The following is a 288,358-nucleotide window of genomic DNA, read 5'->3' on the forward strand; positions in this document are numbered from 1 at the left end:
GAATATTGGAACAGAATATAAATTCCAGACTCAAAAAAAACAGACTCAAGTACTTATGGCAATTTTATATATAAGGAAGTTAGAATCTCAAATCAGTGGTAATACAGATGAACATTTAAATCAATGGTTATGGGAAAACAAAGAAAAAACAAAATAAAAATTTCTGAAAACTGTATATTTTTATATTAATTTAAAGTTGAGCAAGTATTTCTAATCACTGCTAAAAACAGGAACTATGGCCAGGCGCGGTGGCCCACGCCTGTAGTCCCAGCAGGTTGGGAGGCAGAGGTGGTCAGATCACCTTAAGTCAGGAGTTTGAGACCAGCCTGGCCAACATGGTGAAATCCTGTCTCTACTAAAAATACAAAAAATTAGCCAGGTGTGGTGGCACACACCTGTAATCCTAGCTACTCAGGAGGCTGAGGCAGGAGAATCTCTTGAAATCAGGAGGCAGAGGTTGCAGTGAGCCAAGATGGTGCCACTGCACTCCGGCCTGGGCGACACAGTGGCGACTCTGTCTCAAAAAACAAACAAACAAACAAAAAACACAGGAACAACAAAATTTTTGATACATTTGACTAATAAAAGTTACACATTTTTTAAAAAAATAAATGAAATCACAAACAATAAATAGCAAACTAAAAAACAAAAATTGAAACCCATGCCACTAAGGATTGATTTTTGTAATGTAAATGGCTCTTAGACATCAATAACAGAACAAATAGCTCATTAATAAAATGTATACAAGAGGAATAAACTGACAGTTATTAAAATATATGAATCATAGGAAAACATATGAAAAGGTCCTCAACCTCACTCATAATAAAATACATGAAAATTAAAGCTACAAAGAGAAATTATTTCTCCTCCATCTGATTAGCACTATCCAAAAGTTGACAGGTTTACAGCACATTCTATTCATGAAGTTGTGGAGAAACAGGCACTCTCAAACATGGCTTTTGAGAATGGAAAATGATATAACTCTCAATGAGGTGAATTTGCCAACTTCTATTATAACTAACCTTTTGATTCTGTAGTTTTTCCTCTAAAAATTATTCTATGATTACACCCATATACACACACAATTATATTTGTACATCATTATTTATTGCTATATTCTTTGAAGTAACAAAATAACATGTAAAATATTAAAGTGCTTCTCTTTAAGGGTATTTTAAAATATACTACGCTATAACCACTTATTAGAATTAGAATATTCAAGTAATCCTGCACTTTGGGAGGCCAAGGCTGGTGGATCACTTGAGGCCAGGAGTTGGAGACCAGCCTGGCCAACATGGAGAAATGCCATCTCTACTAAAAACACAAAAATTAGCTGCGGGTGGTGGAAGGTGCCTGCAATCTCAGCTACTCAGGAGGCTGATGCAGGAAAATTGCTTGAACCCGGGAGGCTGAGGTTGCAGTGAGCCAAGACCGTTCCACTGCACTCCAGCCTGGGCCACAGAGCAAGACTCGATCTCAAAAAAAAAAAAGAAAAAAAGAAAAAAAGAAAAAAAAAAAGAATGCTTAATAGCTACACACCCAAAAATGAAGATCACTACAGTTGTATAAAAATTATCAAGATACATTGATAAAGGGCATACAGATGGTTGAGAACAGCATATGTTATACACTACAAAGAGGGGAGGAAATAAAAAATATGTTTTATTTGCATAAAGAAATATTGGAAAAAAATTTCCGAAACTTACTTTTTTTTTTCTCCAGGGTCAGGGAAGTAGATATGGGATAGACAGAAATGTGTATAAGACGGTTTTCAGTTTATACTATTTTATATTGTTTTATTTTGAACCTTTTAAATGTTTTAACACTATGTTACCTTTTCTAAAAAACAACTTTTTCAAAGGCTCCATTCCATATTTTGAATTACATGATTAAGGGCATATGCTTTAAAACAGCCCCTAAGGATACAAATGATTATTGAACATTGAGAAAATCTAACTGTGGATATAGTTACTTACTATTTTGCCACTATAGTGATAGAAATTACTCCGTTGCCAATTGTAAATAGTTCCATTCTGAACACAGCCATATTCTCCAGAGGTTATTTCCAGTGTCGCATTGCAACCGGCCATCATATGTCTCAGCACTTTTCTTAGGCCATCAGTAATTGGTGTATCACAACCAGAGATGACTTCCAATTTGCTCTCGTGGACAATTATGCATGGGAATTTTTATAATCACTTTATCATTGGGAAGCATATTTCATATAACACTATGAAAGTAACAGTGCTGGCCAGGCACAGTGGCTCACACCTGTAATCCTAGCACTTTGGGAGGCTGAAGTGGGCTAATCACCTGAGGTCAGGAGTTTTAGACCAGCCTGACCAACATGGAGAAACCCCGTCTCTACTAAAAATACAAAATTATCTGGGAGTGGTGGTGCACATCTGTAATCCCAGCTACTCAAGAGGCTGAGGCAGGAGAATCTCTTGAACCCGGGAGGCAGAGGTTGCGGTGAGTCGAGATGGCACCATTGCACTCCAGACTGGGCAACAAGAGCGAAACTCCGTCTCAAAAAAAAAAAAAGAAAAAAAAAGAAAGAAAGAAGAAAAAGAAAGAAAGGAAGGAAGAGCAGAGAAGAGAAGAGAAGAGAGAAAGAAAAAAAATGATAGTGCTGCTAGAGTTCCCTGGCAAATAAATGCCAAAGATGACAATGTCTAGTGATGCAAATTGATAGGATGTTTGTTTTTACTTCATTTTGGTAAATTCTGAATGTGATGCATTCTTGTGTCAACTAGAACGTCATCTTTGAAGTTAGTTCAGTTCTTTTTTTTAGTCAGAATATTTTCTACATTTGTATATTAGTGCATTTTCCCTTTTGCATGATTAGGTTAGCTAGAATTTAATTTTATTTTTCATATAATCTGGAATTTTGGTTCTCAACTAATTATGTATTTTTTTCTCTTTTGTAACTCTTAATTTCTGCATTTATATTTATCATTTTGTCATTCTTTTTTCTTTCTATAAATGTGTGCTCTCTTTTCAATAATCTGAGTTGCACACCTCGTCTGTATGATTTCATAATTTATTTTTATTGAAAGAACCATACAAGGTACAGAATTTTCTGTGAGTATTGCTGTGCATTCAACCCAAGTGTCCTGTAACTAGTATTTCAATTATCATTCTTTCTAAAACCTCCTTTGACATAACAGCTATTGAAAAAGAAAGATTTGTGTTAAATTTCAGATAGAAGCTTGTATTTGATTTCTGATTCATTATTGATTTCTAATTCTATTATAATTAGTTAAGAAGATATTGCTGTATTATAATTATTATATAACAATTATTTTTTTTGTTTCTGGTAATTATTGTGTATACATGGACATACACATATTACATATGCACACACAGCATATCATCAATCTACCTTATTGGTTATATTTCTTAAATTTTCAGTTTTTCTTCTTTTCAGTTTTTTTGTTATTGTTCTTGTTGACCACTTAATTCCTTAATTAATGGATTCAATTAATCCATTCTAATAGGAATTAAATGTTGCCTTTATATTTGTTTCATAGTTAGGTATAATTTTTTAAATTGTGAATTGTAACATTTAGCAGAATAAAGTTCAGTCTTTACCTTATGAAATATTTTTGGCATTAATTCTACCTAATATGATATTCAGTTAACCAATCAACTTTGCTTTCTTTATCTTTAAATTCAAATGCCTACAAATACTTATTCTTTTATTTTTAACTTTCATAGAGTGCAAAGTTATCTGTTTTCAATTTAGTGGTTAGAATTATATATTTGTTCTGAAAAACAATCTTTTAAATTCACATTTTCATTTTAATTGCTTTAAGTTGTGCAAAACTGTTACTTGGGATTTTTAAGAATTTCTTTTTTGTCTACAGTTATTTTCACCTTGATTTTTAAATTTTGCCTATTTATGTTCTATTTGTCTTTCATGGCATTAACCAGGGTTCATCACTCCTGCCAATTGTTTCAAATAGTCTGTTTGTGATTTTATTCATTATTACTTTGGGTATTCTCTTTTTTAATTCATAGGGAATATTTCTCTTGATTCTTCCTATAATAGCAACCATACTCATGTTTCCCAAGACTACCATTTGCTATGGGAAAAGGATGCTGCTTGCAGTGTGCATGACTATCACATAGGAGGCTGTCCACAGGAAACCTATCAGATAACTGGTGGTTGCAAGGTTTGTCTCTGGCTAACTGGAGCTCATTGATAGAAAACAGCCACACTGTGTATCAACTCCCTGCAGTTTTCTGTCCTTCTCATATCTTTTCTCTTGTTTACCCGATTCCTCAAATGAGTCCTTTTCTTTCTCCAAGCAAAGTCATATCTAGTATCAAGGAAAAAACATATTTATTGCAATTGTGTAAATATTTCTCTCTCAAAAGTTCAGTTCCCTGTCTTTTCTTTGAATCTTAGATATGGCATCTCATTATGTGTTAGGAGAAGAAAATACACAAGGCTAGGAGTTGTAGTGATAGAATAGAGAGCCACAGGAAAACAGAGGAGAAAATCACAGATCAATTCTTCAAGATACAGTTGTCACTGTACTTAAATTTGAAGCTAGTTATTGTTTATATGATGTATTCATATCACCTTTAAAAAGACATAGTTCTATATAGGCCAGAGCTATTATTAGTGTCATCATTGATGTCATGGGGTCTACCTAATAAGTAACATCATGATGCCAATGTTCCCAGGGTGTCTAGACAGGCATTTATCAGTTCCCTCTCATGCAATTTCGCACTGATTTTTCTGCTTTGGCTGTGAGGGCTTTGGGTCACTCTAATAGAATGTGCACTCTGTAGCTCAATAGCCACTAGTGTAAACAAGTAATTTCGAAAAGATCCACGCTGATTAACGATTAGGTTTGCAAAGTGGGGAAAACTGTTATGTACGCAGGGGGTAAAAGAATCATATGGTTCACAGTAAGTAATTTTGTATGTGATTATCTTGCCTTTGAGTCACTGCAGAGTATGATTAGTATAGATTTTTTAACCAAAACAAAATATAAAATAATTAAGAAACAAAGTGTTGTAAAATAACTACTGATTTGCTATAATTTATTCTCTTATATGCCACTTTTAATCTTATTTCCAGAAACAGTGAATGAGCATCTAACATGTATGAAGCGACACGCTAGAACAAAAAAAGCTTGGCACATAGTGGATTTGGTGTTAATGGCTACCAAACCCACCTGCATTTTAACACATGCAGGTTCTAATTTAAAATAAATACATATCCAATAAAAATTGATAATTACACATTTATATAGAGGTCCAAATGTTTTCTATACACACAGACACACTCATGGAGACATAACTTGATATATTTCCCAACTATTTTTTGTCTGTGAGTTCATGAACATGTGTACACCCTCATATTTGCATTATAATGATTTTAGAGTTCTATGGCTTTTATTTCCACCCCATTGTTCTCAGACTCATACCGTTATTCAAAGAGTATTATCTTGTAGTATAACACTCCAACCACCACCTGACGACATAATTGCATCTTTTATACGTCTTCCGGCAATCACTTATGACCGGTGTCAGTACATTGCCTCACTTCCTTTGTTGTAAATGATTTGAAGTATTTTCCTGTAGAGCAAAATAACTGACAATAAGGCATTTGAATATTGGTTTTAAGTGAAAAAGTCTTCCAGGAGGAAAGCATTTTAAAAAAAAAAACAAAAAAAACAAAAAAAAGGAAAACTCACACTCCTCCGTGATGAAAGACCCCAAACTCATCAACTTGCCAAGAGATGACAGAATGTTTATCAGAGGATGGTGTTATGCTCAGGGTCAGCATTAGCCTTTGCATTTGGATAGTCAGGAATGTCACTGGTGATAACTAGATAAGCTTTTGTAAAAGGTAATCCCTGTGGTTAATCTTGTGAATAAGATCCATCACTATCAACATGGTCATTTTATTTATGAGCCAGTTGACTAAGCCCAGTATCAGGTAGAAAAAAAAAAAAAAAAAGCTGACTGACGTTCAAATAATGGAGTCTTTTTCAACTAGTTATTAAAAGCATTTTCTGAAGATGTGTGTGTGTGTGTGTGCGTACGTTCACACAGGCAAAAATATTCTGAAAATATATGACCATTCACACAGTTTCTTCCACAGACTGCGTTTTTCAGACTTTCTGTTATTAAATTTTATAATGTTTTTGCTTCCAAGTCTTTGACCTGTGGAAGTAAAAATGTTACTGGACAAAGTTAAACATTTAAGGAAAACTATTTAAGGCTATTGCAATGAAAGAGAAAAACAAAAAAAGCAACCTGAACTGAAGACATAAATAATGAGAGAATTTTTAAAAGCTGGTATGAGGGGATTATATGTCATTCATATTTGGTAATTGGTCTTACCCAAAAGTAAAGTAAACTTTCTTTTATCTTCATGACAGGAGATAGTTTTACAACTTGGAACAAGGGGCCCTCTGAAGTTAGGTCCCTACCTTCCTTCAGAGACTAGCATAGGAACACTATCTTTTTAATGGTTACATTTCAAAGGGATGGCTTTGAGATCCTTGAGAAAGAAAGTACTGGGTTGTAAACTGTCAAAAGGCTTTTTGAAAAACAAAACAAAACAAAAAACCTTATATTTCAAAAGGACAGAAAAAAATTGCAATTACAAGTTTTCTAAACTAAATACTTTGAAAAAAATGAGGTGAGAGATCTCTCTGGTTAGGTCATCTAGATTTTGTAAGGGCTGTAAAGGCAAAAAGACACCTCTCTGCAATTTGTCAAGCTGAGGGAAGTGGTCAGACCATCTTGGTCAGATCACTTTTGCCTGTTAATGAGGGTGAGGCAGGAGAATAGGGTCTGGAGGCAGGGAACATAAGGCCAATTTACAATGACTTCCTAGAACTAAATCAAATGGAAACACTTCAGCAATGACAGGAATGTGAATGGCTTTGCAACTTCACTTTCTCCTCTCCTTTTATATAGACAATACACACTCAGTAACATCCTCTCCATTTACTTAGGGGGCATACTGAGTAAATGACTTTGTAACTTGACTTTATCCTCTTCATTTACAAAGGGCATACACCAAGTAGCCAATGGGAAGCCTCTAGAAGTTATTGAAACTCTAGAAAATTCTGTAACCAGGGATCTTGAGCCCCTATGCTCGGGCCTGCTTCCACCCTGTGGAGAGTACTTTCATTTTCAATAAATCTCTGCTTTTGTTTCTTCATTCTTTTCTTGCTTTGTTTGTGCATTTTGTCCAATTCTTTGCTCAATACGCCAAGAACCTGGAGACCCTCAACCATAACAAGGGTAGATTTCTATCTATGGCAATCTCTCTTTTTATTCAAAGTGGACAACCCCATGAATGACTAGAATTTCTGGCAGATAGGAAATTTTACTTTCTCTACTTTCATTCAAGCTATTTCTACAATGACTTCAGTTTCTCCATTTTCAACAAGGGATAGGGTATCTCGTAGGAATATCTGTAAACCAATTGTTAGCTTTTCTGGTGATAAGGAACTGTCCAGGAGGACGTATGGATGAATACAGGGAAATTTGACAATACAACAGAAGGAAGTACCTCATATATAGCACTTCCACTTAAAGATGGGGAGCTGATGACCATACCCGGTTTAATGGCAATTTTGATCATACAACATCCAAAATGATGGTTATTATGTGCAGCTAAGGTTATTGGGTCTCATAGCAAGCCAAAATCAGGCATTCAATACCTAACAGAACCTAGCTATAAGCCAGAATCAGTTTCTCTGAAGAATTACTGTTTAAAATTGGGCATTCAATGATTTTAGGGTCTACACTGTGATTTCTTACCTTACCTTGCCATGATATACATAATATTTCTGTTTCATAGTAGTAAGCTGTCTAAGTCAGAGCTGTTTATCCTATTATTTAAAGGTTATATCTCAGCTGTTGCAAACCTCTGAGATCCAGGAAACTAAATGGGGTGCCAGACCCTGGAATATTATTGGGAATTTTCTCATGCTCTGGAAATGACATGTCTTAGTGTTTATCTAAGTTGCTTGCAACCCCCACTTATAAAATCCAGGTAGCTTAACTTCATCAATACAGTGAAACAATTTAATATCTTGTGAAATTTTTAGTCCCTAAAAGGTATTGTTGTTGCGAATTAAAACAATAAATGTCTATTGTTATTCTTGCTAGGTGAAAAAAAGAATGCCTGGTGATATTTACCGTTAATTTTTTTTTTAATTGTATTTGACAGATGGATAGCCTCAAACAAGTTTCCAGAGATTATGTCAGTTTTCTGTAGTACATGTGGAGCTGCAGATTCAATTAGGGATAGCACCTGATTAAACTTAAAATAATCTCAAACAGTTTTGCATTAGCCAAAGAAGTGAAATACACATTTTAGAAAAATCAGTAGCCTTATACCTTTCAAGTCTCTGATTGTGACTTTTTTTCTACAATTTCTCCATGAATGTGATATTAATTTCACTGTACTGCCTTAGTCAAGAAGAAAGTTCACTTGATTGATCCTATTATAATGAACTTCGCTCCAAAGGTAAAGGAATAATGTGGAGTTCTACAAGTTAGCAAGTATGCATATGGAGCATATCACTCAATAACAAGATGAGATTACAGAGCAGCTGGCCCATCATGAGACAAACTCAGGCAAATATTTCAATTATCATCTTAGTGAAAAACCCAAATTTTGGCTGGTGCACTACTGTGGTGTTTTGGGTCCCTAAGCATCAGCATCTCTTTGAGATAACATGTCCATGCTTTTTTTTTTCCAATGCTTTTCCACTGTGAAAATATCTGAAGTTCCTTTGGAAAAGGCTATCTGCAAGATTACTTTTGCAATTTCCACTGAGTTCTTTCTTAAGAAAATTCAGCCTTCTCTTTATTTAAAAGGGCCCATGGAGTGAGCCCAGGAGGCGGAGATTGCAGTGAGCAGAGAGAGCGCCACTGCACTCCGGCCTGGGCAAAAAAGCCAGACTCATCTCAAAAAAAAAGAAAAAAAAAAAAAAAGGGCCCATGGAATGGCTCTGGTTTCAAATTGGAAGAGGATCTGGGATTCCACTATAGCCCTCAATTTAGGATTCTTTGGACCTGGCCATTAATTTTGCCTGCTCATGTACTTCAGTACTTTGGAAACCATAAACAAATTGTTACCATTTAAGTTATTGCCTCTTATGAGTGAAACAATTATGATTGTTCCATTTTTTTTCCTGTTTATTAGGGTAGCTGTGTTAGTCAGGGTTCTCCAGAGAACAAAACCAATAAGAGATTATATACATATATAGTGTGTGTGTGTGCATCTCTGTGTATCTCAAGGAATTATGGAGACTAAGAAGTCATATATTCTGCCATCTGTAACTTGGAGACCTGGGAAAGCTGGTGGTTTAGTTTGACTGCTTGAGATCCAGAGAGCCAATGGTGTAGATTCCAGTTCAAGTCTGAAGGCCTGAGAACTAAGAAGCAGAATCCCTGAGGATAGGAGAAGATTGATGTCCTAGCTTAAAGAATCATGCAGAGTTTGAGTTTATGCCTTATTTCTGGCCTTTTCAGGCCCTCCCCAGATTGAATGACATCCACTCATATCAAAGAGGGCATCTCCTTTACTCAGTACATCAACTCACATGTTAATCTATTCTGGAAACACACAGAGACAGGAAGAAACAATGTTCAACCAGACATCTGGTTTCCCATGGCCGAGTCAAATTGGCAGATAAGATTAACCATTATAAGTCCACCCTTAGTCAATTTGGCACCTATATCTATCTCTTTATACCCTGCCTAATCTTCAAATGAAGCCAGTAACAAGATCACAGTTCTTCCTAACAATCAAAATATTCTTCATATAACAAAAATGCACTAGTCTTTCCCCAGAAGAGGAGGTAAATTTCCTGATTTTCTTTGATATCCCATAACTTATATTCTGTGATGTAAAATTAACAATATTTAATTACTGTGGCATAAAGTCAATACATCTTAAATCATCTGATAAAGGATTAAGAGATGAAATAAAATACATATACATACACACATACACATATATACATACACACACGTATTCATAACCAAGTAAGGAAAAAGTACTCATGAGAATTAAAGTCCTCATTTCTCTAACTACTCACATGGTCATACCTGGTATTTTTAACTACCTTTTTCTGCTAAACATTCTGTGTTCCCTTCTCCTTCAGCAACACTTTAGCTGGTCACAGTTCTTTACCTAGTGGGGTGACCCAAACCTTCATTCTTGAGAGTCTGTGCCATTAGTCGTCCTGCCTGGATAATATTGCTCTAGTTTTCCATTGATGTTAATCATAAGGCAAGGTAATACTAACAGACACGGTAAAAAAAAAAAAAAAAAAATTCCTGCATTCCTGCCGGGGGCGGAGGCTCACGCCTGTAATCCTAGCACTTTGGGAGGCAGAGGCGGGCAGATCATGAGGTCAGGAGATCGAGACCATCCTGGCTAACACGGTGAAACCCCGTCTCTACCAAAAATACAAAAAAATTTTTGTAAATTTTGTAAATTCCTGCATTCCGGCTACTCAGGAGGCTGAGGCAGGAGAATTGTGTGAACCCGGGAGGCGGAGCTTGCAGTGAACCGAGATCTCGCCACTGCATTCCAGCCTGGGCGACAGAACGAGCCTCCATCTCAAAAAAAAAATAATAATAAAATAAATATAAATAAAAATTCCTGTATTCCAGACATACACTTCTTTCCTTCTTTGTTCAGTAAGTCTAATTTACTATTGGCAGTGAGGATCAGTCACTTCAGTCAGCACCGTAACTCCCTTAGTTGCCTGTTGATTCAGAAGCATGAAGAGCCCAAAGCGTCCACATAGTCCTTGCTTTTAATTTAACGGAATTATTTTTGTGTTTCCTGGTGAAATCACTTATCCCTTTGGAACTAAGACCTCTACGCTAGCAAAACATAAAATTGTACAAGAAGCAAAACTTTTGATAGTTGGTCACTGGGTAAAATAGTTAGTAGTGCCACTCCCATTTCTAGACCTCGTTTCATGGACCAGTGAATCTTGGCTATGGGGAAGAAAAGTACTATATATTGGATGTAGATTTAGAGCATATAAGCCTTTTGAATAACTTTATCCTAGCCCTCCAAGGTATTGCCAGCTAGCTCACATTGTAACTTAGTATTCAAAAGCCATGCCACTTTTCTATCAAACACTGTGAGGATTGTGGGGAACATAGTAAAATGAATAAATTCAACAACCATGGGATTATTTATGTTCCTTGATCAGAGGCAATGCCTAAAATATGGCGACCTGAGTATTTACGAAAAACCATAATATATTATGGTTGTTTTGGCAGAAGCGTTACATGAAGGGAAGGTAAGTCCATATTGAGAGTAAGTGTCTATTCTGATAAAAACAAAATGTTGCTACTTCCATGATCAATTAGTCTAATGTAATCAGCTTGCCATGGAATAGTGCTTTATCAGGGACTCAGTGTTGGTCTCTGCTGCTGGCAACCGGGGCACTCAGCAGTGGCTGCACCACATCAGCCTTAGTGAGTGGAAGTCCATGTTGCTTAGCCCACACGTAACTACCATCCTTGCCACGATGATCACCATGTTCATGAGCTCACTAGGCGATGAGAGGGGTGGCTGGTGAAAGAGGATGACCAGTATCCACAGAGCAGGTCATTCTATCCATTTGATTATTAAAACTCCCTCTACTGAGGTCACCCTATAGAAAACGTAAATAATATATTTTACCAATAGCATAAATATTTTTAAAAGATTATTAATATAGTCAAATATTACCAAAAACAAATGAAAGAAAACACAATTATCACATTTTTAAGGAGTAGGAGACATGCATAAGATTGAGTGGAGGATTGAAATGATTTGTGAATGTATGTATGAATCTTTAACAATCAATTTGAAATCCGGTGAAATTAAGAATTTCCATGGAGAATTCATTTACTGAAAGAGAATTCAAAACAAGCAACTTGAATATAGATGTAGTCAAGGTATGAATTTAAATAGAATAAAAATAATCACATAAAAATGACTCAGGCTGAGAAGTCAAAGAGAGTATTTATCAAACCATGAAGGATTGATTGTTCGGGAATTATTTGTTTCAGACTAAAGAAAAATAGTGGTATGTTTTCCACATCATTTGTTTAGGTGGAGAATTCTTTGTATAAAAAACAAAGGAAGCAAGCATAAAAATAGAAAATATAAAGATAATATGATGACCTGAGTATTTATCAAAAAACCAAAATACAATTATTTTTAAAATTAGTCTTTGGGATTGTGTATGTGCACACATACATACGCATATATCTGTAATTAACATCCTATTCAATTCAATAAGAAAAAATCAAATATATGAACACACATATATGTGTGTGTGTATATACATACATATATATATATATATATATATATATATATATATATGGAAAAAAACCATCAGTATTGGATACCTATGCAATATTCAACCTAGAAATTATCTTTAACTTGAGTTTTAAAGTTGGATGTAGTATTAGTCTGTTCTTTCATTGCTATAAAGAAATATTTGAGTCTGGGTAACTTCTAAGAAAAGAGGTTTAATTGGCTCATGGTTCTGCAGACTGTACAGGAAGCATGGCAGCATCTGCTTCTAGTGAGGCCTCAGGGAGCTTTTACTCACAATGTAAGGAAAAACAGGAGCAAGCATCTTACATGGCAGGAGCAGCAGCAAGAGAGAGAAGGAGGTGGGAGGTGCTACACACTTTGAAGCAACCAGATCTCATGAAAACTCACTCACTATCTCAAGGACAGCCATCAAGGGAATGGTGTTAAATCATTCAGGAGAACCCCGTCCCCATGATCCAATCGTCTCCCATCAGGCCTCACCTCCAACATTAGGGATTAAAATTGAACATGAGATTTGGGTGGGAACACAGATCCAAACCATATCATATATATTTATGTAAACACACATATATATGATATGTATATATTTTATATATGTATGTGATATATATGTATGTGGTGTATATATCATATGTACCACAGATATATGATATAGGTATATGATATGTATATATATACACACACAGACACATACACACACTGCATGGATATATGTATACATAATGTATGTATGTATGTATGCATATGCATGCATACATATTCATTGCCTTTTATAAATTTATATTGTGCATTGTATTTTCCTTTGCATTTTAGAATAATTCTGTTATTTAAATATTCTTGTTGCTATTATAAATGTGTTTCTCATTATATTTTGTAATAGAAAAATCTTGGAATGTAGATATTTAGATGACCAGTTTCAGAAATGCTATTTTCTCACTCTTGTCAATCAAAAGCACTGTAGGTCTGAACGTGATGTCTCATGTCTGTAATCCTACCACTTTGGGAGGTCAAGGTGGGAGAATCCCATGAACCCAGGAGTTCAAGGTTACGGTGAGCTATGATTGTGCCACTGCACTCCAGCCTGGGTAACGGAGTGAGACCCTGTCTCTAAAAAGAAAAAAGAAAAAAAAAGCATGATATATTGTTGATTGATGTTTGGATGGCTTTCAATGAATCATGCCTCTCAGTATTTAATTTGTAACATCAACTCTAGTTTCGGCCGTGTGACTCACTTTCACCAAAACAAGTGCTCTAAAATGCTCATAGTACTACTACTATAGTAACCCAAACTTTAAAATGACCCAAATACACATCAACAGTAGAATGGATAAGTTGTGATATATTTTCATAATGGAATTCAATGAAAATGTAAATTACAACTACATGATTAGAAACATAATATTGAGCACAAAAGGGACACACAAAAGTGTACATAGCATGTGGCTCTGTTTATGTAAAGCATAAACAAGGAAACAAAAGTCTAGTCTATGTCAGCAATATAATGTTAACCCTTGGATGTAATGCCAGGTTCCTTCAATGCTAATTATGTCTTGTTTTTTATCTAGGTAATGGATTTGTTCAGTTTGAAACAATCAGGCTCTACATATATATGCTCATGTTTATATAAATATACTGCCTCAAAATGCAAAAGACAAAAAAAGTCATCCTGTATCTTCTCCTAGAGTCTTTAAAAAGTCAGTTTAATGGGCAAAGAATGAATGTGCTTGAAAATCTAGATGAAGACAATATTAATCAACCTTGTTTATTTGTTTCCCCAAAGAGCTATGCCTTCTATGTTTAAGTATATAAAAGGTGGATTTAATCAGAGGAAACCAGGAATGTTTTAATTAACAAGGGAAAGAAAGAGAATGCTATTATTTAAAAATAACAATATATCTCCAATGACTAAGTCACCAAAAATATGCAGATATTTTAATTATTAGATGATATTAAGAGCAAAAATTATAACTATTATACAACCCTTTTATAATAAATATTAATTTTGATCATAGACTTTAAAATATTGACAAATGTTTAGTTTAAAAAGTAACTATAATTTCATATATATGAATCATTAGATAATATATATTATTTGTTCCAAGATATCTAATTAATCTGAATAAAATATATAAAGCTGTGCATAACGATTCTTTCATTAGGTATTTCTATTGATGCTGTTGTAATTTATGCCAGTATTTTGATAGAAAGTCACCAAAACATCATTTAATTTGAGTAGATAACGAAAATGTTGAATGAGTCTCCTAATAAGAACCCAACTTTAGCAAAAACACATTATCAGTCACAAAATATAAATAAAAATATTTTAAAGGGGATGCTAAAAGAAATATGAGAAAGTAAAAGTCACACTATTAAAAAAAGATTAAATATAATTTATATATGCAGTACCATGAAGTTTCATGGTATTTATCACATAACCAAGAATTCTGATTAAAATAGATTTTTCAATATTTTGTATCAAGAAATAACTATATTCCATATTAGCTTATAACAGATTCTGTGTAGATACAGAATCAAAGTGTCTGGGTTTTGTTTTTATGTATAAATGTTTTGGCAGCCCTTCAATGTGGGCTTTTCATTTTCTACACCAAAGCTAAGGAGACAGTGAATTCTTTACTGTATAAAATTATGCTTTTGGAAACTATACTTTTCAGCTTCTCCTTCATCCATTAGTTAGCACTCCCTGATGGCTTGGGGTGTGGTGATTAATATATTATTGAATTAGGCATCAATCCAGGAAGCAATGGAATGTGTGAACTGAATGAGACTGTACAATTATCTGGTTCAGTTTTTTGAATTATAAAATAGATGTGAAAATACGTGGCCCAGAAAAATTAAATGCCTGACCCAAATGAAAAATACTCAGGTATAAACACTGTCAGTATAAATAATAGAACTCCTAGATTGTTTTCTTGCATGTTTCAGTCTATGCCTTCAGGATCCTATTGACAATATTTTCAGAGTATAGGTATTCTCCATTATGAAACTTGGGTAAACTGTTGACTTAGCTTCTACTCGAATACATTTGTTTAATGTAAATACAAACTAGAAATGTTTGTTATAATAAGTTATTTATAGAAACAAATACCATGTGTGAGATTCCCAGGTTCTAAACAGTAGCAAAGAATTTTATATGGAATCAGACCATTTTAAATAATGCTTTCAAATGAAAGAAAAAGACAATTAACTGACAGTAGATTTTTCTTTTTAAGTTGGATGTCATTTTAATATTGATTGGTTAATTAACCTTCCCCTTTTGAATGTTTCTATCAATTTTTCTTTCATGTTATAATTAGACCATTTTCTTTGACATAGATAACAAGCCTGTATTTTAGTTTTATTCCCATCAATGTTCTCTTTTTTCCCTTCCAGTATACAAAAGATAACACAAGAAATTTACAACTCAGATATTTCTGAGTGAACCCTGATCAGCTTTATCCAAAAGTATTTCGCCTGAAGTAGGTCTTGTGTATCACCTTTCCCCAGAAATCAGAGATGGATGGTGAGGGGAGAAAAGAGAATCAATTCTTTAAAAAAGAAAATTATGCTTATTTCATATCAATATTTCTTTGAGAAATAAACTGAATACCAGCAGCATAAATATCTATTTGAATGGACCAGAGAGTAAACAAGGCAGCCGAAGATTTCAGAAAAAAAATAAAAGTCATTTGAGAGTAGGTGTCATCTTTGGTGCTTTTTTCTTTGAAATGTTTACAGTTTGCTTGCTTGTTTGTTTCACTAATGGGAGACCGAACTGTAAGAATGAAAAGAGAAAATAAGGAAAATTAAGAACTTAGAAATCCTATAAAATATTGCAACAGCGTTATGATGTGGGAGGACAAGAATGAGCATACAGTGCCTATCAATGAGGAAGAGTCTTAATAGAAAGCCCAGGCTAAAGAGTTGAGGCTCTCAGTGAAATGGAATACTAGAAATGTGTGACCACTTAGGAACAAATGATAGGTAACATCAAACAAGCTCATTATCAAATTTGAATAAAATGGCCTAAGTATATTGTAGAGAGTAAAAATAAATTTTGTCTGGAGAAAGAACATACCAGAGAAAACCTTAAATTACCAGTTTTTCAAACACACCAATTAGTCTAAGCAATTGTTACTTGACACACCTATAATTAGAAATTAATGAACAGAAAGTAATAAGTCATATGGACTACAGACAAAGATGGACAGGTGGTCTAGATATTGAATTGATCACACAGTGGAATAATCTATATACAAAACCCCCTGGACATGAGTTTACCTATATAACAAACATGCACATGTACCCCAAACCCAAAATAGCACTTTAAAACAAAGAAAAAGAAGACCATGTCACCAATATGGATGATAAGAGAATGTCATACCACTACTGGGGGATCGTCTTTGACCGCAAATTAAACAAGATGCTACAGCACACATATTAGAACAGCTAAAATCCAGAACCCTGACACTTCAGGCTGACAAGGATGCAGAGAAACAGAAACTCTCGTTCATTTCTAGTGGGAACGCGAGATGGTATACCCACTTTGGAAGACAGTTTCATATTTTCTCATAAAACTAAACATACACTTACTATAGAATGCAGCAGTCGGCCAGGTGCAGTGGCTCAGGCCTGTAATCCCAGCACTTTGGGAGGCCGAGGTGGGTGGATCACAAGGTCAGAAGATGGAAGCCATCCTGGCTAACACGGTGAAACCCCATCTCTACTAAAAATGGAAAAAATTAGCCGGGCGTGGTGACGGGCACCTGTACTCCCAGCTACTTTGGAGGCTGAGGCAGGAGAATCGCTTGAACCCGGGAGGCAGAGGTTGCAGTGAGCCGAGATGGTGCCACTGCACTCCAGCCTGGGGGACAGAGCAAGACTCTGTCGAAAAACAAATAAAAAAAAGAAAAAGAATGCAGCAGTCATGCTCCTTAGTACTTACCCAGAGAAATCAAAAACTTATGTCTACTTAAAAACTTGCACATACAAGTTTATAGCACCTTTGTTCACAATTGCCAAACTTGGAAGAAAATATGTTTTTCTATTTTTAGTAGATGAATGGTACAAATGGACAGTGGAATATTATTTGGTGCTAAAAATAATGAGCTAAACGCCATGAAAAGACATGGAAGGAAATTAAGTGTACATTACTAAGGGAAAGAAGCCAGTCTGAAAAGAGTACATAGTGTGATTCCAACTATATCACATCCTGGAAAAGGACAGCAAAGGAGACAGTGAAAGATCAATGGTTGCAGATGTTGGGTTGCAGGTGCTTGTAGAGGGTGGAAAAGGTGAATAAGAAGAGCATGGAGGATTTTTAGAGCAAGAAAACTATTTTGTATGATACTGTGATGGTGATATATGTCATTGTCAAGACCCACAGAATGTACATCTCCAAGAGTGAGTCCTAATGTGAACTACAGACTTTGGGTAATAATGATGTGTCAAGGTAGGCTCATCAATAGTAAGAAGTGTACCACTGTGGTATGGGATGTTGATAGTTGGGGAGGTTGTATTTGTCTATAAGGACAGGGGTTGTATCTTTACAAAATAAAGTTTAGCTATTAAAAGAAAAAGAAATATTATAGGATATAAACTTTCATAGAGAATTTTTATTTAATACATAAATTTATTATGCATTTATTTTAAAACATAAATAAATGAAAAGTAAAATGAGTGAAATAAAAAAATAAATAGGCTGAACAGTAGACTAGGCATGCAGAAGAGAGTGAATTTGGAGATAAGTTCAAAACAAAAGGTGGAAAGTAAAAAGCAAAAATGAATATAAGTAGGAAAAGGGTCAAAGCAAAAATAGCATTTGTTGGCCGGGCGCAGTGACTCACACCTGTAATCCCAGGACTTTGGGAGGCTGAGGTGGGTGGATCACTAGGTCAGGAGATCGTGACCTTCCTGGCTGACATGGTGAAACCCCGTCTCTACTAAAAATACAAAAAACTAGCCAGGCATGGTGGCAGGCACCTGTAGTCCCTGCTACTAGGGAGGTTGAGGCAGGAGAATGGCGTGAACCCAGGAGGCAGAGCTTGCAGTGAGCCAAGATGGCGCCACTGTACTCCAGCCTGGGCGACAGAGTGAGCAAGACTCCGTCTAAAAAATAAAAAAATAAAAAAATAATTAAAAAATAGCATTTGTGTAATTATTTTTGCAGTAGAAGAAAAGAAAGGAAGAATGATGCAGAGGCAATATTGAGAGGGATTTGGGGCAGGAATTTTTCAAAATTCATTAGAGTTATTAAAGAACAGTTTAAAACTAATAATTCCAAGAAGGAGGGATAGACTGCTAAAAAAAAAAAAAAAAAAAAAAAAAAAGCTAATAATTTCAAGAAAGAGGGGAGGGAAGGATTTTAAAACGAGCCAGAGAAAACACATAGGTGCCTTTAAAGGAGAAGCAGGAAGACTGGGAGCTGTCAACAGATATGTTGGAAAAAATAAAGAGTGGAATAACATTTTAAAAGTATTGACAGAGAATATACCAAATGATAATTCATTATATAGAAAATAAATATATTTTCAAAGTGAAGGTAAAAAAATTTATTCCATTCAAACAATATTAGAATATGCTAACAAAAAAAAATACTAATAAGTACTAGTAAATAAGAACCTATCCTAAGAAAGCTGATACTGAACAAATAATAGGCAGAAATAACTGAAGACTAACATAATGCTTAAAGATTTGGAAATATCTAAATGTATGCTAATTGGTGAAATAAAAATAATAATTATAGCTACTGTATTTAAAATATATACAGAATTAAAATGCATGTCAACAATGGCATACAGACAAAAGGATGTGGAATGCAGTTGCTAAGAGCTTAGCATTATCAAGGAAATAGTAAAGAATGTTATCAATATCAGTTTAAAAATGCATACTATCATCTCGAGTAATCACTAAAAAAGAATAAAGAACTTACAATGGAAATTACACATATTTTTAATTACATGAACAAACCTGTAGGATTTATCTAAATCAAGTGCTTAGAAGCAAACAATTCATTTTCACTTGATATTTATTAGTTTTCTATATTGCTGTGTAATAAACTAACAAAAAATTAGTGCTGTAAAAGCCATTTATTAGTTCGCAGTTCTCTATGTCAGAAGTCTGAGCACAGTGGCAGAACGCGGTGGCTCACGCCTGTAATCCCAGCACTTTGGGAGGCCAAGGCGGGCAGTCACTTGAGGTCAGGAGTTCGAAACCAGCCTGGCCAACATGGTGAAACCCTGTCTCTACTAAAAATACAAAAATTAGCCGGGCATGGTGGCGGGTGCCTGTAATCCCAGCTACACAGGGGGCTGAGGCAGGATAATCGTTTGAACCCGGGAGGCGGAGGTTGCAGTGAGCCAAGATCGTGTCACTGCACTCCAGCCTGGGCGACAGAGCAATACTTCGTCTCAAAAAAAAAAAAAAAAAAAAAGTCTAAGCACAGCACAACTGAGTTATCTACAATAGGTTTCACACGGCTAAAATCAATGTATTGGCCTGGGCTGTGTTCTCTGGAGTTCAGTGTGTTCTTCCAGTGTCATTGAGGTTGTTGGCAGCGTTCAGCTCCTTGTAGTTGCAGACTGAACTCCTGATTTTCTTGAGGCCACAGGACAATGGTCAATCACTCTTAGCTCCCAGAGGCTACTTCAGGTCCTTGCCATGTGAGGCCTCTTCCATTTTCAAAGCCAGCAGTGGAGAATCTCACATCAAATCTCTCTCATAATTCATATCTTTTTCTGGGAAAAATAGGGTACTCTTAAAATGATCACTGACTAGATCAGAGAGACTGAGGATAACCTCTCTCTCTTAAATCAACTGACTTTGGACTTTACTTACAAATGCAAAATTCCTTCACAACAGCAGAAAATTAGTGTTTCATTGAATGCTTGGGAAACGTGTGTGTATACCAGGAAGCAAAGAATAAAAGTTAACTAAGCCCAAATTTTAGAGGAAGATTTAGAATGTGAGAAAGTAGAAATTACTGATATTAGGAATAAAAAAGGAGAAAATATTAGCTGCAATTACTATTCAATGTTGACATTTTTCCAGAGATTTTAGCTATTTCAATAATACATTAAAGTAAATATAATTTATAAGAAGTTAAAAGTAACAAAATTGCTATGGTTTGCAGGCATAATTTTGTACATAAAAAAGAAGAATTGAAAGTGAGATCAGCAACATAACTTGATTAAAGTTCAATATACAGAAATCCATTGTACATAATAAACAATTTGAAAATTAAATTCAATTAAGTTGAAATGACAACATAAAATATAAAATGCTTGAAAATAAATCCAATAAAAATGTATAAGACTTCTACATGGAAAACTTATATTATTAAAAATATTAAAAGAGCAAAACAGTTGAGAGATATATAAAAATTATGGGTTATAAGACTTCATATTATAAGGTTAATTCTCTATGATTTGATCCATATATAGAATATAATCTCAATCCAAATCTCAATAGTTTTGTGTATGTGAAAACTGAGAGGGTGAGTCCAAAATTTATTAGAGAATTAAAAGGCCTAGAAAATATAACACAAAGAGATTAAGCAGGAGGAAATCAAGTTCCAAATAACAAGACCCATGAAAACCTGCTTTAATTAACAAATCACTTTTTGCAGAAATATAAAAAAAAGGCCAACACAATATAATATAGGATCAATAACAAGCCCAGACAAACAGAGTCTTGACTTAGAACAAATGGATATTGAACAGTCATGGGAATAAACAAGCCTTCAGTGAATAGAGCCAGGTCGATAGGACCATGAGTGAAAATTAATCTTATTTCCATCAACCTCAGATGCAATACTATCTAGATGTAAAATATAAAACATTAAAGTTTCTATAGGAAAACATAGAATATTGTCAGGACACTGGCATCATAAAACACTTAAATGGGGTACAAATGAACCTATCCTAAAAAACAGATTGATAATGTGGGTTATAATAAAATTAAGAACATTTGATATTCATCAAAAGACACTCCCAAGTGTACCTGTGACATCTTGGTATATTAATAATATGGAATAAAATATAGCAGTGAAAATTTGTGCAGTAGCAGTTTATTTTTACTGTTATATTTTATTCTTCATTACTAATATATTATACCTAACTACATGTATTTATTCATCTATTGGTGGATGGGTTTTTTTTAATTTGAGACTTTTATAATTAATGCATATATGAAAATTCTTATAAATGTCATTTATTATATACAGATATGCATGCCTGCTGAGTATCTTCCAGGAGAGTATTGCAGGAATATGCATATATACATATTTAGTAAATGTTGCCAAGAAGCTTGCCACAGTGTTTGTAACAATTTAGCCTCTTCTCAGCAATGTTACAAGACTTGTGTGTCTTCTGAGACAATTTTTTTCTGTTTAGCACGTGTCCACAAATGACCATGAAAACATTGCAAGTATTGATTTTGGGATTACAGATAAATTTTACTACATAGGAAAATTCACTAATACAGAATTCATGAATAATGAGGTTAAACTACACACACACACACACACAATATACATATATGTGTATATTTTATACGCACAAATTCATATTTTCAGATTGCTTATTTGGAATTGTTTCTCAAACATGAACATTTCTGAACAAGCTTAACTGATACGTTTACTTCTGAAGTGGAGCATATTCCATCTATTGCTCATCAATTTCATCCCTGAAGAAGGGCAATGAAGTGCATATTCAATTACCTTGTCATCTCATTGAGACCAGAAGGGAAGAATTTGGGGCAGCTAAACAATCTTAACCAGCAGGGATTACTATAGCTCTGAATACTGTGCCAATCTACAGGCCAAAAGTTTTATATTTCTTACTCTAAAACTTAAGAAAAACAGAAAAATACTCTCCTTCAAAGAGATAATATTGCTGTTTTTATTTGCCTCTGTTGCTAATCATGACATGCTATAAATTCATGTTTTCTACCTGATAACCTCATGTCAATCATATAGAGTTATAAAATCTTAATATCACAATCCTCCAATGACAAATGCTGGAGCCAGCCTTAGACATTTTACGTTTCCCTGTGTCCACAATCACCTCTGTTTAAAAAAGCTCCAGATCCAAAACCTGTGGCATTGAAAGCTTGTTCCCTTTTTTATTTTCTATGTAAGCAAAATTAGATTTGTTTTGTAAGCCAATGGTCTCAAAAAGATCAAAAAAAGATGATTTATTTTCTCAAAAATTTTCCCGTTTAATTATTAATAATCAATAATGTTTCTGTATACTGTTAAGTTTACGAAGTAAATCTAAGAAATTTAGAAATGTGTTATATTCTAGTTGTCAATTTTTAAAAATTATGCCACCAAAACAATGGAGTAATTTCAAACTAATTCACTTATTTATTTAATAGAGATTTATATTTCATTTCTCTGTAAATGTACATTGAATAACTCTGTCAAAGTTTATGTAAGTAATCGATATATCTACTTTATGAAAATTCAATATGAAGACCAATTATTTTAGGAACACTGACTTCTTCAGAAGACTTATTGTATTTTTGTTACCCTTGCACTTGTTTTGCTGACCAAAATCTCAGTTTATCATTTCTACAATAATATCTTAAACATAATTCTCCAAATGTCACATTACTATTTTTTGGAGAACTTTTCAGAAGAAAGAATTTGCTTAAAGTATAAATTAATTATTTGAAAGTCTTGACCTAACATCTATTAATTGCTTGGCGATATTCAATGTATCTTACACCCAGAAGCATTTTTAAAATTATGAATTTGCTTTATGTCACACATTTTTAACTCTTTTTATTCATGTCTTTCAAATTCTTATTGGATAATAATGTCTTTTTCTTTCATATTACCGAAGCATCTAATTTCTTTCCATTTCTATTCTGGGACACATCATTGTCTTTGGCTATCCTACTCTCAATTCTTTGCCCTATCTCTGCTTACACAGACCTTTGGAGCAATCTATCGTCTTTGGAGTTTTATGACCAATAATTATTTGAAGAAATCTACCAAGATAACTGACACTTGCCTATGTCCCTTCCATAACTGCATTATTGAGCCTCCTATTTCATCTCCAGAAGAGAGTTGTTCTAGAGTGATGAAGCTCTATCATAGACTGACGGACCTCCATTCACACCTCATATATTAGCATATGAAGTAATTTTCCAGAGTGGCCTTCTCTGAATTCCACACTGAATTGGTCCCCTTCAATATTTTCTCTGCATCACTTCATATTTTTTATGAAATTGACACCGGTGAGAGTGAGTGTGTATATGCAAGAGAGAAACAGAGACAGAGAGAGAGATTACTTTTAATATTGATTTCCCTCACTTGACTATAAATCCCTAAAGGCACGGTTTTCTTTTCTATAGTGTATCCATGTCTACCACAGAGCTGAATTATACACAGTGTTCAAAGACAATTACTGAAAATAATTAATAGAAACAATTGAACAAATGTTTTCTTTCCTTTTAAAGAACATACTCCGAAAACAAGTATGCCTAAACTCAAATATTATTGAGGAAATAATGTTTAACTCTTTTCTTTTGTACCCTAAAATTCTTCAAGGTTGGCAAAGATCTTTATAATTTAGTCACACATATCTAATATTTTAACAATGTAAATGGCTTACAAATATTTATACCACAAATGAATTGGAGTATATTATTTATACACATGCACGTGCCATTGGGATTTCATATTTTGTGCTCAAAAATGCCTGAATGCAGAATGTCCGTTTTGTCAGTGTCATATACACCCAATCTTCTACTTCTCTACCAAATAATTTACTAGGGCCAACTATTAATTAATTTGTTTTGATTTCAGTAATACGGACTTCACCAAAAAATAGTTTATGAAATAATTCCAGATGTCCAAATATGCTACTCAGGATGCTCTGATCTCTAAGCTGCTTTTTCCCTCCCCCAACCTCACCTGTGCCCGCTGCCAGTGAATTTCCAAGCCACTGCAGCAGAGGTCACAACACCGTCTATAGTTTCATATCCACAAGATTTTGAAAAAACACCCAGGCAGGGCAGGCACAACGACCTGTGGAATAAACAGAGTGTGTGCTTAGAGTCTCTCTCTCTGTGTGTCTCTCTATGTACATGTGTGTGTCTGTGTATCTGTGTGTGTGGTGTGTGTGTCCAGCTTTGGATGATATAGTGAACGAATCAGGCAAATTCCACAGGGATCCAGGCCAAAGCTCCCAGCCAAACATCAAAAGACACAATTAAATGGGAGTAGGAATAGCAGAAAAAGGCACTTCTAATGTCTTGTATGAGCTGAGATTAGGGTTTATTCTTGACTTTCATCAAAAGCACATGATGGTCCCAGTGCAGGATGCAAGGATGAAATGCTATTCTGTGGCAGGAGTTGCTTCATTCTGCCCAGGTCAGCTGGCCAAGGTCAGCTCTACTCTGTTCTACCGGCTGAAAGACTGCTGCATTTTTAAGCTATATATCTTGGAGAAAGTTGATCATAACCCTCTCTTTATCTAAATTCTCTCTCCACCTTATCAATGGCATGAAATTTTACTGTGAACATATATTCCTCATTCCTCACTTTTTTTATTTTTCACTGGTGTCTTTCTGACTTAGCATTTCTTTCTCCATTTTGACTTACCTGATTGTTGAGTTTGGAAACAAAAAGGTGTGTGTTTGGCATAGAATATATTGGCTCACCCTTTGTGTCAATTTCACCTTGCTGACTCTCCCTCACAAGGGCACTGTGTATGTCCAGCTGTGTCAGCAACCCTTTGAGAGAAGGGATGGAAATATTAGCCATCTCTGTATCCAAAGCTATGACTCTAATCTGCTCAATTAGTATTAAAACTTATCTTCTCTCTTCGGTATCTTTTTCATGTGTTTGTTCTCAGATATTTGTGAATGACAGAAAGAAATTAAAGGGTAATAGTTACTGGCCATTCAGAACCACACTGTGTAAAATCCAGGAGAAATAAAAAATAATGTGGCAGTAAAATCTATCTGGGATTTAAATAAAATATAAAGAGGGCTGCCCTTGAGCATAATATTAAAGCATGAGTAGATATGCACTAGACAAAAAAGTAGGTAGGGAACACTGAAACTATGAGTAATAACAAAGTTATCTGTCATGTTCTGAGAACTGAAGTCAATTTATTCATAACAGGTATCTGTTTCAAGATGATCAAAGAATGCAGTGGGAGATGCAGATACCTGATACCTGAAACGCTGATATCATTAATATATTGTAAAAAAAAATACCATATATATTATAATAACAAATATTGCAAGAGTGCTAGCCTTGTGGTATTATTAAATGAGGGCCCTTTTTTTCATTATCCCTTCATTAGAACACATGGATTTCATGTCACTAAATAAAACTACACAGTTGTTATAATTACAAGGAGACATTATTTCAGAAGGACTGAGATCTACTGGTACAGGAGGTATAAAGCAGAGGTTTAAAAAAAAAAAAACTGTTGGAGCTGAAATTATCTATAAAATAGTCTCTGTTGAGCATATAATAACAGAAGTCCTGAAGACGAGATTAGTCAATTAGTGCTCATTGTTCTATATAGGTTGATCAAAACATTATGAAAATAGGGTAGTACAGTTTTATTTAAGAAACAAAAGATGAAATCAAATCATAAGGCAAAGCCTGTTATTTTCAGCTGCTAAAAATATCACTTTCTTTTCAGGGTAAAGGCCTAGCAATTTTTTTGTAGAAAGGACTTGTAAATGTTATATGAGTAGGACCAGGGTCAAAAAGGGTCTGTAGCATGTAAATTTCATAAAATAACTTTAAAATTGATTTGAGTGATGAGATATAAGTTATTTTAAGATGTTTTCTAGGTAAGAAGAAGAAAAATTATGCTAAAGTAGCCAATCCAATATGCTTCTTAACAAATATCAATAAAACAAAATGAACAAGGAAAAGCAAGAAGCATCACAAGCACAATTTCAAAACTTAAGCACTAAAAAAAATTAGAAATTAGATCTCAGAATAATAACATATAATCCCTAAGGAAAAATATATTTATGTCAGTGTTGTTGGATATTAATACTATATTAATAAGCACTATTTTAGTTCATGCATTGAATTTATTTTTAAAACAAATCATAACAGATTTTTTGAAATGACTATTGTTAAATATAAATACAGAAATGCATTTTGTTGTTTTTGTTTGTATTAAGAATTAATTTTCTCAAGTTTTCTTTCATAATCTACACAACAAAGAAAAGTCTTACGTATTTATATTTAAAAATTATAAAACCGCAGAAATAATGGGCTAGTTGTAGAATTGACCTGTGGAAGTCTAGAATCCCACTAATTATTAAGATTAAGACAGAGGCACTTTGGAATACGTCTCCATCTGTTGAGAATTCATTATGCAGGATATGATATTAATTCCTGTACAAGTAATTTATTCAACTATTCATATCTCCTTACACAAAGTTTTAAACATAATACAAAATATACTTATTCCTTCAGTCTAATTTACATATTCTTCTCATGTGTAACCTAATCTTCCCTATATCAAATTGATTATTTTATACTTGTCTATTACTCCCACTATATTGAAAGCTATATAGTACAGAAAAAAATGTTCTCTACTAGGCCAGGCATCCTTGCCTACACCAGTAATCCCAGCACTTTGGGAGGCCAAGGCGACGGGATTGTTTGAGCCCAGGAGTTTGAGACCAGTCTGGGCAACATGGCAAAACTCAGTTTCTATACAAATTAGCTGGGCATGGTGACATGCACCTGTGGTCCCAACTATACAGGAAGCTGAGGTGGGAGGATGGCATGAATTTGGCAGGTTGAGGCTGCAGTGAGCTGTAATTACACCACTGCACTCCAGCCTGGTCAACACAGCTAGATTCCATCTTAAAAAAAAATTCTCTATTATGGTTTTATTTTTTAACCCTCAGCCAAGAAAACTGCTGCTAGTCAAAGATCATTTAGTTTAATTAAATTTTTGATTAATTTAAACTTGATTTTCAACTTCTGCTTGCAATTAACTTGACTTTTTATTGCATAATAATGTATATAAAAATTATATCAATGTGCTACTGTCAGAAAATAGTCATTGGTATATCCAATTTTGTTACAATGCTGTTATATTTTAAAATCTTGATTCACTATTATGTGGACAATTAAAGATAATACAATATTCATAACAGTTAATAAAAGGTTTAAAATAATTAAATATAGGCAAGTAAAATACTCCCAAATAAAGAATATAATTTTAGAAACACACTATTAACAGAAGAAAAGAATGCTACTCCAAATATATAATACTATTATTTTGAAATCAATTTATATTTTATTGGATAGTTTTTACATTTTTCTCACATATTACTAGCTTGCTATAAATCACAAAACTGCATATCCATGTTTAAAAATAAGTCAATATATTACAGAAAAATTTATTATCCCCCTTCAAGTAACACACCCATTCTTGAAAAACGTATAGTTCTATAGCTATCTTTCTAAATATATGAGTAAAATTGTAAAACATATATAATTAAAATAGAAATTGATTTCAAAGTAAAATTATTATATATTTGGAGTAGCATTTTTTCTTCTGCTAATAGTGTGTTTATAATTATAACTATGTATATCTATATCTATAGAGATTCATAGATATATACATTTTTCAAGAATGGATGTGTTACTTGAAGGGGGAAATAAATTATATATAGATAGATAGATCTATAGATACATCTATAAACCCACGATGGGGGCTAAAACCACAATGTTATTGTCATGTTAATGACATGATAGTAAGCTGGGTTAAGTTAAGGACATTTAGGTTCATCTATAAGTAGATGTATCTATAGATAGCTATAGATAGGTGTATCTGTATATATCTATAGATATATCTATATAGGTGTATCTGTAGATATCTATATCAATAATATATAGATCTACATAGACCTATGTATCTATGTAAGTATATATATACTTATACATAGATATACTTATGTGTATCTCTTATGTGTAGATATATCGAGAGAGAGAGAATGTATATACATCTTATGCATGTGTTTGTGTGTATTTCATTTGCTCCCTTTTTTAAAAGTTGTACAATATGAACCCCAATTAAAATGTGAAAAGTAATGATTGTATGATACAAATTCCAGACTAAATATTAAAAACAATGCAAAGACATATAGATTGAAAGCTAATAAAAAATTTTAAAGGAATTTCTGATGACGCAGGAAAAGAGATATATAAGAATAAAAACATAAGGGACAAAACAATTTTTAAAGTATAACTAAATCCAATTATATGAATAATTACAGTAAATATCACTGTTACAGTCTACTTAGTCCCTAGTTTAGCTATGTCCAAGTTCTTGTCCCACAACCAAGAAAAATACAGCACATGGACACTGGAGAGTGAGTAGAGTAGGATTTATTAAGCAAAAGGAAAATTCTCAGCAAATAGAAGGGGCCTGAAGGCAGGTTGCCAGAAATGGGACTGATTTCTGGGTCTTTTATATGGCAGAAGCCAGTTAGTTTTCTGTGGGTTTTGCCGGAATGAGAGAGGCAAATTCCCTCCTAGGGGTGTTGTATTTGTGCAAGCCTGGAGTTGGCCAGAATGATTACATCTTGGTTATTTTGCCTAAGCAAAACCCATGGTGGGGGCTAAAACCACAATGTTATTGTCATGTTAATGACATTATAATAAGCTGGGTTAAGTTAGGACATTTAGGTTCATTTATTGCATCTGTGCCTAAGTTGGGACAGTCTCTTCTGAGCAATGTCCTGGCACAAGAAGAAGGTAGGTACTGTAGGTACTGTCCCATGGTTGTTCCTGTGAACATTGTCCATCTCTGCCCTTTTCCTGAGACCCTCCTTCTCAATCTACCTAACCAGCCCCCAACTGCCTCCTGTCTCATTACTACATTATACACTGGAATAAAAAATTTCATGTTATCTGAATGGACAAAATAGTGAAACTCAACTATATGCTGTCAATAAAATATGCTATTTAATATAAAGAGACAGACATTTGAAAAATAACTAGTTAGAAAAAGATAAAGCATGCAAACAATAAATATTAGAAAGGTAGAGTGGAATATTAATATCAAAAAAGTATTATCAGAAATAAAGAAGGATATTTCACAATGATACCAAAATAAATTTAAGAAAAAGACAACTATAAATGAGTATGCTCCTAATAATAGTGTTTCAAAATATATTAAGCAAAAATTGACTTAAAAACTAGTCATCAAGTGATAGAGAAACTTCAAAAAAGTAAAGAGGTAGATGATTTGAGTGATAAATAGAACTATACTGAAATAAACGCTAATTGAAATATAACATAAAAATTGTAGTATGCAACAAGAGAATTGTATAAAGGACAAAGTACAGCTTTAAATGCCTGTTTTAGAAATAGTGATATATCTAAATTTCGATGATCCTAGCTTTCACTTTAAAAGGTATGAAAAGAAACAGCATAGTAAGTTAAAGAAAGGTAAATTATAACATAAAAGGGAAAATCAACAAAATATAAAAAAACAGCAAATAATCTATAAACAACAAAAACAATTTTATAGTAATTAACAAAATCGATATACTGAAAAAATAGAAAGCAAACAACATAATTATCAGTATTGGAAATGAAAGAAGGGTTATCATTACAGATTCTACAGAAGTTGAAAGTGATAGAATATTATGAATAAATTTATGACAGCAATCTAGCAAATTAGATGACATACATACTTTTAAAAATATATAATTTATCAAAAATTATGCAAGAAGAAAAAATCTCTATACAAATAGTTCTCAACCTATGATGTTGCTACTTATCAATAAACCCATTCTAAATTATAAACATCACAAATTGAAAATGCATTTAGTATTCCTAACCTACTGTATTAGTCTCTTCTCATGTTGCTATGAATAAATACCCAAGACTGCATAATTTATAAAGGAAGGTGGTTTAGTTGACTCACAGTTCTGCATGGCTGGGGAGGCCTCAGGATACTTACAGTCAAGGTAGAAGGAGAAACCAACATGTCCTTCTTCACATGGCAGGAGAGAAGTGCAGAGTGAAGAAGGGAAAGACCCCTTATAAAACTATCAGATCTCATGAGAATTCACTCACTATCACTAGAACAGCATGAGAGAAACACCTCGATAATCTAATCACCTCCCACAACGTTCCTCCCCTAACACACGGGGCTTACAATTCAGATTACAAATTCAAAATGAGATTTGGGTGGGGACACAGAGCCAGACTGTATCAATCACCTACCAAACATCATAGCTTAGCCTAGCCTACCTTAACATGGTTAGAATACTTACATTAGCCTACAGATGGTCAAAATTATCTACCACAAAGCCTATCTTATAATAAAGTGCTGAATATCTTATGTAACTTATTATTAAACTTATGTAACTTATTAATTTCACTGAAAGTGAGAAACAGGATGGTCATATAGGAGGTACAGTTTCTACTAAATGCATATCGCTTTCTCAGCATCATAAAGTTGAAAAATCGGAAGTCATACCCTTGTAAGCCACGGACCATCCGTATAGCCACACGTATGCATAAATGTGCACACACATAAACACACCATTCCTACAAATGTACACCTTATATAAATTAAATTTGTTATGAAAAATTTTTTTCTAAAAAAATTACTTCAGAACTACATGGCTTTCTACTTAAATTCTGTCAGACCATTAATAAAGAATTGTCATAATTCTTATACAATTCCTTTTAGAAAATACTGAAAGAATATCCTATATAAAACTTTTCAGGAAATAGAAGAATAACTTCCTAACTTGTTTTATTAGTTCATCATAACCCTAGTAACAAAATCTGATAGAGACAAAAATGCAGAGCAATGTCGCTTGTGAATACAAATTCAGAAATACTGAACAGGATATTAGCAAATCAAACCCAGATATACATAAAAAGAACCCTATATTAAAACACAGTAAGGTTTTTCTTAGAAATTCAGATCAATTTGACATACGAAATGGAATCAGAGCATTTCACCACTATACCAAAATAAAGTATAACCCATACAATCATTTTAATAGATGCATATAAATAATTTGAAAACAATACCATCCATTCATGATTTTTAAAAATACCAGCAAGCTAAGAATATAAGAGAACTTTCTTTATCTAACAAGATCTATGAACAATTTATAGCACATAGTCAACAATAAACTGTTCACTTCTTTCCCTCTCGGATGAAGCACAAGATATTGGCAGGCTCTCACCAATTCTGTTCAGGTTTGTTCTGCAGTTTCTAGTCAGGAACATAAAAATAAAAATAATAAATAAATAAATAAATAAATAAATAAATAAAGTATGTAAACATCAAAGAGGAAGAAGGAAAACTCTCTGTATTTGCAAATGACATGATTCTGTCCATACAAAATCTTACAAAAATTTGCAAAACAGTTACAAGAACTAATAAGTTAATTGGACAAAGTAATGGACTATGAGATTCATATACAGGCCTAAATTTCATAGTTACTTACTAGCAGAAAACAATTGAAAATAAAAATAAAAATCAATTACAATAACATCAAATATCACTTTAAAATACTTAGAAATTAATTTAATAAAATATGACCAGGATCACCACACTGAAAGTATAAAATGTTGATGCAAGAAACAAAGACACTCTTAAAAATGAAGATATGTACAGTGATCATGGATTGAAAGATCTAATATTGTTAAGCAGTAAATTTTACAAATGTAATCTAATAACTCAATGTAATCCTAATAATATGATTTAGAAAGTAACATCTGGCCAGGTAGGGTGGCTCATGCCTGTAATCCCAGCACTTTGGGAGGCCAAGGCAGGTGGATCATTTGAGGTCAGGAGTTCAAGACCAGCCTGGCCAACATGGTGAAACCCCATCTCTGCCAAAATACAAGTATATATATTTATATATATAGCCGGGCATGGTGGTGGACACCTATAACCCCAGCTACTGGGGAAGCTGAGGCAGGAGAATCACTTGAACCCGGGAGGTGGAGGTTGCATTAGCCAAGATCACACCACTGTACTCCAGCCTGGGCAACAGAGTAAGACTGTCTCAAAAAAAAAAAAAAAAAGTGACATCCAAATAAATAAGTGAATAATAAGGTCCTAATAAATAAGTGAATAAATAAGGTCCTAACAGTCAACTTAAAGCCCAGTTGTTATAGGTAGCTAGATAGGTATGAGCAGGGTAAGAGGGGGCTCTCCCCAGACTCAATAGGAATATCAGGTGATTGTTTGACAATTATCACACTGACTCTCTAAAAATGATAATTCAGCAGCCCACCCAGAGTGCCAGGGAGAGGCTGTCTCCTGATGATTAACAGCTATTAACATTAAAAGTGTTAACTGAATGCAGATGCCAGGGAGAAGAAACTGAGCATGCGCACTAAGAGACAAAACGGTGAAATATGAGCTTCTGGGTACACTCCACCAAAAAAAGGGAAGAAAACCTCAAACGGATATGCATAAACATCGTAAACACACTGAGCGTGCTCATTTCCCAAGGCTAAGGAAGGCACTGCGCATGCGGGAAGCCCACCATAAGGGAAGAATCATGGGAAACAGGCAAGCCTATAAAGCCCCATGATCAATGTTAAACACCCTTTAGTTTCTCTCTGTGACCTTCAGGCGCCCTCTTGGATATCTTCCAAGTGATCTCTCCTTTCTTTCCTGTTCTGAAGCCTTTTTAAATAAACTTCCACTCCTGCTATGAAACTCGCTCTTGGTCTCTTTTTCTGCTTGACACACCTCAGTCAAATTCTTTCTTCTGAGGAGGCAAGGACTGAAGTTGCTGCAGACCCATGCGGATATGCCGCTGGTAACTCAGGGTAACTCTGATCTCTCCCACAGGTAACACAGTCATATATTGTTTTTAAATTTTAATATTTTAATTCTGGATCTCTAGAAGCTAATTATGTTGTTACTGCTTCTTCAAGTCAATGTTTTCTTATTTCTTTGACACATGGCTCATTACTTTTAAAAGCCAAAGGTGTATGGAAATTGTAAACCAAAAATGAAATTCTAAGCGCCCCCGCCCCGCCCCAACCATCTGAATGGACTTTCTCCTCTTGGCCAGGGCACTCTTTTAAAATCTAACCTGAGAGACTTTGAGGCCGTGACAGGAAATGCGGGGTCAGATATGCCTCATTATACCTCTGCAGCACTAACATCAACACAGACCTTTAAGAAGCATTAACAAACATTTGCAATCTGTTCTCTCTGAAGCCTGCTACCTGGAGGTGTCATCTGCATGATTAAAATTTCTCTATAATCTCTTATCTTAAGTCAGACATTTCTTTCTATTAATCCCATGTCTTTTGATAAACTCAACCAATTGTCAACCAGAAAATTTTTAGACCTACTTGTAAGCTGGAGTACCTATAAGCCCACTTCAAGTTGTCCCACCTTTCTGGACTTAACCAATGTATTCCTTGTATGTATTTGATTGAAGTCTCATGTGTCCCTAAAATGTATAAAACCAAGCTGCACCCAGACCACTTTGGGCACACATTCTCAGAGTCTCCTGAGGGTGGTGTCATAGGCCATAATCACTCACATTTCACTCAGAATAAATCTTTTCAAATATTTTACAGAGTTTGTCTCTTAATCGACAAAATCAAAATTGTGACCTTGAAACAAATAAAAATGTTCCTCTTGGTTGATTTAATTACTTTCAGAATGACAGGTAAATTTTAACTACTACAAAATTTACCTGTTTTTTGTTTTTGTATATGGTGGATAAAGTAATATTTCTATCACTCAGATATCCCTCAAAGCTAGAATATATTAGAGTTCATTTAAATTGTAACAGTTTTCCAAATTTTTTGCCTGTGTGTAAGGGAAAATACTTGATCTTATTATTTCGTGTGATTCTGATGAGTAATTTAGTATCATTCTAGGATTAAAACAAAGGATCTTATTTTGACCATTGCATGTAAAAAGTACTCATTTAATTGGTTATTTTCAAGATATCATAATTTATTTAACCTATTACAAAGTAGTAATGAAAGAAGAGTAAATATTGAAGTGATATTTAGCCATGGAATTCAGAAGCATGATTACCGCTTGAACAGGAGTAAAACTAAGGAAAAAACAGACACCAAAGATGCTAAAATAAATAATATTACTTTACTATTTAACATGGTGTTGTTTCTCAGTCTAACCCAGAACTGCAGTAACTCAGTCAGCACCATGAGAAAGGCTCTCTAATCCCAATGGGCTTGGCTGGTCTAAAACCATAGCAGACACTGGGGCCTTTTTTGCCAACCTTTGCCCTCCCACTCTCCATTGCCAACCTTTGCCTTCCCGCTCTCCATTGCCAACCTTTGCCCTCCTGTTCTCCATTTTCAGTGCTCAAATGTGAGTCTCTGATGCAAGAAAAGGCCAAATCAAAGCAAACTTGCCAACATCACAAGAAAAAACGGTAAGAGAATCAGCAGCTGACTGATTATTTTTATCAATTCCTAGGGCACAAGAACCCATTAAAGGTTGCTTTTTGTTTCTTGTATTCTCATTCTGGAGTAGTAGCTATAACAAGCGTAGTGGGCCCCATTGCATTTAATGGGATAAAATGAAGAAAAAAAAAAGGTTAGGGAGCTGATTCGAGTTTATTCTGGCTGAAAACTCCAAACTAAACCTTTCTATAACAAAAGTTTTAGGCAGAAAAATAAATAGCACAGTTGTTTTTGTGTTTATTATTTGGTTGGTTGGTTCTGATACTTTTTCTCTATCAAAAGTTTTCCTATTGAAGAATTAGCTAATTAGTGTTTTTACACATATGCAACACCCCTTACATTTGAATATAGTGTCTTTTATTTTTCATAGCTTGGGTTGATTAAGGCATTAGTTGTTAAAAAGAGACAATAGAAACACTACATTGATGTGTCAATACATATAAAACTTGTTTGGAGTTTCACTGTTAATCCAGAATTATGTGCTAATAATTCAGTAAGTGAAGTAATCAATTACAAGATTGTATACAACAGGATTTTTGCATTAAAATGTATTCATGAAAAAAATACATCTTCCTTTCCTTATGCAAGGGGAAAAAAAAACGCTTTTACTATATGTGCAATCATTAGTGCGATATGTTGTAAATAAGACTATACTAAACTCTGAAGGCCCAATTTTCTCCTTTGGCCTTGACTAAACTTTGTTATTATTTTAATTTTTCTGTGATATCATCAAGGTCAAATTATTTGCCTATATTTCTTGACCACTACTATGAACTTGCTAATGCTTCAATTCTTTATAAATTATGAAATGTGCTAATTAAAGCTGAAATCCTTTGAGGTATTCAAGATACAATGTATTGATTGACTTTGACCTGCACCACAGGATACGGTCAGAATCCAATAATGAATATTATACAGGAATCATTCCTGCTATCTGATGATCAGATACCAAAGGGAAAAAACAAATAGAAAAATCAAGACAATGCAGAGAAAACTGAGACACTTGGACTGCTACAGTATTTCAGCCATATCACTATTGACATTTATGAAAACAATTGGCTCATGCAGGAAGGGAGCAAACCATAGAGACCAGCCTGTTATGATTTTGAGGATTACTTTAATATTGCTGCATACAAAAATACTATGGTTTCCATTCTATGTCAGGCTATTAAGCTTTTACTTCTTAAACTTTTTACATTAAATTTTGCAAATATTTTATTCATTATTATCTGTATTTGTTAACAAGTTTTTAATAGCTTGGCATGGAGTCTTATATTAAAGCAGATTAAAATTATAATTAAAACTATTTCTTTAATCATAATGAAAGACAGCAGAGGAAGGGGTGCAGACAAGAGAAATATTAGAAGTAGGAACAGAACAATTATTGAAAATTAGTTTAACAGAACCTGCAATAAGCTACTTGTTGCATTGTTATGCACAATTACACGCAAAAGCTGTATGAAACTATTATGATGATCTGAGATATATACATATTAAGATTTCAGGGGTTTAAACTGGATATTCTCTCACCTCTATTCAATAACATACATTTTTGCCTATAATTTGCATATAAGTTATGTGGGATAAAAATTAAGTATTCAATAATAAATACCCTTGCATTTGCACTTATTTGTTTGCTTTAAATTAATAAGACTCACCTTAATACTAATTTAAAATCAGAATATTCTACCATTGTGCAGAATTTGAAAGTATACGTCCATAACTACTAAGTTAGAGTAGGGGTAGTAACAGCAGCACTTGAATGAAAAACTCTCAAATCAGACTTTCTCAGTTTTCATCTTAACTCTGGCACTTACTAGCTCTGTGGGTTTGGGAAAGTTATATGACCTCTTTTAAAAATCGTTTTTATGACCTCTTTTAAAAATCGTTTTACATATTGTTACAAAGGTGACACTATTAGTGTCTAATTCTTAGAGTTGTTATGAAGATTATATAATATTAGCCAACCAGGATGTCATTATCAAATAGCGGCGGCAGCAGCAGCATTGCCTTCACAATTTTCTACGCTTTCCTTTGTTTAGCATTAAATATGTGCTGAGCATGTCCCTTTTGCTATCTAGTTAATTCTCTCTCAAAACGTCTAAAGTAGGTCAGGAATAAAACATAGATGTCTACAATAACCCGGCACCTGGATGAAGAGGACAGGGGAGGTAATATGGAATGTTGGAAAAGTTTCAAAGTGGAGGAGACAATCTTCTGTAAAGCAAGCAGGCATTAGCTTCAGGGGATTCCTGTCATGCTGGCCCAATTTTGTCAAAATTTCTTTCTTTTCAGTAAAGCCAGTAATCTGTATTTGGGATTAAAATCTACTTCTGCTTAATGTTAGAAAAAAACTAAATAATTTAAGACACTTATGAGGCCAACATCATAGGACACATTTTTGATGGCTACCTGTTTGCTGCCTCATAAATGGGCATTAGTACTCAGTTTTTCAGTGGAGCAAGAGTGAACACAGAACTTACCTAAGGTCAAGAAGCATGTAAGTGCTTGCGCTAGTATTTTAGATAAATATCATCTAATTCCATATTCCCTTTTAACTATGTTGCATGGCCTCATATCTTAATGTATGATCTCTAGGTAAATATGCAGGATTTATATCCACTTGACTACATTATCACCTTCACCACATCTCAGAGGATGTTGCTCTCAAACAATAAAAATTACCTTCAAAACTTTAAGTGTATTTTTCTCACATCATTAATTTTAATAGCATGAGGTATCACTTAGTATGATTCCATGTTTGCTGCATACTTAGAAAATCATCTTTCCTATTTCACCTTCCTGCACAGGTACCACAACCCATCTCTATGCAGGACCAGTTATGTAATGCGTAGTGCACAGTGCAAAACAAAAACGTGGGGCTCCTTGTTTGGATCCAATAAGAATGTCAAGACAGTGACAGCAGAGCTTTAAATCAAGCATGCGGCACTGCTGAGCATGGAGCCCAGGGCAACTGCACAGGCTGGACGCTTTTGAGGCCATCTTTGCCTCAGTGACACACGCAGTGAGATGGCCTCTCCTAATTGAGCAAGTCCCCAGATGATCTCAATATGGGGTTCAGGGCTTTCTAAACTTGAGATTCAAATCTACGTATTTCTACAGGCCACTTTAGACATCCCAAATCCTTGCAATATTATTGTCCCCTTTTATTTGTTTGGATTATATAAACTCTGGCTTTAATGAGCACAGTCTAGTGAGTACATTATATTATTAAATCTTAGGTTTATACATACACGTATGTTAATGTATCCCAAATAAAAATATAATGATAACAATTTCTAAATGAAGCTCTCAGATAACAAATGAATTTATAAACCCTTATTGGCTTTTGATATTTAAAATAATACCTGCAAGCTATGACACATTTTAAGAACACAGACGCTTATAAAACAATTAACATAGAAGCCTTCTTTTCCTCTTAATCTCACTCCTCGGGTAGCTACGGGTTATAACTGTTTGGTGTGTGTTCTTCCTAAATTTTTGTTTTCCTATAAAACATAAAAACAAGGAAGATATGTGGTAGATATATTTGTAAGCCATCATCTCATTCTTTCAAATGACTTCCTATTATTACATATCATGGACGACTTCCTATTATCCCATGTCATGAATATACTAGAATTTATTTAGCAATTCCTTATTGGTGGGCACTTGAGCTACTGTCAGTTTATGTGTGTTTTGTACTACATTTTAAACTTATTCTGAGTAAGTAAGAACTTGTTATAGCAGGGATACTAGCAATGTAAATGATACATAAGCAAGGTTCAGTACTTGACCATTGAAGCTTTTGGTGGAGAAACAGTATGATCAAAGGTGTATGTTAGAATAATGCAAGGTGGGTGCTGAATTGGAATGTGACTCTAAGCAGAGAAGACCAGTAGGCTATTTCTACAATCATCTAGATATGAGAATCTGAAGATTTGAATAGGGGCTATGATAGTAAGAAAGGAGATAAAAGATTCTAGAATTACTATTCATATTCCATTAACTGGGAGAAATTGGTAGTGACAAAGAAGTTGTTAATTCCTAACTACAACTAAATCAAATCTAAAGTCAGCTTTTGATTTTCTAATGGTGGGACACAGAAGAGAGCTGGGACATGCTTCTGGTTAGTGGATGAATGCTGATCATTCATTTTGGGAATGGGTCAAGCCTTGGGAGCATATGTGACTTGAGGTGGAGGCAGGAAGCTGAGAAAAGGAGGCCAAACAGAGTTCTGATCTCTCTTCTCTGCTTACATCAAAGGCAGCTCTTCTGCCTCCTGGGTTCTTGCTTCCCCGCTTGACAGTTGGCCAATAAATGCTCTCAGCTGGAGAGGTAAAGGGGTCCCAGCTCACTGCTCAGCCTCAACCATGTATAATTCAGCCTCAAATAACCAAAATGTAACCCTTTTTGGGAAAAAGAACTGACAGGAGATGGTGGCTGATTAGATATAGGAATAAAGAAGAGTTAAAGACAGCTATGAGATTTCAAACCCGAATGAATGGGATAATATAACATTAATTGAAAGAACTTGGCAAAGGGATCAATTTTTTTTCTTTTTAGTTGAATCAGGAGAGAAAGGAATGTATTTAAATTTTTTAAATGCAAGATGGAGAACATACAATTAGAAACTGAAAATTTTGTCCTGGAACTCTATAGAGAATTCAGTCGGAGTCATCATCATGTGGCTAAGCTTTCGCCCTATGAAAGACAGAATTTGTCAAGAAAGTCAGAGAAAGCACTGTGGTGAACAGCAGCATTTGATGATGGGAAGAACAGAGAGTGGTCTTAGACAGAGTTATCCTAGAAGCCAGAAGAGGAGGGTGCAATTTCAGAAAAGTGAGGTTCACATCATTAAATACCATGCATGGACTGAGAGGACACAGGCCAAGAAGGACTTGCCAGATCTGCTAACTGAGGATAGTTAGTGCCCACTGGGCCAGGGCCAGGGCCAGGGCCAGATGGCAGCCTGGTGCAAGTCTGTGTGGGGAACACACAAGTCCATGACTCCAGCTTAGGCAGAGCAGGGCGAGAAGGAAAATTAACAAGAGGCGAGAAAGGGAGAGTAGGGATTCCTGCACCCATGTTTAGGGGATTCTCCTTCCCTTTTCAGGTTTCAGTATCACTCTGAACCACAAGTGGATGTTGTCTTTTTGTTCTTTCCCATCATCAGTAAAGAACTCCAATTTTCCATTTTTGATATAGAACTAAAATTTGTTACATGTTATGATGGGAATAAAAATGTTCATTCCTTCAACTGAAAGAATTTTCCTTCTGACTGTATTGGAGTTAAGCTTTTGGTTCTCTCATCCTTAGGCTGTTTACAGCAAGGAAAACCTGGAATGACCTAAATGTCCAACAACTGGCAGACTGCTTAATTAGATACATTCAATAATTCAACATTAGTTTCATTTTTCTCTTTGCTATCTAAATACTCTCTTTTCAGGTGTAATGAATCATAAAATTTGACAAGAGGAACTTCATGTGGGCTGACCATTAACTTAGGTTTACACTCTTTGTTATCAGAGAAGTCCTCACCTAAAGAGTACACTTCTTTCTCGAGGATTTGGCAGTAAGGTTAGCATCTTTTTCTTTATTTAGAACAGTATCAATAAGAAACATTGTACAGACATTCTGCTTCCACCTGCCCTCAAGGTCCTGACCAACTCTCCCACCTTGCACAGATGCATCACCTCAAAAGCCTGTATCCAGATCCGTTCTAATGCTCAGGCTCTTTACTGAATATGAAGCCCCGTCTGCTATTGCCCAATCCCGTGTAATCAACCCACATCTGCACAACAGGCTAAGAGGCAAATTCCAGATTGGAGACATCTGGTCAGCCCATCCTCTGAAAAGTCATTATTTTGATGACAGATGTTTTTGCATTCGGTTGAATCTTGTGCCTTAAACTTTGCACCTTAATGGTCTCATCTTACCCAAGCCCTGATTCTTCTGATCCTAGTTTACATTTATTTTACCAAGGGATTTTGGCAAAAGACATATGTGAGTTGCAAATTACACCCAGGTTATACACAAACCTCTCAGTAGTTATGGCTAATTTAACAGTGTTATCTACTCTCCTTCATATTTCAAACATCTGAAAGAATGAAACATCTAAAGATTAAATATGAGACTCAAATGATGGGTGTAACATATAGAACTGATGTACAGAAATGTATATATAACTAAGTGTATATGAGCATCTACAATTTTTTAAAAATCCTTGGATTTAATTTATTCACTTACATAATTATAAAAACTGGTGGGCAGATCACAAGGTCAGGAGATCAAGACCATCCTGGACAACATGTTGAAATCCCGTCTCTACTAAAATACAAAAAATTAGCCAGGCGTGGTGGTGTGCACCTGTAGTCCCAGCTACTCAGGAGGCTGAGGCAGGGGAATTGCTTGAACCTGGGAGGCGGAGTTTGTGGTGAGCCAAGATCGCACCATTGCACTCCAGCCTGGTGACAGAGTGAGACTCCACTTCAAAAAAAAAAAAAAATTATATTTATCAAATAGCATGATTTTACTCTCAATGAAAAAAGTCACCAGAATTTATTTGTACACTGTAATACTTCAAATAAGATTTTAAAAAAATCACTATCAGATTAAGTGGGGAAATTATCTATTGTAGAGTAATACCATTCTGTCAATAAAACTTTTAAATTTTTGATACCCAACCTAGTTTCATTTCATTGGATCTTTTATCAACTACTGGAACACTAAAGAAAGGAAATATATAAGGTATTTTTGAATTCATGGCATGAAAATTTAAGAAGCAGCAATAGCCACTAATGCTTAGATTCAATAGTGTATTCCATAAAGTATATTTCTACAACAATATAAAATTGTCCTGCTTTTTTCTAATATGGTGAATGGTCTAAGTTTTTGCAAATTGCCTTCGCCTATATAAAACATATTTATTGCTTATTTATTATTTATTGCTGAATAACAGAAAAGTACACAATTAAAATAAATATTGAACTCCATATCCCTCTGTTATTTTTTTCAAAAGAAAAAGGAATAGTGTTTTATTAACTATCACACTGTTATAATACACTTTAAACATACATCAAGGTAGCCTTTAAATTTGAGATGGTCTCAAGAATAACAAATGAACAGAATTCCAAATTTTTGCAATAGGTGAACTGCTGCAGTTACAGGTATACATTTAGGAAAATTGTATAGCTCTTCCATGACCAGCATTGTAGCTTTATTTTGTACATTTTTTTAATTGAAAATATAAACTAATTTAAAAATAAAAAGAAAATACAGCATAATAAAAAAATACGTTCTCAATTAAATGTACTAGATACATATAAATTTTAAGGGAAGAAGCAAAAAAGGAAAATGATTGATATTTAAGTGCAGACTGACTACCTGGACAAAAAAAAAAAAAAGACAAAAAAATGATAAAACCTCTAGTTTGTCTATGACTAATATCCATATGGTTGGAGTATCGTCACTATGAAAGTGATTTGGTTATGTTTGCATATGTTATACTTTACTGGTAATTTACATGATGGCTTTTAAGGCGCTGGCAGACGTATGGTTTTTGAAAACAAAATTGGATAAAAATCACTGCTAAGATGTGATACGCCTTATTGTTTTGGTCCCCCAATATTCAAGAAAAGGGATAATTCACTATAACATTTTCTTACCATCCAAATGCCTCAAGCTATACATTTTAAACCTTCTTAAACATTGGTTATGTTGCCCAATTTTGTTATTGAAATAATATTAACAAGACATTGTTTTGGCAAGTTAAATCTTAAACATGGCTTTTTAACAGGATTTAAAAGGTGACTATCCCTAGAGTTCCATGTTAAAATGTAGTTTTCAAAATCTTACCAGAGTAATGCTTAAAATTTGTAGATAGTTAACCTAATTAAAATAATTAGCTTCGAAACAACAAATTGATAAGCTAAGTAAAACTTACACTATGTAACATTTGTGTGGACACTTGATTTGTCAGTTATGCATAATAAAAATTCCAGTCATCAAGAAAATTACAAAATTTTTATCATAACATGATTTCTTTCACCCACCAGCTTTATCTTACAATAGATAAATACTAACATGTTCTCATTTTTACACTAAACCACACAGTATTGATGCATTTGGTTAGACTACCATTCGCATTGTTAAATTCAATTTTCTCTTTATATAACGTGGTAAAATTTCATTTCTTCTAGATTCCAAAAGTATCTACAAAATCCATGCAATTTTACCATTTTAATATACTATGGAATATCATACAAAGTAAGGCATTTCAGTGTCATGTATAACCAAGTTACTGTCAATCCAAAAATTTTTGCACATCAATACAAAGATATCTAAGAACTTAGGAACAATATTCTTCTCAGTACTGTATAAAAATAACCACAGTGAATATGTGTTTGTGTAATATTTACTCCATTGTCTCATTTCCAGAAACTGTGACAAGCCATAAAGGTATTTCAGTGTTGGTAAGGGTATCTGGATTGCTGGTGGCAGAGGTATTAACCGTTCCTATTCCTGAAACAGAAGCTTGTTGAATATTTGCAAGGATAAGTTTTGTTCCTCCTGCAGTAATCAAAGTATCGTCTTGCACAGCTTCCACAGATGCCAGCACCGTACTGCTAGAGTGAATACCTTTTTTATTCTGCTGTGTTTTAGTATGTTCGGCAAGATGGTCACTTCTCACAAAGCATTTTGAACATTCTGAACAAACAAATTTCTTCTCACCTGTATGTGTTCTACTGTGCCTCTGTAATTCATCACTTCGAGTAAATCTTTTACCACAATACATCCAGTTACAAACAAAAGGGCATGGTCCAGAATGCCAATGTAGATGAGCTCTGAGATGTGAGGTCTTCCCATAGACTTTACCACACCCCGGTATAGGACAAATGTGTTGCTTCTTTTTCCCAAGATTGGTACTTCTCCCACCACCTGCTTTACAGTTGGGGCAGGTGCAAGCTACCCTCTGAAGTCCTTTTCCTTCTTGATGTTGTTGGTCCCCTTCTTCATCTGCCACGTGTACTCTTAACTGTGGTCACAACACAGTTGTGCCACTCTTCAGGATCAGGTTCTTCTTCCTTGATCCTAGTATCTACAGGACTGTCAGCATTCTCTCCTGGATGTAGCTGTATACCAGTAGAATCTATAGAGTTTACTGTAACTGTAGATTTGACAACTGACCAGTGCTTAGACTAACTGGAGTTGAAGTGAAGGCTCCACCTGCCACAAATTGACCAAGTGTGAGTGTTTGAACAGGTGTCAAAGTTAGTTGTTGGGCAGCAGTTTTCTGTATTTGCAAATTCTGCAAGCTCTGGACACCTTGTATTTGAAACATTTGCCAAGTTATCTGTCCAGAAGGGGTCACTGTCTGTGCCCGAATTAAAAAGTTTCCAGGATTCAGCTGCAACTGAAGATTTTGCGAAGCCTGTTGTGATATATTTTGACCATTGGCTTGCACACTATGGATTGTCTGTGGTGTAATACCTTGCACAATTTGGACTTCACTGGTTGGCGGCCGAGACTCTTGAAGTTGTAGATGTACAACAGGCTGTGCTGGAGAAATCTGAATATTCTGTGTCTGTGTCTCTTCAGAAACAGGTGACTGGATATAATTTCCCTGAAGATCTGAAGAATGAACTTGCCCACTAGAAGTAGTCAAGCTATTTGTGTTTTGTTGTAATATACCTATACTATGTATCCTAACAGCCAACTGTGATGAAGATGTTGGCACAAATAAATCTGTATCAGTATTAGTTTAATTAATATCAGGAGAAACTCTCTCACCAGTCTTTTCTGAATTGTCTGAACTATCCGTACCTTGTCCTGTGTTTATCAAATGTCCATAGGCATTAATGCCTGCAGTCACTGTCTGAGAACTGTCGGAGAGTCCCAAAGAATCTAGATCGACACTATTGATTGGTACAAACGTAATATTTCCTGGTAGACCAAGAGGCACATTAGCAACTACTTGGGTTGGACCAGCAAAAGATGAACCACCAATTGCAACTCCCTGAACCTGGACTTGACCAGTCCGTGGTAGGAGATTCTGGATGTTGGCAGGTGTTCCAGAGGCAAGTAAGGTTTGATTAGAGCCAGGAATGATCTGAATTTGACTGCCTTCTTCATTTATACCCCCATTATCTGAAAAGCCTGTGAAACCAGTTTGAACCTGCCGACCATCTGTTGATTGGACTACGTACCATTTGATGAATCTGATCCTGCTGCGTCTGAAAATGTTTGCTCATTCTGCAGATTCTGAAGGGGGAGAACATACTGCCTGCCCACTTGAAGTAGCAGCACCTGGAATCTGTACTAGATTACCAGCTTCATCTTTTATAGTTGTAGGTGTGGCTGACAAAACCTCCCATCAGTTTGGTGCTCCTCCTAACAGTGCAGAAGCCAAATCACCTGTCGCTCCAGCAGCGGCGGGTGCCCCGGCTCCGGCGGCCACCTCCTCCTTGTCGTCGCCGGGCGTTGGCGGCCCTATCTTGCTGCAGGTAGCGGCCAGCAGAGCAGGCGGTGACGGCTGAGTGTCCTACCCACGATGGGCGGGTTCAGAGAGGGAGACAAGGGGATGAGTGGCGGTTAGGGCTGGGCCGCCGCTCATACAGGAAGTGCGACTGGGTCCCCGTCGGCTGCGCCTGGGGGAACGCCGGCCGGCGCTCTCCTCCTCCTCGTCCCGCCACCGGCCCCGCCTGGCGTCCCCCGCTCGCAGGCACCCCGGCTCCCTTGTCCGCGGGCAGGTGGGCGCCGGCTACCCATCCCCGGGAGGACGCCTCTGTTATGTTTTCAATTAATTTAACAAACCAATATAGAAGAGAGAAAGAAAAATTATGTAAATGATTAATCATGAAATAATAGTAAACATTTGGGGATATTTATAAAACTGAACGGCTGGGCGCGGTGGCTCACGCCTGTAATCCCAGCACTTTGGGAGGCCGAGGAGGGCAGATCACGAGGTCAAGAGTTCGAGACCATCCTGGCCAACACTGTGAAACCTCGTCTCTTGTAAAAATACAAAAATTAGCTGGGCGTGGTGGCAGGTGCCTGTAATCCCAGCTACTCGGGAGGCTGAGGCAGGAGAATCGCTTGAACCCGGGAGGCGGAGTTTTCAGTGAGCTGAGATGGCGCCACTGCACTCCAGCCTGGCGACAGAACAAGACTTCGTCTAAAAAAAAAAAAAAAAAAAAAAAGCGTTGTATCATTTTTAAACTAAGGCAAATGATGGCTTTAATTTTCTCAAACATTAAAATTGCTAATGTGAGTTTTGGAGGAAGAATGTGTGTGTATATATATATATATATATTCTTTTTATATATTTATTTATTTTATATATATAATTAGTTGTAATATATACAAAATATTTTAAATTATTGCCAAAATAAATTAGTCAATGTATAATGGCCTATAGGAGGAAAATAAGTAATCATCGAACAATTTCTTAAAAAGTAATCCATTATTCATTACACTCTGAAGGTCATTTTTTAGAGTGAAATAAAAGAGAAGAAGTTGAACACATGTAACTCTTTTATGCAGGAATTATAAATTAAATTTGTTGACAAATTTGAGAAGATAATGTTTTCTGAATTATATTGTTATTTTCATTGAGAAATTAAATATATATAATTTAACTATAGCATCTTCTTTGAGGAAATTGGTTTTTTAGTTGTTTTAATTTGGAGAGTGGTAAAGATTATCATACCTTAATAAATATAATTTTTTTTTCACATTTGGCTCATATTAAACATTTCTATTAAGCTAAAATTGAGTATGAATTGGTTGTTAAGTAGTTAATATAAAAATGGATAAAAAGATACAATTTCCTCTCAGCTAACTGACATTCAGGCTTTTACATGTAAATTTTCTCATCAGGGTTACACAAGGATCTCAACATTGCCTGGTGCTCAGAAATTCTTGCAAGCCATTGTGGGCTTGAGGTATGGAATTCCTATGGAATACTAGGAATAAACAAAGATATTAAAACTACTACCAAAGAAGAGTGGCCACTCAGCATTTCTTTTTGAAATAGATTTGTAGTTCTGAATAATAAGTAGAGAAGAGTGAAAGATAAGAATTCTTTGCAACTTGATACCTTGCAATAGCATAAGTGAACTACTCATACAAGCCTCAGTTTTTCTTTTCATACATTACTACCATATCACAAAAATAGGATAGCAGTCAGCCCAAGAGTTTGACGAGGTGTAAACTTAACCTTTTTAATTGTTTTCATAGATATCACATGAGAGGCAGTATCTCACAACATGGGTTTTCAGCCAGACAGATGGGTTCAAAGCACCACTAGTAGGTAGTAACCACCTACTGGTTGCTGGAAAATATTGGCAAAGTTATTTTACATGCCTGTCATTTTCCAACTTATAAAATTAGGATACTCATATGTGAGGCGAAAGGTTAAGCTGCTGTACCAAAAAAAAAAAAATGGCAGAGATTAAATCAAAATTTATTTCTCTTGCATGTATCATTCTGTCTGATATTGATCAAATTATTAATCAGAACCATGTGTATCTTGAAAATGTCAGTGATTTGTTTCCATAAATAATAAAAAGTACAGGACAGGGAGGAATGGAGGAAAAAAGAAAGATGATAAAGTACACAAAAGAAATATTTATCTGCATGTTTCAAGGTAGTAAGATAAATGCTGCTTAATATTTTGTTTGGCAAAACAATAATGGCTATGATTCAAACATATTTTATGCATTCTTCCAGTAAGCTATGCTATTTGCCCAGTTACTAGAGATTGTCGATGATCACATTCTTACAGAACTTCACTTAACGAAAATAACAAGGCAGGTTATCATGAACATAAGCTGTCCGAACTTGTTAGTAGCATTGAAACTATGTATAATTTTCTTTATGAAAATTTAGATTTTAATGGAAAATTAGAGGAATAACAAGGAAAGCTATTTATTAAAGTGAGAGTTAATTAACATTATTAAATATTAATTAATATAACATTATATTAAACATTTTAACTTGCCGGTTGAACACTTAAAGCAAAATAAGCATAGAGGAAAAGCTTACACACATACAAAGACACAAATACACATGGAGATAGTCAACATCTGTAATTAAAAACAAACCACATTTTTAGATGTCTTATATTAATATAAATATGTGAAACTAATGTTTGTGCACTGCTCTTTTCAGATAATAGATTAGCATTTTGAAATATCTTAAAGTGATTGAAATGATAATTTATTTTATATATTAATGCCATTATTATTTAATGGGATTGAAATGATATTTTCTGAATTGATATACTATCCTTAATATGCAATGGAAATACTTTTAAAAGATTAGTTGAAAATACGAGTTGAAAAGCATGTATTCTATATTTACATAGAACTCCACCAAACCATAAATGAACAGTCAACGAATAGATGTTTCTGCATCCTTACTATGTGCTTGGAATTACATTTTACATTTTTTAAAATGTAAAAAATAATTTTACATAAAATAATATTCTAAATTTTTCAGAATATACATTTTGTTTTAATGCTGGCAATGTAATTTTTATCTAGTAGATGATTTATCTATGAATATTTCACAAAACCTACTTTTCAGAGTTTGTGTGGAGAACCAGCTGCCATGTGCGCTACTTTATTTTTATTTATTCATTTATTTTTTTTGAGACAGGTTCTCACTCTGTTGCCCAGGCTGGAGCACAGTGGTGCGATCATGGCTCACTGCAGACTCAACTTCCTAGGCTCAAATATCCTCCCACCTCAACCTCCCAAGGAGCTGGGACTACAGGGGCACAACACCACGCCTGGTTTTTTTTTTTTTTGGTAGAGATGAGGTTTTGCCATGTTGCCCAGGCTGGTCTCTAACCCCTGAGCTCAAACGATCCATCCACTTGGCCTCCCAAATGCTGGAATTACAGGCACGAGCCACTATGCCTTGCCTATGTGCACTATTTTAAATTTAAAAATTGACATAAAAGAGAATATTTTGTATTAACAGTTAACGAGATAAAATGCAAATGGATTTTTGTTTTACAGTATAATAATTGGCTCAAATTAGGAATATTAAAGTAAAAAAATGTTTTTGCAGTGCTATCACATCTTTTGTTTTAATGCATCTGTATATTCCGCTAGCACAGAGCTGATCCAAAACACAATATTGTATATGCTACTACATGGGCATTCATCTCAATTTCTCCTTCCTTACAATGCATAATTCTCAAAGTCAATAGCTGAAATATCAACTGGTGGTACAAACTTGTGAGTTTTGATGACTCAAGTTTATTGTTAAAAAACAGGTATTGGTGAGTGATGTGATTTGGATCTGTGTCCTTGCCAAATTTCATGTTAAAATGTAATCTGCAGTGTTGGAAGTGGGGCCTGGTGGGAGGTGTTTGGATTATGGAAGTGTATCCCTCATGAATGGCTAACCTCCAACCCCTTGGTGATGAGTGAGTTCACCTGAGATCCAGTTGTTTAAAAGTGTGTGGCACCTCCCTCACAACTCCCTGTTGCTCCTGCCTTTGCCAAGTGATGTGTAACCTCCCACTCTGCTTTCTTCCATGAGTAAAACCTTTCTGAGGCCTCCCCAGAACCCAAGCAGATGTCAGTGTCACGCTTCCTGTGCAACCTGCAGAAATGTGGGCCAGTTAAAACTCTTTGTAAATTACCCAGCCTCAGATATTTCTTTACAGCAATACAAGAGCAGCCTAACACAATGAGTTAGAAAGAAATAACAACACCAGATATATGATCTTAAGGATGAAAAGAACCAAACCAACATAGACATACAAACACATGCATATGTTGTGATACGTAGTAAATTTACGTAGAGAGTGTGCAAAGTATACTGACAAAAATAAGTTTTTTCCATTGTACCAGGAAAAAAAGTAACTTGGGGTAGTGGTTAAAGAAAGTTGGGCTAACAATTGTTCCAATACTTTTTGAAAAATGTAATATACTTTTTAACAATGTAATATAAATGTAAAAAATATCTCCACAGACAAATCCAATATACAATAAACTTTGCAAATGATTTTTGGGAGAACACAATTCCCATTAAATTGATCTATAAGAACTCCAAGTGTCCATATGCCAGTTAAGCACAAATACCCATCATGAATTGTTTTCAATAAACAGTTTTGCGTTTAAACTAGTTGAATTTATAATTTATTAAACAAAGTAGAACAGATATACATATAAAATAATATTTTGTTGTGTTAGTCCATTTTCATGCTCCTGATAAAGACGTACCCAGGACTGGGCAATTTACAAATGAAAGAGGTTTAATTGGACTTACAGTTCCACGTGGCTGGGGAAGCCTCACAACCATGGGAGAAGACAAGGAGGAGCAAATCGTATCTTACATGGATGGCAGTAGGCGAAGAGTGAGATTGGGCAGGAAAACTTCCGTTTTTACAACCATCAGATCTTGTGAGTCTCATTCAGTATCATAAGAGCAGTGCAGGAAAGACCTGCCCTCGTAATTCAATCATTTCCCACTGGGTTCCTCCCATAGTATGTGGTAATTGTAGGAGCTACAATTCAAGGTGATATATGGGTGGGGACACGGCCAAACCATATCATCTAGGTAAGGAATTATCAGATCTATGTATTACTTGTCAAATGTCTATAGATACAGTTGTCATTAACAAAAATAATATAAAATGTTAATTGATAAAAACTTTGTGCACATATCGTTTTTATGTATGCTAAAACTTATGAAACTGCTGCAAGAATGGCACTAGAGATCCTGAATACTATTTACTCAGATTTACCAATTGTTAACATTTTTCCTATTTGCTTTATCATTCTCTCAATTTGTCTCCCTCTCTCTTTGAGGTAATATCTATATATTGTGTACATATATGGGTACACATATATATGCTTTTTTAATTAAGAAATTTAACATTGATATAATAATTTCTTCTACTCCAGATAAAATAATCACATTTCATGTATTATCTGTATAATGACCCAAATTACTGTTTTATTTATGTAGGATCACGCAAAGCAAGGTCACACAAAACATTTAGTTTCCATGTCTCTTCAGTCTACTATCATCTGAAACGATTATCTGACCTTTTTCGTTTAATCTTATTTTGTCCATTGTTAGCCTTTTTCATGGTTGAAAAATACAAATCAGTATTGTTTAAAACGTTTTTCAAATTGGATTTATTATATTCATTTTTGTACTTTTGCAATAAATGCCACAAAAGCAATGCTGTATTTTTTTACATCGTGTCACACAATATTTGTTTTACATAATATTTAGTCATAGTAGTTTTAACCTCTTGCTTAGGACAGTGTCTCCAATTTTTCTGTTCTGTAAAATGATCACTCTTCTGCTTATAATTTTTAAGTAATTTATAACAATAATTTGAGGCTATGTAAATTTTCCATTTCTCTTCAAATTTTCATCCACTAGTTTTAGCAGCCATGGATGAATTTTAACTCCAATTATTTATTCTATATTTATTATATGTCATTATTCTGTTAAAAAGAGTTTTCCATTATTCCTCATTTATTTATTCATTTACTTATTTCATCATTTTGGACTACAGACTTTTGATATTGAAAAGCTATTGATAGGTAATAATCTATCAATACCTTTCTTAAGATTGATGCTCAAATTGTTCCCAAATTTCTCAGCAGAAGTCCCTTCTAAAGTCCTCTTTGTTCATTTGATATGCTACCGTCATTCTTTGAACATGTCCATACTTCCTGCAACAAAAATATATTCCCTGCCCAATGCCAAAATAAAATTCTTCTCCAAGAGGGATGACAAATAATCGGAATATACATTGCTTCATCAATGCATTATTAAAACTATAACTTCTAACATGTAGATATTAGTTGCTTTTATAACATTTATGAAAAAGAGTTCCATTGTATATAACTTCAAATTTAATTATTATTTTAACGTGTATTTTTTATTTCAAATAAGTCAATTGAAATATTTCAGAAAAATCTCTACAAAATAAAATGAATAACAGAAGATGTTTATATATCAAATGCATAGCTAAACATTTCATATATAAGCTTGTTCTTATTAAGTGATCAATGAATACTCCAATGTTTACATGATATTTTGATGATGTTTTGGTTGCAAGTATCTTGATGACTGTTAAGGTTAGCACATTTATGAAGAACGAGTGATGCTCAAGTCATACTGTATATGAAGTTTATTTTCCACAGTGTTTTAGTCTGTCATATATCAAACAACAAACTTGTATTTATTTAGTATTCAAGAATCATTTTGTGTATTTTGTTATGTCAGGGACTAGGAACATAATGTGAAATTGAGCAGGGAGAATAAAAAATTAAGAGTATCCAATTGTATTTGGTGAGAGATTAAAAGAAAGTTGTTGTCTCATGAAGGCATAAGAGTTAAAATATGCTCACACACAGCCCAGCATAAGCTCTATTTTAAATACCTATAACTTTCAGAGCACCTGTCTCTCCATCCATTCTGAAGCAAGTGATTAAACCCTAAGCATATTTCTCAGAAACAGCTGTAAAATATGGAAGAGCTCTGAGGAAAGTACAAATACCATTTACATTTTGATGTCTAAAGAGAGACACTTTGTCAGTTTGCAAAATTAGAGGTGAAATATAGGCATGAAGCCAAAATCTCTATCACTGTAAAGACTCATGCGTATTATACAATATGTCATATCAGATTGAAGTAACAGCATTAAATAGTCTCAGCTAATAAAAGTTGTTCATTTTACTTAGATATTTTAGCATACTTTGGTAAATATCTCTGCTATGATGTCCATGTATATTTAGTAAACATTATACTAATTAAAACATCTAATATTGAGATAATGAAGCAGATACTAGCACACCTTATAAATTTACTGATCTCTTAATTTTGTTCCTATTCCTTTATTTCATTCCTTCCCACAGTTTGGTGACTATTTGTGCCTCTTTTAAATGTCATTTACTGCTGAGATGCCATGGTTACCGCAAACATTCTCAAAACCTTTATATAATTATGCAAATTCATAATTATATTATTATACTTAAAACTAATTAAACAAAAAGTAGGTTGCCAATGTAATGTCAGATGTATACATATAAATTTCTCAAAAAATTATAGAAAAAATATAAAAACTCTCTGATGAGTTAAATATGCTCAAACAAGTATTTTGTGATATGAAAAAAATGTAGATCAACAACTCAAACACTAAGAAAAGAAATAGAAAAAGAAGAGTAAGAAATAAAATTAAAGACAAAATTTTTAAAAAGATTAATTTTGAAAAAATATTTGGTATAAGAATTAAATATTCAATTACAAGGTAACCTAGGAGATTATATAACCAAAAAAAAAAAAACACCTAAATCTTAGGGACAATGGAGAAAAGCAGGGAAGCAACTATGCAAATAAGATAGAAAAACAAGTAAATGTGTTTTGAGCAAGTATAGATGAAGGCAGTCAGAAAAAGAGCCAATATGTATATAACATAACTTCCTGAAAAAAGATAAAATACATGACATAAATATTAGTTGACACCCTAATCCACGAAAACACCACATTGATTAAAAAGTGAAGAGGAAAATTAAGACAAGAACGCAGATAAAGAAGGGGGAGAAAGAGGAGGAGGTAACAAAAGATAAGGAGGAGGAAGAAGAAGAAGACCTGAGTTAACAAATTAATTAGTCCACTGGGTACCTGAGAAAATTGTTTCACAACAATCAATTTGAAATACATTTTAGTCAAACTACTAGAAAGTCAAAGCAACAAAAACAAAGAACTACTAAGCTACTAAAAACAAAACAAAAAGAAAAAACCTTAGGTATCCGAAGAAAAAAAATCCAGTAACATAAAAAGACAAGATATTTGACTATCACAGTTCTCAAACGCATACAAATGAAAAGAGCCATGTCATTGCATTTTCAACAATTTCAAAGAAAGAAACTCTGAACTAATAATAGCCTAAAATAAAGGAAGGGATGGGGTGAAAGAATAACATGTAAATATTTTATGGTCCGAAATAAATAGAAATAACACTAAAAATGGCAGAAGAATGAAGAGGAAAAGAGGAAAGGGGAATAAGTTGATTAACACTCTTCTATAGGCAGTATGTAGATTCCAGCAAAACCTGAAATAACAGATATAAAATCCTAAGTGAAATATAGAAAAATGAGAACACTACAAAATGTCCTAAATTCAAAGTTAACTACCATGAAAAAAATACAGAACTTTCTAAAATAGTAAATAAAATAAAAAGACAAGAAACCAACTCCATAGAAACAGAGGAAATATTATATAGAAAAAGAAACAGAGGTAATATTATATAAAATACAGTAACTGTGATAAAAAGTAATATGACAGAGTTGAGAGTTGAGACATTAGAAGTCATATTTTAATTCATCTTTTAAAAATGAATTTCTATTTGGTTTACAAAGCATTACTCAAATATAAACAATATACAAGAGGCACACTTAAAATAATTTAAAGAGGCTTAAAAAAATAAAGACAGACAATAATAAACTATCTAACACTATGAAAAGAAACAATTCCTCTCTCCGGGCGGAGATTGAGAGAGGGATCTAGGGAACCAAGGCTACCAGAAATGCCACATGAAAACAAGTCAGGAAACAGCAACTACAAATGTTTAAAACTCACCATATCTCATTGACTCTGATCCACCTGTGTGCAGGAAACTGAAAGCACGTAGGAGCTAAGAATAAAGAACAGTCTAGTAATATGAACCAGTGCCTGCCTCAAGTGTGGCAGGCTGAAAATTGAATTTAATCAAATTAAATGGGTGCTGAATCAAAAATGTCAACAGTATTTTAGAAAGTTCCTACAGAGTACAGAGTTTACACAAAATAATATTTACAGTTTCTAGATAAAACTCAAAATTGAAACCTGAAAAATGTGACTTATGATCAAGGGAAAAAAATCAATAGAAGACAACCACAAAATTATGCATTATACCCATTACATGGAACTATTAGGAATTTTAAAGCAGCTACTATTTCTATACTCAGTGAGGTGAAGAAATATACTTTCACACTAAGTAAAGAGAAAGAATGATTGAGCAAACAGAGACACTTATAAAATGAAACAAAAAAGAGAAGCAAAACAGTTTAAAAATGAAATTCTACACCAAAAAATAAAATACTTGAAATTAAAAAAAATCACTGGGCATGCTTAGTAGTAGAACGGATATGACGGAAGAAAGTTAACTTCCAGATAAGTCAACAGAAAACATCCAATATAAAGAAAACGGAGAATCATGATTGAAGAAAAATAATTAACAGAACCTCAAAGATAGATGAAATAATTTCAAAATATCTAACATCCATGGAATTTGAGTTTCAGAGGGGAAGAAAGAGAATGGGGCAGAAAAAAAAAACACATGTAAGGAATAATAGCTGAAATGTTTCCATATTTAGTGAGGGACTTATATTTATAGATTCAAGAATCTTAGGGAATCTGAAACAGGGTAAATTCAGACGTAAGTGTGGTCAGGTGTATGATAGCCCACAGGCTTCAAACCAAAGCTTAAGAGTTTATCTTGAAAGAAACAAGATAAGAATAAATAATGTGATTTCCCTGGACTCTTCACACGCCTTCCTCAAGCTAGCAATATGAAAATGTTTTTCTTGATATTTAATGTTCAAAGTAAATGAAATTTAAAAAGAATAACTTCACAAATGCTATGAAGCTACCATATACACCCGCTTTTACTCAGGAAAGGATTCAGAGGATACAAATTGAATAGAAGAATATTATTATATGATATTTCTGTGGATTAGGGGCAAATTCTAGTTTTTCCCATTCTTTAAAACTCAAAATATTTAAGAAGGGAGAGATGGGAGCATTTTCTATATTCAACGTAATTCCTGGCATAGATTCTTAAATTATGAAAGATGGGACTTTAGCAAGTAGTTATTGAAATGCATATGAGGGTAGAAATATGTCTTTGGGATTTGGAAAGACTGAGAGATTGAGAATACAGCTCTAAGTAACTCAAAAGAAGGATTTTAAGCTTTTGCAGTATTGTCATTTTCTGTGAGATAAAAGAGGGGTGATTGGAGATGATGAAAAAAAGAATATAGAGATAGTCATGTTGGGAGACAGACTTTTATTGTTACTACATTCACTAATATTAGTAAAATTATTTTAATAATATTTCCCTCTAATTATCATTCTCCCCTAGTGACAAGCAGCTTAAAGTAAGGTAAAGTTGGGTTAAACCTTGAACAATAAATTTTTACACATTTTTAAAGTAATTAATGTTTTACTATTACTTGCTATTTCATAACAAATATAGCATCATTGTTATAGTTCTATATTTATTCTAAGTAGTGGTAGAACTTTTTTTGGTAAATCTACAATATAATACTCAGGCATAAGTTTAACTTATATTTAATTTCAATAATTATAATAATTTAGTAACTTTAACATTTATAAAATGAACTGGCAAATGTTCAGGTCCATATTTAGAATTTTTAATTTTGGGCTTTTTGTTTAAAACATAAAATAGACTTATCTCTCATGCTGATATTTCAGAGTTTTTTTTTTTTTTTTTTTTTCTTTTGAGACGGAGTCCCTCTCTGTAGCCCAGGCTGGAGGGCAGTGGCGAGATCTCTGCTCACTGCAAGCTCCGCCTCCCGGGTTCACTCCATTCTCCTGCCTCAGCCTCCTGCGTAGCTGGGACTAGAGGCACCCGCCACCACACCCGGCTAATTTTTTGTATTTTTAGTAGACACGGGGTTTCACCGTGTTAGCCAGGATAGTCTCGAACTCCTGATCTCGTGATCCGCCCGCCTCGGCTTCCCAAAGTGCTAGGATTACAAACGTGAGTCACTGCCCACGGCCAATATTTCAGTTTTATTATCAGCTGTCTTTGATTTGAATAATTTAATCGATTTTCAATTATTTAGATTTAACATGAAATTTCAGCTTTATTTTTCTTCTAAAATTACGTAAGTATACTAAATTTTCCTGCACTTCTGTGACATCAATATTTCTTCATTTAACTTTATAAATAGAATAGTTGGTCCAATGGTCAGTTATCATATTGATCAATTTTGTTGTATTTTAGAACTTTTATCCATTAATTGCATAGCCAATTTGCCACCCACGCAAAATTTAGATTTTATGCTATTATATTTGATCCATTACTCTACTGCCAGTGTAATAAAACTGGGTTGAATTCTACTTTTTTAGATATGTACATATAACTTTCAATTAAGTCAAGCCAATATTTATAATATCAAAGAGCATTGCCAGATCTAAACTTTGCTCATTGAATTTGCCCTAATAAAATATTAAGTGAAATGTGGTAACATTAAAACTGATTTCATGGTGACCAGGAATAAACTCTTTTTTAAAAAAGTATGCAAACACATACACACACACATATAATTTATTATATATATTTAAATATTATATATATAATTATATGTAAACCTTTTAGAAAATAAAGCATGTTCTACTTAAACCATTTTTTTTTAACGTGGTTTGGCATGACCCAGTTCACAGAGCTTCTTGGACCTGGGCATCATTGCAATATCAGATGTGATTTAAAGCCTCAAAACAACATTGTGAACTTAGAAATACATGCCTTGAAGTTTCATATTATTAAATACTGTTGTATTTAATTTTATTTTACATTGGGGTAATCAGTTATTCAAATGGAATGTAGTCTAAGCTAATGTTTTTTGAATGCTTCTGAACTTAAAGTAGTCACAAGGATTTCTCAGGGAACAATTTTAAATTTTCAGAATAAAACTTCCCAAAACACTGCTGAACATTACCTTTGGTTCAGTTAAAAGAAGAACATATATAAAGCTAAAATCAAGCCTAGGAAGGAAAGAGAAGATCCAAATTATTCCAATGTTATATTCTTTTCTGCTCTAGCATGTTATTCTGAAGTTGTAGGCGGCCACTGTAGATTATACACTCATTCCAATGGCCTACCCTAAAGGTTAGAGCAGGAAAAAAAGCATCCAGTAACTTAGGAGCTTGCCTTTTGTTACTTTAGAAGGCCACTGCTACAATTCAGAGAGGTCCTTAGAGAATGAGAACTTTCTCTGACAGCATTTTTGCCCAGTATCAAATTCACTTTGAGGAAAAATTGCCACTCTACAGTTGATCAGGGGTCACATGTGGAAACAGAGACCACAGAGCATCATGATCATTCCCCACAGGTGAAGGTCCAGCTTGAGTGCAAATGGCAATGGTAACAAGACAAAGAGCTTCCCACTAAAATTCCATCAGGAAAGCTATTACAGTGTTTGGCTTTATGGATTCTGTCAAACAGAAATGACTTCAGCTGCTGCATACCGCTAGCTGTAACCCCTGCCAAGTTCTGTATAGAGGCCAGTAGAACAGCTTGTTGAAATTTCCGGAGAGGCTGACTCAGGGGAAAAAGAATAGTAGTATCATGTAATGTTCATCTAAGCTGCATCATGACTTTCAGAGAATCCAGTATAGTCTGTATTTATCTCCCAGTATAAAACCAATCTGAGAAATACCCAACTGTATAGTTCTCCCAGGCATATGGCTTGATATAGCTTCATGATCTTGTAAAACCTGCCTAGTAAGTAAATATTTAAATTTAAAAAGAAATGGTTTTAACTGGGATAAGTTGTGAGGATTTTCCCCCCATTTAATTAGCAGTTATTCTTTCAGAAAAAATAGAAAGTAGTCACTTAGGCTCTTTGTGTGAAATTTGGGAAAAAAGTTCCTTGTTAATTTGAAATAGATACAAGAGCATTGCAAGTTCTATCAGAATTGAACATAAAGGGATTAATATTTAAGCGTTCCTTAAACAAATCAATAAAGTAACAGCTGAGTATAAATTTACAGGAAAGAAGTAAGCCATCAGTCGTATAAGTAATTTATCATCTCAAACACAAGATGTTGACTGTTTAAAATGGGCATTTATCCAAATATCCATTTTTGAAATATTGTTCTTGAAACTTTTTTTAGGCCATTAGAGAAGAGGCAGTTTAAATTTTGTTAAGATTATCAGAGAATACATGACTATGTAGCTCAATGAATTAAATAAATTAAATAAAATGTATTTTCTGAAACTTACTATGTCTTTGTCCTTGATTTTATCTTCAAATTGCAAATCTTTACGAAGTGAACACAATTAAATCTCATCCTGTACTAAAGAAAAGTAATATAATTCTATTCCATTTTACCAAGAAGCCCAAATACTCTTATTTTACAGGCTTGTATTATATTAGCCAATATAATCAAAAGTAGGAAAATAAATTATACAGTTTCTTTAAAAAGTCCTGATAAAAGCTCACCATCTTCTCAAGAAAGTTTTGAGGCCAGTTAAAAAAAAAAGTATAAAAATCCAACTACCCTTTACTACTGCTATGGAGTTCTTTAAATAAAAGTAGCAAATATAAATTTAATTAACACTGTATGATTTAAAGCACTCTATAAGGAAAGCTGTTCACCAAAGCTAAACTTCTTTCTTTATATTTGAAACAACAGACAAATATATTAACATGTTTCTAGGAGATAATGAAATAGATCTTTTTGTTGTAAGAATATATCAATTCATGTGTCTTTTGACATTGTAAGAGAAAATATAAAAAGAAAAAGTCTTCATTATCTATATTTCCGTTATATGTTATTGATATTTGTATCAATTGAGGCTTATGCTATAAAAATTCAGGGTGTAGCTTTACATTCCATCAGACTGAAATGGAGCAGTTATTATAGAAAGCTAGGACAGATATTAGTTCACTGGCTTTCAATGCACTTTAAGAGAATAATGTACCAATAATAATAACTGCTGGGTACTTGACATAGGAATTAAAAATGTATTTTCCAAATTATTTAAAAAGTGAAATATAAAAAAGTACATTAAGGACAACTGCAGTTAGGCTTTTACTTAAGAAAGAATTGGCTCTGTAACCTTCCTGTAGTTAGATATGTCTTTCAGGTCTCTCTGGGTCAGAAATGAATCTATAGCTTTGTGTGACTGTTGATCCATGGTAATCTTTCACATCTTTTTGTATCAAGGGGAAATAAAAAATAAATTAAGGAGTGTTAGGGCTATGTGGCCAAATCTATGCCTCCAGCTTACCTGATAGAACCAATGAGGGACATTTGATTCAGAGTCAAGATGTAAAATTCCTCATTCTTTAGTATTTGTACTGAGACATAGCAATGACTGCTGATAGAAAATGACTATTCAAGGGAAACAATGATTATGTAAAGTCAGGATAAGGGACAATATTGGGCAATATACAAGGCTAATGAAGATAGAAAAAAAATAAGAGAAACCACTTAGACACTGAAAGTTGGAGTCACTTAGTTCCTACTTTCCAGTTCTAATCTCTGAGACCTGTACTTTGAAGTTCAGGAGATGAGTTTTCATATACATCAAATCTTTCTTTTTCTGAGAAAGATTTCAGTGGATTTCCATTTATATCAACCAACATAATCAACTAGAATATTCTGTAATATATTTTTCTAATTTTATAAATTAAATTATTTTAGTTAATAAATCACAATACCATTTCAACTAAATCTGAACATGAAAATTACAAAAATTTTGGACACACAATAAAAAAGTTTAGTTCTTTTCAGGTTAACAATTGAGCCCATTGTTTTATATTTTAAAAGTTCCCCCACTGAAAAAGTGTCTGGAGGTTAAAAGAAAAATATTGACTTTATTATTTGAATGTGTAACTAAGATAATGTTTAAAAATAAGCTTATCATATTGTCTTTGTAAGCTCCTGCAGCTATAACAAAGTAACTATAGACTAGGTGGCTTATGAACAACAGAAATTTATTTCTTACATTCTGGAGGCTGGAAGTTGGAAATCAGGGCACCAGCATGGTCATGATCTAGTAAGGACCTTCTTCCAAGATGCCAACTGGTGCATTCTTGTTGTGCCCTCACAAGGCCAAAAACAACAACAACAACAACAACAAAAAAAAAACCAAAAGAACAAAAAAAAGAGCTAGAGAGAACTCTGGGCCCTGTTGTATGAGAACACTAATCCCATTCATGAGAGCTCCACACTCATGATCTAATTACCTCCCAAATGCCCTACCTCCTAATACCATCACAACAGTAGTTAGGATTTCAACCAGTGAATTTGGCAGAAACCTATTTAGTCCATTGTGGGTTATTCTTGACTTTACAAAAACTCAGCCATTTTGTTCATTTATGAGTTGACTAATGATAGTGACAGGACACAGACAAATTCCTAGGCAGACAGGGACAGGTCCAGAAACTTGACCTTTAGGCCAAAGACGAAAGCCTGAAAGCCAATCTGCTAGTTTCAGATAAAGTCCATGACCAGAGTGAGAACTTTTATACTTGTCTTAATCACTCTCTCTCAGATGGTTCCTTCTGAATGATGTCTTTTAACCAGTTAAATGTTGCCTTATCCAAGCCCACCCATGGACCAATCAGCACACATTCCCCCATCCCAAGCCCATCAAAATCCTGCACTCAGCCTCACAGACGACAACCCACTTTTGGGCCCCCTCTTGCTGCTGAGAGCTTTCTTTCTGTCACTCAATAAAATTCTACTTTGCCTTACTCACTCTCTGGTGTCCACCTACCTTATTCCTCTTGGTTGCAGGACAAGAACCTGGAACTTGCCAAACTACAGGAGTAAAAGAGCTGTAATGCTCTCACTCATTGAACTGCAGGCGGTGGGAGTAAAAGAGCTGTAACACTCTTTTCCACTCACCAAGCTACAGGAGTGAAGAAACTGCTGGGCACCAGTCCCTCCCACTTGCCAAATTACGGAAACGAAAAAGCCTCAACACTAACGTTCTATGCTTAGCAGACTATGGATACTTTGTGGAAAACAGATCACATCAAAATGAAGACATTTTATTGAATTTAGCATTTAGATTTTAAAGAAAACCTAAGACTATAATCTACCTTGCAATTCCTTTAATTATTGACTCTATCACGAATAATATGACTTAATTTGAGTGTGCATTTTAAACTTCCTCTGAATTTCTTAGCAAAGAATTTTAGTGCAAAATGCACACTAAAAGTCAACTGTTGTGTGAAACAACAAAGACAACCAACAACATAAATAAAATACTTCCATATCCATAATTAATAATAAATGAGACCAAAAAATTCCAGGCAAATTGTGAAGACACTGCTGCTTGTGAAAGCCTTACTCCATTAATGTTCCTCTCTTTTTCTGTCTCCATCTTTTGTGTATGTGAAGAAAGAATCTAAAAGAATCTGGTAGAAGGAAAATTTGCACGAATATTCAACTTCTCATCTTTCTTTGAGAAGATTTGTATTTAAACCTTTTCATCTAGATTTGAGTAAAGAACAATGCTGCATTGCTAAGTGGGAAGGGCATGATTAGTTAGTGCCGTTCCAAGTCAAGAAAGATATTCTCCACTGTCATCTACAAAGTTAAGCCAACCTCAGTCCTCCACCCACATCCACATTAATCCCTCTTTTTCGTTTTGTGTACTCATCCTCTGGTTTCTAAGTATTTTACTACTAATTGTCTCTATTCTTCTCTCTGGATTACCCATTAACTACTAACCTGCTGTGCCTGCAAGTGCAATAAGCAGGAAGTACCTGAGGTTGGGACTTTGCCAAACCACAAATTTGCTCAGCTATTTCTCATTTTCTGTCCTATTTCCTTCACCTCCTTATCAGTTTTGCCTCCAGCAGTTTCTTAAGAAGTCCTTTAAAGGCAAATTCTTATTTGGGACATGATTGTGGAGAACTCAACCTAAGAGGCTTCTTCATTTCGCAAGCAATCATGGGCACACGCATGCATGCATGCACACACATAGCAATACAATGTGATATAGTTTGAATATGTGCCCCTGACAAATCTCATGTTGCATTGTAATTTCTAATGTTAGAGGTGGGGCCTGGAGGGAGGTGTTTGGGTCATGAGGGCAGATTTCCCACGGCTTGGTGCTGTCCTCGTGATAGTGAGTTCTTTCAAGATCCGGTTGTTTAGAAGAGTGTGACATCTTCCCCTCCCTTGATTCCACTCTCTATGTGTGAGATGCCAGCTCCTCCTTCACCTTTTGCCATGATTGTAAGCAGTCGAAGCCCTCACCAGAAGCTGAGTACATGCCGGAGCTATGCTACCTGTGTAGCCTTCAGAACTGTGATGCAATTAAACCATTTTTTTAAAATAAATTACCCAGCTTTAGGTATTTCTTCAAAGCAATGCATAGCAGAGTCTAATACACAATTCTAAGAGTAAATGTACAGCAATATACTTATGACAAAGCCATTTTCTGAAAATTTGTATTGATTTATTTTAGCAATAATTCTTTCTAGGTGAAGCAATATTTCCAAGGCACTTTTACTAGTATTATTTCATTTGATTTAAGAAAAAGGAAAGAAAATATGTTAATTTAAGGATTAGAAACCTCAGGTATTAGCTGGTTGTAGGACAAGTTCATTTGACTCTACATTTTACAGCCTGAGACTAGGCATTATTAATTGAAAATTCAGTAAGTATAGTTATGACTGGTAAGTAGAAAAGTGAATGTGTCTTTCCTTATTGACAATGGAGCTAGTGCAAAATTTAGTAAATGATAAGCACTGTATAGATGGAATAATTAGAAGAGAGAGTCAGATTTTGTTTGTTTGCTTTTTTGGTTTGGTTTGTTATTTGTAAGACATCTTTTTAAATACATGTGGTTATGGATCAAATTCTGTCCCCTCAACATTCATATGCTGAAGACCTAAGCCCCAATACAACTGTATTTGGAGACGGAACTAATAAACAGATAATTCTTAAGTTGGTGCAAACATAACTGTGGTTTTGTCATTACTTTTAATGGCCAAAACCACAGTTATTTTGCAACAACCTAATAGGTTTAAGTGGTGTCATAAGGGTGAAATTCTAAATTAATATCACTGATACCACTTTAAGACGATCAAGAAACACCAGGGCTGCTCTCACACAGAGGAAAGGCACTGTAAGAACACAGCAAGCAGGCGGACATATGCAAGCCAAGGAAAGAGGTCCTAAGAGAAACCTAACCTGAAGACATTTGTGATCTTGGATACTCAGCATCCAGAACTGTGATAAAATAAATGTCTGTTGTATAAGCCACCTGATCTGTGGTATTTTGTTTTAACAGGTTTAGCAGACTAATATGCACTGAAGCACCTCAAAAAAGATTTGGTTCATAGAATATTGGATTTGGAACACTCTGCTAATTATTAAATCTTGCTGATTAATATAATATAATCAGATGAATAACAGGGAAGAGTTTATATAAGCTGATTTCATAGGTCTAGCGTGAGATCTAGGAATCTGTATGTTATCTATACAGCCAAGATGAATTAGTATCAGGAAGCACTGTATTAGCCTCTCTTTGCCACAGCCCTAGTCCTCTATTTCTTTCTTGCTTTCTGGACAAAGTGCAAGCTTCTGTTACTAAGTCATCACTTCCATTCTTTCCCTTTTAAACTTTATGGAAATGTATGCTTTAGACCAAGGTAGTTCAGTAGAAATATTAAACAAGGAACAGTTATAGTTTAGCACACTATAGTGGCCATATTTAAAAGAAGCACAAATAAACATGCAAAATTAATTGTATAATATATTTTAAGTAGCAAATAAATATAAGATTTTTCTTTTAATTTACTTATTTACCTATTTTTATTTTTTTAATCGACAAATATTATGCATATTTATGGGGTACAATGTGATGTTTGGATCTATGTATACACTGTAGAAAGATTCACTTAAGCTAACTAACATATCTGTCACTCCATCAAATTATTTTTATGTGGTGAGAAAGTAAAAAATATATTCTTTTTGCAATTTTGAAATATACAAACCATTATTATTAATGGTGGTCACCATGCAGTGCAGTAGATCAGTAGAACTTATTCCTCCAGTATAACTGAAACTTTGCACCCTCTGAACAATATATCCCCTTTCCCCATTTCTTCCCCTGCCCCACCCCAACCTCTGGTAACCATCTTTCTACTCTTTGGTTTTATGAGGTTGACTTTTTTTTAGATTCCACATGTAAGTAAAATCATATGGTAATTGTCTTTCTGTGCCTGGCATATTTCATTTAATTTAATGTCTTCCAGTTTTATCTATATTGTTCCGAATGACAGATTTTCTTATATTTTAAGACTATATAGAATTTTATCGTGTATATGTATATATATAATATATCATTTTTTTCATTCATTTATTCATTGCCAGACATGAATAAATGAAAGAAATGAAGGGCAGTCTGGTGGGTTCCATGTCTTCATGTTGTGAATAATGCTAAAATAAACATGAGAGTACACACACATATATATATATATATATTTATTTATTTATTTATTTATTTATTTATTTTTTGAGAAAAGGTCTCACTCACTCTTTTGCCCAGGCTGGAGAGCAGTGGCATGATCACAGCTCACAGCAAACTCAAACTCGTGGGCTCAAGTGATCTTCCTACAACAGCTTCTCAAGCATCTGGGACTCCAGTCACGCACCGCCACACTTGGCTAGAGAGTGCAGATTTCTCTTCAACATACTGACTTCAGTTCATTTGAATATATATCTAGAAGTGTAATTGCTGAATCATATAGTAATTCTATTTCTAGTTTTTTGAAGAACTTCTATGCTATTTCCCAAAATAAATTAATTTTCATTCCCACCAACTGTATACAAAAGTTCTCTTTCTCCACATCCTCACCAATGTGTCACTATTCCTTTTTTATCATAGCCATTCTAACAGGTATGAGGCAATATTTCATTTTGTTTTTAATTTATATTTGCTTTATGATTAGAAGTGTCGAGGATTTTTCAAGTATCCATTGGCTATTCACATCTCCTCTTCTGAGAAATGTCTGTTCAGATCCTTTGCCCATTTTTAATAGGGTTATTTGTTTTCTTTCTACTCAGTTGAAATTTCTTGTACATTTTGGATATTAGCTCATTAACAGAATCATCGTTTGTCAATATTTTCTCCCTATCTGTAGGTTGTCTCTTCAGTCTTTTGTTTCCTTTTCCGTGCAGAAGCTTTTTGGTTTGATGCACTCTTATTTGTTTATTTTTGCTTTTGTTGCCTCTACTTTTGGAGTTCTATTCAAGAAATCATCGCCCAGACCAATGTTGTGAACTTTTCCTCTATGTTTCCTACTACTAGCTTTATAGTTTCAAGTATTACATTTAAGTGTTTTCTTAGTCAATTTGTGTTGCTGTAAATGAAAGTGGGTAATTTATAAACAAAAGGTGTTTATTTGGCTCATAGTTCTGCAGGCTGTACAAGAAGAATGGCACCAGCATCTGCTCCTGGTGAGAATTTCAGGCTGCTTCCACTTGGCAGAAGGCAAAGGGGAGCCAAAGTATGCAGAGTTCTTATGGTAAAAGAGCTGGCAAGAGAGCAAGGGCAGAGCTGCGAGGCTTTTTTTAACAACTGGCTCTCACAGGAGCTAAAAGAGCAAGAACTCATTCATTATCAAGAGGACTGCACCAAGCCATTCATGAGGGATCCATCTCCATGATCCAAATACATTCCATTAGGTCCCACTTCCAAAATTGGGGATCAAATTTCTTTTTAAAAATAATTTGTGTTAGTGAAGGCAACATGCTATTAAAAAAAATAAAATGTACCATCTTTGCCATTTTTAAGTGTACAGTTCAGTGGTAATAAATAGGTCAAATTTCAATATGAGGTTTAAGGAGGATAAACATCCAAACTATCACAAGTATTTTATCCATTTTTATTTGATTTTTGTCTATGGCATAAGATAAAGGTCCCGGCTGGGCAAGGTGGCTCACGCCTGTAATCCCAGCACTTTGGGAGGCCAAGGTGGACAGATCCAGTGAGGTTAGGAGTTCAAGACCAGCCTGGCCAACATGGTGAAACCCTGTCTCCACTACACACACACACACACACACACACACACACACACACAGACAAATTAGGTGAGCATGGTTGCGGGTGCCTGTAATCCCAGCTACTCAGGAGGCTGAGGTAGGAGAATCTCTTGGATCTGGGAGGTGGAGGTTGCAATGAGCCAAGATCATACCATTGCACTGCAGCGTGGGTAACAAAGTGAGACTTTGTTTCAAAAAAAAAAAAAAAAGATAAAGGTCCAATTATTTTTCATGTGCATATCCAGTTTTCCCAACATCACTTATTGAAGAGACTGTCATTTTGCCAGTGAGAGTTTCTGACACCTTTGTTGAAAATCAATTGATAGAAGATAACTAGGTTTATTTCTGGGCTTTCTATTCCATTTCATTGGTTGAAATGTCTCTTGTTAATGCTAGTACCATGCTGTTTCTATTACATTAGCTTTATAATACATTTTGACATCAGGGAATGTGATACCTCCAGCTTTCTTCTTTTTGCTCAAGATTGCTTTCGCTACTTGGGGTCTTTTCTGGTTCCATACAAACTGTAGGATGGTTTTTTCTATTTCTGTGTAAAATTACATTGGATTTTGTTAGGGACCACAGTTAATATATAGATCATTTTGGCTTACATGAATATTCAGCAATATTAGTTATTTAATTAATTATTCAGGTCTCTGTCCTTCACATCAGCTTCTTCATGTGACATTGAAACTGGTTTCTCTCAGGGCAAGCAACTCAAGAAAATTTAAGAGTGCCAAAGACAGAATCCACAGTCTTTTGATAATCTAATCTTAAGAGTGACATTCATCATTTCTGCCTTATTTTATTTATTAGACAGAGGTATAGAATTCAGGGCTCTCAAGGGCATGAATACTAGGAGGCAAGGATCACAGGGCTGTGTTAGAAGCTACCTACCATAGTCATCCCTCTAACTCCTAATGACACATTCCTTCCACAAAGAAACTATACACTCCTCTACTTCAGGTCCCCCAAAACCTCTTCTCATTATACCATCATCTCAAAGCTCAGAATCTTTCCATTCATCAGATCCAAATGGGAATAATTTGCCTCTATTCTAGTTCCCGAATTATAACACGGTAAGTACAGATCCTTTTAGTCTGTACTTGTAAAACTAAGGAGTACATTACCTGCCTCTAGACATCAAAAATATAATGGTGAGACAGGCTGGCTTCCTGCATGTAGCATTACGGGGTCCAAAGGCCTCTCCTTATTCCACACTGACTGTTATTCTTCAGCCTGAACTGGGAATGTTCCTGAATATATAGCACTTTTAAGCACTGTTTCTTGATCATGAGCTTGGGATTCCACCCAATGTACAAAATCCCGCTTCCCCATCCTCCAAATCTCTTCAAGGTAAACCTTTCTCAACTTTCATGCTTTGAGAAGATCCTGAGGCACAAGACTCTACCTGTAATCATTTTGAGGTGTTTGAAAAAAAGGAGTTGCACTTACACACTTAGCTTGCTTGTTTTTCTTTCTTTCTTTCTTTCTTTCTTTCTTTCTTTCTTTCTTTCTTTCTTTCCTTCTTTCTTTCTGTCTTTCTTTTTTTTGAGACAGGGTCTCTTTCAGGCTAGAGAACTGTGGTGCAATCATAGCTCACAGCAGTCTCAACTTCTGGGCTGAAGAGATCCTCCCATCTTAGCCTCCCCAGTAGCTAGGGCTACAGGTGTGCATCACAATGTCTGGCTAATTTAAAAGAAAAAAGAATTTGTAGAGACAGTGTCTTGTTTTGTTGCCCAGGCTGGTCTGGTACTCCTGGCCTCAAGTGATCCTCCTGCTTCGGCCTCCCAAAGTGCTGAGATTACAGACATAAGTCGCCACACCTGGATATAGATTTCTTTTTAAACCACATTCTCCTGGCAGTATTCTGGATTTGATCTTTGTTCTAAAGCCATTACTTAATTTTAGCATAATTTGTTCTCTGAGGAGGATAGAATTCTCAAAACCATTAAGTTCTGGCTCCTTTTTGTTTAAGTTCCTTTCTTCATTTTATCTCCTTCCACACAGATATATCTGTATTTCACAACATTTGTTTTATCTTGAGTACATATTATGAAGCACAAAATATATAAAAAATGCTGAAATAAGTAGTTAGGTAAATCAAGGGTTTCTGAAAACATGGCCAATAACATCAACTTTGGGCTTTGATTAGTCATGCTCCTTTACTTGGAGCTAGCGAGTTACCTTCTTACCACTTCCTTCTCTCCCTTCCCCTGTCAGAGTAAATCAACCCTCTCCAATTTATAAGTCATAGTGGGATTCAAGGGTAAATATCATAAAACAGATTGTCAAGAATGCTGTTAATTTAGGCAAAATTATTTATTTCAACTTTTAAAAACCAGCTGGACTCATAAAGCACAAAATCAAATACAGATTTGTAGAACTGTTGAGCTATTAATATTGAGTGATTTTCCCTGAAGTCCAGCAGGAAAGGTAGTGTTAGGGTAGCCATGTTGGATTCAGGGCAGCTAGCCAGTCAGCTACCTGACAACAATCTATACATCACTTGGATAATTTACATATAGTATGCCAGTAAATTTAGGTTTTCATAAATTCTAATTACAGGAAAATTAAATAATGCTCCTTCAACCAAATAGACTATGTCTTATAGTGCAAATTAAACCAACATTTTCAGCAAGCGAAAGCCTATTTCTGCTAAGTAATTTTTCAAATTGTACATGCAATAACAAGGTACACTGTGTACCAGTCAGTCTATAGTGAACTGAATTCAGCAGAATGTGTGAAGCTGATTACCTAGGATAAATTACTGATATTGTCTGGGCTTCCAGCATTTTGACATGCCTACCTAGAAGCTGTGTGGTCTGTATTGTCACAATATAAAAATGAAAAGAGAATAAGAACTAAGAAAGAGTGATAAACATCTTAAATTGCCATAAATCAGCCCTAGAGCATACTGTTTTAAAATGACCGTTCATTTATTTCCACATAGATTTTATCTTCTGTGTGAATGCATCTAACACTTTCTAGTTACCAGTAAAAGAAAATAGAGAAATTAAAAATAAACAGAAAATCAGTTACTTTCACTATATGTGATTATTATCTTGTACTCAACATCAAGAAATAAAATAATTATTAATAGAAAATCAGTTTTATTTCTAGACATTGAGTTCTCTAAGTTCTAAATTTGAAAACTGTAAATACACAGAGTTCTAAATTTTGTACTCTGTGTATTATTTTAAATTGCATTATTTCCTGGAAACCATTATCCCTTTCTCCTATTTTTTCTGGTGCTATGTGGCTAGCTCGTTAGCAACATTTACTTTAAGAATTCAGAATAATGCTTTAAATTTGTTTAAATCCATTGTATCTAGCACTTCATTTTATTTTGCAGAAAAGGAAGCCTTTTTAAAAGGGGATGACATATGTGGGGCAAGTTCATGCAGGACAATCATAATTGGTCTTGTTTAAGACCACATATCACAAATGAATTTATAGGCCTGTTGGGCAGAATGAAGCAAGGAGGAGCTGGTTTTATTGGGGATATGGGGACATTTTTGGAATAAGATCAAGCTCGCCTTAAACTAGATAGAGCACTAACATGAAGGCTCTTGAACTCGTGAATAGTATTGAATTTGTTCTTCCAGGGACACTTCCAATTTATCATGTTTCTCATCTGGAGCTGAGTGACTAGCATATTAATCCAGATGAAAGAATCATTCCTCCATGGAGCAGGAAAGCTGGTGGCAGAAAGGGATGCTTGTGTTTGCAGTATTTAAAAACTGCAAAAAGTAGAGGATACTCAGATGTGCATAGAGAGATAATATATTATTTTTCATTGGGATTCTGAAAAAGAAACTTGGATAGCACTGTTACTAGCCAATCCTTGCAGCTAAGTAATCTAGAGATCTTGTTGCAATTTAAAAAACTACAGAGACAAAAGGATGGCAGTACAGAAGCATAAACATTGCTCACTTGATTGTTTGGTTATCGTTTTTTTTAATCCTCTAGAGTTCTGTTTGGAAGAAACCTTGGGTGATATACTGGATAAGCACATATTCAATTTAGGATTATATTACTAAGAAAAGAAGATGAATGGAAAAAGAACCAGAAGTTTCAAATATAGAAAATGTACACTAAAGAAGAGAGTGTCCATTCAGAAATGTCTAATATTTAGAAGTGACAAGCCTAAAATGTTCAAAATATGCAGAAAACAGAACACTTAAATGCCATATTCAAAAAGAAAAAAAAAAGGTTTACATGATAGCTTCTTCTGTCAAGGTACTGCAACTTAGTATAAAAACTAACCTTTAAAATTGTTCTTAAAATATTCTTGTTACTTAAGTAATAACAGTTCATTTTTAGAGAATTAAAAATTAATCTCATGATAGAAGAGTTTTCCCAGTTAAATTTTAATTTCACAGGTTGTGGAGTTCAGCACAGTTGCCATGCTTCAGGAAACAGCCTATCAAAGCCCAAACTATTAACTGTTACTCAGTTCAGGTTATATGAACTTTTGGGACATCTCCCAACACAGCTCTATTAAGTTATGTATTAGTTTCCTATTGGCAGTGGAAACGTAAATGCTTGAGAAAACTGAGAAAATCAGAGATCTTAATTCTCAGTTTAACAGACTTAAAACTCTACCACCATCTCAGAGAAAGAACAAGGAAGCAAAGTCTCTGTTTTGATGGGTTAATGTCTTCTGAGGGATATCAAAATCCAATTCCACAGTCTCTTTTAACTATTAACAGTTAGATTAGACCCATTCACAGTAGATCAGAATCCACAGGCCATAAATGAATGTAAATATTCCTTTGAGATTGATTGTACACTTGGAAAGCATGACCAGGAAAAAATACATCACTTCAGTAATTAATAATTATTTATTATTAAAAATTATTAAACATACTAATAAAGCTTCTAAAACCATGCCACCACATATAATACTCTTTTTAAAAATATAATAAAAATTTAAAAGTCATCTCTGAAGATCAGCTAACAATAAAATAAGTAAAGAAATTAATTAAAAAAACAATTCAATGAAAGTTAGTCAATAGCAGAATCATGAAGTAACATATTGACCACATTTGATAAGATTTCACTTTTGGTAATGTTGGACTATGTTGTTTTTGAAAACCCCACTAAACTGAGGACAATAGGCTTAAATGAATAAAATGTGTCTCTTTGTGTGTAGGCACTTTTTAAAAGTTATTGGAAAGGATACCAAGGCAGAGAGAACTGGCAGGGCTCAGATTTAGAAGTGAAGGTATAAAAATAGTAAGGAACCGAGAAATCATTGCATTTTTCACTCTATAGTACTACGTATTTAAAATATTGTTTTATAGAAATTCAGTTGGCTTTTATCAATTTCAAAAAAACTAAGAAAATTAAAAAATTAAAAAACCCTGAAGTTCACAGGATCTAAGAAAAGTAAGGAATTGGTAAGAATCCATGACTTTAGTTAGAGCCTTAAAGGGGTAAAGCCTACTAATAAGGTGAACTGTTAATAACCTAACTTAAAACACTCAATCATTTATTGGTTTAAAGCAAGCTTGTCCAACCTGCAGCCTGCAGGCCACATGTGGATCAGGATGCCTTTGAATGTGGCCCAACACAAATTTGTAAACTTTCTTAAAGCACTTATGAGATTTTTTTTTTGCAACTTTTTTTTAAGCTCATAAACTGTCATTAGTGTTAGTGTATTTTATATGTGGCCCAAGACAATTCTTCTTCCAATATGACCCAGGAAAGCCAAAAGACTGAGCACCCCTGAAGTGAACCAACTGGAGCCCAGCTTCCTGCCCAAAACAAAAATCGTTTTTGAAGGGAGATGGCATTATTCAGTCTTAAAATATCTTTATAATGTGTCAGATTGTATATCTGGTACTGCTTTAAAAATAAGTAGAATTGTGTAATGACAAGGTATAATCGAAAAAGAAACAAGAACAAATACCAAACAATAGAAGATATACATATAAAAGCAGATGATACAGATATTAAATATAAATATTTGCCGGGCGCAGTGGCTTATGCCTGTAATCCCAGCATTTTGGGAGGTCGAGGCAGCAGGATCATGAGATCAGGAGATGGAGACCATCCAGGCTAACATGGTGAAACCCTGTCTCTACTAAAAATACAAAAAATTACCCAGGTGCGGTGGCACTCACTTCTATTCCCAGCTACTGTGGAGGGTGAGACAGGAGAATCGCTTGAATTCGGGAGGTGGAGGTTGCAGTGAGCCGAGATCGCGCCACTGCACTCAAGCCTGGACGACAGAGTGAGACTCCATCTCAAAAATAATAATAATAATAATTATATATATATATACACATATATAAAAATTATTATATTTCTAATTGATAGGGTCAAAAAATTAAGTGTTAGGGTAGTATTTTGGAAAGATGACAATTAGAGTAAAGAATCACATAAATATTGGAATTGAAAAATATAATAAGCAAATGAAGAAAAAATAAAAACTGGAAAAAGAGATTAAACAATGGAAGAGATGATTAGTGACCTAGAAGATAGGCTGGAAGGAATATCCATAATGAAGCCTGCATGTTCAAAACTTGTGTATACTACAGTTAAATTTAAAATATCTGTAACTGCATGGCCATAATGAAACCTGAGAGACAATGGGGCAGTCTCTCAACTTTTTGAAACAAAAACAGTAGCTGAAAATATTTTAAAATACACTGAAGATAATCGAGAATCAAGAGTAACCATAAATCTGAAGCAAATTAAAGCAAAAAATCACACCTTGACATATCAAATTATAAGCACACAAAAACAAAGAGAATATAAAGTGTTAAGATTAGCCAAATAGAAAACATATATTGCCTTCACAGGATCAATGGTCCGCCTAGGGCCTGTAATAAGAACAACGTCTGATCTGATCTCTCAGCAGAAACAATGGAAGCTGGAAAACCATATAATGAAAATTTTTCAATGCTGAACGAAAATAACCACTAACAGAATGCAATATATTGAGAAAATATGCTTAAAAAGACAAGGAGATGAAATAAATAAAAGACATTTTCACACAGATAAGAGCAATAACTTTTTCTTCAATAGATCTATGCTGAAGGAAATTTCAAAGCGTTTTTTATTTTTTAATCAGAAGAAAAATAATCCAGATAGAATTTTAGATGTGAGATAAAGGGATGCAGAGTAAGAGGAAATATAAATGTGTGGGTATATCTAAATAAAAATTGTATCAGTGACAACAAAAACGTGTAATAATTGAAACAATAATATGTTTTGGATTATAACACACAGAAAATATGTGTTAGAAGAAGTACCTAAGCTGAGGGGTTGTAAAAAAAAATAGAGAAGTGGCAAAGGAACTAATTATATTTTAATATATAAAGCAAGTAAATAGTATCAGTTAAATAGTCACTAAACAAAAAACTATGAGGGATAGATGGAATAAAAAATAATGAAATCAGGAAAGGTAAGAAATAAAAGTACATAGGACATAAATAAATAAAAATAATATACTGAAATAATAGATTTGAATATAAATATGTCAGAAATATAAATCATGCATAAGTATTAAGTATTCAAGGACAAAGGCTTTCATCTTACATTAAAAATTTTCACTTATAAGAAACATATTTTACATGCAAGAAAGTCAAAAAATTGAAAAGTATGGCACACCCACACTGACTAAAGTTGATGTAGCTATCATAATATATAAGAAGGCTTTAAAGCAAGAAATATTGCTAGAAAAAATCATTTAATAAAATACACCTAATAAATGTGCAAAACCTCTGTAGTATACTTATACAAAATACAGTCTAATTCCTTTATTAAGAAAGATACATATATTTTCTACATTAATTATTTGAAAGACACAGTACTATAAAGACAACAATCTTCCTTAAATTGACCTAGTGTCAATTTAATCTCAAAGAAAATCTGAACATATCGAAAAATATACACATTGTTTCTAAAACATGTAGAATGCAAAGTATATGCCAGCCAAGAAGAGCCATGAAAGTCATGAAGAACAACAGTTGGAAATTTTATTCTGAATTTTCAAATAAAAGGGCTTTTTTTTTTTTCTCAAATAAAGGTTAGAGTGTTAATAAAAGCCCAAGGAAATATAGCAATGGAACAATAAAGATATTTGAGATGTAGTTTCTCACATAGATGAACAACTGATTTATGACAAAAATTACATTACAGGACATTGAAAAAATGAACGATAGAATGGAAACGAATGAAATCAATTCAATGGTTAGAGTGAATAGAAATAGTACGTGGAAATATTTTGGCTTTGTTAAATGGGAGGATACAGTTAAGCCAAGTTTTTAGAAGTGTTTAGGTGTACTCAACATAGGAGAAAAGTGGAAATTATGCCATTTTCAAGAACATGGAGAAGTTGGAACCTGTGGAATATTCTGGCTTTGCAGCAGGTGATGAGACGAGAATAAAATAGAGACGAATGAATGTGTCCTAATATGGTAAGGGATATACGCTATATCATAGAGTAAGAAATACTAATACATTTTAAGAAAGTGATTTTTTTCACATTAAGATTTTAATTTTAAAATGTTAGTAAGATCATTAATTCTGCAATGTGCTATGTGAAATTTTACCTGCTGATACAAGAAGAGAGGAAGGGGACAAGAATCTTCTGCCCATTTTTCACCCTTGCCTTGGCAGTAATGTAGCAGGACATTGATGTTTCTCCACATTCCAATTGAAATAAGCACTATGACAAACACTATCATGCAGAAAAAAAAATGGGAAGGCTAATCTTATTATCACTAACCATTGTTGGAGAGATTGGTGTACGTGGCCACCAATGCGAAAATCAATCCGAATTGTATTCATTACCCATCTTGAAGCCTGCCTGGTCCATTGTTCATCCTTTACTATTTTAACTAATTATTTTCTTCGAGTTGTGAATTACTGTGCAGTTAACATCTCAGTAACTGTATTTATCACTTTGCTATGTGACACCTTCCATAGAAATAAAAGGCAGATTTAAGAGAGCACATCAACCACAAAGAACGTTAAATCATTTTAGCTGAGCGCTTTAAAGGAAAAAAATAATTCCACATTTTCTGAAATACCTTGTTTTTAGACATATTTTCACTTGTTCAGAAAAATAACATACTCCTGAAATTTTGGGTATTAACATGTAGGACTAGAGAATCCTAAATACCAAATAATTTGCTGTGAATCCTGACAATATGGCACCGTTTTGTCAATAAGATATAAAATGAAACGAAGAAAGGTATAAACACATGGTTGAGTGGACCTATTTATCCTACTATTACAATAATTCAGACTAAACCCGTTAGCAGGCATCCCTTGGTAGCAACAGATTTAAGGCCACTCATTTTATAATCAGCCCTTATAAAAATGCAAAACTCACTCAGCAGGAACAGGAGTCTGGAACAAGAATATCATCAGCAGGAAACACAGCTCTGAGAAGAGTATTTGATTCAACACAGGATTTGAAGTTGAAAACATACTTACCCACTTAAGAAAGAGCTGATGCATAACAAGAATATTTTCCCTGTGATCTCTTATTTTTCACTCCTCTTTTCTCTGCCCTGGCTCTCTTTACACTTCTTTGATGATTTCCCCCTGGTTCTCACCCCTGTGTCTTATCTCTTATCCTCTCAAAAAGACTGAAATTGGCAGGCTTACTGGGGAAGACATAATCTACCTTAGGTTGCCGTTTAAAAGCTGCAAAATTCCAGGGTTTAAATTGTATACAGAAAAGCAATCACACACATCAACTGGAAACCACCCCTCCCTGTAGTGAATAAACCAATGTAAACAGCAGGCTCCACTTACTTGATCGGCAAGGGCTGTGAAGGCAGAGGCGATGCTGAAATAGCCTGTTTTGTGTCCCTTGAAATGGTGCTTGCTCCTATATAGAAAAATATTTTATGTATATATTCTTTGGTGTAGAAGGTTAGAGAATTGTTAAGCGCTTTCTCACCCTCAAAACAGTACTAATTGTTAAAGGATAGAGGAGCAAACTAAATGTCTGAAAGTTGCAGTGCTTTTTTTCACATCATGAGAGCTACTCAACCTAATTGGAAATATTGGACCTCATTGTAAATAGACCACATTGGGATAATCATTAACTTGATTTCAAAGTAATTCAGTAAATTATATAGTCCTTATTTATTATACAACTACATGAGTAGACTATATAATACAAACAAGTTTCTTTTCATGTCCTATTGTGTAACCAACAAAGAGCTACAGAGATTTTTTCCCAGATTTAGAGGATCTGTTTGACATTATCTGCCTTAAAATACAGTATTTGAAATACAGATCCATGAGAATAGTGAAAATTATTAGTGTTCGCTTTAAGGAAGCATTTTTATTGAATTATAGTATGTACATGTTTATTTGATTGAAGTATAAAATATATGCAAAATAATGCACAAGTAAACTATAATTGGACAACTTCACGAGTATTTTATGTAAACAGAAGGATCAAGAATTATATTTCCAAACATAACAGAAGCCCAGCTCCTCAGTTATTAAGGCTTCGGAGCTAGTTAATAAACTGATTTGTTACCACACATTAGTTTTGGCTACATTTAACACGATGTAAGCTGAATTAGAGCAATTTGAGTGTGCTTTTGTGTTTCATTCACCTTTATCATTTGCATGATTCATCCAATTGTTATGTATAGCATCAGTATATTAATTCTCATTTCTTTCTACAATTCATTGCAAGAATACACCACAACAGGCCAGGCGCGGTGGCTCACGCCTGTAATCTGAGCACTTTGGGAGGCTGAGGTGGGTGGATTAGCTGAGTTGAGGAGTACAAGACCAGCCTAGCCAACATGGTGAAACCTCGTCTCTACTTAAAATACAAAAATTAGCTGGGCATGGTGGCGGGCACCTGTAATCCCAGCTAATTGGCAGGCTGAGGCAGGAGAATTGGTTGAACCTGAGAGGTGGAGGCTGCGGTGAGCTGAGATTGTGCCTTTGTATTCCAGCCTGGGTGACAAGAGTGAAACTCTGCCTCAGAAAAAAAAAAAAAAAAAAGAAAGAAAGAAAGAAAAGAAAAGAAAAAAAAAGAATACACCACAACATATTAATGTAGCCTTAATGGCCATTTGGTCTTTATTTCTGCTAATGGTTATGAGAAGCATATAGTAAGGTGGTTATGAACGTATTTCTATATATCTTTATTTTCCTAATACTTTTTTCTGTTTAACTTTTGTAGCATCATAAGTTACATATTTATAGTAATGATTTTCAGGCTTTCTGTTATAGGTATTCAAGGCAAAAATTTTCCTCTAATAATTAATTAACAAATTTTAAAACACTGTATTTTCTTTATTATTCAATTCAAAATATTATCTCTTCCATTGTGGTTTCTTTGCCACTTAGATTATTTTGAAGTATGCTGCTTTACTCTAATCATTGATGATTTTTTATGTTGTTTGCCTGTTATTGATGAATAGGTTAATTCCACTGTGGATGGATAATTTCTAATCGATTACCATATTTTGTAATTTGCTGAGATTTACTTCCTATGCCCTGTCATGCTCATACTTTTTTTAAAAAGCAATTAGTGGGTACATAATAGACGTATACATTTATGGCATGCATGAGATACTTTGATACAGAAATACAACATGCAATAATAGCATTAGTGTAAATGGGGAATCCATTCCCTCAAGCATTTATCCTTTCCTTGTGTTACAAACAATCCAATTATACTCTTTCAGTTTTAAAATGTATGATAAGTTATCGTTGACTATAGTTGCCCTGTTGTGTTCTGAAATACTAGATCTTAATCATTGTATCTAACTACATTTTTGTGCCCATAAACCATACGCGTCCCTCCCACTCCCACCAACTACCCTTCCCAGCATCTGGTAATCATCCTTCTACTTTATATCCATGAGTTCAATTGTTTTGATTTTTACATCCCACAAGTAAGTGAGAACATGTGAAGTTTGTCTTTCTGTGTCTGCTTTATTTCACTTAACATAATGACTTCCAGTTCCATCCATGTTTTTGCAAAAGACAGGATATCATTCTTTTTATGGCTGAATAGTAAGAAATGTACGTATGTACCACATTTTTTTTTATCCATTTGTCTGTTGATGGACATTTAGGTTGTTTCCAAACCTTGGCTGTTGTGAACAGTGCTGTAATACACATGGGAGTATAGATCTCTCTTCCATATACTGATTTTCTTTCTTTTGGGTATGTACCTAACAGTGAGATTTCTGTATTATATAGTTGTTCTACTTTTAGTTTTTTTTGAAGACAATTGTTTTCTAAATTGTTTTCCATAGTGGTTGTACTAACTTTCTCACCAACAGTGTATGAAGTTCCCTTTTTCTCCATATTTCACCAGCATTTGTTATTTCCTGTAATTTGAGTGAAAGCCATTTTAACTGGGATGACATGATAGCTCATTGTAGTCTTGATTTGCATTTCTCTGATGATCAGTGATGTTGAGTACCTTTTCATATACCTGCATGCCACTGGTATGTCTTCCTTTGAGAAATGTCTATTCAGAACTTTTGCCTATTACTAAATTGGATTATTTGCCTATTTTTAATTGGAATTTTTCCTATTGAGTTCTGTGTGCTCCTTATATATTCTGGTTACTAATCTCTTGTCAGATGAATAGTTAGCAAATATTTTCTCCTGTTCTGTAGGTTGTCTCTTTACATTATTGATTGTCTCCTTTGCTGTGCAGAAGCTTTTAAACTTGGTGCATCCCACTTGTCTATTTTTGCTTAGGTTGCCTGTGTTTGTGGGGAATTTTTGTCCAGACCAATGTCCTGGAGAGTTTCCCAGTGTTTTGTTTTAGTAGTTTTATAGCTTGAGGTCTTAGATTTAAGTTTTAATCCATTTGATTTTATTGTTTTACATGACAAGAGATAGGGGTCTAGTTTAATTGTTCTTCATGTGGATATCCAGTTTTCCCAGCACCACTTATTAAAGAGATTGCCCTTTCCCCAATGTAGGTTTTTCTCACCTTTGTTGAAAATTAATTCCCCATAGATATCTGTATTTATTTCTGGGCTCTCTATTCTGTTCCACTGGTCTACGTATCTGTTTTTATGCCAGTACCATGCTATTTTGATTACTAAGGCTCTGTAGTATAATTTGAGGTCAGATATTGTGATTGCTGCAGTTTTGTTCTTTTTACCTAGGATAGATTTGGCTATTCTGGGTCTTTTTTGCTTGCATATACATTTATTTTTTTTTTCTATTTCTGTGAAGTATGTCATTGCTATTTTGATAGGAATTGCATTGATCCTGTAGATTGCTTTTGGTCTTATGGACATTTTAACAATATTGATTCTTCCAATCCATGAACATGGAATACCTTTTCATTTTTTGGTATGTTCTTCAATTTCTTGCATCAATATTTTATAGTTTTTATTGTAGAGATCTTTTACATCTTTGGTTGTTAATTCCCGTATATTTAATTTTATTTGTAGCTATTGCAAATAGCTGTTTGCTGTTGGCATCAAGAAATTCTACTAATTTTTGTATGTTAATTTTGGACTCTGCAATTTTACTGAATTTGTTTATCAGTTCTAACAGTTTGTTGGTGTAGTCTTTAGTTGTTTTCAAATATAAGATTGTATCATCTACATAAAAGGATAATTTGAATTCTACATTTCCAACTGGGATCCCCTTTATTTCTTTCTGTTATCTGATTGCTCTAGCTAGGACTTCCTCATACTGATATTTATAAATCGTCTAGGTAAACTTGAAACAATGTATACTTTTTCATTTGTTGTAGTGTTGACTTTGTCTCAATCAGGAAAATTTATTGGTTGAATCTAACAGTTGTTATTAATTGAATCGTTCAGATCTATGTTTCCATTGATCTTTTTGTCAGCTTGATCAATCAACGATTGACAGAGATACTTAAATTTTGCCAATGTGGTTGTAAATACATGTATTTCTATTTTTATTTTTGCTAAACTTTGTTTCATATATATTGAAGTTACCGGTACAATTTTCTAGTTGAATTACTTTTTTTTATCATTATGAAATATCCCTCTATGTTTCTAGCGTTGGTCAGTGTGCCACATATGATATTTAAAAAGATATTTCAGCTTTCTTTTCTTTAGTGTTTAATGATATTAATTACACTTTTTAGTTTTCTTCTATTCAAAGGTCTCCTTTATAAAATGTATATAATTAATCTCTTCAAAAAAATAACAGTATTTCATTTTTTTCAACATAACATTAGTAGTTTGGATTCAATCTTCCACCTTGCTATTTAGTATCTATTTTGTTTATCTCCTTCTTTTCTTTACTTTTGTTCCTCTTTATTCTTTATTTTCGTTGCCATTAATTTAACTTTTTTGTATCACACTAATAAAATTGACTTTTTGGTATAGAGTTCTATACATTTTACACATCAATAGATTTGTGTAACGACTGCCACAGTTAGAATATAGAACAATTTTATTACTCCACAAACCACCCCCATGCCCCATGTCACCCTTTTATAGTAACACCCTTCCTCATCCCTAACCCCCAGCAATAACCACTGCTCTGTTCTCCATCACCCTGGTTTTATCTTCTGGGGAAGATTGAGAATGTCACATATATGGAATCATACAAATTATAAACCTTTCCTACTGACATATTTTACGCTGTGTAATATCTTTATGATACATTTAAGTTATTGTGTGTATCAACCATTCATTCCTTATTATTGCTGAACAGTATTGCATTAAATGGATGACCACGTTTGTTTCTGATTTGTTTCCAGTTTGGTGAGATTATGAAGAAATGTTTCCTTTTAAATATTTTAGTATAGGTTGTTCATTAACATAAATTTGTGTTTCTCTAGGGTAAACAATCAGGAGTGGAATTTTTAGATTAGACGGTAATTTTAATTATATATTTGATTTGTAAGGAAATGTCAAACTGTTTTAAGAGTAGTTGCACATTTTTATATTCATGCCAGCAATACATTAGAAATTCAGTTGCACCACGTTGTTGCCATAATTTAGCATGGTCATTATTTTGATTTTAGCCATGCTAATAGATATGTAGTAGTATCTCCTGATTTTAATTTGCATATGTCGTATGACTAATGTTGAAAAATCTTTTATGTACTTATTTACTATACATGTACCTTCTTTAGTGAAGCTTCTGTTTCTTTTGCCCATTTTCAGTTTTGTTGTTTTTCCTCTTACTGCAGAAACTGGAATATTCTTTATATACAGTATGCGTTCCATTTCTTGTTACAACTTGATCTAAAATATTTTTCTCCTATTCTGAGTCTTATCTTTTCATTTTCATAATAAACAAGAATTTATGAAAGCTACTTATCTATTGAGGTTTGTTTTTTTAGTTCTTTGTTTTGGTTTTTCTCCAGCTGGATGCCATACCCTTAAAAATTCAGCAATTGACTTTAGGGAAAAAAAATCATTGAATATGGAAATCTATGGAAATCTATTTTCAATTATTCTGTGGTATATTCTTTGTTATGCTGATTCTCTATCTCCCTCTGTATTTTTTATTTATCTGTGTGTGTATGCATACAAATAAGTTTCTAATATCAGTGTGTGGAAGATAAAATTTTGAATCTTGATTTGAAAATATTTTTACTTTCTCATTGAATTGATATATAAACTGGGTATAGATCTTGAGCTTGAAAGTCAAGTTCACCAGGAACTCTAGGGTCATTTTAAATTGTTTTCTAGTTCCTAGTGTTCTTGCTCTTATTCTTATTATTGAATAAGAATTAACATTGCATTTGGCAATAAAAATATCAGGATCTCTACCATTTGTTGCTAAAATTATACTATGCTAGTTGCAACGTAAGTGCTCTAGAAAGCAGACTATAACAGCAGAATTTGTTTGCATAAAGTATATTGAGGAATGCTTTCTGGATTAACACATTGTGGGGAGCAAAAGAAAGCGAAAAAAATGGAAAAATATTATCTTCAAGGCAATTAGACCTGCACAGTGTTTCCCAATTGTGACAAGAGGAAAAATTCTTTATAACTTCTATATTGACCAGCATTAAGTGAGTGCTGTCTCCAGGAAGCGGGGTGGGGTGGAGGTAGTGGACATTTCAGTAAGGTGGCCCCCTTTGGCCAAAGGTAATTGCCAGATATTGGAATTCTACAAGCTGTGAGCTGTCAAGGCACATAGCGACTGGGAGAAATGTCCAATTCAGTCTTGAAGAGATTGCTGACCTGGGCAGTGCCCCATTACATACCTTATTTTATGTCTATTTTCTTTCAATATACTGGAAACTCAGTGTATCAGTTTAGTTCTGAAACTCATGTCTTCACCTGAGAAAAATATTTTTAATTGACTTATCTGAATGATATATTACTCTGAATTTTCTGTTCTCTATTTTGGAAACTTTCTGAATAAATTCTCCACTTTTCTTTTGTATACCCTTCTAGCTTTTTTGATATTTTGGTCTAGTTTCTAGGAGAAAGAAATTTTCTGGACTTCCTTTTGACCCTCATTTTAATCATTTTTTTTCCATCATCCAAATGGCATTCTAGCATTGCTTTAAAAAAATAACAAAAATAGGCATATGCTCTTGTTTTGTAAATGAACCTTCTTTCATATCTCTGGTATACTGATAAAATTGTTAAAGGTGTTTTTGGATTGTTTGTTTTGTTGGCTTCCTGAATGGTCTATGTTTATGCCAAATTTCTGTTTCATTTATTTTGGTCTCTTTTTCATGTGTTAATCTTTACTCTAACATTCGGTGTTTCTCTGCTGCCAGCAGACATTCAAGGAAATTCATTAAAAAGAAACTGGAGTGTATTGCATAATATTGAGAATTACAGAGTGGTGTGACTCAGCAAAATGACTGGGCAGAAAGTTGCTTTCGTTAAGGAAATTACCAAATGACAATAGATATAGGTCTTTTTTCATGGGCAATTCTGATTCTCTGAGGGAGGTGAGTGAGGGGAATGCCAATTTGTTTATTCCCAAATATGTGTACATGCATAAATGCTCATGTAAACTCAACTGCCAGAATTCCAGATTGCAGTGGAATACAGAATGAGATGGAGGATTTCCATGAAGCAACATGCTTTCTCTGCTGCATACACTGTATGTAGGTGGAAGGCTCTTGTTTAAGTTGCTCATGATACATACTCTTTTATCTCCAGCATAAGGTTGGAGAAGGAACATGAGGATCCAAGCTGCTCATCGTACAGCATTAACTCTATTCCCTTCCAAACTTTAAAATCATGATTTATGCTTCTTTCGGCTTCCTAGCCATGAAACTTATAGGGTTCTAGATTTTGTGGGGTGATTTGCTTCCCTTCCTTATTTTCATCCTTCAAAAAGTGGTCAGTATCACTAGTCAATCATTGTTTTTTCTTCACTGTGTCTCTATATGTCCTTGTACATATTTTTTCCTATCCCTTAATACAACTTTAGTGGGTTTCCAGAAGGTATGAAAATACACACATGGGTTCAGATGTTTAACATGAAACTTTATTACTATTTTACAAAGCTCTACTGGTAATTTTTATGCACCTCTATACCATTATTAGTGTTTTCTCTAAATCTCACATACACACATTTTTAATATGTTGACTGATGAAGATCCTGTGTAGCAGTGTTAGTTTCTCTTGAAGGTGAGGAACTAAGTATCATCAGATTATCAGGATTTGGAAAGGGTGATATCTGGAGAATTATTTATGTGAAACTTGAACAAAATTTGAAAGTGTGTTACATTGCTATTGATATGATTTGGATGTGTGTTCCTGCCCAAATCTCATGTTGAATTGTAATCCCCAGTGTTGGAGGAGGGGCCTGGTGAGGGGTGATTTGATCATGGGGGTGGACTTTGCCCTTGCTGCTCTCATGATAGTAAATGAGTTTTCAGGAGATCTGGTTGTTTAAAAATGTGTAACATCTCCGCCTTCTCTCTCTGTCCTGCTGTGGCCATGTGAAGATGTGACTGCTTCCCCTTCACCTTCCACCATGATTGTAAGTTTCCTGAGGTCTCTCCACCCATGCTTCCTGTAACTGTGGCACAAAGAGTCAATTACACCTCTTTTCTTTATAAATTACTTAGTTTCAGGTATTTATTTATAGCAGTATGAGAATGGATTAATATAGCTATGGTTTAAATACTTAAAACTAGAATTTTATTTTTTAATACGTTAGTATTACAATTCATTATTCTTCTTGAGGTGAGAATCATATGGGAAATTATAATAGAAATACTCTTCTGAATGACTCTATAAGTGGAATTTATTCAGTAGAGCCAATTTCCATTTAAAGACTTCTATTTGCTTGCTCTATTATAAAGGTACATTTGCTGACATTGTGAATTGAAATATATATACACACATATAGATATATATATATATACCATTTGAAATGTCAATGGTATAATATTTGAAATGTTATCAAATTGTAAAATTTTGTTATAAAATTGGATGCTGATGGTATTAAGCATGATCAACAAAGTTCAATTATTAAAAAGTATTTTCTCCATAAATAAAAAATATAATTACTTACAATGTTTTTCATTCCTGTGTGCTTGTCATTTTATTCAGTCTATATAAACAGTGACAGAATCACATAAAATATATTTAATATATGTAATAATATACTTAATATAATCTGAAATATTTTAGAAGCAAAATTATTAAAATATTTATAAATGATGAGATGACTGAATTATCTGCCATTTTATGTCTTTAAAATGATATTGTCATTTGTACCCTGATTAATGTGACCAGGAAAAATGCATTTCAATTTTTTGTCATGTGTCTTCTGTCGCAACTTAGGTAAATTTAGCCAAAGAGTCGCAATGACTAACCTGTATACGTAATCCAAATAGTACATTTTCTGGTTTTATAAATACAAAAACACAGCTTAACACAGTTAAAAAAAATCAATGTGCATATTTTTTGTTCTGTAAATATTTAGAAAAACTAAGTAAATAATAAGATGAAAGGAAAAGGTTTGTAAGATATAATTGAAACTCCCTGGTGCTACTTGGAGCATTTTTTAAAAACAGTTATTAAATAAATGAATCCTGGAAGAGGAATAATCTTAACCTGGATCAGAGTGCATGAATTTGTTCTTGTTGCCTCATTCCAACATTAATCAATGCCTAAAGGTTTGCTGGTACAGCTTTTAACAAACTAATTTCTGACAAAAAAAAAGATCTAGAAAGTATAAAAACATGTTTAAAAATATGTATATCTATTTGAGGGTTTAGAGATATGTTAAGATAGTCAGAACATTAGAGGCCAAGATTATGTAGAGAAAAGACACAGGAGAGAGCATCTCAGTTGGGTTTTCACTCAGGACATTTAGTTTTTCTTGGTGTAAATAAAAGTAGTGAGCTGTTATCAAGGGTCAAAGCAGTCAATAAAGCTTTAGTACATGTCATGAGGTTGGGGAGACAAACAATTAGAAATGAGGGTAATCAAAGAAGACAGAGGGGCCAAAAATATGGAGAGAAGGAAAGTATTTAGATATCGATATTTTCTGAGCCACATACAAAACACCAAAAATCAAAATATGGTAAAATTTCTTAACATCACAAGCTAGAAGATAACTCAAATGTACTAAAATTATTGGTGAAAATGATTTTTATGTTAGTAATCTATGCTAAGTATAAAGAGTAGTAGCCTTTATCCACAGTTTCCATTTCTGCGGTTTCAGTTTCCCTTGGTCAACTGTGGTCTGAAAATATTAAATGAAAAAATCCAGAAATAAACAATTCATACATTTTAAATTGCCTGTTGTTTTGAATAGCATGATAAATCCCACATCGTTTTGCTTCATTTCACCCAGGATAGGAATCATCCCTTTGTCCAGTGTATTAACCCTGTTAGTCATTGAGTGGCCATGTTGGTTCTCAGATTGTTACAGTATGCAGTGCTGTTGTTCAGGTGACCTTTATTTTACTCAATAATGGCTTACAGGAGCAAGAGTAGTGATGCTGGCAATTCAGATCTGCCAAAGAGAAGCCATCAAGTTCTTATTTTAACTGAAAAGGGGAAAGTTCTCTACTTAAGAAAGAAAAAAAATATGCTGCGTTTGCCAAGATCTACAGTAAGAATGAAACTTCTATCCGTTATTTGTGAAGAAAAGAAAAAGAAATTCATGCCAGTTTTTCTATCATACCTCAAACTGCAAAAATTATGGCTGTGGTGTATGATAAGTGCTTAGTTAAGATGGAAAAGACATTAAATTTCTGCATGGAAGACATAAACAGAAGCATGTTCCCACTGATGAAAATCAATTTGTAGTTTCAGGCCTCCACTGGGGGTTTTGGAATGTATTCATTTCACATACAGCAGGGACTACTGTATAATAAGTGTAAGAGGAGAATGAAAATATTGTTGAATTAGCATGCAAAAACTGTGCCTTGCAGAAACCCTTAGTTAGGAAGTTATTGCAGATATTATATTCACATGTATTCAAGAAAGATAAATAAGTGATCAATAAAACAGAGAATAGGTCAATGAAAAGCAGGAAAATGAAATCCCAGAACAAGTTTTGCATAAAAGAATAAGAGGGGAAACAATCTGCAGGACAGGGAAACTGAAAGGCTCCATAGCATATTCTCATTGGAGAATCACACAACTAACGTGTGCGAATATGAAAATATTTTTATTACCTTATGATTAAATGTTGGTGCATTTGGGAAAATTAGTAATAATTAAATGAAAAAGTAGAAAAAATGTAAACCTAATCATTATTAACCTCAGGAAAAGCAAACATTACTCATGAAGGCTCTCAGGTCATAGTTGACTACTCAACCTAAATAATGTGAAGTCTAATTATTTAATAAAATATTTTTGGGGGAGGGGATAGGGAGGGAGTAGAGAGTAGGGATTTCAGAAGTAAATTTTCAACTTTCATTGGAGACGTTCCTTAGAAAATAATCTAAAATTTATAAACTAATAAATGGTTTTGCAAGTTTATATATTTATAAATAAAGAAGAGTTTAATTTGCCTCTGGCAAATGTTTGAATGATATGAGGGAGGAGTAGACGGGAATCAAATTTTTATTAATGCCTTTAGTTATATTTGGTATCTTATCTATATATGTAAATTGAGAAAAACTTGATTTTTAACCTAAATTTAAAATTCAAGAACATGTATTATTTTACTACCCTCCAACACTTTGCTTTTAAAATTTGCATACTACTCCATAAGATTAATTTGGTTTTATTGGTGAATACTTTAACTGTACAAAGAAAAGATGCCTTTCCAAAGATCACACCTTCTGTTTCTAAGGGTCTTATTGTAACAATTAGGAATATAGTTAGAAATAAATAATATGGTAAATTTCCTATTATATGTATTTTGTCATGATAAAAAAAGCAAACAAGAATATAATTAGAAAAAAACTAACAAAAATATACAAGTGGTTTTATATATATCCATATATATATATTTCACTCGCGTGCATGTGAAGAGACCACCAAACAGCCTTTGTGTGAGCAACAAGGCTGTTTATTTCTTTTCTTTTTTTTTTTTATTATTATACTTTAAGTTTTAGGGTACATGTGCACAATGTGCAGGTTAGTTACATATGTATACATGTGACATGCTGGTGCACTGCACGCACTAACTCATCTTTATTTCACCTGGGTGCAGGCGTGCTGAGTCCGAAAAGAGAGTCAGTGAAGGGAGACAGGGGTGGGGCCGTTTTATAAGATTTGGGTAGGTAAAGGAAAATTACAGTCAAAGGGGAGTTATTCTCTGGCTGGCAGGAGTGGGGGTCACAAGGTGCTTAGTGGAGGAGCTTCTTTGAGCCAGGATGAGCCAGGAAAAGGAATTTCACAAGGTAATGTCATCAGTTAAGGCCAGGAGAGGACATTTTCACTTCTTTTGTGGTGGAATGTCATCAGTTAAGGCAGGAACAGGCCATTTTCACTTCTTTTGTGATTCTTCAGTTACTTCAGGCCATCTGGGCGTATACGTGCAGGTCACAGGGGATGCGATGGCTTAGCTTAGGCTCAGAGGCCTGACTATATATATATATATATGGATAGATATATATACCCTTTGAACTTATTTTCACAGGTGAATATTTTTTATCCAAATCAGAACAAGGAAGTATTGTTTGACTTTGGATTGAGTATTCACCAAAAAGTATATATCTTTATACACTGTCTATCTCTAAATCTAGTGCCAAATAAAAGCGGCAATATTAATCTGCTTAAGTAATTCAACTATCAGATACTTAGGGACTATGCAGTGGCCTTACCAGTAATTAAAAATCAGTGTTTTCATTGGGTAGATAGAACGCACACGCACATATATACACACAGAAACATATATACATACACATAAATTAATAATATATAGACACTGAAATTGGGGACAGAGATAAAAAAAACATTTTTTTAAACCATTGCCTCTGTAATACAGATTATTCAGAAAATGTGATCATTCTAATGTCTTCAAATATGAATGCATTTGGAAGGTTGCTTGCTAGAAACACAGCTGGAAAACTGGAAAGAAAGCACTCCCTTGTTACTTCAGTTATCCTATGTGGCAAGAGAAGAAAGGGTCAGTTTCACAAAATGTGACTGATTTATTTTGTCCCACCTTAGAGCTATCTACAATCAGCAGGGAAAAGCAGGGGTTGAAAGGTGACACTATCATACAAAACTTCCTAACATAATCTTTTCTGACTTCAAAATAAAAACATATAACTTCATATTTCAAAGCAATATTTCTTTCTTTTTCCATCCCCACTAAAAGTCGCTGCTGTTTCACCAATTAATGAAGCAAATAAGTTATTATCTGACTGACTACAGGCAGAGAATCTCGGCAGTTATTGACCACTGTGCCCTACGAGATGACAACGGCCTCTGTGTTATTAGAGAAAATTAGAGGTAGGAAGCATCTTGAAACACTCCCTGCTGAACTTTGGACTTCAGAAGTTATAATGCTTCCACTCTGTTTTAATGCTTCCACTCTGTTTAATGGGTTTGAAGTTTCAATCCAGCAGAGACGTAGCAGCATCCTGTGGTCAGTTGAATGGACTCATGCTGTGTATTTTGTGCTAGAAATCTTTTCATTTCTTTGAAGTATTATGTCTCCACAGACGGGGAAACAATCAAAACTGGAGAAACCAGTTTCTATTTGAGAACATTAACAGATAAAATGAACATGGGTACAGTTTTGCCCATTTTATTTTATTTTTATGTAATCTAAAACAGGAAAAGAGGTTCTTGTTTTGTTTAAATAGAATCTTTCTTCAGATAGGAAGCTTGTGAGCAAAACAATTAGATTATATATTATTTTTGTGTGGAGATGTCACATACACTTTATTTGAAATACTTTGTTTGAAGTATCTCCAGATATGAATATGAAGACATACGAAAAATACTTAGACAACATGTAAATGTGCTGGCTCTTCTGAATTAGGATGTATTATCCCTTTTGTGAGAAAATGGGGTGAGAAGAATATGTAAAAAGATAGATTTGTGGCACTTTACTTTCTGACCATAGGAGTTTGGGGGTCCAAAGTATTTTTTTTTTATTTCGTACTTGTTTAGGGCTTTGGGTTAAATAACATTTATTTATTCATATTTGGTTGTATTAGACCCAAAATTGTGAACACTCTTACAAATTTCATTAAGTTAAAATTGGTCAGTCAAATAAATATTATATCAGGTCAGTTAGTAGCACATTCTGATTCTATATCTGTGCTTTGATTTGTTGATTAATATGGTCAAAGAAGAAGAAAACTCTTTAAAAATGTTTCTTTTCAGAATATGAACTTCTTTATATTTCGGCATGGTAATGGCATAGGCATTCCCAGCTCATTTCTTATTTATTTAAGCTTATACCACCTCAAATGCTTTCATGTCTCCATCAAGCATGCATGCATTGATTTATTCAGCAAATCTTTATTGACTATTTGCCTCCAAAGTAGCAGGCACATTAGTCTCCATATTTAGATAAGAATTCATATCTAACATCACCTTTACCACATTCATATTATATCAATTAATTGTAAACAATATATGTGTATTTTCAAAATATACATTTTTGGTTTTAATTCATTGAACCTCAGAGAATGTGATATCTGCTATTTTGAACTGTTAGAATTTATTGAACTTTTTATTGTGGTATAAAATAAGGATAATTGGATGGATAATTAGATGAATAATATGTGGCCACTTGGAAAATAAAAAAAAAAAAGGAAAACTCTCTCAATAGAAAGATGGAAACTTTTCCATCTCAATAGAAAGATGGAAACTTTTCCATCTCAATAGAAAGATGGAAACTGTTTCACTCTTTCCAACATAGACTTGCAAGTCACACCATGTCAGTTCTGCTACCTGCCATTGGGTAAAGTGAGTCACTAGGCCAGCTTATTTTCAAGGGGAGATAAACCCCATCTTGAGAGAAAGAACATCAGTAGATTTACCAATTATTTTTAAACAATCACAGTTTGCTTTCTGACCACAAATTATTTATACTTATCCACATGCTTAATAGACTCAGACTCTCCCAAGATCCTCAGAAGTGTTATCTATTACATCATTGGTATAATGTAATAGATAATTTATTGTCTATTACATCATTAATCTTAGGTTTGAGCTTCAGGATCCTGTCATGTATTTCAGATTTAGGGACAGATGAGGCTTCTTGGGTACTATATTTGGGATACTGTTTCTCGAATGTCATTTCTCTTCATTGGAAGTCCTGTCAAGGTATCTACCGCTGGTGATCTCAACATCCAATAATGCCGTCAGTATAAAGAAACCACCTTGGACCCTAGCATTCTTAAAGGGGGAAAAGAGGCACAAAGCAGTCACTGTCTGGTAGCAATTCTGAAACCCAGCTGGGCACGTGTTGGCAATCTCTTAATTAGTACCCACTCTTTTCTGGGGATGTTCTCCTTTAATCTTTACTCTACTCTCTGGGCTTTGGGTTCTAGCCTTTAAATTCACCTTCCTTTAACATAAAATGTAGCGCATGTCTGCAGCCAAATAATTTTCTCAGCTTTCTTCCTGCAAGTAGTAGTTTGGGGGTCCAAAGTATTTTTTATGTTGTGCTGTCTCTTCCTTTGTAGTCCGAGTAATTGTGTTCCCAGTAATGTAAATTTCTTAAACATTCTGAGTTTTTTGTAGGTCTTATTGAAGTTCATTCCATTATGGAATTATTAGAAACTTTATGCTTATGAATTAGTGGAGATATATGAAGTGCCCATTTACGGACTTTACAGGCCTCTTGTCTGTTTTGAATGGTGCTATGGTTTGGATGTTTGTCTCCTCCTGAACTCATGTTGAAACGTAATCTCCATTGTGGCAGTATTTGGAGGTGGGTCTTTAAGAGGTGATTGGATCATTAGAACTCTGCCCTGATGAGTCGATTATTCTTTAATGGATTAATATATCAATGGGTTAATGAATTAATAGGTTATCATGGGAGGGAGACTAGTGGCTTTATAAGAAGTCAGGAAGAGAGACCTGAGCTATCACAGTCAGCCTCCTCACATGTGATGCCCTGAGCTGCCTTGGGACCCTGCAGAAAGTCCCCATCCCACCAGAGCAAGAAGTCTCCGGCCAGATGTGGACCGTTGACCTTGGACTTCTCAGTCTCCATAATTGTAAGAAATCAATTTATTTTCTTAATAAATTACTCAGTCTCAGGTATTCTGTATAAGCAACAGAAAACAAACTAAAAAAAAAAAAAAAACAAGTTTATGAGACACCAACATATATAACTAGGAACTTTCTAGTAGAGTAGACCAAATAAAAAAACTGTATAAATACTTTTTTAAATTGTTTTTTGCATTGTTTCCGCTACAAAAGCTTTCCACTTGCCTTCCTTTGGCAGAGGTCCTAAACCACTTCCAGTTCAAAGCTGCTCAATTCATGAATTGCTACTTGTTCAAATAAACTTTTTTAAAATTTTTATTGTGCCTCAGTTTACCTTTTTGATATAAAATTTTACATATGAAGGCACAGGAGCTGGGGCTGTCAGCTGATTCCACTCCAGACAGCAGCTTTTTTTTCTGCAAGAGAGATCTGAGCAGTGTACTTCCAGGTCTTTGCCACAGTGCATTTCAGAAATCCTTCAAATGTTACAGATTGTTGACATGACTTTCAGGCAGATCTAATTATTTAATATTTTATACTTTTCTTCTATTACTCTTTTAACAAGAAAGCAGTAAACAGTAAACTTGTTGTATCAAAATAAAAAAATGTGGTGGATATATTAATTTGATATTAATTTCCATGAAACAAATTATATACAACCAGCTATTTGGAATTCTAACTTAATTAATGCCAATGGTTTCTTTCTCCTTGTTAAACCTGGTTTTTATACGTGGAATCTAACCCCATAAAAATATTGAAAGCCGCGGGGTGGAGCCTGCAGTGAGCCGAAATCGCGCCACTGCACTCCAGCCTGGGTGACAGCGAGACTCCGTCTCAAAAAAAAAAAAAAAAAAAAAAAAAAAAAACTGAAAGCACAGAAAATATTTTATAATGTCTCTAATAGGAGAAAGATGGAACATTTGAAGTTTGTAGTGTGGTAATGGTTTTTTTAAGGAGATGGTAATTAAAATGAACACTGATGAAAACCATAGTTCCATCTCCATCATTTTAATTTGAGCACTGAACAAACATTTCTATCCTATATTTTCTCTCACTGATTACTCACAGAATACACAATTACCTACTTTGAACCAGTATGTACACATTGCAAAAACACAGATAAAAGTGTTTAAATGATTTCTAAATTAAGGTGTAGAACTGTTTTCTATTTACTTAGTCTTCAGGAAAATTTTTATTCTCCTTTCTGCATTTTCAAAAAAAAACCCAAAAACTAGTGTCAATTTAAGAAGCTTAGCTGCTGGCAGGAAGCAAAATAGAGTAGTTGTATTTTGGAGGGGAGTGAGGGGGATATTTTTTAAATCACTGAAATTTAACTGTTGAAATTGCATTTTGCCCTACTACTTTTTTTTTTTTACTGTCCTACTTAGCATTTGAATTGCTTGACGTAGATATAAAATTTACATTTACAATTCCAAAATTATAGCTCCCTGTTCAAATTAATATAAAATCTGTCTAGCTTCATTTCCCTCTGCATATGCACTACAGCTCTACATTATAAAACAAAGTTCAAAACTACATAGATAAGTATAGTTATATGACATTAATATATTTAAAAGGCATCAATTCAACAAGAATATTAACAATTCTGAGACTATTTGCTTTCAAAACATAGTTTAAAATTGTACAAAGCAAAATTCAACAGAATTAAGGACTAAAAATACAAATTCATAATCCTAGTTTAATCATTCATATATCAATAAAATAGCTAATAAGAATACAAACAATAAGTATGCATGTAGAGAATCTTAAAAATACAATGAAATTTTTGATAAGATGCTGAAATTCATGTCAATAAGAAAATGCAAACTAAAAATCACAATTAAATATTACTACTATAGGGGTGCCGTGATGCTCTATTGAAATATCCTAAGAGCTTAAATACCCACCTATCAGCTTCTGGAGATGGTGGTGAACAATAACTTTTTCATGCTCAGATGCAAAGGAATAGCCCCCTTTCTCAATTTGGGTCACATTTTCTCAATTGAGAAAAGGGCCTATTTCTTTGCATCTTTGCAGAGTTATCTTAAGCTCTGAGTCTTAAGATCCCATTCATCTTCATTAAGTATCTGATGCTGATGAGGATGAAACCACCTTTGCAAAAATTATAAGATGAAGAAAATTATGACAGTGTAAGAGATCTGATCTAACCAACCCCATCTTGCTTTTAACCTCCAAACTGCCTTTAGTCATTCCTGGTTATGGGCCAAGCTAACTTTGAGTGAAATTTAGTTTATAGTTTAAATGATAATAGCCCTTCCCCAAAACTATACCAGTCTTGAAAAACTAATGAAATGCCACCAGGTTACGAGAATGAGAAGGGCCTGAATTCTACTAAGATGTAGGCATAGTTAAATGATTACCAGCCGCTATTCTGGAGGTCACAAGATCTGCAACTTCCCCAATTACTCCTATAGATAACATCACTATTGTAAAAACAAAGACTGGCCTTGGAGATGTCTTTTCAGGCTTTTTCAATTCTGACAGTTGGGTGGCCCCACCGAGACCTGTGATTCAACCAGTCCTGTCAATCCCACCCAAGAACAGATTCAGTGCAGAAGGACCATTTTCCACCCCTAAGATTGCATCCCCAGCCAATCATCAGCACTCATACCCTATCTCCCTCCTCAGAAAACTGTCTTTGAAAAACCCCTAACCTTTGAGCCTTCCATGAGATTGATTTGAGGCTTAACTCCCTCTCCTGCATGGTGCGGACAGCCTCTTGTCAATTAAACTCTTTCTTTACTGCAATGTCATGGCCTTGATGGACTGATTTTGTCTGAGCTGTGGGCAGGATAGAATTCAACTTTTCATTTGCCTCTCCATGTGTCTGAGAACCAATGGAGTGGAAGTAGAAATAGGATTAATCATGCACCGTCCTTCTGGTGACCCATTGGAGGATTGTACTTTCCATTCCCCAAGTGTAAAGCAATATACTTCTAGATGTCCTACTTCCCAAAGGGGAAATGCTTTTACTGGGAGGTATAGTGATATTACCAGTGGCAAGTCTGTATGGGTCTGCAGCAACTCTATTCTTGCCTCCTAGAAGGAGTGAATTTGGCCAAGGAACGTAAGACAGAGTGAGAGACCGAGGCAGGTTTTAGAGCAGGAATGAAAGTTTATTTAAAAGTTTTAGAGCAGGAACAAAAGGAAGTAAAATACATTTGGAAGAGGGCCAAACAGGCAAATTGAAAGATCCAAGTACCCTGTCTGACCTTTGATTTGGGGTTTTATACATTGGCATCTTTCTGAAGTTTGCATTTCTTCTCCCTTGATTTTTTCTTGGGGCAGGCTGTCCGCATGCGCAGTGGTCTTCTAGTATGTAGGAAGGACTGCACGTGCGGTGTGTTTATTGAAATTGTGTGCATGTTTATTTGAGGTGATTTTCCCTTACAAGTCGAGTGTTCCTAGAGGAAGATCATATATCAGTTAAACTCTGCCATTTTGTCTCTTAGTGCACATGCTTGAGCCCGCTCACCCAGCTCTTGAGATCTGATCAAGAAGCTGCTGATCACCAGCTTCAGGTGTTTTCTATCTTTTGGGAGACTGTCTTTCCTTGGCATCAGCTGCAACCAATCATTATTTTAGAGGGACAGTTTAACAAACTCCAGACCATCACCTGATGGTCACCTGACATTCTTTGGTTGGGGTCTCTCCCACCCTGCTCATGTCTGCCTAGCTACCTACTCTAACAGGTCACCATAACAGGAAGAGTAAGTGTTTCTCATCACTAGGGAAAGCAGGGCTGCTGTTACACAACAGGGGAAGGGAGGAATGTTATGGGTGCTCAGGTGATCTACTAGGGCATACTTTGGGTTCACATGCCCAATTTCAACTGTGAATTCACACAGAAATGCAGTCATCATGGCATGAGGAAATGAAGGTAGCCAGAGTCTGAATCCTCAAGGTTATGTGCCTGAATCCTGTCACAAAGCATTCCACCTAGACCATATAAGTGCTAGCTAAGAGGGAGAGAAATCTAGAATAGATGATGGAATAAGGGGATAGTAAATTGTAATTATTACCTTTAAATCAATTGCAATATTGGCTATGGTTTTTCTCATAAACTGTTTCCTTGTAAGTTTCGCAGTAACACCACCAACTAGAATTTTATTCAAAGATAAGAATAAGCAAATGGGTGTGAGTGGGACAAAGTGGAGAATATAGTACATAATGTCGGGTTCTGTCCAGATCTCTTCCTCTGGGCTGATGTGTGCCTGTCTTAGTTGCTGGGCGTATTAGCTGCCAGTACTTCACAGCTGCATCTACCTCAGAGACTTGCTCTTGTCTGCAGGCAATTGTCTCAATCAAGATTGAACTTGGTCTCAAGTGTCCTGAATCCAGTGATTATCTAATCTGTGATACAAAGACTAACTACCTTGCCTCCATTTTGAGAAACCCGGAAGTGCTGCTATTTTAGTTCCAGAGCTTCTCACAGGAAGGCTTAAGATCTAAGAAGTTGAGGTAAGAGAATATTTGAATGATTTATATGTAATTTATAGTAATTGATGGTGATGAGAAGGTGCTATTTTTCTCGAGAGTTCAGTAAGCTGGTTCTAAAATTATATTATGAAAATTACATAAATACACACACATTTTAGCATTACAACACATGAATATCAAGATGAATACCAATGTACTATATGGAAGAAAAATTAATATTTACTAAAATATGAGTGGATATTCCTAGAGTGTATATCTTTAAATGTTTATGCTATCTTCTTTAAAAACCTAACGTTAATGATGATGCCCATTTTACATACTGTTAGGTTTGCTTTACACACATTTAAGTTCACTTATCAAAAAATGTGTATGTTAAGCAAAGCAAATTCTGTAGCCGTTTTCTACCCTCAGTTACATAACCTATGCTGTGGAAACTAAAAATCTCAGCTGAGCTATAGTCAAGAAATTTCTTGCCTTATCAGCAGGAGAATGACACTGCAGCTCCTGGGAGCTTTCCTTTTCTCCTATTTGAGCAACCTCAACCTGAAACAGCACAAATTTGTGCATAAGTAAAGCGTGTAGACAAAGCAGATGCTATAGTGATCCTCTCCTATAGAAAAAGGAGGAATTATTGCACTCTAAGGCAAGGATACTATGGTAATTAGCCATAGGGCGCATGTAGTTACACAGGAAAACATTAGCAAGATATCTAGACTTCTATTTGGCTCCGTGTGACTTAATTGCCTTCTACTGATGATCCCTACACATAGCCCTGTGCTTCTTATGCTCAGAGGTCATGCTGGCTGAAAGTCCAAAAATAAAAGTGATGCCTAACCTCCACATCACACATCCACATTGCCCTAACACCAACCAGTGATCAAATAAGTCCCTAACCTATGCTCTTCATTTTCAATAAATAAAACCATGAAATTAGAAATTAGACCCTGTGCTAAATACAATGCCTAAGTTTTATTAAGATTCTAGCTCTCATGAATGGAAAAAAAAAATCAGTAACTCAGAAAAGAGCAGCTGATGGTAGCTATTGTTTAAATTGCTTATATATATGAATGTATGTGCACTGTCTATAATGTGACACTTGCTCAATATATATTTTATTAGTAATGTTTTATTTAGTTGTAAGTACTCAGGGATTATTTATCTTATACATAGTTATACTTATTGTATTAAGGAAATATAAGTAATGCTACGTATTTGAGATGAAAACAACCAAATTAATGTCAGTCACCTTTGTTCTGAATCTCAGCTAAATCTATTTAATATGTGATTTGGGGCAGATTTCAGTTGTTCTTGACCTCATTTTCGACACTTGTAAGATATATCATTTAAAATCACTTTCAACATTTAAAAAGATAATTGAAATTTAGAATGTGCTCTATTTGTGAGGTTATTATGAAGATAAGTAGAAGGACGGTTTCCTGAAACTCTAAGGATGTGCATACATACAAAGAAGCCAGTCATTCTTCTTTCATAAAAAACGCTTTCTTGGTTGTCTTGTCTGAGCATTGTGGATCTTGTTTTTAGCAGTACTCAAACAATTTCTTTAATGTGGAATATTATCTAGAGCAACAAAACTGTAAGTTACAAAATGATATAAACACTGACAGTCAGTTGACAGTTTACTTAAGGAGAATTCCTACAGCAAATTACCAGTAATTCTGAAGCTCAATTCTGGTCCTGTTCTGAGGCTAACTAGCTCATTTTACTATGATCTACTGATTGAAATGTACATAAAATCTTTGATCTGGATCCATGGCAGACATATGTTCATTAAGAAAAAACTGTAATTTGATTTTTTCAGCACTCATCAATAGGCTTCTATGTTCCACATATTGAGTTGGCTTATAAAGGTGAATATGTCACAAATCCTTCTCTCAAAGATTCCAGATATTAGTTGAAAGCATGAATAATTATAACACACCAACTATTTTAGGTCCTACAGAAGCAGAAAAGATGGAGGATCCATTCAGCTAAGGTTTGGAAATATTAACAGATGAAGTTATGTTAGAGCTTCATCTAGTTCAGCAGGTGATCAATGTTATTCTCAGGTGGAGAAAATTAAGTGCAAATTATCAGATGCAAAAATTACATCTGAAGTTTTGTTTTATCTGAAGTTTTGTTACATCTGAATTAGTTTTGAAGTCGCTCAGCAAAGGCAAGCTCACCACTAGGTTACAAAATCAATTTCTACCTACCTGCGACCTTTGTCTCTGCATTCTGTTATATAGTCTCTTTCCAACCAATGGAGTTGTGGCTTCTTAGAACACTATAATTTTATTTCTTAAATCAAATCCTCAAATGGCCATCCTAGATGTCAGGTCCATTGCTCTTGCTGGAAGAAAGGATGGAGGACAGGCATCACATGTGTGGTGAATTTGACTAGCTTTCTAGAAGAGATCGTGGCTCAAATTATTCCCAAATTGACTATTTGAAGCTATTTCGATTGGCACCTGTGCCCCTTTGGCATTCCCCATCCTTTTGTTTTTTGACCACTTCCTTGATTTTTGGCCCTAGAAGATGTTCCAGGCTCATCTTGTATTTTTCCTCTTCCAGCTCTAAAATCAGTTGTTTCTCCAAGAAGGTTGAATTCCTTTAATGAGAGAATAGTATTTGCAACCAAGATCAGGGCATAGGAAATGCTCACTGCCACTGGAATAGCATTGCCTCTAGGACCTGTTGGCAGACTGAGTTAGAAAAAATTTTTTCTATGATAGATAAAGTATAATCCAACTTCAGTGAAAGAAGTAGCAGTATATGTGGGCAACAGTCATTTTTAACATACTTTTAAATTTGATATTTATTAGACACAATGGTAAGAGTTAAATATTATGCTTAATCCTGCTGTTATGATTTTTCTGAAGTTATGGTTTACTTGTGTTGTATAAGCTGGTTGATAAAGTTCGATGTTACTAAGACAGCCAGGAAAATGAGAATAGGGCGATTTAGGGATGCCATATATGCTGGTATCCAGAGGGTACAATCAATCTAGGGACTACTTTAGGTATTGGAGACACATCTTTATAGGTAACATAAAAATACGTTGTTTTGTGATCACCTCATGGATATAGGATGGAGCCCCTCCCACTTAGTAGGTTGGATTTGAGCCCGATGACAATACATCCACTCCAAGAAAGTAAGAAAAATTGGTATGACTCCTATCATGAAATGTCCTGGAAAGAACAGGGCAACATCCCACAAGGTCTAAAATGATTGGAGAGACCCAGGGAGAGCAACTGGGTTTGACCTTTTTTGCAGTTACAGAATAGGGCAGGAAGAGTGTTCCTCCACTGGCCAGGTTTATGTGGGTTGAACTTCCTGCTGGTGTCAAAGGAAAGAGCAACAGACTTACTGACTGTCCCAAATGCGAGGAAGAGGGGGAACAGGGACAGAGGCTCTAAATCTGTCGGCAGACATCAGAAATGGAGTCAGACTTTTCTACACCACCCATACGTTAAAACAAGTCGTGTAAATAACAGAAAGACTTTCACTTGCAATGTATAAAAGGGTTCTTAGTTATAGATTAATTTTATGGGTTAGTCAAATGCAAATAGATACCATGATTGAATAGATTTCTAAGTACAAGTTAGTACAGAAAGAAGTGCAGTTACTAATTTAATATACCTTACAGTTTGAAACATTTTACTGAGAAAAACAAATGCACCAAGTACAGCATTGCAATCTGCACCCAATTTATTCTGAGTTTTCTTTACCTTTTGGTGACTACCATTTCAATATATGTTTTGATAAGAAGAAATCACTCATGATATAACTTATTTCCAATTTTCTGATCTTAATTGCTTGTCAACTTCTCAATATATTTTAGGAAAAGATAGAACCAAATACAATGTTACCGATGAGACAACCATTATTACAAAAATGATATGTTCTATAAAATATCAATCTATAAGTGACAAGAAAGGGGAAATTTCAAGAAGAGACCCTTATTCTGTATGCAGATAATTCATTTTTTGAATATTATATTGAAAACAAATTCTAAAAATTTTCCCCTAATCTATACTAAAAATAGTTGTATTTTTATAAATATTTTACTTATTTTAATTCAGTGATGATTTAAAAATTAGCAAGACAAAAATTTCTAAATACTTGCTATGGTGCTGCACATATTTTAACTTCGTTAAAAATTTATTAGTTTTTTTAAAGCCCTTAAATGTGTAGGAAAACATTCAAACCATTAACATGTTATGTTTATATGTTAATGCAAGTAGTTAAAAGATAAATATTCATTAATTAATCCTATATTTTTATGTCTTTACACTAGAAATATTTATTTTTAATTTATTTTAATCACGTCATCTCTGTTCTCAGAAAAACACACTTTGGTCCATTTGGAATGAACCAAATGCATTTGGAGTATTCAAAAAGAATGTTGAAATAAAAGGTTAACCTTAAAGAGAATGAATTTGGCTATGTACTAGGGAGAGTAGATTAGATTGCAGTAACAAACAGAATGAGATAGTATAAACACTAGGCATAGTGAAGTACATTTCCACTCTATTGATAATCCTGTTACAGGGTGGTTGGTTAGTCTTTTCCATGGGTAGTTCAGGTACTGAGGCTCTTTCTGTCCAATGTCTCTGCCAACAACTTTGACGTTGTACTGGTATTTATCTGTTCAATGCACATGTAAAATAAGAACAGAAAACATGGAGGAGGCAAAGCTTCTTGGGTCTTGGCCTGGAAATTTAATATAATACATGTTATTTCATAGCAAGTCCAAAAATAACTGTTAATAGGACCATGTGCCAAGATAAAGGAGGTGTATATGGATTGTGTTAAATAGGCATCCACTGCAGGCTGCTAATCATTAGTCATATGGGAACTAATGCTTATTCCAAAGGTGGAGCACAGAGTAACAGCAAGGCTAAGCTGTAGGCTTTTTGAATTTGCAGTGATAAAATTTCTAAAGTAAAAACCTGTCTCAGACAGGATCAGCACAGAAATTGTACTATACAGAGGCTGGAAGTAAAGTGTCTCAGTAATGACAACCAGGTATAACTTAGCACAGGAGAGATCAGGATTAGTGATATTTTATTAACAATTATTAGTGTTTATGATACATAATTAATATTATAAGGAGATTCATCTTGTGCATAGTTAATCTATGAGAGAATTAAACCAAGGATTTTTTTTCATTTTTCATTATTTTTCTCATGTTCTTTTATTTATTCTAGAAAACGATGTGATAAAAATAAGTTACTGTTCTGAATAGCTAGTGAAAATTTACACAGAAAAATAATATATTTTTAAAATAATCCATTAATATATAGTAACAAACCCATTTTTATTCTGAGGTTAATCCGCATGTGAAATGATTAGGCCAGGCATTGCAACTCTAATTCCCCATGCTTGTGCATTGAGCTGCCATTTGTTACATCTGTTTGCATTAGTCATTTTGACGCCTAGTGCACAGTAAAATCAAGACTAACTACAGATAAAGCAGAAAATTTAGTGGGAAAATGTGATGAATCCTTAAATTATTTTTATTATTCCATCTGGATGGCAATTATATTGCTTTGTGGGGTTTTTATAAGATCACAGTAAATATAACCATCTTCTCAGGAGATTAAGTTATTGGTGAAGAGTCACTTTAATAAATAAATATTTACACAACTTGGAAATTGTGTAAATGTAAAATGTAATGACATTTATGACTTTAAAAACTTCACTATTGAAATGTACAAATTTAAATGACAATGTTAAGATTGCCAGATATAATGCTCTAGTTTAATGAAGTAGCTAGTAATTTTTAAGCAAGGCTTTTTTTCAACCTTGTGTCATAATTAACCACATATCTAGAAAATATCTTGTAGCTAATCATATAAAACAAATTCCTGGCTGTTATAGCCTTAGAATTAGCACTAACTAAAACTCTAGTAACAATTTTCTTTACTAGTATTTATTAATTAGTTTGGTTTTCTGGCAGAAATAGGATGAGTCAATGAAAATCTGTCTCATATTATTATAAAGAATTCGAAATTCCAATGCTTAGTTCAGAATGCAGTCATGCACAATGCTTCATCCCCTCTACAGACACTGTTCAATCTTAGTGTGATGCTGGCCAATGGAATATAAACAAAAGTGGGGACTGCAACTTCCAGGAGTTGCCAATAAAAGGAAAGTATGTGACTTTCTCCTCCCTATTCCTCCTCCTGTTTGGGATATTGATAAGGGAATCTGGAATTGGAGTAGTTATCGTGGACCCTGAAGTGAATCTGAGAATGGAGGTTACACATGGTGGAGGAACCTACTTCTGCCATTTTATACAAAAGATAAATCATTTTATTTATCATTTGATTATCTCATTATTAGATCAAATAAGGCTTAATTGATGTAATGCATATCATAGCTTGATAAGGCAGAGCTACTAGACCCAACAGAAAAACTTTACTAATTATTTGTTTCATCATATATGACTCAGTCGTTAAAACAGTGTATGAAGCCTGTCATATTAGTTATTGAGGGAATGAGACAGAGAAAGAGAGTGAGAAAGGGAGACATATGTAAATCAATAATTTTACTTTTACAATTGGTAACTTTGAATAAACTGAAAAATTATGGGAGAGTTGTTAAATAGTTTTACTAGGCATGAATTAACTACACATTAGAACCCAGACAGACAACGATATATTAATTAAAAAGAAATTGTTAATTTCTTTCAAGTCTTCAACAAAATACATCAGTTCATTTTATTATTCATGAGTCTAAACCTATAAGCAATCTTAACACTGTATTTTTTCTTCATTGCACAAGGAATGTAAAATAAAACAATGTAAAGATTTTATCAAAAGCAGTTTTTCACTAGGGAGTTTTATTATTAAAGCTCTGACTCTTCCTCAGTTGCAAAATGTTGATTGCAATCAACTTACACTTTCAAATGTCCATGTCTTTTTATTTATTTTTTATTATTATCATCAATTGTAGGCTACTTGTTAGTTAGACCAAACACATTTTGGAGTCACAGTATATGAATAAGCAGAAGAGTTATATGCAACTTCAAGTTAAAAAATAAAAGTGGAGATTCAGATCCACAACATTAATTTTTTTATTTTTAGACATTTGATGCCATGCCTTGTACATTTTGAAATTCAACATGGTAATCATTGATTTTTTTTATTATTTTTAAATATGCACATTTTCTAATACTTAGCTATTATAGTAGCACTTTCCTGAAGAAGCAAGAATTTAAGAAAAGAATTAAAGAGACGAATCCACTTTTAAGTGTGGCAAAGGCATGGATACAGATACATGTCTACACATATTTGAATGTGTGTATATCTCTGCTGTCACAACATTTTAGAACAGCTTACAGCAAAAATGTATAAGGCTAAATATTGTCAATATATGTATAAGAATTAAGACACAGATCTGGGAAAATAATACTTCCTGTAAAAAGTAAATAAGTTTGAAAATAACTATAGTCTATTTATTGAAGACATAGCTTAATTATTAATAAAATTAATTGATTAAAACTCATCTATTAATATTTTAAGTGTAATAACAAATTATTGCTTCATTTTGCTAACTATTGCCAGATTTCAGAATCTGCCTTAATCTGACATAAAACAGGTGGTGTCATATAACATAAGAACTAGAAATAAAATCTTGATGAACATGGGTATAGATGCAGAAAAAGTACCATTATTAAAGGATATTTTTGGGACGCCGAGGCGGGTGGATCATCTTAGGTCAGGAGTTCGAGACCAGCCTGGCCAACATGGTAAAACCCTGTCTCTACTGAAATACAAAATTAGCCAGGCATGGTGGCAGGCACCACCAATCCCAGCTATTCAGGGAGCTGAGTCAGGAGAATCGCTTGAACACAGAAGGTGGAAGTTGCAGTGAGCTGAGATCGCACCATTGCACTCCAGCCTGGGCAACAGAGTGAGACTCCACCTCAACAATAAATAAATAAATAATATTTACATATTTATAGAATGCATTAACAGTAACAAAAAACAAAAATGTATGGATAAGCAGAATATATCAGAAACCTAGAATGAATTGCAATCAACATTATGCTATTGAGGAGGAGTCAGAGTGTTGAATAATAAAATTCCCTAATACAAGACTGCTTTTGATAACATTTTTAACTTCTTTTTCAAGGAAATCCCCTTCTTGTGTCTTTCCACTAAATAAGAAGTTATTCACCATCCTTTGCAGATGAGCATCACAGGCTTTTTGAAAGATAAAATTTTCTATTAACCTCTGTGTGCTTTGGTTTTCTCATAAGTAAAAATAGATGGTAATATGTAACTCCAAAGTTTGTTGTGAAAAAAAGAATTGAGGTGATGTATGCAAAAGTAACTAGGAAGTTTTTCCCACACAGGGAGTGCTCAGTCACTGTTAGATACCCTCGTTCTTCTCTATATATATACATAGTTTAGGTTCACATAAGGACAAAGCATCAAAATAGAGTGTCTTACAATTGGCACTAACAATTTTTTTTTAACTCAAAGATTTGCATTTTATATATAAGAAACAACAGGACTACTGATAAATAACAAAAGCTCTTAATGCAGACAACCTACACTTACGTCTGGGCTTGATCACAAACTAGCATTTTGGTGCTAAAATATGTTATTTGGTCTTCCCGAGCCCATTTCCATATTTAAAATTGGGGATGAGAAATTCACTGATATATTATTAAGATTTAAATGAGGTAATTCCTGAGAAGGAGCCTGAATCATTCCAAAATATAGGTGTTATTAGCTAATATGAGTAGTAATTATTATTACATAATATATAGTAGTAATATTGTAGCATATGAAAATACTATCTGCAAAAGAAGGAAAATAAAGATTATCTTCATGATAATTATTTGAAAGCTACCAGGCATAGGTGGAACAACAATCAAACGATAGTTATTAATTTTTTTTTTTTTTGAGACAGTCTCGCTCTTGTCGCCCCAGCTGGAGTGCAGTGGCACACTCTCAGCTCTTTGCAACCTCCGTCTCCTGGGTTCAAGTGATCCTCCTGCCTCAGCCTCCCAAGTAGCTGGGATTACAGTTGCCCACTACCACAGCCAGCTAATTTTTGTATTTTTAGCAGAGACGGGGTTTCACCGTGTTGGCCAGGCTGGTCTCCTGACCTCAGGTGATCTGCCCTCCTTGGCCTCCCAAGACAGTTATTAATTTTAATGCTCAGGCTAAAATCCATTCTATCTGAAAAGCTGCAACCTGAAAAGAGGAGCAGATACTCATTTCTTTGGAATCACAGGACACTGAGATTTACTACTTCCAATAGCATCCCCTTTTTCATGGAGAACGGATTGTCTCCTGGATTGTGTACTGTTACGTAATGACAAAGCATCTTCGGGACCTCTCCTCTAATGCATTGCTAGCACAAAGGTGACTGTGCTGCTCCTCTGTCAGGATTGGCAGACACAAAGGCAACAATAAGTGAAAATCACAGAGTTTAAGAAAGTTTTTTAAACCAAAGTATTTGTACTTCCATATTTCCTATTGAAACATACAATCTAAGTCCAATAAACCACCTTTTCAGACATGAGTATATGCAACCTTAGCAAAATGAATTCCTTTAGAGAGAAAAAATACTTTTGAAGATGAAATGTATCATATTTTATCATCTAAAAACAACAATATGTATAAAAATTCAGGCTGAGAAGTGGAGATTTGCTCAGGTATTATCTACTTTTTATTGAAACTTTTAACTTAGAATATCCCATCCAGAAAAACAAAACACAACTAGAAAAAAGCAGAAAACAAAACAACAGCCCTAGTTGAGCTTTGTTCATGTATGCATCAGTTCCCTTAGAATGTAATTTACCTAACTTAACACCTTGGTGTTTTACCCTTTTGGATTTAGTGAACTGGCTCAACACCAAGCACTGATACAGGCACACCCTTCAAAATAACGTACTGCTCAGGAACATCAGAAGAGAAGCCAGAAGTCATAAAAGAGAAGTAAAAGGATGAAGCCAGTCAAGAGAATACCGTGATAGAAAGATGAGAACAGGAATTGTGAGAAATAGACTGAATTATACAGAATAAGGCATAATTTCTGAAAAAAAATAGAGCCACTAAATTTTACATACATCATTAGTATGTCGTTATTCATCACCATACAGTTATTTACAAAGATGATGAGTGGTGACTCTTTTTTTTGAGGCATAGTCTCACTCTCTTGCTCTGTCACCTAGGCTGGGGTGCAATTGCATTGTCATGGCTCACTGTGGCTTTGACCTCCCAGGCTCAAGCAGTCCTCCCACCTCAGCCTCTCTAGTAGCTAGGACTACAGGCACAAGCCACCATACCTGGCTAGCTTCTTCTTCTTCTCCTTCTTCTTCTTCTTCCTATTATTATTATTATTATTATTATTATTATTATTTAGAGACAGTGTCTTGCTATGTTGCCTGTTACCCAGGCTGGTCTCAAACCCCTGGGCTCAAGTGATCCTCCTTCTTCAGCCTCCCAAAATGTTGGGACTACAGGCATGAGCCGCCATGCTCAGTAACTCTAGTCTCGAAAACATAGCCATAGATAAAATATGCAAAGCACAGCCTTACCCTTAAATTGTATGACTCAGGAGCCTTTTAAAAAATAGTATCATTTTAGGACAAGTAAGGCAGTACATTTGAAATCCATTCATGTCCTGATCTTTTTATTTCTTTCCTTCCTCTCTTGTAGCCAGCCGTTGGGTATTCAGTCTTTCCCTCTGCCACACATGAAAACTAAACTAAAATTGCTCTGGGTTCTGAACTAGTCATTTGCTGTTGGGAATTCAGTGCTGTAAAAGTTTACCATTTTGTTCCTTGTAAGAGGGGAATGAGGGCTTGAAGCCAGAGGTTGGGGTGTTAAAGGGTTTCTTCCTTCTTAAGCTCATGGAAAAAAAGTAAAAATAGAAATAGGAATTAGGCATAAAGAAAAATACAAATAGTAAAAAATAGTTTTGCTGGCCACCATAGACTTATAAAAAGGTGCAAGAACAGGGAGACATTTGGAGAAATAATCAAACGTTCATTAAAGATTGAAGAAATTTTATACATTCCTTAGAGACCTCTCTCCACTGGGGAGCTCTGCTAAACTCCTTGGCAGAAGTGAGGTGATCTTCTGACTGATTACGATATGTATTTAGGATAGTAAGATCTTCTGTTGAATTGAACCCTTTGCCATGATGGAATCCCCTTCTTTGTCTTTTTTGATCTTTATTGGTTTAAAGTCTGTTTTGTCAGAAACTAGGATTGTAACCCCTGCTTTTTTCTGTTTTCCATTTGCTTGGCAAATTTTCTTCTATCCCTTTATTCTGAGTCTATGTGTGTCTTTGCACGTGAGAGGGGTCTCTTGAAGAGAAAAGGCCAGTGGGTCTTGGCTCTTCATCCAGCTTGCCATTCTGTGTCTTTTAATTGGGGCATTTAGCCCATTTACATTTAAGGTTAGTATGGATGTGTGTGAATTAGATCCTGCCGTCATGATGCTAACTGGTTATTTTGCAGACTTGTTTATGTGGTTGCTTCATAGTGTCACTCGTCTGTGTACTTCAGCATGTTTTTGTAGTGGCTGGTAACAGTTTTCCCTTTCAATATTTAGTGCTTCTTTCAAAATCTCTTGCAAGACAGGCCTAGTGGTGATGAATTCCCTCAACATTTGCTTGTCTGAAAAGAATCTTAGTTATCTTTCTCTTATGAAGCTTAGTTTGGCCAGATATGCAATTCTGGGTTGGAAATTATTTTCTTTAAGAATGTTGAATATTAGCTGCCAATCTCTTCTGGCTTACAGGGTTTCCACTGAGAGGTTCACTGTTAGTCTGATAGGCTTCTTTGTAGGTTACCTGGCCTTTCTCTCTGGCTACCCTTAACATTTTTCCTTTCATTTCAACTTTGAAGGATCCGATGATTATGTATCTTCAGTTGATTTTCTTGTGGAGTATCTTATTGGGGAGTATCTTTAGTAAGATACTTACTAGGAAATATCTTTTCTGCATTTCCTGAATTTGAATGTTAGCCTGTCTTGCTGGGGTGAGGAAGTTCTGCTGGATGATATCCTGAAGTATGTTTTCCAACTTATTTCCATTCTCACATCTCTTTCAGGTACTTCAGTCAGTCATAGGTTCAATCTTTTTACATAATTCCATAATTTTTGGAGGTTTTGTGCATTCCTTTTCACTCATTTTTTTTCTATTCTTGTCTGCCTGTCTTCATTCAGAAAGATAGTCTACAGGCTCTGATATTCTTTCCTCCACTTGGTCCATTCTTCTATTTGTACTTGTGATTACATGGTGAAGTTCTCATGTGTTTTCAGCTCCATCCGGGTCAGTTATGTTCCTCTCTAAACTGCTTATTCTGCATACCATCTCCTGTATTGTTTTATCATGATTCTTAGCTTCTTTGCATTGGGTTGCAACATGCTCCCTTAGCTCAGCAAAGTTAGTTATTACTCCCCATCAGAAGCCTACTTCTGTCAATTTAGCCATCTCAGCCTCAGCCCATTTCTGTGCGCTTGCTGGAGAGGTGTTGCCATCATTTGGGGAAGAAGAGGCTCTCTGGCTTTTCGAGTTTTCAGCATTTTTGCGTTGTTTTCTTTCTCATCTTTGAGGTTGCTGACCTTTGAATTGTGATTTTATGGGGTCTTTTTTGTTCATGTTATTGTTTTCTGTTTGCTTTTCTTTTAACATTTAGGCCACTGACTGTTAGCAACCACAGGGCTGCTGTGATGTGCTGAGGGTCTGCTCCAGGCTCTAGTTGCCTTGTTTTTTTCCCATACCTGCAGGTATCACCAATGAAGGCTGTGAAACAGTAAAGATGGTGGCCTGCTCCTTCCTCTAGAAGCTCCATCCCAGGCAAGTACTGACATGGTGCCGGCCCAGACACTTCTATAGGAAGTATCTTTAGACCCCTTTCCGGAGTTCTCGCCCAGTCAGGAGGAACGGGATCAGGGACCTGCTTACCGAAGCAGTCTGGCTACTTTATGGTAGGGCAGGTGTGCTGCATTGGTGGGGACCCTTCTTCATTTGGACCACCCAGACTCTCCAGAGCTGGCAGGCTGGAACAGCTGAGTTGACAAACTTCAGAGATGGTGGCCACCACTCTCCCTCAGGAGCTCCATCCTAGGGGAGAGATCAGAATTCTGCCCATGTAAGCCTGGCTGGAGTGACTGAAGTTCCCCCGCTGGGAGGTCCTGCCCAGTGAGGAAGAATGTATCAAGGTCCTGTTTAAAAATAAGCAGTATGGGCTGGGCGTGGTGGCTCACGCCTGTAATCCTAGCACTTTGGGAGGCCGAGGCAGTCGAATTGGCTGAGCTCAGGAGTTCCAGTCCAGCCTGGGCAACACGGTGAAACTCCGTTTCTAGTAAAATACCAAAAAAAAAAAAAAAAAAAAAAAAATTAGACAGGTGTGGCGACGGGCGCCTGCAGTCCTAGCTACTTGGGAGGCTGAGGCAGGAGAACTGCTTGAACTGGGGAGGCGGAGGTTGCAGTGAGCCGAGATCGCGCCACTGCACTCCAGCCTGGGGACAGAGTAAGACTCTGCCTCCAAAAAAAAAAAAAAAAAAAAAAAAAAAAAAAAATTCTGGCCATAATCTGGCAAAGCAGGTGTGCTGCATTGGGGGGACACCCCACCTCATCCGACTCATCCGAACCACCTGGACTCTCCAGAGCCAGCAGACCTGGAATGCTGAGTTGACCCAACCACAGAAATGGCGGCCACCCCTTCCCCCCGGGGAATGCCCTCCCGTCTCAGACAGACTCAGCCAGTTGTGTTGGCTGGCTGGAGTTCCAAGCCAGTGGATCTTACCTTTTGAGGTGCTATGGAAATGGGTCCCACAGAACAATGCTGCTTGGCTCTCTGGATTCAGCCACCTTCCTAGGGAAATGTACAGACAGACCTCTGGCCCTGCTGGGGATCCTGGGGCCAGAATGTGTAAAACTCCTGAGTCTCTGTGTGTGCCTAAGTGGCTGCTCTGCTGAGACTCCACACGGCTCTGCATGTCAGACCCAAGGCCCTGGTGGCGTGGGCTCACAAGAGGATCTCCTGGTCCATGGGTTGCAAGGATCCGTGGGAGAAGTGTGGTTTCCCGGGCAGGGTCGCACAATCAATCACCACTTCCCTTGGCTAGGGGTGGGAGTTCTTTAGCTCCATGCCACTCCTAGCTGGGCTGTCAGCCCATCCTGCTTTTTGTTGTTCTCCATGTGTTGAGTTGTCTGCCTAGTCAGTCCCAGTGTGAGAACCTGGATATTTCAGTCTAAGGTGCTGAATTCACTCGCTGCTTTCATTCCTCTCTGTTAGTGGCACAGACCGCAGCTGCTTCTCATCAGCCATCTTGGCCCCTCGTACCCTCTATATCCACAGAGTACTTAAGTTTGAATATTTGAAATATTCAAAAAATACTAGATTTTTTTTTGCTGTGGGAATCATATATATTCCAATATAAGAAACTTCAATACATTTCAAAGTAAAACTTTTATTAACAAATAGAAATATTATTGTTTTCAATATACTTTCTTAAAACCATATAAGCTCAATTTAGAAAAATTATATTTTGCCAAGAATGTGGCAGTTGCTTTCCATCTACATACACATTGGTCTTTCTTCCAAATAGAAATTTTATCTTTAATGAAATTATTGCTTTTGCTCAACTTGTACTGTCTGCAATTTTTCAAGAAAACAAATTTAGGGTTCTTTGTTTTTTATTATCTATTATCTTTTTTAATATCTTCAATGTAAGGTTCTTTATGCTTTTGTATTTCCCTTTGAATAATTAAATCTGTTGTCTATTTCACTGAATCAATGTTATACAACACATTTAGTTTCATTAGAAATCTGCCATACCTCATCCATTTCCACTTAATTTTAATTTTATTTTAAATTGCACTTTCATATTTTCCTATTTCGTTATCTAAACTTTGTTCTTATGGCTATATGCTCCTGTTTCATAGGGACAAATTGTTTCTCAAACTCTAGTTGATGCTAAAAATTTGTGGAATTCTCTTACGTATCGGTCAATAAATCTTTTTAGATTTCTGCTTTACTTTTGTTTATCTTCATGTTTCTGTCCTTCCTTTATTTGCCTTTCCTTTGAAATGTGTTGGATTCAACCAGCATTATGTCTTATGTTTGATTTTTTTTAACCAACATTTACCACGTTTAATATCATTCAGACTTCTAGGTTTGTCTAATGACTTGCTGAAATGAATTACCCTGCCCTGCTGCTCCATATGGTTTGTATTTTAGGGTCCCAGTTGAGGCAGAGATCAGATTGATGTCTAATACTTCATTTAAACTCCCACCTTCCAGAGAACGTTACCCAGTGTGCTGTCCTTGGGGGAAAAAAAAAAGTTAATGGCTTATTAGACTCCCACTGTATTATTATCCAGCAGTTTGAACTGAAGACAAACATGAACAAAAAATCTACAGCACGTTCTGCTGAAAGATTTTCCCTTTCTTTGCTCATTACTGCCTCTATTTTTCATAGCGATTACATCTTCCTGTATAGAAGTCACAGCTAACATGGCTATCTCCCTATTTCCTTTACTCTTTTTCTCTTTTGAATGTTGGGTGATATTTTGAGAGGAACTAGGTTCAATTTTCTAATATAAAACCTGTCTTTGAGTACACAGATTCAGTTGGAAAGATATGAGATGTTTTTCTGACTTTTCTCTGATCCACGTTTTTGAGTTTTGACATCATAATAGCATTAGACAAAATATGGTAATTATTTTATTTTGTGTTGGTGTGTCTTTTATTAATCCTGTTTAGTATACATTGAGGTTACTAGGGCTTTTTCCCAGTTTCTTATTTTAGTTTATGGTCTATTTTTTTTTTTTTCGTGTGTATTTCTCCTGCCATCTTCAGTATTTTTAGGAGACAGTAGAATGTGATTAAAGTTTCTATACTGATGTCATTCTGAATGAGTTGTTCTCAATTTATAATCCAAAACATTTTCACATAGGTAACAATCACTTTATTTACTTATATTTATACATTTTTAGGTTTAACTCTTTAGAGGTAAAATGCTTTATGCTGGGGGTTGAGGAGACCTGCTTTAATCTTTCAAGTATGAATGAAAGAAGTAAGGACATTTTAGAATTGTTATATTTCCACTATCACCAACTGGAGGTCTGAAAACATTCAAGAAAAGTGATGCAAGTACAGTCAGATGTACCTTAGAGGAAAAGCACAACCCCTTTTTTTTTTTTTTTTTTTTTTTTGGAGTCTCACTCTGTCGCCCAGGCTGGAGTGCAGTGGCACAATCTTGGCAACCTTCACCTCTGGGGTTCAAACGATTCTCCTGACTCAGCCTCCTGCGTAGCTGGGATTACAGGTATTACAGGCAGGTGACACAATGCCCAGCTATCTTTTGTATTTTTAGTAGAGATGGGGTTTCACTATGTTGGCCAGGCTGGTCTGGAACTCCTAACCTCAAGTGATCTGCCCGCCTTGGCCTCCCAAAGTGCTAAGATTACAGGTGTGAGCCACCGTGCCCGGCCTACTATTCATTTTTCATGTTTGTTACTGAAGTATAAATGTTGAATGTTAGGTTTTTTGTATGTTTGTTTGTTTGTTTGTTCATTTGTTTTCAGAGTTTTGCTCTTGTTGCCCAGGCTGGAGTGCAATGGTGCAATCTTGTCTCACTGCAACCTCCCCATCATGGGTTCAAGAGGTTCTCCTGCCTCAGCCTCCCGAGTAGCTGGGATTACAGGCACCTGCCACCACGCCCAGCTAATTTTTGTATTTTCAGTAGAGACAGGCTATCACCATGTTGGCCTGGCTGATCTCGAACTCCTGACCTCTGGTTATCCACCCACCTCAGCCTCCAAAAGTGCTGGGACTACAGACATGAGCCACAGCGCCCAGCCCAGACGTTAGTCCATTTTTGACTAGCTTGATTTCCATCAATAGAAAGCCAAAATACCAGCAACCTCACTTTACTTAACATATTCTCAACACCCAAAGTAAACTTGGCATCAGTAAGGAATCCCAATACTGTGTGTTCTCTGGTAAACAACAACCAAAGGAGAATAGCAAGATTAGGATTAGCACCCTTTGCCAAATAACCTCATATTCTTCAATTATCCAACAGATGAGTCTGTCTGCTTGAGAATGTTGATAGCATTCACCAGAAAGAACATAGAAAGCTAATCTGTAACATTATGTCCCCAGAAAAGCTCCTGTATCAATTGCAGTGGATCATTTGAGTGAAGCTGAACAATGTCTAGGATGGTAGCCACTAACAAATAGATATTCAAATTCAGGCTTAATTTTTTAAAAAATTAAATAAGGTGAAAATTCAGTTGCTTGTTCACATTAGCCACATATCAAGTGGCATATGGCTAGGAGGCAACTATGTATTAGACAACAAAAATGTCGGAGGCAATTATATTAAATGGCTTCTGATCTAGAGCTTTCTGTGGAGTCAGGATATGGAATCAGACATACCTTGGCTCAACTTTTGAATCTTCTACTTATAAGACGTATCATATGTACTCATTGTTTAACTGCCCCCAGCCTCAGTTTTTCTGTCGGCAAAATGTGTATAACATATTTACCAAGTGAAATTTTTGTAACAGTAAATTTTTAAAAATGCTTGGAAATGATTCTGTTATTTAATAAGTCTTCAATAAAATTAGCTAACACTATTTTAAAAAATAATAATAGTTTAGTTAAATGCAAAGTCACAATTTCAAGAGAGGTATTTTAAGAAAACACCTTGTCAATACACCTGCATCTCTATCTATCCTGCCAGTGCTGATATATTTGTTGCATTTAACATATACTTTGAACATGGTATTTTTAGATAGATGATGTTTTTATAATTTTAATTTTGTCTTTTTAACTTCAGCCAGTTCTTGTATAAATGGATAAGATTCATAAATCATAAATTTCCTAATAAATATTTAATAAGAAAAATATCGAATTTCCTACTTCACATCCTTGGATATACCTAGAATGAAAAAGAGATATATTATGCAAGTTATAAATGGAAACAAAATGGAAAGTTTAGGAACAATGTAAAAGCTTTTCTTTATGAAATTCATCAGTATTTTGTCACTTTTTTATAACAATACTTTGAAATTATTGAATATACACACTAATTCTTATTTAAATAATAGAAAAGCAATATTTTTATGTTCAAAAATTCTATGGAGTAAAAAGAATAATAGAGTGAATTGTGTAGTATGACAAACCCAATATAAACAGACTTATGAAAATCGACATATATTAGTTTTCTTAATTAGAGTAAATAGGGAAACAGAAGGTTATCTACATATATGCCAGACACAGCAACTATGTACTAAGAATACAAACATAAACTTTTCCTGAGCCATGTACTTTGAAAGGTTAAACATAGAGAAAGGAGACAAACAAGTGAACTCAACTTCCAGAATGAAAAGTAGTAATTTAGCCGGTGGTGAAGGAAGTACTGTGGAAGAAAAAAAAAAGAACAAAAGAGGAAAAATATAAATTAAACTGAAATGTGCTGGAAAGACCCAACCACATTTTTCAGCCAGTGGTATGCTTACATTAATTACTAAGGAACGATAAGCATTTCAACAGGAATCAAAGATGGGGCATGAACCGATCAAAAGACTTTTTCAGGAAGAAGGACTGCAAACAGTGCAATACAGAGATTTAAAGTACTGTGTCAAAGTATGACAAGAATGTCTAAACAGGTAAAATGAGATCAGATCTTAAAGGAACTTATGTGTGAAGCTGAGGGCAAGAGTTATGATGAAAGTTATTTCAAGTCTTTGAAGATTTTTGACTATAGACATAACTTAATCATACCAGACTTCAAAAAAAAAAAATTACACTGGCAGAAGTGTGGTAGATTGGAGAGTGGAAACAACACAGGCAGAAATTCTGTTAGGTCATATAGTATTAATCCAGAAAATGAAGACCAGGACAAAAATGGTGGCTGTGAGAAATGGAAGGAGAAAATGCACTAGTAATTTGTAAAATATTGTGATTAATTGAATATGGGAAATTAAAGAGATATTCATAATAGCATGTTTTTTTAAATTCTAAATGATATATGTGGAATCAAATCATAAAATTCTATATTAAATGTCATTATTTGACTCTTCAGTCATTATTTTTAGGAGAAACCTATTCATGAACATACTATCAAAATCATATTTAGAATGCTATGATATTCATAACATTATGTAAAAAAATAGTCCAAAGACTTATGAAGTGCATGAATTGCACCATGGTTACTCTGGGTGACAGATCATGGAAAGTAAACATATCTGGAAGTTCAAGGAACAGACCAAATTCTGGTAACAGATTCTTTAATTATTTTTATAAAGACAAAGGGACATATTTTGAGAGTTAAATAATCATTTAAACAAAATTATCAATGATTGAGAGAATCTTTTAGAATATACATTATTCAAGTAATAAAGCATAATTTTGTCCCAAATTTTATTTTTATAATGTATTTTAATATCATCCATAATATAGGTTTTCAAAATATTTTTCAACTTAAAATAATAATATTAGTTACTTGGTTGTGAAATATTGCTGATTGTATATTACTTAACAAATTATTAGTTGGTATTGGCAGATTATTAACCATGGCCTAATTTCTATCATGTCTAAAATAAATCCCATGTTTGGTGAAGATAGAAAATGAATGAGATTTTGTGTGTGTGTTTGTGTGTGTGTGCGTGTGTATGTGTATGTTTATGTATGTGATGAGATTATTTCCTTAAGTCCCCAGTCTAATAGTTGTTCAGAATGTATAGGAATTGCACTTCTAAAATACTCACCACAACCACATCATGCCTAGCACAATACTGTTGGAATTTAAGGAGACTCAAGTAACGAGACCTCCCCCACCATCACCCCAACACCCAACACCCCACACACAATATCTGGTACGTTTGGAATATTTCTTCTCTATTCTTCACTTTTGCATGGAAAGGTACTTCCATTAGAATATTGTCCTGGTCATTGTCCTACCTCCTCACTGACCTCCGTTAGGCATCTTAGTCTGTTTCTGTTATAACAAAATACCTGAGACTGGGTAATTTATAAAATAAAGGTTTATTTGGCACAGGGTTCCTGAAGCTAGTAAGTCCAAGATCAGGCAGATGCATCTGGTGAGGGCCCCATGCTGCATCCTAACATGGTGGATGGCATCACTTGGAAGGAGTGCATGCAAACAGACAAAACACAAGGGGCAACTGTGTTTTCTAACCCAATCTTGTGGTATCTAAGCCAGTTCCATAAGCTCGAGAACTCACACACTCCCAGAAGATGGCACTATCCCCTTCATCATGGAGCATCCCTCATGACCTAAATGCCTCTTTTTTTTTTTTTTTTTTTTTTTGAGACAGTTTTGCTCTTGTTGCCCAGGCTGGAGTACAATGGCATGATTTCGGCTCACTGCAACCTCCGCCTCCCAGGTTCAAGCGATATTCCTGCCTCAGCCTCCCAAGTAGCTGGGACTACGGACGTGTGCCACCACGCCCAGCTAATTTTGTATTTTTAGTAGAGACAGGGATTCTCCATGTTGGTCAGGCTGGTCTCGAACTCCTGACCTCAGGTGATCCACCCGCCTCGGCCTCTCAAAGTTCTGGGTAAATTACAGGCTTGAGCCACCACATCTGGCCCCCAAATGCCTCTTACAGGTCTCAGCACCTCTTAACACCATTACTTTGGGGACTAAGCTCCAATGTCAGTTTTGGCAGGGAAAAGTCATATTCAAGCCATTGCAAATGGGAAAGAAACAAACTATCTGACAGATAAATTCAGTAAGATTAACAGAGAATTAGTGTTCAAGCTCTCCTTATTCCCTTTGTGATCTGTCTACTAAAAACAATTCTGTAATTCTACACTTCAGTTTTTGTAGATTATGTTCAACAAATGGGATTAGCTAGTGACTGGGGATATAATTGTAATTTGTGTATATCCACAGACCTAAGCCACAATTTAAAAGTATTGTTATTATCATGAAGTGCTGTTTTCATTTCTAACTGTTCCTTTTATTTATCACTCAGTTTCAAATCTAGACAGAGGACAAGGAAGATGGGCATTATTTATAAAACCCTCAAAATTCCAACACATAGCATTTAATTGTAGAGCAGAAAATCTGTTGTGTTTTGATTTTCCTGTAATCTCTTCTATTCTAAGAATGCACAACTAGTAAGTATATTGGAAAATGTAAGAGATGTAAACACCTGAGTTCTAATGTAGGATCTGTCATCATGTAACATTGACATTTGACATATATAATTTATGGTTTTTGATTAGTATGTTTCATAAGAACTTTATTTGGAAAATGATAGGGTCAGACCAGATAGCCATAGGGTTTCTTTTTAATTCTGAAGTCCTTTATAAATATCAATGAAATTCTTTCTTGTAACTATTAAGTAAATGAATACAAATAATAAAAATAAAAATAACAGATCACATTTTAATAGACAATAACGACAGAGTTTTTGTTATCTAAAATTTATGGACCAAATTAATGAAAAAGTCTACTGTGTACCTTTTATCCACGCAATGTAAATTCACTTTTCAGAGCTGTGGTGATATCCATCCAAGATGCGATCATTAGTAAATAAGATTAAATTTCTAACAACTAAAAGGAATTTATTCCATAGTCAAGTAAATGATCCTTAAAATCGCTTTACACCAATGGCTTCTAATTGAAATTTAGGACAGTAACCTTAATTTCACCAGCTATTCTTATTGGAATAGAAAACCTCGTGAAAAACACAAAGCTGCATACATAACACATATTATGGTCAAGCAAGAACTTAAAATAACTAACTTCCTGTATTGAAGGCAAAGTTTTTTTTCTTATTTTACTACATATTACTACTCTGAGTAAGAAGAGATTTTTTAAAGCAGTAAGATTTTGTGTGCACAAAGATTTATAAAATAATATTTAGAGGTTTATTAAGAATATAGTTCAAAGTAGCATATTGTATTATTTATTATCATATTATTTGTATTCTGAGTCTATAAACCATGAATCAGATGCTACAATAATCTTAATCAAAAAATTATATTTATATATTTTCTAGTTACTTGTATCTATTCCAAATATATGAAAGTGTTACTATGCTTAAATATTTAAGAAATTTATTTAATGTTTTCTGTTCTCCCTTGACTTAGACATATTTCCTAAGCAAGAGTCAGGATATACTAGAAAGCAATATAATAAAAATAAGTTCAGAAAATTAAAAAGCTTATAGTGTACAATTGATAAATCATAGTCAATAACTTTTCCCAAATGCTTTGAGATAAAAATAGGCCCTGAACATGTCTGAGTGTCTTACTGAGTTTCCTTAATAAACTCATATTCATTTACCTGCATGCACTATCTCCTGCCTTTTTTATTTTTATCACATCTACAAATATGCTTTCTCATTTGCTCTTCCTTTCAGAAAATGAACAATCTTATTATTCATTGAGAAAATAAATTATGGCAGTTTGAAAACTGTGTATCTAGCCATCATTAAATATCTATACATTCCTATATTATTTTATCCTAATTCCCTCCTGATAAAACGGGAAAATGTTGTCTCCTGCCAAAGGCTTGTACTTCCAGTGCTAGAGATTAGACTTTTTTCTATCTTCTCACATATGTGACACCTTCAGCAAACACTTTCTCTCATTCATTTTAAACTCTCTCTACTGAATTATTTCTACAATCACATATGCTATCATTTTTAAAATAAGTCAACTCACCTTAAAAACTCACCTTCCTTCATTCAAGCTATGATCCTATTCCTGGGGTGTCTTCATATGATCATTTAGAGAGCTGTCTACATATGATGCATGCATTCTCACTTGTCTTTCACTCCCCATGTTACCCCCAAATCATCTCCTCTCATGATTGTCAAAAGACCTTCAAACAATAATGTCTCTTTCCAACAAAAATATTGATTTCCATGTTGCCAAAGTCAATGGCTATAGTTCAGTCTTCATATTGTTAACCTTTATTTCTTATTTTTCACAATGAATTCCTCATTCTTTTTTGGCCTCTGAAACTCCGTAATCATCATGCCCCATCAACAACTCTCATTGCTTTTCATCAGTGTTTTTTGCTACTTTTCTTCTCTGAAGGAATGATATCACAGAAGTCCAGTTAAAACAGCATTAAATGAAATTCAGCATCTCATAACATTATATAAAAAGTCCAAGTGTCAATCAAAATCACTAGTCATACTCAAACCAAATGAAAAACAACCAATAGATGTAAAATCCAAGATGGCAGAGATTCTAGAATTAAAGCTATCGTGATAAAAATGTTTTCAGTGAACAATTATGAACCTAAATTGAAACAACAAAAATTTGAAAGTATCAGCAAAGAAATATGCAGTATAAAGAAGAAGCAAACAGGAAGTTTTGAACTGAAAAATATAATTATCAAAATAATAATCATAAAAATAAATAAGATGAACAGGAAATCATAAGGGATATTGGAAAGAACAAGTGAATGGGAAGATAATAAAAGAGAAATGACTCAATATGGACAACATGGAGAAAATAGAATAGAAATAATGAACAGAGCCTTGAGAACCTGTGACAATAGGTCCAACTTTTCTGTCATTGTAATACCAGAAGGGGAAAAGAAAGTGTAAGCTTGAAAAAGTACTTTAAAATTTATGGTGGTCGAGGCGGGCAGATCACGAGGTCAGGAAATCAAGACCATCCTGGCTAACATGGTGAAACCCCATCTCTATTAAAAATACAAAAATTAGCCGGGCATGGTGGCAGGCTCCTGTAATCCCAGCTACTCTGGAGGCTGAGGCAGGAGAATGGCATGAACCTGGGAGGCAGAGCTTGCAGTGAGCTGAGATCACACCACTGCACTCCAGCCTGGGTGACAGAGTGAGACTCCATCTCAAAAAAAAAAAAAAAAAATATGGCTAAAAACTTCCAAAATTTGGCAATGTTATAAACCTACAATTATAGGAAACTGGAAGAATACCAATTTAAAAACACACGCACACACAAGAAATTACATCATCAAGATTCATATTAGTCTAGTTTTTGAAGTCTGAAGATAAAAATATCTGAAAGGTAGCCAGAATTTGACAACTTACCTATAAGGGAAAAACATTTTGAAAGACAACAGATTTATCATCAAAAACCAAGGATACCGGAAGGAGTTGGAAAAACATTTTTCAAGGAGGATGACAAGACTGTTAACTCAGAATCTTATACTCAGAAAAAATAAAAGTACTCCAGAAATAAAGGAGAAATCAACATATCCGCAGATGAAGTATTTAACACCAGTTACCAGTTTGACCTATCCTGAAAGAATGGCTTCAGGAAGTTCTCCAAACAGGAAGAGTATTATTATTATTTTTTTTTTTAAAAAAGGTCTATTGGAATCTCAAGATGGAAGACAGAACATGGTAAGAAAAAAAAATGAATAAATACAATAGGCTTTTCTTACAATAGGTTGCTGATTTGAAACAACAATGTTAACACTGTCTGATGCAGTTAAGCTAATTATATTCTAAAAGGAGGATAGTGAAGAAACCTAACATAAAGTCTGTATAGCTTGCTCACACCAGTAAAATAACCCCACCAGTAAACTGTGATATACAATATCTACAGTGACCACACACACACACACACACACACACAAAATTATTATAGCTAAATAAAAACAAAATGCCAAATATTTCAAGTAACTCACTGGAAGGCAGAAAAATGAAAGCAGAGAGCAAAAAATGTGAGAAGAACCAACAGAAACTAGAAAATAAAATTAAAGACGTAAGCCCTAAGAGATTATTAAATGCATTAAATGTAAATGGCTAAATGCAAAAATTAAAAGACAAATTGGCAGAGGCTATTAAGAGTTATGATCCGACTATATGCTGTATATAAGAAACTCATTTCAAATATGATATAGTAAGTTTAAAAATAAAATCATGGAAAAAGATACATCACCAAAATATTAATTAAAAGAAAACAGGAATGGCTATATCATATCAGATGAAGTAGACCACAGTGCAAATAAAAATACTAGACACAGATTGGGAAATTTGGTAATAATAAAAGGGTCAATATACCAAGAAAACATAGAAATATGCATCAAAAATCTATAACTAAAAATTAAAAATATAAAATCATATTTTATAATATTAAAAGTATTTTAAAAATAGACATAAGTCTTATACCAAATGCAAAAATGAACACAAATTAGATCATGGACTTAAATACAAAATGTAAAACTACACGTTTTAAAAACTAATATGGGACAAAATCTACAGAGTTCCAGGGGTAGGCAAGGAGTTCAGAGATGACATCAAAAATATTATTGGAGAAGAAAAAATTCATAAAGTGGACTTAATCAAAATCTAATATTTTGTTATGTAAAAAATTATACTAAGAGGATGGAAAGACAAGCTACAGAGTGGGAGAATATATTTGCCAACCACTCATCCAGTAACAGACTTGTATCTAAAACATGTAAGGAATCCTCAAAACTCAATAGTAAAAAATAATTCAATTTTAAAATGGGGAACAGACAGAAATTTTTCTGAAGAGGATAAACAGATGGCAAATAAGCTTATGGAAAGATGATCTGTATAATTAGCCATTAGGAGAGTTCAAATTAGGACCACAATGAGATAATAAACCTATTTGTATGTCAAAAAAAATGACACTACCAATTGCTGTGGAAGATATGGAGAAACTGGATCACTCCTCTATTGCTGTTGTAAAGGCAAAAGCGTACAACTCACCCAAAAACAATTTGATAGGTTTGTTTATTGTTTGTTTTTTAAATTAAACATATACTTACCAGAGGGCCTAAAAATTGCATTACTGGACATCTATCAAAGAAGAGTGAAGACTTAGGTTCACTCAAAAACCTTCATACAAATGTTTGTAGCTGTTTGCTTATAACGGCAAAACTTGTTAAAGAGTCTGGTGTACTTAAACAGGTTAACGGTTAAATAAAGTGCTATATTTATAGCAATGAGTGATTTTTTTTTTTTTTTTTTTTTTTGAGGCAGATTCTCACTCTGTTGCCTAGGCTGGAGGGCAATGGTGTGATCTCAGCTCACTGCAAACTCTGCCTCCCGATTCAAGCAATTTTCCTTCCTCAGACTACCAAGTAGTTGGGATTACAGGAGTGCGCCACCACGCCCAGCTAATTTTTGTATTTTTCGTAGAGACAGGGTTTCACCATGTTGGTCAGGCTGGTCTTGAACTCCTGACCCGTGATCCACCCGCCTCAGCCTCCCAAAGTGGTGTGAGCCACCACAGGCAGCCACAATGTGTAGCATTTCACAGTAAAAAGCAATGGAATTTTTTTCTTTTTTTTTTTTTTTTTGGAGACTGGGTCTCACTCTGTCGCCAGGCTGGAGTGCATTGGCGCGATCTCGGCTCACCACAACTTACTATGCCCTGGTTCAAGCGATTCTTCTGCCTCAGGCTCCCGAGTAGCTGGGATTACAGGCACATGCCACCACACGCAGCTAATTTTTGTATTTTTTATTTTATTTATTTTTTTTTAGCAGAGGCTGGGTTTCACCATGTTGGCCAGAATAGTCTCGATCTCCTGACATTGTGATCCACCTGCCTAGGCCTCCCAAAGTGCTGGGATTACAGGCGTGAGCCACCGCACCCTGCTGCAATGCACTATTTATACATGCAACAACCTGGAAACATCTCCAAGGAACTATGCTAAGCAATTATTTTTAAAGTCCCTGACAAATGGATGGATGGATGGATGGATGGATGGATGGATGGATGGATGGATAGATAGACACATAGATAGATGAGATAGATAGACAGATAGATAATGCTCTTAAAATGATAAATTACAGAAATGCAGAACAAACTAGTAGTTGTCAGGAATTAAGTTGGAGTGTAGGAAGAGAAGTAAATGTGGCTATAAAAGGGCAAATGAAAAATTTTTGTAGTGATGAAAGTGTTCGCTATCTTGATTATTTCAATGTCATACCTTGATTGTGATATTGTACTTCAGTTTACTGAGATGTTACTGTTATAGGAACCTGGAAAAAGGGTACACAGGACCTCTCTGTGTTATGTATAACAACTGCATTACTAAATTATTTTAAAAATTTTCTGTACCTTAACCATTTTTAAAGAAAAAGCAAAGGAACAAATAAAATAAAGGAGTGAGAAATAAAAGAAGCAAGGAAATACAAACTTGCTACCCCTCTCTGAAAAGCTTGTTGATTTTGAGCATTTGGATTAAACCCACAAATCAATTTCCCGGAGGTACTTCCATAGCCACCTAATTTATTACATATCCTTCTATCTATATACCCTCATAAAACTCTGTTATCTTCCCTTGTATTTGAAAAAATTATTCTTACATATTTCTGTATATCTAGCTTCTCCATTAGACTGTAAATTGTTTGAATGCAGGCACATATTGATTTTATACTCTCTCTTCTGATGTCTAGAATGATATCTAGTTACAAAATAGATCAAAGTTGCCCTATAGAAATGTAATATAAGCCATATATATAATTTTAAATTTTCTAAAATCCATATGTTTTAAAAAGTATAACAAAAACAGATGAAAATCATTTTAATAATACATATTTTAATCCAATATATCCAGAATATGAATAGTTAAAATTATTAATATTCTAATTCATTCTATTTTTTGTATGTCTTTGAAATGCAGTGTGTATATTAGATTTATGACAGCTTGCAATCTAAATAATCCACACTTGTTGGGCTCAGTAGACATAAGTGGCTCGTAGGTACTGTACTGGAGTGTATGCAAATAGATGTTTTGTGAATACTTATTGGAGAGAGAGATGGAGAATGTGAGGGGAAGTGAATGGGAGGATGAAAGAAAGAAAAAGAATATTTATAAAAGTGAGGGAGATGGCAGAGATAAGAATTTAATACTTCTGGCTAAAAACACTGATCAAAAGGATCAATTATATGGCCCTTCAGAGACAAAATATCTCAGTATTAAGTCAATTGCTTATGTGAATTTGAATTCTAATTTATATAATAATTTAAATAATGTAAAATTTTCATTGTTGTATGAATAGCATTTACAAAGAACCTAGCATAAGGATTAATAATAGAATGTCCTCTAAATTGACATTGACTATTATATATGAAAATAATATATATATTTTTACAATAATTTATTGCATTTTCTTTGCCTTTCCTTCATCTATTAGAATAGGCAGATATTGCCTATATTTTGTTCTCTGACAAGAAGGAACATATGTGAAGGAAAAAGAATATGTTGTGGATTTACCCTGCACAAATGCACAGTCGTTTCTTCATGTGGCTCACATTTCCAGTATCCAATTTTAAAATTTACTGAGTTTTATTTGTTATTATGCATAGGTTTAATGCCTAAAAAACATTTTTCTCTCAGTGTCTTCTAAATAAAAAGTTCATGTTTTTCTGCTGTTCAATAAGCCAGATTGTGTTTATTTTGGATCAAACTTACGTGTTTGAATTATGGGTCAAAATGTACCAGCTTTACGATTTTTCTCAATGTACTTCATCTCATTATCTCAGCTTTCCTAATAAAAGATAGTAACAATACTATCTTTTTTGTTTGCTAGTAACAATACTAGCAAAAACATCACTAGCAAGATTCACAATCTAGCAGCAACATAAAAATGGATAGTTATTGGAAATTGCATAATTGTTTTTCAAGTATCAATCTTAATTGCACTACTCTATTATTCCATTGCTCTGTGTTCTTACAGTCTTTATGATGGATTCTTCCAATGCTATGTGATTGTGTGTGTGTGCGCGCACGCGCGTGCATGTTTGTGTGTGTGTGTAAGAGAGGAAGATAGTGAAGGAGAAGAGTGAGAAAAAAATAGATGTTTTCTGCTTTTGTTTAGATATATAAAGTATATTTCTTCCTTCTAAAGTTAAGTGTATTTTAAAATTTCTGCTAGCATTTCCCTCTCATCACCATGCACATTTTTGATGGACATATTACTTATGACTCTTTGTTCATATTTATAAAATGAACAAAGTGTTGTTCATGAATATAGACTTTCTGAGACTGTCATAAATTGGTATAGGAACTAATAGGATTCATTGATGAAAGGAATACAAAAGCTTAGATTAAGTAAAAATCCTAGTACTTTAGGGTTCAGTAATCAATTTACAAGAGAGTGAGGTTATGTGCCTTTTTTCAGTTAATAAAATGTGTTAATTAATGTCAGCAGTGATGCTCCCATTCAAAGGTAAAAGAAGGTGGGAGCTTAAGTCCTGTGGTGCTTTGAGTTAGAGTAAGTAGTCCAGGCACATCAAATCTTGCTTTTCACCAAACATGCCCAGTGCCCACATCCAGAAAAACTTAAAGGTTCAAGTTACTTATGATACAACTTCAGCAAGTTCCATTTTGCTGCGTTTGCCATTTGGCTGCATTTGCCACAGGCTTTATATTGGCCGTTTTAATTAACTTTGTATCTCTTTATTGCCCTTCCTGCCCGTTGCTCTTAGAAGTGTATGTTATCTTACATATTTAATGAGCAGGTTTTATAAGTTCATTAGAAAATCACAATATTCAGTAGCTTTTAATTTTCAGCATCAAAACATTTCCTTATCTTCTACAAAATAAATTTTTAAAAATTATTTGCAAACTGGCACATATATATGGTTTAATATTTTACAATGCGCCTGCATTCAGATACACTCACATACATGTAATAGGAAACATTCTAGCTCTCATAATGATACCGTTTAATATTCTGCTACATGTTTCAGAACTACTTTAGTATATTGGTTTTCTATTGCTTTAGTTGTAATTAATATTTCAGTTATCACAGACAAATAAAAAATAAAACAGATAAATAATGTATACTGTTTTATGCAATCTAATCGAAAACTAAGTAACTTCATAATAAGCTGTCCAAAGGCTAACAGAAATTTCAATAGAGAAATGGGGTTGAAGAATTGATTCCGAAAATAATACAGAAATGTAGAGGCACACTCCAGTAATCTCTACCATATATAAAATCTTGCAATTATTTTGCAAGCTATATACATACCCTTTACTATAAAATATATATTTATATATTACATAAAATTATACATAATTATATTCTATAATAAATATTATATAATAAAATATATGTACATTACATATTTATAATATGTAAATATTATGTAAAAATTATACATATTATACATATATTTTTGATATATAATATACATATTTACATATGTATATTATTTTTATACATATTTTATTTGTATACATATATATTTATTTGTATACATATATACATTTATACATATTATTTAAATATGTATATAATATACATATTTACATATGTATATTATATAAAATATATAAATATATGATAAAATTATATAATTATATATAAAATTTGTGTATATATAATTTTTTTTGAGATAGAGTCCTACTTTGTTGCCCAGGCTGGACTGCAGTGGCATGATCTCAACTCACTGCAACTTCCCCTCCCGGGCTCAAGCAATTCTCCCACCTCAGCCTCCCGAGTAGCTGGGACTACAGATGCACACCACCATGTTCAGCTAATCAATATTTTTAAAATAATGATATATTACTTCACGTCAGTGTTCTTAATTGGTTTTTATATATGGTTTTATATTTGTTAATATTTAAGTTACAATACACTAAAAAATATTGGTCAACACTGAAGATTGGCTACCTCCCTGTCGTTTTAACTTGCTTGTCCCGTAGTCCTGGTCAAGGTGAGACGTATCTAGCCAGCAGTGGATGCAAGTAAAAGGAGGTCATAAATATGGAATCATTATTCTAAGATGGAGAAGAAAATATTTATTGTTTAAAATATAATATCTGAAGAAATTTGCAGATACAAGGAGTTAATTGAGAGACTTTCAGAAATGATATTCCGGATTTTTCTTCAAAAGATAGATGACCGAGTGACAAAGGCAGAATATAGTCTAAACCAGGGGTGGGCAAACTTTTTTTAATCAAGGACCGGACAATAAATATTTCAGTGGGCCATATTTCAGTGGGCCACAATAAATATTGTGGGCCATAGATAGTATTTTGTCTTTTACTTCCGCTATTTTAAAAATGTAAAAAACAATTCTTAGCTTAAGGACCATACGAAAAGCTGGTGGGCCAAATTTGGCCTGAGGACTATATTACACCTACCCCGGATTCTAGACATACACAGTACAATAAATGTTTGGAACAGTTACTGAGGAGTAAGATTACAAATCTGTGATAATTTCACAAAAGGATTAATGGGGAGTAAGATTTTAACAGCATAAACTTGTGAGAATAGGTTAATTCCTGAAGCAAGAGGCCTCAAAATTTGTAATTCACCAGTTTAATTTTAATCATGTTTTACGCTATGGTAAACTCTATCTTAAATGCTTTCTTTTTTTAAAAAAATCACTTTTTAAAATTTGGGTAAAATTAGGACATATCAAAAAAGGTAACTTTCAAAAAAAAGATTCACATTTATTGTAAATATTGACCTATCTGTATATAACAATTACAATTGATATTTGACTTGTGTAATTAATATGTAAACAAAATTATGTATCATTTTTATTAACTATTAATATATAAATTATTTTATTGGAAAGATGCATTAGCAGTTATTTGGATGAGCAATAAATATGGAGAATAGATCAAAATTAATAAGAATTCACATTAAAATAAAGCCTAGAGGGAATTTGGCTATGTACACAATCAAATAGTGTTCTCTTTTTTATGTATTTAAATGGTAAAATAAAAAAAAAGCAATTTTTTAACTCACAAGATTAATGTACATATAAACAAATCTATGTACTATATAAGTAGTACATTCTACATCAGTAGAAATACAGTAAATAATCTGGATGGGTAAATTGGGTGTTAAAGAATATCTTTAATTCTACAACTGTCACTGATCTTAGGTAGGTTTAGTTCTTTTCCTGGCCAAAAAAAAAAAAAAAAAAAAGATTGGATCTTCTGTCTTAAATAAATTCAGGGACATGAGTTCTGTTGTATAAATTCATTTTAGCTTCTGTTGCAATCTTTCTGATTCTGCCGCTTCCTATTTTCATTTCTATCACTTTGTTTGAAGGTATGTTTATATCTATACCAGGCAAAGTCTGATGATGTATGTTAGAATACAGGTTATTCTATTGCCTTTCCTACCAAAATGTGCCATTTCCCCAATGAACAAATAAAAAACCAGACTCCACAACTCTTACTAAGTTTGTTTTATTTTTAAGTCATTAATCAGAAACCGAAAAGGAATTTACCAGAAATCTCCACAAATTTTCAGTTGTAAAAGAAATGAAAATATAAAAGTTAACTTGCTCTGCAGTCTAAGTAAACATTAATGAAAAGATCATATATCTAGTTCATGTCCTCACATATCTAGAATCACTCATTTCTGTAAAGATAGCTCTATGTTTTTTTTTTGCAGTCAATTTACAATGCAATGAATTTTTAGCATTTTCTTACCATAATAGAAATATAAGTCCTATCATGCTTTGAAAATCCCTTCCTCCTTTACGATGTAGCAGTCATTTGGCATAATTCTTAAACGATGCTACATAACAGGAGAGTTGTGAAACCTTGAGCATTCTTTCCTCAATTTTTCTGTCATTGGACAAGTGGCCTTGGCCTCAGATGTTTTTGAACCCTTCCATTTCCCTCGCCACGATCTCCTCACCTGTCACGGGATCTCTGCCTCTGACATGCAGTGACTCCTGAATATCAGGTGCTGAGGAAGCCTAGCATGTTTTCAGTTTTGACTGTCAGCAACCATGTTAAGGAAAGAAAACAGTGACAGTATAGCAAACAAACCAGCACTTTATTTGTTTTTTTTTTTTTCATATGCTTCCATATGGAAGTTGTTAAATTTGTGTCGGTCGGAATGTCATCACTCCTCACAGAAGAAGTCCATGTCGAAGTGGGTGTGAACAGATTAAATAACTACTGTGAAAACATCTGCATCACTCTTCACGATAGTGTGAACATTTAACTCACCCTGTGCTGCATATACTTAGGTGTATCCGATGGTTAATAACGTTTTCCTGTGGGAAGAAATCATTCATGGGAATGCTTCATTTCTGTATGATTTTCTGAGCAGTGGCTGCATATCTTTTGCAGATCCTCATTTAGTATCAGTTCACAGATTTTGAGCCCGTGATGTAAGGCAGGATGTTACTCTTATTGTCCGGTCTGGACATCAATTTCTTTTCTAAGCTTCCCTAATGAGAACTGAAAGAGACTGAGTTCAATAGATGGATGAGTAAAGAAACAGACTTGTCTACTCCTTAAGTTGAGCCCAGAGTGGCACTTTCACCCAAGTAACCCCTTCCTCCACACCACATGAGCACACACTACATCCATAATGTTGATGAGAATGAAAAAATTAAATGAGGAATGTTGTTCATTAAGGAATTTATTTCACATTATGAAGATGAGATCTCTTTGAGATGTAAGTTTATAACTCTCTTCGTTTCAAGCTTTTAATTTTACTGAAATTCTGAAACTGATTTCAAGAAGGTGATTTCTTATACCGATTGTTATTCTTAGAATTCAGAATTACATATATGTATATATAAAATAAATTAACATTTGATTATAATATACATTAATCTATGTATCTTTTATGGAAGCTATTGAAATCTTGCCTGGCAAACTGCTAATCTACTATGTTAATGTCATCAATGATATTACCTTGCCTACAAAATTAAATATGCATCCCTCTAGACTCCTCAGCAGAAACTACGATCCCAGCAGTCTTTCCAGTCCCTTTTTCAATACTCTCCTATGTATTTAGACGTCTCTACAGAACTAGACTATTTGCTATTCTCTAAATATGCTTGGAGGTACAATCTCTCTTGAAACTTTGCTTATGCTCTTTACTCTGCCCATGCTGTGTTTATTTTGTCGTTGTTGTTGTTGTTGTTGTTTTGAGACAGAGTCTCGCTCTGTCACCCAGGCTGGAGTGCAGTGGTGCAATCTCAGCTCACTGCCACCTCTGCCTCCCGGGTTCAAGAGATTTTCCTGCCTCAGCCTCCCGAATAGCTGGTACTACAGGCGCCCGCCACCACGTCCGGCTCAGTTTTTGTATTTTTAGTAGAGATGGGGTTTCACCGTGTTAGCCAGGATGGCCTCAATCTCCTGACCTCATGATCTGCCCACCTCAGCCTCCCAAAGTTCTGGGATTACATGTGCGAGCCACCATGCCCAACCTGCCCATGCTGTGTTTTACATGCTTCTGTTTTACTCCAGCTCTGAACTTATTTAAAAGTTATTTTTCTGAAAATCTTTCAGAAACATGACTTCTGGAATTGTGGCTTGAGGACCCTTCCCAGTAAAACAACAATAACCAGTGAAAATGAGAAAAATCAATCAACCAGCCCCTGTTTCTACATCGAGCTCCAGAGTAGTGGCTTAGAGATTTTTCTTAGGGAGAAGGAGGCCGTAACAGACAGAGATCTAAAGTTGTCCCCCAGCCACCTGATTTTATTTGAAATGAAGCAAAGAAAATTCCAGCCTAAGTTTGCTCTCAAAGCAATAGAGATTTTGGTGACAAGCAGTTAAGAGGAGGCTAGCAGGTAGCTTCATGTAACAACAAGGTGCAATGTGGGCCTGTTAATGTAACAGGGAGAACCTGGGGGAAAGACTAGTAAGAATAGGTTTCTTGAGTTCAGAACAAATCTGAAAGATTGGCCTTAACAACTACCAATTTTGTACGTATTAGGTAATCGACAACTCGTGTTCACAAGTCCTAGGGAAAATAAGTAAATATTTTAACAAATTTAAGCCTCATCTTCTAAAATTATACTTATGTAATTGTCATTTCCTTAAAATCATAGACTTTAAACTTAGTCCTCTAATTATATTTTCTTCTGACAATATAACACAGATTGTTTGTGTGTACAAAAACCAACAAAAAGACAGTCATTTGCAGCTATATGTTAGATATGATAACAATATACAAAAGGATTTTAAATGTTTTAGGAAATAATTTTAAAAATGAAAACCCGTAAATCCAAAATAAAGAATTTTCTTGGGTTTAAACATGAAGTATAATAAAATCATTTAGGTTGAAAGTACATGTATAAATTATACTTGCTATGCGTAATTAAATTATATTTGTTTTTAATTTATATAAATGAAAGAGTTTCCTCTATTTTTAGTTGAAGGTTTATAAATTGAAATGATAATGCATAGGTGTTTTAGTTTTCTAGTTTGTTTATATTTTTAACACTGGAGGAAATATTTTCGAGGAGAAGTGATTATAATCACATAGATTTGCTACATTTAGCAAGGCATTATATGATGGTTTTTATCTGACAAAAACATCTGAAGATGCAAATCAGAAAAACTTTTAGTTTATTACTTTAGATGATTATATACAAATCTTAATTCATACACCTTCAGCTTATTATGGGCAGAAAAAATAAATCAAACTACACAGCTAATGAGATGTGCATTTGGAAAAGAGGTAGTAAAGTAAGGATATTTTCAGGGCTCTTTAAAAGCATTTAGAGATGCATTAAAGATGCCCATTCTTTGAATTTAACATTTCTGTTACTTAAAAAATATATGTATAAATCAAATGTGAAAAAACACAGATAACATATGGAAATACAACACAATAGACATACATTTAAATTTGAAAATAAGTTGTAAGATGCATTAACTATTTCCCCTGAAATATTCTATTCAAAATCAATATGATTACATTTATAACTTTCTTGGTTCCTCTTCTGTTATTGATCTCAAACTCTACTTTACTTAGACGTGAATATTCTTGTATCTCATAGGTAAAGCCTGGGATATTCACCATAAGATAAGATGGTAACACCTGGGAAACAAAAGCTAATAACATCTTTTCTACCATAGTGCAAAGCAGTGGTATGAGAAGACAAAAATATCCCATCAATTTGGTAGGAGTGGGATTAAGTAATAACCAGTCATCTGTTGAGTAAAGTCATAGTGAAAACAGACTCTTACTAGTGGGATTATGCACACTATCCTTGTAGGCTGTTAAATACACCAGTCCACCTCCGTACTAGCTCCCTGCTATTAAGGAGCATTGCTGCTTCTCAAGCATATTTCTTACTATGTTACTTAGATGTGAATATTATTGTATCTCATGGGTGAAGACTGAGATATTCATCAGAGCATAAGATGGTAGCACCTTGGAGACAAAGTTAACGACATCTTTCTGTTGAAGTGCAAAGCATTGATAATAGAAGACAAAAATATCCTATCCATTGTGGTAAGAGTGGGAATAAGCGATAATGAGCCTTCTATTGTGTAGTCAGAGTGATGACACTTATTTGTGGGACTATGCACAGTCTCTCCTTGTAGGCTGTTACATACAACACCCCACCTCCAGATCTATACTTACTCCCTGTTCTTAGGGAGCATTGCTACTTCTCAATGCATATAGGAGTCTCAGGAGCAAACTGTGAGACAAAGTAGGAAACATAAGAATCCACGTTTGCTCATTGCTGCTTCCCAGCATAATTTCATAAAGCCCCTTACTCTGAAGATGTGTAACTCTCTGGAAAGTTACTTTGAAGTCAAAACAGGATAGAGAACTACACCCCCCCATGTCTCTTGCCTGAATTACTATATTCCTTAAAAGACAATGACACTGGCCCTTGCCTTTCCCTGCACATAAGATAACATCTGACAGCCAGCGTTAGCGATTATGCTTCTGCAATCTATATAACCAAATGTGCTTTAGTGATCTATAAGCAGATGTACTGTTATGCCCAAACTTTGACGTGATTTTGCACGTACTGAATCTTCACCACCTATATGTAAACTGTGAGCTCAAACACTTTGTTGGAGCAGTCGTACAGGACTGTTCCTCGGGTCTAGGCCTTGGTCTTTCATCCTCTGTAAGACTTCTGAATAAAAACTGGCTTTAATTTTTTAAAAGCTTGACTTTTTTTGTTAGTCGACAAGACAGTGGATAGAACTTGGCCAAACAGCAAAGAGCACTGTGTAAGAAATAATTATGCTATTTTGTGAAGGGCACTCCTGTAACTGTGGGTCACAATTGATGGGGTAGACAGTGGGAGAAAGGAATGTAGTGACTAGGATCATGTGAAAACCACTCAGACACTCATCCAGGTTTTCCTAGTCAATGACCTATCTGGCATGTGCTTTCTCCATCTCCCATAGAGAAAACTTCACCTAACCCCAATTATTCACCAGAATGAGAAGTTCCTCCTCCATCAGGGAAAACTGCACCTTCTCATAGTTCTCAAGGTCCCAGACCAGTACCCTAAAATGCTGGCACATCAATTCTAGACAGCCTGGTGCCAAGCAGCCTGTACATTCACCACAGACAAGGCTTATTCTATTAAAAGAGGGAGAAAAAAAAGGGGTCACCAGGCACGGTGGCTCACGCCTGTAATCTCAGCACTTTGGGAGGCTGAAGCAGGTGGATCACAAGGTCAGGTGTTGGAGACCAGGCTGGCCGATATGGTGAAACCCTGTCTCTAATAAAAATACAAAAATTAGCCGGGTGTGAGATGGCGGGCACCTATAGTCCCAGCTACTCGGGAGGCTGAGGCAGGAGAATCACATGAACCCAGGAGGTGGAGGTTGCAGAGAGGCAGGATCTCACCACTGCACTCCAGCCTGGGCAACAGAGTGAGACTCTGTCTCAAAAAGAAAAAAAAAAAAAAAAAACGCGCACACACACACAAAAAACACAAAAAACCAAAGGTGTCTCCCTATAGGAATTCAGACCTAGACTGCCCCAACAAAAGCCTGAACCCAACATCCTTGTGTTCGTTTTCTATGCTACAGATTCACAAATTTAATAGCTTAATGCAACATCCATTTATTATCTCACAGTTTCCATTGGTCAAAAGACTGGGCACAGCTTAGCTGTGTTCTCTGCTTAAGGTCTCACAAGGGTGATACCAAGGTGTCCAAATAGGCTGCCCTCTCATTTGGGGGCTTGACTAGGGTTAAGAGGCACTTCCAACCTCCCTGGAGACGTTGGCAGAATTCTTTTTCTTTGTGCTTTCACTCCTAGAGACTACCCCTCTCCTTAATAGTTCACAACATGCTGTTTGCTTCTTGAAGGCCACTATTAAAGTGCCTTTCCCCACCCTCTTTAAAGGGCTTTCTCCTGATTAAGTCAGGTAAACCCCAAGTTTACTTTTTATTAATCAAAAATCAACTGATTTGGGATCTCAATTACATGTGAAAATCCTGTCACCTTTATCCTATAACATAACCTAATCACTGGAGCAAAATTGTATTACATTCATCATCCCCTGGCCCAGCGGCAAGTGGAGAGGATTATACGGGTTGTGAGCAGGAGGGAATCTTAGGAGCCATCTTAAAAGTTGGCCTACCTCAATGCTTTCCTGTATATGATGGGTGGATTAGGAACTCTTATGCCTTCTATTTTTTATTGGTCTTTTGGTTTGTGTTTCTCTTCTGCAATAAATCCTATTTATTAATCTATTCATTTTAGAATTCAAATAGATGTATGAATGCCAAATGGAGAGCCATATGGGGCTCATATGGTATGGCAAGTTGACAGATTGCCCAACTGGGAGGTTCACAGTATCTCCCCATTTTGTTTCAAGAGGGGAGTGTCTATGTATATATGTGTGTGCTAAGAAGAATAATGTTTACAATAGTTTTCTCAACCCCATCTGCCTTCTTTGCGTGTTGGAGAGGCATTAAAGTATAACAATGCAGATTGTAAATACCAGAATTGACTGCTTGTGTTTGACTGGTCATTCACTATTTACTAATAGGGCAACTTACTTACATCCTTTGTGCCTTTTTTTATCATTATAGAGAAGATCTAGATGCAATACATCCCCTTTACACATGGTTTCACTTCCAGGGCTTCAGTTATCCATGGTCAACTGTAGTGTGAAAATAGGTGAGTGCAGTACCATGAAATGCTTTGAGAGAGAGAGATACCACATTTGCATAACTTTTATTACAGTACCACATTATTTTACTTTATTATGTTATGCTTTTAATATCCTATTGTGCCTAACTGATTAATTAAACTATATTTATCCCCTGGGCCAGGGGATGATGAATGTAATACAATTTTGCTCCAGTGTATATATAAGACAAATTATAGTAAACATAGGGTTTGGTAGTATCTGCAGATTCAGGAATTCACTGGGGGACTTGGAACATATGCCCCATGGATAAGGGGGAACAACTGTCGTACATTCCTCAGATGGTGCCACTGATGCAAAATTGATTGCTGTTTGTGTAAATGGAAGTTTTCATTTATTTCAGTGTTTCCATGGGTAGTCAATTAGAGAAATTGGGGAGAAAGGTTTCTAGGCTTGCTATCAGGGTAATTTGAAACAGGAAATCCCAGTTCTAAATATTTGAAAAAATAGCCTGGGCAACATAGCGAGACCTCATTACTACCAAAAAAAAAAAAAAAAAAAAAAGCATTTAAAAAGTTAGCCAGGTATAGTGGTGTGCACCTGTAGTCCTGGCTACTCAGGAGGTTGAGGTGAAAGGGTCACTTGAGCCCAGGAATTCAATGCTACAGTGAGATATGATTACACTACTGCACTCCAGCATGGGTGACAAAGTGAGACACTGTCTCTAAAAAAAAAAAAGAAACTAAAACATTTTAGCTAAACTAAAATGATCACAAATACAATTCTATATTCTGTGCTTTATTTCAGTACATCAGAATTTTTGTTAACCCAGACTTTAATCTTTACTTAAAGTATCATTTTTCCATATTCCTTTATATCTCTTAAGTAAATTGTACGTTTTAAATAAATTATTGTATTATATAAAGCATGATTATATAATAGGCTTGTCTAGGAGAAACAAACTGCAACTGTACCAGCATCTTTAATCAGAGAGCCTTGTGTATCAGTCTTTAATACAATTTTATGATATGGAAGAGAACTTTGTTTGAGATTAGCAGTGATATATCTTCATTAAAGATTATTGAGGAAAGTATGGTAATTTCAAATTTGTACACATATTGTTACACTAGAAAAAAAGCAGTAAGGCATATTAACTTGTTTTGTTAATGAGTGTATGAAACTGTTGTAATTAAAAGAAGAAAATAATGTTTGGCTTCTTTTCAATAGTTAAGAGAGTTAAATACAAAAGTAATTTTTATAACTCTTGTCTTTTAATTAGTGTCTGTGATATTACTAGAAAATTGTAATAACGTTTTTAAGATTTTGGATCTTCCATTAAAAGTGACTTTAATTAACTACTTTTCATAAAACCTACTCAATGTGTCTTTCAAAATGTTATCACAGTTTATTTTAAATCTTTTGAATTTTATTTGGCAGGCCTTCCAGACTAATCAGATAACAGTCATTTCTCGTTCCAAAAAATGTTTACATATTTTACAGTCATAGTTTTCAAGCCATATTTTTTTACTCACATGTTCTTGGTATCAGTCAATTTCCCTTAGGCTAAAATTATCCTGAACCTGCTTGTATCCTTACCAATGCCACTGCTGCTATTACTATTACCAACAACAAAAAATAATGATTACAGTATTTTTTTGTTCTTACTCTGGCCATAATATATGCTCATGTACAGTTGACCTGCACTTTCATATTTCATATTTGTAGTATGTTGTGTGCTAGATGTTTTTATTATTCATATTTTACCTGTGGGAAATTGTAACTGCCCACATTCACACAGAAAATAAGTGATTTAAAATCAGTAGTTGAATTTATATTTTCATGGAAATCACCTGTCTAGTGCTTGTATATTTTCCTTTTTCAGTATTTGTATGATTCCATTTTTAAAATTTAGATTCCTGATCCATTTCAGATTTAGCTTTGTATATAGCATGACATATGAATCCAATTTTATCTTTTCTCCCAAAGATCTTTCCAGTTATCTCAACATCATATATTCTAGATCACTATTTCTCCACTAATTTGAGATGCTACTTTTATCCCACATGAAATTTCCATATGAAATGTTCCCACATCTACATTTTCTACTGTACTCCTATGTCTGTTCATACTCTCATAATTTACTTTTTAAAATACAGAAGTTTCATAATAACATTCAACATCTGGCAGGCCTACATATCATGCAGGTTTCAGAGAAGCAGAACTTTTACGTGTAATATTACAAAGATTTGACTGCATATAACCATGAAAGATGGTTTAAAGGACTCTAAAAGTCTTTTTTTTTTTCATGCTAAACCTTGAAGTGTGACGGTCAGGCAATGAAGAAGAAAAAGTAGATAGTGGATATAAAATTGGAGAGAGCAAAGGCAGATTGTGATTAATTACATAAAGATTGGAAAACATGTTAGTCTCTCACCACTTCCAATTTTGATCATGTTTCTGTCCTCTGGGGAAAGTTGGCAAACTTCATTATGAGACTAAATATGCATTTGGTTCAATCGTTGGGGAGGGTGGAACAGCTCCTGGCAAGCTGCTCCACCACGCCAACAAGGTGAGTCAGCTGATGAGTATCAACATGTGTGAGCTGAAACAGCACCTGGTGCTTCTTCACCAACCTTCTGATTATAAAATTAAGGTGGGTGCTGCTTCATGCTCACATTCCAGATTTCACACAAAACATATCTTATGGCTAACTTCAGCCAGAAAGTATGGAAAAGGGAATTTTAGAAAACATAATTTATAGCTAAAATAAATATAATTTAGAGCTAAATTACACATGTACTCTTGAAAACCCAGTATATGTATTATATATGTAATATGTTGCTAAAATGCTAGGGGTTCCGTCTAGGCCCTGTTGCTCACAACACAGAAAGCCAATCACTGAGATAACAAGTATTACTAGAGAAGAAGATGTTTTATTCTCAGCCAAGGAGAAGGGGAGATCAATCTCATATCTGTCTCCTCAACTGACTAAATTAGGGGGTTTATATAGTAGGGAAGGGATGTAGCTACATGCAGGAAAACAAGAATTAGAGAGGGTTAAGGAAACAATCAGGATGAGTGAGTGATCTGGATTGACTGGATGAGGTGATCTGGTGAGTTTCAGTCCCTTGCTTCAGGGTTGGTGTGATGGTTAACATTGAGTGTCAACATGATTAGACTGAAGGATGCAAAATATTGTTCCTGGATGCATCTGTGAGGGTGTTGCCAAAGGAGATCAACATTTGAGTCAGTGGACTGGGAGAGGCAGACCCACCCTCAATCTGGGTGGGCCCCATCTAATCAGTTGCCAGTGCAGCAAAAATAAAGCGGGCAGAAGAAAGTGGAATGAGCAGACTTGCTGAGTCTTCCAGCCTCCATCTTTCTCCTGCGCTGGATGCTTCCTGCCCTCGAACATCAAACTCCGAGTTCTTCAGCTTTTGGACTCCTGGACTTACACCAGTGGTTTGCCAGGGGCTCTCAGGCCTTCAGCCACAGACTAAAGGCTACACTGTTGGCTTCCCTTCTTTTGAGGTTTTGGGACTCGGACTGGCTTCCTTGCTCCTCAGGTTGCAGACGGCCTATCATAGGACTTCACCCTGTGATTGTGTGAGTCCATTTTCCTAATGAACTCCCCTTCATATATACATGCATCCTAATAGTTCTGTCCCTTTAGAGAACCCTGACTAATACAGTTGGTTTCCTGAGGAAGGAACTCACGAAACAAACGTAAGTTCCAAGTTTTAAAACTAGGAAGGTCAATTTCTATGCTTATTCACAAATAAGTAAATAGTATAAATAGTATTTTTATGGGGAAATTCAGCTGGTTTTATATATCTATATATACACACACACACGTATATATGTGTGTATACATGTAGGTATATATATATGTGTGTGTACATGCATATGTATATGTAAATTTATATGTATATGTGTGTGCATATATATATGCCACGTGTGTATATATACTATGTGTATGTGTATGTGAGTATGTGTGTGTGTGTGTGTATTTACACACACCATGTTGTATATGCATATATATACACATTACACACACACGTGTGTATGTTTGTGTGTGTGTGCACATACACATCATGGTATATATCTATACTCATGGTTTTCAAGAATACATATCTGTATGTATGTATAATAAAGCCACCTCAATATGGTTTTCATAAACTCTGCACCCAAACAGGCCTGTAAAAACCCTATGTAACTTCTAAATAGAGACAAAGACAATTATGGAGTCATGTTTCCACCAGACACGATGCAGCTATCGCACATGCAACTGAAAACAAGCTTACTTTTTCCCTAAAAAAAGATAATAAATCCATTTTATGCCTCTGGTTGATGTTCATTATTCTTTAACCTGAGTCATATTACCCTCTTTATAACTTAAATACTGAGATACAAAGTTAACTACTATTAATGTGCTTTCTTGTAGTTGGCACTGGAAAAATAAAGGGGGAATTCTTAAATATACATTCATACACAAGCAAAAAATATTTATATTACAATAAGAAAATAACTACTCATAACTATTGCAGTTTTTGTTTCTGTAGCTTTTCTCATAGCGGTAGATGATATTTGTAACTAACTCCTCTCACTGCCTATTCTCTATATCTTTGCCCTTAGAAATCAGCTCAACTAGCTGTGGTTCATTGCCTGCTGAGACGATCCAAGCATTATTCCCTAGAGCAAGAGCTACATTCTCTCTAATTGAGTAATTGTAGATTTTCGTTGACTTCAGTCACAGAAAATGGGAGTACTAAGTAGCACACTAAGAGATTTTCTACATTCCAGACATACTCCTCCTTACCCTACTGCTTGGCAGTAATCCAAATTCTGCCTTAAATTTCAAAATCAGTCACCAGTAGAGTAACCATTTCCTTTGTCCATTGATTGACTAACCTGGATAACCCAACGTGGCAGCCTCAACATCTGTATAAATGGAACCACTGCTGTGGACCACGGTGGAAATAAGAATTCCACAACACCAGAGCCCAAAGTTTCAGGGATAGGAAACAAAAATTTTTCAAAAGCTTACTAAGGGTAATAGGGAGAAGAGGAACTCCAATTTTGACCCCTTGACTTCCAGACCCATGAATTGTGGCTCTGAGAAGATGACAATCTTATATTGGTCACTAATTTAAAGCATATAGTCCATCTTGCAAAAAAAAATGACCCACGTTCCAAAGCTGTCACTTTTACTAAGTCTTCAAAGTGCCATTTCATAATTCTATTGGGTAAGCTGCTTCAGGATGTTGGAGAACATGGCCAGACATGTGAATTCCATGAGTATGAGCCTGTTTTCATAATTCATTTGCTATGAAATGATCTCCATGGTCAGAAGCAGTGCTGTATATAATACCATGATAGGGAATAAGTTAGTCTGTATGTCCCAAAATAGTCATTTTGACAGATGCATTGCAGGAAAATCCATATCCAAAGCATGTATTTCACATGTCCCAAAAACATGTCTAGAGTAGTTGCTACTTCCTATTCATCAGATCCAATCAGCATCATTAGAAAATTGTGTTGACCCATGAGATAGAAAGGCAACCCATGCCCTATGGACTTGACTTTAACATAGGGCTAGATACTTGATATAGCTGCAGACATGTAACAGTGAAGGTACATTGTTGGCCCTTTCAGATGGAAATTATTTGCTTTTGATAGTCACTACTAAAAGATAAAATTTTTAAAAATGTATTTTCCCAATCATTAGTTGCATACCAGGTTCATTGGATATGGTGATGCATCCTATCACCTCTGAAAATTCAGATACAATCATTCACAACCTAACAGTTAAAATAATCCATAAGTTTCCAAGTCTGTTTCAGCACAGGTCAAATAGGTGACTTAAACATGTATATAATAGGAGTCATCATGCCTACATCTTCCAAGTTCTTGAGGCTGGCACTGATCCCTTGAATCCTTCTAAGAATGTCTCTAAGAATAATTGTTTTCTGTTTACTGTTTGAAAAGTATCAGCAGTTCTAGTTGTTTCCATGTGGCTTTTGCTATTATAAAAAGCCATGAAACCCTCACTCCATGGCTCAAAAAAGCAATATAGATGCATTATGTATCTGTATACCTCTATCTGATTATATTTATCTAAACATATCCAATTATGCACTCTAAAACTGTGAAAAACCATGGGATAATTGGGGAACTGCTGGGCCAATAGTAACATACACCTGGGCAAAAACTCCAGTGATTATTTCTGATCCTTCTCTGACCTGTGGACCACAAAGACATTTTGAGCCTTCAAGAATTAGTTCAGGTTATTGTAGCCCTGTAATATAGTTTGAAGCTGGATAACATGATGCCTCCAGCTTTGTTCTTTTTACTTGGCTGGCTTGCCTATTCAGGCTTTTGTTTGTTTGTGTCCATATACATTTTAAAACAGTTTTCTCTAGTTCTGTGAAGAATTTCAATGGTAGTTTAATGGGGATAGCATTGAATCTATAAATTGCTTTGGGGAGTATGGCCGTTTTAATAATATTGATTCTTCCTATCCATGAGCATGGAATGTTTTTCCATTTATTTGTGTCATCTCTGATTTCTTTGAGCAGTGTTTTGTAGTTCCCCTTGTAGAGATCTATCACCTCCCTTGTTAGCTGTATTCCTAGGTATTTTATTCTTTTTGTACAATAATCAAAAGAGCATAGTATTGGTACAAGAACAGACACATAGACCAGTAGAACAGAGTAGAGAACCCAGAAATAAGACCGCACACATACAACTATCTGATCATGGACTAACCTGACAAAAACAAAAGCAAAAGGGAAAGGACTCCCTATTCAATAAATGGTGCTGGGATAACTGACTAGCCATATGCAGAAAATTGAAACCGGACCCCTTCCTTACACCACATAAAAAATTATCTCAAGATGGATTAAATACTTAAATGTAAAACCCAGAACTAGAAAAATCCTGGAAGACAACCTAGGTGATACCATTCAGGACATAGGCATGGGGAAAGATTTCATAACGAAGATGCCAAAAGCAATTAGCAATAAGAGTGAAAATTGACAAATGGGATCTAATTAAACTAAAGAGCTCCTTTACTATAAAAAAGAAACTATCAACAGAGTAAACAGACAGCCTACATAATGGCAGAAAATAATTGAAAACTATGTATCTGACAAAGGTCTAATATCCAATATCTATAAGAAACCTAAGCAAATATGCAAGAAAAATTAACCCCATTAAAAGTGGCATAGGACATGAACAGACCCTTCACAGAAGTCATACACGCAGCGAACAATCATATGAAAAAGTTCAACATCACTGATCATTAAAGAAATGCAAATGAAAACCACAATGAGATACCATCTCACACCAGTCAGAATGGCTATTAAGAAGTCAAAAATAGCAGATGCTAGTGAGATAAAAGAATACTTGTACACTGTCAGTGGGGCTGTAAATTAGTTCTACCATTGTGGAAGACTGTGTGGCGATTGCTCAAAGACCTAAAGACAGAAATACTATTCAACTCAGCAACCCCATTACTGGGTATGTACTCAAAGGAATATAAATTTTCTATCATAAAGACCCATGCATATGTATGTCCATTGCAACAATATTCACAATAGCAAAGACATGGAATTTACCTAAATGCCCATCAATGATAGTCTGGATTAAAAAAAATGTGGTACATATATGCCATGGAATACTATCCAGGCATAGAAAAGAATGAGATCATATCTTTTGCAGGAACATGGATGGAGCTGGAGGCCATTATCCTTAGCAAACTAATGCAGGAAGAGAAAACCAAATACCACATGTTTTCACTTATAAGTGGGAGCTAAATGATGAGAACACATGGACACATAGAGGAGAACAACACACACTCAGACCTATTGAAGTTGTGAGATGGGAGGAGGGATAGGACCAGGAAAAATAACTAATGGATACCAGGCTTAATACCTGGGTGATGAAATAATCTGTATAACAAATCCTCATGACACACGTTTACCTATGTAACAAAGCTGCATATCCTGCACATGTACCCCAAACTTAAAAGTTAAAAAAAAAAAAGAATTCAGAGTCAGTGCCCAGTTACCCCTCCAAAGTCTGACTATTTCCCCCTCTCTAATTGATTGTCATCCTTAACGAATGGCCACAGGTCCCTTGCAAATGACTGGGAAGAATATTAGCAATATAAATATTTTACACTCTAGCAGGCTCCTTCTGCAAGAAGACTAAGCCTCCTCTTCATTCACAGAGCATAGAATTTGTGAACTGGCTGAAGTCAAGAAATTGAGTGAGGAACCCTGACTCTCTAATAAGGTAATTTGATACATATTTGTGTTCACTGGACCTAGAAATTTATCACTTATAAATGTCAAGTAAGACTATCAGAAATAGTCATCTATTTCTGATCTAGGGATATATTAACTAGACAACACCAAAGATCTCTATGGGTCCGATTACTCCGATTATGGCTTTGAAAGTGAAGTCCATTACAATGATGCTCACTTTTTGTTATCACTTGGCTCTGACATGCTGAATTGAGAGCCCAGTCCCATGGTAGCAATTCCCTCTGACATTCCTGGCCTACAGGCAGAGCAACCGTAAAACTCTTCAAGGATGTTTGGGCTTCCGTCTTGAATGCTTGTCTCACAACAGTGGCGAAGTGAGTCTCATCTTGACCTTTCATCTTGACATAGTGAAGAGGTCTTACATGATAGATTTAATCTAATAATATAGTCTCCCTAGGCTGCTGGATACATTTCTTTACAGTATTCTAGAAAGGTTTCAGCATAACAATTTCATTTAAATTAGACTATGTTTGGATTTAAATTTCAGTTAGCAAATGTTAAAACCATTTCCAGTCCAGACTGTTAGTTTCCAGTAAAAAACTAACACTTTGATTTTAGCATTTTGGCTTAGTGATTCCATATAAATAAATTTGGCCTGATGCAAATTCATATTCTTTCCACCTGATCCCTCACATGTTCTCCAGGTTTTTATAGATATAATTTATGAAAGTTCTATAGTATTTTGGTGTACATTACACATCCTCATGGGTCTCAGGTCTCAAAGCAATAAGTGGAAATAGGTCCTGAGAAGAATCAATAGTTCCTTAAAACTACTGTAGTTGAGAACATTATTACTGCTTCAAGTGAAAGGGGGAAAAGCCTTTATCAAATAAGGGTGGAAAAATTTCTTCTACTGGCAAGAAAAGATCTGCAGGAGTTAGAGGTTCAAGATCTTCACCTGTATTAGAAACTTCTCATATGATCCTATCTTAAATTTTAGTGTGTCATTTCTTTCTAATCAATGCTGCTAATTTAATATTATTATAAATCCTAATAATATGGGAATTCAATTTGTACTGTAATTCTGCCATCTACGGATTTGATTTTCTGTTTGACTTACAGAAATCTTGGCACTGCACCTATAAGAGATAAGGTTTTATTTTAGGCAGTCGTAGACTATTTCAGATCCCCTATGTGGACTTTAAGCTGGAATTTCAAGCCACGAACTCAGATTTTCATTGTCCCCAGCTCTCCAGTGCACTGAGAGGCAGTTAACCCACACAATTTTACTTTATTTCATTGAAATGCTCTATAGAAAAGAATCTTGGTAGCCCTCCATAGACATTTTATTACAGCTAGATACATGTGATTATTTGCATAATTTTTTTTACTGTATGCTCCTTTAGGAACAGGGTCAATAATATCTTTAAATCTAGTAAAATCAGCGAAACAACTCCAGGTAACTAAGAACCAATTCACTGAAATTATCCATTAAGGTTTTGTTTTCTGGAACCACTTTTAGTACCAAAATCTCTTACAGTTAGTCTTCTATCCAAAAAGTATAACCATTGGAAGGGAGGTGCTGAAAAATATTTTAAGGATATTGTTTGTGTCTGATGCTGGAGTTTGAAATCTGTTAGAGCAGTAGTCTGTCAGGAAAGAAAACTGTACACTTTCTTTTTCTAAAAAAAATAAACAACATCGAGATGGGGGCAAAGCTACATCTCTCTTTATCTTCTTAAATATCTACATGCAATTATTTTATATTCATTCTGTAAATTATTCAATTATTTTAATTTTACCTAGAATAAATCCATATCAAGATGGATTTAATTACTTGTTTATTTTTTAAAAAACTTAGTTTTTATTTTCTTTTTATTTTGTTACTTACCTTTTTTCTGCTCAATAAACTTATCTTGAGTTGAATTCATCTACCATCTTTGACTCTTTCCTCACCTTTCCAGGTTGGTTAGTTTTGAATATGCCTCCATGCAGATCCCATGGTTTGTAATACTGAAAACAATTACTGTATTTATAACTCACAGCTCCTGTCCTATGGAAACATGGAGAACAGCACAGATCTAATCATCAACCCAGCAGATTTTCTTTGCTCCCTGCAGCATTCTTTGTTGTTGTGTTGTTGTTGTTGTTGTTGTTGTTGTTGTTGTTTATGTGTTTTGGGGAAGGAGTGAAAGTTTCATTTTTATATAAGCATATTTCTAGTTGGGCAGAACATAGGCTGGAGAACTAAACCATCATCTCCAGCCTCTGAGAAATAGCCTCCTGACTTCCCTTCTCTTTATGCCTTTATTTGGGTTAAAGGTTATATGAGAGATTATAGTGTTTCTATATGTGTTAGGTTTAAAAAAAAGTCATCACATACTTCAAAAATTTTGTAAAATTTGACTTCAAATTTAGCAAGCCATAGGTGAATTTTAAGGAAATTTATATATGCAGAAATGACCTTGAATTGTTTATAAGGAATATTCAGAGCTGAAAATAATATAGAGTACCATTTCAAGAGGTTCGATTATTGAGAAAAGCAAAAAGCTAGGGTGTTAGTGTAAGAAGGAAGAATGGCTAAAATATGGAGTTTATAAGACAGAAGGTATCTAATAATACCATGCAGAAGAAAAGGATGCAGTACATCTAGTAATAACCATTTATTAAACATTTAACAATATCAGAATTTTATGTTAAATTACTATCTTAGTCTGTTTTCATACTGCTATAAAGAACTGCCTGAGACTGGGTAATTTATAAAGGAAAGATGTTTAATTGAATTACAGTTCAGCATAGCTGGGGAGGCCTCAGGAAACTTACAATCAAGGAAGAAAGCAAAGAGGGAGCAAAGCACCTTCTTCACAAGGCAGCAGGAAAGAGAAATGCGGAGCAAAGGGGGAAGAGCTGCTTATGAAACTATCAGATCTTGTGAGAACTCACTATCATGAGGACAGCATGGGGGAAACCACCCCCGTGATTCTATTACCTTCACCTGGTCTCTCCCTTGATAGGCGGGGATTATGGGGACTACAATTCAAGATGAGATTTGGGTGGGGAGACAAGACCTAACCATATCAATTACTAATGTAAATTATTAATTCAATCTTCATTTTATAGATTAAATGTGATGATTATTATTATATAATATAATCACATTGAATTTATAAAATGAAATCTTCTAAATTTGACAAAATAAAGGATCAAGTTACATAACTTTTCAAAGACCACACAGCTAATAAATTAATATATTGGCCCTTTGGCAACAGAACACCTGGAATCTTAACTGCATCCAATAGAGAGAGAGAGAGATGAAAGAATATCATATGCTTGATAGAGACACTCATTTTCATCACTCACATACATAGTGCATGCATAACAAGCAGGCAGGTCAAAGATCCAGGCCAACTCGAGTAACAAGACTGTGGGATGAGAAATTGAAGCAAGTCTATGAAAGTCTTGCATACAACAGCTCTGAGATAACCATGTCATTTTTTCTTATTCTAATCTTCTATTATAACTTTTTGAAAATGTTTCAGGAAAAAACAAAGGGCAAAACAAAAACAGGGAGCATAAAATCAAGATTTGAAAATAGTCAGTGAAAAAAATGACAAAAAAATGTTATCTTGCTTTCATTATAGTCCCTTTAGAACATATATCAAAATCCAAGGTTTCACATATATACCTATAACTGTATATATGTGTGTATATATATATATGAGTTATGATAATGTCTTTATTAATGAATGACTGTGAAGGATTGCCTCTAGATTGCTTTCTATTGTAGTCAATCCACTGGCATCAAAGATGCCCTTGAAACAGATGAGCTGGGTTTGGTGTGGGAAAAGAATGAGTAATAGTACGAAACCACAGAAAGATGAAAGTGAGACTGATGCAAGCAAGGAGCTTGAAGAAAAGTACTGAGGACTCAATGAAGCACAGTGGGAAGCACTGTAACATAACTCCCTATTGATGAGAACTGAGACTATTCAACATCCCTTGCAGTCGTGCTGGTGTCTGAGATGGAGCAACTCAATATGAACAAAAACCCCATGCTGTAAGTGAAGAAAAGTAGTGTTGCCAAAAAAGACACTGTGAGCCATGATCAGAGTGGTTATTAAGCCTACTATCACTGTCTCTCTCTCTCTCTGTGTGTATATGTGTGTATATATATATACATGCATACATATATTCTATATATATAAACAGAGAACAAAGAAAATGTCATATATGCTAAAAATTTCAGTTAAAATTAAGTATTTATAATTAATAAATATGTTAGGAAGAATATCATTAAAACAAGATAACAGTCGCTTTAAGTTTTATTTTATTTTATTGTTCCTTTTCTCTACAGTCTCACATATTCTGATGTCTATTTCTCACTGCCACTTTTGCTACTTTTTTCTTTACCAAAAATAATGTGTTTAAATGCATATATCCATTTGTGTGAATTCACTTTGTCACTTAAAATGCTTGATATATATGTATATATAAGTATATATTGATATATATACACACACATATATATGTAAAGAGTAATTCCATAAAATCCAGTCTCATTTCACTTTCTACTAATTCATTTTCTTTGTGACTGCATCCTTTTTTGTTTTTTGCCTCTCTGCCTACTCCCTCATGTTCATGTTCTTCTCATCTTTTTGTATAAAAATATTTCTATTTATTTAAATTTAATGCCATATTTATGTGACAGAATATTCCCCAACCCCTCAGGAGTATGCAAGATGACTTATCAGTCTCATATTTTACTGGATCAATGATAAAGTCATCCTTTGCTTCCTCTGCTCTTTCACAGCCAGAGATTTTACCTGTACTCTCCTCAGTGAGGCATGGATAATTAATAGCTCACTTTGATGCCTCTCTTACTTGGTAAAAAAATTTCACATTGCTTGGTATGAGCAGATAATATCTCTCCAGACACATGAATTTTCAGTGTTTCTTATGTAGGTTGATGCAAAAGTAATATTGGTTTTTGCTCTATCTATCTATCTATCTATCTATCTATCTATCTATCTATCTATCTATCCATCTATCCCGATATATGTTACCAAAACACCAGGGGTTTGGTCTAGGTCCTACTGCTCATGGCACAGAAAGCCAATCACTGAGACAGTGAGTTTTGCCAAGGAAGAAGACTTTATTTGGGAGCTACAGCCCAGGAGATGAGAGATGTCACAGTCTGTCTCCAAACCAACTAAAATTAGGAGCAGAAATTTAGCTACATGTGGGGAAAACAGGAATTTGGGAGGATTAAGGGAGAGGAGGTGGTAAGCAGGAAGTAGGGAAGGGTAAGAAAATCACACCAGATGACGGGTCTGGCATCTCATTGTCTGGATACAATGATCTGGTAAATTTCAGTTCCTTGTCTAAGGGTTGGTCTCCTAAGGAAGAAACTCAGAGAAGACAAATGTAAGTTCAAAGTTTTAAGACCAGAAGGGTCAATTTCTATGTTTAGTCAAAAAGCTGAAAACGGCAGTTCTATGGGACAATTGGGCCAGTTTCATATATATTTTGAACCCTGAAAATCTGAGACAGGTCTCCATTACTTTAGAAAGTTTATTTTGCCAAAGTTGAGGGTAAGTGCCTGTGACACAGCCTTGGGAGGTTCTGACATGTGCCCAAGGTAGTCAGAGCATAGTTTGGTTTTATACATTTCAGGGAGACATGAGACCTTAATCAACATATGTAAGATGAACATTGGTTCAGCCTGGAAAGGCGGGACAATGAGAAGCAAAGGCGGGAAGATGAGAAGTGGAGAGGGGCTTCCAGGTCATAAGTAGATAAGAGACAAATGGTTGCATTTTGAGTTTCTGATTCGCCTCTCCAAAGGTGGCAATCACATATGCATTTATCTCAGTGAGCAGAGGGATGACTTTGAATAGAATACAAGGCAGGTTGGCCCTAGCCAGTTCCCAGCTTCATTTTTCCCTTTAGCTTGGTGATTTGGGGACCCCAAGATTTATTTTCCTTTCACAATATATAAAAGTATGAAAGGAAACACACACACACACACATATGTATATATATATACACACACACACATATATATATACACACACACTATATATATATATAATTTTAAACTTTCAGAGCTCTGGCTTATTACTTGTGTTTAATCATAATTAACTTAGCAACCATAAACATAGTAATGCAGATCAAAGGCTAAACTATTTAAGACTCCAGTAATATGTAAAGTTAGTTTAAATAAAATACACTAGTGCTTATTTTTGTTTTTTAAATAAACTTTACCAAGATGTAATTTATATAAAAAATACGTTTAACTCACAATTATATAAATGTAATTATACAGTATGCAGTGTTTTCTGTCTGACTTTTCTCACTTAGCATGCTTTTCAGATTCATCCTTTTTTGTGGTCTTTTATTGTTTCTTTTTAAATATCACTAATTTGTGTATGTTATATATCAGTAATTTATACTGTTCTTATTGCTGACAATTATTCCATTGTATGGATATATCACAATTTGCTTCTTCATTCATCTGTTGATTGACATTTGTCTTGTTTCTAATTTGGGGCTCTTTTGAAGAAATCACTATGAGCATTCATGCAGAAGTATTCATGTGAGCCTGCGTCTTCGTTTTTCTTGAATGACTGCATAAGTGTAGTATTGCTAGGTCAATTGTCAAGTTTATTTTCCATGTCATTAGATAATGACAAATACTTTTCCAAAATGATTGTACTATTTTACATATGTAGCTGCAATGTATGAGAATTTCAGTTGCTCAACATATTAGTTGTAGTCAGTCTAATTTTCACTTTTCTAATAGATATGATGCAATATGTCCTAGTGCATTTAATTTGCATATCCATGATAACCAATTAACATTTTTAAATGTGGTTATTAGCCATGTATTAAGTTGGTGCAAAAGTAATTGTGGTTTTCAGTGAAAAAAAACTTTTGCACCAACCTAATACATTCTCTTTGATAAAGTGTCTCTTTAAATTTTTTTTTCCAGTTTTGGATTGAAATTCTTTTATTTTTCTTATTGAGTTACAAGTTTTATTTTTATATTTTATACAGTAATTTTTCAAATATATGGACTGGAAATATATTCTCCCCATCTGTAGTTTGCCTTTATATTTTCATAGTGATGCCTTCCAGTGAATTTGTAAGTTTGATGAAGTCTAGTCATTTCTTTTAATAGCTCATCTTTTCTGTGTTATAGCTAAGTAATCTTTGTCTACCCCAAGGTTACGAAGATATTCTACTATTTTTTTAAATAAGTTTTATAGTTTTAATGCTATGTATAAATACATGATCCATCCACATGCTACTCTTTTCTAAATAGTTTTGTGAATGGTTTGCAGTTTAGAGATAGTTTTTTCCCATTTTTTAAAGCACTATTTCTTTAAAAAATTACTTTTCTGTATAGAGTCACCTTGTCATTGATTTATCATATATGTGGGTCTATTTTGAACCCTTCATTCTGTTTTATCATTCTAAATACTTTTATAACTGGATTCATTATAAGTGTCAGAGCCAGGTAATATAGTCCTGTAAAGATTTTAACTTTCAGAATTCTTTAGTCTCTCATATATCCTTTGCACATTAATATATATCTTAGTATCATCTTATCAATTTCATAAAAAGCAAAACTAACAGATTTGGATAAGGGTTGCCTTATTCAAGGGTTGCCTTGAATGTATAAATCAATCTGGTGAGAATTTTTACAATGTTAAAACTGACAATTCATGAACATATTCTCTTCATTTATTTAAATCTTTAATTTTTCTTAGCAATATTTCATAGTTTTCAATGCATAGACTTTGCACTTATTTTGTTAAGTTTGTAATGTTTATTTCATGTTTTATACTGATATTGGAAATAGTTTCTCAATTCATTTTCTAAGTATTCCTTAACAGTTTATAGAAATCCATTTTATTTTTATATAGACTTTTCTCCTATGGCCTAGTAAATTCACTTGAACTATTTTTCGTCCTCTGAACATTTATTAGAATTTTCAGCATAGAGTATTGTGATGTGTTTCTTTCAAACTATGTGGCTTTTAATATTCTTTCTAGCCAGAATCTTAAGTATAATAATGAATAGAAGTAAATATTAAGTAGAAGTAAATATTAAATAGAAGCATACATAATTTGTTAGGATAAGCATACTATGTTATCATAAAAGTAAATTTAATTTGCCTATAACAGATTCTCAAATACTTTTAGTTAAATAATATTAAAGTTACTTGAGTATAAATTTTAATCTAAAAGTAGAGATATGCAAATATATATTCGAAATTGTCTTTTCTGCCTATAGTTGCATCTGTAATAGTACAGACTTTGGTTTTCAAACACTATATCCAATAATGAATAATTTAAGCAATATGACCCTGGAAAGCCTGTTTGTGTGTACATATATTTATTAGTTAAAAATGTGCTTATACTAGTTGAAGAATATGTAATTAAAAGTATTTTACAGTTAAAAAAAGTGTTACCTAAGGACATTTATCCAAAATTGTTCATTACTTTTTGGAAAAATCTGAAAGCAGGTAATTTAACTCTGTTCTCCCAAACAGCTAAAATTTGAAAATGTTTAAGTTAATAGCATCTATGTAATTAAAGTATGATATTGAATAAAAATACCTTGTAATCTCTCATTTTGTAAAGGAATAAAAAATAAGGGACAATACATATTATGTCTGTCATTTTGCAGAATAAGTTTTTGGTAGTTTGCATTTTTGTATTAAGAATTGATTTCTTCTTATGCACAGAATTTTCAGATTTACTTTAGATGTCTAAGAAACTGCAAGAATAGCTTCATAATTTCATATATTTTTACAAAAATGTTTATACATTACTAGTATCTACTGAAACTCTTCAGATGACTGAATCTGTCAGTACATGGTATAAAAATAAAGCAAAATGATGAATAACACAGTATTTCTTACTTTGAAAAGGATTCATGAAAATCCTTCCTATTTTCTAGTCATAAAATTGAAGTATTACATTCTTATCTCTTCTCAATCATAATCATTAATAAAAAAACTAGGTATCAAATTTTTGAATGTGATTTTTTTTATTTGTTTAACTTTTAAGTTCAGGGGTACATGTGAAGGCTTGTTACATAAGTAAACTTGTGTCACGGGGGCTTATTGTACAGATTATTTCATCACCAAGTTATTAAACCTAGTACCTCTAAGTTATTTTTCCTGTTCTTCCCTCTCCTGCCACCTTTCACCTTCTGATAAGCCCCACTGTCTGTCTGTTGTTCCTTTCTATGTGTTCTCATCATTTAGCTTCTAATTATAAGTGAGAACATTAGGTATTTGGTTTTCTTTTCCTGCATTAGTTTGATAAGGATAATGACCTTTAGCTCCATCCATGTTCCTGCAAAGGACATGATCTCGTTATTTTCTATGGCTGTATAGTATTCCATGGTATATGTGTACCACATTCTCTTTAACCATTCTATCACTAATGGGCATTTACGTTGATTCCGTGTCTTTGCTATTGTGAATAGTGCTGCAATGAGCATACACATGCATGTGTCTTTGTGGAAGAATGATTTAAATTCCTCTGTGTATGTACCTAGTATTGAGATTGCTGGGTCAAATGGTATTTCTGTTTTTAAGTCTTTGAGCAATTGCCACACTGTCTTCCACAATGGTTGAACTAATTTACACTCCCACCAACAGTGTATAAGCATTCCTTTTTCTCTGCAACCTTGCCAGCATCTGTTATTTTTTGACTTTTTAATGATAACCATTCTGACTGGTGTCAGATGGTATCTCACGGTGGTTTTGATTTGCATTTTTCTAATGTTCAGTGATGCTGAGGTTTTTTTTTTAATATGATTATTGGCTGTATGTATGTCTTCTTTTGAAAAGCATCTGTTCATGTTCTTTCCCCACTTTTAATGGAGTTGATTTATCTTGTAAATTTGTTTAAGTTCCTTACAGATGCTGGATATTAGACCTTTGTCGATGCAGTTTTCAAATATTTTCTCCCATTCTGTAGGTTGTCTGTTTTCTCTGTTGATAGTTTTGTTGTTGTTGTTTGTTTTCATTTTTGTTTTTGTTTTCACTGTGCAAAAGCTCTTTAATTAGAATCTATTTGTCAATTTTTGCTTTTGGCAACTACACTATAAAATCTTTGCCAGTTCCTACCTATGTCCTAAATAGTATTGCTTATGTTGTCTTCCAGGGATTTTCTATTTTGGGTTTCATATTTAAGTAATTAATCCATCACAAGTTAATTTTTTATATGGTGTAAGGAAGGGGTCCCATTTTCAGCTTCTGCATATGGCTAGTCAGTTAGCCCTGCACTATTATTGAATAGGAAATCCTTTCCCCATTGCTTGTCTTTGTCAGGTTTGTTGAAGATCGGATAGTTGTAGGTGTGCAGCCTCATTTCTGGGTTCTCTATTCTATTCCGTTGGTCTATGTGTCTGTTTTTGTACCAGTAACATGCTGTTGTGGTTACTGTAAACCTGTAGTACAGTTTGAAGTCAGGTAGTGTGATGCTTCCAGCTTTGTTCTTTTTGCTTAGGATAGATTGCCGTGGCTATTCGAGCTCTGATTTTTTTTTTGTTTGTTTCATATGAATTTTGAAATAATATTTTCTAGTTCTGTAAAGAATTGCAGTAGTAGTTTAATAGGATGAGCATTGAAGCTATAAATTGCTATGAGCAGTGTTGCCATTTTTATGATATTGATTTCTCCTATCCATGAGCATGGAATGTTTTTCCATTTGTTTGTGTTATCTCTGATTTCTTTGAGCAGTGGTTTGTAGTTCTCCTTTTAAAGATCTTTCACCTCCTTGGTTAGCTGTATTCCCAGGTATTTTATTCTCTTTGTGGCAATTGTGAATGAGATTGTCTTTCTGACTTGGTTCTCACCTTGACTGTTGTTGGTGTATAGGGATGTTTGATTTTTGTATTCAAAGACTTTTCTGAAGTTGTTTATCAGCTTAAGAAGATTTTTGGCTGACTATGGAGTGTCCTAGATATAGTATTATTGTCTGCAAACAGGGATAGTTTGACTTCCTCTCTTCCTATTTGGATTCCCTTTATTTATTTCTCTTTTCGATTGCTCTGACCAGGGCTTCCAAGACTGTTTAATAAGAATGGTGAGAGAAAACACCATTGTCTTCTGCTGGTTTTCAAGGGCAATAGTGCCAGCTTTTCAACATTCAGTATGATGTTGGTTGTGGGTTTGTTATATAAGGCTCTCATTACTTTGAGATATGTTCCTTCAACACCTAGTTAATTGAGAATTTTTAACATGAAGTAGTGTTGAATTTTTTCAAAAGCCTTTTCTGCATCTATTGAAATAATTATGTGGTTTTTGTCTTTAGTTCTGTTATGTGATGAATCATATTTATTGATTTGCATTTGTTGAATCAACACTGCATCCCAGGGCAAACCCTACTTGATTCTGTTGAATAAGGTATTTGATGTGCTGCTGGATTCAATCCACCCATATTTCATTGAGGATTTTTGTGCATTTATGTTCATCAAGGATATTGGCCTGAAGTTGACTATTTTTGTTATTTCTCTGCCAGGTTTTAGTATCAGGATGATGCTGGCCTCATAGAATAAGTTAGGCAGGAGTCCCTCCTCCTGAATTTTTTAGAGTAGTTTCAGCAGGAATGGAAACAGCTCTTCTTTGAACATCTGGAAGAATTCAATTGTAAATCCATCTGGTCCTGGGCTTTTTGTTGTTGTTGTTGTTGGTAGGTTATTTATAGCTACCTTAATTTCAGGGCTCAATATTGGTCTTTTAAAAGATTCAATTTCTTCCTGATTCTGTCTTAGCAGGATGTATGTGTCCAGGAATTTATCCATTTGTTCTAGATTTTTTAGTTTATGTGCACAGAGGTGTTCATAATATTCTCTGATGGTTGTTTGTATTACTATGAGGTCAGTGGTAATATCCTTGTTGTTTCTAGTTGTATTTGAATTTTCTCTCTTTTCTTCTTTATTAGTCTAGCTAATGGTCCATTTTATTATTTTTTTTTTCAAAAAACAAGCTTCTGGATTTGTTGATCTTTTGAATTTTTTTTTCTGTCTTAATCTCTTTCAGTTCAGCTCTGATTTTGGCTATTTCTTGTCTTCTGCTAGCTTTGGGATTTGTTTGCTCCTGCTTCTCTAGTCCTTTTCATTGTGATGTTAGGTTGTTAACTTGAGATCTTTCTAACTTTTGATGTGGGCATTTAGTGCTATAAAGTTCCCTCTTAACATTGTGTTAGCTGTGTCCCAGAGATTCTGGTACGTTGTGTCTTTCTTCTCAGTAGTTTCAAATAAGTTCTTGATTTCTGTCTTAATTTCATTATTTATCCAAAATTCACTCAGGAGCAGGTTGTTCAATTTCTATGTCATTGTATGTTTTTCAATACATTTCTTAATCTGGTTTCTAATTTGATCTGTGGTCTGAGACATTGTTTGTTATGATTTTCAATTCTTTTGCATTTGTCGAGGGGTATTTTACTTCTGATTCTGTGATCAATTTTAGATTATGTGCCATGTAGCAGTGAGAAAAATGTGTATTCTGTTGTTTTTGGGTGGAGAGTTTTGTTGATATCCATGAGGTTCATTTGATTCAGTGCTGAGTTCAGGTTCTAAATGTCTTTGCTTATTTTCTGTCTTGATAATCTGTCTAATATCGTCAGTGGTGTGTTAAACTCTCCCACTATTATTGTGTGGGAATCTAAATCTCTTTGAAGGTCTCTAAGAACTTGCTTTATGAATCTGGGTGCTCCTGGATGCATATATATTTAAGATAGTTAGATCTTCTTACTGAATTGAACCTTTACTGTTATGTAATGCCCTTGTCTTTTTTGATCTTTGTTTGTTTAAATTCTGTTGTGTCAGAAACTATGATTTCAACCTCTGCTTTTTTTCTGTTTTCCATTTCCTTAATAAGATTTTTTTATCTCTTTATTTTGAGCCTATGTGTGTCATTGTCTGTGAGATGGGTCTCTTGAAGACAGCATACCAATGGGTCTTGGTTCTTTATCCAGTTTGTCATTCTGTGTATTTTAATTGGGGCATTTAGCCCATTTACATTAAAGGTTAGTATCATTATGTGTAGATTTGACCATGTCATCATGATCTTAGCTGGTTATTTTACAGACTTGTTTATATGGGTGCTTTATAGTATAACTTGTCTATGTACTTCAGTGTGTTTTTGTAGTGGCTGGTAACAATTTTTCCTTTCCATATTCAGCACTTCCTTCAGGAGCTCTTTTAAGGGAAGTCTGGTGGTAATGAATTCCCTCAGCCTTTGCTTGTCTGACAGTAATTTTATTCTTCCTTTGCTTATGAAGCTTAGTTTGGCCAGATATAAAATTATGAGTTGGAATTTCTTTTCTTTAAGAATGTAGACTATTGGCCCCAAATCTCTTCTGGTTTGAAGGGTTTCTGCTGAGAGGTTCACTGTTAGTCTAATGGGCTTTCTTTTATAAGTGACCTGACCTTCCTGTCTAGCTGTCTTTAACATTTTTTCTTTCATTTTGACCTTTAAAAATATGATTATGTGTCTTGGAGATGATCTTCTTGTGAAGTTTATTACTGGAGTTTTCTACATTTCCTGAATTTGAATGTTTGCCTCTCTAGCTAGGTTGGGAAAAGTTATCATTGCTAATGTCCTGAAATATGTCTTCCAAGTTGGTTCCACTCTCCCCATCCTTTTCAGGGACACTAATAAGTCATATATTTGGTCTCTTTACATAAATCTCTATTTCTCAGATATTTTCTTCATTCATTTTTATTATTTTTTCTCTGTTCTTGACAGACTGCCTTATTTCAGAAAGGCAGTCTGAAAGCTCTGAGATTCTTTCTTCCTCTTGGTTAAATCTTCTATTAATATTTGTGATTGCATTATGAAATTCTTGTAGTATGTTTTTCAGCTCTATTGGGATGACTACATTATTTTCCATACTGGCTGTGTTGCCTGTCAGCTCCTACATTGTTTTATGAAGATTTTTAGCTTCCTTGCATTGAGTTTCAACATGTAGCTCAATGACCTTTATTCGTATCCATATTCTGAATTCTTTTTCTGTCATTTCAGCCACCTCAGCCTGGTTCAGAAGCCTTGCTGGAAAGATGATTGCTGGAGAGGTGATGCAATCATTTGGAAAATAGAAGGTATTCTGGCTTTTAAAGTTTTTCAAGTTTTTTGTGCTGATTCTCATATTTGTGGGTTTATCTACCTTCAATCTTTTAGATTGCTGACATTTGGATGTTTTTTTATTTTTTTAATCCTATTTGATGACTGTGAGGGATTGATTATGGTATAATGTGGTTTCAGCAGACTGGCTTAATTTCTGGAACGTATTAGGGGGCCAACATTCAACTCCTGATTCCTGTACTGTGTGCTCTAATTCTGAAGGACACTTATTGTGCCCCAGCTTTTCTCTCTGGCTCCTCAAGGTTTGGAATTTACTGTGCTGGGGGCGTTAAGGTTTGTCAGTTGTGGCAGTCTCCTGCAGACTTGCACCACAGTGGCACAGGCAACACAGTTGGGGCTTCAGTGGGCCCCTACTGGACACTGTGTGCATGGTTGCACTTGAGGTGGAGTTGTTTTGGGGATAAGATGCTGGCAAGCACAGGTCTGGGTGTCTCCTCTGTGCCCCACAAGCAGGAGAGAGATCATTCAGTGTGGGCCCAGAAGAAGCTGCAGTATGGGGAGGGAGTAGGTGGGCCTATGTATGGCCATAGGAGCCACCTGACTGGAGGTCTCCATTAGTTAGGCACAGTCAGCAAGTGCAAAAGCCATAGTGTGGGTCTCTAGGGCACCCAGGACTTCCTTGCAAACAGGCATGCCCAAGCTGAGGTGCCAGGAGAGGCCAGCAGACCAAGGGTTATTCAGATCAGACCAGCCCCATCTGATGGGCAAAACCACCCTGCAGAAATCAGTTTGACAGTTCCCCTAGAGCTAAAGTCTCCTATGGCAACAAGTCAAGTCTAGAGAAATGGCCATCCCTGTCCATACTCCACTTCAGATGTTTCTGCATCAAACCTTCTGGGCTTCACATCAGCTGTCTTGCTGCTCCTCCCACTTCTCTAAAAGCTCTTTCTGCCAACTTGAGTGTTCGTGTTGTTTGAGGTCTCCTACTGCTGGGGCTCCAGAGGCCCATGGCAAGACAAGGTTGCTGCTTGCCAATTTAACTTACTCATTCCCCTGGAGCTGTTGCGGTCCAAAAATGAGTGCCTCTGTGCCATAGCCCCATACAGTGTTCCCAGCTTTATCCCCCTTCAGTCCAGCTTCTGTGCCTTCCTTCCCTACCCACTTAGCATCTTCCCTCTGAAGAGCTGTTATAAGCACGCCAGTCATTTCAGTGGGAGCTGTTCCACCTGGCTGCATTAGCTGGCTATCTTCTATTTACTGATGACTTTATTTTTAAAGCATATTTATTGTAACATACACAAGTAATTAATGTACTTATTTAATTTTTGCTGGAACTAGTATAGTGTATTCTTACTTTTCCTGAGTGTCATTGAACTCCAGGCCAATTAAAACACACCTTTGAATTTTGATGAGTATTTTGCTTTGCTGAAGTTTAGTTTTTCATTTGTGAAGACAGCTCATTCATTGGGTCACTGAATTCCAGAAACATGTTGTGAACATTTATATCAATCATAATTCATAAGATGCTGTAGAAAGTGAAAGTCATTGCAGAGAAACTTAGTTCTCAAGGGATATAGCATCTAATCACCTGCTAACAAGCAACAAATAGTATAATAATTTATTATTCACAAAATTATACTTGATCTTTAAAAACAAAATATGTAAATGAATAGCAAAGAAATGTTAAAATGATTGAAGTCTGTTCATGAAATCAGTCCCAATTGAAGTTAGTTGAGAATGATTCATGGAAAAGATAAGTTAGTTGAAATTAGGATAAATAGGTGACAGATAAAGAATAAGAATATATCTGGTTATTAGACAATACAGGAAAATACAATTTTTCCATCATTTATTCACTTAATGATATTCATTTAGGACACATTTACACCTGTTGTGGGACTACAATAAGGAAAAAAACAGATGTTTCTGTCTTCATAGTTTAGACGAGGGGTCAGCTAACTTTTTCTATAAAGGGTCAGATGGTAAATATGGTACCTTATCCACCTGTGTGGACCAAGTAGCAATATCAAAGATAACATGGATATGCTTGTATAATAAGAAATAAAATAAATATCCATATTTTGTATTTTCTATATTTAAACTGTAATAAGAATAACTGAGTGAAATAAATTAAAAACTAATACAGTTTGGCTGGAATAGGAAGTAGTAAGAGGGTGGTAGCAAGGATGTGGCTGGCAGTGGAATTGAAGCAGAGATGGTCCTTTGGGAGGGAAGATAAGGCATCATGTCTCCAGAAGAAAGGGATTCTCCTGTATTCTGCTGTGCTCAGAGACCCAGGGCAGGATCCAAAAGCTTGTGGTCAGTAGAAGTGGGCTGAAGGTGGTCTGGATGAAAATTAAGACCTGTGGATGAGAAAACTTGGGGTGAAAGCTTTAAAGACATGTCCTGATTACTGTTTAAATTACTCAGCTGTTGTAGCTTGAGAACAGTCACAAATAATACCTAGTGGAATAGGATAAGCTTGTTTCTAGAAAATTCTATTTATGGGTAGTGAAACTTGAATTGTGCATAAGTTTAAAACATGACAAAATATTATTCTTAAAATTTTGTTTAGCCATTTAAAAATGTAAGAAACATTCATAGCTCATACACGAATTGGTAGTGGGATCACAGGGCTCACATTTGACTCACAAGCAATAGTTTACTGACTCGTGGTCTATGAAGAAATAAAGGATATGTAGTTTTTCAAACTATCTATATGCACTAGTCAAACTATAGTTTATTCATATGCTTATCACCAAATTTTAAAGTAAGATTTTATAAAAATCCATACATCTATAAAAATAATTTCATAATAAAACAAAGCTTAAATCTTTACAGTTTAATAAATACTAATAACTTATAAAATAGAGAAGAAACATATTAATTAGAATCAGTCACCAAAGGGTCTATACCTAACTCAATGAAATAAGGCTATGTTTCACATTAATTTCTTTTTACTTATTCATGGTTAATACTAAGTTAATAATCCAAATTCATTACTAATGTTCTGACTATTTGGTAAGCCAATGTCCACATGATTCTAAAAAAACTTCAAGATTGAATATATCAGTCTGGGAAATATTAATGGACAGATTTCAACTCCACTCCCTTAAGTTCAAAGTTTAAAAGAGTTCTCAGCAAAATAAGCAGTGTACAGATATCAGAGTGAAGTTCTTGAAAACTTGAGATAAAGAGGTGGGAAGCATTTAATTTACTGTAACAAGTAGTAGTCTGTCTCTCATGCCATTACCTAGAGAGGGAAATAGAGTCCATGCTAAGAGGGAATCTGCTTAAGGCATCAGGGGAGGGTACTGTTCCACAATAAATTAAATTGGCTTTGAGGACCACCCACACATTGCTGTATTCACAGAGAATTCTTGCAGTCAGTAATATACCTCTGATTTTTGATTGAAAGCATGAAAACTAATATATACTATGTTTTGGTTCACATAACCCAGCATTAAACTTCAACACTCTGGCACTGCTGATTATGGGCTCAGATTTTTCTGAATTATTTTTAAAAACTAATCTTCATCTCTGCTATGACACCCTCAGGGCACAAAGACTTAAGGTTCTTATTACATTAATGTTTTTATTCCTATACTTAAAGACATATAACGTTCTAAAGCAGAAATGTGAAATTAATCAGATGCAATACAGCATCTTTCAAAAGATGGCACATATCTAACACCTGTCAGCTCATCAAAGTTTGGTCTACTACTCTACAAATTACTACATATATCATTCCTGACACCTAAACTGAGGTAGAGAATAAAACAAAACTTGTAAATTTTGTAAGACTCACTAGCAACACATATGCAGTGAAGGATCTGTTCTCAATCTTTTTATCTTTAACCCCATTAGATACATAAATGCAGTGATAGACCCAATAACTTTTGTTAGAGATATATCATGCATATATATATATATATACACACTCATATATATTTCATATTAAATTAAAAATAGAAAATTTAAAAACACGAATGCACAAGTCCACATTTTGTTAAACTATTAGAATGATATCATCACATCATTAGCATCTAGAAAACTTAACTCTGCATTCATAAATGAATGACAGTTGAAAAGATAATAACTTCTTAGCAATAGTTTTAAAATGGTTTTTACTTTATGGACCCCCTGAAAGATATCTGGTGACCTTCATAGCTTCTTGGACTATAGCTTGACAAATATTTCAGTGAAGACAAAAACAGCAATAATTATTTGTGTGTGTGTGCTTAAAAAATTAAGCATTTATACTTTGAGAAATGGAATAAGGAATAGAATATGGAGACTCCTTTGCTGTCTGGAATTATATGAAGAAATACTTTTTTTTTTTTTTTTTTTTTTTTTGAGATGGAGTCTCTCTCTGTTGCCCAGGCTGGAGCGCAGTGGCACAATCTCAGCTCACTGCAAGCTCCGCCTCCCGGGTTCACGCCATTCTCCTGCCTCAGCCTCCAGAGTAGCTGGGACTACAGGCACCCGCCACCACGCCCGGCTAATTTTTTTTGTATTTTTAGTAGAGATGGGATTTCACCGTGTTAGCCAGGATGGTCTCGATCTCCTGACCTCGTGACCTGCCCACCTCGGGCTCCCAAAGTGCTGGGATTACAGGCGTGAGCCACAGCGCCCGGCCAACAAATAAATTTTTTATCTTTTGTTGATGAGAAGAGTCTACAAGTTTCCCTCTATCAATGGGAAATAGAAAAGATAGGAAGGTTGGAAGAGGGATTCTGTGGAGATGAGACAGTGTGAGGCAGGGTTTCTTCTTTGATCTGTGTGATCCAAGGACATGACAACAGGGAAGCTGATTGTGTTGCTAGGAGACCAACTGAAAAAGAGGATTCAGAATGAGTAAATAAAGCTAATGAAACAATAATATAATAGAAGTTAGAATGCAGTGGCAGAGTGTGAAAGACAGTAATATAAGCAGGTCACACTGGATCAGTCAACTAAACAAGACAGCTGTCTAAGGAAAATGCATTGAGAAAACTGTGGCCAGGAGCTTTTGTATTTACCAGTGCACAGTTCCAAAGTACAGAGGCAAAACTGAACTCCTTCACTATCAAAAATGGTGTGTGATGGTGGTAGTGATTTAGTTGTGGCGATATTTTAAGATACAGAATTATGTCCATTGAGAATTTTCTGGAAGTTCAGTGACTATATATTGAAATTTTGACTATAAGCTCTTTTAAATGCAATATTTCAGCTCTATAAACTCTAGGTGAGAACATCTAATAGATAGATGAGAATATTTTTGGCAGTCTGTTGTCAGAAGCTATCTGATCCACATATTTGTCCTTTTTATTCTTCAGTATTTGTGAATGTACTTGATTCTATTTTTAGATGAATCTCTAGCATTTAAATACTAAAAATTTTTTGTTAAAATGTTATTTTAAAGTGACATTTTATTGAAATTTCAATATTAAAAATAGATTTCCAATATTTTTCATATCATCAATTAAAATTAAATATAAAATCCTAAGATTATACATATTAGAATGAAATAAAGTAAAATGAATTATGATTTAATTTGATTTAACCAAAATATTAAAAATGGCCAACTCCTTTGGTAATTAAATATGAACTGGTAATTAAGTATTGGTAATTAAGAATAAATTTAAACAATGACATTAGAGCATTATTTTTTCTAAATGTAGACTGTGGTAAATAATGGTTAATAATATTAAACTAGTAAATTCATATTCTGTTTCATAAAGGTTAATAGTTGCAGCTTGATTCATTTAAAATATTCATTAAACATTCAAAATCATTTAATGAAGATTTGAATTAAAATTTAAATGATAAGGTAACATTATTCTTAATGTCAAAAATAAAAATATTAAACATTTTAGTTTTTGATTTTAAATGAAAGGACACTGACTTGGAAAAATGCATTTTATGAATGTTTAGTAAATAACATTTACTATATTTTCTAGATTATTTATAACTCTATCAATTAATACAATTTGTAATATTTTATTTGGGTAGTACTTTTAGTGGAAGTACATATTTCCTAGTATCTATGCATAAAAGAAGACTCAGTGTTTTTTTTTGTTTTTTTTTTTTTGAGACAGGGTTTCACTCTGTTACCCAGGCTGGAGTGCAGTGGCATGATCTTGGGTCATTGCAGACTGACTCCACCTTCAGGACTCAAGCAATCCTCCTGCCTCAGCCTCCCTAATAGCTGAGGCTACATACAGGCATGCACTACAAAGCCTGGCTAATTTTTTTTATTTTTTGCAAAGATGGGGTTTTACCATGTGGCCAAGGCTGGTCTTGAACTCCTAGGCTCAAGTTATCCACCCACCTCAGCCTCCCAAACTGCTGGATCACAGGTGTGAGCCACCACACTGAGCTTTTAGCGATGATTTTAACATAAATTGTTCAGTGCTTAATATGACTTACTGTAAGAAGCAATTAACTTCTAAGAGCCAAAGATGCAAGAAATGTTTACCACTAGCCACAGGAAAATAGAACATTTTACTCCCAATACACCTGCCCCTTTTGCAGGTAAGAGGCAAATTTGAAAGCAATTTTTTTTTAGTTAGTAATAATAATCTATAAACTTAGAATTTTATATGTCTAATTCATTTATTTAAAATAATAATATCAAGCCATTGATAATAAAAAGGAGCTTCAATGGGAAGTTCCTACATATATGATAATATATGTAGAATATATAGACCTACTATTTGAACTATATCTTTAAAAACAGACTTCTAGTTAGTTACCTGTCTCTTCTAATATAACTCCATTTAGATTGCTATTTTATTAAGCTTTTATTACAATACATTGCCACTATAACACATTTTATATTGGATTTTGTTTTCTTACACAGATTGATTTTTCCATGAAACTCTATTCTATTCTAATCTCCTGTAAGAATACCAAGTAGCCTTTTGTTTTTCCAATTCAAGTAAGAATTGTATAAAGTGTAGTTATTGTTTATTTTCTGTAAACATGTTATTTTCTAGATTAACTTTCATTTTACCAGATAATTTTAGACAGTAATAAGTGTTATGAAGACAATAAATTGGGGGTAATCTGATAAATAGTAAGTGCGACCAGTGGTTAATTTACATATGAATAGGAAATCCTTTTTACATTAAGACCTGCACCATACAGAGATGGGGACATTATTTGAGCAAACATGGAAACACTTTTGAGGTAGAGGAAAGAGCAAGTGTAAAGCCGCTGAGGTCGTAACACTTTGAAGGCCATGGTAAATGTTCTTGTAGGATCTCTCTATTGTGTTAACACTATGGAATGAATTCTCAAAGCAGACTTCAACTGATTATAGACTGTGATAGGCAGAAGAGCATCCCCTATGGATGTCCATGGCCTAATCCGTGGCCTTTGTAAATAAATTATGTTACATGAATAAATAATTTTTCCCAATGGAATTAGATTATGGACTTTAAAGTAGGAAGACTATTGAGATTAACTGGATTGGACCAAGAAAATCACACGGGCTCCTAGAAATGAAAGAGGAAGGCAGAAGAACCGGTTAGAGAGATGTGATGACAGAAGAAAAGGAGAGATTTCTAAGTGTGAGAGAGACTCCTGAATTCCATTCATTGTTGCTGGTTTTGACAATGTAGGCAGGGACCACGAATCAGGGCATATGGGTGGTTTCTAAAAGCTCGAAACAGCCCTCAGCAAACAGACAGAAAGAAATTGGGGGACTCAATTCTACAACTGCCAAGAACCAAATTCTAGCAACAGCTTCAATGTGCGGAAAAATGGATTCTCCCCTAAAGCCCTCAGAAAGTCAGAAATGAACACAGCCTGACAACAGCTTGGTCTTAGCCCAGGGAAAGCCATGTCAGAGTTCTCACATACAGAAATGTAAAGTAATAAAATTTGTGTTTTTAATCTTCCAAATTTGTGGAAATTTCTTATGGAAGAAATAGAAAACTAAAATGTAGATCTTATCACTACTAAATTTAATACTGATTTGAAGGATACAGGCAAGAACTAAGCAGAGATAAAATAGTCCTCTATGGAGGACACTGCATCTGTAAATTTTCGTTTCCAAAAAGAATGTTCTTTTTTTTTTCAGTGTTTGAAAGCACTTGGATATCAAATTAACAGGAGATTTTTGAACAATGTACAGTATATGTAAATAGTATACTCAGAGAAATTTTGGTTTTGGGGCTCCCCAATACTATAACTCATTTGTTACACAGTAGAAATGTATATATTTCTAAAATTTGATTTAACTTATATTTAAAATTTGGATATGTAGACCTATATATAATAATTTATCATTTTCATAAAGTTCTCAATCTTTTAGAATGCCATGGATAGAATTTGCTTCACAAATAGGTTAGAATATTTTTTCTTTAGCTTTTTAGAACTTCATGTATAAAATAGGGTTCTAATTCAAGCTGAGGCAGGCAGATCCCTTGAGGTCAGGAGTTTGAGACCAGCCTGGCCAACATGGTGAAACCCAGTCTCTACTAAAAATACAAAAATTAGCCAGGCGTGGTGGTGTGTGCCTGTAATCTCAGCTACTCGGGAGGCTGAGGCAGGAGAATTGCTTGAACCAGGGAGGCGGAGGTTGCAGTGAGCCAGAATTGCACCATTGCACTCCAGCTCTGGGCAACCAAGCAAGACTCCATTTCAAAAAAGAGACTTCAAATAGAAAACGTACTATGTGTACAGACCTACAAAATGCCAAATATGTGCATTTATGTATATATATTACAGATAAATATGTAAAGCATACATTTTATCCTCAAATTTGGATTTATTTGTTTTAAACAAGTTTTATGGGCTAATAATCCCATTTCTTTGTGATGAATAATTTTTTATTTTGAAGTATTTGCAACAGAAGCTCTCCTGACTCCCAGTGATCCTATAAAATGGCCATAATTTAGTGGATTTTAATTAGCTGGCACTTGGGTTCAGGAAATTTTAGATACTTGTCAAACAAAACTTTAAAAATGTTTCATAATCTGTAAAAATTAACTTATCATTTTTGTTATTAAATTTAACTTAAAAATTGACTTTCATTTATATTATTTAATTTATATTGAGTTATCTAAATACACAGCACATTATTGCAATTAATATTTCCATATAATTCCATATAATAAGTTTTTAAAAATATATATGCATTTCCAGGCCAGGCATGGAATCCCAGCACTTTGGGAGGCCCAGACGGGCAGATCACCTGAGGTCAGGAGTTTGAGACCAGCCTGGCCAATGTGGCGAAATCCCATCTCTACAAAAAAAATGCAAAAGTTAGCCAGCCATTGTGGCGTGTGCCTGTAGTTCCAGCTACTTGGGAGGCTGAGGCATAAGAATCGTTTGAACCCGGGAGGCAGAGATTGCAGTGAGCCAGGACTGCACCACTGCACTCCAGCCTGGGTGACAGAGAGCGTGTATCTCTCTCTCTCTCTCTCTCTCTCTCTCTCTCTCTCTCTCTCTCTCTCTATATATATATATATATATATATATATATATATATATGCATTATGCATTTCCTTTAATCTATTATCTTTTTGAGTATTTTTGTTCACTGCGCATCACATTTGTCCTCGCTAAAAATTTATTTGTTATGCAATTAGAAACATTTATCTATTCAGTCAGTAAAAAGAATTTATGAGTGTCTGGGTTAAATAAATATTTAAAAATTAATTAAAGAGGGTGTGTTTAGCTATGCTATATTTAAAATAGTCAAATCAGGCATGCCAAATATTTGGGTAAAATAATATTTTTGAATGTCCATGTCTTTAACTACCTTAAAATCCACTAAAATAAGTGTTATTTTCCATTATTGCTCTTGTTTATATTATGAAGATTTGGGATTTTTATATACTCTTTTATTTTAAAAATTTATTGATGTATTTATTTTGAGACAGAGTCTTACTCTGTTGGCCAGGCTGGAGTGCAAAGTTGTGATCATGGCTCACTGCAGCCTCGAACTCTCATGCTCAAGCGATTCTCTCACTTCAGCCTCTGTAGTAGCTAGGACTACAGGCATGAGCCACAACACTTAACTAAATTTTAATTGAATTTTAAAAAACTAAAGGCCTCTCTATATTGCCCAGGCTGGTCTTGAACTCCTGAGCTCACCCAATCCTCCCACCTCAGCCGTCCAAAGTGCTGAGATTACAGGTGTGAGCCACTGCATTCAGCTTTACTCTTTTTTTAAATTATCATTACAGATTTCACTTTAAATTTCAAGTACTAATGGAACAAGCATATTACATGTCCAACTTATTGACTGATACTGGAGGATCTCCTATCTTAATTTGTTACAGAAAAATGATTTGCAATATAAAAATTATTCTCAGATTTTAAAACTGAAACATTATTTCAAAACAGACACAAAAAGGAAATATGTCTAAAGAATTAATTCACCAAAAAAACCTGCTAAAATGACTAAACTGATTAAGGATCACTAACCAGCTAGATTACAGAATGATCACAAATCATCATTAGAGCATGACATAAGACTTCTGTGAAGCAGCCTGGTAGTCCTGTTCTTTCTGGAATTCTCATACTCTCCATGATAAGGTTCTGCCAAGAGATAATAATATCACATAGTCCCTCCTAAGGCTAATACTCCAGTATCATAACATTTCCCATAAAAAGTACAGTGATGTTATAAGTGCTTCAAATGCGAAGAAACTATCCTGTGTCAAATGACAATAAAATAGTTACTTTTCAGTGAATCTGCTGGAGAAAATAACAATCATCTTTATCTATGTTGTTAGCATGCTCTAAAAATCATATTTATTTATTTTTCTAAACATGAAATTGTGATGTGTAGTAAATATTATAAATTCTTATTTTAAAATGTAAACAATAGATAATATTTATGTCCAGTAGGCCAAATATATTTGAAAGCACATTTTTCAGCCCACTTCACAAGAAGAGGTAACACTACTCAGAATCAGGTATTGTAATAAGAATCATTCTAATTTTTAATGGCTAAGTTTATGGGTAGTATTATCATTATTTATTTTTCCATGACTAATTTAAATTTCTTCAGTGGTTTGTGAAAAAAAAATGGGGGTTTCAAATAGGCATTCATATCAGTCCTTGGACAGATATGTAGCTCAGCTCCTTTTATAACTTTTAGAATGTATGTGGTTTATTTCCCAGAAATGGTAGGCTGACCTAGCTGGAAAACAAAGATATGTCAACATTTTTAGCTTTCAGGTCTGTAAACTTGATCTTTGATATTTATTTCTTAAGCTTATACAACTGTGCCAGTTTGCAATGAAGGACATCTATACCTCAGATATTTCTTTAAAATATCCTGTTAAATAGTATCTATTGCAGAAAAGTCTCGCCCATATTACTTGCAGTAGGTAGGTCAAATTATATATTTTAAGAGAACTATAATTGCCTTTTCTTTGAGAACCTGTAAGTAAATAAAATGAAAAAGACCTTCTCTCAACACACACACACACACACACACACACACACACGCACACGTCTACACTGGTGAGGTTTAGATGGTGATAAGATCAAATCTATTCTGTAAAACAAGACGATGGGAAATGGATAAGATCACTGTATAATATATGGTGTTATCATGAAATGGCACGTTATTCCAGATTTGCTGAAGATCAAACTGAATCCATTTTTATTTCCTGGAAAGCCACTGTAAAAAAGATTCAAGAGTCCACTGATGATTTAATAATAGTAGCATACTATGCACATATTGATAACCACTTTCTTTTCAAAAGTGACATGTCTGGAACCCAAAAATATGAGAATTTATTGCTTGGGTTGGGAGAATAAGGAGCCAGAACTATAAAAATTAACATATTTTTTATTGTAACGTTCCCCATACTGCTGTTGGTGTGGCATGCTAAACATAATTAGCTTATGCAAATACATGAGGTAAGAGTAAGATTGCATTCTTAAAATCTTGGAATCCACTTAAAAGCTGTCTATATGACCTAAGAGATGATATAAGGGACATTTTTAGATTTTCTTTATGTTTTTAACATTTCTGTTTCTATCAACTTAAACCTCCCAAAACTCTGTATTTGGTTTAGTGTGCTCTAGCTCTCTATAGCAATCTGTTGGCATGGCTATGATTCCACAAAATATGCATTGGAATCGATGAAATTCATTAGAAAGCATGTCTACCTTATGCATGCTCTGCAAAAATGAAATTGAGTATAATGTTTATTATGTTACTTTATAAAATGACCCATGTGCTACTTTTATTTTTAATGAGATTTAATGCCAGGGAAAATTTTGTCTCTACAGAAAAACAAAACAAATTCTACAAAACTAAAAGCATGTGACACATTAAACCAATTTTATTTGTAATAAATTTATAATAATTAAATATTAACTAAAATATTAAATATTATTTACAATAATAATAATGAAACATTTCTTCTCTTTATGGCTTGGGTTGCAGAAAGCTAAAAACAAAATTAATCTTCTAATTTGATTAGTTTGCCAAACATTTACCTGTTAAATTAGTTATTTATTGATATGATTTGGCTGTGTCCCCACCCAAATCTCAACTTGAATTGTATCTCCCAGAATTCCCATGTGTTGTGGGAGTGACCCAGATGGAGGTAACTTCCCGTGCTATTCTTCTGATAGTGAATAAGTCTCATGAGATCTGATGGGTTATCAGTAGTTTCCCCATTTGCTTCTTCCTCATTTTTTCTCCTGTTGCTGCCATGTAAGAAGTACCTTTCACCTCCCACCATGATTCTGAGGCCTCTCCAGCCATGTGGAACTGTTAAGTCCCATTAAACTTCTTTTTTTCCCCAGACTTGAGTATGTCTTTATCAGCAGCATGAAAATGGACTAATACAACTATATAGTCATGGCATTGTGTTTTATATTTATTTAATATAAGTATATATTTTATGTTTTATATTATTTCATCTAATGTGCCATATGCCTCAGAAACTTGATTCGTAAAGGTATAGTGTCTATTTCAATAAAAATATGTGTCTCTTCGCCAAATCAGCAAAACACTTTTTAGCTATTAAGCTCATATTTTATATTATTGGATCTTACATTGCATTGATAGCTTATGCAATGATACCTAATGTAAATGACGAGTTAATGGGTGCAGCACACCAACATGGCACATGTATACATATGTAACAAACCTGCATTTTGTGCACATGTACCCTAGAACTTAAAGTATAATAATAAAAAATAATAATAAAATAAAGTCATTACATAGGTTAAAAAAAAAAGATACACTAATATTCTGTAACATGCATTTTTTATGACCAATTCATTAATCTTTTAATATTTATTTATTTAGAAATATAATTGGGAGACATCTGCTGCATATAAAACTATTTCACACTAAGTTTTTAAGAATGCATTCAACATATTTAAGAAATATTTTACTAATATTTAAGAATGTATTGATTTTTCTAAATATTATAATTTGTTCTATATCTCATATAACACTTCAATATGTATTTATTAACCATGTAATTACTTTGTGTTTATTTACATACATACATAGTGGAAAATTTATTTTTTACTATAGGTGTAAGAGAGAGCCAGCCAAGTATGTGTACACACACAGAAAGAGTTTAATTTTTACAAAGATAGTGCAAGTGTTTACATCTTAAATGAAAAACCTCATCTTCCTTAAACAAACATATTTTAGGGTAAAATGAACAAAATCCTTTTATTGAAACATATAAAGTTATCAATATGGTAAAAAAACAAATAGGATACTAGAAATTTCATTTGGCTCAATCTAATATAACATTCTCAAACAAATATATTCTGTCAATTCCGTGGTTGCCATTCTTGCTGCTAAAGGTTAATAAATGATTAAACAATAGTTTACAGTTAATTTGAAAAAATTAAAGAGCTCAACTGTAATTAAGAATGAGAATATTTTAGTAGTTAATCATAAATAATACCTTTATTCTACCTGGGTGGTCTCTTGATTCATACACTTCCTGTGGTCACTGGTATGTAAATAGTTCCTTTTTGTGCTTTATGTAATTGAGGGTATTTTCAATAAAGTACTTGATTATTTTAGCAAAAAAAATGTATTGTCATTTTATGTTTTTATAAAATATAGTTGTAATAAATTTTAAACAAAGATCAAATAAATTAAAATCTATTATATATATAAACATTTATAAATAAATGTTTTTATATAAATATATATAAAAAATAGGCCAGGCGCTGTGGCTCACGCCTGTAATCTCAGCCCTTTGGGAGGCCAATGTGGGCGGATCATGAGGTCAGGAGTTCGAGACCAGCCTGGCCAACATGGTGAAGCCCCATCTCTACTAAAAATACAAAAAATTAGCTGGGCCTGGTGGCACATGCCTGTAACCCCAGCTATTCAGGAGGCTGAGGCAGGAGAATCGCTTGAACCCAGGAGGTGGCGGTTGCAGTAAGTGAAGACCCACGCCATTGCACTCCAGCCTGGGCAACAGAGCAAGACTCTGTCTCAAAAAATAAAACAAAATGAAGTAAAATAAAATAAACATTTCCATACTTACCAGGCAATTTATGTATGTCATGGAGTACAGTTTCCAAAATTGCATTGCTTTTTATCAACATATTCACTGTGTATGTTGATGGTAACAATAAAGAAAAAGAAACAGGGCCAGGCGTTGCAGCTCACGCCTGTAATCCCAGCACTTTGGGAGGCCAAGGCAGGCGAATCATTTGAGGTCAGGAGTTTGAGACCAGCCTGGCCAACATGGTGAGACCTCATCTCTACTAAAAATACCAAAATTAGCCAGGCGTACTGGTGTGCACCTGTAATCCCAGCTACTCAGGAGGCTGAGGCTGGAGAATCACTTGAACCCGGGAGACGATGGCTGCAGTGAGCCAAGACTGTGCCACTGTACTCCATCCTGGGTGACAGAGTGAGACTGTCTCAAAAAGAAGAAAAAGAAACAAACCTAGAATTTGTTGATTCACAAATATGTCATCAACACAATAATTATTAATCTTTCTATTGTAAGCAAGTAGGTAATTGGATACTGTCTTAATTTGTTCCGGGTGATATAACAAAATACCATAAACCAAATATCTTATAAACAACAGAAATGTGTTACTCAGAGTTCTGGTTTCTGGGAATTCCAAGACCAAGACACAGGCATATTTGGTGTCTGATGAGAGCCTGCTTTCTGGTTCATGTAAACACCACCTTCTCCTGAGGAAACAACTGTGTTTTCATGTGCTAGAATGTATTTTCATGTTCAGAGACAGCTCTCTGAAGCCTAGTTTTTAGGAGCACTAATCCCATTCATGAAGGCCTCATGACCTAATTACCTCCCACAGCACCCACCTCCTAATGACTTTACATTGGTGATTAGGTTTTTGACATATGAATTTTAGGAAACATGACACAGTTTGGATGTTTGTTCCCTCCAAATCACATGTTAAAATGTGATCTCCAATGTTAAAGACAGGGCCTAAGAGGAGGTATTTGGGTCATAGGGGCAGATCCCTTATGAATGGCTTGGTGATCCCTCAATAGTAATGAGTTCTCTGAGATGTGGTTATTAAAAGGAGTCTAGTATTGCCCCTCTCTCTCTTGCTCCCTCTCTTGCCATGTGACACATGTACCCCTACTCCTGCTATGCCTTCTACCATGAGTAAAAGCTTCCTGAAGCCCTCACCAGAAGCAAATGCTGACATCATGTGTATTAGTCCACTTTCATGCTGCTGATAAAGACATACCAAAGTCTGGGAAGAAAAAGAGGTTTAATGGACTTACAGTTCCACATGGCTGGAGAGGCCTCACAATCATGGTGGAAGGCAAGGAGAGGAGCAAGTCAAAACTTAAATGGATGACGGCAGGCAAGAGCGAGAGCTAGTGCAAAGAGACTCCCATTTTCAAAACCATCAGATCTCATGAGACTCATTCACTATCATGGGAACAGCACAGGAAAGACCTACCCCTACAATTCAATCACCTTTCACTGGGTCCCTCCCATGACACATGGGAATTGAGGGAGTTACAGTTCAAGATGAGATTTGGGTGGGTACACAGCCAAACCATATCGTTCTGTTCCTGGCCCCTCCCAAATCTCATGTCTTCACATTTCAAAACCAATCCTGCCTTTCCAACAGTCCCTCAAAGTCTTAATTCATTTTAGCATTAAATCAAAAATTCACAGTCCAAAGTTTCATCTGAGACAAGACACGTCCCTTCCGCCTATGAGCCTGTAAAATCAAAAGCAAGTTAGTTTCTCCATAGATACAATAGGGTACAGGCATTGGGTAAATACAGCCATTCCAAATGGGAGAAATTGGCCAAAACAAAGGGGCTACAGGCCCCATGCAGGTCCCAAATCCAGCAGGGCAGTAAAATCTTAAACCTTCAAAATGATCACCTTTGACTCCATGTCTCACATTTGGGTCACACTGATGCACTAGGTAGGTTCCCATAGTCTTGGGCAGCTCTGCCCCTGTGGCTTTGCAGGGTACAGCCTCCCTCCCAGCTGGTGTTGTGTCTACATCTTTCCAGGCACATAGTGCAAGCTGTTGGTGGGTCTACCATTCTGGGGTCTGGAGGACAGATGGTGGCCCTCTTCTCACAGCTCCATTAGGCAGTGCCCCAGTAGGGACTCTGTGTAGGAGCTCCAGCCTGAGATTTCCCTTCCACAGTGCCCTAGCAGAGGTTCTCCGTGAGAACCCCATCCCTGCAGCAAACTTCTGCCTGGACAACCAGGCATTTCCATACATCCAATGAAATCTAGGTGGAGGTTTCCAAACTTCAATTCTTGACTTCTGTGCACCACAGGCTCAACACCACGTGGAAGCTGCCAAGGCTTGAGGCTGGCACCCTCTGAAGCCATGGCCCGAGCTGTACCTTGGCCCCTTTTGGTCATGGCTGGAGTGGCTGGGATGCAGGGCAGCACACAGCAAAGAGACCCTGGGCCTGGCCTATGAAACCATTTTATTCCTCCTAGGCCTCTGGGCCTGTGATGGGAGTGGCTGCCATGAAGACTTCTGACATGCCCTGGAGACATTTTCCCCATTGTCTTGGGGATTAACATTTGACTCCTCGTTACTTATGCAAATTTCTGCAGTTGGCTTGAATTTCTCCTCAGAAAATGAGATTTTCTCCTTTATTGCATTGTCAGGTTGCAAATTTTCTAAACTTTTATGCTCTGCTTCCCTTATAAAACTGAATGCCTATAACAGCACCCAAGTCTCATCTTGAATGCTTTGCTGCTTAGAAATTTCCTCTGCCAGATACCCTAAATCATCTCTCTCAAGTTCAAGGTTCCACAGATCTCCAGGGCAGGGACAAAGTGCCACCAGTCTCTTTGCTAAAACATAACAAGAGTCACCTTTGCTCCAGTTCCCAACAAGTTCCTCATCTCCATCTAAGACTACCTCAACCTGGACCTTACTGTTCATATCACTATCGGCATTTTTGTCAAAGCCATTCAACCAATCTCTAGGAAGTTCCAAATTTTCCCACATTTTCCTGTGTTCTTCTGAGCCCTCCAAACTGTTTCAGCCTCTGCTTGTTACCCAGTTCCAAAGTCACTTCCACATTTTCAGGTATCTTTTCAGCAGCACCCACTCTACTGGTACTTATTTACTGCGTTAGTCTATTTTCATGCTGCTGATAAAGACATATCCAAGACTGGAAAAAAAAGAGGTTTAATGGACTTACAGTTCCACATGGCTGGGGAGACCACACAATCTTGGTGGAAGGTAAGGAGGAGCAAGTCTCCTCCTTGGATTGTGGCAGGCAAGAGAGAGAGCTTGTGCAGGGAGACTCCCGTTTTTAAAACCATCAGACCTCATGAAACTCAATCACTATCAGAGAACAATAATGGGTAGACCTGCCCCCATGATTCAGTCATCTCCCACAAGGTCCCTTCCACAATATGTGGGAATTATGGGAGTTACAAGGCGAGATTTGGGTGGGGACACAGAGAAAACCATATCACACAGTAATAACACATATGAAGCCAACCATTTCACTTTCATAGATATAGAAATTGAGACTGAGCCTATTAAGTGATAGAGCTGTGCTCACATCTATGTTTACATCACTTGGAAGTTTCTGTTTTTTTGCAAACACACTATAGTTGTTTAGTGTGCAAAAAATACAATGGATTTTCTATCAATTATAATATACATTCTGATAGAACAATGGTAGATTTTGCAATATAACCTACCTGGAGAGAATAGTAACGTCTTAACCTTAGTTTTAATACTTCCAATATGTTTTATTTATGAATTATTTTATTACAATAGATTGTTCTTTAAATCATTTTTATGGTTTTTATTTTATTTGAACATTTTTGGAAGTGGTTTATATACATGCCTTCTTGGTGCTTTGCTTTGCTTCTTATTTCCTTTACTTTATTATTTCTTGAAACTTCCCTGCTATCTTATAGCAAAACTCGATGTTCTCACTTAAACATTAGATCTAACCACATTCTAGTTGGCCTTGCAGCTATCTGCAGATGATTCTATATCTGTCTTAGAAACACAGATAGATCAATGCATCTTTTTAAGCATGACCATCATCTTGTTTTCTGTTACAACTTAATATATATTTCTTCTCTATGCTTTAGGATCTTGACTTGTTTTCCTTTTTGCTTCATGCGAGATATTTACCAAGTCCTATGAAAATCATATTTTTCAAGGATTTTTTTCCATGCAGTTTTAAAAAACAAATGAGTAAAATGGAGTGGGGATTCATAGAGACAGGTGCTGCAGAAATCCCTGGCTTGGTTGTTCTGATTGGCATTTATAAATCTTATAAAAGTAATTTGCTTAATTTTAATTTTGCCTTTCCAGGGCATCCATGAAGCTGACAAAATATGATTCAGAGCAAAGATATATTATTTTCTCCCTCTCTCTTTTCAGAGGTAAAGCTGCTTTTAATGCTTCATTTGGGTACAGAACTAAAAAGACTTAAAAGTCACGTTATTATGAAAAAGAGAAGAACACAACTGTCTAATTGTTCACAGGAAATGTGTAGAAAACAGCAACTCTCTGACGTATCTTCTGAGTTTTTGGTAGTTTTATGTTTACGCAAGGCTATAAAGTGATGAAACCAACAAAAGGGATGTACGGTTGACTTCATGTTCCATACTGTGAACAGGAGGGATACTCCTTTCAAAAATGTTTCTCCATCACCAACCTCTGATACTCTTAAGATTAGAAACATGAAAATCACCATACTTTTCCTTTTTCATGTAGGTTAACTGATGCCCAGGTTGTGCCATTCAATGTTTTGCTTTCCTTGAAGGCATTTGGAGGCTTTCAAACAGGTTTCATAATTCAGGCAATGTCAATATAATTTCAAAGCTACAAAAAAATATCTGTCACATATAAATGTCTAAGGTAGAATAGACTGTTTAGGCAGACAGTTGTAGATTTTTATTTCAGGGAAATGTAAAATAGCATCTTCTTAATGTGTGTCTTGGACTATAGTTACATGATTCCCAAGGTGTGGTATAAACCAGGAATAAGTTGAATTTATATATTCTAGTGAATAAAGTGGGTGTGATCTACTATCAGCAAGCAGTCTTTAATTCCAGATAATGTCTTATTTAACATGCATACCTTTTGTTGTACTTATTATGAAATTCAAGCTGTTTACAAATTGCATAGCTTAAATAGCTAAAATTTAGAATAACTCCAGTGCTTTATTTCTAATGTAAGATATTGTTTATGTTGTTTTTTTCTGATTTTTGAAAAATAAAATAATTGTATATGTAACTTCATTATAGATTGTTATAGTATAGAAGTACCTTAGCTGCACTTTTTAAAGTTTTGGAATATAACACATTCTTTCTTTTCAATAAAAGTAACCCACTGATATTGGTTAAACTGGAAGTTATCAGAGTTACATCTTCTTACAAACAGACACTCCAACAGTAAGAACAATTCTAAATACTATATCTTACATATATACAACAAAATATTCTCAAAATAATTATTACTGAGTTTCTCAACATTCACTTTATTTTTCTTCACATACTAGATATACAATATACATACAATTTTAAATGTACAAAATATTAAATAAAAAAGGAAAAGACAAAGACAGGTTCCAAAATCATCTCAAGAAAAGGAGTTTTGAATTATTTGAGCAGTAGCAGATTGAATGGATAAAGCTTATGACACATTATTTCTGCTTGCCAAAATTCCTATTAATTCAAATGAAAAGTATGAGATTCACTATTAGAAGAGCAAAAATATATTTACTCAGATAGTTTACATCTTAATGTTGTGCTTTGTAATTATAGCACTATATTTTCGATACACGAGAAAAATACAAAAATTACTTTCATTGAATGTTTAAAAAATATAAATTATCTGTTTTGTCATCTTAAAATGATTTTTGTGTGTCTAAAGCTATGAGGTTTTTAAAAAATATTACCACTTCAAAAATTATTTGGGAACAAGTTAAGTTATAAATTAAGATAATTAAGATATCAAAAGAACATGTGAACATCTATCCAGTTATATGTACATCAAATAAAATACTTAATTTCATTTTAATACCTTCCTAACAAAAAATGTTTATTTTTAAATTAAGTTAAATAAGGCTTCATATAATTAGTAATATTCAAATATGAACAAGAGAAGTAAAACATTTAGACACCTTAAGTGTTTTAGGAAAGTGTTAAGATTTAGTTATCTGAAATATTAAGCATTTGTAATGTTGGTATTTCTTCTACAAAATAAGTTTTTCTTCAGAATTTGGAAGTTGCGAAAAACAAAACAAAACAAAAAAACAAAGAATACCTTTGCAGTTGCCTTGTCTGATAGTGGTTAGAATAAAATTTCAGTCTTTAGTCAAAGTCAAGAGTATTGCTGCAGCTAGATAAAGAAGCTATTACCCTCTAAAGACAGCTGCTTTGGGTGAATGGTTTTGTGTTTCGTTTATCATAACAATGGGTGATAAGGCTAATAAGAAGTTGTGCAGTGCTAATGGTGGTGATAAGAAACGACAGGACATTACTCTTGAGTAAATCCAGATATGATCAAATGTTGAATTGGCTCAGTGTTGCTGAGTAAGCTGTCCACTTTAATCACAACAACAAAAGAAAATATCTTTAATATAGAATACCTTTAGGAAAAAATAACTTGGGAGTCTGAGTATCTCTAGTTCTTAGTCTACTTTTCTACATTGAAACATTATTTTCATAATTTAGTTTTTGACCATTTAAGTGTGTCTTGTGAATATGACAGCAAGCACTTATCAAGCAGTTTGTGTTTATGTGGTAATGCAAAGAACTCGGCCTAGAAAGGAAGAAATTAGAAGTCACAGAACTAGTTGGGTGTGGTGGCTCATGCCTTAATCCCAGTACTTGGGGAGGCTTAGGTGGGAGGAGTGCTTGAAGCCAGAAGTGTGAGACCAGCTTGGGCAACATAGTGAGACCCTGTCTCTGTGAAGAAAAAAAAAAAAAATTAGCTGGGCATTGTGGTGCGTGCCTGTAGTCCCCACTACTCAGGAGGCTGAGGTAGGAGGATCAGTTGGGTCTAGGAGTTCGAGGCTGCAGAGACCTATGATCACGCCTCTGCTCTCCAGTATGGGCAACAGGGTGAGATCCTTTCTGTCTAAAACAAACAGGAAGGAAGGAAGACAGGAAAGAAGGAAGGAAGGAAGGAGAAAAGGAAAAGGAATGAAGGAAGAAAGGAAAAGGAAGGAAGGAAGAAAGAAAGGAAAAGGAAGGAAGGAAGGAAGAAAGGAAAAGAAAGGAAAGGAAAGGAAAGGATTATAGTACAGGTTGAGCACAAAGAATTACCATTCAGAGGTGACATTTGAGTTGATATTGAAAATGGAGTAGATTCACTAGGTAGGTAAGGAAAGAATATTTCAGTACAGGAAACAAATAGGGCAAAGGGCAGATGTGAGAATGAATGGATGTGAATGAACTGCAAACTACAGGTTACATGGGGAGGGTGCTTCATTGGTGTGTCTTTTGTGCAGGTAGACACGGTACCCTTCATTTGGCCCATATATCACAGTATAGTGTGTAAATTATCCTAAGAGAAGAGGTTTGCCTCCCATATCCATTTGCTTTCATTGTGTTGGGATTTATCACAGATTAGACGTGCTAGATTAATTTGTGTTCTGTCTTGTGTTATCTTGTTTTAACGTAATTTACATTCAAGCTTGTGGTCAAGTTTGCCATTTGGAACCACGTTTTTGTGAGCTGTTTCAACTATGAAAACCATTGAAATGTTGAGCAAATTGACTTTAGCAATCTTTCAAATTGCTGAAAAAATAATTTTCAAAAGGCAAATGTGTTTTTATTGTTAATACAAGTTTATACATTAAAATGATTGAACTAAATTTTACTATTAATCCAGAACATATTTGGGGATGTCAGAGCTCTCTTTCTAAAAACGAAATGTCTATTGGTAGCATAAGAAACAACTCTGAAATAAAAAAATTCTAAAATACAAGTTATCATCTTACTCAAGAATTTTAATAACTTTTATGGCTTATGGCAGTGACCTTCAAACTGTTTTTGTAACAGAATTCATAAGTAATGGTCACAAGCCCAGTGATTGTTTGTTTGCTAATATTCCTATACTGTTTTATCCTATACTGTTGTATTGTAACCATTACAAAAATTTTCAAAATTGTAAATAAAATTAAGAAATACTGATAAAAATTATTATTTAAAAACTTGGTACTGATAGTACCAACTCCTTTAGTTTGCAGTATTAAGTAGACCTTGCATGTGGAAAATCAGGGCAATGAGTGGCATCCAGTAAGCACTTGATAAAGGTTTGTTTGTATTATCATTGCTGCTACTGGTACTGAACTCCTTGCTGGCCAAAATGCCCCTTTTTTGTAGTTGGATAGCCCAGCAAATTCTTTTTTTCACTCTTAGCATTTCCTTAAGTCTGGACTTCTGATTTTGTAAGCAAATAACTGCTATTACAAAATAATTTTATACTTTAAACAGTACTATAATGTGAAGAATAGTTATATTCGAAATTGATTTATTTGATAAAAGTTAAGTCACTGGTAGAAATGAATAGATATAAGATTAATTTAGAAATTTTATGTTGACTTTGTTATCATATACATTGTATCTGAATGTAGTTTTTCATACCTCTCAGCACTTCATTTCAAAGTATAAAAGAAAGTTCTGATTCTGTCAGGTTCAGCATAAATAAATGCAGGGCTTATAGCCACAAGGTAGATTAAGCTGCGTTTGTCATTTTCTTTGCGTTTAATGAAAAGAAACTTATATTATGTTTTGCTTCTTTCTCAGAGGTTAAATTTATTGTCCTTGCTATTCAGAAGTTTTTATTTGAAAAAATGCAGGATAGTTTCTGTTTTCTTGTTCTTTGATAGTATTAAAATATAACTCTGAATAGATACTGAAACATAGTGATGACATGAACATACTTTTTACAATATAAGTGTGCATATATAGTAACACTTGTGTAATATACTGGATAAGATACTTAACATATTTTTGCATGTGATTTATAAATTCATGTGTGTATACTTTGTGGGAACACAATAACATAGTATTATTGTTTATACTTTGTAGTACATATAGATATGCATAAACATACTCAGATATGGAATTTCCATACCTACTGCTTACTTTTAAAAATAGCAATTGATAAATGAAAATAAATAAAACAATTTATTCACAATACTATAGTGATAACTCATGCTAAACATTTAAAATACTTTTAGATTTCATTGTATTACAAAATTACATACATGATGAAGTCCATATTATATTTAAATTATATATCCTATATTTCTTTTTAAATTATATTAAGTTTATGCCACAATGTCATTGAAAATTTCTATTATAAATAATTTCAAAGGATGTAGAATATTCTGTTACATGTGTATTTTGCTTAGGCTAAATATGAGGTCATCCATCATTCCTTTCATTTTGCTACCCCGTAGCCAATCTACCAGCAACTTCTGTTGAGTAAACCTTCAAAATATATTCAGAATCAGAACACTTCAATTCTGTTTTTTGCAAATAAAATAATGTCCTAAATTAGACAAGGTCAATTTCTCATTCAAAAATCTGTGATTTCACATTGCTCAAAGAGGAGTAAACGGTACAAGTACATATAAATCAGTAAAACATTACTCAAAAGTAATGTTGACATATTCATCATCAATTTGGCACATATAAAAATATATAAAAGGCTTGTGACAAAGGACATTAAAAATTTCAAATTAATATTCTAATAGTAAAAGTATAAAAATTATATTCAAGAATTTTATTTATATATATAAAATAGCATGTATTAGTCAGGGTTCTCAAGCATGCTTGATTCTGTCAGGAATCTTCATATTTTAAGACTAGAAGTCAAGCTTTGTGAAGGCCAATCCTTTCTAGTTCACCTTTGATCCAACTGTGTAGTCCCTTTGTATTTTCAACTTAAAGTTTGGAATGGTTTCCTGAAGTCCTCCTCCGTGGTGGATAATGTGTGTGTGCGTGTGTGTGTGTGTGTGTGTGTGTGTGTGTGTGTGTGTGTGTGTGTGTGTGTGGTTCCTGAAAATTTTTAGAAGCTTTTTACCATCTTAGCTGCTACTTTTGGTTTTTTACTCTTCTTGCCAGTTCAGGAATTGACAAAATCCTCAGGGGAAATTGGCACATGAATTTCAGGCTCACCTCTCTGAGGTTTCCTTTTCTCCTGGGTCTTGGTCTCTCAAGTCCTGGATGAGCTGGTAATCTAGAAATGTGACTGCAGATCCTGCCCAGAACCAAGGCTTTTTGCTTGGCCTTCATACCCAGTGCTTAGGATCTGCATATAATCCAAGGGAGAAAAAAAATCAAAAGTAGAACTACTCAACACATTTCTCTTCTTTTTCTCCTCCCTCTGGAAGATTGTCTACACAAAGCCTTAGTTGTCTTAGTTGCCCTCTGATAATGCATGTGGTTTTGTTTAGTTTTTCTGTCGATGTAGTTGCTCTTAGCAGGAGAGTTCTTATTATACAAATTATTCAGACAAATTTCATGTAGAAATTAGAAAATAAATTTTAAGTTATAAAATATTAATATTTAACAACATATAAATTACCTGGTACCTATACGTGAGAAAACAAATTAAAAAAAAATCATCCAAATGATTATTTCAAAAGAAAAAACGTATTACCTAAGTATTCATTCTCCAAAGCAGAATAAGATGTAAATTTTTAAATTCCCACTTACTTATGATTTCTTATAGTACTATTTTATGTATGTGTATGTATTTATATAATGTTTATTGTGATATATTGTAATATTTAATATATTTAATTAAATTATATAGTTAATTGAGTTATGAAATATAAAAAATATATTATCTAATATAACCTAATGATACTTTAAACATTTCACTTGTCTTAACGTTTTGTAAGTATCTAAAACATATAGAATATATGTTTTTTCTAATGCAAAAAAAGCCAATATTTAAGCAAGAAAAAGCTACAGCTTCTCTCTTTCTTTTCTGTTTTCTTTTCTCTTTTTTTTTTTTTTTTTTTTAGAGAAAGGGTCTCACTCTGTTGTCCAAGCTGGAGTGCAGTGGCATAATCATAGCTTACTGCAACCTCAAACATCTGAGCTCAAGGGATCCAGGTACATGTCACCATGTTTGGATAATTTTCAATTTTTTTTTTTTTTGAGACAAACTTTCACTCTTGTTGCCCAGGCTGGAGCGCAATGGCACAATCTAGGCTCACTACAACCTCCGCCTCCCGGGTTCAAGCGATTCTTCTGCCTCAGCCTCCTGAGTAGCTGGGATTACAGGCAACCACCACCATGCCTGGCTAATTTCTGTATATTTAGTAGAGACGGGGTTTCATCATGTTGACCAGGCTGGTCTTGAACTTCTGACCTCAGGCCTTCTAATCCACCCGCCTCGGCCTCCCAAAGTATTTTTTTTTTTTTAATAGAGATGTGGTCTCAATATGTTCCCCAGGCTGGTCTTGAACTTATGTCCTCAAACAATTCTCCCTCCTCAGCTTTCCAAATTTTGGAATTACAGGCATGAGCCACCAAGCCCTGCCTACAGCTTTAAAATCATTTAATAAGCAATTTATTTACCTTTAACATTTCAAATTCCTGCCTAAATCACTATATTAGTTGTTCTCGCATTGCCATAAAGAACTACCTGAGAATGGGCAATTTATAAAGAAAGGAGGTTTAATTGACTCACAGTTTCTCAGATTGTACAGAAAACATGACTGGCAGGAGAGCTCGAGTGAAGGAGGAAGTGCCGCATACTTTCAAACAACCAAATCTCATGAGAACTCCATCACGAGAACAGCAAATCTGCCCCCATGATTCAATCACCTCCCACTAGGCGCCTCTTCCAACACTGGAGATTACAATTCAACATGAGACTTGAGTGGGGACACAGAACCAAGCCATATCAATCACATAAAATACAGTAGCCATTATATATATTTATGTTTTTAAGATTTTTTTCTGTGAAGACTGAATTACTATATTCTATATACTAGGTGAGGTATATACTACCAACAAAAATGAGTTAATAAAAATCTCTACTATTTACTATTTATTCAGTGTCATCTGCTATGAAAAATCCTTTATAAACCCAATAGGATTTTCTTCCCAAACTTTCAATTTTGAAAAATTGTAAACCTTGCAGGCCAATTTTGTCTTCTAAATCCCATTCTCCACTATAACTATAATAAACTAGTGCTCTTTGGAAAGAGAGTTGATTCCAGGGCCAAGACAGAAAAAGTAAAAGTGAGACTAAAACAACTTGTGCCAAAAAGAAATATAGTGCTCAGAAATGTGATTTGATTTTCTTCACAGATAAACTCTGTAAAAGTGATTATTCCCATTAATGAAACAGGTTCAAGTGCCTTTTCTAATGACTGCTGTAATCCGTGTTCTGATTTAAACTTGAGCTTTTTTCCCCCCATCCATTTACTCATCCGTTTATTCAATGAAATTTATTGAGTATTTTTTGTATGCCAGAAATGACATTATGCTTTAAAAATACAGACGGCTAGGCTGCTCTAGAGATATTCAGAGGCAAGCTGTTCATTTTGAAATTTCTTATAGTATAATACTGTGGAGATTTCATTCACTAGACAAGACGCAGGCCATACACAATATCAAGATGCCAAAGTATTTTTTGATATTTGTTGCAACATTATAGGGCTATATTGTCTTGGGTTTTTAATGCGTAGGAAGATATTTTATTAGTAAATATATTTTGTATGAGGAAAACATTGTATGTTTTATGTGGGTTGAAATAAATCAACACAAAAGCTAAAATCCAAAATCATAAAGTATATTATTATTTTTATTTTAATTGAAATCCTAAGGATATTGAAACTATTCTGTTTTTTAAACATATAGCTTAGAAATGTCTTAAGGACTTATGCCCTTTGATAGATAATTTTAAAATCCGTTGTTTAACAGCCAAAGGCCTTGGTGATAACACTTTCATTAGAAGTTAAAAGGTGATACTGATATCTGTTTAGAAATAGGAGATAAACTGGCAACCTTTAGGAATTATCATATATTCTCTATCAACTCTGAAAATACATGAATTTAACACTTTAAAATATTATGGTGTTGATGCTAGCCTGCATTTAAAACAAATCTAGCCTCAATCATAAACAACTCCAATGAGGTATTATGGAATACATAATATACTAATATTATATATTTGTTTAATATAAATCACAAACATTTTATCTTGCTTGTACTCTTTAAAGTCAATTATGCCAATTAAACATTGAAGAATTGATTCTTATAAATCTAAGTATATTAACATTTTAATTTACAGTTAATGCGTTCTCTGTTTTATACCACCCTACTCAGAGGACGGACAAAGACTTACCGATTTATATTATAAGATCCAAACCCCAGACTATGGTTGACTGTACCAAGAACGAACACTGACCCAAATTAGGCCAATCAAATCCTTTTTGCCAGATTTTTGCATTGGAAACATAATTCATTTTAATCATTTTGGTTTACTTGAATTGAGGTCTTGGTTTACTTGAACTGAGGACTTGAGAAATCTGGAATGCTGAAGTGGATGTGTTTTCTACAGGAATACTAAAGAGGTAAATTCAGTTCAGAGAAAGAGAGAATTGAAGTAGATTCATACAGAAAAGCAGAGGTGTCAGCCCACGCAAGTTACAATCACAGGAATTCAGGCAAAGAAGGTCTCCTACATCCCTAAAATTCTCCTGTTCCAGATGCCAGCCCATATGAACCTTAAGTGGCATTTTCTGGTCTTCAGTTTTGTAAGACAGTTCCAAAGTTCTATATTCAATTTCATTTTCTGCTTCAACTCTTTGAAAATGATTTGCTTTTATACAGAACAAAGTATTTTCTCCATTCAGAGACTAGTAAAAAATATAAAATTGCTATCTAATAAGACATTCTAAAAATAAGGAATAGATATAAACATAAATGATATAAAATATCTGTAGATATTTTTGAGTGGAATTATATTAATTATTCAATGCCAAATAATATACTATTACTTCATTTCAAAATCCTTATCCAAATAGTTTCAATCACATCAACTTTTTACAGATAAGAGCATTTACTAAATAAAGTTATCCAGATAAAATATTAATGCAGTGATACATTTATAATGAAAATCTGTATTCAAATAAATAAGACTATGAAATAAATTCCAGAGGTACAAACAAATTTGGCCACTATCATAGAAATGTATTTTCATTTCTCTGCATAATTAATACAATCCAATTATAAAACAAAATGATTTAGGTAACTTGCAAGATATTAAAGTAAAATGGAATATATATTTAGAAGGAACCAATACATATTAATACTCATGGAAAACATTGCGTTGATTAAATGAAGTGTATGATTTGTACATTTCCTTTAAATGTTTTGAATAAAGCTTCCTTTCTTTTTTTTAATAAAATCATTGCTTGAATAATTTCTTCATATTTTGGCTGCTTCTCCAACCCTCCATTTTAATTAGTGTTCTATAACCATTTATACTATATCCTAATTAAGAAATCCATTAAGTCTCTATAATAGTTGCTTTGGAGATAACATTAAATTTACTGGAGTTTTAAATAATACATTCATGAGATGGGATTTTAATGTGCAATTTAAGAAGTTATTAATGTTCGAAAGACAGAGTCATTGCTTCTGTGTTCAATCAATACGCAGTACATAGCTTTTTCCCTTAATACTTAGTTATCAGCTTTATCATTTCTAATATTTCATGAATACTCTTAAGTGTTTTTATGGAGGGAGACAATTTAGTGAAAAGTCTCTGCTTTAGAAATTTTTATACCCATTTATCTCAATAAAAATGTTTCGGACATAGATTAGTCCTACCACCTTAAGTGTGACTATGACTTTTATTTTTTCACGAATTCCGTAGACCCAAAATGCAAAATCTGTGGAACAAATAATTTTCTTTTATAAGGAAGATTCCCCCCCACTTTTTTTTTTAAAGTTGCAGGAACTGCGAATAGTAAACTAGCCTGACAGTCTAGGAATCTAAATATAATTCCTGAGACTCCTACAAGTTGCCTATGCTATATTATCCATCCTTGCCACAAACTATTTTGGCATCTTCTGCTTTATCTATAAAATAAAGAGCCCCTAGTAGATGGAGCTAGCTTTCATCCATAAAGCATCTATTTTAAATCATCCAGGTGAGTACATTATTTTAAAAGCCGTAACAAAATGAATATATAATCAACTCAATTATATTTTGAACAAATTTGTTTTGTAAGCCATTACTAGACACTTATTTCTTAACTTTATAATTGAAAACAATATGTTTTCATTAAATTCATTATATCCTAGGTTTGTATGCAAATGAGAAGTTAGGAAGGATATTTTAATATCAATATAATAAAATAAGTGAACGTTAAAATTCAGTTGATTGGTTTTATAATTTTGTAACTTAAAAGATAATTGAAACTAGGTTGAAGGAATAGGAAATAAAATATATATATATATGTTTTCATAGGGCAAGGTACTCAGAAGATAATTTTTATTCAAGAACAGGAATTTTAAAAGCTTTAAGCCTGCAACACACAGCAAAACATCCTTGCAACTCAGGTAGAGTAAGCAAGTGAGTTAGGACGGGAAGGAGATCAGTTCTGCCAACCATGGGTCTATATGGAAAGCCTGGAAGTCACTGTGATTGTGGTGGGACACTACAGCAAGGTTTCTGCAGGAAACATTATAAAGAACACAATAATAACTATTACTGTTAACACCATTTTTATTTTAACTTTTTATTTACAATATTTGATCCACTTAAAAGTGATCAAGGTGATTCTGAAAGTTTGCATATATTCTTCACCAGGTTTCCCCTAATAACATTTTCCATCACCATGTTACCTTGAATGAAAACTAAGAAACACCGCTCCATTACTGTTAAATGATTTTTCAGAATTCATCAGTTTTTCTACTTACCTCCTTTTCTATTTAACTTTTCAATTCAAGATACCATGTCACCATGTCTCCAAGTCTTTTCTAATCTATGACAGTTTATTTTTCTTCCCTGCTGTTCATGACTGTTCAGATGTCTTGTAAAATGTTCCTGAGTTGGGTTTGTCTGATGTTTTCTTGTGTGATATAGTTTGGATATGTGCCCCCACCCAAATCTCATGTTGAATTGTAATCCCTAATGTTGTAGGTGAGGCCTAGTGAGAGGTGATTTGATCATGGGGATGGTTTCTCATGAATGGTTTACCACTATCCCCTTGGTGCTGTACTTGTGATAGTGAATTTTCATGAGATCTGGCCTTGTAAAGGTGTGTAGTAAGATGACTGCTCCTCCTTTGCCTTCCACCATGATTGGAAGCTTTCTCAGGTCTCCCCCAAAGCAGAAGCTGCTATGTTTCCTGTACAGTCAGCAGAACCATAAGCCAATTACATCTCCTTGCTTTATAAATTACACGGTCGGACTAATGTATCAGGATTACACTGGAATTATTTATTCTGGGAAAGAATATCAAAGAAATATCCCTCGCCACTTTCCATATACTAGTTGTTGGAAGCAAGCCACTAAGTCCAGCCCATGCTAAAAAGAAATAAAATTCAGCTCCACCTCGTAGAGGAGAGTATAAAAACATTTCTGAATATTTTGAAGCCACACAGTATTTAATAATTATTTGTGAAGTGATAGTTTGAGTGGCATTCACCTGTGGATGTTGCCTGTAGCAATTATTACTGTACTCTTCTAATCATGATTTTCTATTTCCACATTTCTGCGAAATTTATCATTTAGAATTCTGCTCTAAGGAAGATTCATCTCTTCTCTATTGATTTATCTAATAAATCATTTATTATTTAATAAGTAATCTATTTATATCCATATAGACTCAATATGTACTTTATTATTTCAGTTCTAGTTTGAAATTATTGTTATTTACATCGTTGCTTAAACTGTTCCAGATTTAGCTATTGGAAGCTTTCAAGTTGGCTCCTGTGTCCCTTTGACATGGCCTCATCTTTTTTTTAAATTTTTTCTTATTTTCTATCACTGCAACATGCCACAAATTTCTCTTATATTTTTCAAGCCACATCCCTATAATCCATTTTTCCATGGAATCCCACATTCCTTTAATTAGAAAATTGCATTTAGAAATTAAGATAAGTGTGTGCTAGGTTTTCTCACTGCTACTGGACTGTCACTCTTTCTAGGTCATCTCTGTAGACTGAGCTAGGATATATGAATGTGTGTGTGTGTGCATGTGTGTGTGTGTTTGTATTATCCCATGTATGCACACATATCTATACTTATTTATAATTATTTATTATTTCTATATCAGAATAAACATCAATTCAAAATAATATTTCTGTCCCTGATCCAGCAACACAAGATATACTCTAGCTTTTTTTAATATGTGTAACTTTCTCTGCCAGTGCAAAACTTAGCTCCCATTGTGTTAGCTCCAGTTTATTTATTTGTTCAACTCCAGTGTTTATATAGCTTCAGAATTAACTCCTGACCATGTAAGAAACAAATTAACTGCTGAAAGTTGGTCCTTATGTACCATTCTTTTGTTTTTAGCCTCCCAGTATTCAGTCAAAATTCTCCTTTCCAAGGTTACTTAAATTAGCTCCTCTTTCCCAACCCCTTTTGGTGAGATTATGCTGTGCATTAGTAATACAGTTAGATTTATTTTTCACAGCCTGCATTTCCTCCTGGGATTCTCCAATATCCTGGTTCATTTTGTAAAATCTGCATATAGTAAAGTTCACTCTTTGTTATGTACAGTTCTGTGGGTTTTAACAAACGCATAGAGATCATTACTATTTTCTATACCATTGGAGCTCTCCTCTAGAGAATACTTTGGAGCAAGAGAGAGGAGGTGGGTAAAATTCGTAGCAATGAGAAGAGCTATAAACTTACTATTGTAGTCGGTGGGAGAAATTATGGTAATTTTGACAATAAGATGGATTATTTCTGGATTTCCAATATGACTCACATTATATTCTCTTCTAGATAATTACAGTGTCCTTATTTTAATGAGGCATATTTACTTTTTAAACCAGTTAAAACAAATATTTAATTTTTGAGTTTGAATATACATAATCTTAAGTAAAATATGCTAGGAATGGCCTCATGTTACCCTTAACTTATGATACCTGGGAAGATTTGAGATATATGTGAAAGTAGAGATGATATGCTGATCAATTGGGTAAGGGATGTAATAAAAATATAATTTAAGAATAACTCTGAGGTTTTTATCTTGAGTGAATTGTGGCACCATTTGAAGGAGTTGTTGAGTACCTTTACAAAAATGGTGAACACATTTTGTTTTCTAAACAACAGAAACAAGAAATTATATAGATTAAATGAATAATACAAAATTTAAATGTTCCTGGTTAAAGCCTTATTATTCTAAGTAGATGTAAAGAAAGGAAAAGATTGTAGTTAATTTTGTACTAATTCGTTATCTCAAATATTTCTAATATCTTCTAAATGCACAATTTAGGAGAATGAGCCTGCACACAATAAAATTCCATTAATACATTTTACATCTGTGGAGTATGCTTTCATATGTAACCACTGCAAACTCTACTCCTGTAAGTCATGGAAAACAAAAATAATTTTTTAATACTGCCCCCAGTTTTCTCCCACCTTCCCCCTGACCCCAAGCTCTGAAGATTAGAACTAGGAAAGGTGACATATAGACATTAATTGAGTTCAACACTCAAGTCATGTAAACTTGGTTAGTCATTGGGCACTCAGTTTTCAAAAAACCTGGGCAGTTTTGATGACTTCTGCCTCTCACTTAAACCCTGTGCCTCCGTTCTCAAGCGGGCACCCCAACTCCCCACTGAGCCAGGCTGAAAGGACCTCCCAGCACCTGCTCAGTGGCCTCTCTCAGGACACTCAGCACTCTCTCCAGTGTCCTCTGTCTCACTGGACAACAGAGGACAGCCTAGAAGCCTGTTGATCTTATTTAAAGTAAACTGGTATCTTAAGACACAAAAACATACTTGGGGAGCCCTATATATCTAAGCCAGTGTTCCACATCTTCCAGGGTCTGAGGAAGCTCTTCTCCCACCTCTGGTCTCTGCAGAAGGGGCTGTCGGCCCACCTGGACTTTGGGATCAGACAGATTGCTGGTGCTTTGCTGCCTTGATCAGAGAACATAAAACATACCAGTGTAGTAGTTTGAAAATACAACATGGGCCGGGCGCGGTGGCTCACGCCTGTAATCCCAGCACTTTGGGAGGCCGAGGCGGGTGGATCATGAGGTCAGGAGATCGAGACCATCCTGGCTAACACGGTGAAACCCCGTCTCTACTAAAAATACAAAAAATTAGCCGGGCGCGGTGGCGGGCGCCTGTAGTCCCAGCTACTCGGGAGGCTGAGGCAGGAGAATGGCGTGAACCCGGGAAGCGGAGCTTGCAGTGAGCCGAGATTGCGCCACTGCAGTCCGCAGTCCGGCCTGGGCGACAGAGCGAGACTCCGTCTCAAAAAAAAAAAAAAAAAAAAAAAAGAAAATACAACATGATTTTCTTAATAAGTTATTTCCTACAAAGACTAAACAAATATTATTGTGATCTTTTGTTTCTCTTCATTTTCATGAAGACTGAATCAGAGGTGCTTGACATAATAATTTCTAATTCCATAATAATAAATGTGAAGCCATCAGACATGAGTGGAATATCAGAGGTCTGTTGGTTACCTAACTAAACACAATTTCCAGGTCTTTATACACTACTGCCTATTTTTCTATTCACTTACTATCTGTAACTATTTAGCTTGCAGACCTTATAGCAAACTTCTAGATGAAAAATAAAATGTCAAAATGCAACCTGACTTCTCTTAATTATCCAGTTTCTAATAAATTTAATTTCTAATAGTATTCATTTTTTATTGTATTATGAAGATTTGCAAAATTTGTTCTTTCAATATATTTTTGAAATAGCTCTTTCAATGTAATCAGAAGAAAAATCTATACTTTAAAAATATTAAAAATATACTTTAAAAATCAATTAACAAGTCTCAGGTTTAAATTTTCTAAACTGCATGATTTCCACTTTTTAAAAATTGGCTTATTTAATGAAATGAACTCTATCAATTAGTAAAGGATAAGCTGGAAGGAAAGAGGACTTAAAGTATAAATAACTAAACATGTTTTATATTTTTTGAGCTCTAAAAAATAGTTTGATGTCAGGGTTTTAAATCAATAGCTAAAGGTAAACACTCTGTTTATGGAAAAGTCAATATATACAGACTTTGAATGAAGATCAGGTGAGAATGTAAAATAATGATAAAGACATATCTGCAGGGCAGTGTGGAGACAACTTGCCATCACTGTCATTTGTGAGAAAATGGGTTTAAACTGAACAGAACAACAAATTGTTTCAGGCAAGAAAATCAGGCCATAGTAAATGTATTAGTCCATTTTCAGATTGCTGATAAAGACATACTCGAGACTGGGCAATTTACAAAAGAAAGAGGTTTATTGGACTTAGAGTTCCACATGACTGGGGAGGCCTCACAGTCATGGTGGAAGGTAAGGAGGAGCAAGTCACATCTAACGTGGATGGCAGCAGGCAAAAAAGAGAGAGCTTGTGCAGAGAAACCCCTGTTTTTAAAACCATCATATTTCATGAGACCCATTCACTATCTTGAGAAGAGCACGGGAAAAACCCGACCACATAATTCAATCATCTCCCTCGGGGTCCCTCCCACAACACGTGGGAATTAGGGAGCTCCAAGATGAGATTTAGGTGGGGACACAGAGCCAAACCAAATCACTAAATGTGATGGGGAAACTGGGAAAAGATAAAGTAAAGAGGATTTTTATTAGTCCATTTTCATGCTGCTGATAAAGACATACCAGAGATAGCAGATGCTTGTCATTGCACCAAGACATACCCAAGAAGAAAGAGGTTTAATAGATTTAACAGTTTCATATGGCTGGGGAGGCCTCACAATCATGGCAAAGGCAAGGAGGAGAAAGTCAAGTCCTATATGGATGGCATTAGGCAAAGAGAGAGCTTGTGCAGGGCAACTCCCATTTTTAAACCATCAGATCTCATGAGACTTACTCACTATCACGAGAACAGCAGGGGAAAGACTCACCCCATGATTCAATTACCTCCCACCTGGCCCCTCCCACAACACATAGGAATTCAAAATGAGATTTGGCAATGAAAAAAAGCTCATCATCACTAGTCATTAGAGAAATGCAAATCAAAACCACAATGAGATACCATCTCATGCAAGTTAAAAAGTTAGGAAACAATAGATGCTGGAGAGGATGTGGAGAAATAAGAATGCTTTTACACTGTTAGTGGGAGTGTAAATTAGTTCAACCATTGTGGAAGACAGTGTGATGATTCCTCAAAGATCTAGAACCAGAAATACCATTTGACCCAGCAATGCCAGTACTGGGTATATACCCAAAGGATTATAAATCATCTACTATAAAGACACATGCACACGTATGTTTATGGCAGCACTGCTCACAAGAGCAAAGACTTGGAACCAACCCAAATGCCCATCAATGATAGACTGGATAAAGAAAATATGATACGTATACATCATGGAATACTATGCAGCCATAAAAAAGGAGGAGTTTATGTCCTTTGCAGGGACATGGGTGAAGCAGGAAACCATCATTCTCAGCAAACTAACACAGGAACAGAAAACCAAACACTGCATATTCTCACTCATAAGTGGCAGCTGAACAATTAGAACACATGGACACAGGAAGTGGAACATCACACACCAAGGCCTGTCACGGGGTGGGGAGATAGAGGAGGAGTAGCATTAGGAGAAATACCTAATGTAGATGACAGGTTGATGGGTGCAGCAAACCACCATGGCACATGTATACCTATGTAACAAACCTGCACGTTCTGCACGTGTATCCCAGAACTTAAAGTATAATAAAAATAAATTATAAATAAAATAACAACAGCAACAAGAAAAAACAAAATGAGATTTGGGTGGGGATACAGCCAAATCATATCAGGATTACTTTAGGTGTCTTTCATATTCTATGCTATAAACAGCAACGTTCTAAATGTCTTGTATATTTTTGCAAGGAGAAAACAATTTTTCCTCTTAATTAAGTGAAAAACATAGAGATATATTCCTGACAAAGAAGTAGTCTCTTTTGCAAGCAATCCAATGAATATGCAGCATGAGTTATGGAAAAGCTAATGGTAAAATAAAACTCTAACATACTGCTTTTAAGATTATTTATATTAAAACAAAAAAATTAAACCTCTGTTTCATATTAATTTTTAAAAATACTTCTCATAAAATTTAGGACATTGTAATTATCTGAAAGTGAATGTAATATTAATCATATTAAAATAAAAAAATAGAATAGTTCTTAAATTGTTAGATTATGAGAAAATGCCTATAAGAATAATTCATGAGGAAAGTAATATTATCTTTTTTTGTTATATGGTTTCATTAAGCATATTTTTCATAAGAATATTTTTTCAGAAATAAGTAATCCATGATACATTTTGTCATAGCAGTGCAATTTATATATCTCTAAGGCATTTCTAATTAACTACAATTTTCTTGCTATTTTCTATATAATTTGAAAACAAAATGACTTCAAAGTATTTTTTTAATTTTGAAATTTACATGATTCTTATTATTTACAATTTTACAGATACAACATTTAGTCTTAAGAATTTGAGGTACACTTTCCATCTATGTCATGTAAGCAATCTTACAATTTTGCATTTGACTAATTTGCATTTATTGCCCGTAATGTTCTATGGCTGCATCAGCATTCTTCACATTTATTGACTTATTAAATTGGCAACAAAAAATCCTGTGATATCTGTGATATAGACATAATATTTTAAAATGGACGTATCTAAAATCTATCTCAATTAAGTATTTATATCCAAAGATAAGGCATCCATTGAATAAATTCTCAAACTAAACAGGGATGCAAAACTTATATCCTAAATAGTGCATTTTCAGCTGAATCACTACTGCCTCCAAATAAAAATCAGTTAGTAGATTTGAAAGGATTTAGAGCGAAACAGAAAGCATGAGGGTTTTTAAGCCCAGGATGGCCAGGGTCTGAGGAGCTCTCTGAGGGCACAAGGCTGTCAGTATGTGAGGAGTCCCCATCAAGAACTGATCTGCCCTATTATTATTCTTGGAATTACAGATACATTAAAAATTATGAGAAGGGAAATATCGAAACAACAAAGGCTTCCTAAAGCTAATTAGAATTTGAAATTAAGGAAGTGCAATTAAGCATTAAGGGAATTCCCACCCCTCGGACTGCAACTTCCTAGCTCTGCTAGCTTTTCTGTTAGGAGTGAAGCTAGTTTTCAGTTGAAGCCAATTTGGTATTTCAAGACTGAAACCTTTCTGCAACACACAGTTTTCTAAGTATTATGCTAGGATGAGAAAAAAGTGTTTGTTTTCAGATAGCTTAAAGAATTGTAAGGAAGAGAAATATAAAAATAAGAAAGCATTGGGATGATGGGAATAGAGTAGAATTCAAAATGCAATTGAGAGTTCAGAGAGGAAAGCCCAATTCACCTGGGAAGTTACAAGGTTGTACAAAGCAGGTTAAACATCTGCTAAATGTTGAATCATGAGGAGAAAGCTTGCGGATGGATACAATGAAGGAAAATGGCTACAATAAAAGGTATGTTTTCAAGGTAAACAAAAAAATAAGTCAGCATCAGGTATTTTGAGAGACAATAAGAGGCCAATTATTATAAGATGGTAAATACTTTCCTAGGAGTTTATTACTCAATGGCAACTTATTGAAAAGTATTCAACAGTGGAATAATGAAATCAGGTTTATATTCAACTATGGCATGTAACTAATTTTCCCTTTGTAACTAATATGTATTGACTGACAAATAAATATATTCAAAGCATTATGAAACTCTATATTCAAGCAAAGAAAAAAGCACAAAAAAGAATATGACAAATGCTGATATAATGATCGTAAACCTTTTGGGAACTTTTGTGATTTAATTCATATCTAACATCTGCATAAATCTGCTACTTAGGTTTTATTAAAGCTTTTGACATTGCAAGAAATGCATTATCATTTTCGACCAGTGCTAGGTCATATTTGCGAAAGAATATATTTATTAAATCCAAATAGGAAAGGAGAAATGTGTTTATTTGCTTTTCATTTTTGTCTGATTTTGTTTCTCTGCCTCTAGAGCTCTGCCCTATATTCCAAATATTTTAAAATTGTTTCTTTTCTAATAGCTCATCTTTCTTTTTACATGAAAGAGACATATATTTTCTAGTATAAAATATACTGTAAAGTGCAAAGAAAATATTTAACATTCCTCCACTCTTATTTATCCAGCATAATTTAATCATTAGACTCCCTGTTCCACATTTTGAGTAACACAATGAGCAGGATACTCAAGATTCTTGCCAGAGTCAAATTACACTCTCATGCAGGAAACATAAAAAAAAAAAAAGACTCTAAATAAATATGGGGTATTTAAGTGCTGTGAGGGAAATGCTGTGACTCTGATACAGAATAACCAAAAGGATGGTCTTCCAGGAGGGATGATGTTTCATCTGAAACTTGCAGGATGCTAGGGGCCAGCCATGCCAGGTGGCAGTGGAAAAATGTTTGGCAGAGAGTGAATAATAAATGCAAAGGCTTTGAAATGTGAAGAATGTGGCATGTTTGTTCTAGGAACTGCCAAAGGTCATTGTGATTACAAAAGAGTGAATGAGTGTGGATGATCTAAGCAATGAAATCACTGAATTGGGTTAGATCCTGCAATTATTTATAGGTCATGGTAAAAATATATTAGTCAGGGTTCTTCAGAGAAACGGAACAAAAAGGATATCTACAGATATATATAAGAGGAGGCTTATTATAGTAACTGGCACACACGATTAAGAGGCCGAGAGTTCCACAATCATAATCTGCCTTCTGCCAGCTGGAGAACCAGAAAAGCCAGTGGTGTAATTCACTGGAACCCAAAGGCCTGAGAGAAGAGGCATGTTTCAGCTCAGGCAGAGGGTGGATTTGCTTCTCCTTCACTTTTTGTCCTATTTGGGCCTCAGTGGATTGGATAGTGCACTCACATTGGTGGAAATAATCCTCTTTGCTCTTTCCACCTATTCAAACGCTAATCTCTTCCAGAAATACCCTCACAGACACACACAGAAATAATGTATTACCATCCATATGGTTATCCCTTGGCCCAGTCAAGCTGACACCTAAAGGTAACCATTATGAAAAGGTTTTAATTTCTTTCTAAGTGTAATGAAAAACCGTTAATTTAAGCTGAAAAATCGCATAATTTCATTTTTAAATAAGATTTCTCTATCTGCTCAGTGGAGAGGGTGGAGAAGAAAGCGGAGAAGCTAGCCCAATGTATTCACCTAAACAAGAATGATTGTGACTTTTCTAAAATGGTTAAAACTGAAAGGTAGCGATTCCCCCAGAGCTATAATTTGGAGGTGACATGAACAAGATTTAAAGATTGATAGTGTGTATGAATTTAAGAGTGAATTCTTGGTCTGAATATATTGATTTTGTAGAGAGAATCTTCTTTTTCCTAAATTATATAAGCAATTTTATAAAATCTATGGAGTCTATTATTTTTTTCCTGGAAAGGACAACAACAACATGAGGAAAAGATATCACATCCACTTTAGTGAAATTATTACCACATAGCTTATCAAATATTTTATTATATAAAATATGTCATTGCCTTGGCATTTTAATAATACTTTCAAATCTAATGGTAATACTTTCAAATAAGATTAAATTCACAAGTATACAATTTTTAGACTAATACCAGTATTGGGATTCAATGATTTTTGGCCAAGGTGAGAAAAGATTTCCTTAAACCTCATACTGCTAATCAGGAAAAATAAATAAATAAAATAAGTTATTTAAGCATTTATTTAAATAACTAGAAAAAGTAGTAATGGTTTATTTTAATTATTTTAAATAATTAAATTATTTAAGTAAATTAAATGATTAAATTATTTAACTAAATTAAGTGATTGAATTATTTAATTTTAATAACTTTGTTAAAAAATTTTCAGGTTATTATCACATTTTAATCCCTTAAGGGAATTTCAGTCCACCTTAAATACGTCTCCATTTAAGATGTGTTTTGAAGTTACAGTTAATGTAAAATACTAAAATGCCTCCAGCATTCTTCTGTTATATTGCTTGGAATCCTTTCAATGGTCATGTCTTGTTTTCATTAATTTGTTAACAGATGATGGGGGGTATTTGGTATACTCACATCAAATCCTGTATTAATTAGACCAGGTGAGGTGGCTAACACCATAATCCCAGTACTTTGGGAAGCCAAGGCAGGTGGATCACCTGAAATCAGGAGTTCAAGACCAGCCTTGTCAACATGGTGAAACCCCATCTCTACTTAAAATACAAAAAAAAATTATCTGGGCGTGGTGGTGCACATCTGTAATCCCAGCTACTTGGGAGGCTGAATCAAGAGAATTGCTTGAACTCAGGAGGCAGAGGTTGCAGTGAGCTGAGATCACACCACTGCACTCCAACCTAGGTGACAGAGTCTCACTCTGTCACAAAAAAAAAAAAAAAAAAAAAAAAAAAAAAAAAAAAGATCCTGCATTAATTAGAGTTCTAAATAGTTTCCCATCAGAAATGAGTGCATTTTTTTGCATTCTATTTTTATTTTTTACAAAATAGCCAAACAATAAAAAGAACACAAATAGAAAGCATAGGAAAAAAAGGATTCTTTATACTGAATAATATTAGCGCTCTCAAAATTCTCCAGTGGAACTGAATCTCCCGCACTTCTTCAGTGATGACACTGGAGACTCTTGAAAGATGAGCTACAACATTTGATTAAACTTTCTATTTTCACAAAAGGAAAGGTGTGATGCTATTTTACATATCAATAATTTAAAATGATCTATGTTAATCATGTTCATTTTTTTCAAATTCACCTAAAATTTTTAGCATTAATTTAATATTGTGATTACTTGGGCTCTAGAATTGTCTACTGTTTCATTGCAGTTGCAATCCTAAGAAATATTTTTTTAAGAGAAGTGTCAGTTCTTAATTCTATAGTGGAACTAATGAATGTAGTCGAAAAGCCATGTTCTGTGGCTCATAACTTATGCAATTATATCTCTTAAGGAATACGTCACATTTGAAATATAATATGGTAGACTGAATAACATATTCTTCACTCCCACAATATCACAATCCTAATATCCAGAATCTGTAAATATGTCATCTTATAAGGCAAAGGGACTTTGCAGATGTAATTAAGTTAAGGATCTTGGGAAAGGCAGATGAGTCAGATTATCCAAGTGGCTCCATGTAATCACAGTGGCTTTATAAGGAGATAGCAGAGAAAGAGGCAGAGAAAGAAAACAATGAATGATGGAAGGAAAGAGAGGGGGAAAAAAAGGCCGTCTGATGGCCAGAAGGAAGGAATGAGGACAGCCTTCAAAAATGGGCAAAACAAGGAAATGGATTGTCTCCTAGAGTTGTAACTGCCCAATGGATTCTTCTTGCCCACTGCACAGATAGAGCCAAGTTACTAACAGTGTTATCACAATAGAGAAAGAGCTTAATAAAAGCAGAGCCAGCTAGACAGAAAAGCAGAGTTTTATAACTCAAATCAGTCTCCCCCAAAATTTGGAGACTAGGGATTTTTAAGGATAATTTGGTGGGCAGGGGGCTACTGAGTGTGGAAGGCTGATTGGCCAGGTGGGGGATGAAATCATAGGAGTCAAAGTAGGTTTTTCTTTCTGTGGTCTTATTTCCTGAGTGGGATTGTAGAATGAGCGGAGCCACTTTACTTATCTGGGTGGTGCCAGCTGATCCACCAGAATGTAGGGTATTAAAAAAATCTCAAACACCTATCTTAGATTTTACAATAGTAATATTATCCGTAGGAGTGATTGGAAAGGTTAGAAATCTTGTGGCCTCTGGATGCATGACTCCTGAGCCATAGTTTCTAATCTTGTGGCCAATTTGTTAGTTTTACAAAATCAGTCTGGTCCCCAGGAGGAGGTTTGTTTTGGGAAGGGGCTATTATCATTTTCATTTCATAGTTAAACTATAAACTAAATTCCTCCTGTTGTTACCTGGGCCTGTGCAAAGTAATGAACAAAGGCAGCTTGGAGGTTAAAAGCAAGATGGGGTCGGTTACATCAAGTTTCTTTCACTGTCATAATTTTCCTATGTGAACCAAAAGTAAAATTCTAAGTAAGCCCCACAACTGACCAAATGAACCTTCTTCTTAGCCAAGGGGATTCAAAGGAACCTGAAAAACTAGTTCAGGCCATGACAGGGAAGGGGTGGGGGGTTGGACATGCCTCATTACACTCTCCTCCCGTTGGAGTTTAGGCACAAACTGACCAGCATTAACATTAAAACAAAGATCTTAAGACTTATAAAACAGACTCTTTGTAGCAATATGATACCAAATTCCAACCTAACTCTGGTTTAACATCACATGACGGATAACAGGCCCTGAAAGAAATAAAAGTATTTTACCCCAAAATATATTTATTTGAAATATTTTGAAATGGCTCTGCAAAGCTATCTCTTGTGGGAGAAATTTACATTGTGTATAGAAATCCCTTACTCTTTCTAGGACTTTTTCTGATCCTCAAGAGATTAGATGAGGACATAGCACCTTTTAAAGGTCTGAAACATTTGTGATCTGTTGCCTGTAAAGGCCACCTGTGAGGCTTCATCTACATAACAAGAACCTTGGTCTCCACAACCACCTATCTTAACACAGATACTACTTTCTATTGATTCCAGATCTCTAGATAATAATGTAACTCTTTCATCCAATTTCCAATCAGAAAATCTTTGAATCTACTTATGACCTGGAAGCCCTCGCTTCAAAAAGTTCTGTCTTTCCATACTGAACTAATGTACCCCACATGCATTGATGGATGTCTTATGTCTCCCTAAAATGTATAAAATCGAGCTGTAACCCAACCACCTTGGACACATGTTTCTCAAGACCTCCTAGGGCTGTGTCATGGGTCATAATCTTTAACTTAGGCAAATTAAACTTCTAAATAGATTGAGACCTGTCTCAGATACTTCTTAATTTCCATCTATGTCAGATTTTTCTCACTGTCATAATTTTTGCCAGTTTCAGAGTCTCTAGAATGAACTGCCTCTGCTAATAACTAGAATTTTTCTCAGTCAAACTGATTTTTGACTTCTAACTGCCAGAATGGTAAAATAATAAATTCATGATTTTTAAAGCCACTAAGCTTGTGTTAATTTGCATAGCAGCAAAAATAAGCTAATACAGATTTGACATCAGAAGTAGGGTTTTGTTGTAACAAATATCTAAAATATACAGGTGGCTTTAGAATTGGGTGATGAGTAAAAGACTTTAAGAATTTCAAGAAGCATCATAGCAAAAGCCTGGTATGGTTTTCTCAGACTACTGGTGAAAATATGAATATCAAATACCTCCAGTGAGGGCTCAAAAGTAAGTGACGAATATGGGAATAAAAACTTATATATCATTTTAGAAAGAAACATCATTATCAAAAACAGTCTGCTGGTAGAGATGTGGATATTAAGGGTGCTGCTAGTGAGTTCCCAGGGGGCAGTGAGGAGCATGGTAGAGAAACCTGTTTTTCATATAGAGTACTTACATTATCATAAATAGACTCCTAGAAGTATGTTGTTAAAGACGCTGTTGATGTGGACTGAGAAGGAAATGAGGAACATGTTCTGGGAAATGTGAGGAAAGTGGATTGTTGTTATACCATGTCAGAAAGCCCAGCTGATATTTGTCCTATAGTTGTTTGGAAAGCATAACTTGTGAGAGATGGACTTATATATTTAGCTGAGGAGATTTCCCAGCACAGTGCTGAAGGTGAGACCTGATTTTATCTTACTGTTTATAGTTAAATGCAAGTATAGAGAGAGAAGTTGGGAGAAGAACTGTTAAAAAAAAAAAAAAAAAAAAAAAGGTATCCTGAACCTGCTTTTAGAGACAGCCTATCCAGATTGCAAAAGAACTAAAATTAGGAGACTCACTGTCAGGGAAGAGTGTAGAAAGCCAAGAGTTTGCCTGAACAAACTTTCTCTAGGATCTCAGAAGAAACAAAAGGTCACATTTTGCAGTCACATGGGAGACTCTTGGAAGAGATTACGTGTGTGGTTTATGGATCCATTCAGGCATCTCAGGAGAAAAAATATATATATAGACATGGGCTATTTAGGAAAGACCTGTGCAGAAGCCCCTTTTCTAACAGAATGAACCCCCAGGCATACATGAGAGATTCACAAGATACTTGAAAATGTAATACCAGTCACCAGTCAAGATGCTGCCAGCTTGGACCAAAAGGGACAGAGAAAGGGCTAATGATAGAAGGCTGTCAGACTCCCAAAATTCTACTGGCAGAAAAATAGACCATGAAAATTACACAGCTGCCAACATGTGCTACCTTTCATGTAAAATAAATAATGAATCATAGCCTGGAGCCTAGGGCTCAGAATGCAGAGAAGAGAACCCAGAAGGGTGGAGCCAAAGGCCACAGGTGACTGTTCCCTGGCCTTAAAGGCTAACAGAACATGTCCAGTTGAATTTTGAATTTGCTTGAAAATGGTCACTTATTTTTTCTTTCATTTTCTTCTTTCTGAAAAAAAAATCTATAGCAGTATTCCATGCCTATCACAGCATGACATTGAAGGTGCATATATCTTGTTTTCTAGTTTGTTAAGTGTACACGTGGCAAGGAATTTTGACTAGTATGGATCACACACAGATTCTCATCCATGCCAATCTAGATAATGAGATTTGGGGACTTTTTAGCTGATGGAATTTATATGAGTTTCTGAAATTGAGTTGATGCTGTAATGAGTTGAGATTTGGGGGTCTTTGGAGAGAAGATATTTTGCATATGAGATAGATGTTAGTATTTCAGAAACAAAGAATACCCATGGTTAAATAAAAAATGCCCCTAAAGGTACACACAGCTGATCTCTGTAAGCAGTGAACATGTTACTTTTACATGGCAAAAGGGACTTGCAGGTATGATTAAGTTAAGGGTCTTAATATGGAGAGATTATCCTATGTCATATGGCCCAACGTTACAAAAGCAATGATGAATTAATACATGTACCAATTTTTTCTCACAAAGTCAATCATGATCAACAAGAAAAATTATTGAGTGTTTGCCAAACATGTCGATTACCAGAAACTTTCTCAATATTTTTAACTTTCTTATTAAATTGTTAACATTATATTATTTAAATTGCAATTGGAGATGGATATCATCATCCTCACATATAAAAAGCAAGACAGGAAGGAACTTCTAATTTCTATAGGTCTAGTCTAGAGATCTAGGGAGAGTCTAGGGAGGTTGTTATATTTATATAAATAACTGAGATCTTACAGTTATTAAAAGGAGAACAAGAATAATTAAGGCTGAAGACCGGTTTTAGAAAATATAAATATTAATTTTAAAATGGAAGATATAAATGAATTAACCCAAGTGACTGAGTTATTGAAGCAGCTAGTAGAAGGGAAAAAATAGTGTTTTTAAAGATATCAAGGAAGGAGAAAAATTTGAAAAAGGGGCCGTGAAAACTAACAAAGATACAGCTTACAACTGTTTAAAACTTGACAAATAAAAATTGCTAGTCAAAGGTTGGACAAATTGTCTCCAACCCTTAATAGTGAGGGCTTGTAGTCAGATCAAATAGGACGGGCAGGGAGACAAGGGGGGATAAGAGGATGCCAAAAAAGACAGTGCTGGAGGGAGGGAGGGAGGGAGGGAGGGAAGGAAGGAAGGAAGGAAGGAAGGAAGGAAGGAAGGAAGGAAGGAAAAGAGGGAGGGAGGGAGGGAAGGAAGGAAGGAAGGAAGGAAGGAAGGAAGGAAGGAAGGAAAAGAGGGAGGGAGGGAGGGAGGGAAGGAAGGAAGGAAGGAAAAGAGGGAGGGAGGGAGGAAGAGAGGGAAGGAGGGAAGGAGGGAGGGAAGGAAAGGAAGGGAAAAAAAAGTTACTAATCAAAATTTTCAACAGAAATTTATAAACTTGCCATCAAACACCAAACAATGATGGAAAAGGATTTAGGTTAGTTTGCATGTGTAAATTAAGGAAAAGCCTCAGATATTATCTCCTCCATCTACTAAGTTATATATGTTCAAAGCAGTATCTTTGTATAATAAAATCCAGAAAAAAAAGACTTAATCTTAAAAACAAAGCGCAAAGTAAAACATAAAAAGCGTATTGGCCTCCTTTGCCTGAATTGCTCTTTTGTATTGCTTATTTTCTGACTCACATAGGATTGATTGTTGATCCCTTTCTAGGGGAGGAAAAGAAAGAGGAATAGTGTAACATTATAATTATGTTATATTTCACAGCTTTTGCTTAAAATATCTTGAGTTTTACAAAGTTTTATTAATTTCACAAAATGTATTAAGCAGCTACTAAGAATAAAGAACAGGTAAGATAAAATACAATGGTGACCCTTCAGAAAGCTCTCTGTCCAGTTAAAATAGATATTAATTGTGTAGGTTCATCACATAAATATAAAGTACCATTTTGATAAATAGTTTGCAGTGAAGTAAACATCTAAGTTACTATGAGACCATTTGATAAATAGTTCCTTTTCTCTTTTTCTCATTAGCATAGCTGCAAGTCAGCAGGTAGGGAAAGCAAAGCACTTTCAAATGCATCTAATTTTCGTATATGGTTTTTTGTTGTTCTAGAAGAGTATGGTGTTACTTTCATTAAAACATATTTACAATATTTTGTCAGGAATAAATCTTTGATTTTCATTTCCCTTCTGGCTTACTCATAGTATATATGTGATATTTCATCATATAAATATTCTATTTTCTCCTGAATTCTGGAAGAAAATATTCTATTTTCTCCTGAATTCTGGAAGAAAATATTCTATTTTCTCCTGAATTCTAGAAGAAAGTATTCTATTTTCTCCTGAATTTCTAGAAGGAAACACATATTTACTTTTATAATAAAATATAATGGGAAATAAACTCAACATACAGACAATATAGACATCCTTTAACCACTTAAAACTTAGCTTAGAAAGTTAGCTTAGAAAGCGCTCTCATAAAAATCTCATATACCCTTTATTGTTATTTGAAAAAAGGTTTTTGTTTTGTTTTGTTGCTTTTTTTGGAGACCAGGCTGGAGTGCAGTGGTGGGATTGTGGCTCACTGCAACCTCTGCCTCCTGGGTTCAAGCCATTCTCCTGCCTCAGCCTCCAAAGTAACTGGGATTATAGGTACCCAATACCGTGTCTGGCTAGGTTTTTTTTTTTTTTTTTTGGTAGACACGGCTTTTCACCATGTTGACCAGGCTGGTTTCAAACTCCTGACCTCAAGTGATCTGCCTTCCTTGGCCTCCCAAAGTGCTAGGATTACAGGAATGAGCCACCATGCCTGGTCAAAATAAGGGTTTTTTTTTTTTTTGTTTTGTTTTGTTTTTTTTACTGTTATAAAACCATAATAGCTATGATAGTTAAAAGTGATTACCACTTGCCAAACACTGTTCTTTACTTTATTAATTAATAAAGTAATAAGGCAGAGTTCTTTTCTTAAAAAAATTATACTAGACTTCAAACCCAGATATTCTGAAATACACTCACTATTTCTTGTTTGAGAATCACTACTCTTAAGCATTAAAATAATCCCTTAAAATCTGAAATTAAGCATATCTGATAATCTTATTTTATTATTGAATGTTCTTAAAGAAGCTGCATTGAATAATGACTCTTTCTTATTCAAGAGGGCAAGACTTTATAAATGATGACTTTTTAAATGAAATAATAATCTAAAGCAGTCTCTCTTTAAGCAAATGTAGCTATCTTTAGAAATTCTTTTGGCTACCTCTTTTACAAAGTAATAAAATGAAAATAATCCTGTTTATACTAAAAAATGAATAATTATTTTCTTCTTACTGATACATGTGAATCACTGTAGCATCAATTTCTAAGGTAAACACAGATAAAAAAACTAAAAATTATAGCCATTAGGTTATAGATAAATCGAAAATGTTTTATTCACATTCAATCATTTAACAAATATGAAATACATGTAATATGCCAACCATGATGTTAGTGGAGATGATGGATTAGGCAAGTTTCCTTTCTTAAAGAGCTCATGATGTAAAAGAATGGAGATTAGGAGAAAACACATTGCTATTTCAAGTGCTACTATGGTATCTGGTATCTTTTGGAGGTATTGACTAATAGCAGAAGGAACCACTATCATCCAGGTAAAATAAAGGTAATTGAGATTTGAGGCTAATTTAAAAATATGATAGAAAGTGTCCCAAGTGTTCCACATCATGTTCAATATAAATTCCTCATCATGAACTCTACTAGTTTTAGTTTATCCTAAAAAATAAATTTATTGAAGCCATGGACTTTAAAATTCTAGCAGATCTTTAGTTGTGGCATTCAATAAAATTAAATAAGCTTTAAAAACTAAAGTTCTCCAGTTTCGTCTATGTTGTTGCATATGACATAATTTCCTTCTCTTTTAAGGCTGAATACAATTCATACCTTGGCTATTGTGAATAATGCTGCAATAAACATGGGACTGTAGATATCTCTTTGACAAGCTGATTTCAAATCCTTTTGGATATATAGTCAGAAGTGGGATTGCTGTTGTTTTTTTTTTTTTTTTGGTTTTTTTTTTTTTTCTTGAGACGGAGTCTAGCTCTGTCACCCAGGCTGGAGTGCAGTGGTGCAATCTAGGCTCACTGCAACCTCGGCCTCCTGGGTTCAAGCAATTCTCTTCCCTCAGCACCCCCTAGTAGCTGGGATTACAGGCACCCACCAACACACCCAGCTATTTTTTGTATTTTTAACAGAGACAGGGTTTCACCATGTTGACCAGGATGGTCTCAAACTCCTGACCTCAGAGGATCCACCCACCTCGGCCTCCCAAAGTGCTGGGATTACAGGCGTGAGCCACCATGCCCGGCCTGGTTTTTTAAAAAATGGAATTCTGTCATTTGCAGCAACATAGATGAACATGGAGGACATTAAGCTAAGTAAAGTAGGCACAGAAAGATACTGCATGGTCTCACTTGTATGTGAAATCTAAAAATGTCAAACTCATAGAAGTTGAGAATGGGATGGTTCTTAGCAAAGACTGGGGGATGGGAGGGGAAGGAAGGAACAAGGAATGGGGAGGTGTTGCTCAAAGGATACATTTCAATTAGACAGGAGGAATAGGTTTGGGGTATCTATTGCATAGCATGATGAATATAGTTAATAATAATGTAAGGCATATTTCAAATTTCTAACAGGTTAGATTTTAAATGTCCACAAAACACACAAAAAGTATGTGAAGTGATGAATATGCTAATTAGCTTCATTTAGTCGTTCCATAATGTATGCATATATCAAAACCATTGTACCTCATAAATGTATACAATTATTCTTTTAATTAAAGATAAAATAAAACAAAACTATTCTTCTCAGTGTCTTATTTTCAGAGATTCTGATTTTATAAACGAGTCTTTCAAAGTGGGAAACTGAGTGGGATTGAGCGAAATTCATGTCGTAATAGTTTAGAAGTGGTGGACACAGAGGAGCGACAATCTTAAAGCATGTTCATAAGTAAAATTTTGTCTGATAAGTGAGCTGTTTGAGCAGAAGACATGTTACCCAGATGTGCAAACTGTTTCTCAAATAAATGGGTTTGCAGAAATTTTCAGAAGCAATGAGTAAAATTATTTATTGATTTATGGTTTTATCATGTTGGGCAGAAATTTCTTGGAAATAAAAAATTAACTTATGTTGACACAACTGACCAAAGTTCTCAATCTTCACTGTTAAGCTATGTGCATTCAGATGTCCTCAGTTCCTAACCCTTGGATGTGTTATATTTTTAGTTGAGATTTTTAATTACTGCACAAATATTAGTATTATCAATGGGCTTGTGTTCTCTTAATGATTTTTCTTAGTAATATAGTATATCTGAAGAGGCGTTGTTGTCTATGGCAGTAAATACCCGAGGTCTGTTATCTCTTGCCAAGGGAATCAAGGACAAGGACACACAGGTGGTGAGCTTTAGAAAAGAAGTGTAATAGGCAAAAGAATGAGAAAAGAGAATAGCTCTCCCTCATGCAGACAGAGGGCCGCCCAAGCGGGTCTTTTGGTCCCTTGGTGAAGTGAACCGGGTTTTATAGAATGGCTTGAGGAGGCAGTGTCTGATTTACATTGGGCCCAAAAATTGGTTGGATCAAGTGTGACTTTACATAGCACATGCAAAGAAGCTTGGCCACCCAACCCTAATCTTTTATTATGCAAATGAATTTTCTCCCTGGCCAGCACCATGTTGTCAGCTCCTTACTGTACACGTGGTTGGCAAAGAAAACGGAAGATGGAGCCGCCATGTTGAACGTGCCTAGCCCTGAGGTAGCCTTTTCCTATTGGCACAGCTGGCTGGCATTCACTCGTGCAAGCTTCCAGCTTGCTTCTATGTCTGCAGCTCAATTTTATAGGCTGCTTTTTGTTAGAAAAAAAATGATTTGGGGCTGCTTTTTATTAAAATAGAAACCTTACCAAGGACTTCCTTATCCTCACTATCTGCCTAAACAATTTCTTTTTAACTCCTATATCATATTGACTACATACATTTAACTATAGTATTACATTTAAACGTTTATGATACTGTGCCCAATAGCTTGATGTGTTAATTTACAAGGAGTTTGTGATTTCCCATGTCTTCACATCGTCACTATATCTCAGAGGTTTAAAATGTTGTGTTTCTATGATTGCAATAATTTTTCTTGTTTGTTGGCCTTTTGTAGTTCCTTCCTGGGAATTTATTTTTGATAGTATGTAAATGTTTTTCCTCATCAGAGTGGTTTTCTTTTAATTATTCTTGTCACTGGCACTTTACATTTTTCCTAGTCTGTTGTTTTTTATACTTACACAGTATTCATATAAGTTTTACTTTTTTTTATTTTAGAGGTTGGGTTTCACTTTTGTCACTGGGCTTGGGTGCAGTGGCACAGTCATAGCACACAGTAACCTCGAACTCTTGAGCTCAAGTGATCTTCCCCACTCGGCCTCCCCAGGAGCTAGGACTACAGGTGTGCATGCCACCATGCTTAGTGAATTTATATATATATATATGTATAGTGTGTTTTTTTTTTTTTTGTTTTGTTTTGTTTTTTGTAGAGACAGGGTATTGCTATGTTACCCAGGCTGGTCTCAAACTCCTGGCCTCAAGCAGTCTCCCCTCCTTGGCCTCCCATAGCACTGAGATTCCAGGTTTGCCACCACGCCCAGACAAATGTTACTTTTGATATAATAAAATGTGTCCGTTTTTGGTTACTCATCTTTGATTTAAAAAACAGTTATTTTATTTTTCTTTTCTTTTCTTTTCTTTTCTTTTTTTTTTAGACAACGTGTTGCTCTGTTGCCCAGGCTACAGTGCAGTGGCTCGAGCTCGGCTCACTGCAACCTCCGCCTCCCGGGTTCAAGCGATTCTACTGCCCCAACCTCCTGAGTAGCTGGGATTACAGGCATGCACCACTGCACTCGGCCAATTTTTGTGTTATTAGTAGAGATGGGGTTTCACCATGTTGGCCAGGCTGGTCTCGAACTCCTGTCCTCAGGTGACCCACCTGCCTCGGCCTCCCAAAGAGCTGGGATTACAGGCATCAGCCACCACTCCCGGCCAAAAGAAATTATTTTCTATCTTAGTATCATTTATTTGTCCATTTTAAATTGTCTTCTTCAAGTGTTAAAATATTTACCATATTTATACTTCTTACTCCTTTACTGTTCTTTTTAAAAGTTAAAGATATGATTTCAATATTTATTTTAATAAATGTTCCTAAAGTTATGTATTTCTCTTGAAATACTGCTTACTTTCATCTTACAAATTTTGAAGTGAATTACTTTAATGTGTAGTTTAGTTTAAAATCTCAAAATTGCATTTGTAAAATAAGCCAGGCACAGGAAAACAAATTATCACATGTTCTCACTCATCTGTAAAAGCTATAAAAGTTGATCTCATGGAATTAGGGAGTAGAAAAGTAGGGAAGGGTAGGGAGGAAGGGATAGCCAGATATTTGTTACTGAATATAAAATTCCAACTATAATTCACATAAAATAGGAGAAATAAGTTCTAGTTTCTATATCATTGTAGGGTGCCTATAATTAACAACGATTTATTGTATATTTTCAAACAACTAAAACAGAGAATTTTGAATATTTTCAAAAAAGAAATGATAAGTGTTCGAGGTGATGGATATTCTAATTACCCTGATTTGATTATTACACATTGTATATTCAGGTATCAAAATATCGCACTGTAACCCATACGTTTGTGCAGTTAGTGTGCATTAATAAAAATAATACAAGTAAAAAATTGCATTTGTGACATTTTCTTTAACTTTTGATACACTAAAGAGAGAATGTGTGTATGTATTTAGTTTTCATAGCCGTCATTGTTCTATTATTTTTGTTGTTGTGATATTTTTCTGTTTCTTATCTTTATACTGTTGATAGTTTTTAACTCGGTAGCCCTGTGGTCTCACACACATACATACATACACATTCATACACACAAATCTAAATTTATTTCAGATTATATTACATGCAATATAAGTAAAATATATAGATAATATATAGGTACTATATTAGATAATATATGTTTTTAAATATATAAATTTAAATTTATTTAGTACTTTTTACTCATTCCCACTTTCTAAGAAAATAACCTCATCAAGGTCTATGTTGTCAGTAAACTATATTGTCTCCTCTTACTCTTTCTATATGGCCAGTGTTTTCATTCTAACTCTTTTTTAAGGTAGCGACATAGTTAATTATTTTTTTCCTGTCAATGAATAGCTAATCTTATTTTTCAGTATATTTTATCAGTGCCTCTGTACAATTTCACTTATTTTATCTACCTATATCTAGATATAGTTTTCTTTTTCTGACATCATTATTTTAGGACTTTCTACAAGTTTTGTGAAAGGCAATTTTTTTAGTTTGTTGTTTCTTTTGTATTCAGATAATATAACTATTTCGCCCTCATTCTTGAATGATTTTTCATCGGAGTATAGAAACTCCTCCAGCAATGTAACTGTTAGAGGATCTGAAATATTCTGTTCAATGAAGTAGCATTCTGTCTACACTCTTGATATTATGCCATACATGTAGAAACAAACTTCTCAGTCTTCATCTTTCAAAGTATTTAAATATTACTTCTGTCAACCAATCTCTGAGAGTTTTATTTGAAATTCTAATAGTCATATGTTTAAGTCACTCAATGTATATCCTTTAAAGTCATACTTTAACTCTTACTCTGCTGATTTATTGGTGTTTTATAGGTATTGTCTTAAAATTTCTTTTTCACATTGTATGTAACATAGAAATTATCCTACCTAATGCATTGCATTTTTTGTTGTTGTTGTTTCTATATCATAAATATATTTGGGTTTTTATCATTGAATAATGATAGCAATAGGAAGGAGACAAATTCCTAGGCACACAGGGAAGAGTCCCCGGTGAAACTTGACCTTCAAGCCAAGAACAGTCTGAAGCCTGAACACCAAACTACGAGCTCCAGATAGAGTCCATGGACTGGAGTGAGAACTTCCATTCCTGTTTGCAGCCCCTGATTGGTCCCAGGCCAAGCCTTCACATCAGCCCCTAATTGGTCCTGGGCCAAGCCTTCACTTCAGCCCCTAATTGGTCCTGGGCCTTCACTTCAGCCCCTGATTGATTCTTCGTACTATCATACCTCTTTCTGAATGATATTTTTTCAATCCTACCCATAAACCCATTGGCATGCATTTCCCCATTCTAATTCCATAAAAACCCTGGACTCAGCCTCTCAGCTGGCAACCCACTTTCAGGTGCCCTCTCGCTGCTGATAGCTTTCCTTCTGTCACTCAGTAAAATTCTACTCTACCTTACTCACTCTCTGGTGTCAGTGTATCTCATTCTTCTTTGTTGTGAGGCAAGAACTGGGAACTCACAAAACTGCAGGAGTGAAAGGGCTGTAACACTCCCTCCTGCTCACTGAACTACAGGAGTGAAGAAGCTGCAGCAATAGTTCACACACACACACACACACACACACACATACACACACACGTAGTCTTATGTGCCTATATTTTCTTGCATGTTTTTGAGAATAAATACTCTATTTTGTTGTACTTCTTAGTATCATTTTTCTTAATAAGCCTGGCCACTTGATTTCATGAAATAAAGTGGCCAGTCTTATCAAGTAAATTTTTTTATTTTTATTTAAAAATATTATTTTTAAATTGGCCACTTTAAGAAAGTGGCATCCATTTATCTATCTATCTATCTATCTATCTATCTATCTATCTACCAATCATCTGTCTATCTGTCTGTCTTACTCTCATATATTATTTTGTTTGTCTCTTTTCTTATCTTGGTCCCCCAAGAGCCTAATCCGTAGATGTGGTTTCTATTAATAGCTCAGGATTTCTATCCTGCAATTACAATGTCGTTTACAGAGCCTAGTAGCTAAGTCTAAATCTTCCTGGATTTCTATTTTTCTTTTATCACCTCTGTATATAAGTTTACAATTTTATACACATTGTGTGTTGCACTCTCAGCTAATGGGACTGTAATTTTACCTGAAGTATAGCAGTATTGCCACTTGTCAGATAATCTTCTCTGAAGTCCAATGCAAGTCACTATTGACTGTATTTGGTACTACTGCTTCACAGGCTGTGGCTTCATCTTCAGCTAAAAATTTTGTCTTCTATTCCACATGAAAAACAAATAGGGTCTTACTTTGCTTTGAGGACAGCAATTGGTTTATTAATATTTTAGAATATATAAAATTGCTGTAGTTTTTCAGTATGTTCTGTTATTTATGTTTTGGTTTTAGAGTCATACATGTACTCCTAAAGGTATCCTGATTAAGATGAATGCTCACAACCTCTCTTGGAGGGTAGACATCAAGAAAATAAATCCTACTTTTGTATCTAGATGTTCATGACACATAAAATGGATATAAATTATGATTTTTAAAAATGTAGATAAAATAGGAAAAATACATTGTTTGCATTTATTCTGAATATTATTGTAGCTTTTCAAACAAAAATAAAAATTTATTTATTTAATCCTTAATTTGGTGACATACGAATGTTACAGGAAAAAGATACTGAGTCTATGACCTGTGTATTAACTGTAGCCATAAATTTCAGAAATTAAGCCTCTGCAATACATATTGAGCCTAAATATATAAATAATTCTAAACTGAGGAGTCACAATATTAAATTTCCATGCTAAATCTCAGTGAGTGTATAAAAAACTAATGTACATGATATGTAGTATAGTTATGAGTAAAATCATTATTATGTGATATAGTTAAAATAAAATTTTGAATGTTTAAACTGTATTTTTGTTTTTAATTTTATTGTAATTTTTTTAATTGTAAAAAATATAAAAATTTACAAAAGGTTAGTTCTAAAAGTGCTTGATATTTTGTGAAATTGTAAGACTCCAAACTCAAGCACATCTTATTTCTATGAGGTAGTGTTTAAACAAATGTGTAAATTTTCACTGTTCTCTGGAGGTAGCAATTAAGCTTTCTCCTGATTTCCATAGGACTTTATGACACTACATTCAAACACATCTGGTAATAATAATACAAACTCAATTAATAAAATGGACAGTTACTACTTGGTTTTCTACCTGCCATTGACAAATATTTGGCACATTGTTAAACTCTTTACAGGTTTAATTTTCACTGACATTATATGCCTGAAATAAGTTTATTTTGAACTATTATATGCATATTGCCATAAAATAATGAAGAAATGCATACACACAAAAAGAAAAGCTATTTTAAATCTCCTAGCCAGAGAATAACATTATTGACACATTGCTGTTTTTCCATTTAGCATTTTTTTTTAAATGAACATGTATATACAGGTATACCACAGAGATATTGTGGGTTTAGTTCCAGACAACTATAATAAAATGACTTTCAAGAACTTTCTGAGATTTCTCAGTGCATGTAAAAGTTATGTTTACACCATACTGTAGTCTATTAAATGTGCAATAACATTATGTATAAAAAGCAATGTACATATATTAATTTAAAAATAGTTTATTGCAAAAAATGCTAACAATCATCTGAGGCTTCAGTGAGTCATAATCTTTTTGCTCTGGAAGTTCTTAACTCAATGTTGATGCTTGCTGATTGATCAGGATGATGGCTGATAAAAGTTGGGTTGGCTGTGGCACTTTTTTTTTCTTTCTTTTTTTCTTTTTTCTTTTTTTTTTTTTTTTTTGAGATGGAGTCTTTCTCTTTCACCCAGTCTGGAGTGAAGTGGCATGATCTCGGCTCATTGCAACCTCCAGCCCCCAGATTCAAGTAATTCTCCTGCCTTAGCCTCCCAGGTAGCTGGGATTACAGGCACCCGCCACCACGCCTGGCTAATTTTTGTATTTTTAGTAGAGATGGGGTTTCACCATGTTGGCCAGGCTGATTTTGGACTCCTGACCTCAGGTGATCCACCTGCCTTGGCCTCCCAAAGTGCTGGGATTACAGGCGTGAGCCACCACACTCAGCCTGGCAATTTCTTAAAATAAGACAACAGTCAAGTTGGCCACATCATTTGACTCTTCTTTTCATGAATGGTTGCTTTGTAACATGTGATGATGCTTGATAGCATTTTCCCCACAGAAGAACTTTTAAACTTGGAGTCAGTCATCTCAAAATCTGCTGCTGCCTTATAACATCTGCTGTCATTCCCTCTGTTAAAGTCTTGGACCCCTCAGTCACCCATGAAGGTTGGAATCAACTTCTTCCAAACTCCTGTTAATGTTGATATTTCAAACTCCTCCAGTTAATCACAAATGTTCTTAATGTCATCTGGAATTTTTTCCAAAATGTTTTCATTTTACTTTGCCCAGATCTAATAGGGGAATCACAATCTATGGCAGCTATAGTGTTATGAAATCTATTTCTTAAAAAATATAAACTTGAAAGTTGATACATTGGCTGCAAAATGGTTATTGTGTTAGCAGGCATGAAAACATGTATTTTCTTTTACATGTCTGTCAGAGATCTTGGGTGACCAGGTGTATTGTCACTGAGCAATAATTTTTGAAAAGAATCTTGTTTTCTGAGAAATAGGTCTCAATAGTGGGCTTAAAATATTTAGGGAACAGGTGTGCTGTCATCTAGGCTTTGCTTTTTCCATTTATACAGCACAGGCAGAGTAGATTTAGAGTAATTCTTAAGGATTCTAAAATTTTTGCAATGATGAATGAGCACTGGCTTCACCTTGAAGCCACCAGCTGCATTCGCCTCTAATAAGAGTCAGCAAGTCCTTTAAAGCTTTGAATCTAGGTATTGACTTATGCTCTCCAGCTATGAAAATCTTAGATGACATTTCCTGACTTAAGACTGTTTCTTCTACACTGAAAATCTGTTGTTATTCTCCTTCCTCAATTATCTTAGCTAGATATTCTGAATTGCTTGCCGCAGCTTCTCCATCAGCACTTGCTGTTTCACCTTGCTTTTTTTGATATTGAGAGAGCTTGTTTTCTTAAACTGCATAGCCAACCTCTGTTAGCTTCAAACTTTTCTTCTGCAGCTTTCTCACCTCCCTTGGCCTTCATAGAATTAAAGAAAATTAAGGCCTGTCTCTAGATTAGGCTTTGGTTTAAGAGAATGTAGCTTGTTTGATCTTCTATCCAAACCATTAAAACTTCCTCCATGTTAGCATAAATCTGTTTTACTTTCTTATCATTCATGTGTTTGATGGAGTAGGACTTCTAATTTTCTTCAATAACTTTTCATTTTCATTCACAATTTGATGAAATGTTTGGTGCAAGAGGCCTAGCTTTTAGCTTATTTCAGCTTTCAACACGCCTTCCTCACTAAACTTAATTATTTCTAGCTTTGCATTGGAAGTGAAAGATATGTGACTCTTTCTTTCACTTGAACACTTAGAGGCCACTGTAGGGCTGTTGATTGGCCTAATTTCAATTTGTTGTGCCTTAGAAAAAGGAAGGCCTGAGGAGAGGGCAAGAGAGGAAAGGCCAGTCAGTGGAGCAATAAGTACAGACAAAATATTTATGGATTAAGTTCACCACCTTAAGTCCAGGTGTGGTGGCTTACACCTGTAATCCCAGCATTTTGGGAGGACTAGTTGGGCAGATAACTTGAGTTCAGGAGTTCGAGGCCAGCCTGGGCAACACAGCAAAACCCTGTCTCTGCTAATACAAAAATTAGCTAGGTGTGATGGTGTATGTCTGTAGTTCCAGCTACTCAGGAGGCTGGGGTGGGAGAATCACTTGAGCCCAGGAAGTCTAGGCTACAGTGAGCCATAATTGCCACTGCACTCCTGCCTGGGTGACAGAGCAAAACCTTGTCTCAGAAAAAAAAAAAAAAAAAAATCACCATCTTTTACAGGTGTGGTTAGTGACATACCAAAAACAATCACAATAGGAACATCAAAGACTGGTCACATCTATAATAATAGAGAAGTTTGAAATACTCTGAGTATTATCAAAATGCAATGCAAAGACCCAAAGTAAACCAATGCTACTGAAAAAATGGCACAGATAGACTTGCTCAATGCAGAGTTAACACAACACTTGAATTTGTAAAAAGCACAATATCTATGTGCTTACTTACTGAGTTGATATAACACTTTATCAGGGCATTAAAGGAACAAGCTATGAAGCACAATAAAGTAAAGCACAATAAAACAAGGAATGCCTTTGTATTTAATTTAAAAATATGTTTGTCTACTTTTTACCTAAGCAATTTCTCGTGCTATAAAATATTTACCATGAGTGATGTTCTTAGCTTCATTATATACTGGTATGTAAACTTATAGCCATGTACTTGTGTGCAAGAAAGCAGTAAGTTATCTACTGTGAATTTCGGCTGTCTTTCAAAAAAATTGTCTCATTTTTTATATCCTAATTATATACTTTAAAAATTAATGTATATGTATTTTATTTCTAGTTCATGACACAGAGATTCAGTAAATATTTGTTGGAAGCTTGTTCACATTGTTCTGTATTGACACTTCTTTTTATGGAGTCAAGATATATGTACTTTCCTTTATTAGTAATTGAGTGATAAGTATATGTTATCTAAGTTTATGATATTTTTCAATATCTACTTCAATGGTTACAATAATTCCTTTTCAGAAATAGCCCTGGCTTAGATGTCTTATTTCTAAGAGAAGCCACTGTATCTAAAAACAGCCTTAGGGCTTTCATAAGTGGCAGTCCCAGTTATAGGAATCACTACGCCCAGAGGAACTCAAAGCTATGGCTACTGTCAAGTATTTTTGCTTCCTCTAGGCCAGATGCAGTTTTCTCATCAGATGTCTTTTCATCAAAAACAATGCTGCATAGTTATTGAATTGATATAACACTTTATCAAGGTATTATTAGAGGAAAAGGGCTAAGCAGTTAATCAAAGATCAAAACTTTACATAGGAGAGGAAAGGGTCCTGTTAACCGTCTGCCCACACAGAACTATTTTGCTTTTTTGAGATTTTGGTCTCTATATCTTTCTTGACAAATTTCTTTCTACCATTTATATAGATATATATGCATGTGTATATATATTTGTATGCATTAATATTTATATATGAATGACATATATATGATATAGTATATACACTGCCTAATTATTTGTTTTTATATATGTATAGTATATATATATATGTATAGTATATATATATATATATATCGGTGTCTTGAAGGTTGAAATTATTTTTTAGGAAATAATCTATTCATGTTTCTTGCATTTCTGATATACTCTTTCAGCATTGAGAAGACAAATTCAATTATGATGTTAGTAAGATCATAAAAGATATCTTTCATCTATTTTATTGTCATAAAAAATCTGGAAATTTTTCTAAATATTAGCTTTTTGTTCCTATTTATACCATGTATACTTTCTCACCTCCAGTTCTTTGTAACATAATATTTCTTTGTTTTCAAAATTCTTTCTCTGTTCATTATGGGTAACTCCTAGCCATTCTTCATGCCCACCTTAGGTTTTACTTTCTTTTCCTTTTATTTCTTTTAGAGACAGAGTCTTGCTCTGTCCCCCAGCCTGGAGTGCAGTGGTGAGATCACACCATTGCAACCTTGAAATCTTGGGCTCCAGCAATCCTCCCACTTTAGCCTCCCAAGTAGCTAGGACTATAGCTATGTGCCACCAGGGCCAGCTGATTTAAAAAAAAAAAATTTTTTTTAGAGCGTTCTCACCATGTTGTCCATGCTTGTCTCTTGGTCTCAAGCAGTCACAAAGTCAAATTCCTCCCAAAGTGCTGGGATTAAAGGCATGAGCCACTGTGCCCACCCAGGTTTTACTTTCACAAGAAACTTTGGTTTCTCATTTTTATAATGAAAGTTCTAGCTTAAATAAACCTATTGTTTCTTCCATATTTAACATTCTATTTTAGTTATCTTGACTTCTCATGACTTGCTTTTATCACTATATTCCTGTTTCTTGTGTTTCTAAGTAGATGATGAATCAGATGTCATTCTAGTTAGGTTCAGATACAATTGGTTTAAAGCCCTATTTCCACCCTGTGGAAACCCCAAGCCCTCACTAAATCTACTTGGGATTTCCTGAGTTTGTATGTTTTTAAGGAAAGTTCAGTCTCCTGGCTTTTATTTTTCATGAATACTAACTCTGCACTGTAATGTTAATACAAAGTTAATTCTCAGCTATTTGCTTTTATTGCCATACAATATGCAAATAAGCAAACAAAACACCTAACATTTACATATAATTGCATTTGAAATATTATAGTAAAATGTGATAGTGATTTGTTTGTATTCAGTTAGGTAATGGTAGTGGACTGTAAAAGCATTAGAAAATGGTATTAGAAACCAACATCTGTGTGCTAGTTTTGCTCATCACAGCTTGTGTATCCTCATTTTTAGTCCCTCTTACTAGAAAGGCATAGAACAAGAAAATATATAAGTGTATACTAACCCAAGTTTTTATACATATCTAGAAATATTCCTATGCATAACCATTTGTGTCTGTATTAAGCTAAACATTAAATTCATAGTGATGTCTCCACTTTAATCAATTAATCCATGATTGTCCAAGCTGCTACCCTTTGCTCATCTGTTACCTCCTACTCCAAAAGTAACAAACCTGGCTTCTACTATCTGCCAATCATTTATTTAATTGTTTAATTCTAGTATATATGTATAATGGTTTCAGAATTATTAACCAGTATCCCCATGGAAAACAATTTTTTTTGAGACGGAGTCTCGCTCTGTCGCCCAGGCTGGAATGCAGTGGCGCGATCTCGGCTCACTGCAAGCTCTGCCTCCTGGGCTCAAGGCATTCTCCTGCCTCAGCCTCCCGAGTAGCTGACTACTCCTGAGTAGCTCACTACAGGTGCCCGCCACCATGCCCGGCTAATTTTTTTGTATTTTTAGTAGAGACAGGCTTTCACCGTGTTAGCCAGGATGGTCTCGATCTCCTGACCTCAAGATCCGCCTGCCTTGGCCTCCCAGAGTGCTGGGATTACAGGCGTGAGCCACTGCACCTGGCCCTGGAAAACAGTTTTTAAAAATAGAATATATGCATTTGATTTTGAGTTCTAGCTATGATAATTTCCACTGTAATAATGTCCTTAGTAATTAATAAGCATAAACATGTTTATTATCACAGAAAATTGCATGAGAACTATCAGAGAGAAGTCAATGTGTAGAAAGTTCATGTAAGATAATAAAAATCAAGTAGATAATAAAGCATATCAATTAATACCATATTTAGATATAAAGCTTTAAATATATACTAAACACTTTGATTTTGGTTTTATTTCTTCTTTTCAACTTTTATTTTAGATTCAGGGTGCATATCTGCAAGTTTGTCATAAGGATATATGCTGTGATGAGGCCGGGCTCGGTGGCTCACGCCTGTAATCCCAGCACTCTGGGAGGCCGAGGCGGGCGGGTCATGAGGTCAGGAGATGGAGACCATCCTGGCTAACATGGTGAAACCCCGTCTTGACTAAAAATATAAAAATTAGCCAGATGTGGTGGTGGGCACCTGTAGTCCCAGCTACTCAGGAGGCTAAGGCAGGAGAATGGTGTGAACCCCGGAAGTGGAGCTTGCAGTGAGCCGAGATTGCGCAACTGCACTCCAGCCTGGGTGACAGAGGGAGACTCCATCTCACAAAAAAAAAAAAAAAAAAAAAAAAAGATATATGGTGTGATGTTGAAATTTGGTGTATAATTGAACCCATCACCCAGGTAGTAAGCCTAGCACCCAATAGATAGTTTTTCAACCCTTGAGCCTCCCCTTCCCTAGTTATAGTCTTCAGTGTCTATCGTTCTCATCTTTTGTCCATGTGTACCCAATGTTCAGCTCCCACTTGTAAGTGAAAACATGGAGTATTTGATTTTCCAATTCTGCATTAGTTCACTTAGGATAATGGCCTCTAGCTACATTCATGTTGCTGCAAAGGACATAATTTTGTTTTTTTATAGCTATGTTGTATTCAATGGTATATATGTAACACATGTTGAAGTCTCCCACTGTTATTACATGCCTGTGTAAATCTTTTCATAGGTCTGAAATCACATGTTTTATGAATCTGGATACTCCAATGTTGAGTGTGCATATAATTAGTAAAGTCTTCTTGCTGAATCGAAACTTTAATCGTTACATATTGTCTTTTTTGTCCTTTTTACTATTGTTGGTTTAAAGTCTGTTTAATCTGGTATAAGAATCATGACCCCTGCTCTCTTCTGTTTTCCATTGCATGATAGATCTTTCTCCATTCCTTTACTTTGAGCCTGTGGGTATGGCTACATGTGAGATGGATCTCTTAAAGACAGCAGACAATTGGGTCTTGTTTTTCTACCCAACTTATCACTCGGTGCTTTTTAGGTGGAGCATTTAGACCATTTAAATTCAAGATTAATATTGCTATGTGAGGGGGTTTTTTTTGATGTTTTTGTCTGGTTGCTTCATAGTCCTTATTGTGTAGTTGCTTTATGCGATTTGTGAGCTACGTATTTAAGTGGGTTTTTGTGGTAGCAGGTATCGTTCTCTTGCTTCCATATTTAGAACTTCCTTAAGGCTCTCTTGTAAGACTCACCTAGTGGGAACAAATTCCCTTAGCATTTGCTGTCTGGAAAGTATTTTGTTTATCCTCCATTTATGAGGTTTAGTGTGGCAGGATATGAAATTCTTGGTTGAAATTTATTTTCCTTAAGGATGCTAATAATAGGCTCCCAATCTCTTCTGGCTTGTAAGGTTTCTGCTAAGAAATCCACTGTTAGCATGATGGGGTTCCTTTTGTAAGTGATCTGACCCTTTTCTCTTGCTGCTTTTAAGATGTTTTTTTCACATTGACTTTGGAGAATCTGATGACTATGTGTCTTGGTGATGATCATCTTATATTGTATCTCACAGGGGTTCTCTCAATTTCTTGAATTTGTATGTTGACCTCTCTAGCACAATTGGGGAAATTTTCATGACCTATATCCTCAGATATGTTTTCCAATTTGCTTATTATTTCTCCTTCTCTCTCAGAAATGCCAGTGAGTCACAGAATTGGTGTTTTTACATAATCTCATGTTTCTTGACGATTATGTTCATTTTTAAAGTTATTTTTTCTTTATTATTTTCTCACTGAATTGAGTCAAAGAACTCATCCTTGAGTTCTGAAATTCTTTCCTCAGCTTGGTTTAGTGTGTTGCTAAGGTTTCTAGTTGTATTTGAGATGCCTATAGTGAATTTTTAAATTCCAAACACATTCAGTTTGGTTCTTCCTTAATATGGCTATAACATCTTTTAGCTCTGGGATCATTTTACTGGCTTTCTTCTATTGGGTTTCAACTTTCTCTTGAATTTAGTTGCCATTCAGACTCTGAATTCTATGTCTCTTGTCTCAGGCAATTCAATCTGTTTAGGATCTATTGCTGGAGAGCTTGTGGAATCCTTTGGAGGTAAAGAAATGCTATGACTATTTGAATTGCCAACGTTCTTGTGCACAGCAAAATAAATTATAAAAAGAATAAGCAGACAATCTACGGAATGTGAGAAAATATTACCAAACTATGTATTATATCTGACAAAGGTCTAATATCTAAAATCTATAAGAAACTTAAATAAACCAATAAGCAAAACCTTAAAAATAATTCCATTAAAAAACAGGCAAGAAATGAATAGATCCCTCTCAAAAGAAGACATACAAGCAGCCAAGAAGCATGTGAAAAAAATACCTGAAAACCACAAGAAGAAACCATCTCACACTAGTCAAAATGGCTATTATTAAAAAGTCAAAAGACAACAGATGTTGGAGGAGCTGCAGAGACAAGGGAATGCTTATGCACTGTTGGTGGGAATGTAAATTAGTTCAGCCACTGTGGAAAGCAGTTTGGAGATTTCTCTAAGAACTAAAAATACAGCTAATTTCTTCTCATCTGAGAAGGCTGGTGTTTCTTTTTCTTTTTGAAGTTGCTGTCATTTGGGTGGGTTTTTTGTTTTTTATTGTTTTTATTTTTTCCCTTGAGGGTTTGATTGTGGCATATGTTGTGAATAGTCTATTGGCTTCATTTCTGGGTGTTTTCAAAGGGCCAAAGCTCTGTATGGGTTCCTTCATTGTGGCTAGTTTCTTGCATTTGGTTTCACAGGTGATGCATGCTGAAGGCATTTTTTTTTTTTTTTTTTTTTTTTTTTTTGGTGCAATCCATCAGGTGGTATTTAAGTGTAAAGACCAGCAGAGAGGCTCTCACACAGCCACGTGCCACTTCTGTATTCCAGTTCATTTGCGGCAGTGCTCTGGGGATAGGGAGAGGGGGCAAGAGATGACCCCCTCACCATGTCTGCTCCTAGGCCTTGGGGGAACCCCCGGAAATCACTGGAACCATTCCTACCTTTACTTAGCCCTAAACGGGACCCTGGTGGGCTGCCCTTCCCCATTCCATAGGGGCAGCTTGAGCTGAAGGTAGGTCACCATTAGGCCGGCAACTCCCTAGGGATCTGTTGGTCCTCTGAGCTTGGTAGAGTCAAAGTATGTTGTGTGGTATTTCTGTGGGTGGTCTAGAGATACAGTGGGTCAAGGGAGGAGGATCCCCAGGCACTGCAGTGTGTTGGAAGTGTGAAGCTGGTGTGGCACCAATGGCCTGGGGTGTTTTGCCCAGCAGATGGTTGTGGGGACCACCTAGCTTGTGCTCTCCTGCCTGGATTTCCTTTCAATGTCTTTCCCAGGAGCAGGCTTAACAAGCTAATTTTATCCTAAGAAATCCTGTGCCAAGAGTGCTGGGCTGTTCCAGGTATTCTGGGCCGCAGAGCTCTCTTGGACAGAAGCTGTGGCTGGCCAACAGGCTACACCCTTTCTTGAGTTGTGTTGCAGAGGGAGAGATGCCTAGTTCTAGTGCCCCAGTGCACAAACCCAGTCCTAACTTTTCTCAGAGTTCTGAGAGTGAGGCACCTCCCTGCCTCAAGCTCAGGCCACAGATTTCAGTTCAATATCCCTGGGCAGTGTGCTTGATGAGTGAGGGGTTGAGCACAGGCCTGTGGCTGTGTCGTCTCATCCCTTGGGGTTGAGCACTCACTGTGCTAGAGGGGTCAAATTGCTCTCAGGCCACTGGCAAAACACTCGGGTGGGGCAGTGAAAGTTGTGCTGTGTGCCCACTCTTGTGGGAGCAGCCAGTCACAGACTTTGGGAGGGGCAGGCAGACAAGGGGGCATGCAAATCAGATCAGTCTTGCAGGAAAGGCATCCCTTGTCTCTCCCAGCCCAGCTCAGCAGGGACTAGAGTCATTCAGAGCAAGATAGCCTTGAAAGATGGGCACCTACGATCGCATTTGGCTGTAGCAGCCCTATGCATAAAACCTTCAGGACTTTGTACAGGTTTGAGCTGCCTCTGCCCACTCTCCAGGCAGTTCCCCTTGTCAATACGAATGCCTATGGGGGTAATGGGATCTCTTGTAGCTAGGATCCCAGAGGTCCACAGCAGTAGTGTAGTACCCAAGAGCTCTTTCACTCAACCCTTCCTTAGAACCTGTTCAGGACCAGGAGCTGGTCCTGGCATTCAGCAACTCCACGCAGGCGTCTCAGCTTCCTCCGTCTTCAACCTCAGTGTCTGTAGCACTTCTCTGTTGACTTTCAGTGTTTTCTCCTTAAAAATCTCCTCTAAGTGTGACGGATTACTCAATATTTTTGTGGGTTTTTTTGGTGTGTGTGTGTGTGTGTGTGTGTGAGGAGTGTTTTGTGGCTGCGTCTAGTTAACTATCTGTCCCTCCCCATGCTTTCTTTCTCTTAGCAACAATAAGTCTATGGTTGTACTTCTTTTTGTCTACTCAGGGAATTGTGCTGAGAGTTTAACTGCAGGAAAAAAAAAATTGAGCATTGACTTTTTTTTTTTTTTTTTTGAGATGGAGTCTTGCTCTGTCACCCAGGCTGGAGTGCAGTGGCGGGGTCTAGGCTCACTGCAAGCTCTGCCTCCCGGGTTCATGCTATTCTCCTGCCTGAGCCTCCTAAGTAGCTGGGACTACAGGCACCCGCCACCACGCCCGGCTAATTTTTTGTATTTTTAGTAGAGACGGGGTTTCACTGTGTTAGCCAGGATGGTCTCGATCTCCTGACCTCGTGATCCACCCGCCTCGGCTTCCCAAAGTGCTGGGATTACAGGCATGAGCCACCGCGCCTGGCTGACTTACTTTTACAAGAGATTGAAATTGCTTAAAGTAGCACGTGTAATAAAATAAAATAACTCTTTCGAAGGAAGCAAAATGATTTAATTAAAAACTGCTAATAATTATGTTTCTATACATCTTATGACTGCCTGTCAGCCTCATCTCAGTTAAGAATTCTGTTGGTTAATAAACTCATACTTAGCTTGAATAGAATCCAAGGATTGTAATGTTTACATCTTCCATTTAGAAAATTTCTCATATTCACTTCATTGTTTTCAAACTTCATAGTACTGAATTTTTGTGTAAACCAAAATGTAATGTTCTTTCTATAGACAAAGAAAATATGTTTAAGAAAATTTGTTGGCCGGGAGCGGTGGCTCAAGCCTGTAATCCCAGCACTTTGGGAGGCCGAGGCGGGTGGATCATGAGGTCAGGAGATCGAGACCATCCTGGCTAACACGGTGAAACCCCGTCTCTACTAAAAATACAAAAAAAAAAAAAAAAATTAGCCGGGCTTGGTGGTGGGCGCCTGTAGTCCCAGCTACTCCGGAGGCTGAGGCAAGAGAATGGCGTGAACCTGGGAGGAGGAGCTTACAGTGAGCCTAGATCGCGCCACTGCACTCCAGCCTGGGCGACAGGGCAAGACTCCATCTCAAAAAAAAAAAAAAAGGAAAATTTGTTTTGAGTCCTGCAAGCAGCAGGACAGAAATAAAAATAATAAAATAAATAAGTGAGATGTAGTCAAAGGAAACTGAAAACCTCACCCATCTGAAAATAAATATCTGAACTTTAGTTGTTGGTTAATTTTACTTTTTAATAAGTACAAAATGTAGTAGACAGCTATAAATAAAGCCAAGCCCTTGGTTTTCCATTCCAGTAAAATTTACTACAATCATGGATATTGCCTTCACCTTTACCAACATGATACAACTCCTACCAATCTCCCTTGGTCTTTTTCCTTACCAACAGTTTGCAACCCCAAAATGAAACCTGTAAATGGAGAAAAACAATTAGCATGCCCTGTTTTAGTGTGACCTTGGTAGGAGTGAAGGGTTTTTTTGTTTATTTGGAATAAGCTCAAGATTATGTAGCAAAAGAAATGCAAATCATTTTTGTGTATAAATCATTTGAAAAAGTAGCCCCCCAAAAGTAATTGTGTAGCATTAAATGTATTTTACTCTCCCAGTTGTTTGAGAAAAACAGCAAACTGCAACTTAAGAGATGTTTGCTCATTTATTTATTTAGTCCTGTAGACCCTTGGGATGTAAAGTTGCTGTGTCTTCTTACTGGGAGCAGAATCTGCCAGGAGGAAATTCACAGAAGGGTGCTGGTGCTGCCTAATTTATAAACCCAAAGAAGTGTCATGGAAATTGCTGAGTTTTTAAGGATATTTGGCAAGTTTTATTTGTTTCATTAGTTGTTGTTTTATTCTATTTTAATAGGAGATAGAAATATTAGTGTAGAATGACAATAGAAACATGTGGAGACAATGAAGAAGTAGTATTAGGAAAAGGAAGCAAATGCAAATAGGACATTCTCTGCAGATCCAGAAATTCAAACTCTAATTGAGTTTTGAAGAAGTAAAATTATACAAAGCTTGTGGAGTTGCTAAGGACTTAGGTTATACCCAAATAACTAAGGTATAAGAAACCCTGTAATCAATTTATCAAATCACTTTATAGAGCTGTTAAAGAAAATGAATACATTTGTATTAATGTTTTATTGTGTACTCTGATAGGACTAGGATTATGTAAATTTTAAGAAGAGGCCCATCTATTCATGGGGGTATTATAGTGTACTTGGAATTATGTGTAGTGGTTTTGGAGATGAGAGAATTTCTGAACAGTACACTGCTATTGAATATTATTCAACACTACTAATCTATCAAAAGTTGCCAGAATTAAAGGGACTAGCTCCTTCCACTTAAAGGTTTGGTTCATGATTTGGTGGTTTCAGCCAGTGACTGGTAACTACTTTAAATTGAACTACACGTTTAGTGCATCCTGGGAAACCAGGAGATAGAGGCTGCAAGGCAGTATGAGGCAACTTCTGTCTTACACTAGCTGATTAAAAGACAAAAGGTCTGATTTGAATAGCTTTAGCTCCTATAATTCTACAATACCTACAAAATTTTAGCTGAGAGCCATTTTTTATCCTTCATTATTGAGATGTGAAATAACCTATGCTAGAGTGGCAGTTTCATCTAACATTTTCACTGCCCAGAATGATTGGGCAGTGTTCTACAGTAATTATTTTCGTCAAGGAAAGTCAATTATTTGAAGGATCTCATTAAAGAATTGCTACTTAATAGTATTATCTCAAAGTACCAAGCCCATGTTAATTGAGTATTGTTATAGGGCAGATAAAATCAGAGAAAATTAATATGTGTGCAGATTATTGCAAAAGATTGGTTTGTTTAAATTCTGTTATATACAGAATGCCCTAGATTGCTTAGTAGGAAGCTAGTTCAGTTTCAGTTTAGCAGATACTCTTAGAGTAGGAAAGTGGATAAACACATTCATTTATACAATGAGTTTTTCAAAATTTAGAGGTGCCATGGAAAATTGCTGAAACTCAGGCCTCTTTGCAAAGACTTGTGTTTGCAGATATTCCACTATATTCAGGATTATGTACTACCTGGAGGTATATCTTTAAAATTTAGTTAAATTTGAAGGGGTTCAGAAAAGCATTATCAATAAATTTGGGAAAAAGCAGATTCTAAATTGACACATAATAATTTTATTATTTTTTTCATATCACAGTAAAATGTGTTGGATACATTATAGCCAAACAAGTTATAACCAATATTCAGAAAAATATGACTTTTCTATTTACTAACACTACCAGTGAATGTAAGGAAATAAATAATATTTAGGGGCTAGGGTTATTGAAGGCACTATGTCAACAAATTCCCCAGAATTAAAAAAAAAAAAAGAGGAAAAAAGAATGAATGAAAAGAACCTCTTACAAAGTTAATGCTGGAAAACCAAAACCATGTGAGAGTGGATGAGAGTTCAGCTCTAAGAAGATTATTCTGCATCGCCACACCCCCCAACACACACACACACACACACACACACACACACACCTACATATTAACATACATTATTAGGGAAAGGGTTATCATGTTATCATGAACCTTCAAGAAGCATCATTGTACTCACTTTTGTTGATTCTAGTATGCATTTCTATTAAATTCTGACACTTTATCTGGGTTTGGGGTATAGTATATCTCGGTAGGGAAAATAAATCACAATTTCTCACAGATATCTGGTTGTAAAATTCTATGCAGTGTTTGTCAGTGTCCTTAAATGCTATCCATGGGAAAAATTCAAACAGAAATGGCTAATTCAAACAGAAAATGAGTTTTCGTTATATTCCTATACTATGTGAAGTTATTTTCATGCAGTCTATATTTAGAACTGAAGGAAAACTAAATATTCTCTTTGTTCAGTGCAATTGCTACCACAAGTCTATGTTTATCCAGATATTAAGAGGAAGTGGAAAAAGTACATAGAATTGGATAAGGGTGGAGTGATAAGGGTCCAGAAGTAAATCCCTTCACAGAGGAGCTCGGTATCAGTTGTGGCCCAGATGTTGTAAGAAACGCTGAGCTTAGCAACTTCACAGACAATATAGAGAAAACTGACAGCCCTAGTTTTCTCACTAATGTCACTGTGTGCTTCATTTTACTTTGTGATGAGGGAGCTTCATTAATCAAAATTTCCTGCATCAATGTAGATGTCCTCAGATGTAGATTTGATAGATAACCTCTTTAATAGTGAGAATGGATATATCAAATACAGCACATTTCTTTTGGCACCAAGCCATAAGCAAAATCAATGGTATTGGCTCATTGATGTCTCTGAGCACATAAAACTAGCGATGGTTTTAGTATGTTTGGAAGTTAAGCTAGAGGTCATTAACAAAAAAAAAATAGCTGGTATGAAGATGACAGCATCTGTGTTTTCCAAAGAGAGATTTTTGTGCTTTCTTTCATTTTTGTCAGAACCATTATAAAACTACCCTTTAAAAAAGTCTATAACTCTGCCCTTGTACTTCATCTAAGCCATTCTCTAACTCCACATAAGATATCCTGCCTTCTTCATCGCAATGAGCAGTTAATGCTCCATGTCTAATTGGACAACTACACTGTCAAATTTGCTTCCACTCAGATGTATAGCATCAAAAACTACAATTGGTGAGGTTCACAATTTTGATTTTGATCACTAATTCTGTGTCAGGAAAGGCAATTTTTTTTTGCAGTAATTCTGATGCATGCACTACTCCCTTTTATTGCAGTGGGGTGTGTCTTTGCAGGAATATGTAGATCCAAGATCAGGGCCAACAGCATTTCCTTTTGGCATGTTTTCTAAGAAAAGATGGATCTTTTTCTTATTGAATAAATATTTAGATACTTGCCATGAATGCAATAATTGTCAAAAAACAAAAGAATATAGATATGTTCCTTTCTATGACTCTTGCTGGGGGTAGTAAATTTAAAAGATGGAATCCTCGGTCTTACAAACCTGAAACTCCTTCCAGAAGCATTTCACAGTATGCCTGACTTATATTAGTAACCTATGACAGGATGCCTAGCTATTTCAAAGGCACAGCTTTGACTAAAATACTATCTTAATGTAAGCATTTTAAAATGTTAAATCCCTACCACATGCAAAGCACTGTGCTTAATATTTTAAAAGTCGATTAGTATTATCCCAATATTACAGATGAAGAAAGCATAACATAAGTAACTGGTAGACCCAAATTAATATTTAGATTCATATGATACCAAATACTCTACTTTTTTGTCTATAAACTCCTACCTCCCTCTATGTGTATTTTTGTCTCTATCTAGACATCAAACATAGTGTCCTGCCTTAGTTAGTAGATATCCTGTGTACTCTCCACTAGAAACTTTCTTTTAACAAGGAGATGAGCTGTTTAGGTTCAGCAGAAAGTGCCATAATGGATGCCATGAGGATGAAGAAAAGAGCCTTCGTGTAAAGTTACACTATGTGCATTTGGTGTTTTTTTTTTAATCAAGTACAGAGAATTTCAGAACAGTATGCATCAACACAGTGATATGTATGATTTTATATGTGTTTAATTACTCTTGTCATAAATTCTGGGTTTTGTTTTTGTTTTCTGTTTTCTGAGATGGAGTCTCACTCTGTCGCCCAGGCTAGAGTGCAGTGGCATGATCTTAGCTCACTGCAACCTCTGCCTCCCAGGTTAAAGCAATTCTCCTGCCTCAGCCTCCCAAGTAGCTGGGACTACAGGCACGTGCCACCACACCTGGCTAAATTTTTTATTCTTATTTTTAGTAGAGACGGGGTTTCACCGTGTTAGCCAGCATGATCTCAATCTCCTGACCTCGTGATCCACCCGCCTCGGCAAATTCTGTATTTTTAATCATATAATATCTCATCCTGGAATGCCTGAGATTGTCGCTGGATTTAGTTTAACTCCCTTTCTTTCTGAGCCATATCATTCTGTTCCAAAGAATTCAACCCAAGTTCAATACTAGCATTCCGCAAGTAACCCAAAATGTGGAGTAAGATATGATATATTATATTATTTTATATTATGTATGTCATATCACATCACATTATGTCATGTCATATCATATTATTATTCTTTTCAATGTCATGATTTTAATACTGTCTTAAATAAGGATGCAGATTTAACTTGTTGCATATTTTTAGATCTCAACAGTTTTATACTGTAAGGTATTATGTCAGGTAATGAAGTGCCTGAGATTGCTGCTATAGGTGCTTTATATTGGAGTTACTACTTTCTGAATTTAAAAATGAGAGAACATTATGACTTCATTAGAAGAAAATAGCATTATTTCTTAATTATTTGATAGATTTTTCTTTATTTCCAGTTTTGTTCAATTATGTTTCAGTTAATCTCATTATACATAGAGATGTTTGTGTCCTTCGATTGCATTTAGACTTACAGAATTACAGTAATACAAGTTCTTAACATTCATAGAAAATATGCCAAGTTTTCTAAACCTTTTCTTATACATACACCCACATCTTTCTTATTTGAGTCTTTGTGCATAAACTACAATAACAGACTGTATGTTCACGTCTCTCCCTAGTTCAAAAGAAAACATCAGGCACAGAAGGCAGCATATGACTGAGTCCTTCTGGCTCTTACAGGCTTCAGATACACTTTTACAAGTGCCCTCCATAATAAATGTGAACTTCAAGCTTCATACAGGTATTGATTTAACCTCCAGAGACATATCAAAGTAAATATAATTTAACCATTGTCCAACATGTTATCCTCTTTTCCAAGCAGGTGTGTTTTTTGTTAATGTCAATGTTTTTGCAGAATTGCTTTTCAGAAAACAGTTTTTCTCTGTTCTCTGAAGCAAAGAAAAAATAAAAATTTTATAAATTTTTTAATCCAAAAAATGTCACTCCAATCAGTCAATGCCCAACTCTTATGTTCTTATATTCATGAACCAGCTGTCTTTATTTCATCAATTATAATTTATATCTGGCTTTGGTGATTGTTAATCCATGCTGTCATAATCAAGGCCACTGTAGACAGAGGAACTTATACTATCACTAAGAGCTTTGGGATTTTATTTTTTTTCTTTTATTTGTTATGAAATGACACATATAGGGCATTTTGATTCTACAAAAACATCTTGTAGATAAACGCTTATTGCTACTCAGACATTATCAGCATTTAACAGAAATGAATTCTTGACATAGTGCTTTGAAGTAATTAGCCAATTCAGTAATCTGCAGAAGCAGAAAATAAATGAGTACCTAAGGGTGAGTGGCCAACATTTGAGATACTAAGCATTTCTCTTTTGAAATGCACAATCTATATTTAATATGGGAAATAAACTAAAATTAATCACTGCCAATACAACTGTTAGGAAAGACAAGAACTCATTAAAAAGTAGAGAATTGTATCCTTGTATAAAACCTTCATGGTTAGTATAATTCCTATAGATAACCATAAAGACATACCGATGGGAGTAACCATTTTAAATAATTCTTATTAAACACTTCAAATATTAACCAATAAACACAAAATTACTATAGCATGCCTGATTGTTCTTACTCTTTTTGAAATGTGCAAAGAGAGAAAACAGGGTTTTCTCTGTGCTCATGATTATTGACATTCTTTTTGGAGTACACAAGAAGAGAACACGAATATGAAGAGGCAAGAGGGTTTAAGAAATAACCTAGTGCAAAAATGATTTAAACGTAAGTAAAGGAAAATTAGTCTGTTGGATCATGGGTAGTAAAGTTTCATCATATAAAGAAGACTCAGAGAGACTAGTGTCATGGCAACAAAGAAAAGCATTTCATAAGAGAATGTTATTATCAAAATTCTAAGTGATCGAAGCAAATAAAGAATGAAATGTGAACTTTGGATATAAACTTTGGAGATTAGCTGGGTTGTACATATAGCACTGAGAGCAGAAAAGAATTGGAATTTAGAGAGTCACATTTTTTTTTTCTATATGTCAGGCATGATCAAAAGAAGTGGGGCATTACCTAGAAAGGATTAAGAGTAAATGATAATATTTATTCTTGATGATGTTGCTGTTGTTGCCTGGGTTGTTAAATATGAAAGACACTTTGGCATAAGGCCTCTACATTGTAAGTTCTTTATAAATGTTATTGAATTGATGTTTACAACCTCACAGGCAGCTACAGGACAGGGCATTTTGAAATATTTCAATGGAGAAATGAGAAATGGTGAGAGGTGAAGCCAGCTGGACTTCCTGGGTCGAGTGGGGACTTCCAGACTTTTCTGTCTAGCTAGAGGATTGTAAATGCAGCAGTCAGCACTCTGTAAAAACACACCAATCAGTGCTCTGTGTCTAGCTAAAGGATTGTAAACTCAACAATCAGCACTCTGTAAAATGAACCAATCAGCACTCTGTGAAATGGACCAATCAGCACTCTGTAAAATGGACCAATCAGCAGGATGTGGGCAGGGCCAAATAAGGGAATAAAAGCTGGCCACCAGAGCCAGGAGTGGCAACCCACTCCGGTCCCCTTCCACGCTGTGGAAGCTTTGTTCTTTCACTCTTCACAGTACATTTTGCTCCCTCTTTGGATCTGTACTACCTTTATGAGCTGTAACACTCACTGTGAAGGTATGCAGCTTCACTCCTGAAGTCAGACCACGAACCCACCCAGGGGGGGAACAAACAACTTCAGACATGCCACCTTTAAGAGCTGTAACACTCACTGTGAAGGTCTGTGGTTTCATTCCTGAAGTCAGCAAGACCATGAACACACCCAAAGGAAGGAACTCTGGACACATCTGAACGTCTGAAGGAACAAACTCCAGACACACCATCTCTAAGAACTGTAACACTCACCACGAGGATCCACAGCTTCATTCTTGAAGTCAGCGAGACAAAGAACCCACCGGAAGGAACCAATTCTGGGCACAATGGTACAGAAAATTCCTAGAATAGCAAGAAAAGAATTCATTGAGATAACATCAAAAGTTGAGGGAAATGCAAGTAGTTTGAGAGGAATGTAATACATCTATCATGAGGGTTATAGATAGAATTCCAAGAGTAATACCATGTAAAATAAGGGGGTATATATCTGTCATAAGAGGTTTTAATTTTGGAAGAGATTTGTAGAACAAAATGAGGCAAAGTCCAGAGGAAACTTGTTTTCTTAATTTGTTTGGATGGAAGTGAATTAAATACTTTTTGTTTGTTTAAGGGGACGTACCCAGGAGAATAGGAAACTTACAAAATTGTTGGAAATGTGATTCTAGTGCCCATTATGTCACACTCTTGTGTTGTTTCTCTGAGAGTTGCACTAAGAAAGTTCAAATACCTGTTGGCTTCCATAGACTAAATTCGGGCTGATAACGAGAAGTAAGTTCGTGAACACATTCTACTTTCTATTTCGTTTTGTGCTAAGGTTTTTACAGAAAGCTTATGTGCTTCTACATATTTTAAAGGACATTTAGTAAATGAGATATAAAGAGATTGTTGTCTCAGTTCAGAGGGGTTGCCATGGAAAGAAGCATAGTTATTTTGCATTTGCAAAGGCAAGTTGCAGGAATTAATATGTATAGTTGGATAGTTGGATATGGGTAGAAATTTTGGCCTGACAAACTAATATGTCTTGCAGTTGAAGTAATTTTGTGACATTATTTCTAACTTTTACTTTTAAATTAAACTAATTTTGTGCTATAGAGAGGTTAGAAGGAGTGCTACAAGCAATATGATCATATATATGTATGAATTTTGCATTACACAGAGGTTCCTGACCAAGGGGAGTAAAGGAGATGGAATGAAGCTTGTGTGCTGTACTTCAAGTCATGCATCCAGTACCATTTTCCTGCACATAAAGCGCTATCTATTCATTAAGATTTCTAGTTGCAGAGCTGGATCCATCCATAAAAAGAACCATTTTTCTAATTTATAGAAAGATGTCTCATGGCCTAGAAACAGGCCTTGAGCAAGAGCAAGCCCTGCCTTTCTCATATAGAATATGTACTGTTTTCTTATATATAGCCTCTTTCTTTAAATTTGATAAGATAATTATTATGAATCAATTTTATTACTTTGTTAAATATTATATTGTGCTTAAATTATATAATACGATTTTTAAATGAATAAATTTTAAATATATTTTAATAGATAAAGTAATATGAAAGTATAAAGTATCAACAAAAGACAAAATAATAAGAGAAAAAGTTAAAAACTGAACTAGAACATTACTAGGAAGTATTAGGTATATGAATATATAAGAAGAAAAGAGTCAATGTTTACTACATTATTGATAGTCATGTTTACACGTTTTAAAAAATCAGATAAGTACACTGAAAATATATCCACTTTTTACCTCTCAATTAAAAAAATTAGATCTGTTAAAGGGAGTTTTAAAATGAATGAAATGACACATACAGACAAATGATGCAAAGTCTGTAACATTTCCCGGCAACAGTGAGCAAGAGGTGTCTAGAGATGAAATACACTTACTCTCTTCTATTTCTTCCCATATTATCAAAACTAGGCCCTTGGCACTTGAGATCCTCATGTTAGAGGTGCCCAGCAAAGAAGCCTTTATGCCCTATCTTTTCTTCTTGTGCATTTCCAAGTTGCATCTGTGCATTTAGAATGGTAAGGAATTGCTCTTAGGGGTGTGGTGGAGAGGAGCTAATTAAATATTTCCAGGATGTGTGAGGTGATCAGCCTCCTAGCCCAAGAACTTTCTAAAGCTAATACTTAGGCTAAAATACAATGCAAATTTAGTGCCTTATCATTTTTAAGATGCCTTCAATAAACTATTTTAAAAAGGCAATATTGTGATTTTAAGGTATCTTTTAAATATTCTAAAATAACTTATCTCCACATAGTTTAGCCCTCAGAGAGTAGTGTCACGACATCGAAAATGTGTGTCGAAAAAGTTAAATTGACAAAGCTATCTGTCATGCAGAGTCAAAAAGCTGAGGAGAAAATATTTCTAGGTATTCATGGTATTAAATGGAAGCTATTAGCTTGAGTAGAATTTTAGTTGTTTTGAAAAATCAATTCCTTGCATGCTTTTTTAATTGATGAAAATCATTTTGTACACCTACTCAATAAAGCAAATTACTAATAATTATAAATAATTTAATTAATATTATTTATATGTATATTTGCATAATAACTTTTAAAATGCTAAAAGAGAAATATTTTGTTTAGAACTATATTACTCTTATGAGACTCAAAAACTGAAATTCAGCCCTGGCTTATTATTTCATCAACAATAAATATCTACCCTTATCTCTGCAATTTTCATAAGATTATCTGTGCAATTCTTTTTAATTACAATGTTCATCCATTGCTACGTGGCTACTTTACTTCTAATTAGCTTTATTTGAAAAAGCCAATTACATACCATTCAGTTTCTTTCATTCACTATTTAATCACGACAGATTCTCAGGAAGCCAAGAGACAGATACTCTATAATAAAAATAGCAAAAACAATAAAGTTCATGCCTTGAGAGTATATTTGTTTTTTCAGTATGTTGTTAGATCTATGTATTATTTTGTTATTTTTAATTTTTAAGATACTTTGTAGGCCGGGCACGGTGGCTCATGCCTGTAATCCCAGCACTTTGGGAGGCCGAGACGGGCGGATCACGAGGTCAGGAGATCGAGACCATCCTGGCTAACACGGTGAAACCCCATCTCTACTAAAAATATAAAAAATTAGCCGGGCGTGTTGGCGGGCACCTGTAGTCCCAGCTACTCGGGAGGCTGAGGCAGGAGAATGGCGTGGACCCGGGAGGTGGAGCTTGCAGTGAGCTGAGATCGCGCCACTGCACTCCAGCCTAAGGGACAGAGCAAGACTCCGTCTCCAAAAAAAGATACTTTGTAAATGTTTTTGCACATATTGTACATAATATAATGTATTCCATATGGCTGTCTGTTAACATTTATTTTGTTGCATTGAAAAATTAAAGCAATAAGATATTATTAGTGTTGTACAGATAATAAAAAAAATACATCAACCATCATCATAATAGTCATCAACAATAGCACATTGAGCTTCTAAAATTACACGGTGTCCTGCTGGCTTTCAATAAACCAAATTATATAGCCTGGTCCTCGGCACTCTGTAAAATGTGATCACTGACAAATGCGTGCCCTTTTAAACCTACCAACAAACGTGAAAATAAACCAACTTTTAGAACACAAATAAATACTAATAATTATCACCAGTTAAAAAATATTTGAGTACATTAGAATTATTCATTACTCCAGAATTGAAAACAACTGAAGTCAAAAGCCTTTGCCATGCCATCTTTATGAACTTCTTAATTAACTTTATGAATTCCTCAATTAATTTTACTGCTCATTTTGGGATAAAGAGGGCAAAAAGATTGCATAAACGATAGAAAGTGCTGTACATTTCTTTTCCATTCAGTTAAAGTGGTGTCTGATTATCAAATAAAACCTGCACCTCACAAATCTCTCAAGAAATCTTTTTTTCCACGTATCTCTTGCAATTGAAAGAACAAAAGCCATGCTCACACATTCTCCTGCATGAGGAATAACTGGTTTATTTGGCTTGTCAGGGCCTTTGAAAGAAGCTGAGTGCTTAGGAAGGTAAATAATGAACATATGTTGCAAACCTAAAGTGTCTTGATAAGTGGATGCTTTTGTTGACTAATGCTGTTTCAAATGTGAAGTTGGGTATTCAAAACTCATGAAATAGTCCAGCAATGTTGACTTAAGGAGATAAGGTATATATTCTGCTAACATTAACAGCAGACTTCATTTATTAAGATTTAGTGAGCTATAACTAGTGTAAAAAAATGAACATTCATGTTATATATTTATTTCAACTCTTTCAAGTCAAAGAAGCTAGGTAATGTGTAGATTAAAAAATATGTTTTCAGCTCACGTGCCCATGGGGCAACAGAGAACTAAGTAAATTTACCCACTCTTCTACCTAATCTTTAACATATGCTATTGCTTGGAAAATGAAGTCCTGTAAGAGGACGTTGTCTAAACAAAAAATGGCATTTAAAAATGTAGTAAAAATCCCTACCTTGAGAAATTTAAGGAAAAATTAATCAAATACATATATATATATTAACCTAGCTCATGTCTTGTACATTATAGATACTCAAAAACTAGTAATCTTCTTGCTTTTTCATATTCTTTTCACAAGCCAACTAGTTCAATTACATTAGTAATAATCAAGTAACTTATAATTCAGAAAAAAGCAGAATACTGTTAGAAATAATCTGTGTATCATTGCATTATTGCACAAAAGTCCATTTCCTTAAAAACATAATTCCTAATTAATGTATTTGAGTTTTTACTATTTTCTAATATAGAGCACTATAACTCACATTTTTCAAATAAAATTCATGTAAATTGAATAGAATTTTACAGAGGAAGTTAAATGGTATGTATTTTTATGTTAACAGAGAAGTGTGTTCCCAATTGGTACCTAATTTGAAATATCCTTTGTCCAATAAAAATAATAATGTCCCCTCTATCATTTTATTCAGATGCAAAGTAATAAAAGCAAAACATCAATAGCAGGCAGTAAAACAAAAATTAGCGCCAAGAAAATAGAAAGAGAAGATAGCCACAAGTTATAGGTAAGTAGAAAATTGTATTGGAGGAAAGCAAACTTCCTGAGGAGCTTCATCAATGAAGACTTTGTGGAGAAAGTAAGCTTTGACTTGATATTATGCAAAGATTAGGAATCTTCGTTGGTTTTTAGCAAGCATCTAATCTAAGGAAGTGACACAAATGAGAATGCTCTAGGATAAATGCAGCACAAGGTTTACTGAAGAATATCAGTTGAATAAGAATGAGCAAAAGGAGGACAGACAAGAATACAAAAGATGCCATTGCCTAAGTGTTCTTAAATAACTAAAGTGAAGAAATGTGGGAGTTTACATGATAATTTTATTCAGGTGCTTTCAACATTTTTGTATTGTTATCCATAAAAGATTCATAGTTGTCATTATATTATGATTTGCCATTTTTCTTTTATTTTTTATTTTATTCTATATTGGCAAATTATAATTGTTTATGAAGTACAAAGTGATGCTATGATATATGTATACAATGTAAAATTAACATATCCTAATGAACATATCCTTCACCTCAAATACTTATAGTTTACTCTTCTTGTCTAAAAAACATTATTTATAAATAGTCATTCTGGGCATTATTAAACAAGGATGCTTTTAGTGCCTGGATCATGGTTCTCAGAACAAGGGTATGTAACCCTAATGAAAGGAACCCACATAGTGAGCTAAAAGTCTATAGATTATGGGAGATACAATTATGAATGCTATATAAATTATCTTCTTGGACAACGGACTGAAAACATAAAACCAGGAAGAACGCATATTGATGATACCTCGTGTAGATATTTCACATAAGAAATGTCATTTGTTTCCAATCTAGTAGAACATAGCTTGGCTATGTCTTAAGTGGACTCACAGATGGTCTTCTTTACCTTAGAGAATGTGCTACATTTCAGGGTCAGTCCTTCATCAGGCAGGCTCAGCACACGTTATTGTTAGTTTTAAAAATCAGATTGTTTCAGAACCAGATACATGAAAGTAAAAAGACAGACACATAAAAGCAGCACATCAATATTAATATGTAATAAACCCAAATAAATTGAATTGTATTTCTGTCACCATTACCAGATGACCTGTGCTGACATCCCTAGTACATTCTTACTCTGTATACTGTTTTACTTTGGGATCTAAGTTGTTTAACATAGAATTAGTCCAATGAAACCTTTTTAACATAAGCATAGCCTTTCCTTCCTAAATATGTGATATGCCCTTTACCTTTGTAGGTTTCCATTCCTGCCCATGCCCTCTTGAACACTGGCATTAATATTTGCAGTGTTACAATAAAGTCGGACAGGCACAGGATCTCTTTCCGGTTAGCTTACACAACTTTAGGTAATGGCATATCTTTTGAATGTTAGCCATAATGTTTTCATTTGTTTCCATTCTTTCTTTATTCTTTGGAAGGAGGCTCACGTCAAATACCAAAAACAGCTGAAAAAAAGCAGACAGGGAATCATGTGTGTTCATACTACATACCATCCGAATCATTAGGAAAATCAATTAAAATTTCATAAATCATTTTAACAAATATGTATTATTTCTAATGTGATAGGCAACATGATTGTAACTACAATTAGAATGAGCATGGTACAGCTTCTGTCTTCAAGGAGGTTATTGGTTAAAGGATACTCCTTAGTTTCCTTTAAGTTCGCCTAATTCTCAATTGCCTCATTCATATAATTGCCATTTTGCCATATTGACCACTTATTGTCATATTTAACAATGATAAATTTTCATTTACTTTTTTGATAACTTATAGGCCTAGGAACATAGATTACACATAAGAGTCTTTTAATTGTTGCAATGTTGTAATGAGATTCTTAAACTTAATTATTACATAATATGTTTAAAGGAATCAATATTAAATCAGGGATAAATGTAATTTAATTATAATTGCATGAAATAAATGTTTATATTATTTGTTTTTATTATTAGGAAGATGTGTGAGGGATATTTATAATATGTGTTCATGCAATTTTAAGTTATTTTTATTAAGAAAGCAATAACTCTCTGTTAAATATATCAATGTTCAATTATATTTTAAAAACAGGCTGGGCGCGGTGTTGCATTTCTGCAATCCCAGCACTTTTGGGGGCTGAGGCAGGGAGATCACCTGAGTTAAAGAGTTTGAGACTAGCCTGGCAAACATGGTGAAATATCATCTCTACTAAAAATACAAAAATTAGCCGGGCATTGTGGAACATGCCTGTAATCCCAGCTACTTGGGAGGCTGAGGCAGGATAATTGCTTGAACCCAGGAGGCAGAGGTTGCAGTGAGCTGAGATGGTGCCACTGTATTCTAGCCTGGGTGACAGAGCAAGATTCTGTTTCAAAAAGAAGAACAAAACAAAACAAAAACAAACAAAAATCCACAAAGAAATTCTACCCATTTTTGCTTAGAGCATCCTCATTTTATATCAGCATTTTTGTATGCTGCAAAATATCATGCAACATGTTGTATTACTAGTGTCATTTTATACTGTCAAATCTATAAAAGGCTTTTTGTAACTATTTCTATTGCTCTACAATATCTACCAAAATATAGCTTTTAATTTGTGTTATTTGATTAATATAATTTAAAAAATACCTATAGTATATTAAAGATTCTTTTTGACTTCTGGACCACATTGGTGAACAATAAACCAAGTGCAAAAATGTACCGGTCTAATCAAAAAAAGGAATAGACAATTTCAATCTGATAACTATCCTGAGCACTAGCACACAGATTCCTAAAGTGACATATAGGAATGAGAACTAACTCAATCCAGAAAGTTCTTTTAAAATGTTATAGAAATATGTGACTGAGCACAGTGGCTTACACCTGTAATTCCATCATTTTGGGAGGCCAAGGCACACAGATCACTTGAGGAGAAAAAATTAGCTGGGTATAGTGGCACAGGTTTTTAATCTCAGCTACTAGGGAGGCTGAGCCACAAGAATCACTCAAACCCAGGAGGCAGAGGTTGCAGTGATCAAGATTCTGTCCCACCTGCCTCCTCCCCAAAAAAAGCCAGGCAAGGAAAAAGCAAAACTCCCCCAGGTAGATAAAAGCACCAAAATCGAGAGATAAGAGTTATGTGAATATTCTGTAGAATTATGAGATACTTATTTTATATACTTGTTATTTTAACCTATATTCTTAATCTCTATCACTTGACAAAATGCCTAGTTCTTAAAATATTTTAACCAATGATCATGGATCAAAAATTTGTCAAAAGAATAAAAATAAGATAGATGTAGTTTTTGCATTTTACATATTGAATGACATTAGATTTGATACACTATGCACTGATATCCTAAAACTTTCTCTGATTATTCAATATGTAAGTAAAATATTTAAGCTGTGGAATTGTTTTCAGATAGTATATTTTGTGAATTTCCTAAGCGCTTCCTATTTACACATAATGTATGGGGTAATTTTAATATTCTATTACATTTTGCTACAGTTCATAAAGTAAATAGACCTTTTATCTTTTTTCTTTTGCCCATCAATGGAAAAAGCCTCGGTAGATTTTCAACATATTTGGGTAATACGTTTTAATTGATCTCAGAACCATCTATGACAGACCCACAGCCAACATCATACTGAATGGGGAAAAGCTGGAAGCATTCTTCTTGAAAACCAGTACAAGACAAGGATGCCATCTCTCACCACTCCTATTTAACATAGTATTAGAAGTCTTGGCCAGAACAATTAGGCAAGAGAAAGAAAGAAAGGATGTCCAGATAGTAAGAGAGGAAGTCAAACTATCCCTGTTTGCAGATGACATGATTCTATATCTAGAAAACACCATAGTCTGAGCCCAAAAGCTTCTTAAGCTGATAAACAACTTCAGCAAGTCTCAGAATACAAAAATTGCTAGCATTCCTATACAGCAACAACAACCAAGCCGAGAGCCAAATCAGGAATTCAATCTCATTCACAATTGCCCAAAAAGAATAAAATATTTAGGAATACAGCTAACCAGGAGGGTGAAGTATCTCTACAATGAGAACTGTAAAACACTGCTTAAGGAAATCAGAGATGACACAAACAAATTTTAAAAAAATTCTTTGCTCCTGGATAGAAAGATATCCTATACATATCATTAAAATGGTCATACTACCTAAAGCAGTTTATAGACTCAATGCTATTCCTATCAAACTACCAATGATATTCTTCATAGTACCAGAAAAAAAAAAAACTATTTTAAAATTCATATAGAATAAAAAAAGAGCCCAAATAGCCAAGACAATCTTAAGAAAAAAGAACAAAACTGGCGGCATCTTGTTACCCAACTTCAAACTATATCACAGGGCTACACTAACTAAAACAGCATGGTACTAGGACAAAAACAGACACATAGACAAATGGAACAGAATAGAGGCCTAGAAATAAGTCCACACACCTACAACCATCTGATCTTCCACAAAGCTGACAAATACAAGAAACGGGGAAAAGACTCCCTATTCAATAAGCAGTGTTGGGTTAACTGGCTAGCTACATGCAGAAGATTACAACTGAAGCCATTTCTTACACCATGTACAAAAATCAACACAAGATGGATTTAATACTTAAATGTAAAACCCAAAACTATAAAAATGCTAGAAGACAACCTATGTAGTATCATTCAGGACACAGAAACAGGCAAAGAGTTATGACAAAGACACCAAAGAGCAATTGCAAAAAAAAAGCAAAAAATTGACAAATGGGATCTAATTAAACTTAAGAGCTTCTGCACAGCAAATGAAACTATCAACAGAGTAAACAGACAACGTACTGTATGGGAGAAAATATTTGCAGCTATGCATCTGACAAAGTTCTAATATAGCATCTATAAGGAACTTAAATTTACAAATAACAAAAGAAAACACATTAAAAAGTGGGCAGAGGAAATGAACAGACACTTCTGTAAAGAAGACATACATCGGCCAAAAATCATATGAAAAGAAGCTGAATATCACTTATTATTAGAGAAATGCAAATCAAAACCACAATGAGATACCATCTCACACCTGTCAGAATGGCTAATAGTAAAAATTCAAAAAATAACATATGCTGGCAAGTGGCAATGTTGTGGAGAAAAGAGAACAAGTATACACTGTTGGTGGGCGTGTAAATTAGGTCATCCATTGTGGAAGACAGTGTGGCGATTCCTCAAAGTGCTAAAAACAGAACTACCATTCAACCCAGCCATCTTATTACTGGGTTTATACCCAGAGGAATATAAATCATTTCACCATAAAGACACATGTATATGTATGTTCACTGCAGCACTGTTCACAATAGCAAACACATAGAATCAATCTCAATGCCCATCAGTGACAGATTGGATGAAGAAAATGTGATACATTTGCACCATGGTATACTATGCAGCCATAAAAAATGAGATTGTGTCTTTTCTGGGAACATGGATGGAATTGGAGGCCCTTATTTTTAGCAAACTAATACAGAAACAGAAAACAAATAGTGCATGTTCTCACTTATGAGTGGAAGCTAAATCATGACAGCTCATGAACACAAAGAAGGGAACAACAGATACTGGGGCCTCCTTGAGGGTGGAGGTGGGAGGAGGGAGAGGAACAGGAAAAATAGCTATTGAGTACTAAGCTTAGTACCTGGGTGACGAAATAATCTGTACATCAAGCCTCCTTGACATGAGTTTACCTACATACAACAAACCTGGACATGTACCCCCAAATCTAAAATAAGAGTTAAAAAATATAAAAACTAAAATGAAAAAATGATCTTATTTAAACATACGTTTTAACGTATATGGAAAATTTATTTTGGGTGCTCCATGTGGCAGCTCAAAGGTAGAGGCAGTCATCCTACTCAATTGCTAAAAAATGATTTACAGGAAAAGACTTGTGTCAGATGACCAGGAAATTTACCCATATGTATTAACATTTTGTGAACAGAGAAAATCAACATGGGTTTTGTAACATGAACCCCAAATCAAAAGATACAAGGGCAAATTCCTCTAGATTTCAGATATTGATGAATTTTTATAGTTGTTTCTCAAATAGGCAACTTTACTACAGCAATTTCCAAGTTTCCTAGTAATAGGGAATTATATATTTATCTGTGGTTGATTATTCCCTATAGGCAATCCTAGAGGATGGTTTCTAGCTACTTTGTTAAAGAGAGAAAAAATTAAAATTATTTGTTCTTTTGGAGAAAAATAAAAATGTTACAAATTGGATTAAATTGAAACCAATTTGTAAATAATTAATGGTGTAAAAAGCTGCTAAATGTTATGTTCAAATGAAACATTCATAGAACTTCAACCATCTGCTTTGTATTAGGTATTAAGAAAAGACAAAAACTAAAGATAATATCTACAGTGTAAATGCTGTTTATTTTGTAATTGAGATCAATTGTGATTCAAATTTCTCTTAGGAAAAAAATCTGTAATTTGATGAGCATTCACTCCATTTTTTAAAAATTTATCTTTGAGAATACACTGCACATAAGTGAAAATTTTCCTCTAGTTCATTGACATATATATCAAGTAGAACATTGGCATGGATGAACAAAACCACAAATAAGAGGCCCAGCTTGACGGAAGCTGCTAAAATAATGATTTTACTTGGAAGATGTGGCCTGCATGCTGTTTTGAATTAGGTGCCAGGGACACTACATGGCAGGATAGTTTTCATTTTAGATGTTAGTTATTTCTTTAGTCATGAAGTGGCATTTGTACTGTAACAGAATTTGTGATGAATTTGTATCCCAAAAATTTACATCTCCGGGGGAATGCTGCAATTTGCTAGTTGTTAGACATTAGATAAAGCATAGCACATTTTGATTCTGTCTTCACCTGTGTAAAGTGGCATACTCATACCTACTATGTTAAAAAGCTACTAAAATAATTCAATAAAATAATTATAGAAAGGCGTGAAGGAAATGCAAAATGCTATCTGCTAGCATCTCAAATTATGTTCTTGCTTGCTCTTCTCCAATTAACTGGACGCCTCACTGTTCTTTGAATATCTCAGGCTATGTACAGCAGGGCTTTAAGCACTTGTTTTTCTTCTGCTTCAAATCAAAACTCCTCATCCAGATATTTACTCCAAAGTCATTTTCTCAATGTTGCATTTTTTGGTCACGCTACCTAAGATTGCAACCCACATGTGTGACACCCCACCCTCCTTCATACACATTCCCTGTCCACATTTCACGTTTCAATTTTACTTTTAGAATTTGCTATTCTTTAATACACTAAATATTCTATTTATTCATCTTCACTCTCCCCAGTTGGAAAGTAAGCATCGTGAAAGTAGTAAATTTTGTGTGCTTGTTGATGGTCACATACCACTGTCTACAGCAGTGCCAGTTAGGTGGTAAAATCTAGGTATTTCATTCAGAAATGAATGAATGCTATAAGGGTGGTAAATTTTCCTGTTATTAACAGTGGGGAAAAAAGAAATTCAAATATGTAAAACAAGGATCTACTCCTTTTTGTTTTTATATGTTTATAAGGAAAAAGTGGAGGACATTAATTAATGAAGGAAAGCAGAGATAATTTTAGTAGCCAAGTGAGAATGACAAATTTTATTTTTGTCATGCTGTCCTCACTATTGCTAGCAGCTTCCTAGAGCACTCAACTGAAGAAATTCATCATCCTGGTTCAGACAAAATGACTTTATTCAATTAAAATACCCGCCTTGGGTCTGGGGGTCAAATAAGTGAGAATTTTGTGTCACACATTTGGCATTCCCACAAGTAAAGAATTTCAGAAAATTTTAGCAGTAGACATTTGGCAATATCTTGACAGTGATTACTCGATTTAACATAATCCATCCAGGTCATTCAAGAGCTAGTCTCTTAGGGTCTTTAACCCAGTGTCAATTCCAATATCCCTTTGGAGAAAGATCTCTCCTAACCCACTGCTCACATCAAAGCCTTTTAGGGCCCCTAGAGTTTCCATAGGACAGTGTAAAAAAGATATTTAATCAATAACACAGCTTATTAAACAAAAATTAGTTGACCTAATGAAGATTGTGTATTCTCAGAATGCACATAGAGTTTGGGAACACTTAAGGAGTTTATGCAGTTAGATGTTGTGAAATAGAGACAATACCCAGGGCAAGAATTAGCTTTCTATAGAGTTAGACATTTGTTTATGGAATTTTGTTTATTTTAAAAATGAAGGCTTGACAAACTGAGGGAAACTATTTGTAAAAGATATATCTGATAAAGGTCTGTTATCCAAAATATACAAAAACTCTCAAAACTCAATAAGAAGAAAGGAACAACCTGATATTTTAAAAAATAGACAAAAGATCTAAACAGATATCTCACCAAAGAAAGTCCAAGTTGACAAATAAACATATACAATATCATACATCATTAGGGAAATGCAAATTAAAACAATATTAAGATATCACTACATACCCATTATAATGGCCCAAATTTCAAACTCTGAAAACACCAAATGATGGCGAGCAGGTGAAACAATAGGAACTCTCATTCATTGCTGTTGGGAACAAAAAATGGTACAGCCATTTTGGAAGACATTTTGGTAATTTCTTGCAAAACTAAATATACTTTTACCGTGCAAACCAGCAATCATGCTACTTGATATTTACTCATATGACTTGAAATTGTATGTGCACACAAACACTGCACAATGGTGTTTATAGCAGCTTTTTCCTAATTGTCAAAATTTGTAAGCAGCTAAGATCCTTCAAAGAGTGAATGGATAAATAAGCTGCAGTACACCCAGACAATGTACTATTCAGGGCTAAATAGACATGAGCCATGAAGTCACGAAAAGACATGGAGGAACCTTTGTAAAATGTGCTGTACAAAATGGCGTTACGCAGGTTCCGAGTTCTGAAGTAGATTTCAGAAGCCATTCTAAGAAGGATTACCTGCATGGCTTGTAACCTTGCAAAAAAGAAAAACAAAACAAACAAACAAAAAAAAAAACAGAAGTTTGCCTTGAAACTTTGAACTGGGCCAAACTGCAACAACCATAGCATCCTGAAAAACAACTGAATGTCACCAACACTGGAACTCTTGAATAGCAACAATCAAGGAACTATGGACTCATGTACTAAGCCAGGTTCTTCCACCAGTGATAATTCTTTCAAAACAACTTGTGTAATTACCCTCAGTGTACTGTTAAAATTTCCTACTCCCCTCTGTCTCTTCGGAACACAATTTGATCTTTGGACAAATATGTGCCTCCAGAATTACAATTTCAAAGACCGCAATAAATGCCTGTCTTATTGCATTGCAGTCTGGTTTTCCACCTCTTCTTAGTTCACACTTAAATGCATGATAGTAATTGAAAAAAGCCAATCTGAAATGGCTATACATTGCACTATATCATTCAAACAATATGACAATCAGTAAAAGGCAAAACTATAGAGACAGCAAAAAAAAACTCAGTGGTTATGAGGCAGAAATTGTTAAATCAGTGGAGCAGAGAGGATGTTCAAATCAATGAAACTACCCTATATGATGCTATAATGGTGAATGCATGTCATTATACATTTGTCTAAGCCTATGGAATGTACACCACCATAAGTTAACCCTATTGTAAACTATGGACTTTGGGTGATAATGATGTGTCAATATAGGTTAATTGATTCTAACAAGCATGCCACTTTGGTGCAGGATGTTGACAGTGGGGCAGGCTGTGCATATGTGGGAATAGGAGATGTATGGAAACTATACCCTCTACCTCATTTGTCTGTGAACCTAAAACTGCTCTTAAAAATGAAGTCTGTTTTTAAAAAACCATCTAGGCCCAGTTTCAAGTACCTTTGTTAGGGTTATTATGTCTAGAGGAAAAATTGGCCTAGCAACTGTTTTTCATCCAGTTTTAAATTCACAGAGAGACTTGTATTATTTCATTTAGACCTCATGACCTCATTAATTCAGATCTGTTCATTTCAAATGCATGGTATTCAACTAGACTAAAGAATACTTTTGTAGTTCTACCCATCCCCCACCCAAAGTAAGGGTTTTCTAGGGAAGAAAAATTTGAAGAGAGAACGCTTATTATGCTCAAAATATTCATCTGTTTTCAATTATTTTAAGCACTTTAAGCAATTCATTTACACATGAATGGCTGAAATGGTAGAATACAAAACTCTTATCTGTATAAAAATGCCAGGCTGCATTTTTTTTATTTGAAAATATTTGTTTGTCATAAAGCAATATAAATGCTTGGCTTGTAAAATCATCTCTAAATTCAACTAACTCCTTAAATGTTTCTAATTCCTGTCTCTTACAATTTTTCAAAATATATTTTGATATTGAGTTTACTTGTATAGAATGCTCATTGCGGAGATGATTACTTTTTATTTATAAGGTACTCCTAACTTTTGTCTTAATTAGTTTTAGATTATATATAGTCAACCAATAAGAAAAATGTTTAATAAATTAGATTTTCAGATCTGTAAGTGCATTCTATAATGCTAAAATTCAACTTTTGTTCATAAAAATCAGGGAGAAGGTAAAACCAAAATAGATACTTATTAAACAATAAACAAGTTTAACCATAATATAAATAATGCATCCTGTGTGTTCATTTTGGGTGATTTCTCTGCATGAAATATCTTAAAGTACAAATCCAGTGAGCTTGGAATTATAACTTGTATTTTTCTGTATGGTTGTCCCTTAAATAAGCATTTATGTCATTTACTGTATTGGATTTTTTTTCAAAGACTTGTTTAAAAACTCAAAAATTGTCTTATCTGACCCAATATAAATTTTTGTTCAAAATTAACTGAAATATCTGTAAATGGTTAATATGGTAGGATAAACAGATTATTTCTCTTCAGTGAGTTTTTAATCCTTATTTCACCTAATTTAAATATTTATTACAAATCTGCCTCTTCCAACTTTTCAGCTAACTTTTCTGAAAAACAGCTTAATATTTTCTCCATTGTAGTTTCTCTCTCTCTCTCTGTATGTCAGTCCCTTTTTCTGTAACATATTATTTTAGTTCCACTTGTCTCATGTTACATTTGAATTAAAAGTTTCTATTTTTAGTAGCAGGAATTTAATTGACCTCTACTGACTACATTTTATGTAGGTATCAGCCCATAATTGAAAGGTTGAATATATGAGTTTGGTTATTTTTATCCAGATACAGTTAAAGCAATAAAAGTGAAGTCAGTTAGCATTCACCAAAGTTCTAAGAAATACATTAATTTCTTTTATTAAACAAAATATTATTTGTTAACGCAATTGCTTTCACTTATGACATAGATGATTACTAGCAAAGAAAAAGATTATGTGGGTGTCCCTTGATGAAACATGATTAAGTCTATAGTCAGCAAAAATTCAAATTTCAATTTTCCACATCCTAGTTGCCTGACATTGGCAAGATACTTAGCCTTTTTAAAATATATATTTTAAAGGTTTAGAATATTGTGGATTGCATGTGATGATATGCATAGCTGCCTTCGCACACTATCTTCGCACACTATAAAATATGTACTCGATAAATTTCCTAAGATTCAAATCAATGAAAAGGATGCAGTAGATAAGCAAGAACTTCTTTTTACCAAATTTGTTCAGTTATTTTCAACCATCTGAAACACAGCTTGACCTGGGTTTACACATAGTCTATATTCTAAAATATGTCCTTACCTTTCTGGAACTCATTGATGTGGATATTGTATATCCTGATATTATCTAAAAATTAATAATAAAGCAAAAATATTACTAAACCCTGAAATACCCTTGATGATAGTCCACATTGGACTTTAGGGATTTTATTCATGAAGGAATATTTTTAACTCATATAAGTTCCTGATTTTACATTAGATACAATGACCATAAGCATATAAGAAGAGAATGCCTGTATATAGGGAGTTATAGGAAATTGCTGTAAAAAGTAGAAGTAATATTAAAACAAAACAGAACAGAACAAGTGAAACACTAACTTATGAAAAACAAGCAGTATTCTGTGACCAAGGTATGCAGGGAATATTTAATGCAGGACTATTGAAAGTTTGTATAGAAGAATGGACTCTGATGGCATCACCAAATAATTACACAGCACCTCAATTAATAAAAATAGGAAAACAACTACCTTACTTACAGACATAAGAACATTTATGAAACCATCCATTCAAATTTTAGTCAACATTTTTTAAGAAATACACTGTATGTAGTTGTTCATGTATTTTATCAGAGAGGTAACTAGTGTTAAGAAAATTTTATTGTGTAGAAATTTTCAATCTGTTTAGAGTATCAAATGTTTAATATTTTTGTGTATTTACAAATGTGTTTACAAATATATTTTATATTTGTCTGGCTGTTTAAATTATGCTTTTGATAAAGCTTCAGTGCTGCTATAATGTCTAAGGCTCATCCTACTGTGTGAAAATATGAAATTTCTCTCTCATCTGTAATAGAAAAATGAATGTGTGATCCTCCTTAGAACAGGATCCATAAAATGTCTGCTGGCAAAAGAAACTCAGAAAGATAAACATAAACCTTAACTTTAGACAAACAGTTGAAAGCCTCTCAATCTGCTTTGTTTTGTCAGCAACTTCTAGCGGTCATGCTAAGAATTAAAAACATGCATATTGCTCAGCAAAATCCACATGAATATTAGACGTGTGTGTGTGTGTGTGTGTGTGTGTGTGTGTGTATGTGAGTATGAGTAATGGAATTTTAAGAGTACAGCATTCTGGAAAGTATGTAGCAGATATAAACTGAGGCCAAATTTTATATACATATATATATATATATATATATATATATATATATATATATATATGGCATACATTATGTATTAATCTGTTCTCATACTGCCAAAAAGAACTGCCCAAGACTAGGTAATTTAGAAAGGAAAAAGCTTTAATTGACTCACAGTTCTACATGGCTAGGGAGGCCTCAGGAAAATTATAATCATAGTAAAAGGCAAAGGGGAAGCAAGGAACCTTCTTCACAAGATGGCAGGAGGGAGAAGTGCCAAGCAAAGGGGGAAGAGACCCCCCTTAAGCCACAAGATCTTCTGAGAACTCACTCGCTATCTCAAGAACAGCATGTGGGAAACCGCCCCCATGATTCAATTACCTTCACCTTGTCTCTCCCTTGACACATGGAGATTATGGGGATTTGGGGGATTACAATTCAAGATGAGATTTGGGTGGAGACACAAAGCCTAACCATATCACATTGGTACTCAATCTTTCAATTAAGTAAAAAACCAAAAAAAGCAAATTTAAAGTTATTACATGTATTTTTGATGTCTAAATATATAATATCAGATTTTTTGTTTTTATCCCTAAATGTGTAAGGATTTAAGGATCAAGCCGACTTTAGTGAGATCATGCTAATTCTTTTAAGTGTTATTACACCAAGGTGGAATTTCTAAGTGACGCCTGTCTTGATTCTCCTAGGCAAAATATTTAATTACTGATCTATGCAATTACAGCTATCCTTATGATCTTTCATTATAGCATTTACCAGGTTGCACTGTAGCTATTGACTAGCCTGTGCTTCTTCTCACTATTCTCATTATTGTTATTCTGTCTTTGAGCAAGAGAACTCTGTCTCTTTGTTTGCCTAGTTCTAGAGTGTAAAAAAAAACAAACATAATCATTAACAATTATTGAATGTTTACATTGAGCCTACTAGTCTGTCCATCTATATGAATATAAATTAACAGTCTCTTCTTCTGGTCATTGCTAGAGTACACAAACTCTGTCCATTTTCCCCATAGTAAAAGGATTAACACCTTACACTTATCTCTTGGGACTCTCCAATATAAACATTAAAAATAATCAAAAACAATAAAAATTTCCCAGATTTCTTTTACCTCCAAGTATCTTTGTGTTAGTCTATATATAAAAATGCATATAAATAATTCTCTGAATGCTTTTTCTTCTTTTTCAGGAAGCATTTCTGTTTCGATTCTCAGAGGGAATTGTACTACCCTTTCAAAGATTTAGGTACAGGTTGAATATCCATCATCTTAAAATCCCAAATTAAGGCCAGGCGAGGTGGCTCAAGCCTGTAATCCCAGCACTTTGGGAGGCCAAGGCGGGCAGATCACGAGGTCAGGAGATCGAGACCATCCTGGCTAACATAGTGAAACCCCATCTCTACCAAAAATACAAAAATTAGCCAGGCGTGGTGGCGGGCGCCTGTAGTCCCAGCTATTCGGGAGGCTGAGGCAGGAGAATGGCATGAACCCAGGAAGTGGAGCTTGCAGTGAGCTGAGATGGCACCACTGCACTCCAGCCTGGGTGAAAGAGCGAGACTCCATCTCAAAATAAATAAATAAATAAAATAAAATAAAAATCCAAAATTGAAATGGTCCAAAATCCAAAACTTTTTAAGCAACGACATGATGCTACAGATGGACAATTCTGCATTCGATTTCATGTGAGGGGTTACAGTCAAATGCAGTTAAACTTTGTTTCATGCTAAAATTATTAAGAATATTATATAAAATTACCTTTAGGCTATGTGTAGAAGGCATATATGAAACATAATTTCATGTTTAGATTTGGTGCCATCTCCAAGAGATCTCACTATGTGTCTGCAAATATTTCAAAATCTAAAAAAATCCAAAATCCAAAACACTTCTGTTTCCAAGCATTTTTGATTAGGTGTATTCAACCCATATATGGGAAATTTAGGAAAAGAAACCCAAGATTGAAACATTGTCGCTGAAGTTGATTAAATCTAGTAATATGCTAATTATTTAAAAATTTCAATCCAGAGACAGAAAAGAAGGCCTAAAGTATCCTTATATTTTTTTCTGGCAATTTTTCAGAATGATGTAAGGTCATAAAAGTTCAGGTTAGTTTCTTATAAACACAGAGACAGCTGACATTGCTGGGAGACATCACCATGGGTGGTAGATATTTCGTGAAAATAGTTTTATGTTAAATGAGTTGTGATGTTCAAATAAAGGTTCTGGCTTAATTTCATTCTCTCTCTCTCTTTAAAATATAAAAAGACAATACTTGTGTTGATTGCCTGCTCTTTCTAGTAATTACAAGCCAATTTCCTCTGAACAGTGTCTGTCTCTTAATCACAAGTAACAGCAGGTACTGAGCAACTGATATGCCACACATTTTACTTTGACCAACACCCACAAAAGGAGCTACATTAAGTAAAATACTAAAGAGTTCTGAATTAAATGATTCTGGATTTTCCACTGATTTAAAAAGTATAGCAAACGTATTGAAAATGCATTCTAATTTTATATTTTCCGATAACTATAGGTTTTCTTTTAGTTGTGAGTTTGCCCTTGTTTTGTTAATTATATTTTCAGAAATGTAGAATGTGGAAAATTCCTATTCATCATGAAAGGATGCTCTCCCTTTCCTAGGCTATAAAATAGCAAAAAGTTAAGTGTTAATCAGGAAGCTATGACAAAAAAATAATAATGGCTTGACTTAATGCAATTAAAAAATAAGACAAAGGAACAAAATACATGTATATATCAAGAGACGTGGGGAGTATTTTTGCAGTATAAATGACAGACTTTTGTTTATTAACATGTAGAATAATTTTTAAAATTTGATAATAGAAATCCAATAAGAAATTGAGAGGGAAAAAAAGATACAGTTTAATGACAGAGCAGGAGTATCGCCATCTTGAACAAGCCCCTCATTCTAAAGTTCACCTTAATAAAAAAACCACCTAAATCCAAAGGGCATCAGCCTAATAGCTAAGGTCAGCACGACCATAAACCACAAATAACATCTCCAATCAGAGACATTCCAAACTCCTCCCTGACCACAGACATGCTAGCCCCAAGATAACCCCCTTCCAGCCAGGAAGATGCCAGCCCTGAGTTAACCCCCCTCTGGCCAGAAAGATGTCTTCCCCAAGGTAACCTCCCCTCCACCCAGAGACATTCCAACCCTGCCATAAACTTCTCCCCCACATATAAACATTCCAAGCTTGTGATAAGCCCCTTCACCCTAAAACCAATATATACTCTTAGTCTGTAAGAGAAAGCACTCCTGACAGAAATTGGCCAGAAGCCCCTCTCAGGTTTTATCTAAAGTAAATCTATCTTTAACTATTGAGCTGAATTTTGTGTTTCTTTCCTCTTTCTTTATCTCTTATATTTAACCTAACTCATCATTATGAATATTCAAATGTAAGTTTGGATAATACTAGATAATATTTTTATTCATCTAAGGAGAAAATATTGAAAAGATTAATCAAATGTATTGGAGGTAATCACATTCAAGCATCTCAAGGGGAATTTTTGAAAATTGTAGAAAAGTAATTTGTTAACATCAATTGCAATTTCAAAAGCACATAATTCTCGCATCAGCATTCCTAATTTCATCTCATAGAAAATAAATTTTTTGTCAGATTACGTTTTCAAATATAGTTTATAATATTAAGTAGAAAAACAAAACAAAACAAACTGAAAACTAAACAAATACACGTAAAACTGTGGCCACTGTGTCTCTAATAATAAGGTAATGGTTGAGTAAATTATAGCCAAACGGCAGGGTACAGTGGCTCATGCCTGTAATCCCAGCTACTCTGGATGCTGAGGCAGGAGAATTGCTTGAACCCAGGAGGTGGAGATTGCAGTGAGCCGAGATTGCACCATTCCACTCCAGCCTGGGCAACAAGAATGAAACTCAGTCTCAAAAAATATATATCTATACCCAAACATGTCAAAGAAAAATCGCACTGGACAGAGTTAAACAGGAAAGGAAAACTTTATTCAGGACTGTTGCAATAGAGGTCAAAGCTATTGCAATCGGGGAAAGAGATTGAACTCAACTCCACTGAAACAAAATGTGGGCAGGTATTTGATGCTGGTCTGACCTAGTAGAAAAGTACTGGGGACATTATAATTGGTCAGTGTGATTAGGCCAACAGTATTTGCTAACTGCTATTTGCTAAAGTTAGACTTCTACCCTCCCACAGAGACTGGAAGATAGGGGCTCTATCCTTCTTGACGATAACATTTCAAAATGATGTCTCCCAGGTCCTTAAGAAAGACAGTCTTGAGCTGTAAAACTGCTAAGAGGCTAAGAAGAGAATCATACCTCAAAGGGTTAGATCAAAAATTTATAATTGCAAATTTTATAAAGTACTTAAATGATCTAAGAAAAGGGAGGTCAGTGGCCTGTAGTCAGAAGGAAGCTTATTTACAGTTGAGTCAAGCTGAGAAGAACATTAAGATCATCTTGATCAACCACACAATAGAGTATGGTAATTATTAAAACAGATGAGGAAATGGCAGATGGCATCATTGTGATACCTTTTGAATCTGTCCTAATCTCCTCAGAGGTAAGGGAGAAACAAAGGTGGAAAAAGAAAAAAAAAAACCACCTTAACTAGGTGTGGTAATGCCACACACCTCAAAAACTAATGCAGATGGGGCCTAGCCACCAATGGCAGGAAAGAAGTGCATGTAAAAGTTAAACAAACAGTAACTACAGGAGGGAAGACAAGAGAGGCTTCTGTTAGTCCTAAGAAACACATAGCTTAAAAATCACCAACTAGTTCATACACTGAAAGGAGGGTTTGTCACATAGGAAGAAAGCCTCAACAGTGTTTCTGCAATCTGAAGATAAAACTGGAAAGGTTAATTGCAAGGGAACAATGGAATATTCTAAGGATCTATGAGGTTGCTTAAACCCACAGACCTCTCAAAAAATATGCAGAAAAACAACAACAACAACAACAACAACAAAAAACTAAGTCCCTTCATGAGGAAATATTCCAGGGAACAGAACATAAATATATATAGGCAAACAATCTGTGGACAAAAGAGATGAGGACTAAACTGGTTTTATTTTTAATCTTGCCCAAATTCCTATTCCTATCTAGGGGTTCTGGAGAGTCATGCCCTACGAACAATAAATTAACATCAGATGGGTTTTATTTAACCCTATATATCGTGACTTACTTTCCAATCTGACTCTGGAAAGTTGAATGAATTCACTGTTTGTTTAAGCAGGGGTCAGTAAAGTAGGTCTTGCAACAAATCTGTCCTGTTACCTATCTTCGTAATCAGTTTTCTTGGAACAGAGTCATGTTCTTTCTTTTTCTTTTACACGTTATCTATAATTTCTTCAGTGCTACAAAGGCAGTTTTGAGCAAGTGTGGTTGATTGTATGGCCCACAAAGGCTAAAATGTTTATGGATCTTAAAAGAAAAATTCTAGAGGAATTGATTGAGAATAAGAAAATTACATACACATACACATACACACACATACTCACACAAAAACACAAGTGGCAATTGGTGAGGCACTCAATGCCTTTTTAACAAATGCTTTTTGTGATTATATATGCAGATTTTTTTTCCTTTTGCTTGCAACTAGGCTGTCAAACTGGTAGATACCCATCAAGGATCCCTTGTCTTATTCATATCCATAGTACACCTTAGAAGAGTATAAACACCTTAGAAGAGTGATTATTCATCCACTTAAAGTCAAGTGGATTTTACCCAGTCTGTTTCTGGTTAGGGAAAAGTCATAATAATTAGGGCAATGTCCACTGTCAAACAACCCACTTTGTTTTTTATTTGAGATTTCAACTTAAGTTTACACTGTACAGTTGAACAAAAATTGAGAAAAAATCTGCTAAATCCCAAAAGGCAACTTATTCATTAATTATGTAAGTAGAAATACAGAATAAATGACAGATAATTTAGCATCAGCCTTGAAACACAAAGGATAAAATGTCTGATACTTTTTCCTCATAAAAACACTTAGAGGAAGAAAATACTACAGTAGCAACTAACTGCAATGAGTATAAACAAGTATACTTCAGAATTAAAGCTAAATAATAGAACAAACTTAATCTTATATACAATTTGTTGTCTTAGGTCAGTGTCCCTAGAAACAGACTCTGGGAGGCAGGTTTGTACTCAGGCAGTTCATTGGAGAGTGAAAGATGTAGGATTGCTCAGAGAGTGGATTTGAACTGTAGTTCAGTGACCACGGAGGCTTCATCAGTCAGTCCCACAACAGAAGCTTCATCAGTCAGTCCCACGGAGAGCTCTGGAATTGAGATGGCCCTTCAAAATGGCCCTGCCTGGAGGAAAAAGTATCCAGTCTCTGAATGTGGACGGTTCCAAGAAGATAAGGTAAACTTGAATGAGGAGACTCTCTTTAGCCAAAGGTAATTCCTCAACATTATCTCAGTTGAGCCCTCAGCTGCCAATACTCCCAGCAGCCAGAGGAAGTAGTGCCTAAGTCTTCAGGAAGGGACCTGAATAATAGGCCATGACTTGCATTATATAATAGTTCATGCTTTGTACTGCTTTATTCTGTATTCTTTATATGAGTACTTCTAGGAAGAGCTGCAGAATTGTTGCTCTCTTTTCCTGGGAAACATATGAGGGAAGTTGGCGGAAACAAACTAGAGGCTGCCAGTGATGCTCATTTTCTCTTTCTTCTATAAAGCATTCCAGACTTCTGTCACCATCTAAGGGGTTTGTCTGGTGGCAAGATTCAGACCATCAGCCTTGGGGGATCTGAATCTCTGATCATCATGACTTTCTTAGTCTGTGAATGCTACACACATCCATTTATTATCAAAACTGAACCAAGTAATACCAAGAGCACCTCTGTAAGTCATCTAAATGCCGAAGATATTCCCCTCTACCCTCATCGTTGTTTTCTATTTTACTCTTTGCCTGTATTTTTTTATTGTAGTAATAATATTTTTCGTGATATCTGCCTTTTTACAAATTTGTATGTGTGCAATATGGTATTGTTATATAGAGGCACAAGGTATAGCAAATATCTTGAACTTAATTATCTTGAACAACCGAAACTTTATACTTGTTGCGTAGCAATTCCCTCCTTCCTCCTCTCCTCAGTACCTGGCAACCACCATTCTATTCTCTGCTTCTGTATGTTTGGCTATTTCAGATATCTCATGTTAGTGAAATCATGCAGTATTCATCCTTCTGTGACTGGCTTATTTCCCTCAGTATAACGAAGCTACTAGGGAAAACAGTACGGTAGTTCCTCAAAAAATTAAAAAATAGAAATGTCATATGATCCTGAAATCCCACTTGTGGGTATTTATCCAAAACAATTAAAATCACCATCTCAAAGAGAGATTTGTACATCTGTGTTCATTAAAGCGTCGATCACAATAGCAAGACATGGAAACAATTAAATGTTCATCAATGGCTACATGGATAAGAAAATGTGGTATATACATATAATGGAACACTAGTCAGCTTTTAAAAAGGAGGAAATCTTGACATGTAACAACATGGATTAACCTGGGGGACATTATGTTAAGTAAAACAAATTAGCCCCCATTTTCAACACCCTACACCCTTCAAATTAGCATTGTCGATTGCACTACCAGGATCATGACTCCTTTCCTTGCTAACTGATCTTTTCACCTAAGGAACACAAAGTTATTCAATGGCACCCATAGCTTGAAGTTTAATTTTATTTTTACGTATCCTCTTACACAGGACCATTTCTCTCTGGAAACCAAGACGTCAAACTTTTAAAGTCCAAACTTACGAGAAAGGAAATCACAAATCACCTGAAGTCAAGTGGGAGACAGATAGTAGGCTACTCTTTCTACCTTTTGGTTCCTAAATTGATGCTTTTCATTTATTGAAGATGTGGTGCTATATAACCTTATTTGACGTATAGCTTATAGTGCATTCTGAAGAATGGCACTACATCCTTGGGGCACTGTCTCCAAACTGGCACTAAAGATGTAGCTTCAAAAGTCTATTTAATTACTCTTTCATGATGGCAGCTTCTGCATGGGGCAATGTGAGACAATACGGAAATGTCAGAAGAAAAAGCAAAGCCGATTCCCAATATGTGTCATTTTAAGTCAAGATATATCACTCCCCTTGTAGAATGCAAGAAGGACGACATAATCAATTGTGACTGAGTTGTTGTCATTAGATCTCTTCATGTGGTGATGCTGTACTAGGATATAGCATGGGTCTCGTACTGGCAGGTTGTACTTCCAACAGAAGCAGTAATTGGGTCAGTCTATATGAGTAGAGAATACAGTGTTGGGCCAACTCACACCCCATATCCTCCACAGCTGTATTATGGATACATTATAACTGCCCATCATACCAGCATTGGGCTGGCCAACATTAGTTGGTGAAGTCATTCTGCCTACTTGGTTATGTATTGCCTTTTCCTAACACATGGTTTTTCAAGTGGAGTTATCCAAACATTGCCATCCCAAGTCTCAGGATCCCCCTTTTCTCCAATGAAAGCCTTATGTCTGTATAGAAGACTAGCTAAGGAAGAGAATCCAAACTTCTTTAGTACTCTACTACTCTTAAAATTAAGTGCTAGGCTTTATCATCAGCACTTTCTGCCCCACCTGCTGCAGTAAATGAGTCTTTTTATATACTGCAAAAGAGACCCTCTGACTTTTACAGATGGCTCTCATTTGATCAACTAATCACCATCATCATTTTATTGCTTTTCTCCAAGGCATTCATGTTTATTGTCTTTGCCATTACCCCTGCACTTTAACCTCTCTAGGTTCAACCATCACCCATCTCCCATCACCCATTAATACATTCTCTTTCATTGGTATCTCATCTAACTTCACCACTAGGGGGAAAAAAAAAAAAGGAAAAAAATAGCTTAACAAATTGTAGCACATGGTATGTCAAGGACAGTGGGACACCTACCACCAGTGATGGGATAATTAGTCTTAGCTCCCCAGTAGATGACTCAGCACCCAAACTCTATTTTACAGTCTGTTTCCTTGGATTGTTTCAGGCATTAACTCTCTTAGGCAGGGTTTTCTATGGAACAGACTCTGAGACTGATATTTGCGTGCAAGGTATAATTGGGGAGTGCTCTTGGAATCAACTACGATGAGAAAATAAAAGAAAAAAAATCATCAGAGAGAGGCATTGACTGCAGTGCAGTCATAATAAAGGTCTTACTCAATTCCACAAAATCCTGGAGCCAAGATGGCCTTGTAGAATTCTCCCAAATTAAGGCAAGGGACCAGGAATTCATGCATTTAATAACAATTAAACCAAACATTTCTCTAAATAAGCTGATTCAGAGAAAGATATAGAAGAATAGTGTCTGCAGCTGTTGTAAAATTTTTCTGCATATAGCTAAGATCACAATACAGGTTGGTCATTTCTCTCTTCTCTATAAGCCCTTTCCCTAATATAAATTAAGTAGGAAGACGTGATAAGTCATACTCACATGCTTGTTTTCATTAGAACAGAAGTACATTGACATCCTTTTTTTATTAATGTTTTTACTTCTTTGAAGGACATGAAAAGTTGAACCTAGGAAGCCCATTTTCAGGTTTTATAGTCTAGCCTGAAGGAAAGCCCAGATGCTGTAACAGGAGCTGAATTAGGAGAAAGGGAAAATAGATCCACATTTTTCTTTCAATCTTAACACTAAACTTTCTTGAACAATGAATTCTGGTGAAGAAGAATATTTCAGAGGGGCTCTATACTGCTTATTTTTGTCCTCTTTTCCTCAAGCAAAGATAAATATTTTGTTGATTAATCAAATATTATGCTTAAGTTTATATGTATGTGTCCTAAACATGACTGGCATAAAGTCTGACATAGTTTTCATATTGGCCACTAGATGGGTATGGAAACACAAAAATGCAAAAAAAATGTTTTTATACAAACTTTTATAAAGATTTATAGTTTTCAAAAAAATCACTTAGAATGATTTAGAATATTATAACTAATTTTTATTAAAATTTTTATTTGAACTTTATTAGATACCTTAAGATATTTGGGGAAGCAAATATTTGCCAATATGGAAATAATTGAAGATTTTAATTTTTGATTTTTATATTTAGTTTACACGTTTGATAATGTAGTTATTACATAATATGTATACTATATTATTTCATACTTTAGATGATTACCAATAATTGTGTATTATATAACAAATACTGATTAACCGGCCGGGTGCCGTGGCTCATGCCTGTAATCCCAGCACTTTGGGAGGCCGAGGTGGGCGGATCACCTGAAGTCGGGAGCTGAAGACCAGCCTAACCAACATAGAGAAACCCTGTCTCTACTAAAAACACAAAATTAGCCAGGGTGGTGGCGCATGCCTGTAGTCCCAGCTACTCCGGAGGCTAAGGCAGGAGAATCACTTGAACCCGGGAGGTGGAGGTTGCAGTGAGCAGAGATCACGCCATTGCACTCCAATCTGGGCAACAAGAGTAAAACTCTGTCTCAAAAAATATATATATATATATATAGATTATCATCATAATAATTATTTTAAAGTGAAGCCTTTTACATTTTATATATTATTCAAGAATTTAGAATATATTTTACATGTTACTATTTAATCTTTAGATCATTGCCCCACGCCTCTGAAGGCTGAGAGATTATATGCTATTTACCAGCTAATTTGTTCGAAGACTTCTAGGTCACAGGCCAAGACATTTTATAACTCATAGCAATGGTGGTAGCTAAAATGTCAGCACTTTTGTGGTAATTCCCCAATCCCCACTTCCCACAAGGCTACTCAAATAGAACAGTGCATTGCCTTAGAGGAGAAGAAATCCAAACTTAGCAGACACAAATTATTCATAATGACAGTGAGCAACACTATCTTCCAAGGCTATTCAATATACAAACATTCTTGGAAAAAATTCTGAAACAAAGGGCAATCAGTGATTCTGCTTACAAAAACATGCAGAAACATGAAAGACCCGTAACAAGTTGTCTCCCAACAATTATTACTGCCAATAAAATAAAAAGTATATAAAAATCTTGATTTTTAACAAATGCATTTTATTCTTGAGTAAGACAAAATCTTTATAGAACAAATATTTTTAAAATAATTACTTTTTTTTAAATTTTCTAACTAAATATTGCCTTCCAATCAATGGAATATACAGATATTTGCAGTAATAATTAAATTCAGTCATCTTTGATATTTTACATACTTTCACTTATAGAAAAGCTATAGCTATACATATATCCTTTAAAAAATCTTTTCCCCTTTACAATATATTTGACATGGTAGGACAACAGGATATATTTTAATTAACAATTTGTATCTTGATTTATAATTTAAAAATATGTATATATATTGTATATGGGTCTCCATTTGTACTTTTATGCCATCAATAGCATTTTTTGTGTGTGTCAATTCACCTCATTTCTCTACCATATCCCTTTGTACAATCTAGTTAAAAATAGTAAGGTTTTAGCCACCTCATTTGAAATCTAATTGGAATATATCGACTGAGCTAAGCGACTATTCACCACTGCCCAAGTCACTGTGACATTTTCATTTGTTAGATGAACATTTAGCATCACTAACTGAAAACACTTTTTCTATAGCATGTCTTAACTTAAATTTTTAACCTAACATATGTCATATGAATACATCCTCATATCACTGTGCAGAATAACAGAAGAATATTCATGTTGGAGAACATTAAAAAAAATTTAATATGTCACAAATATGTCACTAAATGTACACAAGAACAGAAGTTCCAAGTCTCAGCGTCAAGTGGATAAGATGAATTAGGAATGTCTTCCCTAGTAATTTAAATGTCATTTTTAACTTTATGTTTCCCATTTGACAAACCATTATAGAAAATATATGGAAATAGAAATTGCCAAAATTTCAGCAACCCTGTGTTATTAAGAATTCAAATGAACATACAAATGTATGGTAGATTGTATACCAAACCACCATACTGTGGGCCCTTATCCCTATAAATCTTAGTGGTTAGTATCTCAGGCCATACATAAGCCATGAAAGTTCATTTATAATTGTAGGTTGTCAGGTGGAATTGAATATTGAATTAAAATTACAGCGACTTGCACAAAATTGAATTTATAATTATACAGAGCCATTATTTAAAGCACAGAAATTTCTTCCAAAGAGATAATTTTAAAAACAAGGCACTTGAGTGCTTATGTTTATTGCAGTTTTCAGCACCACTATTTCCCCACACATATACACTAATGGACCACTAAATATATATGCCTTTTTAAAAAATAACTTATCTTTGTGCAGTTATTTTTATCTTAGCAATTTGAGATGGGAGTTAATGTGCCCCTGTAGAAAATTTGGATTTTTAACAGTGTGTTTCATGGTATATTTGATAAAGAAACATGTATATTAAAAATTTTAATTGCACAAGCAGCTCCTCTAGCTTTACTCTAGAAAAAAATAGTACTAATACCATCAGTCATTAGTTGGTGTACTAAGCCTTCCGTACACCATTTTTTGGGTACTAAGTTCTTTTTATATAATCACACATCAAATAGGTTTTCCTCTAGTTTTTCCAACAGTTTCATAGTTTAGTTATTATATGTACTGCTATGAGCTCTTGCACACACTATATATATATTTTTTGAGACAGTCTCAGATATATATATATATATATATATATATATATATATATATATATATATATATATATATTTTCTTTTTTCTTTTCTGGAGATAGTTTCACTCTGTCACCCAGGGTGGAGTGCAGTGGTGCAATCTCAGCTCACTGCAACTTCTGCCTCCCGAGTTCTAGCGATTCTCCTGCCTCAGCCTCCCAAATGGCTAGAATTACAGGCTCCCACTAACACACTCGGCTAATTTTTGTATTTTTAGTAGAGACCAGGTTTCACAATGTTGGCCAGGCTGGTCTCGAACTCCTGACCTCAGGTAATCCACCCACCTCGGCCTCCCAAAGTGCTGAGATTACAGACGTAATCCACCATGCCTAGCCACACACTATTTTTTATATTGCAGCAGTCTTGGTTTGAGGTGTTTTTTTTTTATGTAGATATGCAATTGATTCAGTACCATTTGTTTAAAAGAATATTTAATTGTGTTAGTTCATTTTTTTGACATTTGGTTGTCCCGAAATATGTAGGGGTGTATCTTGATTTTCTCTTCAAATTATCTATATATTCATCCTTTTGCCAATACCACAATGTTTTATTTGTATAAATTTTACAGTAAGTTTTTATATCACATAGTACAAATCTTCCAATTTTTTTCCTCATTTTCAAAATTCTATTGATGACAATTCTAGGTTTTCTGTTTTTCCATGTATATTTTATAATCAGACTGTAGATTTCGAAAAATAAAAAAGCTAAAATTTTGATTAAGATTGCATTCAATCTATAGATCAACTGACATCTTAACAATATTGTGTCTTCTGATCTATGTGCTTGATATATCTCTCTATTTCCTTAGGGCTTCTTTAATTTTTTCCATAATAAATTTTTAGCTTTCAGAATTCAAGTTGTATAAATGTTTTGTTACAATCATTTCTAAGTATTGCATTTTATTGATGATATTTCGATTATATGTATGTGTATGTGTGTATATTTCTTATTGCACTTTCCAAATTTTTACTGCTCAAAAATAGAAATACGATTTAATTTTCAGCTGGGCACAGTGGCTCATGCCTGTCATCCCATCACTTTAGGAGGCTGAGGCGGGCAGATCACTTGCGATCAGAAGTTTGAGACCACTGTGGCCAACGACCTTTGTATTTTTGGCTAAAAATACAAAAATTAGTCGGGCATGTTGGGGGGGTGCCTGTAATCCCAACTTCTTGAGAGACTGAGGCAGGAAAATAACTTGAACCAGGAAGCAGAGTTTGCAGTAAGCTACGATTACACCACTGCACTCCAGCCTGGGCCACAGAACGAGACACAGTCTCAAACAAACAAACAAAAAAAGATATACAATTTAATTTTCAATATTGAGTCATATTCTTGAACTATGCTAAATTCACTTATTAATTCTGTTAGGGATTTAGGGAAACTCTTCAGAATTTTTATATAAGCAATCATGTCATCCGCGAATAAAACCATTTTTTTATTTTAAATCTATATGCCTTCCAGTAAGGAATACAATGTTTTTGCCTTATTCTTGAGCATATTGGACAAGCATACAATCCTTTATCATGAAATATGAAATTATCTGTAAGGTTTTATAGTGTGACAACATTTATTGCAGCTTTCTACATCCTAAGTGGAAGTGGAAGTTCTGAGGGACCATTTCAACTTTGAGAATTATTTGGAAGTGACAGTGCTACTCACTGGGGTCAGAAATGCAGAAAAATAACAGTAGTGTCCCTACTGAGCCAGAGCTGTGGCCTAGCAAAAATAAAAATGGAATTTTTATAGGAAATAACTAAAAATAGGTTTTAGGCAGAAACCTGGGACTTTTAAAGATTTTTTTAACTTCAAATAAATGAATTTTTCCCAATATCCTCAACATTTTATATTTTTATGAAGTAAATTCCCTTGTGTTTATTTTCAAATAATACAAATTGATTTTGAATCTGTGTTTCAGTAAGGTTTTGATAATATGTTTCCTTGAGTGGTTGGATTACCAATGATTATGTCTGTCCTCCCAACATTTCATCCTACAAATTAAGAGGGTATGTTGGAACTAAAATATGTATAAACCAGGCATATAGATAAAAAAAGACCTATAATGTAATTTTCATAAACTTACTATGTTAAATAGAAAAAATGGAGGAATGCACTAAGTTCTAGCATTGTAGCACTCAAAATATTTTCAACTTTTATAGTTTTATTTTGGATTAATGATAAATGTGGGCAGATGTAATGAGAAATTTAATTATTCCAAAAACATTTCCTGCTCAAATATGATATAAGTCAGTATTATATAGAAGGAACTAAAGTAAATGGGAATATGTTCAGGGTGTCTTATGAAAGAATCACAATAAACAGAACATTAATTTTGTATGTATTTTAAAGAAATGGAAAATAAACTGTTTATATACACTGAAGGGCATGCTTTGCAAAATGAGAAGCAAGACATATGAGTTGAATATTAAAAGGTAATGTACTCTACAGAGTTGGGATAAGTCATTATCCAAGAAGAAATCGAAAAAGCCTTTAGCAAAATGTATGCTTGCATTCAAAAGGCAAATAGGAATTGGAACTGAACTGCTGAAGAAGCTAACAATAAAATTTAAAAAGACAAGAAAATTGCTGTTTTAGGAATTGGCTAATATTCAGCAAAATTGCTGAAGCCAGTATTGGTCATCCGAACTTTAGAATAAGCTAATTTCAATAGATTCTTCATGGAATATCGAAAATGAAGGCTAAAATACCAATTCATTTTGTTAAGGAACAACTAAACATATTTAGCCAAAAAAGGAGCAGACTAGTGGGAGGGAGGAAACATATTTCATGGTAACTGTTTATTTATTTCACTGAAAATAGACTGTTCTTATTCATTTCATTCATCCAGGCTGCAATTCTCTCTCTCTCTCTGTATATGTTGTGCCATATTGAAGTAGTTAGAGATGTCAGCCAAAATGGGGAGTAGAAAATATGCAGCAATGAATGGCATCTGGACGGCATTGTGGCCTCACTTATCACCAGATGTGGGTTAGAAAGCAACTGTTAATTTCCCATTTCATATCAGATTAAATAGCCACAGAATTCTGTAAAACTCCTGGTAAATGGCAGAAAGGAAAACATCCTTTAAACAGTTTTGATTTGTATTCCCTATTGCTTCTGAGAGCTTCACAAACCACTGGCATTCAGCCCTAACAGATGTCTTAACACCCAGGGAATTTCAAGAGCCTGTTAAACTATTATGCCCCCTGTGAAAGTTAAAATACTTTGTGTTGCTAACTGGCTTTCTTTCTGTTTATTGATACCTGCCGAATACTTTTCAGAACAGAAGAAGTGGACTTCATAGAGATAAGATAGAGCTAGCTAGATAGATAGATAATAAACTATACACCACCCTCACCAATATACACATATAAAGACACATAAATATATGTTTACATGTCAGTTCTCTTAAAACTACTAAAATGAATTATTACTAAAATGAAGTTAATTAGCTTCAAGTAAAAATAAACTACTTAATTTTGAAATTTTGCCTTAATTGCTGTTGAATCATCCACACCTAGCACAATACTGGGCACTGAATATGTTCAAAAATCAAAACCAAAACAACAAATTAAGTTAAATTAAAAAGTGAAGAAAGAGTTTTAAGTTTCAAGTGATGATATCATAGACATTTTGAAAAATGGCCTCACCATTCCACTGTTGAATCAATCAATGATTTATAAACGCAGTATTGAATGCTTTATTAGTAAATAAGCTGGTTATAGACATTCTTCAGCTCTCATTGCATTGTAGGAAACCTATACCGCATAATAACTGTAAGCATGAGGATTACTATAAAACTCCTATTTGGGCCTCTTTCTTTCCATGGCATGAGGAACCATTTTAATGTAATCATCTAATTATTTTTCAGATTCCTGAGCCAGGTATATTTTATATAAATCAACGAGTATCATAAGCTAACATATAAAGAGTATAATTAAGCACAAAAACATTTATTAGAGCCAAGCACAAGAATCTGAAATTTGTAAAGAGAATATTTTTAATAAAAATTTTATTTAAAGAAAGAAACTTTAGGTAATTAAGAATGTCATTGCTTTTATATTCAAAGCTGGCAGAGGAGCTTGCTAGCCACGTTATTGATATCGAATGAATATAATAATTATTATCCAAAAGTTTTTTATGTTAGTTAGAAAAAAAGACAATTCAATGACAATCTTTTCTTAAAATATACAGTAAAATTTTAATGGGGTTTGGAGCTTAAGGATTACATGTTAGGTAATATTTTATTTAACTTTTTTAAAAAGAAAAAGGAACAGAAAATTTATTCAAGAATATCTTAGCTTTACCAACACTGAGGCACATCCTTTCATAGACATTAACACACAGATTTTGAGGCTACAAAATTAGAGCTGATGACTCAAATATCCCAGTTAAAGATATGCATTTCAGAACTGTTAGAATTTAGAATTTACTACTTTCACCAAGTAATAAAATTCCTATTGATCAAAACCTGCACCCTTGTGGAGAGTTGTTTGTTACCTGCCACACAAATGAGTTTAAATGCATGATACTGAAAAAGCATAGAGGCAATTATAATAAATAAAAGAGAGAGAAAATGCCATGTAAAGACAGCCACAGAAGGAAGACGGAGGCAGAGATTGTAATTATGTTGCCACAAGCCAAGGGATGCCTGGCACACCTCAACATTTAGAGATGATGATGCTGAAGAGAAAATAGTAGCCAGGAAGTTACCAAGAAAGCCTTAAGTTTCGCCTTACACATTCTAAACCCAAGAAATGCATCTCCTGACTCCAGGCTCTAACTTCTCTTTTCACAGAGAATTTGCTTTCAAAAGCTTGTAAATTCTTTCTCTGTCAACTTAATACGTTAACATTTTTTTTAAAAGCTTCTTGCCAGTTTTACAACCCAGAAATGTTTTTCTCAAGGACGTGGGAGGCATTATTTCGAAAGGCCAAAGCACTCTCAAGGAAGGTAATGTCCCTGTCTCCCAGCCTCTGTGAGAGGATGAGAACCTAACTTAAGTGGACACCTTGCTCCAAGTTGTAAACTACTTCTTTTCCTGAAGAGTTGAGAAAGTCTCCTTTTCCTTTAGGTGAGGCCCTTTAGCAAACACAGGTTCTCCATGACCTCTGCCCCCCAACTCCACTCATAAACACTCCAAGACCCTTTTGTTCAGTGGAGTTGCACTCAGACCTAGCTACAGACTCTTTTCTATTGCAGTAGCCATGGGCAAAGTCATCCTTGCCTGTTTTTAAAATGGATTTTAAAAAGACAGTGGTTTTACTACACACGTATGAAGAACTAAAATGAAGCAAAGGGATTAATGTATATGTAATAATATGATTATAATGATTTACCATGGAATGTAAAGTATGAGTACTCATCATGGGTTAATAAACAGTGAAAATAATAGGATAAAATGGATTGAAGAACTTAACAGAAGTCAAAAGATTGATGAAGTTGAGGTATTAAAAGGAGGAGATGGTAAACGGAGATTGAGAAGTGTACAATTTAAAACTATGGAGGGGAGGCTGGGAGTGGTGTCTCATGCCTGTAATCCCAGCACTTTGGGAGGCCGAGACAGGTGGATCACTTGGTCAGGAGATCGAGACCATCCCGGCTAACACGGTGAAACCCTGTCTCTACTAAAAATACAAAAATTAGCTGGGTATAGTGGTGGGCGCCTGTAACCCCAGCTACTCGGGAGGCTGAGGCAGAAGATATCAGCTGAACCCTGGAGGCGGAGGTTGCAGTGAGCTGAGATTGCACCACTGCACTCCAGCCTGCGCGACAGAGTGAGATTCTGTCTCCAAAACAAACAAACAAACAAACAAAAACGAATAGAAAATCTAGAAAGTCAAGTTAAATAGCATCCACATGCACAAACATCCACACAGATGTGCACACATATACTCATTTAGCTCTATTTTACCTGGTAATCATAACTGAAACCTGATTTTTAGCTTTATGACAACAAACAATAACCACTATTCAAAATTTTCAAAACTAATAAAACTATCATTAAGATGGTTTCTGGACAATTGTTTTTACTATAATAAAATTTGAAGCAAAACTCTTTAAGCTATGTCAATATTTCCTAGCATATACTCTGCAACCATTATCTATAATGTCTGAGGTTATATAATGTTACCGCAAAAAAAGACATTGCATAAAAGAACGCTGTAAGATTATGAAATAATGTAAGACTGGTTCCTTCTGCTTCATTATTTATAGTAACTTAGGTTCAACATTGCATTAAAAACGCACATTAGACATTACATTTCCAGCTTTATTGAATTTTGACAAATTTAATTAAAAAGACTTATTGGACCTCACACATTTTAGAAATTACTGGGAAATTAGAACCTTCATTTTTGTAGTTTTATGATGCAAATTGGCAAATTGCTTACCCTGATAATTCTTTTCCTTCATGCTTCATTATTCATAGATTTAACCATCATGGACCATATATTAAACAAGTATTACAGTAATTTTGCATGAGCACTTTGTCTCTTATCGTCCTTTGTCCTTTAGTTTATTTTGGATACAATGATTAAATGATCCATATCTTCTGCCTATTTCAAATTGATTTCACTGTTACTCAAAATAATGTGGTTCTCTCCAAATTTAAAATTCAGAAGAATATTGACAACTACGCAGTCATTTTGAGAATGATCATCTTGTTACTGGCTATGATCTTAAATTCTGATAGCTCTCACTGAATGACAAAGGAGTTTATCCTATTAGATGAATTCAAATCAAGAACAAGTTTCTTCTGACATTACCATTTTAGACAAGTAAAATCCCCATTTACTGAAGTGTACCTCTAATTTAAAATGTAGACATGTTTTACTTAAATAAATAATGTCTTATTGACATTAGGATCAAACCATAGGAAACCAGAGCTAAATATCCAAGTCTATTACTTAATGGAAAGTCCTATCATCACTTACAATATTGCAGATTTAGGAATATGGCAACCAAGAAGTAACAATGACAAGAACAAAACAAAACACAACAAAGCAACAACAAAAAAACTTTGTGTGTACGTATTTGTATGATTCTGTTGAAATGTGACACAAAGAAATATTAGTATCAAAAGATTAGTTGATGGCATCAGTGCAGTGAGAATGAAAAGTATATATATATATTTTTTTCCTCAATGCCACTTTGCTCATTTCACCAAAACCAAATATGTCTAAAAATGGATTTTAAAAATAAAATAAATACCCTGCCTTTTTTCAGTAAGTCAAATATTCAGGTATTACAGCATACCATTATTTTAACTAGGGTACTGACACTTCCATTTCTGTGTTCATTGATGGATACGTGGATAAAGAAAATATAATACACACACACACACACACACACAGACACGTACACACACAATGGATAGTATTCAGCCTTAAAAAAAACAAAATCCTACCATTTGTGATAATAATATGGATGATCCTGTAGGACATTATGCTCTGTGAAATAAGTCATACATAGAAAGACAAACCCTGTATTATCTCACTTACATGTGAAATCTAAAAAAGCTAAATTCACAGAAACTAAGAGGAGAAGGGTGATTATCAGGAGTAGAGGAGTGGAGAAAACTGGAAGATGTAGGTCAAATGTACAAACTTACCTTTACAAGATGAATAAGTTCTGAAGATCTCATGTACAGTGCGGTGACTATAGTTCATAGTATGGCAACCAAGGAGTAATAATGACAAGAAAAAAACCAAACAAAACACAGCAAAGCTGGCTGGGCATGGTGGCTCACACCTGTAATCCCAGCACTTTGGGAGGCTGAGGCGGGCAGATCACGAGGTCAGGAGTTCAAGACCAGCCTCGACAACATGGTGAATCCCCCTCCCTACTAAAATTACAAAAATTAGCCAGGCGTGGTGCGGGTGCCTGTAATCAATCCCAGCTACTCAGGAGGCTGAGGCAGGAGAATTGCTTGAACCCGGGAGGTGGAGATTGCAGTGAGCTGAGATCGTGCCACTGCACTCTAGCCTGGATGACAGAGCAAGACTCTGTCTTGGAGAAAAGCAAAACAAAACAAAACCACAGCAAAGCAACAACAAAAATCTTTGTGTGTATGTATTTGTATGATTCTGTTGAAATGTGACAAAAATAAATATACCAAAAGATTAATTGATCTTAATTAAATGATTAATTAATTGAATGCTTAAAGACATTTTATTGGGGGGCCTTGAAATAAACATCTAACATTTTTATAATCAAATGTTATAACTTGGTATGGAGGCCTTGGAATGAAGAACTAACTCTTACTCTTTCTTTCTTTTTTTTTTTGGAGTTTCACACTTGTTGCCCAGGCTGGAGTGCAATGACATGATCTTGGTTCAACACAACCTCCACCTCCCAGGTTCAAGCAATTCTCCTGCCTCAATCTCCTGAGTAGCTGGGATTACAGGCATGCGCCACCACACACAACTAATTTTGTATTTTTAGTAGAGACGGGATTTCTCCATGTTGGTCAGGCTGGTCTCAAACTCCAGGCCTCAGGTGATCTACCTGCCTCGGCCTCCCAGAATGCTGGGATTACAAGCATGAGCCACTGCACCTGGCCCTAACTCTTTCATAATCAAATTGTATAGCTATTAGAGAAAGAATCAATATATTTTGATATCTACAAATACAATGCAAAGTCTTACTTTTGTCAAAAAGGAGAACAGAATACTTTCATTTTTATTGTGAAAATTACTCTCTTGCTAGAGAGTAGATCTCACTGCACAAACAGACACACACACAGGTAACTGTGTGAGGCAATGGTTACGTTAATTACCTTAATTGCAGTAGTCATTTCACAATGTATACATACATCAAAACATCATGTTGTGTACTTGGAATATATCATACAATTTTTATTTGTCAATTATACCTCAATAAAACTGAATAAAAGAAAATAAATGTAATGACATTAATGGAGGTGTAAGTTATTACTACCTCATTCCTCTTTGGAATATGAAAACAATAATACCTTGGAACTCCAAGCACATCATAACCTTTAGATTGATCTTATTCTGTATTTAGGGTAATACCAATAAATATTCCCTTCCATTAATATTTCATTTTTAATGTAAATGTGTCCTATTGATGGGCAATTAATTTGCTTTCAGATACTTTAGTATTATATGCAATGCTGCAATGAACATCTCCACACTTTCAAATGAGAATGCTTTTGTAATAATATTCTTATAATAAATTAAGCAAAAAATGTGCACTGTAAGAAGTAATCCATGTCAAATTGCCCTTCAAAATATTGCCTTAATTATACTCCCTTAAAGAACATATGCAAGTCTGTCTCTAATTCTTGCCATACAGCTACAGTGTTTTGTTTTTTCATATTTTTAATTACCAATTAATTCAGCATATTTTCAGATGCTTATTTTTTAATATATTTTACATTTTTTGTAAAATTCCTCTTCATAGCTTTTACCTACTTTTTAAAAACTGAGTTGTCGGTCTTTTCTTATTGAGTATTAGAATAACTATATACACTATTTGTTCTTGCATATTTATCTGCAATTTTTGTTTTTATTTCACAGATAAATTTTGAATTTTTTTGCACAGTAATATTAATCATTTACCTATAGCTTCTGCATTTTGGCCACATTTTGAAATTGTTAAACATTTTGGTTTTCCAGAGTTTAAATACAAAGTACATTTATGTAGTACATAATGAAAATAAAAATTATTTTTTAATCAAAAGTAATACTTTTGTATTGTATTTGTAGGTATTTAAGTATGTTGATTCCTTCTGTAATAGTGATAATGGGTTATAAAGAGTTAGATCTTCATTCCAAGGCCCCCATACCCATGTGAAGTTGTCTTCAGCCTCTCTCTCTCTCTCTATCTATACATAGAGACAGTAATATAAGACATCCCATATTCTATTAATTGTTTTCCCATATAGGGTACAGTGTGGAATATGTTATGTGTGAGAAGAATTATGTACTTACATATTTCTTTATCAATCTTGCAATGATTACCAATGCAACCTTTATTGTTTTTCCAATTTCACAATAAATAGATCTTACATTTTAAGTTAAAATAGCCTGTAGACTTTAAGTATTATAGAGGCTTCTAACTGTATTTGTCTTTTGCTAAAATTAACATATAAAACAAGCATTGAATATTTACAGATTTTGTTGTAAGGACTTCTGAATCGTTTTTTGTTTTTTTTTTTTTTTTTTTTGCCTTTATTCCATACTAATATAGGAGGAATGGGCTTTAAAACTGGTATACTAATATGGCCAGGCGTGGTAGCTCACACCTGCAATCCTGGCACTTTGGGAGGCTGATGCGGGTGGCTCACTTGGGGACTTGAGGTCAGGAGTTTGAGGACAGCCTGGGCAACACGGTGAAACCCCGTCTCTACTACAAGTACAAAAATGAGCTGGGGCGTGGTGGTGCATGCTTGTAGTCCTAACTACTGGGGAGGCTGAGGGAGGAGAATCACTTGAACCTGGGAGGCAGAGGTTGCATTGAGACCAGATTGTGCCACTGCACTACAGCCTGGGCAACAGAGCAAGACTCTGTCTCAAAAAAAGAAAAATTGTTATACTAATTTTGCTTTATATAATTATAATGCTTAAGTACATCTTGTTATCTAATTTTATCCACATACAATTATGTAAATTATTTTTTGGCACTTTAAGCACATCTGTTTTACATGCTATACATTTGAGTAAAGATTCATGTAAACAATGACCTTACATTTAGTCTTCTCACTTCCAATCCACATCATAACTGACCTTATACCTCCATAGCATTGATCATGTCCTTACATGCATACTCATGGTTTTTTACTCATAATTTTCTTTTAATATGATTGATTAAAAATCCTGCAGTTTTCTCTGGACAAGTGAATGATGCTGGAGAAAATTATACATACATTTTATCAATAAATTTTAAAAATATCATTTGTTTTCTAATTATGCCTCAATTTCTTTTTTCTTTTTTTTTGAGACAAGAGTCTTGCTCTGTTGCCCAGGCTGGAGTGCAGTGGCATGATCTCGGCTCACTGCAAGCTCCGCCTCCCAGGTTCATGCCATTCTCCTTCCTCAGCCTCCAGAGTAGCTGGGACTACAGACGCCTTCCACATTCCCAGCTAATTTTTTTTGTATTTTTAGTAGAGACCAGGTTTCACCACATTAGCCAGTATGGTCTCGATCTCCGGACCTCATGATCCGCCCACCTCAGCCTCCCAAAGTGTTGGGATTACAAGTGTGAGCCACCACATCCAGCCAATGCCTCAATTTCTTTAAGTTTTCTACATTTTACTTTTTTTAAAGTTTTACCTCCCATTCTTCACATCGGTGTTATTTTATATCATATAATATAACCTGAGTTGAACTCTCAACTCTTACATCATTTATTGTTTTTGAACCTCCCTCCTCCACTAACATAGACACCAAGTTACCCAAGGATAAAAATCGTAACATACTTAAATTGAAATGTAATGAACTTCTGTCAAATATAAGTTCTACTATTTAAATTTCCTTTGGTTTTAAGGAAAAATTTTAAAAATAAAATAAGTGAATAAATAAAACTGAAACAATAAGAAAGACACCAATAACTGTAATGAGAAAATCCTGGAATAGCTAAAAGATTCTCAGGTTGTATTGAAGAACCAAATATTAAAACAAAAAAAAGACCTGTTTTAAGATCTCAGATAAGTTTCCAAAGACTTCCTTCTGCGTCTTGGCATTAAGTGATACTAGCCCAAGCTCTGACCATCTTGAATAGTATTCCACTTTAAAGGAGAGAAACAAACAAACAACAATGTTCATTATGGTGTAGCACAAGTCTCTACTTTTAAATTGTTCCTACATTTATTTTATGGGTAAAATTGAGAAATAGCTGCCGAAGCCACTATCTGGTGTATTAATGGTAATTATCAGAGAAGAGGAGCTTGGAATTAGACAAGGAGAGAAACCATGATGTATTTAATGCATTTGGATGCCAGGAATGCCAATGTTTGCTCTGAGGATTATTGTTTATAATACTAGGATAATATATTGAGTCCATAGTCTGTGTCAGATGATACATTAAATATAATACCCTATTTAATCTTCAAACCCATCCTGCAAGGTAGGTAAGATTACAATAATCCCCATTTTACAGATAATGAATCTAAGGCTTACATTATTTCATTAGCAATGTTCTAATATGTTCCCATGTATATCACTTTACCTCTGTTGCCACATTTATATTAAGTAATATCACATTTATTGTGATGCTTTGCACTTGGTATATTTTCTGTAATATTATTGTGTGATGAATGATAACACCACTAATAAAATGTGTTGAGAATAAATACATGAATAAAATTTAAAGGCTATACTTGACATTTATAATACAAAAGCATAGAAACCTACATTGATAGTGATTTTAGTGATAAAATGAGAAAATTAATCTTAGACTTCATCAGAATCGATATATCACTATTTGTACCTATGCATATATTTACATTTATATCTATTATCTATGTCCATGCTTGTACCTGTACAGTCATGTGCCACTTGAAGACATTTCAGTCAACCATAGACCTCATATATTATAGTGGTCCCATAAGATTATGATGAAACTGAAAAATCTCTATCACTTAATGATGCCATAGCTTTTGCAACGTCGGAGCTCGGCACATTACTCACGTACTTGTGATGTTGCTCTAAACAAACTACTGTCCTACATATAAAAGTATAGCACATACAATTATGTACAGTAGCAAATAACTTTGTAATGAGATTCTGTATGGACTATACCACACTTTTGAAATCATTATTTCAAGTGTACTTTTCTACTTATAAAAAAAGGTAACTGTAAAACAGCCTCAGGCAGGTACTTCAAGAGGTATTCCTGAAGAAGCGCTGTTATCACAGAAGATGACAGCTTCATGCCTGTTATTTCCCCTGATGACCTTCTAGGGGTACAAGATGTGGAGGTGGAAGATGGTGATATTGAAGATCCTGACCTTGTGTAGACCGAAGCTAATGTGTGTGTTTTTGTCTTGGTTTTTAATAGAAATGTTTAAAAAATTTAAAAAATAGAAAAATAGAATAAAAATATAAAGAAAATATTTTTGTGTAGTTGTATCCAAATATCAGATAAAACATTATTTCTGACTCTATATGTGAGGGTGTTTCCAGAACATACAAGCATTTGAATATGTACACTGTGTGATGGTTAATACTGAGTGCCAACGTGATTGGATTGAAGGACACAAAGTATTAATCCTGAGTATGTCTGTGTGGGTATTGCCAAGAGAGATTAACATTTAAGTCATTGGGCTGGAGAAGGCAGACCCCCCTTAATCTGGTGGGCACAATCTAATCAGATTCCAGCTAATACAAAGCAGGCACAAAAACGTGTAGAAGAAAGATGGGCCTGGACTCCCAGGCTACATTTTTCCCCCATGCTGGGTGCTTCCTGCTCTGAAACATCAGACTAGAAGTTCTTCAGTTTTGGGACTTTGTCTGGCTCTCCTTGCTCCTCAGCTTGCGGCCAGCCTATTGTGGGACCTCATGACCTTGTAAATTAATACTTAGTAAACTCGCCTATATACATATATGTATGTGTATATATATATATATGTGTGTATATATGTGTATAGATACTTAATACTTAACAAACTCCCCATATATGTGAGTGTATATATATAAATATATAATACTTAATAAACTCTCCTATATATGTGTATATATGTATATATACACATATATAACAATATGTGTATATATGTGTGTATATATGACATATATGACATATACATATATGTCATATAAGTGTTTATATATACATATATACTTAATTCTTAAACTTGCCTCTATATATGCATTTACATAAGTACTTAAACTCCACTATATATGTGTGTATATGTGTGTATATATACACACATATATATGACTATATATAGTATGTGTATATATATACATATATATGACATATATATGTGTGTGTGTGTGTGTGTATATATCCTATTAGTTCTGTCCCTCTAAGAGAACCCTGACTAATACAGATTTTAGTACCAGAAGTGGGGCATGCACAGCAGCATTCTATCATCAAATGGAAATGGTATATACATGATTGGACTTGAGCAGGTCCTGAAGGCAAAAGTCAGTTACATGAGGAAGTGGCTCAAATGCTCATGGTCTCCATTCCTGCCACCCTACCTTCTCTCCCTGAGCCTGCACCAGTGGCCTTATGGGGAGTTCCCTATGATCAGTTGACAGAGGAAGAGAAGACTAAGACCTGGTTCACAGATGATTCTGCACAATATGCAGGCACTACCCGAAAGTGGACAGCAGCTGCACTACAGCCCCTTTCTAGGACATCCCTGAAGAACAGCAGTGAAAGGAAATCTTCCCAGTTGGCAGAACTTTGAGCAGTGCATCTGGTTATGCATTTTGCATGGAAGGAGAAATGGCCAGATGTGCGATTATATAAGGATTCATGGGCTGTAGCCAGTGGTTTGGCTGGATGATCAGCGACTTGGAAGAAGCATGATTAAAGAATTGATGACACAGAAATTTGGGGAAGAGGTATGTGGATGGACCTCTCTGAGTGGTCAAAAACCATGAAGATATTTGTATTTCATGAGTGCCCACCAACGGGTGACCTCAGCAAAGGAGAATTTTAATAATCAAGTGTGTAGGATGACCCATTCTGTGGACATCGCTCAGCCTCTTTCCCCAGCACCACCTGTCATAGCCCAATGGACTCATGAACAAAGTGACCATGGTGGTAGGGATAGAGATTACGCATGGGCTCAGCAACATGGACTTCGACTCACCAAGGCTGACCTGGCTATAACCACTGCTGAGTGCCCAATTTGCCAGCAGCAGAGACCAACGCTGAGCCCTCAATATGTTACCGTTCCTCTGGGTGATCAGCCAGCTACCTGGTGGCAGGTTGATTATATTGCACCCTTTCCCTCAGGGAAAGGGCAGAGGTTTGTCCTCACTGGAATAGACACTAACTCCAGATATGGGTTGGCCTATCCTGCATGCAATGTTTCCACCAAGACTACCATCATGGACTCATGGAATGCCTTATCCACCATCACAGTATTCCACACAGCATTGCCTCTGACCAAGGCACTCACTTTATGACTAAAGAAGTACAGCAGTGGGCTCATGCTCATGGAATTCAATGATCTTACCACTTTCCCCATCATCCTGAAGCAGCTGGATTGATGGAACAGTGGAATGGTCTTTTGAAGTCACAATTACAACTCCAACTAGGTTGCAATACTTTGCACGGCTGGTGCAAAGTTCTCCCAAAGGCCATGTATGCTTCAGCTGCCAATATATGGTACTGTTTCTCCCATAGCTAGGATTCATGGGTCCAGGAATCAAGGAGTGGAAGTGGAGGTGGCACCACTCTCTATCACCCCTAGTAATCCACCAGCAAATTTTTTGCTTCCTGTTCCTACGACATTACGTTCTGCTGGCCTAGAGGTCTTCATTCCAGAGGCAGGAATGCTGCCACCAGGAGACACAACATTGATTCCATTAAACTGGAAATTAAGATTGCTACCTGGACACTTTGGGTTCCTCCTACCTTTAAGTCAAAAGGCTAAGAAGGGAGTTACAGTGTTAGCTGGGGTGACTGACCTGGACTATCAAGATGAAATCAGTCTACTACTCCACAACGGAGGTAAGGAAGAGTATGCATAGAATACAGGAGATCCATTGGGGTGTCTCTTAGTATTACCATGCCCTGTGATTAAGGTCAATGGGAAACTACAACAGCCCAATCCAGGCAGTACTACAAATGACCCAGAACCTTCAGGAATGAAGCGTTTTGTCATTCCACCAGCTAAAACAAAACCATGACCTGATGAGGTGCTTGCTTAAGGCAAAGGGAATACAGCATGGGTAATAGAAGAAGATAGTCATCAATACCACCTACAACCACATGACCAGGTGCAGAAATGAGGTATCTGTCATGAGTATTTCCTCATTCTTTTGTTAAAAACATGTTTGTGCATATATATATACATATATATATATACGTATATATATATACGTATATATATATACATATATATATACGTATATATATATACATATATATATACATATATATATACATATATATATATACATATATATATACATATATATATATATTTGTACTAAGAAAATATCTGTGTTTTATTTCCTTTTCCTTTATTACGTAACATAAGATTTAGTGATTTTATATCAGCATTTAAGATTGTTAACTATATGTAATAGTATTTGGGTTGGGGATTGGTGCATTTCCGGTTGTACAGATAGTTGTATTATGTTAGGTGTAATAATGACCTCATTACTGTCTTTATTTGAAGATTATGTATGATCTCAGGAGATGTGTATGGGTTCAAGTTGACAAGGGGTGGACTTGTGATGGCTAATACTGAGTTTCAACTTGATTGAATGGAAAGATACAAAGTATTAATCCTGGGTGTGTCTGTGTGGGTATTGCCAAAAGAGATTAAGATTTGTGCCAGTGGGCTGGGGAAGGCAGATCCACCCTTAATCTGGTGGGCACAATCTAATCAGCTTCCAGCTAATATAAAGCAGGCACAAAAATGTGAAAAAGAGAGATGGGCCTAACCTCCCAGCCTACATCTTTCTCCTGTGCTGGGTGCTTCCTGCCCTGGAACATCAGACTCGAAGTTCTTCAATTTTGGGACTTGATCTGGCTCTCCTTGCTCCTCAGCTTGCAGACGGCCTATTGTGGGACCTCATGACCATGTAAATTAATACTTAATAAACTGCCATATGTATACATACATACACACATATATACATATATAGACATATATACACACATATATGTACACATATATATGTCTACATTTGTATATATATATGTGTGTGTATATGTGTGTGTGTATGTATGTATATATACACTATTAGTTCTGTCCCTCTAAGAGAACTCTGACTAATACAGTCCACCTCACCAATGCAGCTGGGCCTCAGTAGAACAAAAGGCAGAGGAAAAGTGAATATGCTGCCACCTTAGCTGGAACATTTGTCTTCTGCTCTCAGAGGACACCAGTGCTTCTTTTTTGCAAGACTTTAGACTAGAATTGAGACTCAGAACATTGACTTCGTTTTTTCCTTTTTTTTTGAGATAGGGTCTTGCTTTGTTTTCCAGGCTGGAGTGCAGTGGCATGATCATAGCTCACTGCAGCCTTGACCTCTCTCCAGGGCTCAAATGGTCCTCCCATCCTCCCACCTCAGCCTCCCAAGTAGCTGACACTACAGGCAGCACCATGCAGCACCATGCTTTGCTAATTCTTTTATTGTTTGTATAGATGGGGTCTCCCTATGTTGCCCAAGCTGGTCTTGAATTCCTGGGCTCAAGCCATCCTCCTGCCTCAGATTCCCAAATCGCTGATATTGGAGGCAAGAACTGCTGTGCCCAGTCAGGCCTTCTTTTTTGGAGTGGAACTTCACCACAGAGTTTCCTGGGCCTCTAGCTCACAGACAGCCAAATCATGGGACTTAGTCTTTTTAATTGCACGAGCCAGTCCCTTATAATAAATTTCTTTCTGTATGTCAATATATATTGTACTGTTTCTGTTTCTGTCTTTTTGAGAATTCTTATAAATATATCCAATGCTTAAATCTGATAAGAGTCAGAGGTATAGATTTGAAAATTCTGTGAGTCAAATCAAAGTGTGGGATTTTTTTTTTTAATAGCATAAATAACTTACATAGCAGACACTATATGTGACCGAATCTTACTTTCTCCTCTTTTGTTCTTTATAATGGGCATTTAGGGAACACAACAGATAGATATCCAAAAACTATTAGGAAAAGGATAATTTGGTATTCTATGTTTTAATTAATAAATTTGATGACCCAAAAAGATATACATATTATGTTAAGGATAAAGAGATATGCTTTACTTTCTGGTTGAATATTTTTCTTCAATAAATTAAGATAAATTTTAAAGACATAATTTTTATTTCTGATTTCAGTAGTATACTTTTTTATGCCATTTTTGTTTTATTACCACAAATTAAAGTTTTCAAAATGCAACTGAAGATCAAACTGTCACCAGGCACAAGAGAAAGTCATTGTGTCTACAGGAAAATCTCAGTATTCACAGATACATAAGTGTTAGGGCTTTGGTTGGCTCCTGGCTGAACAGGAATGGTGGGGGTTTATAATGCACAATTTTTATTCAAAATAACATCAATGTCTTGCTGAGCTATCTCTACAGTCCTCAATTTTGAGGAACCCTCTGCTCCTCCTATCCATGACCATTCCCTGTATACCCACATCACACTTCTCGACAACCATTTTTGGTTCTCCTCCCAAGGGTATTATAGTTAACCTTGGGAAATAAAAATAAAGAGAAGATAAGGCATGATTTTTTAAAAAGCAAAGACAACAAGGAAATAGAAAATTTAATAGTTATAGAATAGAAACAAAGCTTGTTCATTAGGTCAATAAACAGAACAGGTAGAAGTGACATTAAAATCAAGTTGGCAGATTATGTTTCATATAAAAATTAAATCTATGAAGACCACAGAACACAATTCTCAAAACTAGTATTTCCTCATCATTTCTCATTTTAGTAAATGGCAGTACAATCTACGTAATTGCTAAAGAGAGAAATTTGGAATTATTTTTAACCTTCTTCTCCCTTACTTACATTCAATCCACCATCTGATCTTAGTACCTTGGCCGGGCACCATGGCTCACGCCTGTAATCCCTGCACTCCAGAGTGCAGCCTCCCAGAGGCTGAGGTGGGAGGAGCACCTGAGGTTAGGAGTTTGAGACCAGCCTGGCCAAGATAGTGAAACCCCCTCTCTACTAAAAATAAAAAAAATTAACTGGGCATGGTGGCGAACACCTGTAATCCCAGCTATTCAGGAGGTTGAGAGAGGAAAATCACTTGAACCTGGGAGGCAGAGGTTGTAGGGAACCAAGATCACACCACTGCACTCCAGCCTGGACGACAGTGTGAGACCCTGTCTCAAAAAAAAAAAAAAGAAAAGAAGAAAAAAAAAGAAAGACTTGCTACCTTAATACTTAAAAATCTTTAAATTCCTACAGATTTCCTCTACCTTCGCTGACAACTGCTTCTTCAAGTTATTACCTTGCTATGTTACCTGGATTCAAATAGTAACCATCTAACGTGTCTTCACATCCATTCTTTCTACTCTTCTATCAACTTTTCATGCTGCACCCATGTTTACAATGATTGCTATTGTCTTTCTGTGGTTTAAATAATGCCAATGTCTTCTCTCTGGGTATGTTATCCAGGAAAAAAAAAATCTAATTGTATCGGTTAGTACTGTTTTTAGGAAAATTAACTGAAATTTAATTCAAATTAACATAGCCAAAAAAGAATACATGTTGACACCTAAAATTATAAGTTCATGGACAACCCAAGCAATATCACAAAAAAGATTTCTCCATCTATTTTCCCTGCTCTCCTCTGTGGATGACTGTGAGCAGCTTTAGATTACATCTTTGCCACTCCAAATTAATTAAAAAGGTGGAAATGTCTTTCTCTCAATATATGGGGGAAAAACTCTTTGAGCTTGACTGGCATTTGGTCCAAATGTGTAACATAATGATTCTGAACCAAACTCACAGTAGTGAAAGTACTAATTAACTTAGAGTTAGGTCCCATGTTTACCTCTGCAGTTTGGGTCGCGTCAGCAGCAGCATCTAACCATAGTGAATTGAGGAAAGCCTTGATGTATTGCCACATTATGATGGTGTAAACCCTATAGATTTATGGGTTGAGAGAACCTTGATGTTGAGCATGTAATAAATTTAAGGAAAGAATGCAGCCCAGGTTTCCAATGACAGCTCCTCTGCAAGATGAGTTACTCCTACTCCTTGCTACTTTTTGAAGTTACAGAAAAGTGAAAAAAAAAAAAAAGACAAAATATCTTGGCCTTATGCTATATTGCAAAGGAAGTGAGCAAATGGTTTGGGATAAATAATAATAGACTAGGTGTGGGCAACATAGTGAGACCTCATCTGCACAAAAAGTTAAACGAAATAGCCAGGCCTGGTGACACATGCCTGTACTCCTAGCCACTCAGGGAGGTGAGGCAGCCAGATCCCTTGAGCCCAGGAATTTGAGGTTATGAGCTACCACTGCACTCCAGCCTGAGTGACAAAGACTCTGTCTCTAAAAAATAACATATGATAAAAAAAAAATTTAAATGATAATAGACTAAATCAGCATTAATTTCAGAGTGAATAAAACCTGCAAACAGAGCTGCTTCTGTGTGAACAAGATAAGAAATAATAATGCAAGTTTGAAAATATCAAAGAGCAGGATGGGGGTAAAGGAAACATTGTATGTAAAAAGGGGTAATATGTTTCCTCAAAAGATAAATAACTCAGGGAAGAGAGAATATTCTTCCCAAATGTTTCAAGCTACAGAATAATTTAATAATATTAAAAAATCAATTACATAAGAACTATAGATAAGGTGATATATCAAAAGAATGAATTTAAAAAGTAGACTGCAGAACTGTGTGAAACAAGCAGACCATCAAACTTACATAATATAAATCTATGAATAGATTATAAAAATGAAGCAGAATAGACACTAGTGACAATCACATTACTGACAAAGAGTAAAAGCATGTTTTAAATGACAGCAGTTATAGACAATAATTTTAATACTATGAACCCAAGCAATGTACAAGTAATAATAACACGAAAACCTGGAAGGTAGAAGTAAAGGAGATGAGACATGATGGATGTCATCATTCAAATCACATGAATATAAGATTCTAAAAAGAAATATTTAATTAAAAATATTGATTCTAACTTCTGAATGAATTTCATTAAATCATTTTTAAGCTTTCCAGTATTATTTGGCATATATTTTGCAGTAAAAAATACATATTGATAAAGAAATACATATAAAACTATTTCCATTCATTTTATATTGAAATTGTCTACCATGACATTTTTAATTAAAATGAAATTTAGTATTCATTAATTAAGCCTTACATTCATAAAATGATGACTTTTTCATGATGATATGGCTGATGTTTACTTTGGACATAATATTTATTCTATTTTATAAAAGGTTTATGTGTGCAGGAAAAGAATATGGTTCAGTGTTCAAATTAGTGTAACAAAATACAACTTCTTTTCAAATTATTATTTTTTTTTTGTAGGAGAGCTCTTTGTATATCCAATACTGACTAAAGTCTGCCAAAACATTCTATTTTGATTTCAGTTTGCCAATTACTATTTTTTAATCTTCATCTTTATAGAGTTTTAAATTTTTTTACTTTACATAATTTAAGTTAGTATGTATGGTAAAAATCAGATCATAATTGTTATACTTTCTTATAGAGTTTCTCTTTTGTTGATGATCTATGGACTCTCCCAATTCCATGAGTGCTTTTGCCTTAAGCTTTTAAGCTTAAATACTTGGTCGTATATAGGCAGTATGTTAATATGGTCATTAACTGGAGCTTGGGCATTCTAGTTCTTTTAATTCATGTGTCTACTACTTCTTGCCCATCACACTCAATACTCTGAACTGTGAGCTCTGATTCAGAGTGCTTTTTCAAGTGGAAGTACTGAGAGGCCTGGGCTGAGGACATGTCCCTGTAGAACCGGCCTACGTTCCACAGTGTTCTGAGTTTTATTGCTCTGTAATCAGTTTGGCTGGGAGTGGAGGAAAGGTCTGAATTTGTTGTTAGGATATTTCTGGAGCATATCATTTAGTTTAAATTCCAACTGCAAACCCCTTTGATGCTCAACATAGTAGTTATGAATTCTAAGAGGGAATTAGTTTTGTGCTCATATTCCCTAAATCCATCCTTAGGTATAGTTTTATTGCAATCTTAGTCCCAAATGTTCACTAAATGTTTTATCTATTTCCATAAAAATGAATATATAGTAAATTATAATTCTTTGTTCTAGAACATTTTGTGGTTAAGTAAAAAGAAGCATGACATAAAATAGCATATGTAGTTTTTCCTACAAATATTGCAATTTCCATAGAAAGAAGTGACATATGAATATCAAGAATGCATATGTATGTATAAATGCATATGTGCATATAAACTAACTCACTGTAATTCCATACCTAATGCTTATGAGAGCTCAGAGTTCTTCAAATGATTTATGAGTTCCATGACTTCCTTCATTGTGCATTTTCTGCTTCCATATTCAGTTTCGAGATAGCAATCCCAATGCAAATGCCACTTCTTCATCAGTTTCCACAAAGCAACAACTCACACTCAGCACTTCCTGAGTTTAACTTTACTGAATATTTGGCCTTTCTTGGTAAAGAGTCAGATGACTGAGCCTGTTGCCTACCATCATCTTGCAAGTTTCACCATCTGTCTTCTTTCATTCTCTTTAGACTTAGAACAAGTCCCCACCTCCTGCCATACTTTCCCCTCAAAGGATTCTTCTCACATCCAGGCCTCACAGAGGATAAGTTTATATGCCATATTAGTTAGGGTTCTCTAAAAGGACAGAACTAATAAGACATATGTATATATGAAGGGGAGTTTATCAGGAGGATTGACTCACACGATCACAAAGTGAAGTCCCATAAGAGGCTGTCTGCAAGCTGAGGAGCAAAAAAGCCAATCGGTGTCCCAAACCCTCAGGAGCAGGGAAGCTGACACTGCAGACTTCAGTGTGTGGCAAAAGGCCAGAGAGCCCCTAGAAAACCACTGGGGTGAGTCCAAGAATCCAAAAGCTGAAGAACTTGGAGTCCAATGTTCGAGGGTAAGAAGCATTCAGCATGGGAGAAAGATGAGGTCCAGAAGACTCAGCAAGTCTGCTCATTCTACTTTCTTCTGCCTGCGTTATTCTAGCCGTGCTGGCAGCTGATTAGACCCAAAATGAGGATGGGTCTGCCTCTCCCAGTCCAATGACTCAAATGTTAATCTCCTTTTGCAACACCCTCACAGACACACCCGGTAACAATAGTAACAATACTTTGCATGCTTCAATTCAATCAAGCTGACAATCAATATAAACCATCACAAGTCCACTGCTTGTCAAATTGAACCCATACAAAACTTATCATATCATACATAATCTTCAAATAAAGACAACAATGAGGTCATAATTACACCTAATATAATATAGCTATCCTTCATACAGCTGAAATTGCACTAAGCCTTCACCTAAAATCTATTACATAAAGTTAACAACACTGAAATGCTGATATGAAGTCAATAAATCTTATGTCCCATGATAAAGGAAAAATAAAGGAAAAAAATAAACATTTTCTTAGTATAAGTGTATAAAGCACAAACATGTTCTTAACAAAATGAGGAGAAAATACTCATGACAATTACAGTCCTTGTTTTTGTAACTGGTCACATGGTCGTAGCTGGTATTGATAACTACCTTCTTCTACTATCCATTCTGTATTCCCTTTCCTTCAGCAAGCACCTCAGCAGGTGGTGGTTTTTTATCTGGTGGAGTGGCCCAAACATTAATTCCTGAAAGGTCTGGGCCATTTGTAGTCCTGCCTGGATTGGGCTATTGTAGTTTCCCAATGACCTGAATCTACAGGGCATGGTAATGCTAAAAGACTCCCTAATGATCTCCTGTATTGCATGTATACTCTTCCTTACCTCCATTGTGGAGTAGTAGACTGATTTCATCATTATAGTCTGGGTCAGTCACCCCAGCCAACACTGTAACTCCATCCTTAGCCTGTTGACTTAAAGGTAGGAGGAGCACAAAGTAACCAGGTGGTAATTTTAAACTCCAGGTTAATGAAATCATTGTAGTGTCTCCTGGTGGCAACATTCTTTCCTCTGGAATGAAGACCTCTAGGCCAGCAGAATGTAATGTCACAGGAACAGGAGAAAGACTTTTGCTAGTGGATCACTAGAGGTTATGTTGTGTGGTGCCACTTCCACTTCCACCCTTTGAATCCTGGACCCATAAATCCTGGCTATAGGAGCAAGAGTACCATATATTGGATGCTGATTCAGAGCATACACAGCCTTCTGGAGAACTTTGCCACAGCGCTACAAAGTATTATCACCTAGCTGGCATTGTAATTGTGACTTCAAAAGGCCATTCCACTGTTCTATCAATCCAGCTGCTACAGGATGGTAGGGAACATGGTAACACCAGTGAATTCCATGAGTGTGAACCCACTGCCACACTTCTTTAGCCATAAAGTGAGTGCCTTCATTGGAGACAACGTTGTGTGGAATACCATGACACTGAATCAGACATTCTGTGAGTCCATGGATGGTAGTCTTGGCAGAAGCACTGCCAAGGATAGGCAAAGGCATATGCAGAGTAAGTATCTATTCCAGTGAGGACAAACCACTGCCCTTTCCATGATAGAAGAGATCCAAAATAATCAACCTGCCACTAAGTAGGTGGCTGACCACCCTGAGGAAAGGTGCCATATCAAGGGCTCAGTATTGGTGTTTTCTGCTGGCAAATTATATTAGTTTGTTTCCACACAGCTATGAAAAAAATACCCGAGACTGGATAATTTATAAAGAAAAGAGGCTTAATTGACTCACAGTTCCACAGGACTGAGGAAGCCTCAGAAAAGTTACAATCATGGTAGAAGGTGAAACAAACATGTCCTTCTTCACATGGTGCCAGGAAAAAGAAGTGCCGAGCACAGGGGGAAAAGGCCTTTATTAAACCATCAGATCTCATGAGAATTTGCTCACTATCACAAGAACAGCATGAGGGTAACTGCCTCCATGACTCAATTACCTCCCACTTGGTCCCTCCCACAACACGTGGGGTTTATGGGAACTAAAATTCAAGATGAGATTTGAGTGGGGACACAGCCAAACCCATATCATTCCGCCTCTGGCCCCTCCCAAACCTCATGTCCTCATATTTCAAACCACAATCACACCACTCCAACAGTCCCTCAAAGTCTTGACTCATTCCAGCATTAACTCAAAAGTCCAAGGCCAAAGTCTCATCTGAGACAAGTGACTTCCACCCATGAGCCTGTAACATTAGAAGCAAGTTAGTTACTTCCTAGATACTACGTGAGTACAGGCATTGGGTAAATATAC

At 34.9% G+C, this 288,358-nt stretch overlaps 4 long non-coding RNA genes and 2 pseudogenes across 9 annotated transcripts, besides 7 other annotated features; 2 read left to right on the forward strand and 4 right to left on the reverse strand.

Annotated features, from left to right (window-relative positions):
- Nucleotides 6,638–7,197: an enhancer, noted in NCBI's record as "OCT4-NANOG hESC enhancer chr13:89976834-89977393 (GRCh37/hg19 assembly coordinates)". NCBI's record gives its function as "activates a minimal SCP1, AML or CMV promoter by ChIP-STARR-seq in naive H9 embryonic stem cells {active_cell/tissue: H9 hESC(naive)}" and the evidence as "EXISTENCE:reporter gene assay evidence [ECO:0000049][PMID:30033119]".
- On the reverse strand, nucleotides 41,811–45,341 carry SP3P (Sp3 transcription factor pseudogene; annotated as a pseudogene).
- Nucleotides 46,452–46,953: an enhancer, noted in NCBI's record as "NANOG hESC enhancer chr13:90016648-90017149 (GRCh37/hg19 assembly coordinates)". NCBI's record gives its function as "activates a minimal SCP1, AML or CMV promoter by ChIP-STARR-seq in primed H9 embryonic stem cells {active_cell/tissue: H9 hESC(primed)}" and the evidence as "EXISTENCE:reporter gene assay evidence [ECO:0000049][PMID:30033119]".
- Nucleotides 62,010–62,593: an enhancer, noted in NCBI's record as "NANOG hESC enhancer chr13:90032206-90032789 (GRCh37/hg19 assembly coordinates)". NCBI's record gives its function as "activates a minimal SCP1, AML or CMV promoter by ChIP-STARR-seq in naive H9 embryonic stem cells {active_cell/tissue: H9 hESC(naive)}" and the evidence as "EXISTENCE:reporter gene assay evidence [ECO:0000049][PMID:30033119]".
- Nucleotides 82,896–84,095: an enhancer, noted in NCBI's record as "MED14-independent group 3 enhancer chr13:90053092-90054291 (GRCh37/hg19 assembly coordinates)". NCBI's record gives its function as "activates an origin of replication core promoter dependent on BRD2, BRD4, P300/CBP and CDK7 cofactors, and independent of MED14, by STARR-seq in HCT116 cells {active_cell/tissue: HCT116}" and the evidence as "EXISTENCE:reporter gene assay evidence [ECO:0000049][PMID:35650434]".
- Nucleotides 84,504–157,849, forward strand: LOC107984621 (uncharacterized). Of its 3 annotated transcripts, none has more exons than XR_001749953.2 (4): nucleotides 84,504–84,566; nucleotides 89,322–89,455; nucleotides 96,489–96,658; nucleotides 157,773–157,842. It is a non-coding gene; the product is annotated as an uncharacterized LOC107984621 (long non-coding RNA). The 3 variants fall into 3 exon arrangements; XR_001749954.2 differs by lacking the exon at nucleotides 84,504–84,566 and adding an exon at nucleotides 86,530–86,654 and having other exon boundaries at nucleotides 157,773–157,849; XR_001749952.2 differs by lacking the exon at nucleotides 89,322–89,455.
- Nucleotides 88,184–88,726: an enhancer, noted in NCBI's record as "NANOG hESC enhancer chr13:90058380-90058922 (GRCh37/hg19 assembly coordinates)". NCBI's record gives its function as "activates a minimal SCP1, AML or CMV promoter by ChIP-STARR-seq in naive H9 embryonic stem cells {active_cell/tissue: H9 hESC(naive)}" and the evidence as "EXISTENCE:reporter gene assay evidence [ECO:0000049][PMID:30033119]".
- A 1,815-nt stretch (nucleotides 157,850–159,664) lies between the features above and the next one.
- On the reverse strand, nucleotides 159,665–182,567 carry LINC01040 (long intergenic non-protein coding RNA 1040). Its single transcript, NR_131228.1, has 2 exons — nucleotides 182,432–182,567; nucleotides 159,665–160,195 (listed from the first exon to the last, which is right to left on the reverse strand). It is a non-coding gene; the product is annotated as a long intergenic non-protein coding RNA 1040 (long non-coding RNA).
- On the reverse strand, nucleotides 228,421–229,254 carry HSPA8P2 (heat shock protein family A (Hsp70) member 8 pseudogene 2; annotated as a pseudogene).
- Nucleotides 230,852–246,471, reverse strand: LINC00353 (long intergenic non-protein coding RNA 353). Its single transcript, NR_046991.1, has 4 exons — nucleotides 246,390–246,471; nucleotides 235,789–235,853; nucleotides 233,259–233,348; nucleotides 230,852–231,269 (listed from the first exon to the last, which is right to left on the reverse strand). It is a non-coding gene; the product is annotated as a long intergenic non-protein coding RNA 353 (long non-coding RNA).
- Nucleotides 232,766–233,965: an enhancer, noted in NCBI's record as "BRD4-independent group 4 enhancer chr13:90202962-90204161 (GRCh37/hg19 assembly coordinates)". NCBI's record gives its function as "activates an origin of replication core promoter dependent on BRD2, P300/CBP, MED14 and CDK7 cofactors, and independent of BRD4, by STARR-seq in HCT116 cells {active_cell/tissue: HCT116}" and the evidence as "EXISTENCE:reporter gene assay evidence [ECO:0000049][PMID:35650434]".
- Nucleotides 232,843–241,631, forward strand: LINC02336 (long intergenic non-protein coding RNA 2336). 4 transcript variants are annotated; one of them, XR_931635.2, is made up of 7 exons: nucleotides 232,843–233,030; nucleotides 233,155–233,335; nucleotides 233,617–233,774; nucleotides 234,163–235,028; nucleotides 237,917–238,009; nucleotides 239,233–239,341; nucleotides 241,511–241,631. It is a non-coding gene; the product is annotated as a long intergenic non-protein coding RNA 2336 (long non-coding RNA). The 4 variants fall into 4 exon arrangements; XR_931634.2 differs by having other exon boundaries at nucleotides 237,917–239,341; XR_007063933.1 differs by lacking the exons at nucleotides 237,917–238,009; nucleotides 239,233–239,341; nucleotides 241,511–241,631 and having other exon boundaries at nucleotides 234,163–235,682.
- Nucleotides 233,073–233,367: a silencer, noted in NCBI's record as "tiled region #6759; HepG2 Repressive non-DNase unmatched - State 24:Quies". NCBI's record gives its function as "represses a minimal TATA promoter and a strong SV40 promoter by Sharpr-MPRA in HepG2 cells {active_cell/tissue: HepG2}" and the evidence as "EXISTENCE:reporter gene assay evidence [ECO:0000049][PMID:27701403]".
- Nucleotides 246,472–288,358: the final 41,887 nt, after the last annotated feature.

Source organism: Homo sapiens, chromosome 13, assembly GCF_000001405.40.
Source record: "Homo sapiens chromosome 13, GRCh38.p14 Primary Assembly".
In the NCBI taxonomy this organism is placed as follows: Eukaryota; Metazoa; Chordata; class Mammalia; order Primates; family Hominidae; genus Homo; species Homo sapiens.